Source organism: Podarcis tiliguerta, assembly GCF_965153285.1.
Source record: "Podarcis tiliguerta genome assembly, chromosome: 6".
NCBI classification, from domain to species: Eukaryota; Metazoa; Chordata; class Lepidosauria; order Squamata; family Lacertidae; genus Podarcis; species Podarcis tiliguerta.
Window position 1 is genome coordinate 14882892 of NC_139539.1, and position 288358 is coordinate 15171249.

General features: G+C 44.8%; 1 protein-coding gene and 1 long non-coding RNA gene across 4 annotated transcripts; both read left to right on the forward strand.

Moving 5' to 3' along the window:
• Window positions 1-2870: 2870 nt before the first annotated feature.
• Window positions 2871-82183, forward strand: BMP7 (bone morphogenetic protein 7). Of its 2 annotated transcripts, none has more exons than XM_083447004.1 (7): window positions 2871-3939; window positions 59515-59707; window positions 66747-66895; window positions 72335-72532; window positions 73475-73551; window positions 75255-75365; window positions 77447-82183. In XM_083447004.1, exons 1-7 carry the CDS (start codon window positions 3489-3491, stop codon window positions 77594-77596), a joined length of 1329 nt encoding a protein of 442 aa, XP_083303130.1. In that variant the 5' UTR covers window positions 2871-3488; the 3' UTR covers window positions 77597-82183. The 2 variants fall into 2 exon arrangements, with proteins under 2 accessions (XP_083303130.1, XP_083303129.1); XM_083447003.1 differs by having other exon boundaries at window positions 3139-3939; window positions 72335-72547.
• Window positions 82184-106539: 24356 nt separating this feature from the next.
• LOC310680464 lies at window positions 106540-221184 on the forward strand. Of its 2 annotated transcripts, none has more exons than XR_014512790.1 (3): window positions 106540-106661; window positions 106769-106821; window positions 220686-221184. It is a non-coding gene; the product is annotated as an uncharacterized lncRNA (long non-coding RNA). The 2 variants fall into 2 exon arrangements; XR_014512791.1 differs by lacking the exon at window positions 220686-221184 and adding an exon at window positions 108498-108544.
• The last annotated feature ends 67174 nt before the right edge of the window (window positions 221185-288358 follow it).

The window sequence follows — 288358 nt, forward strand, 5'->3', positions numbered from 1 at the left end:
TGACACACCCACCCACAAGATCACTGAGCAGGTGTGAATATGGCCGCCTCTTATTCTCTAGTGAACCGTCAGAGAAGCGGTCTGCTCCAGTGACACCAGATCTCCCAAGCTCAATGTCACAGACTACTCTTCTCACAGAGTCACAATTTTCAAGAGTGCCCTGGCAAGAGGGAATCATTGTTAAACTTCTCTGATAATTGTTGGTCTATGTGGGGAATGGAGGTCCTCCAACAGCTGTTAGTTCCCTTAACCAACTACAGTTTCCAGGATTATTTTGAGGAAGCCATGTGTATTTAAAGTGCTATGACACGGTTTCAAATGTATAGTGAAGACCGAGTCCTTGAAGAGTCTCTGGCAGAGCAGGCAGTGGATCAATTGTCTGACTCATTATAAGGCAGTTTCATGTGTTCACCCTGACTTGTATGCTGAACATTCTCCAGGACGTGGTGAACCACAAGGACTTAGTGGGCATTGAGAAGACCAGTTGCTATGAGAAAAATAATAGCTCACAACTGCTCCATCATGCAGTCATCACTATGCTCTTCAATCTGAGCAGGCTGAAAGCAAAGAGTAAGGTTACCGTAACTTCCATCATAGAGCTTCAGTATGCTGAGGACAACGTAGTGTGCGCACGCTCAGAGGATGACCTCCAAACCATCCAAAATATCTTTGCAGAGGCTTACGAAAAGCTTGGCCTATCACTAAACATCCAAAAAACCAAAGTGCTGTACCAACAAGTACAAAATAACCCCTCCGCAGCGTCACAAATCCAACTGAATGGTGTAACGTTGGAAAATGTAGATCACTTCTCCTACCTCCTACCTATCTTTCCACAAGGGCCAACACTGATGCTGAAATCCAGCATCGCCTGAGCTCTGCAAGTGTGGCTTTTTCCTGATTGAAGTGCAGAGTGTTTGAGAACCGGGACATTCACAGGGAAACCAAAATGCTTGTTTACAAAGCTATTGTACTACCAACCTTACTATATGCTTGTGAAACATGGACCACTTATAAACACCATCTCCTACTCCTTGAAAGATTCCATCAACGGTGTCTCCGAAAATTTTTACACATCACTTGGGAAGACAGGCGAACTAATATCAGTGTACTGTAAGAAGCAAAGGTCAGCAGTGTTGAACATCAACTTCCTTGGACTAGTCATGTTGTGCGGATGCCTGATGATCGTCTTCCAAAGCAACTACTCTATTCCGAGCTTAAAAATGGAAAGTGTAATGCTGGTGGTCAACAAAAGAAGTTTAAAGACTCTCTCAAGGTAAATTTAAAAAAATGTAGCATAAACACTGATAATTGGGAAACACTGGCCTGAGAGCACTCCAGTTGGAGAACAGCCTTTACCAAAGGTGTCATGGGCTTTGAAGACACTCAAACTCAGGTCACAAGGAAGAAACGTGCTAGGAGGAAGGCACGCTTGGCAAATCCACACTGTGATCAACTCTTGCCCCGAAACCAATGTCCCCACTGTGGAAGGACGTGTGGATCCAGAATTGGCCTCCACAGTCACTTATGGACTCATTGTTAAAACTGTGTTTATGAAAGACAATCTTACTCGGCTACGAGTGATCGCCAAAGAAAGAAGAAGAATGTAAAAACAAGTGTGTGAATCATCCTTTTTTCCCCTAGCTCCAACAAAGGCTGTGGTCAAGTGTCACTTTCTGAAAATCTCAGTGATTACTATCAAATTGATATTGGCTGGACAAATAAAGAAATAATATAGCAAAATTATTTCTGGACTGCAGATGGGATATTGTGTGCTTGACTATTCCTCCATGGGAATGGGGAAGAAATAATCAAAGGTTAAAAACAAACACACACTAGAAGCCATCTTCTTGACTTCTAAATTTCTGTTTTGGGGTATTATTTTAAAAGTGGAGGAGCATTCAGTCATATAATTCCCCACACAACTGCAGTCTAATGGAAGTCCAGCTACCTGTACTGGATGGGCTGGGTTTTTATTTTTATTTTTTCTTATCTATAATCTGAACTTTGTTTGGCTTTCTGCTTTATTTGGTAACTGGTTTTTAACATTTTGTATGAATTGCTGTGAATCTTTCAAACTGATGTGTACTGTATTGTGAAGGAAAAATGACCCCCCCCCCGAAGGAAACGTGGAGGTGCCCTACAAAGTACGGGGGGGGGGCGGGTTAATAATGATAGGTTCAAATATTTTAAGACAAGTCCTTTGCACTGGGCCGTAGATTTCCTGGCCACCCTTTCTTAAACATGAAAAAAGTTTTTGAAAACAACAACTTTGCATTCAAGGCAGTGATCATGCTGCAAAGTGAGAGCCACTCACCGTCTTAATTTGCTCAGAGATCTAAATTTGCATCCATTCATACACATTAGCATTTGCAAAGTCTATGTAAATCTGCATCATGAGCCTGTTCCGAGAGTCCTTTTAAAGACCTAGCAACGCCCTTACTTACGTAGTACTGTAGCATAAAGCTGCGGCGATTGAAAGGAAGCAGTAGCGAGCTTTATTTTGTTTTTACCTGCTTGCTGTGCTTGCTTTGAACTGCGCAGCTCCTTGCTAAGCCCAATACATGGAGAAAATATACCAGAAGTATACTCCCCACGTCACAATCCCCCCCCCCCAAAAAAAAATGTGGTTAGAAGCTACACTTTAGAAATAAACGCTGCGGTTTGATTCCCCAGTCCCAGAACTTTGGCGGGGCGTTGCTGTTGCCGGAACTGCAACAACTTCACTCCGAGCCGCAGCAGCTCGCTTTGGGGCTCGTCCGGGGCTGCCCACGTGAGATCCTACCTGGGGGAGCAAGCCCCGTCGAGCAAAGGGGTGGGCTCGCTCCCGCGGAAACGCGCCGCGTGCCTGCGTAAAACAAGTGCCTCGCTTTCCCGGTGCCTGATGTGGAAGGCCGATGCGCACGCCGCGTGCGTAAAAACCTTTATTTCCCAACCTCCCTCTTCCCGCCCCCCCCCCCCAGGGTCCGAGCGTTGTTGGGGGACACAGAATCGGCGGGGGAAGCAAGCGGCGGACCCACGCAGCCGGCGAGGCTGGCTTTTCCTGTGGCTTGACTTCGGGACACTTCTCCCAGTTGGGCGAGGGAGTGCAACGCGCCGAGCTCCGCCCCTTTGCGCGAACTCCCGCTGCCGCCTGCTCGGCTAAGCCGCCGCTCAGAAGCCTTGCGCTTGGTGGCGAGGCGGGCGGGCGAGCGAGCACATCCCCGAGGGAAGCGGCCAGGTCGGAGCCCGGGGTCGCCGGGCCGCTCTCCTGCCCTCTCTCCGCGTATGGCTCTCGGCAAGTAAGCGCGCTCGCTCCTCCCTCCTTCCCGGGATCGCCCGGGCTATCATGTGCGCCTCTCGGTGGGCTCTCCAGCCGGCCAAGTGATCGGTCCCTCCGCGGCGCGCTCGGCTGCCCCTTCCTTTTTAATGCGCGGCTCTTTCGGCCGGCCGCCTCTCCCGCCGCCGCCGCCCAGCCCGCCGGCTCCCTGGCTCTGCCCCCCGTGACGGAGATGCGCGCGGCGGGGTGGTTCAAGCGGCGGGCGGCGGAGGCGGCTGCCGCCCGGCTGCTGGTGTGGCTCCTCTTGGGCGCCTGGGCTGTGGAGCTGCGCTGCGCCCTGGCCGACTTCACGCTGGAGAACGAGGTGCACTCCAGTTTCATCCACCGGAGGCTCCGCAGCCAGGAGCGCCGGGAGATGCAGCGGGAGATCCTCTCCATCCTGGGCTTGCCCCACCGGCCGAGGCCCCATCTGCACGGCAAGCACAACTCGGCGCCCATGTTCATGCTGGACCTCTACAATGCCATGTCGGTGGAGGAGGAGGGCGCCGGAGGCAGCGACGGCGGAGAGGGCTACTCCTACCCTTACAAGCCCATCTTCAGCACCCAGGGGCCGCCCCTGGCCAGCCTGCAGGACAGCAACTTCCTCACCGAGGCCGACATGGTCATGAGCTTCGTCAACATGGGTGAGTCGCTTGGCTGGCAGGGAGAGGGAGAAGGGGCTTGGGGAACACTTGGGAGAGGGACACTTCCTCCCGGCCTCCGGGAAGCCAGGAGGAACCTGTGGGATGGTGAGGCCAAGTGGCTGGCACCGGCAATGCAAGGGCATAGCAGCCCAGGCCTGGCATCCTGGGCAGTTCCTGTGGTATCCATGCGCCACCCTGTAGGGCCTGTTTGGGCAGACACCTGTGGCAGGCAGGAGCCATTTCCCCCAATGCCCCCCCCAATAGTGGTACTCCAGGGCATTGTGGGAAATTGCAGTGACCCAGTGGATTGGCCCCCCATGAGAGGACATTTTGCCAGACATCTCTTCAGACATGGAGCTAATTTTTTTTTAAAAAACAACAACCCCACTTGAACTCACCTGGAAGTATTTATTACTATCTCTTCAGTGCTTGTCCTGGCTTAAAATGCTGCCCCTTCACCCAGAAGTATTAGACTGGGCTTTAAAAATATTAAATCTCCACTTAAGCAGCTTTTGAGGAACCCTCTAGTTACACGTATGAGACAGCTGTTAAAGGAAGGGTTTAGTGCAGCACTTCTGAAGTATTTTGATCTCCACCCCCCAAAAAGTTTATTTTAATTTCTGGGATCCCCCATCCTTGCACCAACCATCAGGACAGCAATCCTTGGTGTGCCATTCTTGTGTGCCTGCAGCCTGCTGCTGTTAAAGACCTGTTGATTGGGGTTCTTACCCAACACTGGCATTTGAAAAGGCGATGGTGTTTGAAAAGCAGATTTATGATGCCTCTCAGATCTGCAAGCAGGGAAACATCGTAACAAATTAGTGGGTCTTTGCTAATTGGGTTGGATGGATGGAGCAAGTGGAGGAACTGCTATCCTCACAAATCCAATGTGAATCAGTTATGATCCTCTTCTAAGGGACATTCACCCTACCAGTGTGTCTTGAATGCTGAGAGAAGGGTGGGTCCCTCCTCAGGATCCTGTCCCTCCTTATAACTTTCTATCCCTCCTAGGACTAGGTGATCCATACTCAAGGGTGGTGGTGTCCCACAGCGTGAGAGCCATTAATTTAACATGTAACCTGTCAGTGCTGAGTGATCTTCAGATATGTGCTTTTGCTTATTACTGAGTGTTTCTAGGATAGCCACCTGAAATACTTTTCCAAGGCCAAAGGTTTGGGCTATCAGCTATCTTCAGCCCTTTCCCTGCAAAGGCAACATCCATAGATTCACTTTAAGGCTGCAATCGTATGCACACTAACTTGGGAGTGAGTGGTGCTTGAATGCATAGGACCAAGTTGCATGGCAAAAGGCAGATTAACCACTGAGAAGCAAATAGAGCCCTTTGGGTTCCATGCTTGCAACAACCAGCGTGGATTGCAAGCATCAACTGAACCATTCACCAATGAGTATGGGTTTTTAAAAGATGAGGAAATTGCATCATTTTACTGTGTACAAGTGCTTAGAGCCTGGAGGTTACAGAATATTGTGTATGGGCCCCTAATTATACTTTAATGTACATGTTTTGGTACCCAGTTCACAGTAGGGGTGGGGTACTTGTCTAGCTCTTTAAAAATCAAGTAAAACAGGGAGGGGTATGGTGCTGCTATGGGGTAATTTAACCTAGAATAAAGACCTTTGTGACTAATTTAGGATTGTGAGAATAATTCCATGTGGATGTGCTGAAAGAGTAATAATTTCTTTCCTTTTACTATGGAAGTACTGTATGGACAAAGTGTTCTTATGGAAAACAGCTCTGTATCAAGAAGTCTTGAGAACTAGCTATCAAAAGGTGGTTCTCAGTTGTAGTTGCAACTGTGATGATTGATCATGTGGTGTTGTTAATTGTGGATTAATTAATCTCAATTACTGTCATCTTGTAAATGCACTTGGGAGCTGGCTCAGAGATATTTGCTGTGGTGACTTAGAACTCCTTGCTTCGCCTCCCAATCTTGTTTTGTTGTCTTTTTCTGCTGCCTGAACAGGAATGCCATGGTGTCCATCTTTATTTCTTCGCTTTAGCAGTGTTTGCCTGCATTTTGCCGTGAGGCTAGTTCAGACTTGGGAACCTGAACTGCAGCAGGCCACAGACTGCAACATATAACAGATGAAGGGGCTTAAACCACCTTTGAATAACTGCAACATTGCTGGTGCTGCTGTAAATGGAGAGGTCCTGGTGGGAAAGGAGACACACAGAGACAGTATTTAAGCTTCTCCAAAGAGCCAGTTTTTGTAGGGTTGCTTGTGGGGTTTCATTTCTTTTTCAGGCTGCAGTCCCCCAACCCTTTACTTTAGAGGGATCATGTTTAGACCAGTGGGAGAACTCTGCAGTAAGTGGGTTGTGATCTTAATGACCCCAAGAAAGGTTTTCTAGTAAATCCTCATTTGCTGTTCTTTCTAATGAGCTAGCCTGGGTTGCCAGCCCGTGCTCTTTTGGTGAGCACATGTGGATGGGTTTATGCAAATTAAATGGAAGTTGTCACTTTTCGGCTTGCGGTTGGCTGAGCCTTTTTAATGGGATGTGGTCCTCCAATGGGGATTTCTCTTTGTGTGCTATGGGTCAGAATAAACTGGCTGGATTTGAGTAGAACACTCTCAGGGGCAAGCTGTCTATTTAAAATATATAATTATAGGCACCAGTTTTGCTGTATCTGTTTTTAGCCTGTGTCACATGCATCTGTGAAACCACCGCATGTACAGATTGCAACTCTGTGAATCCAGACCAAATCCAAACAGAAGTTCAGAACAGCGAAGAGCTTTAAACACAGCCCCAGGCTCCCCCCACTGCCCTCTATTCTGCAGTTCACATTTTGAACAAGAAGGGACTCCCTGGGAATTTGAAGGGACACAACCTTTGAATATGAAATGATAATCTGACTCATCTTTGTTGTTGTGTTTATGGGCTCTTTTGCTTAAGATTTGTCCAAATGACCACAAAGGAAGACTGTTGATGATAAAATGATGGTTTTGGAAGAGTCTTGTGAATAGTCTGCAAGGTGCGGCTGCTGGGAGATAAAAGGCTAAAGAGGTGCCACTTCTAAGTAGACCTGGGTTGGGGGTGTCAAATCGCCACCCCCAGGCCTCTTCAGGACTTTTCTGAGGTCACACCTCTTATCTCCAGGCCAGATCCTTCAGTAACCCTGCTCTGTATTGCCTGGGTAGAATGTTTCCTTTAACTGCAATGATGCTGGCTTGGATCAATGGCAGCGAGATGGGTGTGGGTGTATGCACTATACAAAAAGTTAGAGGCATGCCCACTTTTGCCTCTGGTCCTGCGCATCACTTGAATGTGGCCTCCAGAAGGTTGCCTATGATAGTATGTGGCTCTTGGGCTGACAAGCGTTCTGCACCTCTGCTTTTAGACATTTGGTGTTGAACCCGTATAGAACTCCATTGTTGGGAATCCTTTGTAAAACTTGGGTTTGGTAAGGAAAAACCCCATACTGAGCTGAGCGTCTGAACCAAGATTATTCTTCTCTGTACAGTAAAAAGAGAATCACCAGGAGCTAGTAAAAGAGAATCGCCAGGAGCTTGCCTTTTTATGTATGCCATCGTTTGTACACCGGGCGATATACATCTGATCCTTGTAATTGTTCCACCCCCTCTTTAATGCAGAAGGATCATGGCAACTGGGTGCATGCACACTGGCGACCATGTGAACCTGCACACAGTTGTTTATAAACATGGTGTGTATGTATGTAGATGTGTGTCTGTGTGGATTCATGTGCATAAACACAGAGAGAGACAAAATGTTCAGGCACACTTTCTAAATCCAGGAAAACCAGGACGAAGTTATAAACAGTGAAACTCAATTCATCTTAGGATAGCTCAGTCTGCAGAACACGAGACTTTAATCTCAACCCAATCCTGTGCAGGCTTACTCTGAACTAAACACTGCTGTGTTCAGAGTAATGTGGTCCCGCGTAAGTGAGCAAAGGATTGCAAGACTTTGAGCTGCTTTGCATATACACATCCGTCCCTTGGTGGCTGCAGCAGCGTCAAGCAATGACTTGTTTGTGTCATTGTTGAACACCACAGAGAGAACTGTAGTATTCCATTCAATCAATTCCTTGCTTTTCCATGGAACTGCTCAGCTGTATCAGATGGTGAGCAATCAAGAGATGCAAATGAATGAATGAAATAGCTCACACTTTCCATTGTTTATCTCAGGGGTGGGGAACCTCTTTCAGCCCAAGAGGCACATTCCATCCTGGGCAGCCTTTCAGGGGCCACATACAAGTGGTGGGCGTGGCCAGAGGCGAAGTGGGCATAACAACAGGTGTGACTCTTACCTTTGCAATAGTAGGCTATTTTCCAGCATGGGAAAGTCAGAGATTTCTGCTTGCACATACACCGCCCCCCTCCCCCGTCTCCTCAATTCTTGGTCTTACACCTATGCAAGCAGAGGGCTAGGTATACATCCCATCTTAGGAGGATCACTTGAGGTTTCAGGGCAGGAACAGTGTGGTGTGAACCATACAATTGTAGAGTTGGAATGGCCCATGAGCATCATCTAGTCCAGCTTTCTGCAATGCAGGAATCTATTGCCCAATACTGGGCTCAAACCCATGACCCTGAGATTTAAGAGTCTCATGCTCTACTGACTGAGCTATCCCAGCAGTTAAGTGTGCAGCTTGAGGAGAGGGGATGTAGCTTAGATAAAGGTTATATAATACTAAGAACATAAGGAGAGCCTTGCTGGATCAATCCCTTTCCCAATAACCCTTAACGTGAAATTTGTCCTTTTACTGCCCATTCACACAGTTTGGAAATATCATTTTGGAGCTCATTGCAATCCCCCTTTTAAACTACTCTGAATAAATTGGTATCAACAGCAAACTTTGCTACCTCTCTGCTCACCCCTTTAACCCTAGATCATTTATGAACAAGTTAAAAAGCACAGGTCATAATACCAGTCCTTGGGTGTGGGTGTGTTGTGTTCACTTTCCAAATCTCTCCAGCAGTAGAAGTAGATAAACACAGGTGGCAGTTCCAGAGAAACAGCATGCATTATTTGTTTCCTAAAAAGCTAGCTGACTTTCCACAAACGTCTTAGAATCCTCATCCATTATCTCTATGTAAGCAAAAGCTACAGGAGTCTTGTGTTACAGTTTGAAATATTTTAACAAACCGTTTCATTTGAGAGTTTAAGCAATATCACAGAAATTGTAGCCCAGAGAAAAGTGTAAAGCTTCATTTGAAATGCTGAACCAAAAGCTCTTCTTTGTCAGGTCTTGTTTAGGAAGAAATCATAGCTTACATAAAAGCAGACAACATGTGTCTACACTGTGCAGGTTAAGATAATTGCATGTACAGTGGTACCTCGGGTTAAGAACTTAATTTGTTCTTAACCTGAAACTGTTCTTAACCTGAGGTACCACTTTAGCTAATGGGGCCTCCTGCTGCCGCCGTGCCGCCGGAGCACGATTTCTGTTCTCATCCTGAAGCCAAGTTCTTAACCTGAAGCACTATTTCTGGGTTAGCGGAGTCTGTAACCTGAAGCGTATGTAACCCGAGGTACCAGTGTGTTATATTGGGTCCAAACCCAACCCCTTCTTGGGCCAGCATATGAAATAAACTGGGTTTCCGTGCCCCCGGCCCCGAGCTGCTTAAGGTTAGATGAAGGGGGCTGTGCACCTGATGCTACCTTTGTGTTGAAAAAAATCCCTGCACATAGAAAAATACCGTATCAGGGAGAAGGATATGATCAACTTTTCCTGCTGATGGGCTAATTTTCTATGGTGTAGGCAGTTTGCTTTATGGCAGAGCACCCAGTCGCTCCCCTGCTGCCTGCTGATTGTAGAGACCAGTCTAATGCTATACTGCAGGAGATGCTCTTCAAGAAATCATGGTGCTGTTATAGTTCTATTGTGTTTGCCTTCTGTTAGCATGGTCTGTCATTAGTAAGATGATAGGCAAGATCCAATCGTTTTAACATAGACAGGTGGAACTATTAGCAACAAGGCACTTCTGAGAGTTTTGTCTGTATGGTTTTGTTCCCCTGTCAACAGTGCATGCCAGGACGAGTTTAAGAAAGGACATAGATCCATAATAGCTTTCTTCATCCTTGTGCACACCTTTCATCCCATTGTAGTCTCAGTTCTTTCATCTCCATGGGACAAAGGCCAGCTTGTTTATAGACTTCTTAATGAATTAGACTAGTTGCTAGCCAGCCTATATAGCGAAGCACAGCACCTGCTTTCAGACATACAGATTTCTATTGACAGTGGAAATTAGAAGATCTTTTGTAAGGTGGTGTCCCCCCCTTTAAACTGAAGGGTTTCTATAGCGATCTTTTAAAATTGCAGCCTGTATTAAACTGTGTGCCTTGGTTTTGTAAGAGATACTCTTGTGGGCATTGTATTTCCCAGGTAGGGTTTTGTTACATACGTCAAACTAGCGCAGCAAGTGCCATAATGCCAGAATGTGCATTGCAGCAGAGAAGTGTCATAGCACTATGGAAGCCTTTGCAGCTCCTTTTCCATTTTTAAAGTAAGTTAAGTACAGAACATAAATAAAATAAATGCAGCCTTCAATAAGTGCAACATATTGGTACACATTAACTGACTTCCTTGCAGTTTTCCACCTACCCCTTTGCGTGCCTGGTCATCGGGAGAAGGAGTTTTTCCGGGAGGTGCTAGGTGGGCAAGCTTTGCAAGGATGGTGGAAGATCTAAAAGATTTTGCATTTGGAACAAATGATCCTTTATGAGGAGACAGAGTGGCTTTGTAACTTGCAAGGAAGCACCGAAAGATGGAGAACCAGCAAACGACACCTATTCTTTTCTTTTTGTGCTCAATACAGTAAAGTGTAGTTGGGGAATGTATGAGGAGCTGTGTCTTCTCCGATGCATAGACAGCCACAGAGGTGATGCATGACTTTCCCCTCCATTGGTTACACTGGGACTGCAGATAGAGAAAGTGCAATGGTCATATGCTTCCTTGCGATGTGCAAAGCCACCTTGAAAACAAACTTTAGTTATTATGGAAACCACAACAGTTTACTTGTCGTGACTCACACTGGAGAACCTGGCCTTTTAGCTTGATGTAGGTATTGAAACTTCACTGTTAAAGAAATCCTGTCCTACTGAGTGACAGTTCCCATAATCTGCAGATCATTGTTTAGTGCGCACAATTCTCCAAACTGCCATCATAAGGGCAAAGGAAACGGGAAATACCGGTGTGCATTGATCTTTGCTATTCTTTTCCCTAATATGGCAGTTACGGATGCAAGTCTCTAGCACTAGCATGCCAGCAAAACAGTGCAAGTTGGGTTTATGGGAGTATAGACCCTGCCTGCTCTGCCAGTAACACCAGAGCGCCGCATGGCTACAGCAGCTAATAGCTCTTTTTCCAGCCCCTTAAACAGATGTGGAATTGAAAAACGGCAGTGATTTGACAAACCACACAGAGGAAGGCTTTCCAAAGGTGTGGAACCACCACTGACAAGACACTGATCCTTTAGGAGGGAGGGTACATTAACTGAAGGGGGAACAGATTCGAGCAGGGGAGTTGTTTTGATGTTTGAAGTTGAGATCCCATCTGTTACACTGTTTGTAGCCCTGGGCAAGTTTCCACCTTGCTGAATATTCGTAAGCCCATCAAATGCCTTTGAGAAACTTACAAGCAGGTATGAAGTCAACAGCCCTTCCCTGTTCATGATGGAAATGTTGGCTGTTAGAGGCACCAATTGCTCTGGATTCCCGAGGGCAGCTGGGACATAGAGCAGAGGAAGCTGCCTTATATTGAGTCACCCCAGAGGTCTATCTAACTATCTTATCTATTGTTTACATGGATTGGCAGCAGCTCTTCCCACCCTTACCTGAAGATGGCAGGGATTGAAGTTGGGAACTTCTGTGTGCAAAGCAGATGCCTTACCCCTGAACGGTGCTCCTTACCCACAGCTGATGGACGGTTAAATCAGTTTTAAGCTTGTGGTGTATTATTCTCTTAGTGTTACAATTTTGGCCCTTATTCCTGCTTCCTCTCTTCTCTTGTTCCCTTTCCTTGGTTTTTCCTATCTGGCTCTCGGCTTGTTGTTGTCCCTCCTCTTTTTCACACTCGCATATGGGCAGATAAAGCATATTCCAACACACATTTAAAGCACATTACTTCCCCTAAAGAATCCTATAGTTTCCCCCCTGACAGAGCTACCATTTCCAGAACTCTTTAAAAAAACTACAGTTTCATGCCCTTTAAACATGCATGGAATATTCTTTAAATGTGTAGCGTGGAACTGTCCTCATGCATTCCAGCTCCCTTCCTTTCCTCTGGCTCCCTTCTTGGTGGCTGAGACTCGCACCCCATTGTTGTCCTGGGCTGGGCTGAGCAGCGCTACATCCTCAGGGAGGTCTTCCTACTCCATCCTTTCCTTTTCAACTGGCTCACCTTCTAGCCAGACTGCCAACACCACAGGACACTGGAGACGACTCCTCCCTGAACTCTCATCACAGTAGCTTAGCCCGAGAGAAGCTCGGCATAAGCTCCCCCACCCCACCCTGACATTGCAGCAGCTGGGATTGGGGGATTGGAACCTCTCCCCAGACTCTAACCATTGCACCATACTGCTGCTGCTTTCCCTCAGGTGTGCCCCTTGGGAGCTGTGGTAAGTCTAATGGGAAGTCGGGAACTGAACACCATTACAACCACCTGTTCCTTTCGGCTTAGTTAAAAGCAGCAGGCAAGGGCTTGGCAGTTGCCCAGCCACCACCAAAGGACTCCCTCCCTCAGAGTAGGGCCCCCAGGCCAACTTTTAAGATTGATGGTTTCCCCAGATCAATAGGTAAGTGAAACCCCAGTATTCAAGGAGAGAACAATACCACCCCACCTCCCTCAGACATGCAAAATAACCTGAGGGGTGTGTGGAGATACTTGCCTTCTGCTTTAGAGGATTGCATTTGAAACATAGCCATCCCAGGGGTGAAACTCATTGTCTTTCTGTTGCAAATTGAGGAAGGGCCTCGCCCTTTAAAACAGGGGTCAGCAACCTTTTTCAGCTGTGTGTCCCTCAGACCATGTGGTGGGCTGGACTATATTTTGGAGAGAAAAAGATGACCGAATGAACGAATTCCTATGCCCCACAAATAACCCTGAGGTGCATTTTAAATAAAAGGACACATTCTACTCATGTAATAACATGCTGATTCTTGGACCATCTGCGGGCCAGATTGAGAAGACGATTGGGCCGCATCTGGCCCCCGGGCCTTAGGTTGCTTACCCCTGCTTTAAAATGAAGAGTAAATCTTGGCTGCTGCTAATGAGAATCAAAAGGCAGGTGGTTGTTTGTTTGTTTTTTAATATATTTTGTTAAGGTTTTTGGAGGTGAGTTTAAGATGGCTTTAGAGGAGGATTCAGCTGTGATCGGCTCCTGGTTACCAGTCATGATGTATGCTATCTCCAGGATCCTTTGAATTCCACTCACTGGGGAACAACGCCTTCAGGGGGCTGCTGCTTTCAAGTCCTACTTAGCAGGGTGCCTGGTTGGCTGCTGTGGGAGTCTGGGTTTCTGGACTGGATAAGGCTCTGGCCTGGTCTAGTTCAGCATCAGGTTCTCACAGTGCTATGGGAAACCCGCAAACAGGACCTGAACGCAGCAACACTCTCCCCACTTGTGGCACCCAGCAACTGGGAGTGACACTTTCGCAATCCTCATGCCTGTCCCACACTAACCGATGGATACTGTTTTGTGCTTGGTGACGTAAGGTGCAGGAAGGATTGGGCATAGCCAAGTAGCAATGTGCTGTAGGTAGCTCAGTGTACCTCCTTTGCATACAGCAGCCCCCTGGCATGTCCAGCAAAAGCTGGGAGGGTCTCCTGGTCTGAAATTGTAGCTAGCCACCGGCAGTACGTGTTGACAATACTGATCTAGTTAGACCAATGGTCTGACTTGGTTTCCTCTGCACATTTTCCCAGACTGTGTGTGGCTTTGCACAAGCCCCAGCCCCTTGTTTATAGTGGTGGTGTTAGGGAAGATACTTTTGTTTGCACTTGTTATTTGGGCATATTAAGCCATATAAAGCTTGGGAACCAGGCAATTGAAAGATCACATGCTCCAGTATCGGCCATCTTGGACACTACGATTGGCAGACGAGGCCTTGTTGGTGGTGATGCCAGCAGGGGTTGCTTGGCTGGTGTTGACCTGTGACAGGTCCTTTCTGGTGGTGGCTCCCTTTTTGTGGAATGCCCTCCCTCTCCGGTGAGGTGTATCTTGCTTTCAGAAGCAGTTTGAAAGCTTTCCTGTTTATAGGCATTTGATGGCTGAAGGATACTGTTCCTGACAACCTTGAGACCATGAGATGAGAGAATGCTTTTAATTGTTTTTAGAATGTCTTAATGATAACTGTTTCTGGTATTTTTAACTGCATTTGTTTTTAGAATGCTCCATGATTCCAGAATGGTGATACCCAAATTGGATAACAGTTTCAGAGAACTGTTTCCGTATTGATTTCTCTGTGGACCTGCTACAAGTGCTTTATAGGTTTCAGAGTATTTTAAGGTACATGCTGAGCTCATAGGAAACACTGGTCCAGGCTATTGGGGACTGTTACCTCATGTGAACTCAGAGGCACCCCTTCCACCCTGATCACAGGAGATCAGGAATCCAGCTGTATTTCTGAGATGTTCGTCCATTATTATTTATCTCATTGGTAAATCCCTTCGGGATTCCTTGGAACAAGGTTTGAAAAGCACCTCTCTAGGCTACAAAGGAGCCCATGCTGCTTCTCAGTGGGGTTCTGTGTGATGCTTGGAAACGCAGCTGGACCTTTCAGTAGTGAGAAGTGCAGATTTAACTCAAAGGTGGCCAAGTGATTTTATCTTTTATGCATTGCTTTTTATGCTCAGGGAATGGAGCTGGAAACTGTGACTCATAAATTTTATAAATAAAAAATAATAATACAAGGGCATGAACTCTCTTCCAGTTATGGTTTTGGTGACGAAGCAGGAATAAAATCATAGCCTGGGCACATTTGCAATGCATTTCATTCTGAACATGATTTTAGCAGGCATTGCAGTAATATTTTTTCTTTTCTGCAAATTCATTTTTGTGTGAATCAAAAGTGCATCAGCATGGAAGCAGTTTCTCCCTTCCAGCGCTCAGGTAGCCCTGTGATCGACATTGGGGTGTGCTGCCTTCAGGCTAACAGGATGTACTTCGTTATACACTGAATGTACACTGGGATAGCTCAGTTGGTAGAGCATGGGACTCTTAATCTCAGGGTCGTGGGTTTGAGCCCCAAGTTGCACAAAACATTCCTGCATTGCAGCGGGTTGGGCTAGATGACCCCAGGGGGTCCCTTCCAGCTCTACAATTCTGTGGTTTACTAGAGCAGTCTTTCTCAACCTGTGGGTCCCCAGATCCCATCATCCCTGAGCTCTGGCCTTGCTAGCTAGGGGTGATGGGAGTTGTAGTTCAACAACAACTCCCATCACCCCTAGCTAGCAAGGCCAGAGCTCAGGGATGATGGGCGTTGTAGTCCAGCAACATCTGGGGACCCACAGGTTGAGAACCGCTATACTAGAGCATTGAGATCCACCAGTCAAAGCCAAGTTTAAAACAGTGGCCAGAGGGTTGGGGCCAGGTACAAGTTTGCCTCTGAATACAAGTTGCTGGGGATTGCCAGTGTCTCTCTTAGATCTTGGGATGCAGGCCTCCCGTCTCCTTTTGGTTGGTTACCATGAGAACAGAATGCTGGACTAGATAGGTCTTTGGTCTAATCCAACAGGGCTGCTCTTACCTTCTTAAATGGTACCTTGTGTGGCTCCAATTATCTCCTGCACCCCAAGAGGCCACCCACTGAGTTAACTTGCATTGGCAAGTACAGATCTACATCTGAGTTGCTGCAGATCATAATTCCTATCACAAAACTAGAATTGGCCAGCAGGGCTGCACTAAGACGAGGTCAAAAGCAGCTGACGAATACACCTATTTTACAGGTGAGGCACACTGAAGCCGAGAGATAAGTGGTTAGCCATCTCAGAGATTTTTCTTTTAAATAACATTTCCCATTGTTCAACTACTGGAAGTCAGAAACACTTGCAGATATACTGCAAGTCACTGAGTAATCTGCCAGTAGATCCTACTCTTACCTTGGGCTCACCCCTGATCTGAGTGGTCTTAGCAAGGCCGTCACAAACAGCAGAGTTGTCCCACCTGCTTGGAGCAGGTTGCTGAAAATATTTGCTGGTCAGGGTGGCCGTTTTTGTGTTCTTCCCTCTTCCCTCTTGGGCTCAGTATGAGTGCGAAATGCTGTCAGCTCCAGTCACCTCACTGACAAGTATAAAATTGTGGTTAAATGCTTGACAAAACTGAGAGAGAGAGAGGAGGGGGGAAATTAGGAAAATTACTCATTCTTGGAAAGAGTGCACAAAAGTGACTTTTGGTTCATGTAAGCGAAGATGCTGAGGAGACCTCAAGTTTCAGTTTACTTCATACCATCTGGTGGTGTTCTCTCCCCCCCCCCCCCAATTTCCCCCCTGACAAGTATTTGGCACCAGAATATGCATCCCGTTGCCCCCCTAGAATAGCAGGCTTTTAGCACTGTAGGGCATTAGCGTTTTCATTCTGAAGCAGTTTAAGGGGGGGGACGGACGGACTTGTAGAGAATCCTCCTTTGGGACTGGCTTTGTGAAGTGAATGCAGGGGGCAGGCCTTTGCAGCTGTAACCTGGCTTGTGTTAAAAATTGGAAAGGCTGCTTTGCATTCCATCTCGCTACAGGCCTTCCTTGGTGTACAGCCAAAGGTTAATATAGATGTCGCAAAGTTTCTCCCTCCCCGCCCCAACCCCCCACTTCGGAGAGCTTCAGATATAAGAGTATGTGTACAGCTGTGTTTGTAGTAACCCTTTCATAATCACACTTCTTAAACTTGCATTTCCCGGCTTGTATAAATGAAAAGAATTTCTGAAGGGATATTTGACCTGCGTTTGAACTTATTTGATCTTCACGTATTTACCACTTGAAACAAAGCAGATTAAATCTTGGCCCGGAGAAGGCCTGTCGAGGATCACATGATGTGGTCCATACATCAGGGTAAATGCACTTTTTCTCTCTCTTTCTCCCTCCTTTTTTAAACGTCTCTGGCTGTTTTGAGAAGTGGGTCATTTTATGCTGAGATTTATAAACCCGCTCAAAGGCTCAAAGCAAAGCAACACCATTGTTCCTTAGGGACCTTTAAGAATAGCTCCCACAACAGCAATCTTAATATGGATATGCAAAAAGGTACTTCTGTATGTGGATGTATAAAAGTGTTCAAAATTGCCTGTCAAATCGTCTCTCATTAAAAGTTTGCTTAAAAAAAGTGCTGCAAAGTTTTCTTTGAATATGCTTGTGCTTTACAACTTTTAGATGTTCTAGAAGTGGGGAGCAACCTTTGAGAGACTCTGTCTCCCATTGCTCTGTCCCCCCAGCATTTTAATCTGATGTATAGGCAGCACCATCAAGCATTGAATGGACCATAGAAATTGACGTGGGACACGCCTTGGGCCGATGGGTTCTATAGCATGTGTGTCAAATAAAAATATCAGGTGGTGTGATGTTTTTCAGCAAGGTGGAAGGGTGATTATTTATAGCGATACGAAGGATAAAGGGGAAATGGAAAACGTATGTTCCGAAATCCAGATCTAGAGTGGTCTGTGTATGTGTGTGTTGCAGGTGGGGGTCTGCGTGCTTTTAGTTACGTTCCTGAAATATCTCCTTTCTCTCTAGCATTTCGCATCAGGAGGCTTTGAAAACCTCTTTGGGTTGGGAAGCATTCAAACTACTTGACTTTTTTAAAAGGGAGCTGCATATGTGCATGTTGTTGTTGTTGTTTAGTCGTTCAGTCGTGTCCGACTCTTCGTGACCCCATGGACCAGAGCACGCCAGGCACTCCTGTCTTCCACTGCCACCCGCAGTTTGGTCAGATTCATGTTTGTAGCTTCGAGAACACTGTCTAACCATCTCGTCCTCTGTCGTCCCCTTCTCCTTGTGCCCTCCATCTTTCCCAACATCAGGGTCTTTTCCAGTGAGTCTTCTCTTCTCATGAGGTGGCCAAAGTATTGGAGCCTCAGCTTCACAATCTGTCCTTCCAGTGAGCACTCAGGGCTGATTTCCTTAAGAATGGATGCATTTGATCTTCTTGCAGTCCATGGGACTCTCAAGAGTCTCCTCCAGCAGCATATGTGCATAGGCTTGTAATTAAAGTACCAGGACAAGTGGTTAAGTGCAATCGGCCTCAGGAGGAATATTGCAGAGGGAGTTGTTTTCAGGCTTGCAAGCCTGCTTTAGCATATCATCGCTATGCACGAGAGATTCGGAACAGGTCCTCTAGCACGTGTATGTTATGTTGCGTATATATGATTGACAGATGATGTTTTATTTAGTTCTTTTTTAAAAGAATAGTTCCTAATCAGGGACAAAATCCAAAGCAAAGACTGCAATTCAGTTGGATTCGTCTCAGCATCTCCTTCATTCTGAATATTAAAGTGTTTGGTTAACAGTTGTATTTAGGAACCTCTACCACTGAAAGATGGGACGCGGGTGGCGCTGTGGGTAAAAGCCTCAGTGCCTAGGGCTTGCCGATCGAAAGGTCGGAGGTTCGAATCCCCGCAGCGGGGTGCGCTCCCGTTGCTCGGTCCCAGCGCCTGCCAACCTAGCAGTTCGAAAGTACCCCCCCGGGTGCAAGTAGATAAATAGGGACCGCTTACTAGCGGGAAGGTAAACGGCGTTTCCGTGTGCGGCTCTGGCTCACCAGAGCAGCGATGTCACGCTGGCCACGTGACCCGGAAGTGTCTCCGGACAGCGCTGGCCCTTGGCCTCTTTGGGTGAGATGGGCGCACAACCCCAGAGTCGGACACGACTGGCCCGTACGGGCAGGGGTACCTTTACCTTTACCACTGAAAGACACCCCACCTTTCTGAGCCATTAATGCTTATATCTGATCTTTAGATGATGCTATAATATTTTGGTATATTACAAGCCAACTAAGTTTTACTCAGAGTAAACCCATTGAAATCAATGGACCTAAGTTAGGGAGCAATCCTGAGCTCAGGTCTGCTGGGATGAGCAGCGCTAGATCTCATGGCTGAATCCTGGCTCAGCTGGGCAATGCTAGCGTAAGCTCCTGCTGAGCCAAGACCAGCAGATTGTAAGAATTCTGGGGGAGTGCGGAGGATGGGAGTGAAGCGGGGGCGCTTTATGCTGGATCCTAAGCCTGCTCATCTTTGTCACATGACCTAACAACCTAGCATGAGTTCTGACAGCAATGGAAGTCCATGGGGAGGGTCTGCAGAAATCTGTAGAAATTTCAGCTCAGGCTCACCTACAATCAGGGCCGTCTTTACCCAGGGGTGCAAGGGGTGTGGGGCACATGGGCATTGAATTCTGGGGGGTGCCAGGCGCCCACTGCTGGGAGGAGCAAATGCGAAAACTGCAAAGGCAACCCTTGGGCGGCAGCGCAAGAGAATACAATGTCGCTGCCGTGGAGTCTCGACAAGACAAACCCTGCCGGGTTCCCGACCCCCTTAGAAGTTTGGCCTCCTTCTCGAAGGGGAAACTCGGGAGGTCGCTGCCTTTTGCTGGAGGCGCTGGAGCAGGAAGGCGCTTCTCTCGGGCCTAGCGGCAGAGCGCAGCGACCTCGGGGCCACTTGTGATGGGGGGGGGGCACTTTGCACCCTGGCAGCGCGTATGCTAAAGACGGCCCTACCTACAATGCTTCAGAAGACCACTCAGGATCCGCTGTAATTCATGACAAATTGCACAGTGGCGAAGGCAGCAGGATATAAACTGAGCATGCTCCAGCTCCAGCTCACTTCAGTTTGTGCTTCCCGCAGTGCGGCATGGATCCCCCTCAAGCAGAGAGGCAGTCCTGCCACTGAGTCCAAACCCAACTCCGCACCTTGGCAGGAGGGGGACCCCACTGTTGTGGTTTGCAAATAAAGACTGAATGTTTGCAACTGTCTGCTCTGTCTCTTGTTTATTCACATATATGGACTGCTACATTAATTGGCAGTTGCTGTCCAGGGTTTCAGACACTGCTCTTTTCCAGCCCTATCCGGAGATGCAGGACTTTGAACCTCGGCTCTTTTGCATGTAAAACTCAGTCTTTTCTTATGAGCTATGGACCCCTCCTCCTAGATGCTAAAGGAGAAGATGAGGCTTTCAAAAAATGCTCTCTTTATAGGCAATGAGTAATGCTTGACCCTGGGCTGTTACTCATTTTGCACAACCTCAGTATATGGCTGGGTTAACTGTTATGCTAAGTGCTCTGCAGACCCTATTCAAAGAGATACCCTTTTTGCCTTGGTGAGTTACGCATATCATTGCTATCTTTTTAGCTGCTGGGCATGGTAAGCAGAAATCTGTAGGAAGGTAGCTGAAAAGTAAGACAAAAAAGCCTTATTTGCTAGAAACAATAGCAAAATCCTGTCCAGATTTCTGTTTGTGCATGCAAAGAAACCAGTATTTACACTGATGTATTTATCTAATGTTCTGGGGTTGTAACCAGCAATGTAGCAGCTGGCTGATGCTCCACTAGCCAGTTGACTCTAGTGCAGGGGTCTGCAACCCGCGGCTCCGGAGCCGCATGTGGCTCTTTTACACCTTTGCCACGGCTCCGGGGCGGATACTAGCGAGGTGAGGAGGCGCATTGTGCGCCCCGACACTCCCCACTGTGGCGGGCGCTGTACTGGCTGTGACGTCGCATGGGGGTGGTGCGTGTGTTAGTCACGCACCGTCCCGACATCACCTTCCCACCCGCTGTCAGATCGGAGGGCAGCGGCGCACATGCTTTAAATGTCGCAATGGTTTTGCAGCTCTCAGGTGTTTTTTTTTCTTCGGAAACGTGTCCAAGTGGCTCTTTTTGTCTTAAAGGTTGCAGACCCCTGCTCTAGTGCATTTTGAATGAAGCTATATGGTCTGTTTGGAGATCTCTCGCCCTCCACATTCCCCTTTTGTAGCCTCTCCCAACTCCTTGGAGGAAAAGTGACTGCTTGTGACATGTTAATGAGGTGTTAATAGCTCCAAGTGAGGTGCGAATAGTTGCTGAAATAGTCTTAATGGCAGCTGCATGGACCTTATACTATAGGTGGGGAAGAAGAAGAAGAAAGACCAAAAGGTCTTTCATTTCCCAGAAGATGGAAGAAGCAACAAGGGGGGCATCTTTCTTGGACCTGGTCCTCTATAACAGGGAGGAACTGACTGACGAAGTGGAAGTACTGGGAACCTTGAGAGGAAGTGATAATGTTTCCTTGGGTTTCATTCTATAAAGGCAAGGGAAAGCTGAGTGTAGTTGAACATGCACTCCGGACTTTAAGGAGACTGATTTCAAAAAGCTTAAGGAATTACTGGGTAATCTCAGAGACTCTGTCTATCATCCTTGAGAATTCTTGGAATACAGGTGGGGTCCATCTTCAAAAAGGCAAAAAGAAGACCCAGGTCCTAGAGCATATAGCTAAACAGTCGGTCTGTGAGCACTTAAAAAAGGATGCTTGATTACTAAGAACCAGCATGGGTTTCTAAGCTGCAACTACAGAAGTAGAGTATCATGATCAAGGGAAGTAATAGTACCACTCTATTATACCTTGGTCAGGCCACACCTGGAATACTGTGCCCACTTCTGGGTACCACAATTTAAGAAGCATATTGACAAGCTGGAACATAAAGAGGAGGGCAACCAAGATGATCAATGGTCTGGAAACCCTTGGGGAATGGTTAAGGGAGCTGGGTGTGCTTAGCCTGCTAAAGAGGAGACTGAGAGGAGATGTGTCACATGGAAGATTGAGTAAGTTTGTTTTCTCCTATTCTGGAGGGTAGGACCCAAACCAATGGCTTCAGGTTACAAGAAAGGAGATTCCAACTTAACATTAGGAATAACTTTCTGATGGTAAGAGCTGTTTGACAGTGGAACAGACTCCCTCAGTAGGTGGCGGACTCTTCTTCCTTGGAGGTGCTTAAGTAGAGGTTGGATGGCCATCTGTCATGGATGCTTTAGTTGAGATTCCTGCACTGCAGACTTGAAGTTTAGCAGCTGATAGGAAGTGGAAGTTACGAATATAATGGGTAAAATATAAGTAATATAGCAGCTTTGTAAGGTAAGAAATGAACACAATGGAAGGCTGGATGGGAAGTCGATGCATATGAGATATATGTTCTGAAAAAATAATGTTGAAAAAGAGTTTCATGAACTTCAGGGGGTTGGGCTAGATAACCCTTGGGGTCCCTTCCAAGTCTACAGTTCTATGATTCTTTAACAGGAGGCCATGTGCCACTGCTGTTTACATGGAAGATGGCAAGGAGGAGATCCATTGCACATGCCTTTGGGGCACAGAGAGGCATTACCAACTCCTTGTTGAGCATCCAAATACACTGAATATTTGATTTTGCAAGGCAGTTGGGCAATCAGATCTGTCCCAAGGGTACTTTCTAAGGGCATTCCAAAAAGTGTGAACCTGTCGACTTCGCTAGATCACCAGAAACCAGAGCTTTGGGAGCAGGAACTGCTACAGAGATCGTCATCAAGGCCTGTGGTTTAAGAAGCCCCGAAGCAAGTCTTGCAATGTGCAGCCCAAAGGGATGGCCCCTCTTGAAACCCACAACATGTGTTCTTACGGTGCGGCCATTGCTGTTGACGAACAGCATACATTTTGACATCTCTGTTTGTGCATAAGTGCAATGGCTGTCTTTGGAGAGTGGGTAGCCAGAGCAGATTGCTCTTAGTCGCTGCAGTGGTGAAGTGACTGTTTTACACCAGTTTGGGGAGCAGTTTTATTCCAAGATGCACCGAGGTCTAATTTGGCTGTTTTGTTCTTCTCTCCATTGTTGCTTTTTCAACTGCTTTTAAAACACATGTGCACGCGCGCACGCACACACACACACACACACGCACACAGACAACTTTCTGTCTTTTCTTAATAAAAATTGCATCCAGTTTGGGACATCTTGTGGGGGGGAACGGTACAGGGTGGAGAGGTGGGGAATGAATGCAACTGGAAAGATTAATTTTTTTAAACGCTTCTAACTATTAAAGCCTAGTCAGGGGCTGTTGACAGATGCCTTTTTAAACGGGACACTGTTATGCTTTAGTTTAATATATTCTGGCAGTGTCAGCGAGGTTAAGGCTAATACAGAGTTGTGCGGATCCTGTCAGGAGGAATGTGGGGATTACATTTAAAAGGGGGTGGGTGGGGTGAGCGGCGCAGCTGTGTACACTTATTACAAAAAAGGGGGTTAAGTCCCACCGCTAGAATCAATATATTAAATTGCAAGGGCCTTTGTTTTTAATTAGTCAAAATAAAGTATGCTGTTATAGCTGTTATGGCTTCTCTCCTTGAACCGCAGTGAGGAAATGCTAATATTTATACTGAAACTGTTAATTTGTGGCTAAAACAATAACATGTTTAGTTTTTACACAGCTCAGTGCGTCTTAATGCGCAAGATGCCCAAGAGTGGCTGAGATGACAGATGGGAATCAGCTGAGTGAAGGAATAAGGCAGAGTGTTTAACAGTGGCCAGGTGGAATATTTTAGCCAGTAATGCACCACATTTGGCAATAATGGTATATACCCCCCTCCCACCTTTCTTTTTTCCTAAACCCTTCCTGTCACACACTTGACTTATTTCAATAATGTTCATCCGGGATTGACTTAATTGTGTCCGTTTTAGTCTTTCAAGAAACAAACGAAGGGACCGCTTTAGAAATAAATTTTTAAAAAACCCATTCAATGGGACTTCTAATGAGTAACATATATGGCACAAGAGACTGCGTCCCACTAAGTTTTACTCAGAGTAGACCCATTGAAATGAATGGACTGATTTAATCACATCCATTCCTTTCAAAGGGTTTACACTGAGTGTTCCTAAACCAGGATCAGGATGCGGGAACAAGGGTGGGATGCTGCAGATGTTTTTGGCTCCCAGCAAGGATGGCCAGTAGTTGAGAATGGGTTGCAGCCCATCAACATCTGAAGGGCCACATGTTCCCCCTCCTGGCTTCGGTGTTGCTTTATAGTCTGCAGACTCATTAAAAGTTAGGTAAGCACCTGTCTGAAAGAGCAAGCACTATTGCTCATTAGCAGCAGAACGAAAACTGACCTTGACTTTAGTTACACAAGCATAAATCCTGCAGTATTCTAATTGAACCATATTTTCACCCAATACAACTGGAGTAGGCTACAGCCAAGATCCTCACAAGGAAAAGGCTAGCATGTGGTAGCTTGTTGTTAGGGTTGGCCTCGGATTAAGTACCCAGTGAAAGAGTGCAACCTTGGGCATTATTTTGAAATACAGGCTGAGTGAGATGGCAATGAGAGTGGACCATTTCGCTTAATCGTGTTCTTAGGTGTCTAGAGCAAAGGAAAGATGTTTTCTGTTTGTGCATAGTTTGGTGTTACGGTAGTAGTTTTCCTGTTTACTTCTGGGTCCTCTTTTGTTTATTGATTCATATTTGGTCTGCTGCATCCCCTTCGTCATCTTCAGTACTGTTCCAGTCTGCTCCCAACCTTCTGGAGCAGTGTTTTGGAGTGTGCAGGGATCGAAATGGGGAAATGGGCAAAAGTCGTCTGCCATTCCACCGGCAGGAGCAAAGTCTTGATCCAAGCCATAGTAGCTATTTGTTGCGTTGAGATATATATATGCGCCTTTGAAAATTGTAAGTACGGAAATCAGTGTGTTAAGGAATGGTTGACGGTCATTAGTTTCGAAATGGTAAATTTAGGGATGATGTACCACTATTCTGTCTATGTTGGTCTGACAAAATAGTTATTAGGTATTTTAACATGCCTGTGTGCCTGTAGTTTTTAAGAGAAGTGAAGAATTACAGTGGTACCTCGGGTTAAGAACGTAATTTGTTCTGGAGGTCTATTCTTAACCTGAAACTGTTCTTAACCTGAAGCACCACTTTAGCTAATGGGGCCTCCCACTGCCACCACGCTGCCGGAGCACGATTTCTGTTCTCATCCTGAAGCAAAGTTCTTAACCTGAGGTACTATTTCTGGGTTAGTGGAGTCTGTAACCTGAAGTGTCTGTAACCCGAGGTACCACTGTATGTGCAATATTTTCTTGACTTTCTTGTTTATTTTAAAATAAAAATACACGTTATATATATTTACCAATGTGCGCGAGGCACGTGCAGCCTAAGTAGTTCACGATGCTTGCTAAAATGAAGCTCAGCTATCACTCAGAACTCTAATTGTTAGTTCTTAAAGAGGAGGGCTTTTCCAGCTGGCATAGCCCTTTCCCCTGGGGCAGAGTGGAATAATTGTCTTTGCAGCTGCCCCAGGGAAGTCAGCTATAAACGCAGCATGAAATCAGTCCTGTTGCCGAATCCCCAGAACATATATTAGTGCAATCCCTCTTTCATAATGGCATAGGAACAAAGGAAGCGGCCTTCCACTGATTCAGACTGTTTCTCTGTCTTGTTCATTATTGTCCGAACTGACTGGCAGCAGCTCTTTGGGGGCTTAGGCAAAGGTCTTCTCTGGCTCTACCTAGAGGTACTGGGGATTGAACTTAGGATCTTCTGTATGCAGAGCAGATGCTGTACCCCTGAGCTATGGCCCTTCACTCTGCAGTCTCCATTGGTCTTTGGTCTGTGCCGAAGGGCCCCAGCTACCTGGGGAAAGGAGGGTGAGCTTCCATCCGCATAGAAGGGCCTGGCCTGGATGAGAGCCAGGAAGAAGTAACTCTAATATGATCTTCCAGTTAGAACTTCTTCATTACTGAAGCTTTCCGCTCCATCTGGGGAACAGACCAGAAGTCCTTAAATGCTTTGGGTTTGGGGGCTTCAGGGTCTGGTTGTAGGTAGTTCTGAGCTCTTGTGGTTCTCTTCTTATAACCGCAGATCCCTATTATGGAGTCCAACACAAATTAGAGCCCCACATTCTTCTTTTGGCCTTTGGTACCTTCTTGCTAAGTGGAGCAAAACAATGGCTTATCTAGTCGCTCAGAACAATTATGGTCTACTGTCCTCCTTAGGACTGGGACATTTCAGAATGCTGCTTCAAATGCCTAGGGAACATAGGATGGTCGCTTATACCAGTCCATCTTATTCTAGTATTGCCTAGCATTGGGGTGGGAAGAAGGTAGATTGGGAATTTAGGGTAGATCTTCGGGTGTTTTGCTGTAGGTCAGCTGGACTTTTGATTTCCAGTTGTTGAACAATAGCAACAACAAAATAGACTTCTGAAACAAAGAAAGCTGGGGCAGGAGTGGGGAGTGTGGAGTTTTCTGTTCAAAGACTAGGAGTCATGGAATCATGGAGTTTGAAGGAACCCCAAGGGTCATCTAGTCCAATCTCCTGCAAAGCAGGAATCCCAACTAAAGCAACTATAACAGATGGCTGCCCAACCTCTGCTTCAAAACGTCCAAGGAAGGAGAGCCTACCACCTCTCATGGGACTCCATTCCACTGCTGAACAGCTCTTATCGTCATAAAGTTCTTCCTGTTTAGTCGGAATCTCCTTCCTTGTAACTTGAAGCCATTGGTTCAAGTCCTACCTTCCAGAGCAGGACCTCAGTTCTAGGGCCAGAAACAAATTATATGACAGAGCCATGTGCTCGAAAGTAGCCTGCACCAGTTCTGTATCTGGCTCCTGAGCCACTGTTTTTCACTTGGGTCTGGTTGTTGGCTTTTGAGGTTCTAGCAGAAACCAAAGTAGATTCTGTAATCCTGAAATCTCTCTCCCACCCACTAGGCTAGCAGCTGCTGTCCAAAGTCTCAGGCAGAACCTTACTGTCTGAAATAGCTCTTACTGGAGATGCCCAGGATTGAGTTCAGGACTTATAAAAGCATGCGCTCTACCACTGATCCATAGTCTTCTCTATGAAAACTGCCCCACACCTAGAAATGTTAGCATGTCAGGCAGAAAGCTAGACATGTTTCCCATAACACTCTAGCTTTCCAGAGGCAGTGTTGTTGTTTTAATATGGAGACCATACAGTTACGGGATTCCCCACAACTACAGCTTGCTGCCCCGGAAAGTTTCTGAACATGTCGATCAGGTCTGCGTGCTCTAAGCTCCAAGTTCCAGTGTAATTGCCTTATTGTTTTGGAACCAAGATGTTTATAATCTGGTTCCTGTGCAAACATGCTGAATGTGTGTTAATGTGTTTCAAAACCAGACCCCCTCAGCAAAATCTCTGCTTTTCATTAATTGACATCAGTAGCACATGGTACAGTATTTCAAAGTGCCGGCCAAATCTGAGCTGTGTTTCTAATTTCCTTACTTTCCTGTGTTTGGAATGCCAATGTTAATTTGTTCCCATGGAAGAGCGAGCGCTGCCAACCATCGCTTTAAGTAAATGGCTTTGCAGCGCGGGGCTGCCAACGCTAAACGATACTTGGGGGAGATTCCTTGGCCGAGCTTGCCAGATTTTGTACCCGGTGTTGGGAGTGCAAAGCAAGGATATGGTGTTTACAATATTGGTTACAAGTCTTTGCTTTGAAAGATTTGGTACAGCATGCTTTCAATTTTAATGAATAATCACAATAATGAAAAGGGTCGGATTAGCTCATTTAACGAAGGACAAATGCAAAAGATTTACTGTTTGCACACGTTCTAGGCTGCATCCAAAGGCAGAGAAGCCGATGGACGGATCCCTCCCCACAGCTACTTGCAACCTGATTTCAGTGGCACTGTCTGCAAAGGAAGGGTGTTGGGGGCTTCCACCTTAAAAGGAAATGACTACCCACAAAAATCAAGTCATTATTATTTTAATTCATGTTTTACATCTATACACTTCCAAGAGCTTTGAGGTACTTGATTTTACTTGCTGTGGTATGCTAACAGGTTCTCTCTGAAGTCACCCTCAGGCATCCATGCAGATCTTTCTTCCCTCCCTCTCCCCACAGTTAGCAGGCAGGTGATCCTGTACACTCAGGTGTCAGATGAAGTCATTAATGTGTGGACCCCCTCCCCTGAAGTTTATATGTAAACCTGCTATTAAAAGGTAAAGGGACCCCTGACCATTAAGTCCAGTTGTGGCCGACTCTGGGGTTGTGGCACTCATCTTGCTTTATTGGCCGAGGGAGCCGGCATACAGTTTCCAGGTCATGTGGCCAGCATGACTAAGCCACTTCTGGTGAACCACAGCAGCGCATGGAAACGCAGTTTACCTTCCTGCCAGAGCGTTACCTATTTATCTATTTGCACTTTGACGTGCTTTCGAACTGCTAGGTTGGCAGGAGCAGGGACCGAGCAACGGGAGCTCACCCTATCGCAGGGATTCGAACCACTGACCTTCTGATCGGCAAGTCCTAGGCTCTGTGGTTTAACCCACAGCACCACCCGCGTTCCCTAAACCTGCTATTAGGACCATGCTATTTATGTAGGGAATAGTGTTAGTTCCTTCTTAGAGTCATTTTCTTACTAGACTTTTTTCTGCCTCCTGTGATCCTTTTACGTTTTGTTGTGACTTTTAACTATTATTGCTTTCCCCCCCTTTATGGCCCTTTGAACCACAAGGGGTCCCAGGGTGCAGTCTGAAGCCACATTAGACCACCAACTTGCTGAAGCCAAGCAGGTCTCTGTCTTATCAATACCTGAATGAAAGACCACCTGGGAAGCTCCCATGTATTGCACCTTGTGTTCCATGATGGAAGAAAAGTGGGGTATAAATGTAAGAAAATCAATGAGAGTTAACTTTTCAAAAGTTATCTCACAAAGAGGGCATGTCCACTCTATGGACTGGTTTAACGGTCATTACCTTTCCCTGGAACAGAAGCTAGAGATCTCTGAGAGTCATTGTAGACATTGTTGCAGGCAGTTCCTCCCCCCCCATCTCTTCTTCTTCTTCTTCTTCTTCTTCACCCTTCACCAGTACATCTCAGGAAGGTTCACGACTCTAAATAATTGCTTACTTATAGTTGCTGGGGCAACCCAGTCAGATGGGCGGGGTACAAATAACATTATTATTACGATCATTTCAGTGGTTTACTCATGTAAAGATTGGGCATTACAAGAACATCTCAGACTCCCTCCTTCTCCTCTGACAGAGCTGCAAGGAGGAGTCTGGATGCTTCCACTTTTGATAAACCATAGCTTGCACAATGGTGCCCAGGCTGGGACAGACTGTGTTAAGGTTGACCAGTGATCGTTGGAAACAAGCTAACTGTAGTCCATAGTTTATGAAACTATCTTGTTTTGATTAGCCAAAGTTAAGGGTTCAAACAACAGTTGATCAAATGGAAGCAGGAACTTCCGATCTCCTCACAGCCATGTCCAAAGAGGAGGGGAGGAGTGGGAGCGCCTAGCCTTGGTAGAGGCTAGATTCATACTCATAACACAAAACTCTAAACCATGGTTATGTCCAGGCACACCTGTTTGTAGCATCTGAAGTGAGATGCTATTTCTGTGCATCTTGGAGTTTTCCTAACCAATGCGTGAGAACTGCACCTTGAGATGTTTCATAGATGTGTTGCTGCTGTGATCCTCTGAGGGAGTTCTCATGTATATATAACTGACAAACAGGAAACCTTTCAAAATGCAACATTGACATTGACCCCTACAGAGAATTCTCCGCATCCCCACCAAACTACAGTTATTCCAGTTGTCGGGGGGAAGCCACTATTAAAAGTTGGATGAAACTGATTGGAGTTTTGTAGTGCAGATATGCATGTTTTTAAAAAGGTAAAGGACCTCTGACAGTTAAGTCCAGTCGCAGACGACTCCGGGGTTGCGGCGCTCATCTCGCTTTACAGGCCGAGGGAGCTGGCGTTTGTCCGCAGACAGTTTTTCCGGGTCATGTGGCCAGCATGACTAAGCCTCTTCTGGTGCAACGGAACACCGAAACCAGAGCAGCGCACGGAAATGCCGTTTACCTTCTCGCCGGAGCGGTACCTATTTATCTACTCGCACTTTTTGGGGTGTGCTTTTGAAATGCTAGCTTGACAGGAGCTGGGACTGAGCAATGGGAGCTCACCCTGTCATGGGGATTTGAACTGGCGACCTTCTGATTGGGAAGCCCAAGAGGTTCAGTGGTTTAGACCACAATGCTACCCGCATCCCATATACATGTTTACTTATAGGCAAATCCCACTGTGTCCCGGCACCCATCATCTCTGATCAGGTGGGGCCGATAGGCGTTGTATTTCAACAACATCTGCAGAGCACCAGAGGTTGGCTGCTCTTGCCCTAGTAACTGTGTTTATGATGACTGTGCTAAGCAACACTTGAAGGATGCTGTAAGGTACAGATGGCCAAGCTTTGCCATGACATAATGTAAAAGAAAATAAGGAAATTATAGAAGCTCGTGGTTAGTTTTCGTTGTGTGCGCTATCTCTCTTTTAAAGATTCAGAGTGTTTTGATTTGATGCATCTCCTTAAATGCTTGAAATGCAGCTTGACATAAGCAGGGAAACTTCACCCACTCCAGCCCTTCTCTCGAGGAGGCTTTTCAGAGCACAAGAGCTGCCTTCGGTTTCATGCGGCTAATGACACCAAATGGTTTTGAATCTCCTGTTTTATTGGAACAGGTGTAGCGCCTGCCATCTGCGCCAATGCCTTCCTTGGCCGGCGAGCAGAGCACTGTTTTGGTTCAATGGATTTAAAAGTCTCCTGAGAGCAAAGCAGCGAAAGAATGCAGAAAGCGTCTGGCAAAGGAAAAGCACTTTAAGTAATGAGCTTTGTCACTCAAGGCTTCTAGTAAATTGCCTTCAAATATTTCCAAACTATTTTTGGGGTGGAGGTGGGGGGTGGCAGAGTTGGGGACTGGAGACTTGGAAGGGAAGAAAAGAGAGAAAAATGCCTGCAGAGTTTTAAGTTTCTGTTGCTCTATGAAATCTTCTTTATCTTCTTGCAGTAGCTTCCAAGTGAGTTTGTTGGCCGGTTGATTTCAGCCTTATGCTGCGTCCGTCAGCTGTGTGTGTGTGTAGGAGGAGATACTTTTAATACTTTGATAAGAATATAAAACTGTTGCCGTGTTTCGGTGATGGGAATTCTGCTGATAAGAATAGGAGAAAGACCAAAACAAGATTCTTCAGAGCAGTTTAAAAAAAAAAAAAAGGAAAAAGGAAAAGGTAATTTTGCAACTCTAACAGACAAAGATCATGCTGAGTCTGCGGTTAGAGAAACCACCACCACCCTTCATTGTGTCCGACCTGGCAGGGTTGAGTCAATGTGTCTGGAACACTCTTAACAGCTAAAGGGCCTGAGGGGTGGGAATGGATATTTCTCCTTTAGTGCACAACCTTGTAGTATCAAGTCTGTTTGACTTGGGAAGCTAAGCTGGCTTTTTGGAATGGAAAATCCTCTTAGTTTTATTATGACAGGAAACTCTTAAAAACCTTTAAAGCACTGTCCGCTCCTCCCCTCCCCCCAAGTTGGCACGCCTTCACTTGGAAAGCTTTAATGAGAGAACAACCTTCAAATAGATAGTTTTATATAATTATGCAGGTGCTCATTAAAAAATGTCTTGTTTCTCCCTCTGCCCAGCTGGTTTCCTTTCTCTTTGTCCCAGTGGAGGCTTTTATCCAATCATGTATACAGTAGCAACACTTGTAGAGCTGAGGTTGAAGATGCTGAAAAGCAATAAAGAGAAGTCCCTGAATGATCCTTCTCTCCCCCCCCCGCCTTTTCCTTTGCCTCTTATTTTCACCTTGCAGTCTGAGTAGGCAATACTTCTATCTGTGTGTCGTATGAGTCAGAAAAAAAGGAACATTGTGTCTCCATTGGCAGAGATAGAATGGCCTTTCTTGTCCGGCGAGTTCGTAATTATGTGATTCGGAATGTAAATTGTATGGATGTATTACGAACTCAGGCCTGGATTCCCACAGAAATTCTCCTCCAGCCTGGAATGTAAAACGAAGTTCTGTGCACACACTTCTGGTAAGTTACTAAATGTGCATTTACAGATTATTGTTATTATTAGTGCATTTCAAAGTAGAAAATAACATCTGGGAATTTAGGCTCAGTTTGTTAATGCCTCCAAATTCTAGGGTTTCCATGTCGCAAACCAGAGATCTGTCTGGTGCAGCTCAGAGTGTCTTTTAAGATTTCCTGATGTATCAAGAGTTGGCGTGGGTGTACCTTCTCCTGTCTGTTCCTTGCCCAGTCCAGACATTTCTTCCCTTGCTCATATCCCAATTTGCCTGCTGTAACAAGCCGGACTCAAGGTGTGGCACAATGCAAACGGAGAGGTGAATTGATGACAAGGTCAGAAGGAAGAGCTGGCTGAGATAAAATACTAAGGGTTCAGGGCAGATATTTTGACTGCACCCAGGCTGCTCAAACCATTGTACCCAACAGTGACCTTTATACTTGCAGATTTGTCAATTGCCATGCAGATTTCCCATGAGGTCTATCTAGGCATTATTGCATTCCACATATCTCTATACCTTCTGGTTTTCTTTGATTGTTTTCTTGTGATAGGGAACATAGAAAGAAAATGCCCTTGGCCACGGACAGTTGAACTATAGCAATGAAAACAATAGGATGCATATCTCACCTGTTTTCCAATTAAAAGGGTGGGCTACTTTCCCAGGTTGATGAGACCCATTTGTCCCTCTACAGCATGTGCAGAAACCCCCTTCTTGATTCTTGGACCCACTGTTGGTCTTGTCCATTCAATCCATTGGAGCCTGTCTTTGCATGCAGGGAAAGCTGCTAACTCATAGAGGGTTTGAGACCCATTGGCTGCCCTCACCCGGTTTAGTCTGCCAGTCAAAGCCATTTTCTGGGGTGTGGCTGCTGTGGCATGCTGGCAGCTTCCAGGAGCCACAGCTGAGAGCTGAGTGCAGGGCGGGAACCAAAGTGCCCGTACATATTTTGGATGAACAATAATATGTTAGTTTTTTTATTTTGCTTTTTGAATGGTCATTGCTGAAGTTCTACGAGAAGTCAAAAGTCACAATTTTCTACTGGATAATAGAAATTGGTAGTCTGGGATGGCGTTATGCCTTGAGACATTTGTGTGGAAGGCAATTAAATAATAATAATAATAATAATAATAATAATAATATTGCATCCTTAAAAACTGTGTGTGTTTGTATGGGGGTGAAGAGAGAAGCCCCTGCCTCTCAATATGTTTAAAATTAACTCTGGTTATTGGTTTTTTTTTATATATAAAAAAGCACCATATTCACAAAAAATAGACCTCAGAGAATTTTATTCTTGCACATTTTCATTTTATTTTAAAGTATGGAGCAGTTTTAAACTATAAAGTTATAAGCCCAGAGGGAAGCTTTGAGGGTTAAAATATATATTTTTGCCCATCACTTTTTCTGACCCCAGTGTGGCCCTATAAATATTTGCATGGGAGTTTAAGTTCCTCTTTTTGATTATGAGTTTTTTTGGGGGGGCAGGCGGGGTTGTTTCAGAAGGGTGACTGGGGTTATTTTAAAGTGGAGAAATGTAACTTTAGTTCCATGATCTGTTAAGTACATGGAGTAATAAATGTTTATTTGAGGCTGGGAGAACCTAAGCTAGTAGTGGTTGGCTGTTTCCTTTTGGAGGAAACTATAAATTCACCCACTTGTGTTTTAACTACATTACCACTGGGGCCCCTAATTACCCTCATGCATATAATAAGCTGTAGTGGAGGGGAACTTGGATTTTTTTTATAAAAAATTTTTTTAGCATCATTCTGTAACTAACTACAGCACTAGATGAGAATCTTATTTCACCAGTAATTCTTTAATGTCTTGGTTATTGCAGGCCACTGTGGTGGTTTGCTAGTATAAGGACCACCAAAACCCTCGCCTTTTCACCTTAAGAATGGAAGAAAAAACTGCTGAATCAGATCAAGGGCCCATCTCATCTAACATTTTGTCCCAGCAATGGTCAAACAGATTCCTTTGGGTAGCCTACAAGCAGGAAATGTGGACAACAGCTTGCTCCTACTGTTGTTCCTCAGAAACTGGTATTCAGGGTGTTCTGGGAGTGTCACGCCTGGTAGCCTTTGGTAGCTTTGTCTTCCATGAATTTACCCTAACCCCCTTTTAAAATGATCACTTTCTTTTCTCTCTCCTGAATCTTCCACCATTCAGTTCCACTGAATGACCCTGGGTTCTAATATTACGACAGAAGGAGGAAAATGGCTGTCTGTCCGCTCGCATCACACGCATGCATAATTTTACACACCTCTATCAGATACCTCCTTTTCTTCGTTTTATCCAGAGCTTTTCCTCATGGGGGAGTTGCCCAAGCCCCTTCATTTTGGTTGCTCCCTCCCAGCTTTAGGGGGATACTTTCTGAGGTGTGGTGACCGGAACAGGACAACAGGCTTTTATTCCATGTAGCGTTAAGTAACTTCCCCTTCGGTGTAAGGATTTCCTCTTGCAGAACAGGACTCCTCCTGTTCAGCTTGTATCCTCCCCACATTTGCTGTGCAAAGTTGGGAGAACCCCCAGAAGAGATTTAGGGGGCACTTGGGGAGAGGAGAGAGGGGAAACTCCCATTGCACCAGTGGAAATCTTTGTGGTGATGGGACAGTTACTTAGCACTACAAAAGGGGCCTTCTGCTGATCAGAAGGTCGGTGGTTCGAATCCCCAGGATGGAGTGAGCTCCCGTCGCTCTGTCTCAGCTCCTACAACCTAGCAGTACAAAAGCATACCAGCATGAGTAGATAACTAGGTACTGCTGTGGCGGGAAGGTAAACGGCATTTCCATGCGCTCTGGTTTCCATCAAGGTGTTCCCTTGTGCCAGAAGTGGTTTAGTCATGCTGGCCACATGGCCCGGAAAAACTGTCTGTGGACAAACGTTGACTCCCTCAGCCTGAAAGCGAGATGAGCGCCACAACCCACTAGTCACCTTTGCCTGGACTTAACCGTCCCAGGGTCCTTTATCTTACCTTACTTAGTACTCTGTTGGATACAAGCCAATATTCCATGTGTGGTACAATGTAGAGTTGTAGAGGTGTCTTGTAGTTATTTCTGCTATCCCTTTCCTAATGAATCCCTAGCATTGAATTCAGTCTTTTCATCTTTCATATGGGAGGCTGGTGGTTCTGGTGCTCCATTTATCTATACAGCTGCCAGATGATGTTGGACAAAAACTCCCACGTAGTTACTAGACAGGAGATTCTGACGAAACACCAGGAAGAGCTTTCTGACACTAAGAGCTTTTTGACAGTGGAACAGGCTCCCACAAGAGGTGGTGGACTCTCCTCCTTCAGAAGTTGGATGGCCATCTGTCACGTTTGATTCTGTTGAGATTCCTGCATTGCAGGGGGTTGGACTAGATAACCCTCGGGATCCGTTCCAACTCTGCAATTGTATGATCATTCCTGACCCTTTGTCGGGCTGGTTGGAGCAGCTGGGAGCTGTGGTCCAAAATATTTGAAGGTCACCAAATGGTGGAAGGTATGTGTAAATGATTATTAAAAATGCAGATAGTAGGGAATACAGTGGATGCTCGGGTTGTGAACGTGGTCTGTGCGGGATGTACGTTCGCAACCCTCAGTTGCGAGAGAGGCAGTGTGGTGTAGTGGTTAAGAGCGGTAGTCTCGTAATCTGGTGAACCGGGTTTGCTTCCCCGCTCCTCCACATGCAGCTGCTGGGTGACCTTGGGCCAGTCACACTTCTCTGAAGTCTCTCAGCCCCACTCACCTCACAGAGTGTTTGTTGTGGGGGTGGAAGGGAAAAGAGAATGTTAGCCGCTTTGAGACTCCTTAAAGGGAGTGAAAGGCGGGATATCAAATCCAAACTCTTCTTTTTTCTCTTCTCCAGTGTTTGCAACCCACGTCTGCGCATGCGCGGGTTGCGATTTGGTGCTTCTGCTCATGCGTGACTGCCGAAACCTGGAAGTAAAGAGGGGTAAAAAGTGCAACATCCCAATTTTTGCATACCATGGTTTGTAGGGAGCCACTGTTTAGCATAATTTCTATACCAGCCGTTGTGCTTCATCTCTCCCTACCTGAGTTTTGCCACTTTATCCTGAGCATGGATTCTAATTGCACGCCTCCCAGACGCTTTTGGATTCGGATGAGAGAGTCAAATTGTGCATGATGCAAGAGGCCTATGATTAGCCTTCTTGGGTGTGTTTGTTGCACTCAAATACATTCATAGAAGGTTCTGAATTCATTGGAAGAGCATGTGTGCAAGTTATTCTCTGTTCCTTTTTACCAGTCAAAATCACTCTCCTACCTGCAAAAGGGAAAAGACACAGGCTCCATACCCCCCCCCTTTCTTGGAGGGGGGGGGAGAAAGCAGCTGGACAATAATTTATTCTCATTAGAAAAACAGTTCTAATTCCCTTGGGCTTTAGTAGATTCACAGACCTCTGTTGGCTTAGTTGAGGGGTGTTGTGTGTGTGTTTTTTAATCCTTTTCCCTCCTCAGCTCTTCTTCCTTTTATGCCATGTCTTTTAGATTGTAAGCCTTCAGGCGCAGGGACTCTTTTGTTTCAGTTGGTTGTGCATTAGCTTCTCCGGGGCCTTTTTTTGGCTGAAGAGTGGATGAAAGCTGTTCCAAGTAAATAACTGGGAGATTAATCATGTGTTTCTCACATCACATATAGTTTGAAGCTGCAAAGACAGAAAAATCCTATGAACTTAAAAATAACAACAGAGCAGGTGTTTCAGAGGTTGACAGGGAAAAGGCATGGGAATTATATTAAGAAACTTTTGCAGGATAAAGAGCTTTGTTTTCCCAAGACAACCATCTAGTCAACAGCAATCTAGTCAACATTCCAGCGATAGCAATAAGCCATTAGAAGATTCCATCACCTAATCTCTTTCCTTTAAGTGTTGCCAGTTGATGGATGTATGGGTTCTATATGCTTGTGCTTTTGAAGGACTTTTATTCTGAACTCAAGATGTGGATCTTATGGTATTAAGGGAAACAGAACAATCCTTTATTTAGCTGCACCTGCACCTTAATGCCTAATGAGTTTAGTTTGATGGAATCCAGACCTCAGGAAGGATTATAAATTCTCATTTGATTTCATTTACTTCTGAAATACCTTAAACCAGCTGTACCAGCCTGCAATCCAGTTGGCTCTTCAAGACTTTTTCTTCTTCTTTTTTTGCAAAGGCCCGTGAGCCTGTTGCATTTGTAACTTTAACTTTCTAATGTGCACACAGTAATAAAGAACAGGAGGCAGGTTTGAGAAGGGGGGGGGGGGAATCTACTGGAAAGATAAATTTCAACTTGCATGAATTTGAAAGCAATCACCTTAAGAGCAAAAGTCTGCCCGCCCTCCCCCATCATATTGAGCATGAAAGGAAGCATTTGACACAAAAAAAATAAAGGAACACACCGTCAGACTTGTTCCAAGCCTTTGAAAAATTAGAGGAAGTGAATTTTCATAGGTGACTTTTGAATTGCCTTTGAGCTTCTCTCACATGGTTCATGTGCATGAATTTCTGGCGGTTCATAATGTGGAAGAGGGACTTTTCTTGAGTGTTGATCAGTTTCCTGACCATTCTATGTTTTAATTTTGTACCTCAAACCAGTTGAAGCAAGCTCGCTCAAATAGGGTCGCCATATTTCAAAAAGTAAAATTAACGACACCTGCAAATTTGTTGAGCTTTTTGGGGGAAACTCCCCCCATAGTGATTTTTTTAAACGCCATTTTTACACCCGAAAACCAGGACATTTCGGGATTTTTCCTGATGTATGGCAAGCCTAAGGGACGCGGGTGGCGCTGTGGGTAAAAGCCTCAGCGCCTAGGGCTTGCCGATCGAAAGGTCGGCGGTTCGAATCCCCGCGGCGGGGTGCGCTCCCGTTGTTTGGTCCCAGCACCTGCCAACCTAGCAGTTTGAAAGCACTCCTGGGCGCAAGTAGATAAATAGGGACCGCTTAATAGCGGGAAGCTAAACGGCGTTTCCGTGTGCGGCTCTGGCTCGCCAGAGCAGCGATGTCACGCTGGCCACGTGACCCGGAAGTGTCTCTGGACAGCGCTGGCCCCCGGCCTCTTGAGTGAGATGGGCGCACAACCCTAGAGTCTGTCAAGACTGGCCCGTACGGGCAGGGGTACCTTTACCTTTTTATGGCAAGCCTACACTCAAAAACAACCAACAACACAGCTCTCCTTTTAAGGCTGTAATCTTTTATGCACTTACAGGTTAGTTTCTTTTGCAGTGGTCACATCCATACTATACATTTAAAGCACACTTACGGCACACTGACTGTCATGGCTTTCCCCAGAGAACCCTGATAATTGTATCTGAGCCCTCACAGAGCCACAGTGCCTAGAACCTTCAATAAAATGCAGTTCCCAGATTCTTTGGGAAAAGCCCTGTTATTTAAATGTGCTTTAAATGTTTGGTGTGGATGTGACTAGTGTTGTTGTTTAACAAAAGGAAGGTCAAAGGGGGACACAGATTTGCAGAAAACAGGCATATGCTAATTGGTGCGAATTTAGGAATAATTTGTACAATTTAAATGAAAATATCATAGATCTGAGGGACGCGGGTGGTGCTGTGGGTTAAACCACAGAGCCTAGGACTTGCCGATAAGAAGGTTGGCGGTTTGAATCCCCGCGACGGGGTGAGCTCCCGTTGCTCGGTCCCTGCTCCTGCCAACCTAACAGTTCGAAAGCACGTCAAAGTGCAAGTAGATAAATAGGTACTGCTCCGGCAGGAAGGTAAACGGCATTTCCGTGCGCTGCTCTGGTTTGCCAGAAGCGGCTTAGTCATGCTGCCCACATAACCTGGAAGCTGTACGCCGGCTCCCTCAGCCAGTAAAGCAAGATGAGTGCCGCAGCCCCAGAGTTGGCCACGACTGACCTTATGGTCAGGGGTCCCTTTACCTTTTATCATAGGTCTCACTTTAATGGGGAGTACTGTGACCAGGTCTATTGTCAAGTTGTTGATGGGCATTTTCACGGCCCCTATTCTTCAATGTTAGCTTTTATAAATATCTTTAAACCAGACTTGGACAGGACACAGCCCTTCAAAGAGGGGACTCTCCTCTGTAATGTAAGAGTCAAGGCCATCCAACATGGTTAAACGGGGAGTAAGTTCCATTGGATTTCTTCTGAGTAGGGATGCATAGGATTCAGTTGAACATATCCTGTTAAAATGCTTGATGGCCCCAGCTGCACTTAATATATCCCCATCTTCTCTTTCTGGCCAAAATGACACATTAGATAGTTTCGTATAGCAAAGTTGCGTAAAAGGGAGCTCTAAACAGGTATGTGCACACCTGCATCTCTTGATAGTCTTCATTTTCCACCCGTAGCATTGGCACGGCAAGGGAGCCCCATCTCTTGTGAGAGCTGGCAACCTCAAGACAAATCTGTTCTTCCCCATCTGTCTCACATTGGTTCTGTTAGGCAATGGTGTTTTCTAGTGTTCTTCAACCTTGCCTTCCCGGATATTATTGAACTACAACTCCCATCATCCCTGACCATTGGCTAAGCTGGCTGGGGCTGATGGGAACTGGTGTCCAACAACATCTGGGAGCCCAAGTTTAAAGGACACTGCTTTAGATTCAATTGCACTGCTGCTTCTGAAGGACAGTAGCACAATGCAGCAACAACAAATTTAAAGAAATTTAAGTCCACATGACAACCCCAGGAGGAACAAAACCATTAAATGACACCACATAACCACAAAGACAACAAACTAACTTTGGAAACTCCTCACCCCCTCTAAAACTGAACCCTTACAGACATAGCTAAATATAGCTTAAGGGAAATAGCAAATTCCCTCAAACACAGCACCAACAACGACAAGCGGAAAATGAGCAAAAATTGTTCCGCACGCCGAAATCTACACCCCAAGGCACTTAAGTCACACACACACACACACTGCATGCATACACACAGAAACAAGATTGTGGTTACCTCTTCCAGATTAATATAATGCTTAAACTTCTCCAATGTGGGCAGCAACTGCCAACAATCCTTCAGTCTATTATTGAAAAGCCTCATTTGTTCCCCTGCACCACCTTGCAGTAAAACCCTTTCAGGCAGTCTTGACTCTTGCTACAATTAAAAGGCCTTTCCTAACCTCCAGTTCAACAAAGCTTTTCTAGAACTCATGATATTCCTTTATCATATTTTTCCTCTTCGCTTGTCTGATTGCTGTTTCGTTGCTGTCTTAAAATGAAGTGCTTAAACTGGAGAAGACATTTTTCTTTGCTGCAGGATGCAGCTTGGCCAAACCAACAACCTAGAGCTGGGTATGCGTGGCTCCGTCTTCTGTTGTGCTTGCAATTCTTTTCATTTTGCTTTATCTGCCCTAACATCTAGCATCTGATGCCTTCCTCTTATTCATACGAATGTCATCCAACTCGAACTTTTAATAGAGTTTCTGACTTCCTGAGTAACAGATGGAATAGCAGGATGTGGTCCTTTCCAACCTTATGCAATCTCATCACTTCCTGTAGCTTCAGGAAGGTTCTTGGTTCCTTCCTGGGTGATGGAACAAGGTCCTTCTGGGTGTAAGCTTGGAAAGGCATGTCTTCCATGGCTACCTCAAGCTCGCACAGACTAATTTTCTGGAGTTTGATTCCGCCTGAGACGAACACACGACAGCTTGAGAGATAATTAAATCCATCTTCCCTGAGCTCCGACTTCTTGGTGTCTCCACAATGGTACCATTGTTCATGGCTTCATGGCACACATGTTGACATTAAAGTGTTTAATCTTGTACTACAGTATTCAGGTTCTCCCTCCCCCCTCAACATCTGTATATGATAAGAAATGGTTTGTATTAAGAGGATTTGTTGACAAAGTAATAGCTAATGCTTATACATGTGTAGATGGAAAATGTCTTCCCCCCATTCCATTCAGCAGGAGGGACGTTCCTTTACTTCCAGTCTGGCTACAGATGTGATATAAGCGAGAAGGCCATTTGTGATGGAAGGAAAAGGAAAGTCTCGGCTCTGTTACAGGATAGATGATTTGGTTTTCAACAGCATTATTGTGATGAAAACTTACGCCGTAGGGAGTTGGTCTGGAGCTAGCTTTACACTTGTGAAAGGTGCTTTTGCTTGAATTTTGCACTTGATTTTCACTGATATCCCCTATATTTACTGCAGTCCTCTGCATATACTGTTCTGGAAGGTCCACCATCCTACAGGAAGTTTTCCCGGGGTTGGGGGAGGGGAAGGGAGCTGCAGCAATTCAGGGGATTGGCAGAAATTCAGTGTCCTGCCGTGTAGAAGCAAAAATAATTTCCACCAGCACAAAGCCATGGTGGTTGGTAACTAGCACTTGGCCCTTGAGGAACGTTGCTTGGTTTTGCCTGACAGTACAAGTCACATTTGGGCTAAGGACAGCAGAAATAAGGCCTGCTTTGCAAGGTAGTGTATTGTGTTTTGCACACCATGGTGCTAGTGGGATGCCAGTGATAATACTTGAGCAAGGCTGTGTTTTCAAAGCAGGCACGTGGGCTGCAGCAGTGAACTAATTATCAGATTAATTTACTGGAGACTATGAACGCAGTATGTTGATTTCCTAAAGCCTCTTGTGCTGGTGCCCATAATTTTTGACAGTGTCACGCTAATACTGTTTTAACAGTATTAAAGAAACATTTTCACGTTGGTTACACAGTGTGGAGCATTTTCTGCACTCTGCTTCCAGAACCCTTATTTGTGGATTCTTATTTTTTATAAAGTGCTGATTCAGCTCTGTGGTCCAAGCATGTAAATCTCTTTGTCAAGGGGGCTGGGGTAAATGAAGACGAACTTGTGTAACTTTGCCTTAATCATTGTCTACTTTTTGTTTTATTTGCAACAACCCTCATAACTTACGTCAAGAACCAAGCGGAGATAGAAAGACATTTCGGCCCATAACATTGTTAATATGAATCCTGAAGATGCCGCCAGACTTCTCTTTTTGCTACAACAGAGTAACACAGCTACCCTTCTGGAAATTATTGTGGCACACCAGCCTGCTCCATCTTGGTGCTGTCCAGATGTTTTGGGCTACAACTTGCACCATTCTTGGCCATTGGGTAGCTGGCTGGGGCTGATGAAGGTTGTCATCTTTGGAGAGCTTACGGGCCCATACATGTACTATTTTGAATGCCGCCATTTGGGGTGGCACACCAGAATTTCAGAGAGAAGGGGTGTCAATGCCAGCTCCAGGTTTAAAGTGGCTCTTTGAATGGGATGGCTTCCTCATCGCTGCTGTCATCACTGCTAATTCCCTTGCCCTCTTCCAGTATGCCCACGCCGCACTGTTGGAAGCGCAGCAGTAGAGGTCATTCTGTTTGTAACTCGAGGGTTAATTCTGTTAGTGTTAAAGTCAACTAGCCAAGGAGGAAGGGTGGATTGAGGTGTTGCTCAGCAACCTGGCAGAGTGGCATGATCTTCATGGCTATGTCTCTTTCGTTCTGAGGATGTTTCTCATCTGGATATTCCAGTGGTTTTCTTTTTTTTTTTTATAATAATTTTTATTAATTTACAACAAAACAAAACAAAATATACAATATTTTCACATTCCAATATTCAAAGTCTTTCTTTTTTGGACTTCCTTCAACTTTTCCATAAATCTTTCGTAGTCTTTATTAGTTTACGCATTTCTTGTCCTTTATATTGTCATTGTTTGAATCTTTTCCCTTCGTTTCCTTTAGACAATATCTCTCATATTTTCACAGTGCTCTTTTAAAACCTTCTAGCGTTATTTCGCTTTCACTTATATTTTCCAGATAATCAACAAATTTTCCCCAGTTTTCTGTAAACTTTTGGTCTCTTAGGTATCTAATCTTTCCTGTCATCTTGTCCAATTCAGCGTAGTCTAACAACTTTGATCTCCAATCTTCCACTGTCGGTATTTCTTGTTGTTTCCATTTCTGTGCCAGTAACACCCTTGCCGCCGTCACTGCATACTGGAAAAACTTACTGTCCTTTCTTTTAACTTCTTTTCCTATGATACCTAGCAGAAAGGCTTCTGGTTTCTTTGTAAAAGTATATTTTAAAATCTTTTTCAACTCATTATATATCATTTCCCAGAAGCCTTTCACTCTTTTGCATTCCCACCACATATGATAGAATGAACCATCTTTTTCTTTACATTTCCAACACTTATTGCAAGTCTTATACATTTTTGCTAATTTTACTGGTGTAATATACCACCTATAAAACATTTTCATGACATTCTCTTTCAGTGCCGTACATGCGGTGAATTGGATATTCCAGTGGTTTTCAGCCAGTGTGCTGTGGCACCCAGGGTTGCCTTGAATGATGGTCAGGGGTTCCGAGGGCAACACTGGCCTCTGTCCCTCTTTCTTTCCCTCCCTGCTCTGGTGCCCTCTTGCATCTCTGCCTCCCAAAGGCTTGCACAGCTGTTCATTGCAGCAGCCCTGGCTACTCTGGGGCTGGTCAGTGGGTGCTGGTTGTCAGGAGCTGAGGCGGCCTCGGAGTAAGCAACCAACAACTCTTGGTTTGTGGCAACTGGCTAAAATGTTTTAAAATGTTTCTAATTTTGGTTCCTCTGTTTTGTTTTTGTTGGGATGGGGTTGGTTAAATGTTTAGTTTGGGGTTGGTGGTTATTTTAATTTGGGTATAACTGTAAAATGTTTGCCATTGTTGTTACTGATTTATTGGTTGACTTGTTGCTTGTGTAGGATATTTTGTTTTTAGATTTTTGATGTTTTGTTGCCTTGACTCAGAGAAAAAGAGGGTAATTCTTACTGCCATGCATTCTGAAAACAATCCTTTTAGGGTGTCACATGCTTCTCCACTTTTAATTCGGGGAGGAAAATTTGGGAAAACTTTGGCCTACATATTACCACTCCTAGCTGTATCTGTGCGAATAAATGTAATCCTTCTGCACATCACCGTCTGCCTCCCTCTCCTTCATTTGAGGTTCCATCTTCCATTAGATGAGACTCTTAATCTCAGGGTCAAGGGTTCAAGCCCCACGCTGGGCAAAGGTTTCCTGCATTGCAGTGGGTTGGACTAGATGACCCTTGTGGTCCCTTCCAACTCCTCTACAATTCTGTGATTCTGTTATTCTATGACACAGGGAGGTACCGCCATACCAGGCAAAGATGCAACACCAGCCCCTTTCACCCTGAAGAAATGGGTTTGTGTGTGAAGAGCAGAACAATACGGACTAGTGACGTCCCATTATGTGATGCTCTGACCATGGCCCTGATCTTCACCAGTTTGACTGTTGGTGTGCAGGGGCTTCCACAACATTGAAAACCCCGATTGCTCAAGGTTTCCAGTTGCATAGATGCCACTCCCCCCTGATGTGGATCTCTGTACATGTGTAGGAGCCCTTTTATGAGATCAACTGAACACACAGACATCAGATGTGTGGTCAAAAGGGGACACTTGACTTTGGTGCCAGGAATAGAAGGTGCACATCTCCATATGTTCTGAGACCCTTCATCAATTGATATGGGGAACATAGAATTGCCTTTATGCTGGAGATGACAATGCATGGTGTTTGTGCGTGTAATACCTTGTTTTAGTCTTTAGACTCCTTTGTCTTTCCTTTGCTTATCTTTTAGTTTCGGGAATTCCAGAACTCAAGGTTTAGGAGTTGGGGTGGGGACGGAGAGATTAAAAGTCCTTCGCAAATCCCTTATGGTGTTTTTGGGGGAAGGAAAGAAGCTGACAAGGCATTGAAATGTGTGCGCACACTCAAAATTGTATGCACATTCCTGTTGGGCTGTTTCCTTCTCTCTCTCTCCAGCGCACTACCATTTTAAGTGGAAGGAAAGAACTGCTCTGCCCTCTTTCTCTTTGGGTCTTCTTACTGGTGTTGGGAGGAGAAGCCCACATTTCGTTATATTTATTTGCTACAAATATGCCTGCCCCTTTCAACATAAAGAGAATTGCTGGAGGCGGCTTAACAATACGGCAATAACCATGAGAAAGAGAATTCGTCAGAATGCAAAACTCTAGCACACCATAAAAAAGGATGCCCCAGAGAAATGGGCTGCTGGGAATACAAAGATAGCACTAGCCTTATCTCCCAGCAGCAAAGGAAACACCCCAATAAAATATGCCAGGTGACAGGCCAGTGGGCAAAGAGTTTGGTTATTGCCACCAGTGGAATGCCATCAAAAAGGGTTTGGGGAGGCAAACCTCCCTAGGGAGCAGATACCAAAATCCAGGTGTCCAGCCATTAAAAATCTCCTCTTTTTTGGCTCCCCACCAGAGGCGCTTCTTACATCAGTGGGTCACAGAGCCTCGCCTCGCTTGTAGATCTTACTGCCTTGGGACAGGCTTGCAGTGGAGCAAACTGCCCTTTAGATCCAAGACAATACATTTTTTCAAAAGGAATATTTTCATCCTCTTGCCTTACATTTTGAATGCTTAGAATATTGCAGAACATTTACACTGTGGAACTATTACAGTAAGATCATTTTAAAACACACATTGACCTCTAGCAGAAAAGGAAGAATAAATGGTCTACTAAGGCTAGTTTTCAGGGTTTTGAAAAATTGTGCACCCCTTAATGCTGTCTCTCTTTCTTGGGCTTCAGTATGCATTAGCAGTGATATAATGAGGGGTGAGCTCCCATTCCTCTTGGGCTTGCCGATCAGAAGGTCAGTGGTTCAAATCCCCATGATGGGGTGAGCTCCCGTTGCTCTCTCCCAGCCTCTACCAACCTAGCAGTTCGAAAGCATGCCAGTGCAAGTAGATAAATAGGTACCGCTCTGGCGGGAAGGTAAATGGCGTTTCTGTGCGCTGCTCTGGTTTCAGCAGAAGTGGCTTACTCATGCTGGCCACATGACCTGGAAAAACTGTCTGCAGACAAACTCCAGCTCCCTCGGCCAGTAAAGCGAGATGAGCGTCGCAACCCCCGAGTCGTTCATCTCTGGACTTAACTGTCAGGGGTCCTTTACCTTTTTTAATGAGCAACTAGCTGCTGCAGTCTGTCTCACGTTGGCCGGCAGTGGTCATACCCCCAGTTTTACTGCTGGTAGAATGACTTTGGTTTTGGCTCAGCAAGCAGCAGTCCTGGGAATGAAACTGGTCCATGGTTCCCACATGTCATGTGGTGCTCATGCATAAAGAGGGAAGGTTTTTGTTTGCAATTCCCACTGCAGTTGCATTGCTGGCATGAGAAGTGAGAGAAAATTTCAATTACTGGGGTGCAGTCAGACTGGTTAGGCCTTGATGGTCTTGATGAACTGCTGCTCAGAACAGCACACTGTTATTAAAAGATTTAACAGTAGGCCTAGTGCAGTCGGTGGCAGGCACAGTTCTGTGGAGAGATCTTGACCACTCAGTTGTTGGAAACCAATCCCATGTAGTCTTTCCAGTGCTTTGAATTACTCTGTGGAACCAAAGACGGACGGCAATAATATTTTATATTCCACTTTCCCACAAAAGCTGTGTCCAACGCACCTCACATAATAGGATAGCAACAATAAAAGTTGTGCATTATTCCCATTGACTTAACTGACAAACTTGTCCCACTGATTTCAGTGGGACTAAAAAGCAACTAATGGTTTTGATACAACCCAATGCGTTAGGGGGAAAAAACAGAAATAGTGTTTCAAAAAGTATTGTATCGGCATTTCCTGCAAAACAGGATGGTGGTCAAGATCTTGGAGAAGCTAATTTTAAGGACGTGTGTGTGTGTGTTTTAAATAATCATTATTTTGTTTGTTTGATAATAATTTTTATTAGTTTTCAGTTACAACAATCCAGTAATAGCCTCATTATAACAATGTCAAATTATAATACAATTAATAATACCAATAATTGAGATGCCAAATTATACAATTTAGGTGGCCCCCCACGTGCTAGAATTAATGGTTTGATGATTTTCTTGGTTTCTGCATTCCAAAGTCTTATAAATTTCAATTACGCTCTGGTCCAGATACCAGTCCCTTATATCGCAGCTGCAGTTTTAACGACTTCCATTCGTATTGACACATTGAATGATCCCTGCACCTACAGATGAAGCATTCAAACTCTCTTCTTCCTGTGTGTCCATAAGGTTTCTTCCTGTCCTTGTAATATATTATGTCTGTCTTTTGTCAATTGTTGCTGTTCTCCAGCATGTCTTAGCCGGTGCTAGCGTCCCATTAAAGAGCATCATTCTATTATATCCTACCTTCATATCCAGCGAGCTTAAGGTGGTATAGCTGGCCCTCCCTCTCCCATGTTATCCTCAAAACCACCCTGTGAGTAGGTTAGGCTGAATCATAGAGTTTGGAAGGAGTGACTGGTTCGTGGTCCCCCAGTGAGCCTCATAGCTGAGTGGGGATTTAGACCTTGTTATCCTCAGTCCGAGCCTGACACTCTAACCATTAGACTGCAGAAACTCCCTAAAATGTAGTGTCCAGTTACTGTGCTTGCACTGAAAAAGTGGAGGGTGCAACAGGCAGTCACTATGTAAAATGTCTCAGAATGTGGGGGCTGTCTACATGTGCTTCTTTATTGCTGACTGCTCACAATTATCTGGTTATCTGGGCGGTGTGTGGCTTTGTGGAGAGCGTACAGTACGTCTGTCACACTTAAGCAACAATTTCCAACATAGTTGCAAAGAATCATTTTTTTTTTAGCTCTGTCGTGATAACTGCGATTGCTAGCAAGTGCCTCTCTTCATTTCTTGACAGTATGGCACTTCCTCTATGCGGCAGGTCACACCAGGGTGGGTTAAAGGTAAAGGTAAAGGGACCCCTGACCATTAGGTCCAGTCATGGCCAACTCTGGGGTTGGCCAAGGGAGCTGGCGTACAGCTTCTGGGTCATGTGGCCAGCATGACTAAGCTGCTTCTGGCGAACCAGAGCAGCACACGGAAACGCCGTTTACCTTCCTGCCGGAGCGTTACCTATTTATCTACTTGCACTTTGACATGCTTTCGAACTGCTAGGTTGGCAGGAGCAGGGACCGAGCAATGGGAGCTCACCCCGTCGTGAGGATTCGAACTGCCGACCTTCTGATCGGCAAGTCCTAGACTCTGTAGTTTAACCCACAGGGCCACCCGCATCCCTTTAGTGTGGTTAGAATGGAGAAAATTCAGGTAAAAACACCCCCCTGAGTTGAACAAACTCTCTGAAACAGAAAGCATCATTGTGGTTGTTTAAGGTTTAACTAATCAAACAAGAAGGTCAAGTAGGGATTTGTAAATAATGCATGTGTTGCTTCCTAGGGTTAATTGTTAATCGGGTAGCACAGGAAGTGCAAGTGGGATCAAGGAGGATACAAGACAAAGCCAAACAAACACATGGGGGGGGGGGAGGAGAGAAAGGTACCCGTTTCAGCCATGAATGGGTGATTATTGGGTTACTTACAAAAGGTCTCACAGGTGTAATCAATCATTCACTTTATTAGTATGCCTCCTTTCCAGAGTTAAAAGCATGCTCAAGGTGGCTTACAACATTCAAAAAGTTACATTACTACACTGCTTGATTGTCAGAAACCTCTAAAGAGGTTTGCAAGAAAAGGATAAGGTAATAAAATGATCACTAAGAAAAACAACTATAATTTAAGATGTACAAAAGTTAAAATAAGTGTGGCCAATTAAAAAAAAAAGGGAATTAAGATTTATTTAATTGGGTAACAAATGTGCTTATTTCCTCTGAATATACTCTAAACCACATGACCTGTTATGAAGTGTTTCCTTGCTTTAGTTTACATAAACAAATTTAACATGATTCCAGAACTACTAAAGATAGGGACTGTGCAGGGCACCAAAGTGATTTATTACGGGTTTGCAGAACTCACAAGAGTGTGTGATCGTACATATAACTGGCTGCCTTTGCACATAATTGAACTTAATATGGTTTAAGGTGAATTAGCAGCATGCTGTGCACATTGCTCAAAAGTCCCTGCCTTGCACCTCCCATCAAGTAAACCATGGACCAGTAAGCCAAAAACAAACCATGGTTACTGTTCCTGGTTTATTTGTAGAGAACCAAACCACAACCCCTGGTTCTGATGACACAGCGAACCAAGTCTTGTGGTTTGCTGTTGCCAGCATGAGGAGGAAAGTGGGGACTTCTGAATTGCAGGCACCAATACACTGCTTGTGCCTGCTAAACCATAGTTAAACTCTGTGTGTTTTTTTCATGCTCAAGGGTGTGTTAAAAAGTGTGGCACTTACTGTAACAACTTCATGATGAGTACCAGCACCTATTTTTCTAGGGGGGGAAAAAGCACTGGTTAAACTATGTTTTAACGTGATGTGCGAACCAGGGCACTGTTGCCGTTCCCCCATTTTTTCTCCCCCGCTCCCCAAATGTTAGAACTAAAGCAGTATGAATTCAGGGAAGTTTAAGCCTCCATAATACTTTTGTAGGTCCCATTGGGCTCTTTCTTGATGGTGTAGCATATTTTTCTTTAAACACTTAACTAGGCTATAAGAGGCACTGCAGTCACCTAGCAGATGCTGATTGAGGGTCCATGTTTCCCATAAATTAGTTCTGAAAGGATTTGTTACTTCTGGGTCAGCAAATATATCCAGGGAGCAAGGAGAAATATGGGGCGGGAGAACTAATAAACCCTAGCTGGAAGGGTCTTTGGGGATTTATTTTTTTATTCAATTACATACCCAAACCACTATTCTGATACGTAGCAAAAGATGTTGGAAAATTAATCTCTGCATTCAAACATATTTTTCCCCATCCGTCCTAAAACTTGCATAATTACTCCCAGAAGTAATTATTTTGAACCTATCTGCATTGTCTGTTCCTTTCCCTTCTTCTCTTTCAGTTTTACATATCCACTTACATCCTCATTAATTGGTGGATTAGTAGTTGCTGACCCCTGTGATGCCCCAATGTGCCTTTTTACTATGTCCCAGGAAAGTGAGGATTCATGGGAGATTCTTGCTGGAAAACAAAATATGAAAAGTGATCTATTCCTGGATTGGCTATCATAATTTATACCACATTGGATTTAATAATTTAATCCTATGATTTCATATAAATTTTTGTCACAGGCTTCAGCTAGTCTCTGGCTGCAGGCAGTCATGTCCTAAGGCTGGACGTGAGGAACCGACCATGAATCCAAAGGATACAGTTTAGGAATGGACGGATCCAGCCCATGTCAATTTTGCTTGTGTTCATTTGCAATTTTTTCCTGACTTGGTTCCACATTAATCCCTGATTTTTTTAAAAAAACAAAAATGTCCACAAAAGTCTGTGTTTAAATATTTTGTCACAGAATGCACATTTTAATGTGTGTATTATTTCAAAAAAATCTCTTCTATACCTCTATGTCTCTCTATTTCCAACCTTAAATTTAAGCAGTGCTTTCCCCCCCTCCAAAAAATGTCTTATTTTGACCCAAGAAAATCACCATTTTATAGTTCAAATCAGGAAAAATAAATACAGTAAATGGACAAAAGTACAATGATTCACAAAATGTTTAGGGGTATGCTTACCCCTGCATCCCCCCAGAAGAAAATCACTGAATTTAAGTATCAAACAAAGCATTACAAAAAATCAAATTAAAACTTTACAGATGAAGGTCAAATATAAAGCTCACATTTAGAGCAGCATAATTAACCAGAGAACAAAATTTCCTCTTAAATATGAAATGCAGGGGAAAAAAAATCAAATTCAAAAATACAATGAACTCCACAAAAAGGCATCATTAATAACTAAACAAAATAACTACGGTAGAAGCTGCACCCCAACTTCCCCTAAACAAAATAACTACAGTAGGCTCTCCGAGATTTGTCCCCACATCCAAGAGACTCTCTTCTACATTCTCACCAACCACACAGGTAAGCTATTCCTCAGCCCAACCAGTTATTTCCAGTAATACTTTATTCAAAATTAAAAGGCATTGGGTACATCTTTTGAGCCAAGAACCGTATCGCAAAATTTGCAGAATGAAATCTGAATAATTACGAAGAAACAAGTGCAGCTGGCTTGCTGAAAACCGTGTCCCGAACAGGATTCTCCTCCATCCCTAGTGCAGGTGGAGAGTTAAAACGCAACAGCAGTTGTGTCCCAGAGTCATATTCAGCAATCAGAGACAGCAGGAGCTTTGTGTTCAAACAACAGAAAAGGATGGGGTGGCCAGCAGCGAGATTGAGGCTGTACCCACGAGAGTGCTCATTTGGCTCTGCCAGTGCCAACCTCACCACAATGCTGGCACAGCCTCATTGCCATCCTGGCCCCGACCCATCCAGGTAATTTGTAGTGCTGTTGTTGCTGGTTTGTGTGTGTGTGTAACTCCTCAGCTTCACCTCACCACCCCAGCCTCTCCTGCTGGCACCACAGCCTAGATGGCATCCATGAAGCGAAGACCTGATAGGTTTGCATTTGGAGCAGGGTGCTCATGGTGTAAACCTAGACAGCATCTTTAAAAAAGTAGAGACATCAGCTTGCCAACAAAGGTCAGTATAGTAAAAGCTATGGTTCTCCCAGTAGTGATGTATGGAAGTGAGAGCTGGCCCATAAAGAAGGCTGATCGCTGAAGAATTGATGCTTTTGAATTCTGGTGCTGGAGGAGACTCTTGAGAGTCCCATGGACTGCAAGAAGATCAAACCTCTCCATTCTGAAGGAAATCAGCCCTGAGTGCTCACTGGAAGGACAGATCCTGAAGCTGAGGCTCCAATACTTTGGCCACCTCATGAGAAGAGAAGACTCCCTGGAAAAGACCCTGATGTTGGGAAAGATGGAGGGCACAAGAAGGAGGGGACGACAGAGGACAAGATGGTTGGATGGTGTTCTCGAAGCCACCAGCATGAGTTTGACCAAACTGCGGGAGGCAGTGGAGGACAGAAGTGTCTGGTGTGCTCTGGTCCATGGGGTCATGAAGAGTTGGACACGACTAAACAACAAAAGCTCATGGTGCAGAAGCCAAGGCGCCAGAGTCTGACCGCTGGGTTCAGCTCTCCCCTGGCCCCAGGCACCTAACAAACCTGTAGTAAACAACTGCAGCGCCAGTTGGAACATGCTTAGCAAGAATAGCAACGTGTGGGGTTTTTTTTGTGTGACCCGGTAGCCCTGAGCCCGGTTTGCAAACGTTGCGTGTAGCTTAAACGGCTCACCTCCAAGTAGCCAGAAAAGTAGCTTTAAAAAATAAAATTGAATTAAAGATTCTAATGCCTGAACTAGGTATGCAAGAACAGGTAAAGCACTGCAATTGTTTACAGGCCAACAGTTATTGTGGGCTTATTTATGAGCCAGTTCCAAATGTTTTGCAATTAGGAAACTGTCTAGTCATTAGCAGCCTAGACTTTCTGTGCCTACATATAATTGCTCATGACGGATCGTACCAGCAACTACCAAAATATGTTATGGAAATGGATTTTTGACGTTCAGCCAGGCCTACGCAGAAGTCAACAGCTAGGAATAATAGTGATCTGTCTCACAGGTTGGTTGTAAGTATGAGCAAGAGACGATCTGTCATCCCGAGGCATACACGGAATTTATAGCATAATTTCGCATGGAGGATTCCCCCTCGCTCTGCCATAATCTGTATTTCAAATGCCACTGAATTGAAACAGCATTGTGCAGTATCAGGGAGGGCTGCTGGGAAGCTGGGCTGTTACACATGAATAGGAGCACATTAATCATCTCATTGGACCATGACCCAAAACCAAAAAGGGCTTTGCACATTAAAACGTTCTGTTTAAATGTCAAGAAGGTGTCATAAGCAGACAGGCCAGGATAACTGTTTACAATTCGTGTGCCAAGTAATTAACAATATTTGCCATATATAAAAATTTTCTTTGCGCAGCTGAGAACAGAGTATCTCACCATTCATCCCAATGCAGTTGTCGTTCTGATGACATAAACGAGGCAGGCCCATGGATGTTGATGGCCCCCAGGTCAAGTGTCCTGGAAGTCCGCAGCAATAAGTCCAAAACCACCTCTCTAAATTCAGGCAGATAAAAATCTCTGGGCAAAAGAAGGTATAAGAACTTAATTCGTTCTGGAGGTCCGTTCTCAACCTGAAACTGTTCTTAACCTGAGGTACCACTTTAGCTAATGGGGCCTCCTGCCGCCGCTGCGCAATTTCTGTTCTCATCCTGAAGCAAAGTTCTTAACCTGAGGTACTATTTCTGGGTTAGCGGAGTCTGTAACCTGAAGCATATGTAACCTGAAGTGTCTGTAACCTGAGGTACCACTGTATTTCCCATGGCACTTGAAAGAAAGCTGGAAGTGAATTTCTCCGGGAAGGGTGCTGTGAGTGACAAGACCCTGTCTCTGGTCACCAGCCACCTTACTTTGGATGGCAGGGGAACTTGGAGCCTGTTTTTGCATCCGCCAAAAAAAGAAAGAAAGAAAATGCACCACCCCAAATAGAGGGCACAGATTTGCATAAACGTGTGTGTGTGTGCGTGTGTGCGCGCACACACATTTAAATAGAATTGCAATACATCTTACCATGAATTGGATGGGTTAAAAAGAGGATTGGACAAAACTCATGGAGGTGAAAGCTCTGAACACTAGTTTCTTGGTTGGGAAGAATGCTGCTGAACTTGGGTCCTGTTTGTTGACTTCCTACATGCATCTAGCTGGCTACTGTGAGAACAGGATACTGTGTAGATGGGCCACTGGCCTGATTCAGCATGGGTCTCTTGTATGTTCTTACCACAGCTGGTCACCGAGCTGGTCACAGAGAAGGTGAGTGGTTGCCTGCTAAGTTAGTTGCCCAGCTGCCCAGGTACTAACTACCGTATTTTTCACTCTATAAGACGCACCAGACCACAAGATGCACCTAGTTTTTGGAGGAGGAAAACAAAAAAATATATATATTCTGAATCTCAGAATCTCCCTCTTGCTGTTCTGGCTTCTGTGATAGCTGTGCAGCCTGCATTCGCTCCATAAGATGCACACACATTTCCCCTTACTTTTTAGGAGGGAAAAAATAAGTCTTATACAGCAAAAAATACGGTATTTATGGGCAAGTTCAAAGCCCTTTGTGCTCCCTTTCTGGGGTTTATTTTTTTTTGGGGGGGGGCATTTCTTTAAAATGCAACATGGACTGAGCAGATAGAGGATGCCTTCAAATAGAGGATAGTCCTCTGTGAAGGAAGGCACATGGCTGCCCTAGTCTGAGCTGCTACCAGACAGAGTTGACAGTACCAGGCCAGGCAGACGAATGTTACGACTTTCTAAAAGGCAGCTTCCTATGTCAATTTAGCTGTGGGATATTTGTTTTCTGGGAATAGCTGGGAGGAAACTGGTGAGGCCATTTCACTTTGAATAAAAATGTGCTTGCATTGTGCATAGCTCATTTAATCTTCAAAGGCTTTAATAATGAATCTTCCCAGCCCTGCCTGTAAATTGGTGTTGCTGCTTTAGCAGACGGGAAAGCTGGCAGGAGAGCACGGTAAGAAGTTTTCCCGTGGGTACATGCGAGTGGTACAATCGAGAGTTGCATCCTGAAAGTTCTTTGAGCAATACGTCCTGAGTCAAATTAAAGAATGGGGTGAGGGAAGGGAGCAGGGGAAGGGAGGCAGCTATTCTGAAGCCTAACGTGTTTTTCCTCTTCATGCCATCTGCATGTTCATGCAAATGGTTGCATCATTTTTTAAAAAATGATTACCTTGTTTAATGATGATCTGATGCCGCACGGATAAGGTTGCATCCTTGCCCTTGAGAAGAGCCCTTTTGGATCATACCCAAAGGCCTATCTGGTGCAGGATTAGCCAACCAGAAACCTATAGGTCGCCCAGAGGCAGGAGCGTAAGTGCACAGTAGCACTGGTTTGCTTGCTGCCTTTGAACTTGGAGGCAGCATGTAGGTAGGCCTTGCGACTGGGAGTAATGGATTGCATTACCTCCCATGGACTTGTCTTAGCCCCTTGTTGTTGTTTAGTAGTTTAGTCGTGTCCGACTCTTTGTGACCCCGTGGACCAGAGCACACCAGGCACTCCTGTCTTCCACTGCCTCCCACAGTTTGGTCAAACTCATGCTGGTAGCTTCGAGAACACTATCCAACCATCTCGTCCTCTGTCGTCCCCTTCTCCTTGTGCCCTCAGTCTTTCCCAACATCAGGGTCTTTTCCAGGGAGTCTTCTCTTCTCATGAGGTGGCCCAAGTATTGGAGCCTCAGCTTCAGGATCTGTCCTTCCAGTGAGCACTCAGGGCTGAATTCCTTCAGAATGGAGAGGTTTGATCTTCTTGCAGTCCATGGGACTCTCAAGAGTCTCCTCCAGCACCATAATTCAAAAGCATCAATTCTTCGGCGATCAGCCGTCTTTATGGTCCAGCTCTTACTTCCATACATCATTATGGGCCTTTGTTGGCAAGGTGATGTCTCTGCTTTTTAAGATGGTTTCAAAGTTGGTGACCACATCTTGTTACTTCATGTTGCTTATTCCAGAGTTATTGTCACAAATGAAACCTGCCCTACTTCTAGAAATGTGCAATTAAAAGGTAGGAATAGGTTTACTTTTCTGTTGTTGTTTTCCCCCTGTTATCTGGGGCAGCAGGGTGATCAGTTTTGAAGCCAACAAAAAATTATTAGCAATTTGATCTACTTCCAGTTGGGCTGCAGTTTGATATAGGGCTCTTCCCCTGCTCCCCTTCAGCGTTAAGGAGCACGGTGGGCATTTACAGGAAACAGAAAAGCTGTTCACCTTCAGTTGGTCTTCCATCTCTGCACAATGCAGGTTACTCATGTTCCAAGTGTGGTGTAGTGGTTAAGAGCGGTAGTTACGTAATCTGGGAAACCGGGTTCGTGTCTCTGCTCCTCCACATGCAGCTGCTGGGTGACCTTGGGCCAGGCACACTTCTTTGAAGTCTCTCAGCCCCACTCACCTCACAGAGTGTTTGTTGTGGGGGAGGAAGGGAAAGGAGAATGTTAGCCGCTTTGAGACTCCTTAAAGGGAGTGAAAGGCGGGATATCAAATCCAAACTCTTCTTCTTCTTCAAGTTGAGGTGGAGAGACCGGCTCATCCATGTACACTTCTGCCTCTATGGTGAGACTAGATCATTCCCTTATTAGGTTGTTTTTTTTTTAATGCCACCATTCCTAAAAACAGGAGTAAGGCTTTGGAAGCGTTTCTAGCAACTACGATTCAGAAGCAAACCATCTCCGACAGTGGAGCTAGAACCTAGCCATTAGTGGCTTGGTTTGAGGGCAACCCGTCTGATAAGACTTCAAACAAGAACAGTAATTTATAATCACACCTTTGAAAGTACTGTTGAAAGTGGCACTGGGATGAGGGAAGGTCGGAGATCTCAGTGACGATGCCCAGGCAATGACCTGGTGGTGCCAGAGACTCGCAGCCCCATTTCAGCTGTGGCCGAGGTTGTGTCGGGGTGGATGGGAAGAGAGGTATATCAGCCCAGCAACAAAGCTCTGTGGTTAGAATGTGTAAACTTCATCAAGCACAGCTTGGAGGAAGAACAGTTGCATTCTCCATAACAAACAAGTAACAAGTACACCCAGTTAACAGAAAAAGACTGCCTGGAATGGCGCAGCCATAGACCTCTGACCTTTTGCTTTTTAAGTCTAATTTTGCACATCCATGGATGAAGGAAGCACATGTTGGCCATTTTCTTTCCCTTTGTTTTTGTCATGCGAGCCATTGCGGCCTTTTAGGCTGTTCTGCATTTGCTGCTGTTTTTAATTCCGTTTAATGGCATGATATTTTGTTGGGTTTTATGATTTAACTGTTAGCTGCCTTGGTGGGACGGGTGGGGTGCAGTCCATTTTTGCAGTGGAAAGGCTGATTAGAAATATTTTAATAAAGAAAATAAAACGTTTGGGTTTTTTTTCTTTTTGCAAATGCAGAGCAAACAAAAGGTGGTGGTGACTTGCAGGGTGGGGGACAGTGAAAATGCAAACCAGTTACTATGGGAGGGAGAAAGTGATATTTAATGTATGTAGGGGTGCAACATGGAGGGAAGGGCTGTAGCTCAGTAGCAGAGCATCACCTTTGGGTACAGAAGGTCCCAGGGTCAATTACTCACATTTCCAACTGGGGCTGGGAGAGACCCCTGCCTGAAACCCTGGAGAGGTGCTGCCAGTCAGTGTAGACAATACTAAACTACATGGGCTGACTGTGTGTATAAGGCAGCTTCCTATGTTCCTATGAAGGTTCTCGGGAGCAGACTGCACAACCAAGAGGCAGAAACAACAAGATCCATGAAATGATAAGAAGCAAACTGTATGGGTTGTAACTGAGAGATGTTGGTGCCATCCTATGGCATGTTTACATAATGGTTAATTTAGCCTTGAATAAATGAGTCCAGCTAACTCTTCATTAGAGAGTCTGATGCTGGCGATAAGCTTTTATTCTGTGCGAGTATCCTTTGCAGAGGATGGGAACTAGACAGCCACAGAGCCAACGTCAGATGATTCAAAGGTATTACTAAGATCTGTAATGTGCCCTTCAAGTTTACCCCCGCTGATTGGTGACTCAACTATTATAGGGTCATTGGGAGCAACGGACCCTGGTACATGAGTCACAGAGGTCATGCAGCTGCCCATGGCAGCCCTGCTAAAAGACAGGCTCGTTAGGCATATATTTCTGTTTATTCTTAGCACTTGTTTCCTTACCTCAGTCTGCTATCTAGCGCTTGCTTCCTTGCCACTTCAGTAACTCCATGATCTTTGTAAAGGTGTTTGGCCAGCAGGCGGATGTCTGTGTCAGTAAGGAATTCTTACTCAGATGCACCTGGAGCCATTAATGTGCATGTGGATGAAACTAACGAGCAAACTCAGTCCAGACAGGCTGGAAGTGCTGATGGTCCTTGAGTCATTTGACTTCAGAGGCTGTGCTTTGCCTGCTCTTGATGGGGTTGCGTTCAATTTCACAGCCCGGGAGAGCCGTTTAGGTGCAGCCCTGGGGCATCTGTGCCCAGTTGTGCTTTTTATCAACTCTGGTTGGTGCTCCAGCTTTGCCCCCTCCTGGGTAAAAGCAACCTAGTCATACATTGATACCTGTGCCTTGGCAAAATAATAATAATTATAATAATAATTATTATTATTATTATTATTATTATTATTTATATCCCACCTTCCCCAGCCAAAGCTGGGCTCAGAGCAGCTAACAACAGTAAAATAGTACAGCATTCTAAAATCAATTCATTATAAAATCAGTTCAAATCAAATTAATAGCAACCATTGGGCTAGAGTTCTGTGAAGAATTACTAAAGGAGGGGGTCAGGCTGTGTCTTGGCCAAAGGCCTGGTGGAACAGCTCTGTCTTGCAGGCCCTGCGGAAAGATGTCAAGTCCCGCAGGGCCCTAGTCTCTTGTGACAGAGCGTTTCACCAGATCGGAGCCACAGCCGAAAAAGCCGTGGCTCTGGTTGAGGCCAGCCTAACCTCTCTGTGGCCCAGGACCTCCAAGGTGTTTTGTTTGAAGACCGTAAGGTCCTCCATGGGACATACCATCTAAATTGTTTGGGTGTCTGCTCATGTGAAAAGGTGGGGGGCTGCCCTCTGTTTCTCTATGCCTGTTGCTCTCAGTGAGAGCCTGTTGGATTAAGCCAATGGCCCACTTAGCCCAGCACCAGATGCCAGTGGAAACCCCACAAGCTGGACACAAGCTCAGGAGCCCTCCATCCTCCTGTGGTTTCCTGCAGCTGGTATTCAGAAGCACTACTGCCTCCAACTGTGGGGAGCAGAGCGGAAACATCAAGTAGCCTTTGACATGCCTCTCCTCCATGAATTGGTCCAGTCCTCTTTTAAAGCCATCTAGGTTGGTGGAGAAATTTGAAGTGGGCAACTTCTTCTATAATCACCCTCCAGGGTTCTAAATCATGTGGGGAGCCTCTACAAGTTGAGCATAAGACTGCCTATGGGTGGTAGACCGGTTGTTAACTATATTCCCATGTACTGAATGTATCTTACTGGTGCTTAAAGAGATGTGCCGACTTCTATGCAGGCTGGAGAGCAGCGTTTCCATTGTTCTAGGCACTTTTTGGGACAGGGAATTTCATTAATGCAAGCAGTATTGCACCTAAGGTTTCACATTAAAACTGCCACTGCCTCCCCACTTCCAGCCACTCTCTGACTACTGGAGAAGGGACCCTCATATTATGGGGGCAGGCAGGGGAAGTATGGTTTTGGGTTTTTTTGCAGTCTTAGATGAGGACTAGACCATGTGAAAAATGAATACAGTGGTACCCCGCAAGACGAATGCCTCGCAAGACGGAAAACCCGCTAGACGAAAGGGTTTTCCGTTTTTCGATGCACTTCGCAGGACGAGTTTCCCTATGGGCTTGCTTCACAAGACGAAAATGTCTTGCGAGTCTTGAGATTTTTTTTCGCTCCCCACCCCCTTTTTCTAAGCCGCTAAACTGCTAATAGCCTTTTAGCAGCTAATCTGCTAAGCCGCTAAGCCTTTAATAGCCTTTAATAGCCGCTAAACCGCTAATAGCGCTAATCCGCTAAGCCGCTAATAGGGTTGCTTTGCAAGACGAAAAAACCGCTAGACGAAGAGACTCGCAGAACGAATTAATTTCGTCTTGCGAGGCACCACTGTATAAGGTTTTAACTGCAGTTCATTCTTTTTCAGCTTTGTATTCTTGTTATTAAAAAAGCACGCCTAGAAATTCCATTGTAGTGCCTATAACCTAGGTTTAAGGTGCCATTTAGCTCCTAGCTTTCATATCTCAGTTTCTTAACACTGCTGGAGAGCTGGAGTGCACACTCCTCGTACAGTCAGCATGTCTGTACACCAGACGTGCACCCTCTTAAATATTTTTCTGCAAGAGTAGTGGGTCTCTATACTGTTGGTAGAATCCCTACCCAACCATACCCTCCCCCATTGTCTGTGTCCACATTCAGACATATACCACTCTGCTCATATAGAAGTAGGATGTTTTATGGTTCGCCCAAAAAGTACGGGTGCCATTAAGTGTGTGTTTTGTTTTTGCAGTGGAGCATGACAAGGAGTTCTATCACCAGCGCAGCCATCGCCGCGAATTCCGGTTTGACCTCTCCAGAATCCCCGAGGGTGAAACAGTGACTGCTGCTGAGTTTCGGATTTACAAGGACTATATCCGAGAACGTTTTGATAATGAAACATTCCAGATCAGTGTCTACCAGGTCCTCCAGGAACACCCAGGAAGGTGAGTGACTGAGGAAAGACCCCAGCCTGAGCTGGGTGTGTGTGTGTGTGTGTGTGTGTTTGTGTATGTATGTGTAAAGACAAGAGCCAATAATTGCGCGAGTGGCTGGAACAATTGCATGGCATCTCATCCCATAATTCTCATATCTGAATGTGTAAACTCAACCTTTTCAGACTGTCACTGTTTGAGAAGATGCAAAGCAATTTGAAAGCTCTGTCTGTGATGGTTGTTGATCCACAATGGCTGTTTCACACATGCAAACTATCCCTTAAGGTGGCAGCTGAGAAGCACACATAGGGTGAACTCAGCCTTGGTCTAAGAGAATCAAGGACTGACATATTTCGATGTATGTTGTGCCAGTTTGTGGACCTGGCAGAAAGATTAGAATAGAAAGGTTTTGATTATTTGAAATGTGAAGAGAGAAATATAACATGGAGAGGAATTTCCTGGGCTAGCCTATGCAAAAAAACCCCGACCAGGACATTAACTGAGGGCCACTGGGAATGCAAGAGACCTGTCCTTCCCTGCTTCCCTGAGGTGTGAACAGAGACGGGAGATTTGGAAGGTTGCTAGGGTAACTGGGTGTGAGCTGACAGGAAAAGGGTGTTTTTAACTAGGTGTGCTGGGAAGAAGAAGGGACAAAAAAAGAGAAAGAGAGATCCATCTTGGGCAGGCTGGCTGAAGGCAGGCTGGGAGAGATGCCTTGGACTCGAGTGAACAGTAAGACTGATGAGTGGCTCTGTTTTCACAGGTGTCTGGCTTGACCCAACTGCACAGACACTGCTGTTATATCTTATAGCTGAGCACTCAAAGAGGGCTTATTAGGCCAGATACTAGAGAGACCCTCCTCGAGACCTGGTTCACCCAAAGCCTTTTCATGCACACATTTGCACCAGGCTTGGTTGGAGGCTCGGAAAGCACGGGCTGGATCCTGACTCCAATCTTGCCAGTTGCCCGACGCTGCTCAGCGTTAGTTGCGAAACGGGGCGAGGAACCTTCCTTCCCCTTTGACTTAATGTGACTTTCGTACGGCGTAACTGATTGATTGGCATGCCCTTTGATTTTATTTTGCATTGCGCCTTCTGCATTTAGGAAACCGGATGAATAACAAATTGAGTTTGGTTGGTGTTTTTCTTGACGAAAAAGGATGATGGAAGAAGTGAGTTGTTTAGCTTGGAAGGAGTTTCGTGATCGCGGACGCTCGTCTTCCAGCACTCGGTCCCACTCTTTGGAGGCTAGAGCAGGGAGCGCTAATCCATTATTGCTGTAGAGTAAAATTATTGGTCACCAGGGTAGGAAAGTTCCAAAAGTGTGTGCATATGGTAAGGAGGACTCCCTTTGATCTCTCTCACTGAGGGCTTCCCCCTCCAGGCCTGCTGTTTGCCCAGGACTATAACTAACTACAGGAAAACAAACGCATTATACAATTTCCCAGGCTGACTCACGGCGTGCAGTGACATGCGTCATGTCGGCATGGGAGCTTTTCTTTCTTAAAGGCTGGAATTTTTTCCCCTGTGTAGGTTTAATAATAAAAGCAGTGGCTTTCAAGAAGTGGCTGCTTTTCTCCCCGTTTCTCTCCCTCCCCCTTTAAACTTTCGTGAATCGTGGTTTGTGGGTGAAGGAGATGAGTCAAGCAGTAAAGGAAGCATGAGAGCCTTTCACCTCTGGAAATTCCACACCAGATGCTGGTGTTTGAGTCCAAGAGCAATGCTTTCTCATCCCTGCTTCCTGTGGGCGTCCTTCGGTCAGATGTTGGTTATGACTTGAAAGCCCCAGGATGCGTTTCAGTGGCAGAAACCTGGCGAACGAGTTGTGTGGTCTCCTTGATGCAAACCAGTAGAGGGAGGCCTCAAAAGCATTGTCTGTTTCCCAGGCTGGCCTTTTATAAGGGGGAAAGGGAACTCTGGGGCCTGGACTTACAAAGTGTGTCTCAAGCAACCTCAAAAGGTGCCTTATAGCGACGGGTCAAGCTGTTTTTCCAACCATCCCAATGCTATTTGCTCTTGAGCCCTATTAACCCCTAGGATCTTTCTTGATTGCAAGTCTTTCCCATCAACAATTATATTTTATTTATAAAAATATTTTATTTATAAAGATATTTATACTGCCAACCTAGCAGTTCGGAAACATGTCAAAGTGCAAGTAGATAAATAGGTACCGCTCCGGCGGGAAGGTAAACGGCGCTTCCGTGTGCTGCTCTGGTTTGCCAGAGTAAATCAGCGGAGTAAATCTAGGGCTCCTACTAGTGTGTTTGCACCATGCTAACCTTACCCCTCTCCTTCCTGGGGCTCCTTCCTGAAGCAATGCTGACCTGCCATGCAGTCTGCTATTGGTCCTAAAATATGTATCTCAAGTATCGTAGATTAGATGCAGTTTTTACTAAGTTGAAATCTTGGTCTGTTGGGCAGGTTCTGTTTTTGTTCAGAGCCTAATTTTTTATTCAGTTTTTAGGCATTTCACAAACAAGAGGCACACATTTAATTAGTTAAATAATTAAACCATTAAATAAGAGGTATACATTTATAACTCTTTTCAGATAGTTATTGTTATGTACTGAAGTTCTCACCCTGGGCCAGCAGGGGGATACTGTAGATAGTTATGCAAATGAACGATCGAAAGTGACGTTCAGTGATTGGATAGTTTTAGAAAGTTGTTACAGTAACGTGGTACTGGAGCTCTATATGAGCAGGATGACTGAGCCCTTCAGTTCAGTTCTCTTGTGAATGGCCTGTGAATAAACAAGAGCTGTTTGAAGAATCGCTGCATCGTCTGCTATGTCTACCCACTATTTAACAGTTATTGTCTCCTAAAGTGGCTCACCACATTTACTACTACTACTACTACCACCACCACTATTATTATTATTATTATTATTATTATTATTATTATTATTATTATTTATTAATTTACCAGCCTTTCACCCAAAGGTCCCAGGGTGGGTAGCATAATATTAATACACAATAGCAAAAACAGTTCAAAACAACTTAACAGTCACAAAAATAAGATGGGTCCTAAAAATAGACACCTCTTGACAAAAGCCAGGGCAAAGAGGTACGTCTTCAGCATATACCAGAAGCTATATAGTGATATAGCTATAATGAAAAAGAGTCCTGCCATCAGGTTTACAAACTAAACAGGCAAAACCCACAATGGAAAAGGAAAGTCGGGAAGAAGGTAGAGGAGGGAGATTCAGCTCTTTGAAGCTGGAACAAAGTGATGAGCTACAAACATTTATATTCAGTCAGGCTGATTGCCCCTTGTGGGTTGATCTTGCCTGAGTAGCAGTTGGTCCCATGATTCAGGAAAGGGTAAGATCGGCCCAGTATACCTGAAGGAGAGTCTCCACCCCCATTGTTCATCTCGGACACTGAGGTCCAGTGCCGAGGGCCTTCTGGCAGTTCCCTCACTGTGAGAAGTGAGGTTACAGGGAACCAGGCAGAGGGCCTTCTCAGTAGTGGCACCCACCCTGTGGAACGCCCTCCCATCAGATGTCAAGGAAATAAACAACTACCTGACTTTTAGAAAACATCTGAAGGCAGCCCTGTTCAGGGAAGTTTTTAATGTTTGATGTTTTATCATGTTTTTAATATTCGGTTGGGAACCGCCCAGAGAGGCTGAGGAGACCTGGCCGGATGGGCAGGATAAATATTATTATTAGTGAGGTCTTGTTTCTTTGGCTGGTGCATGGGGCCAGAGTGTCCTTTCTCGTTGCTTCTTCAGTCCCCTAGCAACTGGCATTTGGAGCAGAGTTATTTCTGGCAGGGGGCATGGAAGCGACACACGGGAACAGGATGGGGGGGGCACCCCCTTGCCACAATGTTATCCCAGAAAGACAAGGAGTGCCACCCTCCAATGGCCTATTGGTAGAGCATCTTCTTTGCATGTAGAAGGTCCCAGGCTCAAACCCCAGCAGCTCCAGGTAGGGCTGGGAGAGTCCTGGGTCTGAAAACTTGGGGAGCTGCTGCCAGCCAGTGGTCCAACAGCTTCCTGGGTTCCTAAGGCTGTCTCATGAACACACAGCTGGTCTCATCTTTGCCTCTGTTGGAATGATCGCAAAGTAATTAGTTACACAAATATCTATGCAAAGTGTGCACAAGATGTTTGGCAAGATGATACATGAGAGTCAGCAAAACAGACCGAAATTGAAGGTGCCGTGTTTGCATATCCAATTACCAAGCTTGCACAAACAGCCACAATATCTGGGCTAGTAGTATAAACATAGATGTTGTGGTTGTTTGTGCAAGATTGGCATATATTAGCTCTAAGAGCAGTATATTTATATGGAAGCTTTTATAGTTGGACCTGACGTCTGAAAGTAAGTGCATGTGGTTGTGTGTTCACAGGTTGCATTGTTGCTCTGCCTCTCCTGTTCAGCCCCTGAGATGCTCAGTTTATTAGCAGGGGTGACGTCTCTCCTCTATATCATCCTATGTTTACTTGTCTTTGCAAATGCAATCCTATAAATGGCATAAGTCGCAATTCAACGCCGAACGTGTTTTATTTCTCATGATCGTATTGCAATATCACAGTGTGCGTGTTTGCAAGACGGGAAAAGCTCTTGTAGGAACCATAGATAAAAGAATGAAGAAATACCACCTTCTAGTAACATTTCCCCATAAAAAAGGATTGTATATTATGATTACATATTATGATGTTTTCATTTATGCATTGCTGCTTATGAAGCATCTCAAAGCAGTTTCCCAACACAATAAAACATATATAAAAATTGTGTACAGTGGTACCTCGGGTTAAGAACTTAATTCGTTCCGGAGGTCTGTTCTTAACCTGAAACTGTTCTTAACCTGAAGCACCACTTTAACTAATGGGGCCTCCTGCTGCCGCCACGCCGCCAGAACACGATTTCTGTTCTCATCCTGAAGCAAAGTTCTTAACCTGAAGCACTATTTCTGGGTTAGCGGAGTCTGTAACCTGAAGCGTATGTAACCTGAAGCGCATGTAACCCGAGGTACCACTGTATATAAAAAAATTAAAAAGAATTGCACATATTTAAAAACAGTTAAAACAATTAGAGGCAACAACTGATTTATGCTCCTGCATGTGCGCATCGCAGCAACCTGGAAGTGGCCAAGAAATAGGAGGGGCAGAGCAGGCTTATGTGCACTCTGCTATCATGTGCAATGACCCAGAATGCAGCCCCCCCCCCCCAAATTGGGGGTTGCCTGTGCATATAGATATAGATAGATATAATTTCACATCTCCTACAGATTCTAACTAGAATATACTGCATTTACTTGACTCTAACGTTCCCCTTTTTTGGACAAATTTCGTTGCGAAAATTAAGATGCGCATTAGATTCAGTGGCACATTTACATTCACCAGCAAATACTTTTTTGGGTTTCAAGGTTCTGAAAATTGAGGTGCACATTAGACTCAATGGTGCATTAGACTCAAGTAAATACGGTCCTTCTCTAACTGTTGAAAAAGGAAGGTCTTCAACAGATGCCATAAGGCAATAGAGATGTTGCCTTTCTGAGATGTAACATGAGGGAATTTCAAACGGGTGGTGCTGCCACACTGATGGCCCGATTCCGACATCATCTGGAATGGACCTCCTGGTAAGATGGCGCCTTCCAGATGCCCTTTCTTGCAGACTGTAGCGATTGGCTCAGCATACAAGGGGTGAGATGGTCCTTTGTGCTGATGCATAAATTGAGCAACGATTCACACGTGCGCGGACATCACTTGATAACTTTCAGATGAGCTCCCTCCTTTCTTAGTTGTGAAGTATTGTCTTCTGAAGGCAAATGTTGGTTGATATGAAACTCTGTTTGCAGTATTTGTTCTGTGGAATGCAACAGAAGAACATGCAACAGGATGTCACTGAAACCTTAAAATTACAAAGCGTCCTGAAGTAGGGCTGGGTTTGAAGACTGCTTGGAAGCCATTCTTTATTTGGGGGCACACGTGAACAGTTCTCAGTACCTTCTCTCTCCACCCACTCACTTAAAATCTAAACTGCGTGAGGAAAGCGTATGCCTTAGGCTATCCTGTCTTAAAATATTTACAAGCGTCCCAGTAAGAATAATTTTCAAGTAAAGCAAGTAAAGCAGATGTATGGTTTAAATGTCACATTCAAATGAAACAATAGTTCTACCAGTTCTATATAATTTGTTTACTTACAGTACAGTCTTATATATCTCTATCCAGCTCCTGCCAACCAAGCAGTTGAAAAGCATGCCAGTGCAAGTAGATAAATAGGTACCACTGTGGTGGGAAGGTAAACGGTGTTTCCGTGCGCTCTGGCACTTGTCACAGTCCTCCGGGCGCCAGTAGCGGTTTGGTCGTGCTGGCCACATGAGCTGTAAAGCTGTCTGTGGACAAACGCCGGCTCCCTCGGCCCTAAGCAAGGTGAGCACCACAACCCCATAGTCGCCTTTGACTGGACTTAACGGTCCAGGGGTCCTTTACCTTTACCTTTTACCCAAGAAAGAATTGCAGCTTAGTATTCTTTTAATATGTTCTTTTTATGCATTATCTGTTGGCCAGCCTGTGTATGTGTGTGTTTTGTCTGTATCCGTTAGAGAGTTGGTGTGATTGCTGCCTGCCTGGGTTTTTTGGCTGATTGCAATGTGTGGTATTGTTTGGCTGCTGCCTGAGGTGTTGTGGTCCAGAGTCTACCTCAGTATAAAGACAGACTTGACTGTAAGCAGCAGAGTCGGCACCAAAGCGTGTGGTTTCTTCCCGTAAATTATAAACTTTTGCAATTTTTTGGAGGGCTAAATGTCATAAATGCTTTTTGGTTTTTTATTTCATTTGCCTATTCCATCTCTTTGGTGCTACCCTTTAGGTCAGAGATTACCCAATGTTGTTGGACTCCCATTTCCTCTTAACCCCAGTAAGCATGACAAGTGGTCAGGGAATTACAGCCCCAACAACATCTAGAGGGCATCCTGTCTGCTATTCCTGCTGTATATGGTTTATCCGTGGTTGCTTTTAGTATTGTTTAAATGTAATAAAATGTAGTAATATGTCCTAAAATCCTAATGATTTTCTCTCCTTTTTCTTTATCCCTCTCTAGGGATTCAGATTTGTACTTGCTCGACACTCGGACAATTTGGGCTGCGGAGGAAGGCTGGCTAGTGTTTGATATTACAGCAACTAGTAATCACTGGGTGGTCAACCCACAACACAACCTCGGCTTGCAGCTATCAGTGGAAAGCATAGATGGTATGTTTCAGAAAGGTCATCGCTGACAAATCTCTACTTTGGCTTCCCATCCTGCAGTTTATGGCTAGTGGCAACATTTTCATATCCCAACCCTCCATTCTTGCTGCCCAGATTTGTTCATCTTTCCTGCCTCCCGTACATGGGCCAGATTAATAACGGAGCTCTACTGGAGCAGCTCCACAGGAACCAGATAGTTTCAAAGACTGTCACTTTGGCATTCATTTGCTTTTGAAAAAAGGATGATGCTGTCCCTCATGATTGTTGATAAGAGTTTGGATGGACCCAGCCTACTGAAGTCTTAGAAGTAGTTTTCCATGCTTTATATAGGTATCTGCTGCTTTCCTATGACTATTACTTCATGTCCTTCTAGTGTCCACTTGACATCTACCATCCTTATATATGTTTCCCCTTCCATCCAGCATTATGGTCCTTCCCTTTTGATGCTTCCTTCAGCAGCTTCTTGGAATACTTCCAGAGGCATTGGGTGAAATTCAGCATCACACTCTTGCCAATCGTCTGTGCAAACATTCCGGCTAGTCAGGAGGAACAATATCTTCTCCCTGCGCACTGTTCTAGGGTTCTCCTGACCCACCCAGAGCCATTTTTTTTGCAGGGGAGATGGGTGCAGGTGGAAGATAGGGGAGGAAACCCCATTGCTCAAGTGTTGCCCTGGTACAGGGCGTCTGCTGATGGAGCTGGTTAGACCACTCCTACCCACTGTCTTGCAGCAGGTAATAATCCCAGCAGAATTAGGGTTCTGATCGGCAAGGGACCAGCAGCAAGCAGGGTCAAGTGAGACCAGGTTGAGCAGTTAGTTCCACACCCTGGTGGGGTTTAAGACTGGGTAGCTCTATGGGAATGTTGGTTTAGTGACAGGTAACCTTGGACACGGGTGGCACTGTGGGTTAAACCACAGAGCCTAGGACTTGCCGATCAGAAGGTCGGCGGTTCGAATCCCCGCGACGGGGTGAGCTCCCGTTGCTCAGTTCCTTCTTCTGCCAATCTAGCAGTTCGAAAGCACGTCAAAGTGCAAGTAGATAAATAAGTACCGCTCCGGCGGGAAGGTAAATGGCGTTTCCGTGTGCTGCTCTGGTTCGCCAGAAGCGGCTTAGTCATGCTGGCCACATGACCCAGAAGCTGTACGCCGGCTCCCTTGGCCAATAAAGCAAGATGAGTGCCGCATCCCCAGAGTCGGCCACGACTGGACCTAATGGTCAGGGGTCCCTTTACCTTTACCTTAACCTTGGACTGAGCCTCCCATGGACAAGCTGGGGGCAATGATCTGGACCAATTGACATTTCCATAGTATTTTAGAATTATAAGCCAATTCTGAGCTGTAGCTACAGGGGTGCTACCCACCTGGTTTGTGTGTGTGTGTGTGTGTGTGTACGCAAATGTATGTGGGGGGTACTGAGCTGGGTCTTTGGCCACTTAGGTATTTAAAAATTCCAACACAGTATATTCAAGGCCAGCACCAGATTCAGGTGGTAACATCCTTGAATCCTTAGAGGGAATGCACCCCCAGGCTGAATGTTTCTTCCAGGTGCAACAGAACTCCCAGCCAACAAACGTAATCCATTTTATCAGGGATGACTTCCGTTTATTCACCCTAACCAGCTCCAAAGTGGTCCCCCAGACACAGGTTCATTGCCCCCATTGCCTCTCTAGCATTTAAAGATTTAAATGTGAAACAGAACAATGCGATTGGTGACATCTTGGCCCCAGACCCTGGACCCATTTCTGTTTTTTTTTTGGCAACATTCAGAACACCCTGTCCCTGCCCTCACCAGAAACAGACTTCCCTTTTTCCAAACCAAGCACGAATGAAAACCAGGAGGAACAAGGAGATCCATTATATGGGTAGTAGCTTAGCCGAGGAACAGATGGAATGCATGGCATTGACACGGCCCTTGGTGTCCATCCCAGTTGTCCCATGGAGACCTTGGTCAGCCCAAGCCGAGTTGTTTTGAAGTGTTGTTTGAAACGATAATGAAAGACATTAGTTCATATTTAATAGCAATCCCGATTCCTTTGTATCAGCGCCAGCGAGATCCAGCAACGATAGGAAAGGAAAGGGAATTTTAAAGGCTCTTTGTTTACTCTTAGAAAGTTTGGATAAAGTGAAGCAATGCGAGAGAGGCTGAAGTAATTTTTTAGCCTGGGGCATTCTGTCATCTTCTAAGCACTCTTAATTCTTTCCTCCCTGACAATATGTTGGAGCAGCAGCTGACTTCTCGGAGCTTACTTGGGTTTCTTACTTATTACGGGTTCACATCCTGTTTGTCTCATTGCGGAGGAAAGGAAAGCAGAGCCTGAACCTCTGTGCATTTGCTTGGCACTAAGTCTCGTTGAGTTTAATGGGACTCGCTCCCAAGGAACTGTGCATCGAATTATATAGCCTTCAAGGTGCTGAAGCCTAAGGAGAGTCATTGGAGAATATGGTTGTCTCTTTACATTTAATTGTGGGACATCAGTATCGGTTTTTAAGTCCTTAAGGCCTCAGTCCTGTATACCTGAAGGAGCGTCTCCACCCCCATCGTTCTGCCCGGACACTGAGGTCCAGAACAGAGGGCCTTTTGGAGGTTCCCTCACTTCAAGAAGCAAAGCTACAGGGAACCAGACAGAGGGCCTTCTCGGTAGTGGCGCCCGCCCTGTGGAACGCCCTCCCATCAGATGTCAAAGCGATAAACAACTACCTGACATTTAGAAGACATCTGAAGGCAGCCCTGTTCAGAGAAGTTTTTAATGTGTAACGCTGCACTGTTTTTAACACTTGATTGGGAGCCGCCCAGAGTGGCTGGGGAAACTCAGCCAGATGGGCGGGGTATAAATAATAAATTATTATTATTATATTATTACTAAAGAACCGTTGTTGTTTAAATAATGCAACCATTTGAGCATACGAATAGCCACGCAAGATCAGCCCCAAAGCACATTTAGTTCGGTATCCTGTTCTCCTATAATTGGCAGCCAATAATAAGATTCTAAATTGACCCAGCCTGCTGTAAATACTTTGAATTTGCCTAGGCGAGAGCAGGTCAAAAGAGCAGTGATCCCCTTTCTTGTGGCATCTTACTTAAAAGTCGACCCATTTAAATGAACGAACATGGCCAAGTTAGGTCCATTAATTTCAATGGATCTGCTCTGAGTAAAACTTAGTGGACTACCACAATATATTTGTTTAGACTTCTTTCCCACTTTTCCTCAATGAGCTCCAAGTGGCACACATGGTTCTCTCCCTCCCCATTTCATCATCACAACTCTTTGAGGTAGGCTAGCCTGAGAAGGTGAATGACCGGCTCACAGTCACCCCAGTGAACTTCATGGCAGAGTGATGATATGCCCTGGTATTGCGTGTCCTGGCTCAACACACTAACCACTATACCACACTGCCTTTAGGCTGCAGCATCGAGAACAATCAACCCTGGCTTGTGGAAATACACAGATCTGAATAGCCAGGCATAGTCCAGCTTGCACACCGAAGTTCAAAAGTTGGCGTCAGTAAGCAAAATATATTGGAAAGACTAAAGCCATTTCTTGCCCTCAAGCGCAATCTATCCGGAATGGCACTGGACTTCATTTAAGATGAGACGTTTTTATTTTAAGCCAATAACCTTCCAGTGAGAATTTAGTGTTCCGCTGAGCCTAGTTTTTATGGTTTCTTTTTTAACAGGATCACATCAAATTCTAAGCTGCTGAACTCAAAGAAACCTCTCTTAAAAGCAAAAAAGCAAAATAAATACTGTAAATAAATAATAATAATAATAAAAACCCAGGGAAGTCTAATATTGAAGCTGACCTAGCATAACATAACATTTGCTTCAGTTTGGGCACCGTGGCATATAACACAACATTTGTTGTGTTGAAGCATTGCTTGCGAGAAAAGCTGCCATAATTTCAGGGCCCAGTTTTTGATCCTAAATCTAGTGAGATAGGCTTTGGGAGCAAACCAGAAGAGTAAAAAAAATCTGTAACCACTGACTTGTGGGGACATCTTTCAGAGAAGAAAGGGCAAAGGAGTAAACTCTTCACAAATCCAGAGTAGAGCCCCTAAGATAACAACAACAACAAAAAATAACAACAATTTATTATTTGTACCCCGCCCATCTGGCTGGGTTTCCCCAGCCACTCTTGGGCGGCTTCCAACAAAGATTAAAAATACATCAAAATGTCACACATTAAAAACTGCCCTGATCAGGGCTGCCTTCAGATGTTTTCTAAATGACAGGTAGTTGTTTATCTCTTTGACATCTGATGGGAGGGCGTTGCACAGGGTGGGCGCCACTACCGAGAAGGCCCTCTGCCTGGTTCCCTGTAGCTTTGCTTCTTGAAGTGAGGGAACCTCCAAAAGGCCCTCTGTTCTGGACCTCAGCGTCCGGGAAGAACAATGGGGGTGGAGACCCTCCTTCAGGTATACTGGGCCGAGGCCGTTTAGGGCTTTAAAGGTCAACACCAACACTTTAAATTGTGCTCGGAAACGTACTGGGAGCCAATGTAGCTTTTTCAAGACCGGTGTTATGTGGTCTCGGCGGCCGCCCCCAGTCACCAGCCTAGCTGCCGCATTCTGGATTATTTGTAGTTTCCGGGTCATCTTCAAAGGTAGCCCCACGTAGAGTGCATTGCAGTAATCCAAGCGGGAAATAACTAACTAGAAATGAGAAAGAGGGAAAGGATTTGCTGAATTAGCTAATTTGAACTAGAAAACAAAAAAAGGGAGGTGTGAGGAAGTCGAGGAAACAAGTAAACGAAAGATAAAGATATGGAAATTGGATGTGTTTTTAAATGTTTTTTTGCTTTTTCTTGTTGTTTTGATGTATTGTTTTTTCTTTCTATATTCGATGTATTGTTTGTTAATTTTTTATTGTTTCTCTCATATTTTCTTTCTGTAACTATAAAACTTCTAATAAATATTATTATTAAAAAAAAAAGATAACTAACTAGAGCATGCACCACTTTGGCGAGTGCCTTGCATCCCACCTTCTGGCAATTCCTGTAGCCAGGATGGTGCCAAACATATTGCTCTGCTTTCCTTTGGACCACGTCAGCGAGACTGAGAGAGGGGTCCTGTCATCTGGGCAGCCCAGGACCTCCATACACACAGGCTTGCACCCTGGGGTGGTTATTTGGTGTTGCAGATGCAGCAAAAAGAGAGCAGGGGGCAGCAGTTAGGAGTTACCAGTCTCTGCAGCCACAGCAGGCGCTGGGATTCTCCAGCAGCTTGACTTCAGCCCTGGAGGCTCACTCCGCTGTCTCTTGAGACAAATGGATGCCCACGACAAGTTTTTAAGTTAGCCTCAGCGTGCTTCTGGAAAGCCATGGGAGTTTAGCTTGTGTGTTTGCAAGTCCAGCTATTTGCCTTCCTGCTCTTCCTGGTGCAAATGGGAAGCAGGTAAGACTCCGCTTCAGAGCTAATGGTCTGTCCGTCCCCCGTCTCCTTAGGGCAAAGCATCAATCCCAAGTTAGCTGGTCTTATCGGAAGACACGGCCCGCAAAACAAGCAGCCCTTCACCGTGGCTTTCTTCAAAGCCACAGAGGTGCATCTCCGCAGTATCCGTTCCGCAGGAGGCAAACAGCGGAACCAGAACCGGTCGAAGACGCCAAAGAACCAAGAAGCCTTTCGGGTGTCAAACCTCGGAGGTATGCCGGCATTAGGTGTGTGCTTTCCATAAAGCTAACCCTGGTGGGGAATGCTGTTTAAAAGCTGGAACAATTTCTGTGTCAGGGGCTGAATGCTGCGTGGGACCTTACAGGCTAGCAGTCAGGGTAGAAGATAGGTGGAGCAGGAGTTCCACTGGCTGGGTGGGACCCCACCGGTGGCACTTCTGGCCATCCACAAGTTTGCCGCATTGTGTGCCACAGAACCATCAAGCCATAACGTAACCGTGGTTCCCAACTCTGAGCCAGGCACCAAACTATATGGAGAAATAGGCACCGCATCTTGTGTGCGATGTTACAACTGCCTACCAGAGAGGAGAAGCCTGACTGAGGCTAAAGTGTGAGTGTGTTTTGCCTTTGCCCAGTTAATGAACTGTTAATGAACTGCCATAGGCAAAAGCACTTGAATAAATACAAGCTAGGGTTGTGTAAACACAGAAGCATCGTTTACTTTTCTGAGGTTTTGCCCTGGTTTGAGTGAGATGGCAAAGCTGATTTTGCAAATACAATATGTGGATCAGAGGTAACAATAATTTGTTTCTGGGGGCTTCCTTGATTTTTCACAGGAAACAATAGGCTGCTTAAAATGCTCATTAACAATGTTGCCTATTGTTGAAGCTTATAATACAATAAGTCATGAAGTGTAATGGCGTTCACCTCTCGCAATACTGCCAACAGCTTTTCCTTGCACAGAGTTTGAGGCAGAATTTTGATCCTGCCCCCAACTCAAATTTTGATATGTGCCCACTCAAAAAAAAGGCTGATGTTAAAATGTTCATGTAAGTCACTAGTGAGGGTGACAGAAATTGCCCTTAACTGGGCTGTGTAGTCACTAAAATTGCTGTGTAGTTTGCTGCTGGTCAATCTCAGCTAACATGGTAATTTTTTCCTCTCCTTTTCCTACTCAACACTTTTCAAACTCAGAAAACAGCAGCACTGACCAGAGACAAGCTTGCAAGAAACATGAGCTCTATGTCAGCTTCAGGGATCTTGGCTGGCAGGTAATGCGATTTCTGTGCTTGGAATCAGAGATTTGTGGTGCATTTTTAGTCCTCTGTTGCTATTGTGCCGGTAATGTGAACCCCATGACCCAGTTTTCCAAGTTCTGACCCTTAGAGAAGAGCAGTGGCTAAGCCCATCCTGGCAGTTGCCGCAAACTTCTAATGTACAATAATACCTCCGCAATCGTTTGCCTCGTCTAGTGTCCATTCCGGCGAATGTCTGTGGCAAACCCGGAAGTACTGGAACGGGTTACTTCCGGGTTTGCCGCTCGCGCTTTGCCCTGCGTCCTTTTCAGCTAGTGATCAGGGCTCTGGAATGGATCCCGGTCGCAAAACAAGGTACCACTGTATGTCTGCAAAGTCATAACAATTGGAGGGATGGGGGGGGGTTATTATTGATTGGTGATCAGTCCTGCAGATTTGCAACTCCTTAAGGTCATACTCTCAGCTTAGTTTGTTGAACTCTAATTTGGCTGCCCCCATCTGAAAGTCTGCTGGTTTAATGATGAGCAAATGCCCTCACCAAAATCAGCCACGATTTGATTAGGCCTGCGTACTGAATCTTGAAAAATGTGAAGAGGTTGCTTAATGCCAGTGGGGCGCATGCCCCAAATGCAGTTGTTTTCCAATTTCACAAAAGATTACCTGTGTGTTCAGAAGCAGGTTAACAAATTTGTGTTCTTAGTGGGGTGCCCCAAACACTCCCCCTCCTTGCTCATCTTCAAAGCCATCCTCAAAGACTTCAGGGCATTGCTAGCGATTTACTGAGAGTGATGGCAGATGTAGCATTGAAACAGCAGCCACCAGAAGCCTGCCAGGGAGCCCAAAAGCCAAGTCTGCCTCCCCAATTGGCCATCAACAAGGGGTATTCACTAGTCCTAAAGATGGAAGCTCCACCTAGTTATTGGCTCCAAAAGCCATTGGCAGAACCATCCTTCCAGAATGGGGCCATTTGGTTCCTTCACCAAGTAGCTGGAACTTGATTCCCTTGCACCACCAAAAATGCCCAGCTGCAAAGTGAGAGATACAGTGAAAAATGGTTCTTGATAAGCTGAAGGACCACATTTCCTCCTGAGCAACCTTCTTAGGTTCATCCCACTCATGCCAAGGGAGGAGTGATCAGGCAGGATGCCTTGCTCTTTCCTGATAAACCATGGCTAGCACACTGCTTGTTCCTGATAAACCATGATTAACCAGAAAGTATGGCTTATTATAGAAGGGACGCGGGTGGCGCTGTGGGTGAAACCACAGAGCCTAGGACTTGCCGATCAGAAGGTCGGCGGATCGAATCCCCGCAACGGAATGAGCTCCCGTTGCTCGGTCCCTGCTCCTGTCAACCTAGCAGTTTGAAAGCACCTCAAAGTGCTTCCCGGCGGGAAGGTAAACAGCGTTTCTGTGTGCTGCTCTGGCTCGCCAGAAGCAGCTTACTCATGCTGGCCACATGACCTGAAAGCTGTACGCCGGCTCCCTCGGCCAGTAAAGCGAGATGATCACCGCAACCCCAGAGTCGGCCATGACTGGACCTAATGGTCAGGGGTCCCTTTACCCTTTACCTTTTTTGGCTTATCATTATGTGCAAATGCCTCCATGGTGTAGTCAGAGGTCAGGATGGATCAGCTGAAGCCAGTGCTGTGAACATCTACAAATGTCAAACGTACTGAGGAGTGTTTTACTAAATCTTCTCTTTCTCTGATGTAACCCAGGACTGGATCATTGCTCCAGAAGGTTATGCTGCGTATTATTGCGAGGGAGAGTGTGCCTTTCCATTGAACTCTTACATGAATGCAACAAACCACGCTATTGTACAAACACTGGTAAGCTCATCCTAATGCCCTTTTCGAACAGCTTGACTTAATCCGATCAATGTCTTTCTTTCTTTCTTTCTTTCTTTCTTTCTTTCTTTCTTTCTTTCTTTCTTTCTTTCTTTCTTATCACGCGAGGTGTTAGTCATTGTGGATTTTAACAAGGTGAAATAACCTCTAGATATTATGCTGGGTATTATTTGCACCCGTTTTGAGATTTGCTCAGGTAGGGGCACTTTGAGGAAAACCTGAAGTGGGGAGAAGAAGGTGGTGCAAATAACTTTGAGAAAGGGAGGGGAGTGGGTTTACAAAGGCAGAAGGAGGGCTTCACCTCACCTCACTTTCCTTTCCTTGTTCAAACATTTAACTTTTTTGGCAGCTGCAGCAGCAGAGAGTGTTCACATTGCCAGTGCCTTTCCTCTCTTGGGCAAGGGCCAATAACTGTCAGGAGATAGAGCTTCATATAGAAGGCAGGGTGTTGCTGTTACTCCTGCAGGGTTACAGATTGGGCAGAGCCTCAAGGAGTGCGCTGGGCTCCTTGATGTTGCAAGTGGAGAAGTCTGGGCTGGCCATTCCCAGTGGTGGTACTTCACAGAGCCTCTTGGGCTTGTTGATCAGAAGGTTGGTGGTTCGAATCCCCGCGATGGAGTGAGCTCCCGTTGCTCTGTCCCAGTTCCTGCCAACCTAGCAGTTCAAAAGCATGTCAAAATGCAAGTAGATAAATAGGTACTGCTGCAGCGGGAAGGTAAACGGTGTTTCCGTGCACTGCTCTGGCTTCCATCACGGTGTTCTGTTACACCAGAAGTGGTTTCATCATGCTGGCCACATGACCAGGAAAGCTGTCTGTGGACAAATGCTGGCTCCCTCGCTCTGAAAAGCCAGATGAGTGCCGCACCCCTTAGTCAACTCTGACAGGATTTAACCGTCCAGGGGTCCTTTAACTTTGTCTTTACCTTTTACTCAGCAAGTGGCTGAGCCCATTTTCAGTGGATTGCACCCATTGCACAAAAAGTATTAGTAGTAGCAGGTGCCCAAACTAGGTTTATTAGCTGCTCATCAGAAGAAAACTTTCAGAGGATATGAAGTACTTAAAAGCCTCTATAAAAATCAGCCAGAGAGAACATAATAGTATTTGTGTGTTTGTAATCTCATTAAAAGATTAATCATATAAAGCGGTCACATAGAAAAAATAGCTTATTAAAATAACTATTAAAATAAATAGTTGTTTCTCATGGACACACAGACATATATTTAACTCCACCCAAGTTTCACTTTCCTTTTCCCCCATAAAGAAGTTTTTTGTTCATTTGCTTGTTTTAATAAGAGCTTTCCAACACCATGTTCTGATTGTGAGAAAAGGCAAAAAGAACTCCATAATCCCAGTGTAAGAATGCAGTGCACAGCTGAACTGCAAAGCCGTAGCTATAACTGTTCAAAACCTCAAGCTCAAAATGCAGTTGCATCCTTCAAATTGCATGCATGTAATTGCAAAATGCATGAGCACTTTTTGCATATTTGCAAGGACCACATCTACCTCTCTGCTGAGCCTTTTCTGCCGATACTTTGATCTTCTTGCAGCAGATCTTCTTGCAGAGGAATGAACTATAATTGCATGCCTTGCACAACATCAAAGGCCATTTTCCCTCTCAGCTGCTCCTCACTGGTGTTCAGGAGGGATCCCTAATGCAAAATTCAAATCATCTTGTTAGGTGATGATGCTGTGTCTCTCACTTGAAACTTGAATGGGAACGGCTGTGGTGCAGACTTTTCCTGTCTTTCTCCTTGTGAAAGATATGAAAATGGAAGAAAATGGTAGTGATGCTGTTTTTTACAACAGGAATGGGAAGCAGACATTGTTGGACTGCATTCCCCATCTTGACCACTGGCCTTGTTGCATTAAAGTTCAACAATATCTGGTGAGCTGCATCTTCCCCGTCTCTGCGTTAAAACACCCAGGTTCTCAAGTCTGGGTCAATAGGAAAGGGTCTTTAGGAAATGCTTTGTGTTAACACCTATCAAAACATTTTGTGATGGTGGCCGTAGACGAGAAGATGTGACTACCTTGATGTCTTGCGACTTTTTTGTCTCAACAGGTTCACTTTATAAACCCAGATACAGTGCCGAAGCCTTGCTGTGCCCCAACGCAGCTCAACGCCATCTCCGTCCTCTATTTTGACGACAGCTCCAACGTCATTCTGAAGAAATACCGGAACATGGTGGTACGAGCCTGTGGCTGCCATTGAACGTTCAGATCGGGAAAGCCGCATGCAGCTTGCAGAATGTGCAGGTTGTGTGTGATGTTGTCTTATAACGTGTGTCGTTAGAAAGAAAAGAAACCCTTCTTTGAAAACATGCCGCAGTTCTTAGGAACACCTTTTCTGAAGTGGCCAAAGAAAAGAAACGCAGACACAAGCGGCACCTTGAACAGTTTTGGCTTCCAAATAAGCATCATTCTGCAAACTGATGCCCAAGGAAAACAAGGACCGAGGATCGGTTTTGTAAACAGGTCCGTACTTCCGTAAGGCAAGCAAAACCTGTCCAAAAGTGCTTTGTCAAGGGGGAAATGAACCTTTTTAACAACAACTAAAAGCCATCTGTAGTGGGAAACATGCTTGTGTGTGTGATTGCGTGTCTGTTGTGTGTGGGGAGGGCACAGATTTGTAAAAGTTACTTTTAGAGGAATGAATTGTTTGAACTGAAATGAGTGAATTCAGCTGCCTGAATGAAGCAGTGATTCTGTTAAAATTACTGTGGATGTGTAAGTCCTGACTTTTTGTTTTCATGGATGTTTCTATCTTCCCATAACATTTTACATGTTTGGAACATTTCACCACCAAAGCGGTACTGCAATTCTTGCAAAGCAGATCTCAATTGGTGTGTGTGTGTGTGTGTGTGTGTGTGTGAGAGAGAGAGAGAGAGAGAGAGAGAGAGAGATTGATTTACAGCTGTGCATCATGTTCCCCAATCAAAAGCACAGCCAGCAATAGAAATCTAGAATAGTTATTTGTACATCATGTTCCCATCCTAACACACCGACAGCCGTATAAACTGCACACGTATCTGATTCACTGTCATGTATCTCCAGTACAGTTGACTTAATTGTGTGACACCTTGCACAATTAAGCCACAACAGAACTCCTATTTTTATATTTTAAAAATTTGCTGTAAACCAACAATAAAATTTATGAAACTGGTTCTTTTTCATAACATTTAGCCACAACAACAAATGAGCAGTTTTTACTCTAGGAACAGAAAATCATTGTCATTCTCCGCATCCTTAAACTTACTTTCATTTGATTTACTTCCAACTCCATAGGTGATAGGAATACTTAGGCCTCCAGAACAGTGGACCTCTTTTGGTGTCTGGAAGGGATGTGCTTGTCACAAGGATTTTATTGAGCAGCATCCTCTCTCAGATTCTAATATTCTGTAGTGCTGGTTTGAAGCCTCCCCAAATCTGGCATGGCAGGGGGAGGGTACTATAGCATGTATCCAGCAGCAATCCTTGCAAAAATATTATTGATAAATTTTTAATATTTCTTGTAAACCGCTTGGAGGTTTTATTACCATCCAGTGGCATATGAATTGTGTTAAATGAATAAATAAACACTGGGCAGAGTTCTGTATCTTACCGATATGGATGAGGAAATGGGCAGGATCCTTATCAAATTGGGAAGGTCTGCAACACTGTAAAGGACAGGTCATACATTCAGAAGTATGACTTGGGGGACAGAATTAAATTCAGAAGAACCCATTTGCTGAGAAACTGGGAGGCGTCGGGGATTTTAAGAAAGATTTAGGAACTACAGTTGATTACCAACTTGTACACGAATCAACAGTATGATGTTAAGACAAATATCATTTTAGGTTGCACCGACAGGTAAAACTGTTCCAAAACTTGAGGTGTTTTTGTGCTCCTGAGCTTAAGGTGTCTGTATCTGAAGCACTGTGTTTCATTATTTGTACTACTTTCAAAAAGAGGCTTGGGACACTGGGAAAGTTTCGAGGGGAAAGATACCAAGATTAGTAAATAGGAAGGAAGACTACAGGAAGCAGGCCTCTGAACATTGGGAAGGGATAACTTAACTTGCAGGATGATTTTCCGCAAGATGAAGATGGCTTTTCAAAAAGCATTTGGAGCACAGAGGATAGCTCTATCAAGGACTATTAAGTGCTACAGCTAAATCCCAATTTTCCATACATACACATACAAAGTCCCTTCTAAAAATATAATGAATGAACACAGAGATCTTAGGAACAAATCAGACTGGTTAATTTTGTGGGGAGCAGGTGGGATTTGTGTATCTTGGTGGGCCAAAAGCCTGTTTTGCTGGCGAAGTCATGCTTGGAAATTTGTGGGACTGAACAAAGTGTCCACAGCAAATTCTGACTCTTGCTAGTGGGACCTCAAGGTGTTACCAAGGACTCCCCAAAACCCCACATTATCAAAGATGTGACTGAATACCTTTTATACTAATTGGGCATGGAGTTTTATTAGCCTGCATAGCTTATTGTGCCTTACAATGCTAAATACTTTTAGAATGCAGACTAAATTATGCAGAACAAAATAAGTTGTACAGACCTGTACAGTTCATAGATAAAACCCCTGTTTTGCCCACCAAATGTTTTGGACCGTGATTCCTATTAGCCTCCATCACATTGGATGGGCTAATAGGAGTCATCGTCCAAAACATCTGGAGGGCACCAAGTTGTGGGGAAGGCTGGCCTGAGACAAGGGTGCTAACCCTCAACCCTAGGCCTAAGAACACAGTGACTTGCCCAATAAATAGCCAGAGGGATTCATGTCCAAGCCAGGATCTGAGCTGTGCTCTTCCAGACCACGGTATTTGCTGCCAGAAGTAGCAAGAGCGGCTTCTCTAAAAAGTTCCTTACATCCACCAGTCACAGCCTCAAAATTCAGACACGATTTGGTGCAAGAAATATCAGGCATCATAAATAACCAGCAGTCCTCTGTCTCATTTCAACGAGGCCTTGGTGGAAAAGGGGGAGGGGGCAGAAAAAAACACCCAAAAGTACAGCATTCACGTGAGAGAACGACTGAGAAGGTTTGAGATCCACAGCACAGCCGTTGTTGTCATTCAGCTCGTGGGGTTTTGCAAACCTCCAATGAGGGGAGAAGGGTCCTGCTATCACAGTGGGGTTCGTGCTGCGATGAGGCGGCCTTTTTCTTATGGCTGCCCCTAGCAAGCTGGCAAATTTGGGGCCTGGGTGAAAGGCCGCATGTTCTCCAGACAGAGCCTACTGCTTGGGCTAGCAACAGGCGCTTTCTGGTAGCGTCTGAAACCTCAGCTCGTCCCTGGGCCAGCTGGTGCTGATGTGGGCCTTGGTTGGTCAGGACCTCCTCTGAGAGAGGACACTTCCTCGTCCTCCTTCACAGTCAGAGGAAAGGTAGCATACTTGCTGCTGGAGTGCAGCCACATGAGGAAGAGTAGGAATTGACATATCTGCTTGCCTACCTACTTCTACCTCTGGCAGCATGGGGGTGGGGTGTTGGTCTCTGTGGGGAGGAGGACTGGACCCCAGATAGGGTGTGTGTATTGCATGAGGGGCACCCACCCACACCCAAAAAAACTTTAAATGATCATACCGTCATAAGCGGTGGTTATACAATCACCTCGGCATGTATTTACCTTCACTTTCTGATCAGGAATTCCCCCAAAAAATATTTTCAAAAAACAAATTTCTTTATTAAGAAAATGCCTGTGGGGTTCTTCGACTCCCAAGGCTGCCATTATTAAAATTATTATTATTAAAAATTCAATTACAAGTTAAACAGAGAGGATTTGGTATTCCAAATCCAGAACTATATTCCCCAAGCTTATTTATTGTCAAATATTAGATACTGGAAACCCCAAACTAGCGAAAAATTTTCCTAATTAGGCAATCCTGGAATATACATATATAGCTCCTTTATCTTGATGGACAGCATTGGGATCAAAGTATGTTAAAACTTTTTCTTGCCTTGTTTTATCTCTGATCAGAAGGTACATAATCAGATACTGGTGTATAACCACACAAAATTGGTCGGGGCCAACAAATACAAGGCCCTGCAGCGATGTCTGGCTTACCTGTTGTGGACCCATCAGGGGCCTCCGCAAGACCTGGAACTGTTCCTGCCTTGTTATCTTCTCCCCCACTTAGCTTTGCAACAATCCTGCCCAGGCAGCCCATGCCAGAGAAGCCAGGATGGGGAAGTGCCTAGACCTCTGGTGCGTTATTATAGAAAAGTTCAGCCACCTAACTATCTACTTCTAGGGGTTTGATAAGCCTTGTTCAGGGAACTCAGATGCTTCTTTTAAGGCTAACGATACATAAGAAACACCTTCTGAGTGTGTTATTATATATTATATGGGTGAGCTCCAGTGCCTTGTTGGTTGCTGTTCTATAGGTGGCATAAACCGTTTCACTGTATACCCTCCAGTCTCTTCTTTTTAAGATATGTTTTATGGGGATATTGTTTTTCCTGGGGTAATAAATGGCAGGCTTTCTGCCCATCTCTGTGTAAACTCCGCATTGTTTGTACATGTTTGTGTAAATAGTTTTCACGAAAGCAAGAACAAAAATTATTTATTTCAGCTACTGGATTTTTCTCTCCCCTCCAATCACGTTCAGGAAAAATATATATATCTTCATCTCTCCTTTGAGCACATTTTGTTTCCTTATTTAAAGATATTTATTAACAACTGTTGGCGCAAAAAGAAAACTATACATTTTGGGTCCTTTCCTCCCTTTAGAGCAGTTGTTTTTAGAAGGTTGTTTGTACAATTTAATCAAATAAATCATTGCTGTTTTACATGTTTTAAAGAAGACTGCCTAGTTTTGTGTGTTGATGTGATCATTTCTCTTTTTTCCTCTGCTCTCTGCCCTACCTGTGCTTGCACCCCAGACCTGTGCACATTTATTCGTAACTTGAGTAAAGTACCACTAAGGTACACTCAGGATTTCATCTGTGTACTTATAGTCCATCCTGCGCACATGAAGATGAGTGACAAGATCTATCCTTTCAAGAGATAGGCAATTGATTTAACGTGTCTGCCATGGTAATTTTGTTGGCCGTGTTAGCAGGGCAGAAATGATGAACTTAAAAATATGTCAAGGCATCCTTGCTAATACTGCTAGAAGTAAACCTTTATTTATTCAGGCTTGCGTTAGAGTCAATCCATGGTCTCCGCTTGCTGTCCCTGGTTACACACCATAAGAATCCTGGGAACTGTAGTTTTTTAATGGGTGCTGGGAATTCTAGCTATGTGAAGGCTGAACTGCAGTACCCAGGATTCTGTGTGTGTGTGTGGGGGGGGGGAATCATGTGCTTTAAATATATAAAGTTTCCCAAACTCCATCACTGTGAGCCTCCACTGCCTCCACTTCACCCTAGTTGCTGGGCACGTCAATCGTCAACTCGAAATATAACACAGTGGTACCTAGGGCACGTGGGTTGCACTGTGGGTTAAACCACAGAGCCTAGGACTTGCTGATCAGAAGATCGGCGGTTCGAATCCCCGCAACGGGGTGAGCTCCCGTTGCTCAGTCCCTGCTCCTGCCAACCTAGCAGTTCGAAAGCACATCAAAGTGCAAGTAGATTAATATGTACCGCTCCGGCGGGAAGGTAAATGGCGTTTCCGTGCGCTGCTCTGGTTCGTCAGAAGCAGCTTAGTCATGCTGGCCACATGACCCGGAAGCTGTACGCTGGCTCCCTTGGCCAATAAAGCGAGATGAGCGCTGCAACCCCAGAGTCAGCCACGACTGGACCTAATGGTCAGGGGTCCCTTTACCTTTACCTTGGTTTACATACGCTTCAGGTTACAGACTCTGCTAACCCAGAAATAATACCTCGGGTTAAGAACTTTGCTTCAGGATGAGAACAGAAATTGTGCTCTGGCGGTGCAGCGGGAGGCCCCATTAGCTAAAGTGGTACCTGAAACTAAAGTTTCAGGTTAAAAGCGGACCTCTGGAACGAATTAAGTTCTTAATCCGAGGTACCACTATATTGAGAAGGTCCCAAGTTCAATCCCCGATGTCACCAGTTAGGACTGGTAATATTCCCTCGCCTGATACCTTACAGAGCCTCTGCAAGTCACAGTAGACAATCCTGAGCTAAATGGACCAATGGTCTGATTCAGTAAAAAATAATACCCCTGCATCCTATTCAGTTACATTCCTTCTTTCCCCCTTAGTCACAAGGCCTGTCAGTCTACTAGATCTCAAGATCACCTAATAGTGGGGAACTGCCTGCCCCCCTTGCTTTGATTCATTCCCACCTCCTATTTCCTTGTATTCCTAACTGCTTAGATTATGTGCCATGGTTACTTGTCAACAGTCACAGCAACCACATAGCTCTTAATGCAGAAATGGGGGGGTGGGAGGGTGGGGGGTAAGAGCCCCAAGGAAAAAACGTAAATCCGTCGCTGGCAGCCTTGCAAAGATGCCCAGTTGATTCTAGCACAGCTGTCGGCAGCTGTTTCAAAGAATTAGGAGGTAAATTAATTCTGTTTACTGCTGACATAGTTGAGAGATTTAGTCATTCCAGTAAAATTGCAGAGGCACAAGAAAGGCAGGGGGAGAGAAATGCTACGGAAACATCAGCCAAGAAGTTGAATCTCTCTCCTTTCCCCCACTGCCCAATTTAAGTGGATATATTTCCAAAGATGCGGCCAGCATTAAGATTCTCTCCTGACGCCCTGACACCACTTCATGGAGAGTATGTTCTTGCTCCAGAGGCAGCATATAGAGTAGTGGCCAGGTTCTGGGAAACCAGGGTTCAAAACTTCCTCACCTTGGACCAGTAACCACCTCTTAGCTTAACCTACCTCACAGGGGTGTGGGGAGGACAAAATGAGAACCATGTGGTGCAGCAACAAAACCGCTAGCACATTTGCGAAGCTAAGCAGGGTCTAGTGTGGCTTCAAATTGGATGGGAGACTGTGTTGAGATCCCTGCATTGCAGGGGATTGGACTAGATCTACAATTCTACGATTCTACCTGCACCGCCCTGGGGTCCTTGGAGGAAGGGTGGGATAGAAACCGAACAGTAAGTAAAAATAAATAAATAGCCTTGTACCCAATATAGTGCTAAGAACAGTCTGGGCACAAGGATTTTTTGCTTGCACAATGGGACTCCCCACTGTGTACCCTCTAAATCTGCTTTGGGGGTTCCTCCAACCCTCTGGAGCAGATCTGGGAAGAGCAGGGAGGGGGAGAGGAAGCAAAGGCTGTTGTGCAAGTGGAACGTCTTGCACTGATGATACGGTTACGCAGCACTATGTTAGATACAAGCCATAAAGTTTGAAAACACTTGTTTGCAGCAGGAATATTCACTAGGGACATGCCTCTGTATGGTCCCCTAATTGTTAGACAAATGTTTGCCCATTATTCCAGAAACTGAACTGGAACCTTGCACAGAACATACTGAGGTACCCCACAAACTCCAAAAAGGTACATTTCATTCTGTTTCCAATATTCAGGATGTGAGTGCCATTTCTTCTGTAGCCAAAGCAGCACTACACCCCCTCGCGCTCAAGAGACAATATACCAGCAGACTCAGAGGAAGGTTCTCTCTTATCTCTTTCACACACGTGCGCTCACATATAATATGTGACATCCAAAAGGAATGGAAACCCTCAAAACAGCCCAGTGAAATCTGAGCACGTTAAGTGGTCATAGAGCTCTGACAGAGCGACGAAGGGGAGGGAATGGAGAACTGATTGAGCGGAGGAGCCATGGAACAGAGTGACACTGCAACACTTTGTTGCAGATCCTGCTTGCGTCTCTAATGCTGTGGTCTCAACAGGGATCATATTACAGTGGTACCTCGGGTTAAGTACTGAATTCGTTCCGGAGGTCTGTTCTTAACCTGAAACTGTTCTTAACCTCAAGCACCACTTTAGCTAATGGGGCCTCCTGCTGCTGCCGCGCCTCCGGAGCCCGATTTCTGTTCTTATCCTGAAGCAAAGTTCTTAACCTGAAGCACTATTTCTGGGTTAGCGGAGTCTGTAACCTGAAGCATATGTAACCCGAGGTACCACTGTATGCTCCTATGGTACTCAGAGTGTGCTTGCCACAGCCTACATTGCAGATGGGCAGAAGCAACCTTTGGAAACCCTGCTGCCTGTGGATGCATCCACACTGCACATTTCAGGGGTGATATGATAGCCATGTTCAAATATATAAAAGGATGTCACATAGAGGAGGGAGAAAGGTTGTTTTCTGCTGCTCCAGAGAAGCGGACACGGAGCAATGGATCCAAACTACAAGAAAGAAGATTCTACCTAAACATTAGGAAGAACTTCCTGACAGTAAGAGCTGTTCGACAGTAGAATTTGCTGCCAAGGAGTGTGGTGGAGTCTCCTTCTTTGGAGGTCTTTAAGCAGAGGCTTGACAACCATATGTCAGGAGTGCTCTGATGGTGTTTCCTGCTTGGCAGGGGGTTGGACTCGATGGCCCTTCTGGTCTCTTCCAACTCTATGATCTATGATCTATGATTCTATGATTCTATGAGATGATCAGGTGGGAGAAAGACATTCGCCTTTGGTGGCTTTTCTTGAAGCTCCTTACCATCTTATTTCTCGGTCTCTTTCAGTATTCATGCTGCCAGGGTGGTTGGAATTAGAGGCTGAGACAGTTCTCTGTGTTAAAACATGGGACTCCCCCAATTGCGGGGATTCAATTTTGAGAAGAAAGCGATTGGATAACTTAAGTGGTGATTAACCTTCATAATCGTGCCAAACATTCACTTCTCTCCCCATGCACTTTTGCACAGCAGAGGTCACTTTGGGGATAGAATAGGTGCACGAGAGAGGAAGAAATTCAACAGGTGCAGTTTCACCCACCAAGGGTAGGGAAAGCTGCTCCTATTGAACTTCTACCTGCCATAAAGATCTCACAGACAAGGAGTTCTGTTAAGGGGGAGTAACTGGGTGAGCGATGAAGCGTGAGCAAAGTATTTGAAAGGAACCCAGCACAGGGTAGGGAGCAAATGTATTCTCAGCCCAATGCTGACGGCGAAGGGATATTTTGGTCAGATTTCTTTACTGCAACATCCTTAACCCAGCCGTTAATGTATCTGGCTCTGATATGAACTTTGGCCCGGCTAATGGAGGGAAACTATTCAAAGTTGGTGGATTTATCCCTATGCAATGTGCTACTGATGTGTCAAGTTCCTTGGATGACTTCACATAAACTATGTGAAAGTGGAAAGATGCCGAGTCTGGAATGAGTTACAAAGGGTCAAAGTTCAGCTATGTTGTCTCCCAGTTCTCTTGCAAGCGAAACCACTTTCCCCCTCCGCTATTTGGGAATCTTATTTAACTGTTACCCCTAATCCTAAACACATTCGCTTGGGTTGGGGGTGGAGGGCAGGTTCCATGGCTGTCAATGGCGTGTGCTTGTTCCAAGTAAATAATAAATGCATTCATTGGAGGGGGAATTAAATTGCTAGTAAATTTATTGCAATTATGTTGAGGCAGCTCCAGTTATTAGATGTGTACAGTATCAATACCAACAATAAAACCAGTACAACACACACACACAGCTTAACAGAAATCTTTTATATGAGTGGCTGACACCGTAGTTCTCCATCTCTCCTTTCTCTGAAGTTGCCCACCGACTTGAACTAAATTGCTTGTTGTGTGTTTTCCCCCCATTTACCAGTATATATTATGTTTCTATCTCACATTCCCTCAAGGTGTTGTACCTTGGCCTCCTCCCCCTCCCCATTTCATCCTCACAACATCCTTGTGAGGCAGGTTAGGTTGAGAGATGCTGACTGGCCCAAGGTATTTTTAATAAACAAATAACACCTATTCCCAACACTCCTGAAAGATTTGGGACTCATATTTATATGAGTCACTTTCCCCCACCCCTCCTGGTTAGTTTTTGCAGAGTTAAGTTTTTCATGACAAAGAAAAGTGAAGACAAAATGTAACATTGCAGATGACAGAATGTTCCAGGTTTCCCCCTCCTTTCTTTGGTTAACCCATCCATTATTTTGGTTTCACATTACTACTGAGAAGTCGGCTGTAACAAGGGCAAGGTAAAAACAAGCACGTACCATACGCAGAATGTGCAACGATAAATACTGTTAAGGGCATCTGGGTTTAAGAAGCTGTAGTTAACTTTCTGTCAGCACTGCCATTGGAAACTCTTATTTTCTGAGATTTATATCTTTATTTTGGGAAGGGAGCGGAGAAGAGGGTGGTGGAAGAGAGATTGGATTCCCTTGGTCCTCAGCGCATGAGTTTTAGCTATCAAGCGTTTATTTTTGTAGTTTGTGCTGCATGCTGGGCGGGATGGATTCAATTTGTCTGTTATGAATTTCAGTGGATCATGTAACTGTAGCACTGTTTACCTCCATTTTTTATTTTTATTTTAAGAATGATTATTGACATATTTTGTGCTTAGCAGGAAACCCAGGACCCCTGCAGACAATGGTTCTTGTTCAGAACACTACAACTGTAGGGCAACAGAGGCATTTTCCTTTTCTCCTTTAAAAGGCTCACAAATACAAGCCAAGGGTAGGCATACGGTGGCAGCCATCTTGTCCTGCACATCTTGGACTCGGCCAAGGGTTGCCTCAAACCAATAGCATGAATCCAAACAGCAGGAATTAAAGAATGAGCATCCCTGGCCAAGAAGTCACAAAATAACAGAATGTGTTAGAGGCAGCACTGCCAAGAATCTGAAGAACACTCCAGAAATATGATTAGGGAAGACGTGGATAATGTCAGAGCTGAAGGCTTGAGGAAGCAGGTGTTGGTTCTTGAGGGAGCCATGAGGGCTAGCCCAAATGGATCTGCTTCCTGGGGTAGAACAACAAATGGTGCCCACCGCTCCCTCACACAGGCTGCATACACACTCCTATTCATCCTGCACCCAGTACACTCCCACCACTGGTTTGTAACGTGGTGTGCACCGAACATTTGCTCTTGGTAGTCCCACCTGCCTCAGAAGTTCAGGGGTGGTGACCCAGGAGAGGGCATTCACTGTGGCAGCCTCTAAGTTGCGGAACACCCTCCCCTCAGAAGTATGTCTGGCTTCTTCGCTATACTGCTTTTGGCGAATGACGAAAAATCATTTCTTCAGTGTCTTCAGCAAAGTGAGGGGCAGATGGGACTTGTCAACCTGGGAAGGTAGGCCATCTAGGAGAAGGAAAACTCTGATCACAAACCTCTGCTGCCTTGTGGGCAGTGCTGTTTTTCTAGAAAAAGAGGTGCTGGAACTCACCATGAACTCCTCCCTTGTTCTCTTATAATGACAATGGTGCCCTTCTGAGAGGTGCTGGAACTGCTTTCCAGAGAGTTCCAGCTGAAAAAAAGCCCTGCTTGGGAGAGGAAAAGGCTAATGAGTAAACCCTACACAAATTTGGATTGGAGTCCCCAAGTCCTTGTACACCTCCTTCTGTAGTCAAGCTGGTGCCAAATGCATTGCTCTGCTTTCCTTTGAACCACATCGGTGAGGCTGAGAGGGGTTTTGTTGTCTGGGTAGCCCAGGACTTACTCCCCAGGTTTGCATCCCGGAGACGTCACTTCGGTGCTGCTAACTCAGCAAAAACAATGCAATTTGACTTCACCCCTGAAGGTGCACTCCATTGTCTCTCGAGTGCGCCGACAACTACATTTGTTACCCCTGACATTGACTCATCAGAAGAAATAACATGGAAGATGACAGAGAATTTGTGCAATTTGTGCATGAACCCAGCTTTTATGGTGCATTTCCAAATTAAAGTCAACTTCCAATCATAGTCTGTTCATATCAACTTATTCAGTACACCTTCTCCCACCACAAATAAATAAATAATAACCCACCTCTTCGGACACTGTGGCAACCCTGAAGCACTGGTGTGGTTATAATATGTCATGCTGTTTTCTGAAAATGTAGTGGTTTGACCACTTAGCCAAAATGTTGGAAAATGAAAACCTCCAGCTTTCTTTGGGGGTGGAAAACCCACTAAACCACCAATAGTAGCCTCCTGGGAAGCTAGGAGTCAGAGTGAATGGAGTCTGCCAAAATGTATGGAATTTCCTGTTAACACCACTAGACCACAAATTCAAAGCATGTCAAATTTAGCTGGGGGCTGTAATGCATGGAGTTACAACTTTCAAAGGTAGATGTGCAAAAGCATGGAACTACACATAAATGCAATTATGACTCAAAGCACAGGTTGGATAAAGACCTGAAGGACAATGGATACAAGTGCTGGTTAGGAAACTTCAAGCCCTACCAACTTTCTAGGAAAACACATTTGTGCACCCACACATACGTATCTTTCAATTTTGGAAAACATTGTTTGGAAGAGTGTGTCAAGAAAAAGGGACAGAAACATGTCTCATGTTAGTACATGCTTACACAGAACATTTCTGACACGGAACTTAGGAAAAGAGGAGATAAGTTGAATGTTCTGATGAGGAGATGTGGAACAGTAAACTATGCCACTTAAGAATGAAGATTTGGTGAGTAATTATTTGGATCTTTCAGTGACCACATTCATACTCTGCCTTGAATTTGGTTCTTTGTGATCCACTACAACACACTGGCTTGTAGAAGGCTCCACCAAGTTAGACTCCCTTCGTGTGTCATGCAGAAGGTCTGTCACCTTGGATGAAGCTCCACATCTTTCCAGTGACTCATGCTCTTGACAAATGTTCTCCTGCCCTCTCAATCACAATTTCTGGGAAGCAGGAGAAATTGTATTGAACCTAGCAGCGAAGCTGTGAGGGGAAAACATAATTGTAAAAGCTTTAGCAAATTATGGCTGTAGTCCTATAGCCAGCTAGCTGGCCTCTAATGGACTGTAGAATCTTGTAGAAGTCTTATTTCACTGGTGAAGATGAGCTCCTTTAGCCAGTTCCCAGGGGTCTTCCTAATCCAAGACAAGATCTGGCATGGATGAACATCTGGCATCTGAGGTTGTCCTAGCCAGGTGTTACAAAACTGTATGGAGGAATTCAAAGCAGTACTGAGCAGATCACTCCATCAGTGCAGACGTTTCTCCTTGCCTGGTAGAACCACCTCTTCTTTCCTCCTGCTGCATGCTGTTCTGGGGGTTCTCCTGACCCCCCTCTGTGCCAATTTGAGGGTAAGCATGGGGGAGGGGGAGGAAAGACCCATTGTGCTTGAAGTCCTTGCACAGGCTTCCACTAGCAGGACTTGTTAGTTGACTCCATCCAGCTCACGGTCTACAGACCTTAGTGATCTGCAAGCTTCATTCAGATGGTCCATGCCATGTTTGTAAAAATAAAAATAAAATCATATAGCGTCTAACACAGCACATTGCAATTGTTACAGCTGGCAGACAAAATCATTAAATGGTCTGCCAAGACCTTCAGCAATATTTAAGTGTTTGTGTGAAGTCTGAGAACCACTGTTCTAGGCAATGAGTTAGTCTCTTGTAATGGATCTACCATAAACACTGTGATGGAATCAGCAAACAATTTTTTAAATAATATTTTTTATTAAAGATTCTCTTTGTTTACAAAAGTACATGCATTGTCTCTTTTCTCAGGTTGTAAAGTCTTTTCCATATATCAGTTACATCTGATGTGAGACATTAGTGTTGTATACAGAATAAGGTTGGGGGAGAAGAAAAAAGGGGGAGGGAGGGAAGTGGTAAACGTTGGAGAGGCGATACCTCCACAGGCACATACCTCCACATGTGGTTGGAATGCTCCAAAATCCAACCCTTCTGGACAGCAGTCCTACAAGAGATATGCAAAATAACTAAACAGGTATTAGAACTCACCCCAGAACATTTTCCAAGATCATAATGCCAACTCACATTATAAAGAGCTTATAACCCACCTACTCTCAGCAGCCAGAAGCCTCAAATCCAGACACTGGAGAGACCTGTCAGGAGTAAGCATGGACCAATAGTATCAAATGGTATAGGAAACAGCCTTACTAGAAAAGCTAACCAAGAGACTGAAACAGACATGGGGACAAAGAGAAGAGGACACCTTCACCCCAGTAATGGCTCCCCTTTATCACATACGCAGCCCAACAAGACAACAGGAACCCACTGACAACATATGAATCAATGTGGCTTACTTGACCCAACAATCCCCACCCCCAAACAAATCTCACTGCAGCCAACTAAACACAATCAACCATGCTCCGAGCCCCCCAACCAACCTCTCTCACTATCATGGAAAGATAATAAACAAACAGAAAGAGAACCTACCCAAATGATGCTGACATAAAACCCCCACATACACACTAAGTATAAGAATCTGCAAACATTTCAACTCTGATCAGATCTCCCACCTCGTTTCATTTATTTGGAAAGCAGTGGTGGGGAAGCCCTGAAGTGGACCAGAACCCCAGTGGTGGAGGAAGTGGTTAAATCCATCCATCTGCCATTTTCCTGATCCAAATTGCTCCCTCCTACTGCCGTTTACTCTGTTAAAGCAAACATACTTGTGGCTGCCTTTAAAAGAGATTAAAAGAGTTCAGAGAGCCATTTCCCAATGTCTTGTCTTGTTAGCCTCTGAAATAGCAGGGCTTCTCTCCCGTCCATGAATAAATACCAGGTTACATTCCTGCAATTTCCTCTGAAACTTATCTTTCAATCTTCTTAATCCAGTTACTTGAGCATCTTCATGTTAAAAAGGGGGGGAATGGCATCAGAATATGGCGATGAGAGTGTAATTTCAGGAGCCGCAGAGCTATATATAGGCATTGCTGAACAACCAAATGAACTACTTTACTTCTGTCAACCACAATGCCACTGAGATAGATGGTATGAATTACTGTCATTTCCAAAATTGCTAGCTGCAGAAGAAACATCCAAGACACACTATTGTGTGCTCTAGCAGTGGGACTGACAAATCCACTGTAATCATGCAAAAACATTTTAAATGGTAAGGACCAGCTCTGGAAATGGAGTGTCAGTCACTGAATCTGGAGACTTAGGGCAGTCTGATATGGTCCAGGGTTGCATGGGTGGGGACTGAGCCAAAAGTGGGCAAGGCAAGAGATGTGGCTCTTACCTTTGTACAATAGGATACATTGTTGGCATCCATCTGCCTTGGGAGACAATGGAAGAGTGCACCTTTGGGGGTGAAGTCACACTGTTGGAGAGTCACAGCGCCTGCTGTGGCTGTAGAAAGCATTATGGGAGAGACATGTTTTGTTGCAGCTGGGGCAGATGAAGGCCCGGTCCGGTTGTGTTGCTGCAGATGCACCATGGTATTTCTTTGCTCTGGTCACTGCTGTGGATGCGCAACCTGACTGTCTCCAGGCACTGTGGTTGCCTGCGAAGGATTCTCATACAGCAGAGTTGATGTTGCCAACCTTCATGGTCTCATTTTCACACATCTTTGTAGCACAGAGTTGGTCTGCCAATGGGCCTGGTGCCTGAAGCCAGCTCCCCGTAGAGCACGTCCTTCAGGATCCTGCCATCTTTCCTTCTGTGGACATGACCAAGCCAGAGAAGACGTTGCTGAGACAGGGATGTGCATATGCTGGGAATGTGGAGAGCATGTCTCTGCCCTGCCATGTGATGCCCAAAATCTTCCTGGTGCAGCACATGCGGGAGGCATTGAGGCAGGTGTAAGGTCCCATGACTCACTTCCATAAAGCAGTGTGCTCAGCATGCAAGCCTGGTAGACCTTCATAGTTTACATTACCATATTTCAAGGACACATTCCAATCTCACAAAAAACACTTGGAAAAGGCGCAGAGGACAGTGCATGAGGACTGTCTTGGGAGAAGCCCTGTTGTGTTCTGAGCTGATGCCAGAACCCACAGGGAAAATGTCAAGACTCCTGGACCATGGACAGCTACAGGTGAGCCTCTTCCTCCAACAAAGATTGGTACCAGACTGAGGCCTTTATGCCTCTGTCCCCTGGCTACCTCCTTCAGGCACCACCTGACTGAGGAAGTTTCAGAGCCTTAAAGGGGCAACTCTCTGGCCTTAATGCTCTCCTCTGGCTAGGGAGACCTGAGTTCACACCCCTGATCCGCTGAGTTGCGTAGTTGCAAACCTGTGCACGGCTACTTGGGAGTAAGCTCCACTAAAGTGAGTGGAGTAACTTCTGATCGTTGTTAAACACATCAAGCTTTTTCAAAGGGTCTCCAGTCAGCTGAAAAGCAGCCCTTAGCTATAAATTAGAATGGCAGAGAATCTTGCAAAGAAGTGTTACCACTTAAACTGCTGGGATAAAACCGGAACCCTGTCAAAATACCCAGCCCCTGCTGGATCATTTCCTCCATTCTCGGACTCTTTCTGGGCTATTCTGTCATAGGTAACAGTAAAGGGACACCTGACCATTAAGTCCAGTCGTGGCCGACTCCAGGGTTGCGGCGCTCATCTCGCTTTATTGGCCGAGGGAGCCGGCGTACAGCTTCCGAGTCATGTGGCCAGCATGACTAAGCTGCTTCTGGCAAACCAGAGCAGCGCAGGGAAATGCCGTTTACCTTCCCGCCAGAGTGGTACCTATTGATCTACTTGCACTTTGATGTGCTTTTGAACTGCTAGGTTGGCAGGAGCTGGGACCGAGCAACAGGAGCTCACCCCGTCACGGGGATTTGAACCACCGACCTTCTGATCAACAAGTCCTAGGCTCTGTGGTTTAACCCACACTGCCACCCGCGTCCCGTCATAGGCAGCAGTAAAACTTGAAAGCCTTGTTATCACCTTATTCGTTTGGTGGAGCAAGGAGGGCCAATCCATTACCTCGGTGCTCTGGCAAATTACATCATTACTGCTGCTTTGGAAAGAAGAGTCCTGGTGGTGAATTTCCCTTCTCCTCCCCATTCCTGAGCCACCAAACCACTGCAGTTGTCTCTCCTCAGTCAGGCTTCCTTCTACCCCTGTCTTTCACCAGTGGTGGTGGACAGAAAACCTCCACAACAACTATGAAGCACAGCTGAGGAGGAGAATGCAAGGCATGCCTCGTAGGCTGAGAGCAGTGCCATCATAACCACCCTGACAAACCCCCCCCCAACTTTGTTGCTTCTCTCTGTGTCTTTTGGGGTGTGTTTGTTAACAGAGGCATATGTCTCATGCGTCAGAAATGTGCACGGCCAGAGGATAAGTATAAGGCTCTCTCGCCCCTTAATCCAACCCTGCGTTTCTACACTGCTTCGTTTTGTAATGCATTTACAATACACCCCCTTGCACAATGTTCCAACAAGCGATGGCCTCCGAGCACTGCCTTATCTCTCACAGACATGACATCTGCAGCTGCTGCGGGTTTCTTCCTATGAGATGAAAGGACGAGAGGAAGATTCTTCCAGTAAATTTTATAGTGCCCACAACAGAGAGGTTGGAAGTCACTAGGATTAAAATAAAATAAAATCCAAAAAATAAAATCACTGCCTCCTGGTGAGTAATGAGTAAGGAGCATGCCAACAAAGTAAACACCAAGACAACATCTAAAGACAGGGCAAAAGAAACTGGATTAAAGGATATCTAATGGGTGGAAGGCACAAGAGGGACATAAACAAGTTTCTCCATCCTGTTAAGTGTCTCTTAAGTGCCTTTCCCCCTATATGACCCCCACTCAAACTGTTCAACTCACCGCCTGAGGCCCTTCTTTGCACTCCCCATGCAGCAGCAGCAGCAGCAGAAGAAGAAGAAGAAGAAGAAGAGTTTAGATTTGATATCCCGCTTTATCACTTTATCACCCGAAGGAGTCTCAAAGCGGCTAACATTCTCCTTTCCCTTCCTCCCCCACAACAAACTGTGAGGTGAGTGGGGCTGAGAGACTTCAAAGAAGTGTGACTGGCCCAAGGTCACCCAGCAGCTGCATGTGGAGGAGCGGAGACGCGAACCCGGTTCCCCAGATTACGAGACTACCGCTCTTAACCACTACACCACACTGGCTCTCCAGAAGTCCAGAGGTTGTCAGAGAGAGAACAGGCCTTGTCGATGGCAGCTCCCTGCCTGTGGAACGTTCTCCTCATGGAAGCTGGCCTGGCCCCAACATTATTTTATTTCTCGAAAGGCCTTTTCTAAAATGCTTCATGTGTTTCCCAAACTTGGGTCTTCAGCTGTTTTGGGACCACAACTACCATCATCCCTAGCTAGCAGGACCAGTGGTCAGGGATGGTGGGAGTTGTAGTCCAATCACAGCTGGAGACCCAAGTTCGGGAAACACTGTTTTAAAACACAGGAAGCTGTCTTATACTGAAACCGACCTTTAGTCCATTAAGCTCAGTATTGCCTACACTGAAGGACAGCAGGTCTCCAGATTTTCAGACCGAGGACACTGTTTTCCAAGATTTGTGTGGGAAACTATTAGCACCACTAAGCGGGTGAACACCTGGCATGTTCAGGGTGGACTTAGGGGACCCTCTAGGTCAGTTTTCTTCTCAGCCAGGGTCTCCTTGGATGTAAAGCTATGTAACAACTGCACCTTGTGTGGCTACGTGTGTGTGGGGGGGAGGGGGGTCCTCTGCTTGAGAAGTCATGACATAGGTCATTCTGCCGCAAGTAAGAACCCATCTTTCTAAGGTCACCCAAGAGTCTTTGCTTTTCCCTGCATAAAAATGTCGGCAGAACAGCTGTCCTGGCAATATTTTATTCGCTGTAAATTCTTCCTATTGTGTGTTACGATGGTGGCCTCCGGCAAGGGAGCTTATCTCCCATCTACTTCAGCTCTCAGAAGAGCTGCTGTAGAGAAGAGCTGAGTATCTGCTGAGCTCCCCAGCGCTTTCCCCCGTTTGCCCCTCCTGGCGCCAGATGCAAGCCCAGCTGAGCACGTCAGTTGCCTGCTGAAACTCCGGCAGATGCCTGGTTTAGCCAGGTGATCACAGCACTCTGGTCCCCCAGTGCTTTTGGTCAGATTCACATAGCCTCTTTTGCATCATCCCTTCATCGGTCCTCATTCTGGATGTTAGCAGCGAAATGCCATCATCCTGTGAGCTGTGTGCCAGGTGGTGCTGCACCCACCCATCACTTCACAGATGGAAATATCACCCCACCTCATGGCAAATGGGTCACCTGTCCATACTCTCCCGTCTCCACCCAATTGACATCGCTGAAGATTCTAGTCCATATGCTCTGTCTGCCTTCCACTGATTTAAACATCTAAAAGGTCATGTTTGGTTAAATACATGCTAGAAAGACACAATAGTTCTACAATGGGGGGTTATTAAAGTTGATTGTCTTATTTACCGTATTTATGTATTACCTGTATATACCACCTTTTCCTCCAACTAGCGCAAAGTAGCGTAACCTCACAACCACTGTGTGAGGTAGGACAGGCTGAGAGACAGTGACTGGCCCAGGGTCAGCCAGGCAGGTTCGTGACCCAGTGAAGATTTGAACCCTGCTCTCCAAGGTCATAGTCCAGCACTCTAACCATTACACCACACTGGCTACACATGACACTACACCCCCCTGTCCCAATTTGTATTGTGTTTCCTCTGCCTTGAAATGAATGGGGTGGAATAATGTAATGACGATGTAATTTACATAATTAATGATGTAAGACACATAATTTCACCACAGCAGACAGCAAGACAAATAGCTTTTCTTTTTTTCTTTTTTGCAGCAAGCAAACTGCAGTGAAACAGGAACAGCGCTGTGTGGGACAAACACAGGGCAGAAAACGATGTCTCCTTACATCCCTATTTCCTAACACTTGTAAGTTCATTTCAGCTTCACTTGGGTAGAGAGGATGACGTATACATTAAGTTAAGCATACTTGGACACTTGCCTACAGCAGCTATCCCTCAAGCCCTTTCTTTCAAATCTTTCCGCAAAAGATGGCAACTTTAGCCTTCACCTATTTCTCTACGACGTACTTCCTCCTGCTTTCCTAAATCTGCAGCTTGTACCCTTAGGGGAACTTTGATGTGGTCCTTGTTATTTTTGCATCTGGGTTCCACATTTTGGAGTTCTGCACTTGATGATGATCTGGAAGAGCGGCCTGATGCTAGTGGTATCCTGGAGCCGAGCTACTTAATGAGTTGTTCACTAGATATCCCGCTGTGTCTGTATCTTGTTGCAGAAGGGATTACTCTTTCGTTTGCTGATGGCTACAATATTTTCCAGATGTCGAAACTGCAATAGTAATAATAATTAGCATCATTTCCAGTTGTGGGTTGCAGAGCATGGTATCCAAGAGTGCAATCTCTTGTGACCTTCTCCAGTGCAAGTGCGTGGGAGCCCTGCAAAGGGCACAGAGCAATCCAGTTGCTCAGCTCCTGCCATTTCAATGGCACTTGTGCTGGAGAAACGCCCAGTGGACTCTGCCCCAAGTGGAAGGAAGATTTAGATGAATGACTCTCTAGACTATGACTCTCATCATCCTACTCACAATGTTGGCTGGGCTGATGAGAGTTGGAATTCAACGAGGATTTGGAGACCCATAGTTTTCCCCATCCCTGCTCTAGAGGTTGGGTATGGGTCAGAAATTTCAATAACAATGTGCAAATAATAATATATTGTTGTGAGTTTTGGGGGCGAAGCTGTATGCCAGACCCTTCTAATCCCTGGATCCAGCAAGTGTTAAAAGCTAATCAAGTTAAATTAGCTTCCTGGTGAGGTGATGAAGGATTAAGGTGGTTGGGCGAGAGGACAAATGCTTGGGGTCCCCTCCCTCAACAGACAGAGCCAGAGTTTGGAGTGGAGATTTTCAGTGATGCGACTTAGAAGTAAAGCAGCAAGCTGGAGAGAAAGTCAAAGCAATGTTTGAGAGCAATGCTTGATTTCTGTTTGAATCGAAGGCTGTGGCTGTGGGAGAAACAAGACCCACTTGGGGTGATTATGCTGTTGGCCTTTGTAGGCTCAGGTTGTATATATGTGTAAATAAACCCCATATCACAATGACACCACAGTCTCCATTGTGCCTCATTCTCAAAAGAAAACACGAACCCTGGGTAAGTGCCTGGAACTCCTGGAATCTTGCACCGCTCAGAGATTGAGGTGGCGTGCAACAACATTGTTAGGATGGAATTTGTGCATGTGACATAGCAGGAAGGAGTTGCGTAAGAGCGCTGCTTTCCTCACAGCCTATATCGCTATGCATGCTTTTGTTGAAAAATGGGCTTCAGTTCAGAGATGAAGGATTCCATTTGCACTTCTTGTTCCAAGTACAAAAAAAGACTAGGGGGCTACCCATACTGTCATGTTTATCTTGACTAAACCATCAAGTGAGGACTTGCATGGGTGAATGAGGCCATCACAGATAGATGTTTCACATCACCCAAATGCAAACTGGCCGTTTAGAATCCTGAAGTCTCCCTTTTACTTCTCAGGGAAGTTTTGTAGAGTCTCACCCTGAAGTCCTAGATTGCAAAACAAGAATCTATTCTAAGCTGGCAGGGCTTTCTCCTCCAGCTATCTATCTCAGTGAATATCCCCTGGAAATAGTACAGCATCAGGGGTTAGTTGAGCAAGATAACTAGAGAGATAACACATATGGAAAATTCATGGTATCGCCTTCCCTTCCGTATATGATTTCGAACAGCCAAAGCCTGGCAAATTTTCATGTGGTGAGTGTAACATGTAGCTTGACTCTCAACCACCATATTTTCCTATAGAGCATGTTCAGCTGATGCACCTGTGTGGCCAAACTAGTGTTGCTTCTGGATATTTGCAGTTCCAGCACTGATCCTGAAAACACTTTCTCGGGAGCAGTTAGCCAGAGAGACTCTCTCTAAAAAGGTATTCTTAGTTTTTGCCCCATAGTCAATCCCTGGCATCTCCAGTTAGTGGAACTCAGGCGGTGGGGCTAAGTGTGCCAGAACTTGGAGAGTCATTTTAAATCATACTACACAGCACTAAATTAGGTGGGCCTATATTCTAACTGCTAAGGCAGCTTCAAATATTCATTCGTCTCCCATGCCTGGGATCACCTCTGAGGGTTTTCCAACCTACAGTACTCCATGCCCCTGCCACCCTCAATTCATTATGGCAGCTCACTCTCTCATCCTACAGTATAGTTTAACAGCAGACACCACCTGGCCCTGAAAGCAAAATAATGCCTAGAAAACTCAACTTGTTTTCCCTAATTCCATTTTGGGGACGGGGAAGATTATTACTGCTTGCTGTTGCTGCCCACACAGAGTTCGGGGAGGGGGGAGAGCAGAAATTAGAGGTTATAGCAAAGCAAATAAATGTTTCCAGCGGTTGGATTAACTGTGGACGGAAGCAATTCAGCTTGTATTAAAATCTTGTGGACTGACTGTGATGGGGGCAATTGGGCTGCTCTGAAGTCTTTCTGTTTAGATGTTTGGAGGAATTTGTTGATGGCTATTTCAATCGTTTCTCCTCCCTAAAGACACGATTCCACTCCATGACTGAAGAGGCATGACTGAAAAGGACCGTAGCTCAGTGGTAGAACATCTGTTTTCCACCCAGAAGGTCTCAAATAAAACCCCTGACAATCCTCAGGTAGGACTGGGAGACAACCCTCATTGAATCCTGGAGGGTAAGTGCCAGTAAGTGCAGGCAGTACCAAGCTAAAGGAACCAATGGTTTGACCCATCTTCCTAAGTCTCTATGTCTTGGCACTTCAGGTAGCCTCTTCTGCATCACCCAAAAGAGAGAGCAAAAGAGGACATGTATTTGCATCTGCTAATGCACCTCTGTAGATTAGTTCTTTTAGTTTTAATTCAGTGGTGGGGAACCTCTGGCCTCCAGGCTAAATTAAGTCCATTTGGGGTCCTAATTGGTCAGGTGAGGTTGTTTCCCTCAAGCCATGCCCACCTGCCTTGCACCTAACATTAGGTGTGATGTCAGGTGTTGGGCAGGTACGGAGCCTCCAAGTGTCCCTATTTTCCAGGGAAGTCCTTGATTTAGAGAAGCCATCTTGGTTTCTGATTTGATTCCAGAATGTCCAGCTTTCCCTTAGGACAGGCATCCCCAACCTGCGGCCCTCCAGATGTTTTGGCCTACAACTCCCATGATCCCTAGCTAACAGGACCAGTGGTCAGAGATGATGGGAATTGTAGTCCAAAACATCTGGAGGGCCAAAGGTTGGGGAAGCCTGCCTTAGGATGTTCCTATTTTCATCAGAGAAATGTTGGAGGGTATGGAGTTATCAACTCCCGTCTGAAAGCAATCCTGTATAGGGAAGTTTTTAAAAAAACTTTAATGTTTTATTATGTTTTTATATATGTTGGAAACTGCTCAGAGTGGCTGGGGCAACCCAGTGAGATGTGTGGTGTATAAATAGTAAAATTATCATTGTGGAATGGGACGTCCCTATTTTCATCAAAGAAGTTATGCAGGTAATGCCATTTCCCACCATATAATGCATTTTTGTAGGTTATATTCACTTACATGTGCATTTAATCCACACTTTACCTCAGTATATGCATTTTTGTACATATTTACTTGACGGGAGAACTGCATTGCAAAATTTGTTGGGGAGCAAATTTCAAAGGATGGTTGTATTTCGTTTCCATTATTGTTTTGGCAAATGTGGATCAGATAGGTTTGCCTTTAAATGCAAACTGAATTGAATTTCTACCTATCCCTCAGAGGAGGACTGAATGGACTCTTTAGGGCAGGTGGGTGCAGAAGCTGTGGCCCCCGAGAAGCCATTGGACTCCCATCAGCCCCTGCCAACATGACCAGCAGCAAGAGGTAATGGGAGCAATTGTCCTTGTTACAAGGCCCTGTACAGGGTCCAAAAGTAACTCTGCATGCGCTCCAGCATTTCTCTGATGAAAATAGGAACACCCTGAGGAAAAGTGGGATGTTCCAAGATCAAATAAAAAACCGGGACAGCTTCTATAAATCTGGGACTGTCCCTGAAAAATAGGGACACCTGGAGGGTCTGAATCAGGGGTCTCACACACAAGGAATAAGAAGTTTGATGGCCAGAATGTCAACAGGTGAATCTTTACTTCTTCACACAGCGCATAAACTCTGGAATTTGTTCCCACAAGAGGTAGTGATAGCAATCCACTTGGATGGCTTTTCATGCTCTCTGAGTATGAAATGGTGTGGGGGTAAGGAAGGAAAACATGCAGTGGGAGGAGGGATGGAGGGACTGGAACCCGGAACAGCAGCACTCCACAATGCAACATTTTGTTGCACATCCCACAATACAGTGGATGCTCGGGTTGCGAACGTGATCTGTGCGGGATGCACATTCGCAACCCGCAGCATTTGGAGCCTGCGTCTGCGCATCTGCGCATGTGCAGGTTGTGATTCGGTGCTTCTGAGCATGTGCAAAGCGCGATTTAGCACTTCTGCGCATGAGCGACCGCCGAAACCCGGAAGTAACCCGTTCCGGTACTTCCGGGTTTCAGTGGTCCGCAACCCGAAATAACGCAACCTGAAGTGGCTGTAACCCGAGGTATGACTGTAGTAGAATCCAAAGGATGGAAGGGCCTGGAAAAAAACAACAACAACCCAAACCCAAGCAGCCTCACCTCTGCCCTTGAAAAATCTGGCCACAGTAGGGGGATCTGGATGCTTCTCAAGTAGGCCTTGTGCCTTATCTTTTTTCACCTTGATGGGAGCCGAGCTCTTTTGAAAACACAACTGCTGTGAAGCGGAACTGCTCTGTGAAATCAAGTTCCACCACGGATCAGCAGTCAAATCTACAGATCCATCCCATGCCTGTAAACACATGCCAAAATCTGGCATCTTCCACCCTTTCTGAGTAATAGCCGATCCCGCTGCAAACTCTTAACATGTGACCTGCCTTTCTTGCTTTCAGCTAGTCAGTTATTCCCCCCCCCTTCTATTTAAAGATCTGTTCTCCCCCTGCTCTCCCCCCCTCCCCACTCTCTACATCTCTTGTGCAATCTGGTTATGATTACAGCTTACAGCCACCCGCAGCTTGATAAACTTATAACAGCTGCATTGCAGGAAATCACCCGCAATTCAACCCTGATGTTGTATGGATGTCTTTAGTTAACTCAGGCTTTTAACATTTGTGTGTGTGTGTGTGTGTGTGTGCATGCATGTGTTGTGTGGGTGCGTGCATGTGCACGGGCACACAAAACACCTTTCATGAGTTTTGACTTGAGAGATCAAACGGCTAACAATGTGTTGATCCGGGGTTGCTTTCCCGATGATGTATTGTATCATTTTGGAGAATTATGAGGGTCCGAGGTTTTCGTTTGCTAATGTATCAAAGTCGATAGGCGAATGGGGGGTAAAGCTGCGTCCTGGGAGAGGAAGCTATTAACAGCTACGCCTGGAACATTTGGAGGGTCGCACTGCGTCATAGCTATTGGGTTTATTGAACATTAAGTTATATTCTTCCCCCCGTCCCCTAAACAAAGGAAATGAGTTCCTATAATCTACTGCTTTGAGCCACGTCCTCTGCGGGGTAATGAAAAATGACCTACCTCATTTGATAGGAGACTGTTTGCAAGCCATGCATCATCACAAGAATGGACGCTATTCAACAAATAAAATTATTATTTCTTCCCTGAGCACTGAGTCGCAGCCCTTCTTAGAGGAATTATGTATTACCAAGCTGTTGAGTGCCTAAAAGGAACATACAGTGTGTGTGTTTGTTGTGTGTGTGTGTGGAGCCAGCTTCAGCTGCCTGTTCCCTTCTGGGTACGATCCAAGAAGCTGCTTGTTACACACAAAGCCTTGAACAGTTCAGGCCAATGCTGGGTCCCTGCAACCCTTCATCCGGCCCCCCTCCCCACCCATTGGCTATGCTACTTGGGGGTTGTAGGACATTGAAGCCTGCCAGTATTTGGAGAGCCACAGGTTCCCCACCACAAGCGGAGACCCCAAATACTTCTACAGTGGTACCATGGTTGTCAAACTTAATCCGTTCCGGGAGTCCGTTCGACTCCCAGAACCATTCGAAAACCAAGGCGTGGCTTCCCATTGGCTGCAGGAGCTTTCTGCACTCACTCGGAAGCCACAGAAGCCGCATTGGACATTCGACTTCTAAAAAAACGTTCACAAACCAGAACACTCTCTTCTGGGTTTGCGGCATTCGGGAGCTGATTTGTTCGGGAGCCAAGCTGTTCGACAATCAAGGTACCACTGTATTTCTTTTTTTAAGGCTCTATTCTTTAATTGCCATTTCCCACGCAGAATGGTGATTGACACGAGAACATACAAAATGCAGAAAGAATGATGAGTGTAACAAATTAAAATGGAAGGGGAGAGGAAAGCCAGGAGACAACTGAGAGTGCAATGCCCCATACAATTATCACATATAAGAAGAAAAGGGTGAGACAATTTAGTTCTCAGTAAAGTCTTTCCATATATTTATCTGTGGAGCAGGGGTTTAGTGGGCTGTGCTTATGAAATATACTTGAGTTGAGTGTTGATTTCATGCTCTTTATTTCAGCTCATGGTCAACATTGAGTGAGTCCCCCCCCCCCCCAAAAAAAACCCCTCTGGCTATATATACATTATTTACACAATGGGTCCTGCGTGTTAGGCTGATTCAATTCCCCTCTTGGAGCCGGATTGGGCGGCTCCTGCAGACCAATCAAGTTGCTGCCTTCTAGCATCCTACCTGCCTATTGTTCTAGGATCCAAGCTCAGTACATAACAGCGTACAAGTTAACATAGGAGAAAAACTGATACCAAGTCAAATAAAAGTGGACTGTTTTTGATGAACCGTTAAGGACTCTCTGTGTGTCAAGAGTTCTGACCGTGCAAGGTCCCATGCTTTTACTAGGCAATCCTAGGAGGTGAGTCAGACTCTCCCAGTGCAAATAGAAGCTAGCAGGTCCCTGATTTTAGTGAAAGGCCACAGCTCAGTGGTAGAACATCTGCTTTGAATGCAGAAAGAAGGTCTCAGGTTCAATTCCTGGTATCCCTGGGTAGGGCAAGGAGGAAACCATGTCAGAAGTTCTGGAGAGCTTCCACCAGTCATTATAGACATTATTATTCAAGTGAATGTCCATGAAAGTTTCCTGCAGAGCTTTCCCATTCACCATGGGAAGTCTAGGGCCAGTGTGCTCAGGAACGGATGAGAACAGGGACATTGGGGTGGAGGTGGGGTTGTGTATGTTGCCCCTGCTCTTGCCCCCCACTTCTAAAAATTTCATATTCAGGCAAACTCCTCAGCATGGCTTGGGGAGCAACAAGCTTGCCAGGGCCAGCCCTGTTGTTAGGCACAGTGAGGCAGCTGCCTCAGGCAGCAGATGTTATTGGGATTGGAGTGAGAATGGAAGGACGTGCCATCTTGTCCTTTGCTTCTTGGCAGCAAAATGACTTTGCCCAGCCCTGAAGAGTCCCACCAAGTTGGCCACAAGAGTAGTTGCAAACTGGTTCAAGTCGTTTTGCACTTCTGAGCCTGTGCTTGTTCCTCAGTACAGGATGATTCTGAAGTAGGAGAAACCATAAACTTTTTGTTGTTGTTCTTGACGGAATGTGCATGTGAGTGACATGGAACTATTAAACATACATTAAATCAAATTCAGGGCGGAGGGAGGGACACACACACACGCACAGATACAGATGCATTGAATAGCCCCAAAGCAACAGAAAGCTGGTCAGTCAATTTGGATCTGCTAGTTTTTAACATTCCACAAACTGAATAAAAATGTGTATCCAATTACATTCTATGAAAGGGTCTTGCTTATGAGGAAAAACTTTTGTGGTCAGGTCGCACTTTTCCATTTGTTTCTTGACCAGATTCAACTTGCAGTGTGTGAGAGAGTGTTTCTGTGTAAGATGGAGAGGCAGACTTCCTTCCTTCCTTCCTTCCTTCCTTCCTTCCTTCCTTCCTTCCTTCCTTCCTTCCTTCCTAGAATTCCCCAAGTGATGAACCTAGCACTAGTACAGTTCCATTACAACTCCTAATGAAGTGCATTTAAAATATAAATGTCACATAAAATACAATATCAAACCACTAAGTCTTTTAAAACGTACATATATTGAAGCATTTGCAAGTCAAGCTTGGGCAGGTACTCTTTCAAGAGCAGATTTTGTTGGTTAATGATTGTGATGATGTTATTCTTTATGTGTGTGTGAAGTGTTCTATAATTTTTTATGCCTTTCTTTTTTCATCACCCCTTCGAGGTTGGCAAACAAGCCCATTGGCTCACAACCAGATTCTCCCAATGTCGCTGGGTGGTTTTGTACATTACACTGATTTGGGGAAGTGAAGAAGTGCAGCTGAATTGTGCTCCATCTTAGTGCACTGCTAGTAGAATGCACAAAAAAGAACTTACAGAGAGAGGCCCGTAATCTTCAGCTGTGGGAAAAACATGCACATATCACTATTCCACCACCATGGTTTGCTGAGCCCATGGTTTGTTGCTGCTGTTAAATTTATTACCTGCCCTTCATCAGCAGGTTGCAGGCTGAGTTACAACAGTTTAAAATTCAGTATTAAAAACAATTAAAGCAAATTGCAATCACAGAAGTAGTCTGGGTCTCGAAAACCCAGTGGCGGGTCTTCAGCATTTCTTGGGAAGGAACTCCACAACCTAGGGGCTGCTACAGAGAAGGCCCTCTTCCAGGCCACCTTCCCCAAAGTTTGAGGGCAGTGGATCTACCAAGAGGGCCCTCTCTACCGATATTAACATCCAAGAGGGTCTCTAGAGAAGGAGTCAGTCTCTGAGATATTTGGGTCCTAAGTCAGTCTGCGGGTGGCGCTGTGGGTAAAAGCCTCAGCGCCTAGGGCTTGCCGATCGAAAGGTCGGCGGTTCGAATCCCCGCGGCGGGGTGCGCTCCCGTTGTTCGGTCCCAGCGCCTGCCAACCTAGCAGTTCGAAAGCACTCCTGGGTGCAAGTAGATAAATAGGGACCGCTTACTAGCGGGAAGGTAAACGGCGTTTCCGTGTGCGGCTCTGGCTCGCCAGAGCAGCAATGTCACGCTGGCCACGTGACCCGGAAGTGTCTCCGGACAGCGCTGGCCCCCGGCCTCTTGAGTGAGATGGGCGCACAACCCTAGAGTCTGTCAAGACTGGCCCGTACGGGCAGGGGTACCTTTACCTTTACTTTTAAGTCAGTCTGCATGTAAGCTGATGTTCTCTGTGACTACTAGACTGGCATTCATTTACCAAATTTAGATCTAAATTAGTTTATGAGGTTGTAAGCCATGCCTTCAGATTTTGAAAAATTAAGTGAGTTCTGCAGAGGTGGAAACATCTTTGATTTATTTATTTACAGCTGTCTGCCAAATCAACCTCTTAGATCAGTTCCTTCTCCTTATTTTCACTCTGTTGTCCCGTCCCTGCCAGTGAATAGCTCCTCCATAGAAACAGTAACACATTAACTTTGTTGGCGTTATATTCTTGGCTGATCAACTGAAAAGTTCTGAGAGAAGCAGAAACACCTCTTGGGTCACTGTGAGCGGAGACCTTTTGGCTCGGGAGTGTAATTAAAAGTGCTCGGGAATGTTGCTAACCTCACTTTTCAAAAACAAACGCCATGTGTTTACTCTGACACGAGGTATTGTGGAAATATTCGGAATACTTCTTGGGCTTAAAAGAAATGCGGAGGAGAAAATGTTCTGCTTCAAAACAATATATATATTCTGAAATGTTGTTTTTTTCCAGCCACGTTGAAGCTGAGCATATGGAAGAAGTGCCCGGGAGCTTTCTTGATACAGGTTTATTACTCTTTATTTTGGTACATTTATATGTTGCATTTTTGCCAGGGCAGTCAAGGTGTTGAGTAGATAAATAGTAGATAAATAGGTACCATGAGCAAATAAATAGGTACCACTGCGGCGGGAAGGTAAACGGCATTTTCCTGTGCTCCAGCACTTGTCATGGTATCTCATGCGCCAGAAGCGGTTTAGTTATGCTGGCCACCAGAAAGCTGTCTCTAGACAAATGCCAGCTCCCTTGGCCTGATAGTGGAGAGGAGCGCCACACCCCATAGTCAAATTCCATTGGACTTAACTACCCAGGGGTCCTTTACCTTACCTTTTTACCAAGGTCTAAACCACTGAGCCTCTTGGGCTTGCCGATCAGAAGGTTGGCGGTTCGAATCCCCATGACGTGGTGAGCTCTTGCTGCTCTGTCCCAGCTTCTGCCAACCTAGCAGTTTGAAAGCACACCAGTGCAAGTAGATAAATAGGTACCGCTGCGGCGGGAAGGTAAATGGCATTTCCGTGTGCTCTAGTTTCCATCAGAGTGTCCTGTTGTGCCAGAAGTGGTTTAGTCATGCTGGCCACATGACCCGGAAAGCTGTCTGTGGACAAACGCCGGCAAATGGCAGCTCCTGGACTTGGGCACTGTTTACAGGGGGAGCCCAGGGACAGCCTAAGTTTCCTGTATGCTGACATCAGGCCTGTCCCTCACAATGATTCTCCAATGAAAATCACCCCATGAAAATTGCTATTAGCTGTGGAGGAGAGAGCATACAGGCCCAATACGCTGACTGCTCTTCCTTGCCCTCCTGCTCCCCCCCAGCTAATAGCAGGTTCACTGTAAGTGTGTGAGGTGACGTGTGGGTAAAGAGTTTGGTCATAATCATGCTTGTCTTTGGCTCACTTTTGGACAACAAATCACGAAACTCCAGCGTCATACCTAGTTTGTCTCTCAAGCTCCGATTCTTTATGCCAGGAAGGATTTCCAAGCGTACTTTTTAACTGCACCTGAACAACCATATATCATCCACTGAAAAATGCAGTGAAAGTTGTTAGCAAAGTCACTTAAATAACAGATGGAGTGCAAAAAAGGAAAGAAATCCTGATGACACTTCACTGGATAAATGGAGCAAAACCAGCATATAATATGAGGAGAAATAAACAAGAGAAGTTTTCACTTTCTTAGTAGTCAGGCCTCGTGCATGGCAAGAAGACACATTCAGAGGAAAACTCCTTAACGCAAATGACCAGAGCACATGTTACCTCAGCAAGGCTCATGCAATTCTGACAGGCTGCTAGAAAACACTTCACCCTTTCATTGGCTGTCTGTAAACAGAATTATTAACCCTTAGGTTACTAACCAAATGATCCCTGCTGTTGTACATCGAACCAAAAGTAAGCAAATCATTGCTATAATATGACTTACAATTGATTCTGCCTCTGTGTTTGTTTGGGCATTGAGTATACATTCAGATGGAGTTTAGATCTTGGCTCTATTATTATGCTGTTGGTTTTATATAATGAAACTAGCATGTATGGAGATGTACTCTTCTTACTCTAAAGGTAGTAGGGCATTGCTGTATTGTCAAATACTTACTGATAAAACATTTAATATTGTCAAATGTTGACCACCACAAGCCTGCTGTCAGATACTGCTTCAGGTAATAGCTATGTCTGATATTTCCTCCAAGGCACTCAAGACAATGGACATGGTCCTCTTTCCTCCCCCAAATCCTACCACCCCACAACGGCCTTGTGATGTTGGTAAGACTGAGAGACTGTGAATGACCCATCCACTGAGCTTCAAAATTAGGTGGGGATTTGATGGTGGCATATCGGGAATAAGGTAAGGCTAGAATCCTTCTCCTTCTCCTTTTATTTTGCATGTGGAAGCATTCCAATACACAAGTCTCCAAGTGCATTTTAAAGCGAGATGGGTGAGAAATGAGTTTACTATAGGATTTAGCTACTTGTGCATTGCCAAAAAGTAGGAAATGCCCCAACCCAAAGAAGGTAATATAGTTACATACTATATTCTTGTGCTAATTCTTATCTGCAGAAGTTAGAAATAAGTAGTATGTAAAATTCTGTGTGCCTGCTCAATCTGTTGTCCTAGTTGATACTGATGAGCAACTTAAATGCCTCTGCAATCCAGTCCGGTGGTTCTTCCTTTTTAAATTGGACTTGGACCAGGCAGTCCTTCAAACTGAGCACAGCCTTCAGATATACAACTGTCCTCTGCAAGGTCAGACTCATGGCCAGTGCATTTTACTACATTGCTGGCAGCTTGGGAGAACAAGGCCTAAGACAATCATGTTGGTGTTTTGTGTCTATGTGCGTACCTTGTTTTTCTTTTGTACTGGAGGAAGAGAGAGAGAGAGAGAGAGCGCTGGGAGCTGGGAGGTAGCTTGCTCTTTCTAATTTCATTGACAGCAGCGGTGATATATAGGGCAATTTTATCTTAACAACCTGTAACAAAGGATAAGACAGTAGTCATCTTACATTCCCCAGACAGTAGGAGATGTTTACTCATTCTCACAGCAGACTCTCTCATCATTCATCTAGACTTTATTAGCCTGCCAGGAAGCAGTAAACCTATAATTTAAGAAATGTATCACGAAGGGGAAAGCCTTTGTTTGCTTGTTTGTTGGTTTAGTAAATATAGCTGGAGATCTGGAAACAATTCCTTGCTTTTTTGACTCCGCACAGGCCCCCCCCCCCATCTATAATGAGGCCTCCCACAAGGCATGGCATCACATTGCAGGAAAGTAGCCACTGTTGTGTCCCTGGGGACGAATCCTGTACCCTCCAGAGCTGGACAACAGAAACTATGTAGGTTCTTCCATGAGGGAGTCACAGAGAGAGAGACGTTTCTTGGGACACCAACGGCGTGCCCTGCTAAAGATAACATGCAATATTAACCTCACGCTACGCATTCATTCACAAGTAAGCAAGTACATGTTTACCATCATAAATTGCGTCAGTCGGAGCGAAACTGTGTAATTCTAAATTCAGGATACATACTGCCTTTGAAGCAACAGTGGCACTGGGGTGGGGGGACCTATGGGGGTGCACAGAAGGGGCAAAATATAATTTTAGGTGGGCAAGAAAGAAAGGAATAGCATCACCCCTTCCCAGCATGCCCATCTCAGAAGGCCAGGAGTAGGACCCAGATAATCCCATGAGTTGTTTCCAATTCTCCCACCAGCCATTCCAGGCAGGGGATCTGACATGGTCCAGTGGGGGTGGGGTGGGGTGGAAGATAGGGTTGCCAGACCTCTAGGTCTTACTTAGAGGTTTGCCTGACCTTTTCCAGGTGGCACGTGGAGAGCTCCAGGTGGGGAAGAGTCCCTTTAACAATAACAAAGAAGAAAACTTGGCATGCGGCTTGCAGGCTTCAGCCCAGAAGCAGCTGACTGCAAATTATACCACAGACACTTGGGGGGGGGGGTGTCTGCCCTCCTCTTCCCCTCTCCCAATTAACCTCCATCTCATGGAAGCCACCGGACTGGCACAAAAACAGCATTGCAGCACTGAGTTCTCCTCTTCCATGATTTATTTAAACTTACCGTATTTTTTGCTCTGTAAGACTCACTTTTTCCCTCCTAAAAAGTAAGTGGAAATGTGTGTGCGTCTTATGGAGCGAATGCAGGCTGCGCGGCTGTCCCAGCAGCCAGAACAGCAAGAGGGATTGCTGCTTTCACTGCGCAGTGATTCCTCTTGCTGTTCTGGCTTCTGAGAGTCACAATATTTTTTTCCTTGTTTTCTTTCTCCAAAAACTAGCTGCATCTTGCGGCCTGGTGCGTCTTATAGAAGGAAAAATATGGTATATCCTGCCCTTCACATAAATCCCAGAGTGGGTATAGGAACACCCTGTATTATGACATCATGGCGTTATTTGTTTCTTCTGCTTGGTTCTATGTCGTCATTTATTGGCAGGTGCAGGGAAATATACATCACAGTGTTACCATGGCACATGGTTTTGATTGTCAGCTATGTGTTTCCTTTTGCAAGTATTCCGGTGTTTGGCCAATCCTGGAACCACTGGAGTCAACTGGGGACTCAGCTACATTAATAAAAAAAACTCCAGCATTTTGAATGTGTTATAAACACGCAACACCAGATAGCGCTGGAGAGCAAAATAAAAATTAAGTGATTTTCCATAGCGTTTTTCTTTTGTTATAACGATTTAATTTCTGACTTTTTTGTTCTGACAAGCCTTCTCAGCTGGATGAATAGGATGGGTAGGACCCAAAGCAATGGCTTCAGGTTACAATGAAGGAGATTCTGACTAAACATCAGGAAAAAACTTTCTGACATTAAGAACTGTTCAACAGTGGAACAGTCTCCCTTGGGAGGATGTGGAGGTTTTTAAGAAGAGGTTGGATGGCCATCTGTCATGGATGCTTTAGATGAGATTCCTGCATTGCAGGGGGTTGGACTAGATGACCCTTGGGTCCCTTCCAACTCTACAATTCTATGATGTCTCCTTGGGCTTGTTTTAAAATCTTTTCATCATATGATATTTATATACCACATCAGAGGATAAAAATACATGGTAAAAACACCAGTAAATAAAACAACCAAACAGTAAGTCACCACCTCCCTCAAACACATTTAAAAGTCTGTAGAATATTAATCAGCCATATAAAGCCAAAAATACTAATACAAAATACAAATTAACATGTAACACTTAAGAACAATTTAAAACAACACCCTCACAAGTTAAAACTCTATCCCCTTAAAACTAAAAAATTAGCACAAGGGAGCAGAAGTACCACCCCAAAAAGTATGACCCCCCTGGGTGTTTCCCATTTGGGGGCAGCCTCACCCAGGGGGCAACATCTGGGGGGGGGGTGCTCGCACTCGCAGCTCTCTGCCCCTACCTGGCTCACTCACTCTCTCTCACTGCAGTGCTGGCTGTGCAAATCCGATCCGAGCCGCCGGGTCGCCACCCACTGTGGAGGGGAGGGTGCCAGGCGAGCGGTGCGGTGCGGAGAGAGAGCGAGGGACTATCTGGGGGAGGGACAGTGCAGTGGGGGGCGCAAATTACTTGCCTTGCCCCGGGTGCTGACAACCCACGCAACACCACTGGCCTCACCCCCAGGGCAGGGAGACTTTATAGAGCTGCCCCAGCAACTGGTGTGTGCCTAGATGGGGCAGCAGGTGTTTCCAATGCTGCCTGCCTGCCCAGGGTCCTGGTCCCTGCCCTATATGCACACCTGCAGGCAAGTCCTGGTCTGGAGGTCCAGTAGAGGCCACAGGTCCAGCAGGTGTGGGGAGATGGAGGGCCCCTGGGCGGCAGCTGCAGGCAGGTCCCAAGAACCACCTCACTCAGCTGCGGAGGGGTGACCCCAGAGCTTCTGCTTCCACAAGTGGTTACAGCAGATGATCAGAACGGTGCAGCTGAAATCACTCACAGGGGACGTTGGAGACATAAGTTGGGATCTTTGATGAATGCAGTCCTCATGAATTCACAATACAAATCAATCCAATCCACACTCCCTGGATTTCATATGCATGTATGAAATGTATGTATAAATGTATGTATACATGTATGTATACATACACCAGCTTTTGAACTTCCCAAATGTTTCAGCACAGCTCTCAGGTCAAGAAAGTATAATTTGGAGCAGCATGTTTTAAATGCAAATCTTTACACAGACTAAAAGGTAAAGGTAATGGTAAAGGGACCCCTGACCATTAGGTCCAGTCGTGGCCGACTCTGGGGTTGCAGCGCTCATCTCGCTGTATTGGCCGGTGGAGCTGGCATACAGCTTCCGGGTCATGTGGCCAGCATGACTAAGCCACTTCTGGCAAACCAGAGCAGCACATGGAAACGCTGTTTACCTTCCCGCCTGAGTGGTACCTATTTATCTACTTGCACTTTGACGTGCTTTTGAACTGCTAGGTTGGCAGGAGCAGGGACCGAGCAACAGGAGCTCACCCCGTGGCGGGGATTCGAACCGCCAACCTTCTGATCGGCAAATCCTAGGCTCTGTGGTTTAACCCACAGCGCCACCCGCGTCCCTATTACACAGACTTAAAAATAAACAATCCAAGATTGTGGAAATGAGACTTATTATGGGTGAACACATCATCATCATTATTATTAAAATTATTATTATTATTATTATTATTATTATTATTATTATTATTATTTATACCCCGGGCTCAGGGCGGCTAACAAGTAATAATAAAAACAACAACACATGCAAAGCTACATGAACCAGAAATATGCTGATTTGGCCATCCTTGACACAGCCTTCTCAGACCTTGTACACATCTCTAGGGTCACCTCCAACACCCCTCCAAATCTTCTTGCTCCCAAGCAATTGACTGCAATCTCTGTGACTCTTCCGCATGCCTTCTTGGGGTCCTAAGCAGAGCCAGCTATTGAGCGTTGCCTCTGATTGTTATCCCGGGCTCAGCCTGCCAGCACATGTTCCAAGGCTAACATGTCGGTTCAAATCAGTGCCGAATCTTTCCGCTTCTCCACCTGCAGGGCCTGCTCACGGCTGCCACATAATAAACAGCAGTGGGGAGCACAATGGTTGGGATGAAAGGGGGGTGGGATCCCGTATAGACTTCTCAAGAGGGTTGATTCTACAAAATGGAGATAGAAGAGCAAGTTGCTCCCATCTGCGGCCGATTTTTTGCTTCACACCACATTGGAGCACGGACGGATACTGAAGAGCTCTATGCAGTTGCTTATTTGCATTTAAAATTACGGGTTCCTCTGCACCTTGTTACAAGCCTGTGCAAACAACTCAGCAATCATCTCTTATCTGAGGATCATAGAAAGTGATAAACGATGATCAGTAATGAGTCTCTGAGGCCTCTCTTGCAGAGGGTTTTGACAGAAGCAAGGAAGGCTGTGTTGGGTTGGCTACCTTAATGATGCACACGCATTACAATTTACTCCGGATCCAACAGGCTCCCGCTGCTGGTGTGTGGAGCACACATGATGGTATTTGTCCCACAAGATTTATATACAGCTTGGTTGCAACGAAGCCTCAAAGTGGTTTACAAAAAGAACAAAACAATAGTATTATCAATAAAAAAGAAGAAGTTAAAAACGACTACAGGCAATCCTCCTTTGGAGTGGTGGGGCGGGTCTTTGTATGATCTTTATTTCCTGTGTTTCCTCTTTTCCTTTCTTTTTCTATTCACTTTCCTCTTCCTTATGTTTTGTTTTTTGATGCCCTCTATTCTGGGTTAGAGGGATGCAGGTGGCGCTGTGGGTTAAAGCCTCAGTGCCTAGGGCTTGCCGATCGAAAGGTCGGCGGTTCGAATCCCCGCGGCGGGGTGCGCTCCCGCTGTTCGGTCCCAGCGCCTGCCAACCTAGCAGTTCGAAAGCACCCCTGGGTGCAAGTAGATAAATAGGGACCGCTTACTAGCGGGAAGGTAAACGGTGTTTCGTGTGCTGCGCTGGCTCGCCAGAGCAGTGATGTCACGCTGGCCACGTGACCCGGAAGTGTCTTCGGACAGCGCTGGCCCATGGACTCTTTGAGTGAGATGGGCGCACAACCCTAGAGTCTGTCAAGACTGGCCCGTACGGGCAGGGGTACCTTTACCTTTACCTTTATTCTGGGTTAATGAGGGTACACACAGGAAGGTGATGGCTGGCTGGTGGAAGACTCTGTGTGAGAGGCAGGGAAGGGAAGTCTCCCAGGTGAGAGCAGGGAGCGCCCATCGCCTTTCATGTGAGACAAGGGTTAAGTTCTACCTCAGATACAGTGCTTTGTGTTTCTTCTCTTTTTCTCTCTCTTTTGTCTTCTTTTGTATTTCCCCCCCATTTAGATTAGTTTGCTTTTTATTGCATTGCATGCTGATAAGTTTCAATATTAAAAAAAAAAACCAAAACTTACGGCACCGTATGGGGGATACACACACACACACATGCGCGCATTCTGCATGCCTGGATAGGCATTCATGAACAAAAGCATTTTTAGGAGGCATCAAAAATAATACAGCGAAGGTGACTGTCTGATGTCAATAGGCAGGGAGCTCCCAAGTGTGGATGGTGCCACACTAAATCGAGTCCTCCCTTAAAGAGGGCATGTGTTGCAGTGAGACCTGGAAAACTGACACCCTGTGTTGTGGGTGGGTACTATTGGTCAGCCACAACACCCGATTGGTAGGTCCCTCGAAGCTGGGTGCAATCTGGCCAATGGGACGCAGTCCAAACGGTTCGAGGGACCTATTTATGCCCACCCACGTGACCCAGAGCTTCCTCTTTCGGCGCTTGCATCGGAACACCTGCCCACCTCTCTCAACTTTTAGGGCTTTGTGCTTAACCTTGCTATGCTGTCGTGTGTCGTCTGTCATTAGGACAGGGGCACGGCAGGAATTTTCCCCACTTGGCTGATTGGCTGTTGCCATTTGGGTTTCACCTTCCGCGTAGCAAATCGTCACAACTTGTAACGTTGCAGATAGGCTCTGGTTCAGGTGATAGGGATGGGAGAATGCTCTCGCCATCCCTATGTGAAGGATATTGCGTTAAAGGAATCCAGGGACTCAATGGTTTGGTCAACCCCTGAGAGGGGGTTATGCCTGTGCCTGAGTCCAGGGGGGCATCTGGGTGGTGGAGTTAGCCCGTTCCCAGCTTTCCACTTATCCAGGTATTCACCCTTGGCTGACCTATGTTGGAACCCTGGGTCAGCGCTACTTGCATGGCAGGGAGCTAGTCAAACTAGAGCCTATGCAACCAGTCACTTTCTGTAGTCAACAAAGTTGTGGCCTAAATTCTGCCAAAAACCAAAACCAAAATTTGAGTCAAGTGTGAATTTATTTAGGGGGGAGGTTTCTGGGTCTGAACATGCAAATGACTGATTTCTTACAAATGTGGAACATTGTATGGGGTAAGATAATCCCACAAGTAAGCTGTTCCCGAGCCGTAAAGGGCTTTGTATGCTAATAGTTACACTTTGAACTTGGCCCTGTAGCAAATTCGAAACCAGGCCAGGCCTCTGAACACAGGAGTTATATGCTGACAAGGTCTCACTTCAGCCACCATTTTTGCCTTGACGTGAGGACTCCTGCAAACAGAGGACCGTTCTCCAAAGCAGAACATCCGGCCACTCCATATAGGGTATTTTATCACACCGATGCCCGTCTCTGCATTTCCTCTATCCCTTGGCATCTCTCCAACCTTGAGGGATACGAAACAAGGGACACCCTTATCAACACACGGAAACAGGCCTTTATTATCTGACAGGAAATATCTCTATAAAAACTGAACCTGCCACCTAAACATGAGACGCAGGCTTGACTGTAGAAATCTAAGCAGCCCTGGTGTCAGGGGGAATCAGCCTTCCTTGGCACCTGCCAGCAGCAAACATATTTTGCTTCTGTATAATCCAGGATTTCGCTGCCACCGTAACCCCAACAATATCACCTTCTCCTTCAGTGCTCCTGTTCGCAACTCGGTGTTACAGCTAAGCCCTTACGAAAAACAAAGAGGTGCCTGTTGATAGATAATCCTTGAAGACTGGCCTTTGTGTGAAACTCAGAGAAGAAGGGGGAAAGAACACCCCATCACGGAACGGCATTGGCAGGAAACACAAATAACTCTGGCTAATTTTCACGAGTGTTTTTCAGCTCTGATAATGGGTTGCATTGAGTATTTCTTTCTTCGGAGAGGCCGGCGGTAATGTGATGTATTTATCAAAGAAGAGATTCCAGGAAACAATGTTATATAAGGGGAAGGGGGGGGGGAAAGCCCACCCGCATTAAACAGCCAGATAGGAGAAAGTGGTGGTGGGATACCAAAGGGTACAATCAGGTGCAAGAGCTCTTGCATCATGGAAAGATTATTCAACAAATGCAGTTTTATTCAACAGATAGGCCCAAGCCCAAGATGTGAGCCAAACCCAGCTTGGTATAAAGGGAACATGGAGCATGCATTCTCCTATTACCAGATGAGTCTTGGTCAAGAGGTCTCAAACTGTCAGCAGCTTCCTGGCAAAGCACATGTTTTTCTTTTTTCCTGCCCTCCCATCATCCCAGGCAGATTTTGTGTACCGTAGAGCTAGAACAGATAGCTTGTGTGCAGGAAGAATTTGGCACCTGCCATAGCTTTCCCATTTGGAATTGCCTCCTCTCCGGTTTACAGCTGTTTGTCACATCCCAATTCCATCCTTGGAGCAGTGCAGGAAGTTGTGTTATGCCAGGCCAGACCATTGGCTCATCTGTCCCAGTGCTGTCCCCTTAGGCATGAACAACTCTGTAGCATCTCCAGCCAGATCCCTTTGCAACAACAGGGTCCAAGGACTGAACCTCCTGCTTTGCATGCCGCTGGGCCTCTTAAAGCTATATTGGAACCACAGAGATCGCTTCCCTCCCTCTTGTCTCTATGTGGATAGTGTCATAATAATGTTTTGTCACTAGATGGCGCTGGACTTGGTTGTATCTGGGCGGAGTCAGGCGTTTCCTACTGCTGTTCTGTTTATGTTTAAGAGAAACAACAAAATTCTTGTCTAGCTTCCTGGCGGATGTGCCCTCTAAGCTTTCTGGGACTGTCTCCAAAGAAGGTTTTACCTCTTTCAGTTGTTTGCTCTGATAGGTTGGCTGCTGGTTGACTGATTTTGGTGCTGGTTCAGTCCCCCCCACACACATCTGCAGTTAGTGTTGTGAGTCACAAAGGTTCATTCCAAAGCAACTCAGCTGTTTTTCTGTCTGCCTTATAACTGACAACAGTTCTTAAAATAGGCCACCCACTCGCAGCCTCTCCAGTTCTGCTGCTGCTGTTCTGAGGAGCTCTTATCGCAAATGCAGAGGCAGCAGTTGGAAAGGAAGGTGACAGCTTCTGAACAATCTCCAGTTTGGATTCTTCCCTGGAGTATTTTAATTGGGATCCTTGAGACACAGTTCTTGGACTTTGTCTACCGTATGTGCAATATTTGTGCACAGAGGGTGTTTGCATATCATTGGGCTTGATTTTGGATCCAAGCAATCCAGGCAGCTTCTTTTTCAGTACAGTGGTGCCTCGCAAGACGAAAAGAATCCGTTCCGCAAGTCTCTTCGTCTAGCGGTTTTTTCGTCTTGCGAAGCAAGCCCATTAGCGGATTAGCGCTATTAGCGGTTTAGCGGCTATTAGCGGCTATTAAAGGCTTAAGGGATTAGCGGATTAGCTGCTAAAAGGCTATTAGCAGCTTAGTGCCTTAGAAAAAGGGGGTGGGGAGCGAAAAAAAATTGCAGGAACTTGCAAGACATTTTCGTCTTGCGAAGCAAGCCCACAGGAGATTCGTTTTGCGAAGCACCTCCAAAACGGAAAACCCTTTCGTCTAGCGGGTTTTCTGTCTTGCGAGGCATTCGTCTTGCGGTGCACCACTGTACTTCCAGCCTGCAACTTTGGGGATGTGGGAATTGCTGTGTGGGCCAATGATTATCACAGAACAATATACATGCCCTAGGGAAGGTTGAAGGAACTGGCTATGTTTAGCAAGAAGAGGTGAAGACTCTCTTTCTCTGTGTGTCTGTGCCTCTCTCTCTCTCTCTCTCTCTCTCTCTCTCTCTGTGTGTGTGTGTGTGTGTGTAGCATATGATAACATTCCTTAAATCCCCAAAGGCTTGAGACAAAGACTCCTTCTCTGCGGCCCCAGAAAGCAGGCTTAAGTAGCAGGAAGGTAGATTTCAAGTGAACCTTATGAGGAACCTTTTATCAGAGCGGTGTGACAAAGGAACAAACAATCTGCTGGGGTGGTAGGCTCTCCCTTCAATCAGAGGCTGGACAGCCACCTTTTGGAGATGCTGTAGCAGTGATTGAGGGGGTCAGACTAGACGCCCTACAGGAGCCCCTCCACCTCTATGATTCTATGACACTGGATTACACCATATGCTGAATTGATCTTGCATTCTGGGTCCACCAACCGGGTGCCACTAGCACATAGAATCATAGAATCGTCAAGTTGGATTCATCTCGTCCAACCCCCTGCATTGCAGGAATCTCAGCTAAAGCATCCATGACAGATGACCACCCAACCTCTGCTAAAAACCTTCAAGGAAGGAGAGTCCACAACCTCCTGAGGGAGACCACTCCACTGTCAAACAGCTATTACTGTTGGAAAGTGCTTCGTGATGTTTAGTCGGATCTCCTTTCTTGTAACTTGAAGCCATTGCCTCGAGTTCTACCCTCCAGAGCAGGAAAAAACAAGCTTGCTCCATCTTCCATGTAGCAGCCCTTGAGATATTTGAAAATAGCTATCACACCTCCTCTCAGTCTCCTCTTTTCCAGGTTAAACATACCCAACTCCTTCAACCGTTCCTCACAAGGCTTGGTTTCCAGACCCTTGATCATCTTGTTTGCTCTTCTCTGCACATGTTCCAGCTTGTCAACATTCTTCTTAAACTGTGATGCTCAGAACTGCACACAGTATTCCAGGTGGCATCTGACCAAGGCAGAATAGAGTTGTACTATTACTTCCCTTGATCTGGACACTACTTCTGTTTATGAAGCCTATAACAGCAATAGCCAGAATAGCATTAACATGGCATTCAAGAGGTACACTGCATCTGAACACTGTTCTCTTTAGCTATTCACTCTTGATAGCCCTATCTTTCATGCATTTATGCAAATCTTTCTCTTTTTGCTTAGCAATAACTATTTAATTATATAACAATTAAAAACTAACAAGAAGAAGAAGAAGAAGAGTTTGGATTTGATATCCCGCCTTTCACTCCCCTTCAGGAGTCTCAAAGCGGCTAACAGTCTCCTTTCCCTTCCTCCCCCACAACAAACACCCTGTGAGGTGAGTGGGGCTGAGAGACTTCAAAGAAGTGTGACTGGCCCAAGGTCACCCAGCAGCTGCATGTGGAGGAGCGGAGACGCGAACCCGGTTCCCCAGATTACGAGACTACCGCTCTTAACCACTACACCACACTGGCTCTCAGTATGATCTGATCTGTTGTTCTAATGCTGCATTTGATTTTATGTTTAAAAAATAAGGTTGCATTGTTGTGTTATTTTATGAGCATCCCAGAGAATGTGTTACTAAAGGTGGTGGTGGTGGTAAGAGACCTATCAATAGCAAGTTGTTGTTGTTTAGTCATTTAGTTGTGTCCAGCTCTTCGTGACCCCATGGACCAGAGCACTCCAGGCACTCCTGTCTTCCACTGCCTCCCGTAGTTTGGTCAAACTTATGCTGGTAGCTTCAAGAACACTGTCCAACCATCTCGTCCTCTGTCGTCCCCTTCTCCTTGTGCCCTCCATCTTTCCCAACATCGGGGTCTTTTCCAGGGAGTCTTCTCTTCTCATGAGGTGGCCAAAGTATTGGAGCCTCAGCTTCAGGATCTGTCCTTCCAGTGAGCACTCAGGGCTGATTTCCTTCAGAATGGATAGGTTTAATCTTCTTGCAGTCCATGGGACTCTCATGAGTCTCCTTCAACACCATAATTCATAAGCATAAATTCTTTGGCGATCAGCCTTCAATAGCATAAACAATGATATAATTTTCTGCATTTACAAGTAAGGGCAGAAAGGCAACATTATTACCCCAAAGGCTTCATTATTCACCTTTGTGCATGTTGATTCCTAAACATCATTAACACAAAAGAGGAGAGGTATTTGCGCTGCAGAAGAGAATTCTGGCTAGTGCGGCCTTTCAACAACATGTCCTGAAGCAAGAATCATTTTAAATCCCATATGCAGGAATGCTCAGAATCTTGCAAATGCATTGCGTATCCTGACAACTCCGCAGCAGCTTGCGGGCTTGTTACACCAATATGCCCTTGGGCATTATTTTGATTACGGGACACCGTTTATATAACGCCCACCAAGGATGGCTTGTGAAATCAAATAGGAGGGCTGCCGCAACTTTTATTAGGAAACCTTCCTGCTCTCTGTCAAGGCTGGGACTGGTTTTTACAACCTGTGCCTTTGACACAGGACACATGCTCTTTCCTTTGTCAGTCCCTTGGCAGCAAGGAGTTAATCTATGCCTTTAAAAATAAAATAAAAAAGGAAGCCATTTTCTCCCTAGTACAGTCTGATTCTCAACTGGTCTTGTCTTTCCTTTCGCTCTGCACCTGAAAGACACACAACCCCTCTTCTTCAACCCCACATTGGCACTAAGGGGTGAACAAAGTTCTCAGGATATTTTCTTTTTTAAAACAAAAAAAACAATGCATTTATTGATTTTCATATATAATAAACATTCCGCCTCTCCCACTCCCCAGAGTAGAGTTTCACCGGTTCTCAGGGTAAATCCCAATTTCTTTCCCCCCCTCAAGATAATCTTTATTAGTTTTACAAATTTCATACTATACATACATATTGTATTACATTTTACATTTATACTTGCTCCTAGCAGCTGACTTCCCTCCTTCCTTCTTCTGCCTTTTTTTATATCACCTCTAGATTTTTCGCGTTGTCTTTCTCCATTTTATATATTGTTGTTCTGCTTCCACATTTGTCCATAAAATGTCTGTCAACTAATAAATCCTTCTATATATTCAATTCTTAATGTCTATCTGTGTATCATTTGCAACTACTATTGTTACATTAATCAAATTATACAATTTATTTCTTATTGTTGTTATCTTTCCAATAAACTTATTTGTATTGCACATTATGAGGTTTGTTTCAGTTCTACTGGTTTCTCTATTTCACACCTTCTTTTCTATGCACAACATAAATTTCTTCCATTCTGAAATGTTTCACCACCCTTTATAAATCCCTATTACATTACTCATTTCTGCACATTATAGAGCAGCCAGAATAGTGATGCAGTTTGGGATGTAAAAGAGGAGGAGGCAGCCTAGCATTATACTACCCAGCTTCTATACCGTTGCTCTTTGCACCAGAGGTGGAAACATGGGCCTTAAGAACACATGAAGCTGCCTTTTGCTGAACCAGACCACTGGTCCATCCAACTCAGTAATGTCTACACGGACCGGCAACAACTCTCCAGGATTTCAGGCAGGGGGCTCTCCCAACCCAACTTGGAGATGCTGGGGATTGAACCAGGGACTACTGCTTCAAGGCAGATGCTCTTCCCCTAAGCTATTCCTAAACGGAGGCGGAGAGAGGTTGTGCATGAAATTTCAGGCTGCACCTGTGCAATGCATCTGCCAGTTTTAGTTTCATATATTCCCACTCTTAATTCCCATTTCCACATTCGTTTGTAATTTTTTTAAAAGCATTTCAGTTCAGGTTTCTCCCAATATGCAATTTTGCTTCAAAGTATCTTTTTTAAAAACAACAACACAGCAATATATTGCATATTTGCAATATATTGCAAATATATTGCATATTTGTATGTTGTTTTCACAAACATGTACATTTGTGTAGCAGGCTGGAAGACTGCCTTGCAAAATTTAGAGAAATGTGATGTTTGAAGGAAGGCTGGGTTTTGGTTCACGTATAGATTTTCGAAAGTGCTAATTGGGTAGGCTCCGCTTTGAATGTAAACCAAATCAGATTTCGCCCTAATTTCTTATTCGAGCATGTTCTTGGTTTTGAATGCATGCTGAGTGGTAATAGAAAATGAGGGGTGTGTGCATGGGATTTTGCTTTGCATCATGAGTTTTTGTTGTTGTTTGTTTAGTCGTTTAGTTGTTTCTGACTTTTCGTGACCCCATGGACCAGAGCATGCCAGACACTTCTGTCTTCCACTGCCTCCCAGAGTTTCATCAAATTCATGTTGGTAGTTTCAAGAACACTGTCCAACCATCTCGTCCTCTGTCGTCCCCTTCTCCTTGTGCCCTCCACCTTTCCCAACATCAGGGTCTTTTCCAGGGAATCTTCTCTTCTCATGAGGTGGCCAAAGTATTGGAGCCTCAACTTCATGATCTGTCCTTCCAGTGAGCACTCAGGGCTGATTTCCTTCAGAATGGAGAGGTTTGATCTTCTTGCAGTCCTTGGGACTCTCAAGAGTCTCCTCCAGCACCATAATTCAAAAGCATCAATTCTTCGACGATCAGCCTTCTTTATGGTCCAGCTCTCACTTCCATACTAGGAAAACCATAGCTTTAACTATACGGACCTTTGTTGGCAAGGTGATGTCTCTGCTTTTTGAGATGCTGTCTAGGTTTGTCATTGCTATTCTCCCAAGAAGCAGGCGTCTTTAATTTCATGACTGCAAAGGATGACCAGGCATCTCATGCATGCATGTTTCATTTAGTTTCCTCCTTTCCCCATATGCCTTTCTGAGCCCCCAATGTTTCTTCCCCACATACCAGTGCAACCACTGAATCACTCTGAAATACTTTGATGGGCAGCGAACTCTCAGCCCTTGTCCCAGATGTTTTTAGATACACTTCCAAAAAGAAGGCCTTTGCGGGATAAGATCTTTGAAGTACTGATAAGGTTGTGTAATCCCTTTTACCATCTGAGAATTTTATAAGAGCTACCAGAAACACAGGGTGGTGGTATTTTATCTCTTTGAATGGATAACAACTGTTGGCCATTTGTAGCAGACATTTCCCCGGCTTCTTTTTCAACATACAGCCCAATTGTGGAAACTCAGCAGAATGAAAAACACACTTTCAAATCTGGAAAAGTTGCAGGAACTACATATTTTCAAAATGCTGCCCGCACGGTACTTCCCCTGCATAAAAGTGTGAACTGTGAACGCTGAACTTGGCAAATGTGGGTGTTTACCCAAAATTCTTGAAATTTGGGGCAAACTGCAGGAAAGTGTCATAACATTCTGACATTTTACTAGGAAATAGCCAGGAACTTGATGTCTCTGGTAGATGACCACATTTTACTCTCATTTCCACCATTTACCAATAAAGAATGAAATTGGTCATGGCACAGAAGTCAAAATCTTAAAAGGCAAAATGGTTGAAGCCAGCAGTGAAGTTTGCCAGTAGAAATGGCTCTGAAAAACAATTGTTGGATTAAGCTACATCTGCTCTGCGTCATTTCAGTTTTTTGCCTGAAGAAACCATTACGGTAAATGTTCACAACAGGTTATTTTATTTATTTTACTAAAACAACTCTTAACATTTGCATTGCATCCTTTTTAACATCCAGAGCACTTCATGTGCATTATCAATTGCCATCCATACAAAAATCTTGTATTCAGTGGTGGTTGTTGTTCTTTGGGGCCAGTAGGGCAGAAGATAGCGAGACTAGTAGAAGGCAGCGCAGCCTAACCCTCCTTCCTGCTGAGCTCTGCTGAGATATCCATAGAGATACCTGTTTATGCAAAACATGTTCTGTGCATTCCTAACCTTTGTAAAGGATAGGAGATGAAGCAAGACCTCACTTGATTTCTGAAAGCAGAGGTGGGAGACCTGAGACTCTCCAGATGTTTATAGACTAGAACTCCCACCAACTTTGGTTGGTGCAGAATTCAGTCCCTATTTCCACCAGGGAAACATTGGAGGGTATGGGCTAGAATGTCCCCATTTTCATCGGAGAAATGTTGCAGGATATGCAACCATCGTCTGAGGCCCTTCTTCCTTTTCCTCCTTCAAGAAAGGTGAGGAGGGCAGCAACACAAGAACGGGCCTTTTCTGTGGTGGCCCCCCCTGTGGAATGCTCTCCCTAGGGAGGCTCACCTGGTGCCTTCATTACATAACTTTAGGTACTAGGTGAAATCATTTCTCCCTGGTCTTTTGCTAATTAAAGAACCTGTGGCCTTTTAAACGTGGGAGGGGGTATTGTTTTTGTTTGCTATTGTTACTTATTTTTGTTTTGTTTTAAAATTTTGAACAGCCCTGTGATCCTCAGATGAAGGGCGGTGTAGATATTCGACTGAGCAACCAACTAACCCAGGGGTCAGCAAATGTTTTCAGCAGGGGGCCGGTCCACTGTCCCTCAGACCTTGCGGGAGGCCAGTCTATATTTTGAAAAAATAAATAAATGAACGAATTCCTATGCGCCACAAATAACCCAGAGATGCATTTTAAATAAAAGGGCACATTCTACTCATGTAAAAACACGCTGATTCCCTGGACCGTCTGTGGGCCAGATTTAGAAGATCCGGGCCCCCAGGCCTCAGTTTGCCTACCCATGAACTAATCAACCCTGACAACTGGCCCTGCTAGCTGGAGCTGATGTCCAACAACAATTTGGAGGTTTCTCACTCCAAACCCAAGGGCATGATATGAAACAAGGCACTCCCTGAAGCATGGTCCAGACTGTTTATGATGGCAACCTAAAAAATATTGTCATTACAGAATCTCAGGGTATTTCTAGGTGGGTGTTTTCAGGTGGGATTCATGATGTTTTCAGGTGGGATCCCATCACATACTGGGACACCGTGATGGTTGCTATGAACTGGATGTAGCACAGATGAGATCAAACTAGAACCCCTAGGAGGCAATAAAGTAATGCCAATGTATGTGGCACCATCAATACATGTCCTAACATGATACGCTGGGAGGGAAGTAATGGGGAACTTTCCCCATTGAATGGTTGCCAAGGAAGCTTATAAATACCATGGCAATTTTGCATGGGTCCAAAGGGAGTTTGCCCATCAGTAAGTGAGCTCTTTGCATATGTGAAGGAGGCCATATTCTAGAGCTTTAAATGTCTGCAACCACCTTGAATTTCTGCAGCTGTGTGGCTGCATCACTTAACATAACTCACCTGGAGCACATGTGATCTCCTTCAAGCCATTTTTATGAGAATGGTGCACCCTGGTGTTGAGCTCCAAGAAGTGACTGTTACCATATTAAGTTACAGGGACTGCAGATAACAAAGCATTCAGCCTAGGAAATAATCATCCCTAATGAATAGCGAACACAGAGAGGCAAATGAGCAAAGTTTTAAAATCTAGGGGTGAACTTGGATTACCTTTGAATAAAAATCCTGTTGTGAAAATCACCTCTCACATTCTGTCAGATCGATATGCAGCCAATGCTATCTAAACATACAGGATACAATCCCAATGTAGATTTGAACTTTTTCCGTGTGTCAATCACGTGGATGTTTTTGGTGGTCTTATATGCATCTCTCTTGTCTTTTTTCACGGCTTCAGAAGACATTGAATGAGATTATGCTTTTCCCTTCAAAACTGCGGATGACACCTCCGTAAAAGAACCTATTTCTTTAAGGCAGAAGGGCCATTTACTCATTGCGCACACTTACCTGGGGTGTAAGCCCAAAAGACTGAACATAGTAGGATTCTTAAATTCCTTAAAGCCCTGCAAAAATATATATAAATCATTTGACAGCTTTTGCTTAAAGCTCATGACAGCAAGCAAAGCTAGTCTAGGTTTGAAGGGGGTCCTGGGCAGTGCCCTTTGGCCAATTTTCCTCATAGTTGGTGAGACCCACAGTTTTCCCTGGCAGAGCTGGGCATGTTAACGTTAATTGATTTCCTCCAATGTCTTGAGCAATGCTGTGTCAAGGACCGTGTGATAATTAAATATGTTGTTGTTGTTTAGTCATTTAGTCGTGTCCGACTCTTCGTGACCCCATGGACCAGAGCACGCCAGGCACTCCTGTCTTCCACTGCCTCCTGCAGTTTGGTCAAACTCATGCTGATAGCTTCGACAACACTATCCAACCATCTCGTCCTCTGTCGTCCCCTTCTCCTTGTGCCCTCCATCTTTCCCAACATCAGGGTCTTTTCCAGGGAGTCTTCTCTTCTTATGAGGTGGCCAAAGTATTGGAGCCTCAGCTTCACGATCTGTCCTTCCAGTGAGCACTCAGGGCTGATTTCCTTCAGAATGGATAGGTTTGATCTTCTTGCAGTCCATGGGACTCTCAAGAGTCTCCTCCAGCACCATAATTCAAAAATATCAATTCTTTGGCGATCAGCCTTCTTTATGATCCAGCTCTCACTTCCATACATCACTACTGGGATAAATTAAAATAGTGGCGTCCACTATTTTGGTGTAAGTGTGTGTCAGTGCCCCCAGGCCTGACAGTATAATATCTCATGCAGCTTTAGGCAAAATCCTCAAAATCAGATAACAAAGAATGTTTTTTTCTCCTGCTCTGGGGGTAGGACTTGAACCAATGGCTTCAAGTTACAAGAAATGAGATTCTGAGTAAACATCAGGAAGAACTGCTATTTGGGCCCCTACTGAGGTGCTATTACCATTTTTCAAAAGGTGCATGCTAATTGCATTCACTAAATTGACCCTCAATTTAAGTTTGGCCTTTCACTGGCTTTTTGCATGGAGCCACAAATCTTTAATTACCTTTGTTAACATCGCAGCAGGAGCTTGCCTGTACCTTTGAGTGGAGTTTGCTGACCTCTTCCGGCAGAAGGAGTTTTTGCCCACTGACAAATTCATTCAGCCTATGCAGTCTTATGTTTTGCTCAGAAGACTATACACATTTCTGCACATGAGCTCCCAAGAAAGCATGAATAGCGCTGCAGCTCATTTGTTGCAGCAAAACCAACAGAATCTTGTGACACCTTAAAAGGTAAAGGTACCGCTGCCCGTACGGGCCAGTCTTGACAGACTCTAGGGTTGTGTGCCCATCTCACTCAAGAGGCTGGGGGCCAGCGCTGTCCGGAAACACTTCCGGGTCACGTGGCCAGCGTGACATCGCTGCTCTGGCGAGCCAGAGCCGCACACGGAAACGCCGTTTACCTTCCCGCTAGTAAGCAGTCCCTATTTATCTACTTGCACCCGGGAGTGCTTTCGAACTGCTAGGTTGGCAGGCGCTGGGACCGAACAACGGGAGCTCACCCCGCCACGGGGATTCGAAGCACCGACCTTTCGATCGGCAAGCCCTAGGCGCTGAGGCTTTTACCCACAGCGCCAGCCGCGTCCCTTTTTGTGACACCTTAGAGCAAAGTTAAACATAAAATGACATCAGCATCCGTAGTCAAGGGCATCAGCAGAAGCACAAAGTGGATGGTGAAGCCGTTGGATGGGTGCTATTATATTCAAAACAGGAAGTGAAGATTAAAACTGAGATTGCAGATTCAAAGAACATAACTAACTTTGATCCCAGCTAAAGCTTAATGACCAGAATGCATTGGCCAGTGTATCTCCGTTGTGAACGTATTTATTTATTTTTTGGTCAGTTTAACTGTCATGGCTTCTCCCAAAGAATCCTGGGAATTCTAGCTTGGTTAGAGATCCCTAGACTCTCCCAGTTCTCAGGGATTAGAGCACCCAAGATTGTGGGAGACAGGAATAGCTATGACACTTGCATGTTGAGTAGCTATGTTCTTATTAATAGCCAGTTAACAGCAATCTGATGTACCATGACTTGGACGTAAACCTGATTTTTAAAATCAGGACTTGCTTCTAGGTACAAATTGTACTGCAAGTTTTTCAAGGGCAATCAATTAAAAAATTAAGCACAGCCTGACACCAACTTTCCTTTGTATTCTGAGAATTTCCCTGTTAATCCATCCACCAAAATTCTACTCTGGAGTCTCACACTGCTTACATTATTTTGAAGCATCCATGTGACAGATGAAGACTGGGGGCGCTGGGCATAGACCTGTCACATTTATAAATTCACGTCTAGAGCTAGAGTGATGAATTTATTTCTCTTGTGTGGGATACAGGCTAAATTACAGAGCAATCCATTGGGGGAAAGAATGGAAAGAACAGATTCCTGCCAGTCTTGTGCCAGCTGGGCAGATGAGGGAACAGCTGGAAAGAAACTGCCTTGAGGTTCTTTGACAACCAAGCAGTGTATAAATTTTATGAAATAAATACCCCTGCTCCCAGCTGACATATTTCACCTTCCTTGTCGGGAACGTGTCAGAGTGGGAGATCTTTGTATTCAAAGCCTCTCTTGATCTGCCTGCTCCCTATCAACCACGTACATCCCAAGTTAACCATTTGGGAAATTAACTTGGATATTATTGGGGAGAAGGGGGAGGAATGGGGCCATGTGCTGCTAACACTTCAAGCAGCATCATAACTTGGGCTGACCCTATCCATGCATTTATCTAAGCCTATATAAAACTATGTAAGCCAGTTGCCGCCGCCACATCTCTGTGCCACGGAAACAGAATTTTTAAACAACAGCGTCATAAAAATGGAACCTAAGGTTGCAATTTTGAATAGATGCAACCCAAATCCTACTTGTGCATTTAAAACATACATTTGTTCCTTGCGGTTATCAGCACATTTAACCAACTACAGTTCTCAGGATTCTTTGGGGGAAAGCCATGTGCTTTCAGTGGCCTGCACACCACCTGAATCTTTTTAAAGTCCAGGAGGAATGTGCCTGCTGTTGGAGGGATAACATTTCTAGCAACTGCCCGTTGGGGGAGCTAAAGCTACACTAATAAAACAGGTTTCCCTTAATTTTTATTATTTTTTAAATCAGCAGTAAGAAAGAGAGAGCCCACAAGTGATAAAGAGAAAGAGGGAGGGAGAAAGGAAAGAAGGAAGATTTGTATTATTTTCCTTTGATGCACAACCCCACTTCTCCCAAGGAGCAGAATCGATGGGGCAAATCCCAAAGCATTGAGGGTGGTGCAGCCCCCTGGGAATTTTGGGGTGCCATTTTTGTGCTACAAGTCTCGGTGATATGTGCTGACTGCTCCTCTAAATCAGAAAAGCTGTGTAGCACATTCTGGTGCAGCATGCATTGCTGCAAATTATTTATTAATTTCTTCCTTTCTTTTAAAAAGTAGTTGTATACTGCTGTATCATAAAACACACACACATCATGGCGGTTTTCAACACTATAAAAACATAGCACCAAACAACATAACACCTCACCAACTCTGGGAAGAACGAAAGACACTCTCAGTGGCTGAGCTGGAATATAATGGTTAAGGTAATCCTTGAAGTACCTGTGACCCAAGTAGTTTGGTGCTTTGTAAATCAACACAAGAACCTTGAACTTGGCTCAGGAGCAGATGGGTAGCCAGTTCAGTTGTTTTAACCATGTGATGATCTCAGCTGACTCTTTGGATCCTGCCTCTAGGGGGGGCCAGGAGGAGCCCAGGAAAACCCCCATTTGACCCCAAACGAAGCCTTGTCCAGCACCACAGATGCAGCAGCATCAGGTATCTTCTTAACTTTCAGAGCAAAAATAGTTACCGGCCTTCAATCCAACTCTAGGTACAACTGCATTCGCATTTCACCAGTTTTGAAATTTGTAAACCCAGAGGACATGGTTGACTGTGCAGGCTACGAAAGTTTTAAAAATAAATAAACACAAGAAGTTGAAATGGCGTGGTTCAGCATTTTGGTTGGAGAGGAGGGGGGTGAGAGGAACTAAAGGGAACCATCTTGTAGGAGAATTTTGTACATAGTATCTGTTGGTCTGAATGATTGTCCAGCCAGCCAGGAATGTAGCTCAGTGGTTGAGCAGATGCTTTTCATGTCGAAGATTCCAAGTTCAAACCATGGGATCTCCAGGTAAGGGCTGACACAGAGCCATGCATGGGACCCTGGAGAACTGCTGCCAGCCAGTGTGGTGATGCTGAATGAAGTGGACCAGCAATCTGACTTTCCATAAGGCAGCTTCCTATGTGTGCAGTTGCCCACATCCGAGCCATGTCCATAGTTCAACTCGCCATCTAAATTGGAATGTTTCCTGGCAAGATCATGTGGCGCCAGTGACCTGACAACCTTTGAACTTCTCAGATGCTCACATAACCCACAGTGAGGGGAAATGTATCTCATATCCACCTGTAACAGAAAACATCTCAGGTAGCTGGAGGAAATCAATGCTGTTCAGTGAGTTCTCAGCTGAAACAGAGGACATTTCTTTTTATTGCTCATTGGAGGACAATATTGAAGGATAAAAGTGTTACTTTACATATTTCAAAAGGATCTGTGTACGAGTTATGTCATGCATGGAGGAAAGGGTAAGCCGCCGCTTTGGGAGCTTATAAAGGGAGATTTACAATGTTTCTGAAACATTATGGGACTCATTGAACAGTGTTATAACAATTATTCTTCCTACTTTCATTTGAATAATTTCCCCCTCTATATTTGCATTTGTGGCACAATCACCTTCATCCTTGAATTGATATCTGAGTCTGGCTTGCAGTCAATACTTACAGCAGAATCTTAGCAAAATAAAACGCAGTAAACAGAATTCTTTGCCTGTATCACAAGAAGTACCAGAATACAGTGAATGTATCCCATATATCCATATCTGCCCATGCAAGCACAGAATTTCCTGAAGACTGTTGCTTGAAATGCTTCCAAATCTCAAGATTGTTATTATTATTTCCTCACAGCTTCTAAACTTCAAAGCATTTGCTTATGTGTCAGGAACTAGATACATGAGATGCAAATTTTTAGAGTGACCCAAGAGGAAGATTCCCTGTGTTCGCATCTTGTTGTGTGCAGTTTGTTGAAGGAAACACAGAAATCTCGTGTGTAGAGGGATCTTATGGAGCCTAAAAGTGTCTTTGAAACTGGTCACAGCTGTCTGTGACTCACACAACACACACCCTAGGATACCTGCTTCATCCAATATTTTCTCTTTCCCCTCCCCTCAACCTGATGTTTTCTCAGCATATGGGTATGACTTGATGTGTTTTCTTGCTAACCTACACCCTGCATCCATGCACCTTCTTTCCCTCCTGTCATCGGTTTGCATCCATGGGCACTTCCAGGCTGTCACTATTTTTGGGTGGGATTCCGTCACAGCGCAGCAAATTCAGGTTGTGAAATATTAAAGTTGCTTTGGAGCTCTTGCACAACTAATGCTCTTCCCCCAAAGGCTGGACTTTTTGCAGCAAGGGAAGCAATAGGGAAAAGCGCTGGCAAATGTGGGATATAACACTCACTGAATGAGAAATCATCTGTCTTCCCTACAAACAAGTCAGAATGAATGCTTAATAATAATAAATGTCACCCTGAAGTGCTCCACATCACCAAAAAAGAAGTCTCCAAGAGAGCACGAGGTGTATCTATAGGCCAATGCAAGTATTCAACAATGCTGCTTATAACAACATAGCATAAAATACCAGATTGCTGGTTGAAGGACTAGGCTGATTTTGAGAGTTACATTTTTTATTTTATTTTTTGCAAAATGCACAAACCTTTACACGTAATGCATTTGACTGCTGCTCACATGCCAATGGTCTGATGAAAGTAATGAAGTATGCATAGGATGGGCTTGTCCTTACACGATACTTTTCCAGGGATGCTGAATATTTATACAGTTTGGGTTTTGCCTTGCTTTCAATTTCCTGCAAAGATACAAACAGATTTCTGAAAAATTGGAAGCTCAGTGATTCCACACATTCAGCTTAGGAAAGGCTCACAAAGACAAAAAAGAAAAAGAGAAGAAGAGTTTGTATTTGATATCCCACTTTATCACTACCTGAAGGAGTCTCAAAGCGGCTAACATTCTCCTTTCCCTTCCTCCCCCACAACAAACACTCTGTGAGGTGAGTGGGGCTGAGAGACTTCAAAGAAGTGTGACTGGCCCAAGGTCACCCAGCAGCTGCATGTGGAGGAGCGGAGATGCACTTCATTACCACAATTGCATCTGTGGAGCTTCTCTTGGTGATGTTCCTCCATGTGGTGAACAGGATAGTTTTGCTATGGGTCTGGCCACTTGTTCCCATGGGTGGTTACTGTGAGAACAGGGTGCTGGACTAGATTGATGGGCTTTTAATCTGGTCCAGCAAGGCTCTTCTTCTTTCTGATGGTTGCCTAGTCACCCATTACTTGCTGTGACATTTGCAGATAAAATCAGTTGTTTTCAGTCTAAGATGGTGCAGTTTAAGCCATAGCTGTCAACTTACAGATTTGAAAATGAGGGACCAGCAGCCTTGAAAATAAGGGACCAGCAGCCAAAATAAGGGACCTGCGGCCTCACCTGTTCCAGGCACTCCAGTCTTCCTGTCCTCCTGCAGTCTTCCAAACTCATGCTGGTAGCTTCAAACTTTGTAACCAGAGGTTCAACTGAATAGAATCTGAATCACATGCACCACAAGGCCTATCCAGCCTCAACTTAAAATGGCTCCCCGGCCTGGCTTTGCACTGCAAAGTTTGCAGCAGCACGTGCAACAAAATGGCATCCAGCATTCAAAAACCTCCTCAGCTTGCATTAACTAGCCACACACAAGGCATGCAAGCTCCACCCCCCAGTCGTTCTTAGACTTCTTATTGGGTGAGCAACACAGCCAAGCAACACAGTTGGAGCCTCCCTCCTCCCTGGCCGGCAGGGAGGGAGGGAGAGGAGCTGCTTCCTTTGAAATATAAGGGACATCATTTAAGGGACATTTAAGGGACATCCATCAATAAGGGACAGCAGCGGGACATGGCGCTGGAATAAGGGACTGTCCTTTCAAATAAGGGACACTTGACAGCTATGGTTTAAGCAGAGTGCAGAGCCACTTGCTGCCTCTTGTTGAAATTGTTTTCAATTGCATTCAGTTTGTGGGATATGGACAGGGCATACTGGAAAGTGCATGAACACATGCACTTCAAACCTGTAACTCTCTTGGTTCTTAAATCTTACAGGTCGGAGTTCATGCCTGGAGGGGAAATGGCCTCTTATTGCTGGTTAGTGACCTTGACAACTTTCACCCAGTCTCAGATCTCCTCTACTCAGGTAAGCTTAGATAGAGCCTGGAGATCTAAGCGTTCCTGGGTGACACATCTTTCCTCTGCTTTTGTCAACCTGTATTTTTCGCTTGCCTTTGATGTTGGGATTCTGTATGGAGAGCCATGTGACCATCCCACTCTTCTAGTTCTTCTGGAACTCCCAGTGACAAGTGGATCACTAAATTGGGTGAGCCTCTTAGATCAGGGGACTCCAGCAGCTCCAGCTAACATAGCCAGTGGTCAGGATTGATGGGAGCTGCAGTTCAATAACACCTGGAGGGCCCCATATTCCTCACCCCTGTCCTAGATGCAGGAGTGCCATGCAGCGTGCATGGCCCTGGCATGGAAATTTGTGGGTGCCCAGCCCCATCATGGGGAATTTTGTGGGTGCTCGGGCACCCAGGGCCTCAGGGAGTTGTCACCTATGCCTAGATGATCAAGTGGGATCCAGCGATCAGGTTTATTTCATTTCATCCAGGAGCTGCCTTTTGAGGTACTACAGCAGGGTTTCCCAAACTTGGGTCTCCAGCTCTTGTTGGACTACAACTTCCATCATCCCTGACCACTGGTTCTGCGAGCTGGGGATAATGTGGGTTGCAGTCCTTTTTTCAACAGGATGAACTTGGATTTGAACCAACTCCTTTTAAAACCAAACCTTCCAAGCTCTGCCAGGTTCCTTTCAAATATTTTGCTTGTCTGGTATTTTGATATTGTAGATCACCTTGTAGTCCCGTTTGGGAGCTGAAAGGGAGTATCTAGGTGATTTTACAAATGAATAATTCTAGAGCATGGGTAGGCAAACTAAGGCCCGGGGGCCGGATCCAACCCAATCACCTTCTAAATCCGGCCCGCGGATGGTCCGGGAATCAACATGTTTTTACGAGTAGAATAATAATAATAGTAGTAATAGTAATAATAGTAATTTATTATTTATACCCCGCCCATCTGGCTGGGCTTCCACAGCCACTCTGGCCGGCTTCCAACAAAATATTAAAATATAGTAATCCATCAAACATTAAAAGCTTCCCTAAACAGGGAACCGCCAGAAGGCGCTGGACCTCAGTGTCTGTGTAGAACGATGGGGGTGGAGACGCTCCTTCAGGTATGTGTGCTTTTATTTAAAATGCATCTCTGGGTTATTTGTGGGGCATAGGAATTCATTCCTTTCCCCCCTTCAAAATATAGTCCAGCCTCCCACAAGATCTGAGGGACAGTGGACCTTCCCCCTGCTGAAAAGGTTTGCTGACCCCTGTTCTAGAGTGTGGTATAAACTTTCTTGTTTATTACCAGAGCGTGATGGGGCCAAAGTAATCATTTCACCCAACAGGACCCAACAATCTCCTATTGGAGGGGTCCTAATAGGAGATTGTTGCTGAAAAGCAGACATTGGAGACTGACAGTTTGAGTGGAGGAATGGCAGGGGAAAGAAACTGCATAACCCTCTCCTATCCTTGTCCAAAACCACCCTCCCCATTCCTCTTTTTTTGTCATTTTTTCATTTACTCCCCTGAAAGAAAGGATATTGTCCTTTTAAGAGCACGATAAAGGGGGAAAACGTTGGGAGCTGGCTAGCTAGTCTGAACAACAGCAGGAACACTCCCAAAGGAGGTCTGTGTGACACCAAAACTGTGAAAAAGGAACACCTGAACCGAATTAAGCTCTGTGCATCAATGAACAATTGCACAAGCTGATCTTGCAATGTCCATTTTCGCAGGGCCTGAGAACATGCAACAAATAGGAGACAATTAACAAGAACAAAGACATTCAACATCAAACATCCCTTTGCCTCTGAAAATTAATTGCGGGAAAATAGGCCTCTTAATCAGTTGCAGATTTGTCTCTGTAATAGCTAGCGTGACTCCACTTAATTATTACACTGTAGTCTGGAGTGAGGAGTTTGGTTCTCAGCTTTGTCTTGCATGAGGTGAAAGGCCAGAGGGATGGCAGCATTAAGAGGTCAAGGGTGACTGAAAGGAGGGTGCAAGGCAATTGCGGTGGTCTGTATAATAAGGCAATCAATAATTGTTATTTAAAAATAATAACTGGATTCTTTTCCTAAATGCAAAGTGTCATGCAAGCTTGCAAACTGAATGTAGTGCACTTTAAACGACATCAGATACAGAACTGCTTGGGGAAACTCTTGCAATAAGTCCTTGCATGAAATGTACTTTGCAGCAAAAGTGCAGCTCTTTCTATGAATAATTAGATCAAGTCCCCCCCCCCGGGGGGGTGGGGAAGAGCGGGGAACATCCTTTGAACTTGACAACGGCCAGAACACAATAACCAGAATTCTGCCAGCGTAAGGCACATCCCATTTTCTTTCTTTTTCAACACTTATTTATTTGGTGTATTCATAGGGTTATTTCTAAACTGCCAGCTCATTAAAAACAAATCATTATAAAGAGCTTAAAGTTTCCTGAGCCCTGTACAGATCTGAAAAGATGAGATGGTCTGTGCCCACCGGCTCACCATTTAATGGCATGATACATAAAGTAAAGTGGGATGCAGGTGGCGCTGTGGGTTAAACCACAGAGCCTAGGGCTTGCCAATCAAAAAGTCGGCGGTTCGAATCCCCGTGACGGGGTGAGCTCCCGTTGCTCAGTCCCTTCTCCTGCCAACCTAGCAGTTCGAAAGCACGTCCAAGTGCAAGTAGATAAATAGGTACCACTCTGGTGGGAAGGTAAATGGTGTTTCCGTGTGCTGCTCTAGTTCACCAGAAGTGGCTTAGTCATGCTGGCTACATGACCCGGAAGCTGTACACTGGCTCCCTTGGCCAATAAAGCGAGATGAGCGCCGCAACCCCAGAGTCGGTCACGACTGGACCTAATGGTCAGGGGTCCCTTTACATAAATGGGGAGAGAAAAAGAAATAAAAGACTGAAGCATTCATTTTGCAGCTGTTCCTTCACTGGATTGAACCAGATTGGTCTCTCCCCTTGCCATGATGTTCCTCTTCGCAGGCAGAACATCCAGGTTCTCAGTGGCTATAGCAGAGGCTTACAACCTTTTTGAGTCCACTGCTCCCTTAATCAACTGCATTCTTTCTGTGGCTCCCCTGTGGGGAAACACGTTCCGAGTCTCAGGAACCCAGTTATGTTCCCCCCTGCCTGCTGAGCCACCAACCCCTCACTCCTTTTTAGACACCCTTTCTTGCGGAGGGTTCCCTCAGCCTCCTCTCCCCTCCTCTCTTCTCAGGAATCCTCACCCACTTGCTTTCTTATTCTGAGGCCACCTCAGCTCTCAGCAACCAGCCCCCCCGGCTGGCCCCAGAGCCACAATTTGCCTGGGGAACCTGTAGCCAGGCCTGCTGCAACAAACAGCTACACAAGGCTCTGCTGTCAGGCTGCTGCCAGCGACTCGCAGCCGGTTGCCCAGGAACGTACAAAGACAAGGAAATGTTTCTTACTGTCGGGTTTTAGTTCAGTATTTACAGAGAGAAGCTATAGAACCCAGCCTCTTGGATCATGGCGTTGTCCCGAATGAATCCCCACCCTCTGTTCCCCCACTTCCTCATTTGTCATGTCTCCTACTGGTGCTGCTACGTGCCCTCTGTCTTTGAGCTCTTTGCTCTCTTACTTTCAAGGCATGCCGGGTTCAGGGAGAGGAGGGGTCTGGAATGCTTTCTAAAGACACTGTGTCCGTCGGCTGCCCCCCCCCCCAGTGCTTCCTCCACCTCCTCTCCCATGATTTATTATTTATTATTTATTATTTATTATTATTTTATATCCCACCCTCCCCAGCCGAAGCCAGGCTCAGGGCGGCTAACAACAACAGCTTTCCCCCTCATCTGCCTCCCTCAAACCCCTGTTGTAAATCATGCATTTTTAAAAATAATTCTCTCCAAAGGCAAAAATAAGGAACAAATTTCCTGGCACAAATGCCAGGAAATAGGAAATGTCCCTGGAAAATAGGGAGTGTTTGCATGTATGACAGTAGAACCCTAGGCAGTCGAGAATTGGCTTGTAAAGCTATTAGCTCATTCGCTTTGAAGAAGATAACGGGAACTGAAGACGGAAAAAGTTCATTCATGCTTTATATTTTTCCACATGCCATTTGTCTTCTTCGGAACAAACATGAAAGCAGATATGAGTCCCTCCCCCCACAGATTCACTATTTACTTGAAGTATTTGCAAATATTGCCATTCTGTAATGCAATCTGCTTTTCTACCAACCTACCGTATTTTTTGCTCTATAACACGCACCCGACCATGACACGCACGTAGTTTTTAGAGGAAGAAAATCCGTAGGCATGCCACCCGTAGGCATTCCCTCCATAACACACACATTTCCCCTTACTTTTTAGGAGGAAAAAAGTGAGTGTTATGGTGCAAAAAACACGGTATATTAAGTCAACTATCTATGGACCTCTACATTTTGTTGAATTTGGTGTTAAGTTGTTTTGCCCCATTTTTGTGGATCTAAAGGGTGTTCACACATTACGTTCAATAAGTGTACCATTCCTGTGTGCATAATAGTTGCACTTTGCTCTGGTCCTGTAATTCACACATGTTGTTCAATGCGTGTAGAGCCTATGCACCTGTGCATACAATAGCTGAGCTGCACATATCAACAAGTGCACACTCTTCCACACAAACACTTGTACATGCAGCTTGTACCTGTGTTCAGTGCAATGTGTGAACAAGCTTCTTGTCAAACACAGACAACTGCTTCTGTTACCACTTTCCATACAGAAAACTGCAATCCCGTTTCTGCACCAGCACACAAAATAATTCTTCCTTTTCTTCAATCCCACCTTTGGTGTGTTTCATTTTTGCTGGAACGAAAGTAGAAGGAAGATGTTTATCCCTGATATCAAAAGAAGGTTGCTAAGACTAAGAGAAGGGGAAAAGGAGCCACATGTATTTGGGCTGGATTTGTAGGGAAGAGTCATAGCTCAGTGGTAGAGCTTTGCAAGGAGATGGTCTTGGGTCCAATCCTTTATGTCCCCAGGAAGGTCTGGAACAGACTGCTCCTTGAAACCTTGGAAAATCAAGGCCGGTCGTAGTCCATGCCAAGCTAGATGGCCCAGTGCACTGATCTGCTGTATTTCAATACCCTGTATTCCTAAGAGTCGGGGATTCATTTTTTATGAATCCAGATTCTTCCCTTCATGAATGAAAATGAATGAAGCAAGTATATTTGAAATAAAAAGGGAAATATTATTCACTCAATATCACAAGCCTAGGCATGTTTACTCAAAAATAAGCCTAGCTAACTTCAAATAAGGGACGCGGGTGGCGCTGTGGGTTAAACTACAGAGCCTAGGACTTGCCGATCAGAAGGTCAGTGGTTCGAATCCCCGCGACGGGGTGAGCTCCCATTGCGCGGTCCCTGCTCCTGCCAACCTAGCAGTTTGAAAGCACGTCAAAGTGCAAGTAGATAAATAGGTACCACTCCTGTGGGAAGGTAAAAGGCGTTTCTGTGTGCTGCTCTGGTTTGCCAGAAGTGGCTTAGTCATGCTGGCCACATGACCCGGAAGCTGTATGCCGGCTCCCTCGGCCTATAGAGCGAGATGAGCGCCGCAACCCCAGAGTCGGTCACGACTGGACCTAACGGTCAGGGGTCCCTTTACCTTTACTTTAACTTCAAATAGGTTTAGGATTACGACCCTTTAAACTGGACAGTGAACTTCAGTTATTTGGGTGGTCACTTGTGGGTTATCAAAAAGCAGAGGAAGAAGGGAGAAGGATTCATGTCTGCACATGCTAACTTATATGCATATATGCACATTTAGAAATGGTGGAGCTCAACAACACTTGGAGTGTCACAAGTTCCCCATCCTTGCTCTTGAGTGACGGCTGTGACAGGATCATGGTGGAAAATCAAAAGCATGGCTAGCATGGCTTGAAGGAAACATTTGGGAGGGCAGGCTGGGACCCTGGCAGCAGCCCACCAATGCAAGGTGGTGGCGCTAACCCTGTCTTTAGCTTACCCCATTGATTTAATTGGGCCTTCCTTGGAATTGGGGCCACTGTGTAGAAGCTGATACATCCATATTCTACTCTTCCATATTCTGGTCAGATAAGCCTTTGCAAAATGCCTCGGAGTCTCAATAGTTTTGCCCAAGCTCTCATTAGATCTCTTTTGCTTCATTCCTTCCCAGCGTAATCTGAACCCAAAAGTAGCTTTTTTGTTGAACGATAATACAGGTCAGCCGTGTTTCATAGGTCAGAAGGTCGCGCTGAGCCCCCATCTGTTTTAGTTCTCCTGTGGAACCATGAAAGTCCTTTTAAACTTCAAATGTTCTGCAGCATTCCTGACTCGCCAGTAAGACGCAAGAACTGCGGTCTAGAAATGTCACTTTTTTTCTCCCCCTCCCTCCCTTTTTTTGATCTGTATGGGAGAAGTGTTGGCTTTAGGGAGGAAAATTCAATTCAGCTGCAGGCAGGTCAGCGGAGAAGGGAAGCCTACAGTGGGTGCCTCCGGCCTATAAAATGCCTACCCTACTGTGTACTGGCTCCGGGGCTTATTAAATGCCAGCCATTTTTGACTAGTAAAAGACCAAACAAAGCATGCGGACCTTGTTCCTTTGCTCTTTGATGATCAAATTTGGTCTTAAGTGAGAGGTATTATTTATATAAACACGTACGCACAGGCTGTCCTGAGGAATTAGCACATCTGCAGGCTCAAGGTTAAAAGCCATGCATCGTCTTTATCGCAAAGGCATTGGAACGGCCGGCCTCCGCTTGAGTCGTTTGACATGGGAAACAATTCACAGAGTATTCTTAGAGTCATCCATATAAGGTCCGCTGAGCTCTCTCTGTTCTTGCTGATTTTCAATCGAGGCCCAAAGTGGCCAGACCCAGGGACATGGGACAATTCCGATTTGCTTTGAATTTAAAAGCGAACCTCCTTAATTTGCACTTTCTGGAACAACACGCAAGCGAAAATGAAGCCTCCCTTCAAAATTTGCACTTCTCTGAATTTTGCAAGGCAGTTGTTCAGCCAGGTAATGTGTAAAAAACTGCATATACTGGTGTAAGCTGTGTGTGCGCGTACACGTACACACACACTCACACACACACATGAAAACAACACACAAGAGTATGTTCTATCAGGGAAAATTGTGTTGCAAAAAATGTGCAAGTTGGGCAAAAATTGTGCTAAAAGGTGCACATCAGGAGAAATTTGCACTAAAGTACTTTTACCTTTCATGTGGACTTTTTTAAAAAACTCAAAATTATGCAGAAATGTTGAGAATTCAATTCAGGACTGGGAAATAGGAAACTTGAAATTAACAGATTTGCCCATCACGAATCACTTCTAGGATAGATTATACATGCTTCCTCAACCTCCACTCTTACTTCATCAGTGCAATCCTGGTTAAATGAACTATATTTCTATCTAACACTGCAGCATGCCATTCTTAAATCCATGGTAGAATAACTTTTTTCTTGCTTCAAGCTCCAAGCTAACAGCTATGTTAGTGTAACCTAAGGAAAAGGCATGCATACTAAACCCAATGTTACATTACTCTTTTCTATGAAACTTAGGTGTGTCTCTTGGCAGTTAAAATAAGCTGAAAAGCTCCCCTGAGGCTTTTGTGGAGCAGATCCAACTAAAAAAAACACACACATACACCAAGGATGAGCAAAACTTACATAGGAGTTTCATGTAGATGGCCTACCAACTATTGGATAATTTGTTCTTGCTCAAATGCAGAGTACTACAAGTATTCCATTGGCCTATGACATCACTTTCTGTATTTAAAGTATTTTAGGAAACCCTGTGTGATTTGAGTAAGACTTACATGAGGTGCATGCACTATAGACTACAATGAGAATTCCCATAATACAGTGCAACTGCGAGCAAACTGAGCATCGATGCAAACTAAACTGTGGGTAAACTGAACAAACTTTGAGTATGGGAAGCCTTACTGGAGTCAATAGAAAGCCCAATGCTTCAAAGCAATGTGTGTCCACGCGCTTTTATATTTCACATGTCCTCCAAGGAACTTGAGGTAGCATACATGGTTCTCTCCCCCCCCCCCCCCACTTTCTCCTCACAACAATCCTGTGAGGTAGGCTAGGCTGAGAAACTGGCTGACTCGAGGTCACCCAGCGAGTTTGATGGCTTTGCAGGGATTTGAATTCTCATTTCCCAGGTCCTAGTCCAATTGCTAACCGCTACACCATACACACACACACAATTTGCAGTATCTTCACATTTATCTTCACACTATGAGGGCCAGAACCTTAAAGAAAAAGTAACACTGGAACGCTCAGGGACTTAAGGACAGTCGTGCATTTGCAAATTACATGCAAATATTTGCTCTCTCTCTTTGTGGGTGGTGTGGAAGAGTCAGCATGTGTACTGGCTGCGGCTGAGAAGAGCTGAAGTCCAAACCATCTGGAGGCAAAGGATGTCCTAAGGTGCAAAGAGAAAGTAAAAAAAGACTGAGAGGAGAAAGAGCCAACGTTGCTCCTTGTTTTTCTTGCAACTGGCCAGAAAGCAAAACAATAACTACAAGAAATCCAACCACTTTTATTTTCTGCTCTAGTCAAAGCAGCAACTCTGTTTAGATACCTGGATCTGAGTGAATATTCTCATTCGAAGAATGTACGTTAAAAGGAATAAAAGTAATGATAATGGCCACTAACCTGGATGGTTTTAAAAGAGGACTGGACAAATTCATGGCTACTAGTCACAGTGTCTCTGCTATGCCTCCACAGACAGAGGAGGCAATGCTTTTGAATACCAGTTGCTGGAAACCACAGGTGGGGAGAATGCCCTTGTGCTCAGGTCCTGCTTGCTGGTTTCACACAGACCAGATGTGTCCCCGGTCTGATCCAGCAGTGTTCTTCTTATGCAAATCATAGAGTTGGAAGGGACCCTGAGGAAAATCTGGTCCAAGCCCTTGCAGTGCAGGAATATGTGGATGTCCCTTACAGGGATCAAACCTGCAACCTTGGCATTACTGACGTGATGATGCAAACGCAAGCAGAATAATTCACAGCCTGACTCTGCACAGCTGGCTTGAGTACCAGTATGTAACTCATATTTGCCAGAATATACACGCCTGATAAAGAAGACACGCCCTTTCGTAATGGTCAACTCTCTTTGTTAACATGCAAGCATTTGACTTCCTGCCAAGCAAGGAAGCAACCAGCTGTCTGCCAGAGGCTGCTCTGTTGTGACCTCATGTTTTATTTTGAATGTTGGATTGCGATTTGAATGTTGGATGTTTCCAGCCCAAATCCAGATGGAAGAAGAGCCTTGTAATGGGGTTGTCAACGTCAACAGTTCCGAAGGATGATCAATCACTGGGCCACTGGCTGTGAAAACGTCATAAAGTATTTTTTTCCTTTTAGCTGCATGGGCTTGCCTGTGTTTTACTGCCGTAGCGACACAGAGGTCAGGAAGAGCCTCTAAGGCTTCTGTAGAACAGAAGCTGGTGAGCCTTTTGAATTGAGTTTTACAGTGGTGGGAGCTGTTGCTTGCATTCCGTACCTTCTCAGCTCCATCCCTACATCAGACAATGGTATAAAAGTGGAGCCAGATTAACCACAGTGCATACTTGGGCAATTGTCCACCCACCCTGTATCCCGCCCCCCTCCAGTCTGGTTCCATTTTAAAGGTTCTCAGCTGGCTTGCCATTGTTTTGCTTTCTCCTGACCAGAGTGCCCCGTATAGGTAATGGTAAAGGGACCCCTGACCATTAGGTCCAGTCATGACCGACTCTGGGGTTGCGGCACTCATCTCGCTTTATTGGCTGAGGGAGCCAGCGTACAGCTTCCGGGTCATGTGGCCAGCATGACTAAGCCGCTTCTGGCGAACCAGAGCAGTGCACGGAAATGCTGTTTACCTTCCCACTGGAGTGGTACCTATTTATCTACTTGCACTTTGACGTGCTTTCAAGCTGTTAGGTTGGCAGGAGCAGGGACCGAGCAATGGGAGCTCACCCCGTCGCGGGGATTCGAACTGCCGACCTTCTGATCGGCAAGTCCTAGGCCCTGTGGTTTAACTCACAGCGCCACCCGCGTCCATGTATAGTTGATGTTAAATTAAGCAGTAGGTGTGTGCTTTGCTTTACATTTAAAGAAGTACATGGGTCTGCAAACACACTTCAGTGTAGTGGGTGTTTCAAAGGTTTCTTAATGGACAACATAGTGCAGAATGAAAGCAATTTCATTCATTCGCCTGCTCACTCATTCATTCTATCTCCCTTTCTGGCCAAATAGGACCTCGGAATCCATTCTCATCTGCCCTGCTCATTGGACTGTTGTAGGTGAGAGTTGTAGTTCGGACAGCATTTGTTTGTTTAATAAATGCATGGCCTTGTTTTCAAGACAGCTTCTCCACAAAGCGGACTTCAACAATATTTAAAATCACAACAATATTGCAATATAATTTAAAAAATCCACAAAACCAACAGTCAACAATCAAACACCAAGGCCCAGCATAACACTTCAGTACACATTAACCCCCAAAAGGCCATTAAGTGAGGGGGAAAACAGGTCTTCAAGCATGTCAAAAGTTAAAAAGAACATTTTGGCTTGTGCTCAACACTCACAGGTAAACAGTGCAAAATTCACTCATTTATTGTGAGCAGGTGTTTTGTAATCTTTACATTAAATAGTCCACAAACAGTGTGGCCCTCGGTGGGTCGACTCACACTACAGGTCTGCACATGGCTTAATTTCAAGTTAACGTGCACAAGACTGCAGCCTAAGTATCTTTGTTCTGAAAAGGAAAGGGGGTCATTGTTTCATTCAAGAGTCTCAGTGCCATAACTGGAGTGAGAAAAAGCCTAAGGGCGCCCCCACAATTCATTTAATATGCATTCATCCTGATTTGCTTGCATAAAGCTTACACTTCCTAGAAGTGCATACATATACAATTGATATGTTGCATTTGTTCTGATTTGTTATTTGGTAGTAAACATCCATCCTGCATAACCATGATGATTGTGGAGTTATTTGCGTGCTTTCTCATTAATCATTTATTCACCCCCCCACTTTTCAATGCGTTTCCCCATCAATTTCCAAATCCAGGGTTTATTTTTATTTTAAGTAGAGTAGTTGCTCTAGGGCAACAGAGCCCTTCAATCCACATGTGTTGCGTAAAGCTCAGGTATGCATTTGAATCCCTCCTGCATAGCACTGATACTCTGGAGGTGCCCCAACATGCAATGCAAGTTGCCTTCCTGTAGCAGCCAGGCAAGACACAAAATGGTTCCAGCAAAGGAAGCACACTTTGACTCTTGAGTTCAGTAGAGTGGCACCTTTGAAAGGAGAGGACATGTATCTCTGAAAGAAGATGGGACAAGTGATGCAGATTTGCATATAATTTGCATGTGCTACAATATATGTGTGTGTGTGTGTGTGTGTGGTGTGTCTCACCATGTGGGAGGGAATGTGCATAAGCTCCATCCATGAGACTTTGCTTTCTGCAGGGTTCCTGATTGAATGAACAAAGTCTACATAAATTCACTTTATTTATGTGCATAGGTTCTCTTGCTGAATCTGCACAGTGGGCACAAACACAAACCATTGTTATTAGTACATGCACATGCTCTCTCTTTCAAAGCAAAATTCTGTGCACATTATTAGTATGTTTGCACAGTGCTTCTTCATTATGGAAATAAACGGAGATTAAAGGGGTTTAATTTGGCACCAATTCTGGCCTATAATGATTATAAACTGGGAGCTCGTTTTAATCAGGAAGTAATTGATGTCAACATTTCCCTTTCTGTGGAAAAAATATCAGCAAAAAAAAAAAAAAAAAAGCGCCTTCTCCAACTTTACTCTTGTTTTGTGGAATGTGAATGGTTCTCTCTTTTTCTCATTTTTCGCTCTCTCTTCATCTCACCTCTGACTTAAATGCTTGCAATTTCCCTTGATGGATGTCTGCTCCGGTGGTAAAATGTTTGGGAGTTTGATTTCACTTGATCCTCCAAAAGTATTCATAAAAAATACCCAAAACCCCCCCAAAAAGCCAAAAAAAACCCCCAAAAGCCAAAAACAAAAAAAACCCTAGACCCTTCTCTGTTGTCGATAGGTCTTGCTATCATCTGAGTGATAATTTTTACTCAAGGCTGGAATCTTGTAAACTTTGGGATTTCTGTGGTTTTTCACTTCAGTTAACTTTCAACCAAATCTATGTTGGCTTTAAACAAACCTCAAGAGGAGGAAACAAATGACATGTTGACTCTATTTGCTCATTGCAAAGGGTTGTGAAAAGTTAGCAAAGTGTCTATCAGCTGTTTCGTTCTTCTGGTCCCAGGGCAAACTTCACCCCCACCCCAAGAGACCCCATTCCTCTGGGGATTCCATGTGTTTGCTCATAGCACTTGCAGTTAGAGCAGCACCTTGTTCCTCTGAAAGAGGACAAAGCCATTTAGTTTTCTGTTTTATCATAAGCAAAGAAGTCCCGCTGCATCAGTCCAAAGGCTCATCTAGCCCTGAACATCCTGTTCTCACAGTGGCCAACCAGATGCCTATGGGAAGGCTGCAAGTGGAACCCAAAGAGTAACAGTGCTCTACCCACTGCCTCCAATAGAGGAGGTAGATCATAGTCCGCATCATAGCTAGCAGCCATTGATATCCTCTTTAAACGCCATCCCAGTTGGTGGCCATTGCTACATCTTAAGAGAGCTTTCCACACAGAAGCTGGGAACCAAGGGAGGCCAAACTGCATCAGGAAAGAAAGCTCCAAGAGGTCCCATAATCCTGGGTCAAAGAAGCTGCTCATCACTGTTAATCTTAAATCCCTAGGAAGGATGCGGGTGGCGCTATGGGTTAAACCACAGAGCCTAGGACTTGCTGATCAGAAGGTCGGCGATTTGAATCCCCGCGATGGGGTGAGCTCCCGTTGCTTGGTCCCTGCTCCTGCCAACCTAGCAGTTCGAAAGTACATCAAAGTGCAAGTAGATAAATAGGTACTGCTCTGGAGGGAAGGTAAATGGCGTTTCTGTGCGCTGCTCTGGTTCACCAGAAGCAGCTTAGTCATGCTGGCCACATGACCCAGAAGCTGCACGCCAGCTCCCTTGGCCAATAAAGCGAGATGAACGCTGCAAAGAGTCGGTCACTACTGGACCTAACAGTCAGGGGCCCCTTTACCTTTACCTTGAATCCCTAGGAAAGACCAACTAATGCTCCATTTTGCAAAGCTACCTTCTAATGGAAAAGCAGTTATGAGTTTTCTAAAGCATCTAAGGGAACCCGACACTTCCAAATGGGGAATGGAAATTCCTTTAATTACTGGAATAAACCTACCTGGATTAAAATGCCCACCTGAACAAAATAGCACATGGTTCATAAATATTTCCACTCATGTCAGTTGTTTTGTCAGAACCAGTAGTGACTTCTTACATGCATTCACAAGAAACAAAAGCATGAGGACAAACAGAAGAAGATGCCTTCACCCTGGTATGGTTACCATTTATCACATACAGAGCCCAACAAGACAACAACAAGAACCCTCCAACAGCATACAAATCAATCTGGCTAACCTGATCCAAACACACACACACACACACCCCACTCACACACAAAAACAAACTTCACTACAGCCAATCAAAGACAACCAACCCACACCCCAGGCCACCCCCAACCACCAAAGAAATAGAAGCGAATAGTAAAGAGAACCCACACAAGTGACACAAAACCCCACACATACATTAGGTAGAATAGAGGCATTGCCACCCGACCCCAGCCCCCCTTTTCTTCCTAATGTCTCACAACAAATGAAACTGATCTGTAGAAAACGCAACTTGGAAAAAAGAGACACTGCACATACTTTTGTAAACCAATAAATCTTTAATAAAAATATTTTTTTTTACCCCTGCCACCTCCCATTCCAAACCAAAGCACTGAGAATTGCTGCTGCCAGGAATTGCTTTTGAGCAAAACAAAACAACTGAAGTTCTCTCTCTCTCTCTCTCTCTGTGTGTGTGTGTTTTAATGATATTTTCATACGTTGCAAAGTGGCTTTTCTTTTAATTTTACACCACATTGTTGGAGATGACATCAAACGGCACAATTTGTCATGACAGGAATGTATTACAAGGTGGGGGGGAATCAAAACAACAATTTGAGGGGAAACCAGCTTTGGAGAGTTTGTCATTTAGAGCAAGCGGGTCTGGGTTGGATTATTCCAATGAACTACAAGGAGGAGGACTCTTGCCACACATCTGGGATGCAGATACAAAATACAGAAGCAGTGGCCTTGTCTAGCAGACAGAGCACAGTTCCAGGCTAATCTGTATGTACGAGCTCCAAAGCCTTCAAAGGGTTCCCGCCACAAGACTGGCCTGCATAACATGTGATCAACCAAGCTGAACTCTTCCCATATGGGGCAAGACTTCCAGGTTTTGCGGGCTCAGGCCTGGTCCAGGACATTTGCTGTAAAACACACCCAAAAGGATTTGCAAATTCCAACCTCTGAAATTTGACTTAGAGGCAGAACCGGGTAACAAGGGGGGAGTATAAAATGCTGCTATAATGTGTAAAAGTATAACATGGAAATTTAACCCTAACAATCCCTGGGTGAAAAATTGTGTTTTGGGTGTCGAAATGTGTTTGGTCTCTAGCATAAAACTGCTGTCATGTCATGTTTTGACATCATTCTGGACAGAGATAATATATCACTGTATTTTAGTAATTTTATGGATAACTCATAGGATGTCCCTATTTTCACCAGAGAAATGTTGGGAGGTTATGAATAGAAGACCCCAAACCTACATCCAGCTGGTGGTTCCTCGCCCCTGTGCCAGACCTTCTCAATATTCTTGCAGAGGGTGTGCAACAGGAAAGGGTTAGTAAAACTGGAGACTGCCTCAGCAGCCCTAGCAAAGTTGCTGGATACCTTCCTTTTGTTAGGGAGTTTGGTTGATTGTTCTCAACTGCTGGCATTCTGAATGACTGGGAATTAGCTGAGCATGGGAGATCTCCTCCCTCACCCCAGCTAGGCATGACACGATCAGAGCGCTTGCATGTGAGGAGCAACCGCAGCTGGAGTCAGGCGGTGTGTTGGAGCACTTATCCTGTGTCTCATGAAACAGCATGGTGTAGTTGTTAAAGTGTTGGACTAGGACCTGGGACCTGGACTAGGACCAAATCCTAGCTCCGACATAAAGCTTATTGAGTGACCCTTTTACCCCTTCTCAGCCTAACCTACCTGTCAGGAGGTGCCATCAACAGTTCACTGGCTATCTGCCTAGTGAAATCAGAGATTGCAGAGAGCGAGAGAGCTTTTTCAGTCCTTTTATTTTCATCCACAGAAACACAGGAAGACTTGGAATGTCCAACTTCATGCTTGAGCCAATGTTGCTCAGTATGTCACCCCAATCCCCTAGCAGTTACTTCCTAGCGCTCAGACCCCTCCTGCTGCCTATGGTGGCTGCTAAGGGAATCTATTTGTCTGTCTTTCTGCTCTGAGATACGAAGGGCACATCTGGTGCGAGGGGAAGGAGGGGACTCTAGCGTACTCTTCAGAGACAGTGTGACACTTGACTGCTGTACTGTTTCTAATGTATCTGACTCCTGCCTCTGTTCACTGCTATCTTGCCTCTGTTCCTCACCATCCATTATTTCCCAGCTCCTTTCTTCTTCCGGGGTGTGTCCTGTCTCAAACCACCACAATCCTGTTAGAATTCCTGCTCCGTGTTTGCAGTCATGAGATTGTTGTCTATCACATGACGGTGTATGTTTTGACTCCACAAAGTGGGAAGTGACGGAGACAGGATGTTTGTGTTACTGTGTTCCGTGAGGTGGGACTACTGTCCTTTGTTCTTTTTCTCTTTGCTGTCTGATGCTAGAGAGAGAGGGAGCCATGTTGCAGTGCTCTGTGTGTGTTTATATGTAAATAAAGTAGATTAGCCAAAATGCTGAGTTGCTGAGGTCTGTTACGCAAGCTGCGAAGACTCTGCAGATCCCTAAGTGTGTCGGTGTCTGTTGCCATCGGTCGCTGTGATGTTCTCTCCCACTTCCTCCTCTCTGGAAGACTCTTGTGGGGATGGTCACCACCACTCCTCACCTGCCCAGGGTTGCTGTGAGGATGAAATGAGGATGGAGGAGGAGCATCAACATCACCTTGAAATCCTTGGAGGAAAGGCGGGCTATAACTGTAATTAAATAAATAGGTAAGGATATATTGATCATAAATAGAAATATGGCAAAACACCAAACAGTTTCCAGTGACATTCCAAGAGTAACCAACCCGGGGTAAGCACTGCACAGATTGGAGAAGTGAGGTCAGTGTGACATTCTGTGAGACCACAAAATTTCCTTGTTCCGGTGGCTCCATTTTGGGTGTTCAGCAATTTGCTTCCCTCTTGTTTCCTCAAAATGGAAATAAACTGCAGCAAAGATGGTTTCCAACTTTTCTCTAATTGACAGGATGTAGGAGCCTTAGACATAACAAAGAAAAGGTTGGGGGAAAACCACAAACACTCCATATGGACTTTAGTTCCTGTTTACTGGAGTTCTGTTTACAGCCTGCTCTTTGATGGTCAGATAACCAGGAGTCTCAGGTTTCAAGCAAACCCTCAGTCATTATATCCTCCGTGTCTTTTGGATCTAGGAAGCGATTTGCATTAAGCATGAGAAGCAAGGAGGAAAGAGAGGGTGGCAATATGTGCCCTTTTGGAAACAGCAAGCTCCGTGTTCCTGAAAGCACAAAAGGGGGCTTCCTCACTGGATGAAGAGAGCCAGGGAATGACAAGTCCAGATTACAACTGGGACAAATCAAGAGAGAACGGAGCCTGTGGAGGTGTCCACAAATGTAAGAGGAAGGGAGGCAAATTTTCTTCCTCTCCGTTTTCTCCCTCCTCCCCTGCCACTTTCTACCATGTTCTGTGGAACTAGTGCTGTTACAGGTGCCAAGTGGAATTTGTTCCACACTTGTAAGAAATCAATCCCTTAGTGTGGCAGCACTTATACTTCGGAACTCTCCGTACACTTTTGGGAGCCTGCTGAAAGGAAACATTTATGTTTAGTCGAGCATATCCAGACATATAGAAATCACTTGTGTTTTATTTCTTTGCATCTTCTGTTGGTTTTTAACCATTTCTGTTAAACCATATGTTAAAATACCTGCTTTTAACTGGTTTTAATGTTTTATTTTATATTTTTGTAAATCACTTAGAGGTGGTCAATGTTTTTATGCTAAAGCCGTACAGTGGTACCTCGGGTTAAGAACTTAATTCGTTCTGGAGGTCCGAACTTAACCTGAAACTATTCTTAACCTGAAGCACCACTTTAGCTATTGGGGCCTCCCGCTGCCGCCGCACTGCTGGAGCATGATTTCTGTTCTCATCCTGAAGCAAAGGTACTATTTCTGGGTTAGCGGAGTTTGTAACCTGAAGCGTATGTAACCCGAGGTACCACTGTATATAAATTTTGTAAAATAAAAATGATTTTGCAGGATGGTGCTGGGGCAGCTGAAATTGGGGGGGGGGGGGATTGAAGAAGAAGAAGAAGAAGAAGAAGAAGAAGAAGAAGAAGAAGAGTTTGGATTTGACATCCCGTTTTATCACTACCCTAAGGAGTCTCAAAGCGGCTTACATTCTCCTTTCCCTTCCTCCCCCACAACAAACACTCTGTGAGGTGATTGGGGCTGAGAGACTTCAGAGTAGTGTGACTGGCCCAAGGTCACCCAGCAGCTGCATGTGGAGGAGCGGAGACGCGAACCCGGTTCCCCAGATTACGAATCTACCGCTCTTAACCACTGCACCACACTGGCTCTTGATACTTTTGTGTGTGTGCAAATAGTTTTTTATTTCCTATTTTTCTCTTCCACTGGATCCAAAAGTTCTGCCACATGTGCAATTGGTTCCCACCCTTTAATTTCCCTCCTGATAAAAGAAACGTCATCGTGTCAGTCTTCTGAGACATAATAATAAGCAAGCTCTTAATCTAACAATCCATTTGGATGTATTTTTGGTTACTGTAAACTTGTAAGATTTCAGTTCAAGTGAGTCTGAAGGACGGCTGTGGAATTAAATCCAGCCTGGCTTTCTGCATGGGAGGAGAAAAATTGTGACTCCAGGGCATGGCTCATCATCTTATTATTTTCCACATTCAGTTTGAAAGAAAGTAGAGTAAGTCAAAGGAGCATTCTTTGAGGATTTAAGTCAAGTGGTAATTTAATGCTTACAAGGATCTGGGGAACAGATAATAATACATTTAATTAAATTGTACTTTTCCAGCTCTGGAAGGCAGAGGGTAGGCTGTGTACTTTGCATATTTCTAACTGGTAGAATGTAAGCAGGCCAAGAAAGTTATAGCTAGACAGAGGTCAAGATAGGAACTAGTGTGTTGGCTGGACAGCGTCAATAATCTCAGGCCCCTTCCCAGTGTGGCTGCTCACCCTTCTCAAGTACTTTTTGCCTGGAATGAATGTGTCCTTGAACAATTCCTCTTGCTTGCCTGGATAGTGGAATGAGAAGTATCTGTGTAGAAGTCTCTGCCTTTTATGGGGCAAGAGTGTAGTTGAGCATACAAAGGAAAAGGAACTCTGGAAATCCCTGCTCACTCCTATTAAGCAGGAAACATCATTGTGTTGTTTGCAGCAATAGCTAAAGCCTTTTTTTGTTTAGGCAATTGGGGCGCGGGTGGCGCTGTGGGTTAAACCACAGAGCCTAGGACTTGCCGATCAGAAGGTCGGCGGTTCGAATCCCCGCGATGGGGTGAGCTCCCATTGCTCGGTCCCTGCTCCTGCCAACCTAGCAGTTTGAAAGCACTTCAAAGTGCATGTAGATAAATAGGTACCACTCCAGCAGGAAGGTAAACGGTGTTTCCGTGCGCTGCTCTGGTTCACCAGAAGCGGCTTAGTCATGCTGGCCACATGACCCGGAAGCTGTACGCCGGCTCCCTTGGCCTATAGAGCGAGATGAGCGCCGCAACCCCAGAGTCGGTCACGACTGAACCTAACGGTCAGGGGTCCCTTTACCTTTACCCAGGCATGTAACGGCATTTGTTTGAAAACATATTTTCCTTATATGTGGATACATTTTGGGTTGTGTTCAACTAGCTGTCACTCAAAGTAGACCCATGGAAATCAATAACCAGGACTAACTTATGTCCATTAATTTCAATGGGTCTACTCAGAGTAAAAATTAGTTGACTACAACTCTCGGTGTTTCTTTTCTCTTTTGTTTTTAATGTTTGATTTTGGTCACATCTACATTATGCAATTAAAGCACACAGTCTCCGCCAAAGAATGCTGGGAACTATTGTTTACTCCTCAAAGAGCTACAATTCCCAGCACCCTTAACAATCTACATATACCTATATAAATATATACGAATGATATTATTTAAACACGTTGCTAAGATACTTGTGAAAATTTTATGGTCAATATTTAGGAGATAAATAGGTCTACAAGAAGTCACTTATATTACGTCCTTTCCTTCTTTGGCCATGACATTTGCTTCTGGTATCTTATTGGCATTTGACATTTCATTGATTGTCCTAGTTAACACTCTAGTTAAGATCTCCACCAATATTTTATAATCATTTGCTGTCAATCCATCTTCCTTTTTATTGGGGAAAGTGAGGTCAGTGGTACCTCGGGTTACATACGCTTCAGGTTACATACGCTTCATGTTACAGACTCCGCTAACCCAGAAATAATACCTTGGGTTAAGAACTTTGCTTCAGGATGAGAACAGAAATTGTGCTCTGGCGGTATGGCAGCAGCGGGAGACCCCATTAGCTAAAGTGGTGCTTCAGGTTAAGAACAGTTTCAGGTTAAGAACGGGCCCCCGGAATGAATTCAGTACTTAACCCGAGGTACCACTGTATAAGTGCTGTTTGATGTAGTGAGCAAATACTACCAAAGACACTCTCCTCCTCCTTTTGCATCATCTCCCCTTCTACTCTTCGTACTGCTTTCCCTTGCTTAATAGATGCCGTGAAGAGCAAAGGGGACTCCCGTATTTCGTATGTGACTGTCCCAGGGGCATCTGGCAAGCCGCGGTTGGAGATCACTCTTGAAATGCTCTCGGAGGTGTGAACAAGTCTCCTGTTTTGTAACTTCTTCTAGGAGAACATAAAACTTCATACCCTGGAGAAGAGCATGTCTGGCTCAAAGTGCTCCGAGATAAACGATAGAAATGTCATATTAAATACCTTCACACCTCTGCAGTTTGCCACTTGTATTTATATAACGGTTCCTGCTGCCTGCTTTCTCTGCTTCCCTCAGGGAGGACACTGTTGGAGACAGAGCGCTGGGGTGGGTAGAGCTTTTGTCTGACTTGGCAACGCTGGTCTCCTTTCCTTTGAAGCATCCATCACTTCTATTCATGTCCATGCAGCCATTCATATCGGAAGGCAAGATTTTGGGCTGCATGGAAGCATGGAAAGATCTCTTGCCATTGGCCTTTAAGCCAAACTTGTGGGTTTCTGGGAAGAAAAAGAACCTGAGCTTTATGGCTACTGTAATAAATCAATTCATCTGTCACAGTTGGGCTTCCAACAGTCAGTCAGTTGTACAACGCTTACCTGCACTTCATTCCCACTTCAGAAGCAAGCAGGTGAGATCACATGTTCCAGTGCTTCCCCAAAATGCAAATTATAGTGGTACCTCGGGTTAAGTACTTAATTCGTTCCGTTCTTAACCTGAAACTGTTCTTAACCTGAAGCACCACTTTATCTAATGGGGCTTCCTGCTGCTGCCGCGCCGCCAGAGCACGATTTCTGTTCTCATCCTGAAGCAAAGTTCAGTTGCTTGGGATAACCCCAGGTTCTAGTCTTGGTATCTACTTGCTCCAAACTATAGAAGTTTGGTAGAGAAAGTAGATACCAAGAATATTTTTTTTTTAAAAAATACATTTACTCCCTTTTTTCTAAACTTAAGAAAAAGCTCCCAGTGTTGTAGCGTTTCCTTGTTGGAGAGTTGCTTGGAATATTTTGGTTGTCCTTTTCTGTTCATTTCACAGCTCTTCAATTAGGGATCAAAGGAGAGAAATTTGATTCAGTTTGCATCTATCAAATCTGTGAAATCCACACTTTCTGAAACAATATAAAAATGAAAAAAAAAAACAGCTGCATCTGATCAAAAGAGTTTTACAGTGCAGTTCTCCACCCAAAGTTTTTAAAAATGAGCTGCCCCGAGACCCCCGGGTTTGGGGCAGTATATAAATAATAATAACAATAACAACAACAATAATGTATGTTTGGGGAAAGTGTTCAGAAAAATGAACATATATGGGGAAAGAATATGAAACATACAAAAAAGGCATTCTATTGGGGAAATTGTGTGCATTAATCAAAACTGCATACAAAAATATGTTTGTTAGGAGAAATTTTCACTAAAATGTGACAATTTTTTAAGGAGGATTTTTTAAAAATTGCAAATCGCTACAGAAATCCGGAGAGCTAGATTTAAGACTGAGAAAATGTGTAGCAGAGAGAACCAAAGTTAACCGCTCCTTCCATCCCTGTCTACAGTACAGACTGTGGCCATGCAAATCTCAAAAATCTACTGTGCTCGAAACTTTGCAAGCTGGTAGTCTAAGCAACTGCTCTGTTTGTAGAAGGCCTAAAGGAAAATGGAGAACATTCTCTGATGATACTCTGTGTGTACTTTGCTGATTAGATTCTTAATGTAATTGCACACCACCATTTTTATAGTAGCAACAAACTCTCGGTGTTCTTTGCCACAATAATTTAGCTGGGATGCCGGAGGGGAGGGCTGGGGCCAATCTTCTCATTTTATGCCAGGTTTTGAAGCTACCAGTTACACTTGTCAATCTTGGGCATAAGCATTTAGCAGTTATAAAGAACTCATTACTGGAGCAGAGATTTATTTGAAACATTTCAAGCAGATGAAAGGCGTGCGCTCAGTGAAACTAAGAACAAAAGTTTTTCACTTGGGTGCAACCCAGCAAGCCTCACTGAAAGTATTAAGCATGGGTGGGTCAATTTTTTCTCAGTAAGTGTCAAGTTTGCATGCATAATTCTACGTAACTGTTCCGTCCTATTTCCACATTTATCTGAGAATTTTTTAAAAAAAAATCATCTGCATGAATTTTTTCTTTCAATTAGGGGTATTGGCTGGAATTCAATTCAGTTTGCATTCACAGCTGAAACTGTCAGCTGTTTCTGAAATGGGGAACAGAGTATGTTTGATGTGGAAAAACCATAGACCCCTTTCCAGGCACCTTCTGTCTCAGTTCTTCTGGGAAAAACTGTTCAAGTCCTTGGAGAGCTGCCGCCATCTTCAGTTGGTTATATTGCAGCGATAGGGATCCTGTGCCTCCCTTCAGATGTTGCAAGACTACAGCTCCCATCAACCCTGACTATTGATCATGGCAGCTGGGACTGATGACCACCGGGACTTAGCAACATCTGGAAGGCCACCTGTTCCCCCATCCTCACCATTTTAGTCTGGATGTGCCAAGGGCCTGACTTTGACATATGAAGGAATGTTTAAGTTATTCAAACTGTGCCAATCTATGACCACGACGCAATTATATCCATCTATTCCAGATGTGTATATTCAGCACCTTAAGAAAATATTACAAACTGCTACTTACTCGTGGAAGTAAAGGGTGGTACCCAAGTCATAAATTAGGGCACGGATTTATGTTTGAGCGATGGAACTTTTCCCCTTCTCCCTATGCACCCTGCTCCTTCCCCAAGCTTCTCCAGAGGCTTGGGTGGACCCCTACAATAGATTTAGGGGGGCACAGAGGGGGGAAGAGGGCATTCATTTTGTTGTGCAAGTGTAAATCCTTGCACTCATGGGACATGAGCGTTGGATGCTTCCAAGGTGTGTTCACTTCAGGGTGAACCTTTTTTCTTTACAATTATTTAGTAGCACTAACGAGTGAGATGCAGTCGGTATTGACATTTCCATTCCACCTTAAGGAGCAGATGTGTGGAACTGTTGTGTGCCACATGTCTATTTACATTCTAGCACAGTATGCTGGGAACTTCTGTTGTGTATTGCTTTTGCTTTTGCTGTTCTCTCTGAGATGACATGAGAGAGAGACGACATGTTTCTTTGTCCTGATTTATGATTCATAAATCTGTAGTTGTAGTATGCTTCCACAAGCCTCACACCTATTCTTTGTGCACAGTTCGATCTGCTGATAGGGTGCCATCTTTGGTTCAAGTACAACTGTCCACTGAGGAAAAGGCGAGGTCGAACAGCCAGCTTTGCAAAAGAGAACAAATAAATACCAGCCAATAAGTTATACGGGATAGATGCTTGAGACCACCATGTAGGTAAACCTCTTTTCCCACTTCCTTGCCAAGATTTTTATGTACACTACAAATGCAATGTAGCAAATCAAATGAGATCAAATGCAACTGTTTGACATGAAGCCACTAGTAAATCAGTTTCCAATTTCTTTGATGGAAGGGAAAATAAAAACAATTCAAGCTGTGGGGGGAAATCCTATGATGTCAGCTAACTCCACCATACAGATTTGATGTATTGATCGAATCAGCCGGGGCTTTTTCCCAAAGGCCCAGTTCAGATGTACTAATAACCTCTGCACAATTACATACCCTCCAACATTTCTCTGATGAAAATAGGGACGTCCTATTCCATACCCTCCAACATTTATCCAATGAAAATGGGGACGTCCTAAGGAAAAGCAGAACATTCTGGGATCAAATCAGAAACTGGGACAGCTTCTGTAAATCCAGCACTATCCCTTTAACACTTGGAGGGGCTGCAGTTATTCTTGGAGAACTAGGCCTCTAGAGGAGGGCTGCGTCAATGGCTACCACAGTCTGCACAATCACAAGAGGAAGGACCTTCTCCAGGCTTGCACAGACCACAGTGGTGGTGGCACAGCTGACCCTCACATGAAGGCTGCTATTTTTAAGTTCTGCAAGAACTTTTTGGCCTTTGAAACCCCATGAGTCTCTTTCTACTTTCAATCCTCAGTCCTCTGCATTATTTGTTATGGGTAAAATTACATTTCTTCTGCAGTTGGAGGAAAGCCTCAGCTTGTTTCCTAAGGCAGTTGGCTTTGATATCGTGCCAGATGCCTCATCACATTTGACGTGCAACTCGCAGAACGTATATCACCTGTACTTTTATCAAAGCAGCCAACCTACCTTCAGTATATATTTCTTCCAGTCTTATCCTTCCAAAGCATTATTGGAGCTGCGTACAAAATGTTACAAATGGTTGGATAGCATTTCCTGTGTATGCAGTTGCCAAAACTAAGGCTGGAAAAGTACAGGACTTATAATAAAATACTTTTTATGAACGTGTGACATTTTGCTCTTTGGGGTGGTTTTTTTTTAAAGTGTGAATTTTATTTTAACCAGTATATCACACACCTACTGTTACACTAGTCTAGGCAAACATTTCTGCAGGGTCTTCTCTTGCAGAGAAGAAACTACAATGCTTTCAGCGCAGTCCTGTGCATTTTTTAGGATTCCCACTAATTTCAGCAAGGCACACACACACACACATACATATGCACACAGAGTAAGTATGTATCGTGATCTTAGACTGCAACCTTTCACCGTAAGATCTCAGGATGGTGTACAAATGTGTGATTGAAACTGATTTGCACAACACCATACATAATTTTTAATTTTTATTATGTATTAAATTCGCTAGTTGCTTTTCTTGCCCAAGGTAAGTCAAAGAGATTTAAAAGGGAAAAACAAAAATCCCACATAGATACATTAAAACCAAGAAGAAGAAGGAAATACAAACAAACAAAAGACAACTAAAACATTGCAAACTGCAGCAAGACAAAAACTAGAAAAACTAAGGAGCAGACTAGGCTAACATTCACTCACAACATTAGGGAAAAACAACTACCCTTGTGAAGCCTTCATTTGAGAGGGCAGTCCAAAGTATGTGGCACCACAACGTATCTCTCCTAATGCCCAATTCAAAGTGTGGGATTGACCAGGAAAACCTTGCATAGCTCATAACCCCAATACATCATGGACTTCCTTCTCCCATGTGAACTTTCTCAGATTGTGAGATAAACATCTGAGGTTCTTCTTTGGTCTTCCCCTCTGAGAGATGCCTGGAGGGTGGCAACCAGAGAACTGGCCTTTTCTGTGGTAGCCCCTTGGTTAAGGAATACTCTCCCCAGGGAAGCTTGCCAAGCACTGATTTTGCAATCTTTTCCATACCAGGAAAAAAAATGGCATTTTTATGTTCCTGGGAATTTAGAAAATGCTGAAGCTCTAGCCATTGGCATTTGTTAGGTGTGAGTGGATATTTTATGGCCCTGGGTTGCTTCCTTTTCCTTTTGATAAACACCATTAGAATATCTGTTGTTTTATTTTACCAAATTTCTAATTATATACTGTTCTGAACTATTATATACTGTGGTGTATAATCTTACTGTAAATCTCTATTGGAGTCATTTTGGGTGTGTATAGAAATACAGAACTAATTATCTGTATTTTTGATTTATTTACAATCATCATCCCAGAGCAGGTTACAACAATTACAAAAAGCTTCATACTCAGTGAGGCTGAATTCTGAGGAGATGTGTATCATTGCCCTTGAAGTCTTCTCTTGCTGCCCACAAAGCCTTTTAGTCTCTCCCCCCATACACTCACTGCCCCCTTCAGCATGAGTTGTTGGCTACCTTTTGTCCCATGAAAAGTATATAGAAATGACAGTGGAAGAGTGATGCTCTTTCCCACTTTCTGTTCTATATACTTTTCAAAGCTCAGATTAATTCTTTGGAAGAACCATGTGTGTTCTCAAGGTGTGAGGCTGAGAAAGATGGGAGTTGTCCCAGGTGGGAGCTGGAAAGACGTGGATCTCTGTTTGCGTGTTGAGGTCCCCAATCCACCCCCCAAATAACTCACAACAGACACGTAATTTTTGTTTAAGATTTTTTGGCATGATTTTGGCCACAACTTTATTCAAATACAAACCGTGAGTGGTTGTTTAGGCATTGGTTAAGACTATCTGTCCCCCTGCCTGGGGACAGAACTGACTTCCGGGCACCACCGAAATAAAGTGCTGGGGAAATCAAGTCGGGGAGGAATTGGAGCTGAGACACAGACCCTCAACTCTCACCCGCCTGCTCCCCGAAGGCTTGCCGGCCCTAGTCCCATTCCAGGGATTGGACGAAAAGATGGCAAGCCCCAGGATTCCTTTAACGGAATTCCCTTTCCGCAGCAACCATGGAGGGGCAGGCACAGCCTATCCTGACCCCTCCTCCACCAGATTTATAACCAATGCCTAACCACAACCTTACAAGTTGTGACGATTTGCTACGCAGTAGGCAAAAACCACCCAGCCAGCCAATTTGCCAGGTGGAAAAATTCCTACCAGGCCCCTGCTCAAAGTCAGACGACCCCCATGACAGGCATAGCAAGGTCAACGCAACAACCCCTTACTCTAGGGCGGGTGGGCGGGTGATCCGTTGCATGCAGCAAAAGAGAAAGTACAAGGCTGTGTGCAGAGTATTTAAACCTTTTTACCCCTCCCACCAAAATTGCAACATAACTTTTACCCCAGCAACCCAGTGAACCAATCACTGCCCCAGGCCATCTTTAGAGACCTTGCCTGGTAACAGAGGGGTGGCTCAGTAGACCCCACCGCAACACGTGCTCTCCCTGAAGGAGAACACGCTTTGTGAAGATTCAGCTAGAAGGTTGATAGAATATATAATTTTGTGTTTGTGTGTGTGTATCTTTTTTCTTCTTTGTTTCCCCCCTCTCTCTTATTATTCTTTTTTATTGTTTTGCTGTCTTTAGATATTAGCTTTGTTTGGTTTTATTGCATTATGTGTTGAAAACCTTTTATAAAATGGATTTATTTATTTTTTAAAGGTAAAGCCATGTGTGTGTGTGTTTGCATGCTCTCTTTCTGTTTCCATCTGTGGGCATATATTGGGGAGCACTAATCCATGGGAAGGGACACGGGCGGTGCTGTGGTCTAAACCACTGACCCTAGGGCTTGCCGATCAGAAGGTTGGCGGTTCGAATCCCCGCAACGGGGTGAGCTCCCATTGCTCTGCCCCAGCTCCTGCCAACCTAGCAGTTTGAAAGCATGTCAAAGTGCAAGTACAGTGGTACCTCGGGTTAAGTACTTAATTCGTTCTGGAGGTCCGTTCTTAACCTGAAGCTGTTCTTAACCTGAAGCACCACCTTAGCTAATGGGGCCTCCTGCTGCCACCGCGCCACCAGAGCACGATTTCTGTTCTCATCCTGAAGCAAAGTTCTTAACCTGAGGTATTATTTCTGGATTAGCGGAGTCTGTAACCTGAAGCATATGTAACCTGAAGTGTATGTAACCCGAGGTACCACTGTAGATAAATAGGTGTTTCCATGCGCTGCTCTGGTTCGCCAGAAGCGGCTTAGTTATGCTGGCCACAGAAGCTGTATGCCAGCTCCCTCCGCCAATAAAGCGAGATGAGTGCCACAACCCCAGAGTCAGCCACGACTGGACCTAATGGTCAGGGGTCCCTTTACCTAATCCAAGGGAAAGGAAAAAGAAGATGAGACCAGAGCAGGCAGCGCCCATGGAATCCAGGCCAAAAATCCAAGATGCTTCAGGTTACAGAATCCGTTAACCCAGAAATAGTACCTCGGGTTTAGAACTTTGCTTCAGGATAAGAACAGAAATCGTATGGTGGCAGCAGTGGGAGGCCCCATTAGCTAAAGTGGTACCTCAAGTTAAGAACAGTATCAGGTTAAGAACGGACCTCTGGAATGAATTAAGTTCTTAACCCGAGGTACCACTGTATAGTACTATGTATTCATTTGCAAAGCATTGAATGAATGGGCAGAGCCAATGCTGCAATGACCCCTTTAGCTCTTTGCTGCACTGGTTAGCTTCTGAACAGGGACATCACATCATCACCTGCATGAACTCATTCAGCTCTTTCTACGGGGATGGAGGGGACAATCTGAGCAAACCTAAAGAGTGTGCCCACCAGCGCCCACAATCCCAAAGAGCGCAGCAACACCTTTGGAAGAAAAAAATGAGAGGATGTGAAATGTGAAGTATTATGCTTAAGGAAATAAGCACCACCACCAATCGTCTTAAAACCCGGATAAAACATGTTAAGACACTGGGTGTTAACCCTGCACACAATGTCAACATATGATATTTTCTTAAACCTCCGCTTTGTTCTTATTTTAAAAATAAAGAACAGTCAATATAAGTGACTGTCAGTGTGTGATTAAACCAAATTTTTATTATTGTTTTAGTTCCCCCCCAATAAGCTAGAGTGCAAAGTGTCACTCGAAGGTGTCACGGCAGAAGGTCACCCACATTCTTCTCTGGCAGGGGGTGATTCATCTCAGCTGGGTTTCCTGGTTAAATGCAAGGTTAGATAAATACAGGGATATTTCCAGCAGAGGAAGGCTTATGTAGATGGTGGCCCATTTCTGCACTGGCACCTGCTAAATAAATCCAGATTCGGTTTGTTTTAAAAGGCAATTAACCTTTTCTGATCCAGAAAGGTTCAGGGACAAACGAGCCGGTCGTGTTTGGTAATCGGGGAACAGAACCAATTCTGCGGATGATACCATATTGTTCAGGATGGTGACAACCCAAGTGGGTTGCAAGGACCTCTTCAAAGTAGACGAACAGGCAGCAAAAAATGCATAGGAGATTCACTCGTAATTAAGGCTGTCATACACATTAATGGCTTAAAGAGCAACGAGCTCACTCTTTTTCTCAATTCGGATTGAAGTTGATTCGAGGGGAAATGCACCGAAACTGAGTATTCCATAAGAAACAACAGGACAGATACAGGAAAGACCTTGATTATGGCTAGTGTAATATGTACAGTGCTTGCCAAACCAGTGATGGGAGAGCAGCACATGTAAAGAGGACTGACACACTTTGGGGAGTGATCAATCAATTCCTGCAGTAATTATGGATAGCTTGATGAAATGATGACTCACAGTGCAGATGGACTGCAGAGAGCAACACACACAAATGGTTTTTAAGATTGAAATGCGATTGTAGAGGGCTCAGTCCAGATTGGGAGCCTAGTGTTGTTGTTGTTTAGTCGTGTCTGACTCTTCCGACTCTGGTCTGGACCAGAGCACGCCAGGCACTCCTGTCTTCCACTGCCTCCCGCAGTTTGGTCAAACTCATGTTCGTAGCTTCGAGAACACTGTCCCACCATCTCGTCCTCTGTCGTCCCCTTCTCCTTGTGCCCTCCATCTTTCCCAACATCAGGGTCTTTTCCAGGGAGTCTTCTCTTCTCATGAGGTGGCCAAAGTATTGGAGCCTCAGCTTCACGATCTGTCCTTCCAGTGAGCACTCAGGGCTGATTTCCTTCAGAATGGATACGTTTGATCTTCTTGCAGTCCATGGGACTCTCAAGAGTCTCCTCCAGCACCATAATTCAAAAGTATCAATTCTTTGGGAATCAGCCTTCTTTATGGTCCAGCTCTCACTTCCATACTTCACTACTGGGAAAAACATAGCTAGGGAGCCTAGTATGTGCTGGATTAGGGCTGCTTTAACCATTTGCTCCTCACTTTGATCCTGATCCAGATTGGGCTTCCCGCAGTGGCCATTTGCATTAGGGGGGAAATCTCCAGGATGGTGGGGAGAGTGCAATGACCATGCTCACTAAACCATGGTCTGTGAAATGCCAACCATGGCTTGGTTTAATGTGACATGCAAACCAGGCCATATATATAGGAAGAAAATAGAAATGATGAAGGAAGAGTATACATGAGTAGCCAACAGTTGCAGGGAAAAGGTCACATGGGCCACAGCTCAGAATAAGCTCAGGCTTGCAAGAGAGGTGAACATTAATTAAAAAGGGGTTTTTTTTTGGCTATGTTCAACGCAAGAGAAAGAACTAGCAAGTAGTAGACGCTCTGCATGGAAAAGACAGAGAAATGCTATTGGGTGACAGAGAGAGGCAGAAATGCTCTGCATCTACTTTGTCTTTACCCAAAAATAATACAGTGCCCAATCTGTTGATAATAGAATAAACAATGCAAGGAGGGAGCTGCAGCCCAAGATGGGAAAAGATGTAGTAAGGAAACACCTATCCACTTTAAATGAGTTCAACTCTCCAGGGCCTGATGAGTTGCCCTCCAGAGTACTGAAGGAGCTTGTGAACGTAATCACAGAGCCTCTGTCTATAACCTTTGAGAATTTTTGGAAAACAGGTGAGGTCTCTGCAGACTGGAGGTGGCCAAATGTTGTCTCCATCTTCAAAAAGGGAAAAAAAGAAGATCCAGTTAACTATGGCCAACTTGATGTCAATACCAGGAAAGGTCCTAGAACAGATAATTAAACAATCAATCAATCAATCAATCATCAATCAATCAATCAATCTGTAAGCACCTAGAAAAAGATGTTGGGATTAGGATTACATGCTGGAATTTTAGAGAATCGAACTTGTGGCCTTTGCACATAAAACATGGGCTCTACCATTGAACCGCTTGTGCCCCTGCCTAAGATAAAGATCTCACTAAGGGAAAGGCAAAAAAAACCCAAGGAGATCATTGTTACTATTTTGAAGCCACCCTGACTACACATAGGTTTTTAAATTCCTGGCTATTATTCTTGCAATGCAGACACAAACAGAGCCCTGGTGCCAGCTCCTCAAGCTTCTGGAGCCACGGAAGGTTGGGTGGTGGTGGATGTCTTTGAAGAGAGAAACACGTAGCCAGTTTCAACTTGAATGGGAGAAGCATCCAAACTGAAATCCAAATATTTAAGTAAGCTAGAGAAGTTAGGAAGGCTTTATGTAGGGGATATGTCATCATGGCAGTTAACTCCAGAGCATCTGCCAATGAGTTACAGGGGGACGTGGCTGTAGTTGCTGACCCCCAACCCCATAGCACTGGTTCTGAAACAACACTCCCATTCACAGCCATATACATTTGTATCAAAAACATTTCATCAAGTGTTCAGTGCCTTATCAGTAATTGATCATATATCATATGAACTTTGATGGCCATATTTTTCTCTGCTTCAGCACGACAAAAAGCTCTTGATCTGGTGGGTCAGAAAACATCTTTGCCTCCATTGAGAAACAAACATGAGGGAGAACGAAGTGACGTTCTTCAGGTCTCACGAAAAAAGTCAGAGGCAGGAGCAAGGACCGAGCACATCTGCCTAGTCTGGCAAAATTCAATGATAGTCAGTGTTTCCATGCAACGTGCAAGTCTCCATGGCAAGGATGCTGTTTTGTTCTTAAGTTAACGTATGGAAATCCCTGCTGGATCAGACCAAGGAGCCATCTGGTCCAGCCTCATGATCTCACAGTGGTCCATTGGATGCCCATGGAAAAATGTTAGGATATTTCCGTTCCACCTTAAAAGGGAGCAGGCTTTGTGTCACAGCTTGCGTATTTCCTGTTTCACAGGATGTTTATGTTGTGTCTTTTCTTTCATTTCTCTCGCTCGGAGCCGGAACACTGAAGCAGGCAGTCATGTTTTTCTTTGTTCTGATCAACGCAGAAATAAACTTGTAAATAATGCTCTCCTGAGTGCATCTTTCGCTGTGCATTATCTGCTGATAGAGCGTGCTCAGCTCTGGAATGTGGCAAGCTATTTCTGGAGCTCGTGTCGCTAATTGCTGATACTGCGTGTCTGCGGGAGATCGATGGACGTCCGGAGATGACGTGGAGTCATGATGGACTTTGTCTCCCTGGCAGTATCCCAATAAAAAAGCCTGTCAGCAGGACACAACAGCACAGCAGCACCCTCCCCAATTGCAATTCCCAGCAGTTGGTATTCAGGGGGAGGGCTGGCCCAAGACCTTTCAGCACCTGAGGTGAACTGCAAAATGAAGTGTGTGTCACCCCCGGGAAGAAGGGGTGAGTGAAGCTCTACATTGGGAGCAAATTTGATGGTTTAGCTATGTGCTGTGCAAAGAAGGGCTTTCTTATGTCTGTAACAGAAAAGCCAATTTCTCAAGATGATTGCGGGGGCCTGATGTGACGTCGCGAGGAGCCAGAGGGAGGAGCCAAATGCCCTCTGAACATTGACAGAAACCAGCCCTTAGAAAAAAAAGATGGCTGCTTCATTAGAGGCCCATGAATCCCAGTGTTATGAGAAGAAGAACTTTTTTCTATCCACTCTCTCCATACCATGTGTAATTTTTTTGTTTCTATCATGTCACCTCTCACTAATCATCATCATCATTAACCTGTCAGCAGAGGATGGGTTGCTGAGCTGGTGAGGCTCATTTGACAACCACAAGAAACAGATCCTTTAGTCTCATTGGCCCAGTCCTGTGGAACACTCTGCCAATAAAGATTCAGTGGGCAACTTCAGTGCCAACTTTAAAACAGCTGCTGAAAACTTTTCTATTTCGCCTAGGCCTATGCAGGCAATTAAGAGTACATCAGTTTATTGATGCTTGTTTTTAACTTCTTTGCTTTTACATTGTTTTCATTTTTTAAAAATGCTTTTATTATATGGCTTTTATCTTTTTTAAATGTTGTAAACCACTTGGATATGTTTTGTGATTTAGCAACATATAAATACTTTTATACATAAATAGATAGGGGGATAGATAAAGGAACAAAGCTTCCACAACAAATACACAATTAATGATCATTACCATGGCGCTGAAAGAACCAGAGCATTTTGTGTTAGAACTGCAGTAGTTTTGTAGGGTCCTCTACGGGAGAAGTTGGAGAAAACCCTAAACCAACCCTCTGTGTCATTGAATGCAATTTATTTTCTTAAGCTGAATTAAGGTGATGAGTCAGATAGATACTCTTTCATGCAGCATTCTATCCCCACCTCCCCGTATTAAGATAAGGAATTCAGTTGATATGTTCTTAATACCTTGTCATAAAGGTTCCTTCTCGTTGCTGTGTACTAACTCATTAACAAAGTAACATGTTTTGATTCCACCATGAAAACCCTCCAAATAATTGTTACAGCTACAGTCCTGGGGCTGAAGAATAATGTTTCCAATGCGCTTTTATAGGCTACAAATTATGTGCTTTTTATAGAAGTTATCTAATTTTAATTTTTAAAAATCCCCCCTGGGCAATCCTTTAACTCCTTTTGAAAGCACAGGAGTGTTGTCTTCTATGGGTGGCAAACAGATTAACGGGCTGTCAGGCTCTCAGAGTCCATAGGATTTACCGTATTTATCAACAGCAGCAGCACTCTATTCCATGGGATTTCAGTGTCATAATTTTGAGATTGTTGTTGCCCTAATTTGTCATCCTGACATTACAATAAGGGTAGTTTGAAAGGAAAATTATTTTACTTAAGGAATGTAAAACAAAGATATCACATTATTTTTATTTTTCCTGTACATGATTAGAGGGTGGACTTTTTTTGTTTTGTTTTGAAAGTAGATTCATATTCTGGGGGATTCATAGCTGAAAAATAGCTTCTAAATGTTTATCTACCAACTGGGAAGAGACTTTGTTTGCATCTACACAATCCCTTCTCTTGGGAGTTGCCATCCTTCACTCACTTTATACCCCTTCATGGATCACTGCCTTGCCGTGGTGAAGGGGCTTGAATAACTCAGAGAAGCTATGAACTAAGCCGAGCAGGACACCCAAGATGGACAGGTCATAGTGGAGAGTGATCCACCTGGAGGAGGAACCGGCAAGCCACTCCAGTATCCCTGCCAAGAAAACTCCATGGACAAAGATAACAGGCATATAAAAGTTATGATGCTGGAAGATGAGCCCCTCAGGTTGGAAGGCGTCCAACATGCTACTGAGGAAGAGCGGAGGACAAGTACAAGTAGATTCAGAGCTGATGAAACAGCTGGGCCAAAGCCGAAAGGACGCTCAGTTGTGGATATGCCTGGAAGCGAAAGGAAAGCCCAATGCTGTAAAGAAAAATATTGCATAGGAACCTGGAATGTAAGAACCATGCCTGGCGTGCTCTGGTCCATGGGGTCACGAAGAGTCGGACACGACTAAACAACAACAACAACTCACTTTATATGGAAAATTGAGAAATCATTTCACTCAGGGCTTTTGTTCTTGCCTTCCTGATCCCCTTCAGATAGGGTGAACAGGTTCCAGAAAGGGCCAGACTTTAAGCTAGATACTTTGATGGGCAGATAACTTGGATGTTTTTTCAATAGACAGAAAATAGGTAGCTTAAGAATTCCTTAAGAATCCTGAACTGGGACCGTATAATCTGGAGAGCCCTCCAGACATGCTTTTGATTGCATATCCATTTGTGCTCGTGATGCTATCGTGTCAGTCACATGCAATGATGCTTTCAGTACCATTTGCATCTGCAAATATTTTGGGGCAGTCACAGTGCTTCATTTCCAATCAGTGCTTATCCTGTACCCTCCTGCTGAAACCCTGTTTTAAGAAATGCTGTGGTGCATCTGTAGCAGCACAACTGGATGCCTGCATCTGCCCCAGCTGCAACTAAACATGTCTGTCACTCATTGGTCTCTACAGCCACAGCAGGAGCTGCAACCCACCAACAGTTTGACTTCGCCCATAAATGCGCACTCTTCCATTGTCTCCTGGGACAGGTGGATGCCAACAATGGTCTGCATTGTTAGCACTGGAAAATAACAGTTGGCTCACAGCTGTCTCCTACATATTAGGGCCAACCTGCAGGGCTTCAGCATTCATGGTGACTGTTCTTGGCTCAGGAAAGCAGATGGTCATGGGAAGGGCCATTCTAAAGCATCTACTTTGCATGCAAAAGATGATAAATTCAATCTGAGTAGGGCTGGAAAAGGCTGCTACAGTGTAGTAAAAACCTGGAGAGTGGTGGCCAGTCAGTGTAGTAAATACTTCCTCTGTCCCTGTTCTTCTGCAAAGGGCTTTTGGAGCTACGAAAGCAGAATTCAAACATTTGTCTCAACGTAGAATTCCATAATGCAGGTATGGTTAGTTTTACCTTGTGAATGAAATATGAATGGCCAGGGGACTATACACTCCCTTCTTCAATTCAGCTATATGTTTCTGCTAATGCCAGGGGGGTGTTTCATGAAACATGCATTGCGCTTTGCTAAAAGGAAACAGAAACAACAAATAACCGAGACACACAGATAAATATCAGCCAGATGAATAGATATCTTTCCACTAGTAGATCAGCTTGCAAAGATTTAACCTTTCCGAGGCATGCCATTTTTTTAATAAAAATATATGAACTGTCCCATATTTTTAGCTTCAGAAAAGAGCATTTTATCTACTGGGTTAGACATCACATTCCTTTCATGGGAATAAATGGCATAATGTTTTATGACATTCTGCTTTTTCTAAAGTCAAGCAAAGGATTACAGTAACTGATTCTCCCCCATTCCCCTCACTACCTCTCTCTGTATGTGTGTGTTGACAAGCACAGCACATATATAACAAGTATATTCTTGTTCTTTATTGCCCAAGTGTTTGTTGATGTGTCTCCAAGGGAAGAGTGGGACTGATATGGCTTCATTTAAAGCCTCGAGCACCATATCCCAAGCAAGGAATGTCGAAAGATCTAAAGAAGATCAAGTGTATTTATTTCAAGCATTTTTTTTAATCATTATGAGAGAATGTTGTTTAAAAAGTAATTTAGGTGTTCAGTGCAAATAAGAATATTGGCAGGACAAGATGCCACAAAGTTATTGTGCATTGCAAATAAATAAACTCTGCATCAATACTTGTTTACATATGAAGATTATGCAAGGCAACACTGAAGAAGGTTTGATTTGAAAGCAAAGATATCCACAGTCCTCATATTTTAGTGCTGTAACAGAAAAGGATTTTAAAATGGCTTATTCAATGGATTGGTGAATATGTATATGTATATGTATATGTATATGTATATGTATATGTATATGTATATGTATGTGTGTGTGTGTATTGCCATGGAGCAAAGGGAAAAGATATAATGCAACTCAGAAAGAAAAAAGGGGAAGCACAAGAAAAATATATCACAGGGGGTAATTGTACCGAGTGGTGGAAATGTATTATCTTTACCAATGTTCGCTGCTTTGAAATACTTGAAAGGTTGATGAAAGTATGCACATTGCAGACAGAGAGGTGTTCTTCTTTGTCTCTCATATGACTAGAACCACGGGGTCATCCAATGAAGCTGAATTGTGGAAGATTGACAGCAGTCACAAGATTAAAAGATGCCTCCTTCTTGGGAGAAAAGCAATGAGAAACCTGGACAGCATCTTAAAAAGCAGAGACATCAACCTTGACAACAAAGGTCCATATAGTTAAAGCTATGGTTTTTCCAGTAGTGATGTATGGAAGTGAGAGCTGGACCATAAAGAAGGCTGATCGCCAAAGAATTGATGCTTTTGAATTATGGTGCTGGAGGAGCCTCTTGAGAGTCCCATGGACGGCAAGAAGATCAAACCTATCCATTCTGAAGGAAATCAGCCCCGAGTGCTCTCTAGAAAGACAGATCGTGAAGCTGAGGCTCCAATACTTTGGCCACCTCATGAGAAGAGAAGACTCCCTGGAAAAGACCCTGATGTTGGGAAAGATGAAGGGCACAAGGAGAAGGGGATGACAGAGGACGAGATGGTTGGACAGTGTTCTCGAAGCTACCAGCATGAGTTTGACCAAACTGCGGGAGGCAGTGGAAGTCAGGAGTAATTTGCGTGCTCTGGTCCATGGGGTCACGAAGAGTCAGACACGACTAAACGACTAAACAACAACAACAAGAGGAGGATAGAAAAAAGTATGTACTTCTTCTCTAAGTGCATTAATCTACTGACATAATTACTGTGCCCCTCATCTGTGCTGGCCTGGAGCTGGCCTGGAGGGGAAAAAAAATAGAATCATAGTATGGTTGAGTGAGCCCAAGGGTAATCTAGTCCAACCTCCCGCAGTGGAGGAATCACAGCTAAAGAATATCTGATAGAGAGCCACCCAGCCCCTGCTTAAAAACCTTCAATGAAGTCCACTACCTTTTGAGGTAGTCTGTTCCACTGTCAAGCAGCTCTTACCATCAAAAAGTTATTCCTAACATTTAGATGGAATCTCCTTTCTTGTAATTTGAACCCATTGGTTTGGGTCCTACTCTCTGGAACAGCAAACTTGCCTCATCTTCCATGCAACAGCCCTTCAGACATTTGAAGAAAGTGATCATATCTCCTCGCAGTCTTCTCTTCTCCTGGGTAAACATACCCAACTCAACTTTGGTTTTATTATATTTCATTATATTTACTTTAAAATAGCTTCTAGCCAATATGCACTCAAAAGTAATTATTTGCTCGGAGTTTATGTTCCAAAATTTCTTGCAACACACAGAGTTCGAAGGATCCTCAATAACACCCAAACATTACTTTTTCCTTCTTTCCAACAGCAGGTGCTTACTGACCTAGATTAAGTTGCCTGAGATGTCAAAGTCCTTGAAAAAAAAATTAGCTAACGTTGACCTAAATGGCTTGAGGCGCAACATCTGACCAAAGGAACTATGTCACACAGTATAAATACAAAGAAAAACATCTACGATTTCTGAAAACTCAGCAAGAATCTGTTTATTTTGTTTTTTCCAGAGTGGAAACTCTTCAGTGCCTTTGTGTGGAAAGCAACTGACTCCATGCCATATTTTCACAATTCATGTGTGGAATTTTTCTGTGTTGCAAATTAGAGATTCCACACAAGCCATGTTAGGGAGCCCCAAAGGCCAGTTTTAAAACAAAAAAGCTTCAGCAGCATACAAATCTATCGGATCTGCACTTTCTGAAACAATATGAACCTGGACCCTGTGATCATCATCTGAGGCCCTTCTTTGTGCTCCTCCTCCACAAAAGGTCCAGAGGGTGGCAAAATGAGAACAGGCCTTTTCTGCAGTGGTTTCCTGTTTATAGAATGCTCTCTCCAGGGAGGACTGCAGGGCCTCTTCATTGCATATTTTTAGGTGTCAGGTGGAAACCAGGCCTTTGGCTAATTAACAATCTATGGCCTTTTTAATGTGTTTCTGTGAGGGGGATTATTAGTTTGTTTTTGTTTTATTTTGTGTTCTAATTTAGAATTTGGTTGTTGTTGCGAAGCTCCCTGTGATCTTTGGATAAAGGACAGTATACAAAATAATAATAATAATAATAATAATAATAATAATAATAATAATAATAGAAACATAAAACAGCCATTCTTCAAATTGTCACTTCTCTGAATTTTGCAACGCAAACTTCCTTTCAAGTAACATGTACAAAAATGCATATGCTAAGTGGCATGTGTATTAAATGCACATACAGTGGTACCTTGGTTTACAACCGTAATCCGTTCCGGAGGTCCGTTTGCAAACCAAAACAGGTTGTAACCCAAGAGCCTCCCCCCCAAAATTTGTTTGTAATCCAAAAATAATAATAAAAATAAATAAATGTTATAATCCCAAAAAAGGGTGCAAACCGGGACACGCACTTCCAGGTTTGACATGCTTGTAATCCAAGATGTATGCAAACCAAGGTACCACTGTATTAAGGAAAAGAACATAAAAGAATCATATTAAGGACATATAAGAACAACAAGAAGGTAGAGTGCCCTGGAGCTCAGATTCTGCTTGTAAGTTTCCCACACGCATCTGGCTGGCCACTGTGAGAACAAGATGCTGAACTTCATGGGCCTGATCCAACATGTTTTTCTTATGTTCTTAGTTTCTTAACTGTGGGAAGTGAATTTAAGATTGAAAAAACGAGAAACTGAGAGAAACCCAAATGGACAGATTTACCCATCACTGCTTCCAGGTGAGCAGGGTTAGGACTGCAGCCCAAGTCATATCAGAAAGTTCCTCCTTTCTATCTCACCTCTAGCAGAAAGACGAAAAACAAAACAAAAACAGGAGTGAGGCACAGGAATCAGAAAGAAATGGAAAAAGGAGAAACTTGTTCCCAAAAGTGCCAACCACGAGGATTGGCGAAAACATTTCAGAACATGGCTATGTCTCTTAAATGTCCACTTCTTTAGAGGAGTTCAAGCAATTTACTCCAACACTAGCTCCCTATCTGGCACCAAAGCACAAATAGTTAACTCCCTGCCTCTTCCGGCACCATGGTCACAGCCCAGCTGATACTTGCAATTTATTTATTTTTTTAAGAGACAGAGATGCATTCTTACGGTCTTCAAACAAAAACATCCTGAAGGTCCCAGGCCACAGGGAGGTTAGGCTGGCCTCAACTAGAGCCAGGGCTTTTTTGGCTGTGGCTCCAATCTGGTGGAACGCTCTGTCACAAGAGACTAGGGCCCTGTGGGACTTGACATCTTTCCTCAGGGCCTGCAAGACAGAGCTGTTCCACCAGACCTTTGGCTAGGGCACAGCCTGACTCCCTCCTTTGGCAATCTTCACAGAACTTTAGCCTAATGGTTGCCATCAATTTGATTTGAATTAATTTTATAATGAAATGATTTTAGAATGTTCTACTATTTTATTGTTGTTAGCCACCCTGAGCTCAGCTTTGGCTGGGGAGGGCGGGATATAAATAATTTTTTTTAAAAATTATTATTATTATTATTATTATTATTCACATAACTTGCAGTTTTCCCCTTAGAAACAGAATCCATATAAAAAGAGCTGGCAACATGTCCAGTGTGTTTTTGGAGCTTCCTTCTTTTAGATTACCTATGTCTTCAGCCTTATTTGCAATTACAGTGGCACCTGGAGTTACAAATGCCTCAGGTTACAAACGCTTCAGGTTACAAACTCCGCTGACCTGGAAGAGTTACCTCGAGTTGAGAACTTTGCCCCAGGATGAGAACAGAAATCGTGTGCCGGCGACGCAGTGGCAGCAAGAGGCCCCATTAGCGAAAGCACGCCTCTGGTTAAGAACAGTTTCAGGTTAAGAACGGACCTCCGGAACGAATTAAGTTCATAACTAGAGGTACCACTGTACTTGTGCCACTTTAGCTTTCATGCATCTACAATATTGCTTTTAATCAGAAAAGGGGAAACAAACAGATTGACTAAAAACATGTAAGCCTCCACTCTGTACAGTGATACCTCAGGTTAAGTACTTAATTCGTTCTGGAGGTCTGTTCTTAACCTGAAACTGTTCTTAACCTGAGGCACTACTTTAGCTAATGGGGTCTCCTGCTGCCACCACGCGATTTCTGTTCTCATCCTGAAGCAAAGTTCTTAACCCGAGGTACTATTTCTGGGTTAGCGGAGTCTGTAACCTGAAGCGTATGTATCCTGAGGTACCACTGTATTGTTATTTGTGCCTTCCCCAATTGGCATTTCAATCCTTAGGCCTCCAAAAAGAGTCTTGTTGGCCAGTTCTCACACTGATGCCCACTGTGAAAATGGGGTCATTCGAACCTCGTTTCTCCTACTGCTCTGCTTCATTCCCAAAACTTTGTTGAGATGCCAACAACAGATGTTTCTGCTTTCAAGACTACAGGAGCTGCATGGAGCAATTTCTCCCTCCATCCACTCTGAGAGCAAAATGTCAATCCATCAAGGGTGGAGTAATATATTTCTCTTATCGCCAAGGCGAAAGCTCACTGACCTGCTCAGTAGGGGAAACTGAACTGGGGTGCGAAGAGAGCAGATGGCTCTCAAGATTAGGCTTCAGCCACTGCGCTGGCTCCTCTTTCCCAAGGACCTTTGGTAATTAAATGTGAAAGCTCATTGGCTTTGTTCCCAAATTCCTTAGGAAGTTAGAAATGCAGGACCAAACCTTGTAGTCAGTGCTCAAGATAAGGTTCAGCTCAAAGCGTGCTTAAAAAATATATCAATAAATCTTGTGACATTAAAAGGAAGAATTCTGTACCCACATGTAAATAGGTGTGATAAGACATTCATCATCAACAGGTACATATAATTTTATGGAGGAAATGGTGGTCAGAAAGATGTATAAGTTCTCAAATTATACTCATAGTTTACACTTATACTTTATAGTGGCCATAGTTCAGTAAAAGCAATAATCTGGTTGGGAGCCTCTGAACTCTTTTTTTGCTTTTGTTTTGCACAACTGGTTGGGAAAGTGAAAACCAGGATGCATTGCTTTTCTCAGGTCTGCAACCTTGTGGAGTTCCTCAAAATGTGCCTTTGGGACACTGTGCCTGGAAAAGCCGCTTTTTCCAAGTCAGTGATCTCGTGTGGGTCATGTAACTTGAAATATACTCAGAGTCCAGAGTGGATTTCATGCTCTTTATTCAGCTCATAGCAGTGAGGAGGAATGGAAGTCCCCTCAAAGTATCTGCTTTATATACATTATTTACACAATGGGCTGCACATGATTGGCTAATTCTGGAATTCTCCTGTAGGCCAATCAGGTTGTAGATTCACTTCCATCTGGAGCTGGATTGGGTGGCTCCTGCAGACCAATCATACTGCTGCATTGTTCTAGGACCAATCAGACTGAATCCTATTGTTCTAGGACCAATCAGACTGCTGCATTTTGGATCCTATTGTTCTAGGACCAATCAGACTGCTGCATTTTGGATCCTTTTGTTCTAGGACCAATCAGACTGCTGCATTTTGGATCCTATTCAACTCAGTACATAACATAACTCATGCAGGATTTTGGACGCAGAAGATGGTTTCCTTGCTTTGGTCCGTGTTCAGTTGGAGAGCGTGTGCACCAGTTGGTAATTCAATGCTTTTCCTTTTCTTCTGCAGCTCTCTAGTTCTATTCATGCCCTCTAGCTGCTGAATTCAAACTTTTTGAGCTTCAATTTCAGATTTTAGCTTAAAGGAAAAAACCACACACCTGAAATGCCCAGAACCATAGTACCCCGGGTCCACACAATAAATTTCTCAAAATGAATGTATATACGGGAAAGTTTTCCAGCAAGAAGACAAAAGATTCCAGATTACTTGCGGCCCCTACCAGACGTTAAAGAAATCTGGGGAACATGTGACAGCATACACATGATTTTCATGAGAAATTATGAGAACTGCTTTTGCGGGGCTCAATCTTGCACGGCACCCACCAAAACACAAGTTTTTGGGTGTGTTTTTTTTTGGGGTGAGAGCGCAGAGCTAGAGTGTATGAGATTGCAGCACTCAAAATGGCTGCCATGAGTTTGCAGGTGTCCCATTTTTCCCCGAGCATTTGGCAGGTATGGTGTTATGTACTGAGTTGAATAGGATCCAAAATGCAGCACTCTGATTGGTCCTAGAACAAAAGGGACGCAGGTGGCGCTGTGGGTTAAACTACAGAGCCTAGGACTTGCCGATCAGAAGGTCAGTGGTTCGAATCCCCGCGACGGGGTGAGCTCCCATTGTGCAGTCCCTGCTCCTGTCAACCTAGCAGTTCGAAAGCACGTCAAAGTGCAAGTAGATAAATAGGTACCGCTCCGGCAAGGAAGGTAAATGGTGTTTCCGTGTGCTGCTCTGGTTTGCCAGAAGCGGCTTACTCATGCTGGCCACATGATCCGGAAGCTGTACGCTGGCTCCCTCGGCCAATAAAGCAAGATGAGCACCGCAACCCCAGAGTCGGTCACGACTGGACCTAATGGTCAGGGGTCCCTTTACCTTTACCTTTTACAATTCTCAAATTGGGGAGGGGAGAGAAAATATTCGTAAGCGATGTGCAAGGCATGGGAAAGGGATAAATTTGTCACTGCATGCTCCTGCAGTTCAACTTCAAAGCACCTGAACTTTCTTAAAGGTTTTATCCTTGAGCTGAAAGGAATCTGTTTCACAGGCAGCTTTGAGAGATATAGCCTCTAGCAGATCGTTCACATTTCAGGCAGCTTTAGCAACAATCTGTATTGAGCTTCACCTGATTTATTCCCTCTGCAATATTTCATGTCAGCTGCTATCACTTGGGTGTGGGTGGGTGTGAGAGAAAGAGAATATCTTATTCCAGACAGCCCTCTCCTAAAAAAATAAAAACGTATGGGGCTGTATCCATCATCAATTCTACTCAATGTAGACTCATGGATATAAAGGGCTTAAATTAGTAATGTTCATTGATTTCAATGGGTCTCCTCTAAGTAGGGCTGCTGGATGCAGCCTACAGTTTAAATAAGTTTAAACTCAATGGTTTATGGCCAATACTAGTCTCACAGAGTAGACCCTTTGCAGTTAATGGATATGATTAACTTAGTTCCATTAACTTCAGTGGGTCTGCTCTGAGTGGGGCTTAACTGGACCCCATACATTTAAAGCACATTTAAATCTCCCAGATGAATCATGGGGATTGTAGTTTATTAACGATACTGGGAATTCTTTGGGGAAAATAATGCCCTTTCAGCGTGCTTTAGGTGTAAACCACAATGAAAACCAGTTAAAAAACTAAAGGCACAACAGATATGAACACCTCCAACTCTTTTCTTTTAAAAAATGTTGTCGTTTCCCCCCAAATTTTATTTTCTAAAGGAAGAAAGATTGTCTGAAGAACAAGCAGATGCTTCAGCGTTCAAGTGGGCTCTTGATGGGACATGCTTGATCGCAACATTCAAATTTATTTGGCTAAACGTTTTGGCTTCTGCCTTCATCGGTTGGGATTCCAACCAGTAATGCCAAAGGGACTTTTCTAAGTCCCAAATGATGCGATGTGGGAGGTGTGTGTGGAAGGCATCCCAATTTCCATCCCAATTCCTCTTTCTTTCTTTTGCAGTAATGCATGAAAGAAGCATGCCGGTGCTGAGATTCTAATGCTTGAACAATGTATCTTTGATATGACTTAATGCTTGTGGTTCAAGCTGGATTAAAACTCTCCACGTTCTACACATTGGTCTTTGCTTGTGGTAAAGAAGATGAATGTTACCGGTAATTCAACGGGAGCCTTTTGCTTCTCATTACTTGCTGATAATATTCCCCCCCCCCAAAGGTGCTCTTCGTGGCCCGTAGTCTTCAAAATATCCTTTAAAAACAAACAGAGGGTCTTTCCACCCTCCCCTTTCCCCTTGAGGCAGATCTAAGTGATAATGTGAATACTTGTGTGCAGAAATTGGCATCTCAACTCACACAAAAAAGCAACAGGATGACTCCAGGGCAAAACAGAGGGGTGTGTGTGTGTGTGTGTGTGTGTGTAACGTTAAAGCCACTTTGCAAACAGTTTGAAGTTTCAGCCCCCTTTTTACAGCCTGGGATGAGAGTGATTGATTTGTGTGAAAGGAAAATTAACTCTCCAAACTCCAAAGATGACAATTTCCCATTAATCCCAGCTTTGGAAAGGGGGCAAGGTGGTGTTTCTCTAGCACCTGATGACAGAAAGATGGCCATTCAAAGCTCCCTTCAGGCACCTGATGCTTGGGAAAGTTGTGATGTTTCCATTGCGATCTCCTAAAGACAGAATTAACCAGGGGTTGTTGTTGTTGTTTGATAAAAAACAACAACAATAATGATGTTCGTATGTTGATAAAAGTGCATAAAAAAGAGAAAGCCCTTTATCCAACTGCTAAGGACATCTGGAGATGCTTAAAGGTGTGTCTTTGATTTCTAAAGTGATTAAACAATATACGGTTATAAATACAAGTAAAATAATAAAACTATTCTACTCAGAACCAGAAAAAATACAGATTCAGCAAAAGATTCCCTAAAACAACATACCTTAACTGTCAAAGACAGAAAAGAGGTGTATCTTCAGGTACAGCAAAAACCACCCTGTGAAGATGCCAGGCTGAATTCTATGGAGAGGGAGTACAATAATTACATGTGCTTTATATAGTAATTTTCAAAGCAAGACTTTCATGTCCAACTAGAAAGTGTTTGTGGTTAGCATGTAGGTCTAATCCACACTTCCAGGACACAAAACACTCACATATATATATGTATATATAGACACACAGAGACCCCTTCCCCAAAATGCTTTTCATGGGGCTATGGCTTAAAAACATGAAAACACTGTTTTTAAAAGAGAATATTCTAGTTTGGTTTTCATCTCTTAATCACAACTGAAAGTGCCCACAATATGCCTCTTTATTTATATATTTGATTGGCAATTTAGAAAACTGCCATAAATTATTTGAAGAGCGTGTTTATTTAGTGTTACAGTCTCGGGTCATTTCTCTTCAAAGGAGACTTCAAACACATGCTTGACAATTCATGTCAACACTTGGAATTGGACACTGCTTCTCATTTACTCATAGGTAAACTAACTGGATCTGGCAGAGGCGTCGTGTGTTAAGTGTATGTCTACATTTCTGCTCCATGCAATTGCTTTTTGACTGCCATCTTATTTGCACTTGCGGTCTGAAGAATCAATAAAAAAGTTCATCAGGAAAGCTTTAGGGAGCACGGAAAACCATTTTCATTTCATTAAATGCTTTAATCTCTCCCATAATTCAGTACAGAGGATTTGTATGGAATATATTGTTTCACAATTTTAATCCCTGTCCCCACAAAAACCAGCCAACGTCACCAGATGTTTGGAAATCCAGATGGCCATACTCTTTCTGCTACATAGGTTTGACTGCTCTCAAGCAAGGTGTGCCTTGTTTCAGAAGATTACAGCTGCACAGAATGCAATGGACCCTCCTGTATCAATGCTGCTGGAGAATAAGAGGATTCCTCATAAACACAAGAAGGCTCATGGTTTATCTAGCTATTATGAGACATAGAATTGCTGCTATTCTGTTACTCTTTGCCCCCTCATATTGCCTAGGTCAAAGACAGGGAACCTTTGGCCCTGAAAAGAATGGTGGACTACAGCGCTCATCATCATTGGCTTCAATGTTTAGAGGACCACAGGTTTCTCATCCATGATTTCATAAACATAAGATATGCTATTACATTATTGCACAGGGCTTTGTCCTGCACTCACATCCTACAGCCAGCGATGTACACAGATGGCTGAGGGAGGCGCCATCTTTATTCTTGTAGCATAATAATTATGGCATAAGCTTTTGTGGAATAGAGTCCACGTAATCAGATACATCTTATGATGATTGTGTCTGGTCAAGGGGGGCTCTGGACCACTAAGGTTTGCCATAAGAAATGTGTTAATCTTTAACGTGCTACAGCACTCTCTTGCTTTTCCAAAGCATATCTGTGTCAGAAGCCGATGACATCCTGGAAACACATGGCTTCACAAATGGGTCTGTGTTTGCAGGGGATAACCAACCACTCCCTCCTCATCCCGCAAAATGATCCAATTAGCCGAGGAGGAAAGAAATGCCTCAAGAGTCCAAACTATACATGGGTTGCCTAGGAAAACACAAGCGGAACTGGAGCAACTGGAAGTAATTGAGGAAATCCTTCATGCAGCTGATTGCCATGACAGGAGAGCAAAAGCAGATTTTTGGATGCTCCTGGAGGCTTTTCTGAGTGTGTGTGAGGGAGAGAATGTTTATCAAACTTTATTTGCACATATTCTCTGGGTAAGGAATGAAACGAATTGTTCTAGCTCGGGCCTGAATGGCAGCAATCTTATTGAAAGGAAGAAAAACCGAAGACGGTCAGCTTAATTTACCTCACACGTTAACAGAAAATCCAGGATCGCAATTATCTGTCAACAGTGCTGCAGCCAAGCGAAAAGGGATAGATTGGGAGGAGGCTCACCATCTGCACTATGCATTTAACTTTAAATAGTCATGGCAGGAAGGGGCAGCTGCCCCCCCAATAAATAAAAATCATTAAAAATACATAGCTAATTGGGGTTCTGCCCCTGCACAACAAAAGGCCTGCCGTCCCCAACAAAACTCCTGGCTCTACCCATTATGGCTTCCCCCAAAGAATCCTGGGGGCTGTAGTTTGTTAAGGGTGCTGAGAGTTCTCAGAAGACCCCTAATCCCCTCCCAGAACTACAGTTCCCATAGTTCCCTGGGAAAAAGGGATTGACTGTTAAACCACTCTTCACAATTGTAGTCCTGGGAGGGGACCAGTAGCTCATGGGGCTTGCAGCAATCTCAAAGGCTGCTGACATTTCAAATTTCATCCTCTGCCCAAGTCTGTGAATCCAGTCACGAAATCCAGCAATCCATTCATCTCAGCTCTACGCTCAAATTCCTCCTTGTGCAGTTCTTCAAAACAATGCATATGTAAACGCACACTGGTAATCTGTCAGGAAAATTTGCCTTCACCAACGCAAATTGCACATGCACTGACTCTAGAATTAATGGCATTCTCACAGTTAAACAGAAAGCAGGTACAGCAGATAACAGTAGAGAGCCAACCCACAGAACAGGGGGTATCTGGGCACCCATACTCAGTTATAATATGTTCAAATTGTCTGTACTGAATGCATCAATGGAAATACCGTATTTTTCGCCCCATAGGATGCACCGGCCCATAGGATGCACCTAGTTTTTTTGGGGGGAAATAAAGGGAAAAAAATTATCCCCCCCCCAGGTGTGCTGCGCCAATCCTGAAGCTTGGGGCGTGCGGAGCTCAGCGCTTCCGGGTGCCGGCAAGGTCTCCGCTAGCCGTGGGAGAGCTGGGTCTCCCACGGCTAGCGGATAGCTTCCTGAAGCCTGGAGAGCGAGAGGGGTCGGTGCGCACCGACCCCCCTCGCTCTCCAGGCTTCAGCGAAAGCCTGCATTCGCCCCATAGGATGCACACACATTTCCCCTTCATTTTTTGGAGGGGAAAAAGTGCGTCCTATAGGGCGAAAAATACGGTACTTCTGAACAACCTTTATTAAACAATGTGCCCCCATCCCACTCTCAAAAAAGCCACCCGCCCACCCTGTAATTAACCATGGCAGGGTTTGGATACTCAAGCTAATACTTACTAAAATAACTCTTCCAGTCTTTGGGTGCTTAGTCAACATGAGTTCAAAATTATCTGAAGATCTCTGGCTGATGATTTCAAAAAGGTTGTGTGTGAGCTCCTGACTCCTCCATCTGCTACAGGCACACACAGAAAGCAGCTATTTACAGATTTGAGAGACTTTCCGCTCCAGGCCAAAATCTGGAAGGATGTGAATTTCACATCAGTATCTGTAAATCTGGAAACACTAGTGGAAGCTTGCAGAATTGTGATTGCTATGGAGAAAGAGTAGATAGGGTGAACGCCCCACAAAGTAGAAGGACTTGACGGTCACCCAGTGAAGACAACCATAAATAAGGTCCAGTCACATCTCTACTTTTTTCACTGCACACATAGAATTAAAGAGTACAATAAATGGCAACCATCACTCCTAGTCTGGATGGCTTTTAAAAGAGGATTAGACAAATCCATTGAGGATAGTTTTTTCCATGGTATTAGCCAGGTGAAATAATTGTAACAAATATGGGATACAAGGGACAGGACAAGAGGTAGGGGTTGACTGTTATCCTTCCTACGAACCTTAAGAGAAGATGCTTGAGGATTTCACTTGTTCTTCATCTGGTAGTGAACTGAATGGATTCACATCACCCAAACTAATGTGCAGTTATTCTTCCGATTCTGCAATTTTCTCAGTTTTGCAACTCAGCTTTAAAATGCATATTTTATGCTAAAATAAGTATGAGATGAATGTTTTGCCATAAATAGTATATAAAATGTGTGTCTTTATGCTGAGAGGCACTAATTGCTCTCTCCATACAGTTAAATACAAGATAGATATCAGTTGATAGATAGATGGGCAAATAAGTCCAAATTTCATGCATATTTTTTAAAAATGCAGAGTAATACAGAAATGGGATGGAAAAGGCTTATGAATCAACACATGCAAAACTGACGCGGAATAAAAATAGCTGCTGTTAGTGATACAAATCGTCCTATACAGTGAAAGCGCCAAAGCTGAGAAGGGGTGGACAGTTTTACCACTAAGAAAACAATCCAGAAAATGGAAGCGGGGGGGGGGGGGGAATACAAAAAAGAGGGCGCTGCAGGGAGGGTGCTAAATATTAGGCTTTCAAAGGGGGGAAATGCTTTTCTTGGCATATGGATCAAACTAAAGGCAAAAATTTGAAATGATGTATTTATACCATTTTTTAATTTAGGGTATTTTATTGCTTCCTCCTCCCATGTCTTCAGCCCAAAGGGGCTCCCAGTACAGCTTCTGTATTAGGAAATAAAACAGTTAAGGAGTAGATCAGAACAGAAACAGTAGAGCAAAAGCACAATTTAAATGATCCAGAGAGAATAAAGGCCAGTGGCACTGTGGGTTAAACCACAGAGCCTAGGACTTGCCGGTCAGAAGGTCGGCGGTTCGAATCCCCGCGACAGGGTGAGCTCCCGTTGCTTGGTCCTTGCTCCTGCCAACCTAGCAGTTTGAAAGTACCCCAAAAAGTGCTGGAAGGTAAATGGCATTTCCATGCGCTGCTCTGGTTTCGGTGTTCCATTGTGCCAGAAGCAGCTTAGTCATGCTGGCTACATGACCTGGAAAAACTGTCTGAGGACAAACGCCGGCTCCCTCGGCCTGTAAAGCAAGATGAGTGCCACAACCCCAGAGTCGTCTGCGACTGGACTTAACTGTCAGGAGTCCTTTACCTTTATCTTTATATATATATATATAACCCACACCAGACTCAGGACTCTGTGGAGAATGTTTGTGAGCCAGGGCACCATCACCAAAAAACCCAAATAAGGTCCTCCCAGGATGATATTAATTTGCAGGCAGATTCATGTGGCAGAAGGTGATCCTATTTATTTAGGTACCAAAAATAACACATAAAAGTTACTTACTCAACCAATCACTTCACTCTGCAGGAGAAGACAGGAGATACAGGAACTGAGTCTTCTTTGTGGTAGCACCTACCTTTTGGAGCTACCTCCAAGTACATATCTACCAGGTGCCAGCTCTTTTGTCTTTCTTGTGGGGGGCATTTCTATTGAAGACCTTCCCTTTTCAACCCTTTATTCCGGTCTGCATTTGTACTGCATCTGAATATTTTTTATTACACACAAAAGTGTTTTTAATGGTTTTTATATATGAAACTGATTTCAAGTATGTTTCAAATGTGAAAGTGTTTTTTAGTGTATTTTAATGGTTATAATTGTTTTCATACATGGCATCGTGTAACTGTTTTTATTGCTGATGTTTTTGCTTTGAGATACTTTATGGGAAATGATTCCTAAACAGAAACAAACAAATAATAAAATGGGTATACTGCTTTTCAGCCATAATGGTTCTCAAACCAGATGGTGATGATGCAGCACTAACAAATGACAACAATTAAAACAACCATGAGTTAAAGCCCCACAAGCAGTGGGCTTTAACTCTTAGGGACCTAAGCCCCATTGTGTTTGCACACCTGCTTCCAAAACAGAAAGAGAAATGATAGACTATAGAGAAAAGAAAGAGAAATGATCGACTATAGAGAAAGATATATTTATTGAATGCATGAGGGGGCAGAGGAGGAATGGCTGCTGGCCAATGCCCTTCCCACAATAACCATCATCATTTGATGTGCCTATACCGTATACCACTTTCTTTCACATGTGCCCTCAAAGCTGTTTATCTATATCTATGTGTAGATATAATTCATTTCATTACTAATCATAGAACACAATGAAAATAACAACACCAGCACCATCAATACAAAGCAAAACAGACCCAAGGTTCAAAAACGACCAAACCACCTAAAGCTAGGAAACACAAGTAAACTTCCATCACATCAGTGATCTTCCAACCACAGGCAACAAGTTGATATCCTGCCAGGCTGCACCACATCTGAAGATGCCCTGCGGCCTGAGGCGACTTCTTCCCAGGCTTCCTCTGCTCTTTCAAGATGGGGGTGGGCTTAGTCCCATCCCAGTGAACATTGAGGGAGCAGGCTGTGGAGACCTCAGCCCCATTGTGTTTGCGCACCTGCTTCCAAAACAGCCGTCTGTGCCTCCAGAAGAAGGGTGGTCCAGAAGTGAGTCACAAAGCGTGTTCTCCTTCAGGGAGAGCACGTGTTGCAGTGGGGTCTGCTGAGCCACCCCTCTGTTACCAGGCAGGGTCTCTAAAGATGGCCTGGGGCAGTGATTGGTTCACTGGGTTGCTGGGGTAAAAGTTATGTTACAATTTTGGTGGGAGGGGTAAAAGGTTTAAATACTCTGCACGCAGCCTTGTACTTTCTCTTTTGCTGCGTGCAACGGATCACCCGCCCACCCGCCCTAGAGTAAGGGGTTGTTGCGTTGACCTTGCTATGCCTGTCATGGGGTCGTCTGCCTTTGAGCAGGGGCTTGGTAGGAATTTTCCACCTGGCAAATTGGCTGGCTGGGTGGTTTTTGCCTACTGCGTAGCAAATCGTTACAACTTGTAAGGTTGTGGTTAGGCATTGGTTATAAATCTGGTGGAGGAGGGGTTAGGATAGGCTGTGCCTGCCCCTCCATGGTTGCTGCGGAAAGGGAATTCCGTTAAAGGAATCCTGGGGCTTGCCATCTTTTCATCCAATCCCTGGAATGGGACTAGGGCCGGCAAGCCTTCGGGGAGCAGGCGGGTGAGAGTTGAGGGTCTGTGACTCAGCTCCAATGCCTCCCCGACTTGCTTTCCCCCGCACTGTCTTTCGGTGGTGCCCGGAAGTCAGTTCTGTCCCCAGGCAGGGGGACAGATAGTCTTAACCAATGCCTAAGCAACTACTCACGGTTTGTATTTGAATAAAGTTGTGGCCAAAATCATGCCAAAAATCTTAAACAAAAATTACGTGTCTGTTGTAAGTTATTTGGGGGGGGGGGGATTGGGAACCTCAACACGCAACTACCATTTGGTCCTTCCTCTCCACTGTCTCCTTACTCATCAATCATTCCAGAGAGGAAAGATGGACCTCAGCTCTGAGCTACTGTTTTCAGTAGAAGCTCCGTGTTCGCAAGAAGGTGTGGTTCTGCCCTCATGAATACAGACACCTGTCAGGACCAACCACAGATCAGTAAAGCCCCTGGCAAAGGGCGGGACAAACCTGTGGCCCACCAGATGCTGTTGGACTCCAGTTCCCATCAGCCTCCCTCCTTCCCTAGCTAGCCTGACCAATAATCATGGAGGGTGGGAGTCCAGCAAGAGCCAGAGGACTACATGTCTTCCCTTTCTTTCCTCGCACAATACTTATGCTAAGCTCACTAGGTGTTTGGAAAAACCCCGCCCTCAGGCCTGGATTGCACAGAGCCGGTGGTTTCAAACCCGATCTTCTGTATATAAAGGTCAAGCGGGTTGCCTGTTTGCCTCCCAAGCTGTCTGCAGGAATGTCCCAGGAGCGAACAAGCACAAGGTCTGCAAAGGCAAGTTGCTTCCTGAGTTAAATGGGCTTCTGGTTGTAAAGGGGATCAGATAAGCCAAACCAGTAGCCAGTACTATCATTAAACTACTTGCGTAGCAGCTTGATGGCTCCGTGAACATTTCAACCTGTGTGGTTGTTTCCCGAAATTCTCCTGCTCCTGAGATAGAGCCTTTTGCGAAAGGCACAGGGCTGATGCATAGATGCACCTGGTCAGTCGGTGGAAGGTCCTGGAGATGTTTTTCACAGGCTTTTCTCTGCTATACACTGGTGCAAATACAGATATTTTTGTGTGTATAGCTGAAGCATGTATTTACATGCAGTTTCAAGTAACTAGATACGCGAAACATAGACCAACACTCTAACTACTGCACAGTTTTCCTCCTCTCACTGCTGCTGTGATCCCATGCCGGTTTCAGAGTCTTCCCTAGTCTCCCAGAATACCAAGCTATCCAGTCCAGATAACCAGCGCGGTGTAAAAATTAAGGTCTTCATCCCCTTATGGGCCAGAGGCAATAGTGGAGTGAAGCGCTGAATGTAATTGTTAGCTTAGTAGAGTAAGGTCACACCCTAGTACACCCCTCTCTAATGTCCTTCGAAGCAAGCCAGGAGCATTATCAGAGTTCTAGGACTCATTCTGACCAGGAAAAAAACAGTTATGGAGGTTAGGGGGCAGATGTAGTAAGGAGTGTGGCCTGGAGAAGGGGTGTGATGCAAGGTTCCCCATCCTTGGCCTTGTCCATTGAAGACTGGGGATGGATCTACATGCAGGAAAACAAAACGCTATAAACAAGTCAGAAATTAAATCGTTATAACAAAATAAAAAATCTCTATGTAAAAATCGCAAAGAATTTTTCTTTGCTCTCTGGTGCCATCTGGTGCTGCATGTTTATAATGCATCCAAAGCACTGGTTTTTGACTAATGTAGCTGAGTACCTTCCAAGCAATGAAGCCTTCTTGTGCACAGGGTTTATCTGAAGAAATGTGACAATATTGTAACCTCACATTTCTTCACATTTCAACCTTTTGGAGGGGGTCGGAAGGGAGAGGTCCACTTACATGCTCGTTGATTTGCAAACTAGCTCATCCACCCCTTCTGAGAAACCCAGCATGGCCCTTCTGAATACATTAATCAAACAGCTGAAGAGCAACAACATTGGCTCGTTCTGCTGCTAGCCATGTCTGCAACGATTTCCCATAGAAGTCGTAGATATTTGTCACTGACATTGAACATTCCCTTGGGGGGAGTTGCTGCCCCTGTCCAGAGAGATCCTCATCAACAAGCTGCCTTCAACTCCTGGCATTGCCCGGCTGCTATTTTATTATTCATTTCGTTTTATTTAAAACATTTCTTCTTCGCTCATCGCTGCACAGCGGGTTACAACTCAAACCGTTTTAAATTCACAAGCAGTTACAAAACTATTTAATATTGTGCTTTCATGTTGCAAAGCACACTGGGACCTTAGGGCAAAGGGTGGGTGATGATTATTATTTTGAATAATAAAAACAAGGCACATAAGGACCACTCCAGAAGTCCTTATCACTCTGCATTCATTATTATTTGTGCAGAGACATACACAACCCCACTTTCAATACCTTTTTCTGTGCCTGCAATGGTATGGGGTGGTCATACCGAGAGCCAGTGTGGTGTAGTGGTTAAAAGTGGTAGACCCGTAATCTGGTGAACTGGGTTTGTTTCCCCGCTCCTCCACATGCAGCTGCTGGGTGACCTTGGGCCAGTCACACTTCTCTGAAGTCTCTCAGCCTCACTCACCTCACAGAGTGTTTGTTGTGCAGGAGGAAGGGAAAGGAGAATGTTAGCCGCTTTGAGACTCCTTCGGGTAGTGATAAAGCGGGATATCAAATCCAAACTCCTCCTCCTTCTTCATTCCGTTTCATTTTCAACCAGTGCATATCCTGTACTGCTTCATTTTCAAGCAGTCATGCTTCTTCATTTTCAGCCAATACATATCCACTGAAATTCTGTAACTTTTCATGCCGCTGATGTTCTGTCATTGTTGTTGTTTTGCTCTGCTTTTGTTGCGCTCTCCAGACAGCAATAATGGGGAAGCATTGCAGAACTAATAAAGCAGAATAAACCCGCCACTAAAGCACTACTGTTGAGCCAAGAAGATGTGGCAGATACCTCTGTCCCCAGCTGAAAAACTCCAGTACTGGCATCAGATTCCACTCAGATCTTGGGTGAAGAACCAGATCCTTCAGATGCCATCTGGAACTCGAAAGAGCAGCTGCCCAGTGTATCATGGGCTGAAGGTGTGTCACTGATGGGGGGGGAGTTCCAAAACTGGGGTGGCACCATTGAGAACGTTCTCCACCTTATTGTCCCATATCAGGGGTACCAACTTGAATAAAATATTGAGGGGGCCCAGGTAAGGCCTGACCCTCACAATCAGTCACAAGATGCACGCCATTTAAATGGCAATGCCAATCAACCTGGGGGAGGGGGGCTCAAATATTTTATTGAGGGGGCCAAAGGGTGCCATAGGAGTTGGCTCCTATGTCCCATACTGAGGGTTTCAGCTGAGTATGGTACAGGCAAGATACACTTCCTGGTAAAACGTAATAAATCTTAACAACAGAATGTGCTCATTCAGGTTTCCTGGGCCCCATTTGTATAGGGCTATGCAAGTCAGTCGTGTGTAATGTTCCAGGGATTTTGAGGGGGAAGCCATGACTGTTTAAAGTGCCATGATACAGACAGCTTTCAATCCATTCTGCTGATGGGTCCTTAGCAGATTTGTGCAGTTTATTCATGGCCTACCATGTCTTCCATTCATCAAGTGACGTTAGGTATTTACATTGTATTTTAGGATTAGATGACTAAAATACCTGACATGATAGCATGGAGGAAAAATGTAAAATGTTTCATGTGTCTTCTCTATCTCAGTAGCTCATATAACATGACGTTGATCATTGTGCAATACTATTACACTTTAAAAACAAAACAAATCACATACAGTAGTACCTCGCGTTAAGTACTTAATTCGTTCCGGAGGTCCGTACTTAACCTGAAACTGTTCTTAACCTGAGGTACTACTTTAGTTTCTGGGTTAGTGGAGTCTGTAACCTGAAGCGTATGTAACCTGAAGTGTATGTAACCTGAGGTACCACTATATATATATAGGTGTAGGCTTGCCATACGTCAGGAAAATTCTTGACATGTCCTGGTTTTCGGGCGTAAAAATGGAGTCATGGGAGAATTTTTGCTGGATTGGCAAAATGTCAGGGAAAACCCAGATGTATGGCAATGAGAAGGAAAAAGCGGCGGGAACAGCTCACTATTATTGGTTTCCTAAAAAATGTTTCCTTAAGAAAACCACAACAACTATTGTGGTTTCCTAACAATTCCTCAAAATTCCTTTTAAAATCTCAATAACTTTGTGGGTGTCAGAAATTCTACATTTTGAAATATGGCAACCCTATATGGGTTTTTTGTTTCTTTTTTAAGGGAGACACCCTCAACATCTCATTTGCCCCTCTTCCCTCACAGCCCATATATTAGCCCAGTGGCTTTCAACTGGTGTGCTGTGGCACCCTGGAGTGCCTTGAATGATGGTCAGGGGTCCCGAGGGCAAAACTGGCCTCTGTCCCTCTTTCCTTCCCTCCCTCCTCCGATGCCCTCTTGCGTCTCTGCCTCCCAAAGCCTTGCATGGCTGTTTGTTACAGCAGCCCCAGCTACAAGAATGGTGCCTCTGGGGCTGGCCAGGGGGTGCTTCCCAGGCCCCTGTGGGGCAGTGGGAGGAGGCACCTCTCTTTAGGACGGGGGGCTGCCCAGAGGACTCCCAAGTGGAGAGGAAAGGAGGCTGAGGGAACACTCCCCAAGGGTGTTCGAAAAGGGGTGAGGGGCTGCCAGCTCTGTGGGCAAAGGGGTGAAATCAGTGGGCTCCTGAGCCCCACAGGGGTGCCTCCCCATTGCTTCACCCAAGAAATGTGGCATTCAGAGCAAGGTACGTTGCCTCTGAACACAGATCAGCCTTAGCTACCAGGGTTCATAACACTGATATGCCAGCCTGTATGCTGTAAAAGGGACCCCTTGGTTGGAACAGCTTATCCTTCTGTGTCTTTAAACTCCAGAGGTTTAAAAATTAGCAACGCCGCAATATTTTTGTATAGGTGGTTCAGTCTCTTAAAAATAGCAAGGTTATGTGAGTGATCTGTTCTGATCTTGCTTTAGCAGAGCTGAAATGCTTCTCTTGTTCTTTGCTATGGAACACTGTGTAACTGAGAGAAGTTTGTGGGTTACACAACCAACGGTCAAGCGAGTTATTGTTTCTCAGAAATAATTGTATTAGCTCTCACTGTGATTTAGAGTGGCTGTGACATACTGTTTGGATCTAATACTGTTATCCTTTGAAAGGGCTTCGTCTGAAGCAATCTGCCCCCCGCCCCCCCGCACAACCATTTCCATTTACCTGAATTCCCAGTCTTTTTACATTTACATGTGGTGTCTCTGAAACGGATGCAAAATTCGACGGCCAGAAGAGGGCAGCAATTCCTCTAATAAAAAACAACTGGAGAGTTTCTTTGCAACAAATTGTGAAGAGGTGCGCGCAGCACATGCACTGGGATTGTGGTAAAGGAGGAGGCAAGAAATGGCTGGAAGAAGCGGGGGTTGTGTGCGTTTGTGTGTTTGTGAGGAGCGGGAGAGAGAGAGAAGGCCTGTCATGTTCAATTTACACTGTATCATTAAAGCCACGGGCATTGCAGTAGCTCAGCCTATCTGTCCATTTTGATAAAATGATGTTAAGCATCTGCTCTTGGTTTCATATCGAAATTGCACCCAACTTTAATAAATGGACATGCTGGAAACTTTCCCCTCTCTTTCAGTCAGGGCATTCTCATTCAGGGCTTTTGCAAAGGGCAAATTGTCCAGTTGCCTATTTCTCAGGCCCCATCCACATTTCTCTTTGTGGTGCCATTTCTAGACACAGATGTGTGACTTCTAGGCACAGGGCTGAGCGGGGTTGTTTATTGTCCCAGCGCTTCCGCCCGGAAAACCTGCTGTTTGCCGCTGCATCAGAGCAAATGCCAACCAGGTTTTCTGCAGATTCACGTTGGTTCCGATTCATAGAATCATAGAATTGTTGAGTTGGAAGGGACCCCAAGGGCCCTCTAGTCCGGATCCGGCCCAATCCCCTTCTAAATCCGGCCCGCGGACGGTCCGGGAATCAGCGTGTTTTTACATGAGTAGAATGTGTGCTTTTATTTAAAATGCATCTCTGGGTTATTTGTGGGGCATCAGAATTCGTTCACCCCCCCAAATATAGTCCGGCCCTCCAAAAGGTCTGAGGAACAGTGGACCGGCCCCTGGATGAAAAGATTTGCTGACCCCTGCTCTAGTCCAATCCTTCAATACAGGAATCTCAGTATGGTAAACAGTGGGCGGGGAAAGTGGTGAGACAAACAAAACAAATCTCGGTTCCATGCCTAGAAATTATGGGACGTACAGGAGAGCGGATGAGCCCCCAGTTTTTGGTTCTTTGCTGCTTTTGAACCAGGAACCATAGAGCTCCAAACCCTTTCCCTTGGTAGCCACTTTGCTATAGAACTGCCACTGAAGAAATCCTGTTGAATACTTTAAACCAATAGCCAATAGGCAGACTAAGTGCTTAGGGCAACAGCAAAGTAGGGGCACCAAAAATGAGTTTTTGTTTTTGTTTTGTTAAAAAAAGAATTTGGCACTTGTCCAGTTCTGGGCACCACAGTTTAAAAAGGATTTGGACAAGCTGGAATGTGTGCAGAGGAGGGAGGCCAAGATGATCAGGGGCCTGGAAACCAAGCCTTATCAGGAACGGTTGAAGGGGCTGGAAATGTTTAGCCTGGAAAAGAGGAAACAGAGAGGAGATATGATAGTCATCTTTGAATACTGTCACATGGAAGATGGAGGAAGCTTGTTTTCTTCTGCTCTGAAGGCTAAGGCCTGGACCAATGGATTCAAGTTACAAGGAATGAGATTTCAACCAAACATCAGGAAGAACTTTCTGATGGTAAGAGTTGTTCAACAGTGGGATGGACTCCCACAAGAGGTGGGTGTAATGGTTCTAGGGGTTGCTCGTGCGTACGTTGCCGCCACTCCTGGCTAGGTTACCTGGTTGAACCCTTTCTGTCTGGACAGCCTCAAGTTTCGTGGCTGCCTCAGTCGCTGGCAGAATCCGTCAGTGGGTGTTTCTTGGACCTCTTCCAGCATAAAAACTGTTTGACGCCCAGTCTCCTCCTACTCTCCCTGCGTGGAAGTCTTCTGCGCAGAGAGGGTGTGGGCAGCGGAGTCCCCGTGCTCTCTCCGCTGGTCTCCGGCGAGGAGTCCTGGAGCCACCTCTCCGATTCCCCCATCTGCCCCCCTTCTCCACTGGTGTTACGCTGATTTCCTTCCCCAGCGGATGGGCTGCCTCTCTCCCTGCTGGGACCCTCTCCGGCATCCCTCTGGAGCCTTCTCTCCGCCTCCAGCTCCGATGGCAGTTCCCTGACAGTGGGCGACTCTCCTTCCTTGGGGGTTTTAAGCTGAGTTTGGATGGCCATCTGACAGGGATGTTATGGGGAGATTCCTGCATTACAAGAGGTTGAACTTAGATGACCCTAGGGGACCCGTCCAACTTTACCATTCTATGAAGTCATGTGCTTCAAGTGAAAGAGTTGGGTGTGCCCTTATTGCTATTATTATGTTTTTATTTGGTTTTTAAAAACTGCTATTATTTTTGTTATTTGGGGTTGTTGTTGTTTTTTTAAAAAAGGAATGGGGAGGGAAAAGAAATGAAAAACCATCAGAGCATCTGCTCCTCCACTAGCCGAGAGATGGGGCCAGGCTGGCTCCTGTGCCTGCCCTTGCGAGCAGCAGAGGGTATTGGCGGTGGTGGCGGAGGAACAAGCAGCCCCCTTGTATTCTTTCTGGGAGACAGAGAGCACAGCCTCCCAGTGGCCTCCTCCAGTCACCTGGCTGAGACCAGCTGGGCTCACCTGCAACACCTCCCTGATAAACAGAGAAAAACCTTCCTGGGAATTATTGACTTAAGCATGAGGATAATACAGTGCTGTCAGAGCTGGCTCCGGGTCCCAGCTCACCAAGGACCAACGCTAGCCGGTAGTACAGTATCAAAGTCTTTATTGAAGAATAGTGTCCATTTACAAGTCTCAGCGTCCCAGCTCTACGTCTGAGCTTTAGACCGGCGAAGCTCTATCTGGATCTCCGCCCCCTGTGCACCAGCTTAACACTCTAATCTTACTCCACCTCTTCCTTCTCTCTCTCTTCCTCTGGGTCTTACTACCCCCCGGTGTCTCTTCCCTCCTGGACTCTTCTGACGCAGAGCTTGACCCCTCTGACTCCTCCCCCTCTCTTCGGCGGGCTTTAGGACCTGGCTCCCTACCCGGGCTGCTCCCCTTGCCGCCCTCCTGTACATTTGAACTTGGCGCGCGCGCGCGTTTAACTTTCCTGATGACCGTTTCCTCGCTCCCTGACGAGGGTGTGGCCACTCCTGCCTCACGTTCTCCCTCTGCCTGCGCGCTCCCTGATCCCGATGCCTTGGACTCCTCCCCCCTACTGCACTCTGGGGGGGAAGCTGGTCCGGATTTCCAGCTGTTACTCTCTGAGTCCCCTCTGGCCCCTTCTTCCCGAGGTGTCCCCCTTGCCCTGACCATGGGGGCCCCTTTCTGTGAATCCTCCGAGTCACTGGAGAGACTCAGAGACCTCGGACTACTGTCGTCGCTGACATTTCCTTCAGACTCCTCCCCCTCGCTCTCCGTTTCCTGCCTCTCCTGCGACTCTTCTCCTGAACCCCTGACATCCATCCCCCCCTCAAAGCCCCCCTTCCCCCCTCCCCTTCCTCCGGCGGGGGTGCTGGGTGCTCCGTCGTTGTGGGGGTGAATGGTGGATACAGTTCGTCCCCCGTGGCGTGCATCCAGTTAGAGAAATCCGGCTCGTCCTCCATGTCTTCGCCGACCTCGTTCTCCTCTGCTTCCATCTCCGTGCCGCCATGCTCAAACCCCATGTCCTCCCCCATCACGTCCATGTCCCTCTCCCCCTCGTTCCCCTCTGGGTCCGTTGCCTGCCAAGGGCCCCTCAGCCACCTCTCTTCACCTCGATTGTCCCACCAAAAGGAGCGGTCTGAGGCAAACCCCGAGGGCGAGCCCTCCGGTGAACGTGTGTCTAATGCTGGTTCTTCGTCCGAGGTGAATCCCTGGAACGTGCTGGTAGAAAGCGTGGGTGTGAAAAGCCAGTCGTCGAAATACTCGGCTGGCATGGGCCTGTGTGGGAACAAGGCATGAAACTCCTCTTTGAGGAGTGGCTCGTCCAGGGCATAGTCCGGCACCCAACTGTTGGCGCTGGCCGGGGTACCTTCCCTTGCGAGAAAATATTCTACTCCCTCTTCCCCCCATCTCGAGTCCAAAATCTCTGTGACCTGGTTGATGGGTTCCCTACTTGGCGACTCCCTCCTTGGGGGGATCTCCCTATACTGGTCTGGTGCCGTGCCCTGCGCCTGAAATCGGTGAGGTGCTTTGTAGGGCGTGAGCACCGACCTATGGAATACTGGGTGCATTCTGGATCCTTCCGGAAGTGTCAACCGGAAGGCCACCGGATTGATCTGTGCCTCAACCAGGTAAGGTCCTAGCTGCTTATGTCCGAGTTTCTTCTTAGCTAAGGATCTGGTCGGCACTGCGTGGGCCGCTAACCACACCCAGTCACCCACCTGTATGTCTTCCCCCACCCTTCTGTGCTTGTCAGCCTGCAGTTTGTATGCGTGCTTTGCAAGCTCTAACTGCCTCCTAAGCTGCTCGTGGACTTCCTGCAATTCCGCCGCCAAGACTTCCGCTGCCTGTGGCTCCCCCTCCCCTAGTCTCTCCAATCCCGGGAAGGTTCTGGGATGCCTCCCGTTGTTGGCGAAGAACGGCGTCACCCCTGTGGACACGTGCTTCGTGTTGTTGTAGGCGAACTCAGCGAGCGGCAGGTAGTCCACCCATGTCGTCGGCTGTTGATTTGCATAGCATCTCAGGTACTGCTGCATGATGGCGTTGACGCGCTCCGCTTGTCCGTTGGTCTGCGGGTGTCTCGCCGACGCTAGGTTGATCTTGACGTTCAGGAAACCCATCAGCTTCTGCCAGAAGCTCGAAATGAACTGGCGCCCCCTGTCGGACAAGATAGACCGTGGCAGTCCATGCACTCTGAAGACGTGGTCTATGAACAGTTTGGCAGTCTGTTCTGCCGTGGCCACCTTCGCGCACGGAATGAAGTGGGCCATTTTAGTGAACATGTCCACCACCACTAGCACTGCCGTTTTACCCCTCGAGCTGGGTAAATCCGTGACAAAGTCCAGTGCCACCCTCTCCCACGGTTCGCTCGGGGTCTGCAGCGGTTCGAGCAGTCCCGCCGGAGGTTTGTGTACTGACTTGGCCCTTTGGCAGGTGTCGCACCTCGAGACGTACTCCGCGACTTCCCCCCTCATCTTGGGCCACCAGAAATCTCTGGCAACGAGTTCCGCCGTCTTCTCTTTGCCGAAGTGTCCGGCGGTTGGCGCGTCGTGTAACTGTTGCAGCACTTTCGCACGGAGCTCATCTCCCGGTACATAGAGTGCTCCTCTGCGGATGAGCAATCCGTCTCGTATTTGGAACTCGTCGTTTTTCACCGTGCCCTTGCGCACCTCCTCCATCTTGGCTAGAGCGAAGGAGTCCTCCTGCAGTGCTCGACGGACCGCCTCTATGTCCACAGTTGCAGAAGCGCACGCCCAGGCTTTCTGGGCGAAAATGTGTTTGGCCGCTGCTGGCGCCGCTTCTTCGAGGTATTGCGGCTTTCTGGACAGTGCATCTGCCATGATGTTGTTGTCGCCTGGGATGTATTCTATCCTGAAGTCGAAATCCGCAAAGAACTCCGCCCATCTGATGTGCCGCTGGTTCAGGAACCTTGCCGTGCGCCAGTACTCCAAGTTCTTATGATCCGTGCGAACCTGCACCGTGTGTTTGGCCCCGATGAGGAAGTGCCGCCACGCCTTGAATGCTGCATGAATGGCCAGCAACTCCCTGTCCCAGATGGTGTAGTTCTGCTCTGACTTGCTGAGCTTCCTGGAGTAGAAGGCACACGGGCGCCAGTCCCCCTGTGGGTCCTCCTGCAACAGTACGGCGCCCACGGCTCTGTCTGAGGCGTCCGTCTCAACCCTCAGCGGTTTGCCGGGATTCACATGCAGTAGCTGCCCTTCGGACGAGAAGAGACGCTTGAGGTTCTGGAAGGACTGCTCCGCTTGCTCCGTCCAGATGAACCTCTTCTTCTTTGAGCTGAGCGTGTCGGTAATGGCCGCTGTCTGCATCGCGAACCCCTTGATGAACTTGCGGTAAAAGTTGGCAAACCCCACAAACCTCTGGACCTCCTTCCGATTGCGCGGGCTCTTCCAATCCAACACCGCGCGAACCTTGGCGCTGTCCATGGCGAGCCCCTTGTCCGACAGCTTGTAGCCCAGGAAATCCACCTCCTTCCTGTCGAACTGGCACTTCTCCAGCTTGGCGTATAGCCGATGCTCCTGCAGTCGCTGCAGAACCTCCTTGACGTCCCCCTCGTGGGTCTCCTCAGATTCTGAGAATATCAGGATGTCGTCCAAGAAGCAGACGCATTTCTTGTAGAGAAGACCCGCCAGGACGTGATGCATGAACGCTTGAAAACAGTGGGCGCCATTTTGTAAACCGAAGGGCATAACTCTGTATTCATATGTGCCCAGGGGCGTGAACATGGCAGTCTTCCACTCGTCCCCCTCCCGTATGCGAATCAAGTTGTACGCCCCTCTCAGATCCAACTTTGTAAAAACGCGTCCTTTCCTCACCGTTGCAAGCAGGTCATCTATTTTGGGCATTGGAAAGGCTGTGGGCTTGGTCTTTGAATTTAAGAGCCTGAAATCCACTACAAGTCTTTTTTGGGGCGTGTCCTTTTTCTTCACAAAGAATACAGGACTGCCCCCCGCTGCCTTCGACTCCCGGATGAAACCGCGCTTCAAGTTGAGGTCTATGAACTCCTTGAGCTCCTGCAGCTCGTCTTCAGACATGGAATACAGTTTCCCGGCTGGCAGCGTCGCCCCTGGCAGGAGGTCAATCTGGCAGTCATAGGGCCTGTGGGGAGGCAGCTTGTCCGCTTCCTTCTCGCAGAAAACCTCCAAAAACGCTGCGTACTTGCGTGGCACTGCTTGCAGCGTGCTCAATTGTAGCTGCGTGTCTTCCCCTCCTTCTTCCGGGCTATGAAGAATGCAATGTTCCGCGCAATAGGAGGAACCGAAGGTCAGTTGGCGTTGGTACCACGCCAATGCTGGACTGTGCCTGTGCAGCCAACTCATGCCCAAGACTACCGGCGTGCCTGACAGTTTGGTGACGTTGAAGCTGATGACCTCTTGGTGGTTCCCAATCCGCATCACCATTGGTTGCGTTTGTTGCACCACCTGCCCCCCTAACAAGTCTCTGCCATCCACTGTGACAACCCTCAGGGGCAGTGTGGCTGGCAGCAGTGGTATATTGTGTTGCTGAATAAAATCCAGTCCTATAAAGTCGGCGTTGCTGCCGGAGTCAATGGTGATCGGCACTTCCAGAGTGCTTCCGTTGGGCAGTTGGAGAGACGCTGTAAGCTGCACCACTGGTTTGGGTGGGAGGGGGTCCGTGGGCTGCAAAATCTCTGGGGATAGTTTCATTGATTTGTCTGGCTGGACCCCAGTACCTCTTCCTCCAGCCAGACTCTGTCGTTTCCCTGCTGCGTTGCTTCTGTCACTGTTGCCGATGCTGCAGTATGCTTGTGGAGCCTCTGGGGACACTCTTTCGCCATGTGTTGAGCACTGTCGCAGATGTAGCACTTCCTGTTCCCTCTAGGAGGCTTCGGTTTGACTGCTCCCGGCGTGAGGGCTCTGGTAGCTGACTGAGCCCTGGCACCTCCGAGTTCCATCGGTTCCTCTCCCCCTCCCTGAGAGGGCGTGGACTGCGCACGCGCTGCTTCTTTGGGATAGAAGGGAGGTGCTCTGGCTGGTGCCCTTCCCCAACGTCCTTCTTCTCTGTTGTAAGGACGTTCCTCCAGATGCACCCCGATCTCCAGAGCCCTCTGGACCACTTCCTGGGTGCTCCTTGGCCTCTCCCCCCTTCCAATTTCAGCTTTTACTTCTGCATTCAAGCCCTCCCAAAAGAGATCTCTCACTGGCGCAGAAGCTTTGTCCCATCCCAGTGCATGAACCAGTCCGAAGAAACGCGTATGGTACTGACGCACGCTGGCTTTGCCTTGCTTAAGTCCATGTATGTCTCTCCTGGCAATATCAACGTCTATCTTTGATAAAAAACACGAGTCCATAGCTTTAATGAAAGCCTTCGCGTCTTGGAGCGCCGGATCATTGTCCCTCCATAAATTTCTCAGCCACGTTTTGGCTTCACCATGCAAATGGGATAGGATAAACCCCACTTTCTCTCTTTCATCTCTAAAGTCTTTGTCAAGCAGATCCAGCGCAAACAACAGGTCTGCTCTAAAGTTGGGGTACTGCTGTAAACTCCCGTCAAAATGGGATACAAGGCTGCCTCCCCTCTTTCCCAATCCAATGCCCTCTGCTCTGGATCCAGGTGGCCCCTGTTTGGAAATCACGTCCAATCTTACTTGGAGATCCCGGTAGGCGCTACTCATTTCCTCCTCTCTTTTTCTGGATGCAATTACCTCCGTGCTGAGTCGTGTCACAGCTTCTTGCAGGGCTGATATCTGCTCTTCCGTCGTCATCTTGCCTGAGTTTTGTGAGCTGGAAGCACCCCTCCTCTGCCCTCGCTGCGTCAACTCACGTGGCGAGGTTCTTGGTGCCAAAACTTTAAAATTCAGAGATAGAGCTTACTGTCAGAGCTGGCTCCGGGTCCCAGCTCACCAAGGACCAACGCTAGCCGGTAGTACAGTATCAAAGTCTTTATTGAAGAATAGTGTCCATTTACAAGTCTCAGCGTCCCAGCTCTACGTCTGAGCTTTAGACCGGCGAAGCTCTATCTGGATCTCCGCCCCCTGTGCACCAGCTTAACACTCTAATCTTACTCCACCTCTTCCTTCTCTCTCTCTTCCTCTGGGTCTTACTACCCCCCGGTGTCTCTTCCCTCCTGGACTCTTCTGACGCAGAGCTTGACCCCTCTGACTCCTCCCCCTCTCTTCGGCGGGCTTTAGGACCTGGCTCCCTACCCGGGCTGCTCCCCTTGCCGCCCTCCTGTACATTTGAACTTGGCGCGCGCGCGCGTTTAACTTTCCTGATGACCGTTTCCTCGCTCCCTGACGAGGGTGTGGCCACTCCTGCCTCACGTTCTCCCTCTGCCTGCGCGCTCCCTGATCCCGATGCCTTGGACTCCTCCCCCCTACTGCACTCTGGGGGGGAAGCTGGTCCGGATTTCCAGCTGTTACTCTCTGAGTCCCCTCTGGCCCCTTCTTCCCGAGGTGTCCCCCTTGCCCTGACCATGGGGGCCCCTTTCTGTGAATCCTCCGAGTCACTGGAGAGACTCAGAGACCTCGGACTACTGTCGTCGCTGACATTTCCTTCAGACTCCTCCCCCTCGCTCTCCGTTTCCTGCCTCTCCTGCGACTCTTCTCCTGAACCCCTGACAAGTGCAATGTACAAAACTGCAAAGGAATTTGCGGAGCAGCAGCAGTGAGAAATCCAAGCTATTTTAGCAACTGGAATTTGCACGTCTCACCCCTCGGAGTTCCTTTTTGTACTTCACACCCAAAGTGTGATGATAACGTTTCATACTTAGCATTCATAAAGCTCCCTTTAAGAGTTTAGAGCACTTCCCACATCTTGGTAAGGACCAAACTGCATTTTACGTTTCTGACTTTTTTAAAAAAGCTACCTAAATACAGCCTAATGTGTTTGGGGAGGAAGTAGGAAGGTTGGGAGTGTTTAATCATTGTGTCCCATGTCTTTGTTCTGATATAAATCCCACCCCCACCTCCTGCCAATACTGTAAGTATAGCCTGAGTTTTTGTCCAGAGTAAGACCTGCTGAGAAAGGAGTAAAGGAGTAAAGTCTCTAGACCAGAGGTCAGCAATCTAAGGCCTATGGGCCAGATCAGGCCCATGGCCGGTTCCATGGATTGTTGTGGGGATTCCATGGTTTTTTTTCCTGTGGCGCGAGCGCCATTTCTTCCCCTGCCAAAATTGCCCCCCCTCCCTCACCACAACGGAAACTCCTCCCTCCCTCCTCCTGGTGCAGCAAATCGCTGGCCAATCGCCTGCTAAGGTTTGAGGCCCTGGCCAATGGGCGAGCGGCGGCTGTGTGTGGCCGAGAGGAGGAAGGGGCCTGGGCTGAGTTGGCCAAGAGCACTTCAAGCAGCCCCTCGTCGGAGCAAGCTGTTTGCTGCCGCTGCTCGTGCCACCGCTGCCACTCTGCCAAGCGTGGCTCCTGTGCCTGCCCTTGCGAGCAGTAGAGGCTATTGGCGGTGGTGGCGGAGGAACAAGCAGCCCCAAAACAGCCCTTTTAGGCTGCTCGTTCCTACTCCTCCACTGCCGCTGCAAGCCTCTGCCTCTCGGCAGCACCCTAAATAGGCAGGGGGAGGGGAGGGTCTGGGGGAGGGGAATCATAGAATCATAGAATCATAGAGTTGGAAGAGACCACAAGGGCCATCGAGTCCAACCCCCTGCCAAGCAGGAAACACCATCAGAGCACTCCTGACATATGGTTGTCAAGCCTCTGCTTAAAGACCTCCAAAGAAGGAGACTCCACCACACTCCTTGGCAGCAAATTCCACTGTCGAACAGCTCTTCCTGTCAGGAAGTTCTTCCTAATGTTTAGGTGGAATCTTCTTTCTTGTAGTTTGGATCCATTGCTCCGTGTCCGCTTCTCTGGAGCAGCAGAAAACAACCTTTCTCCCTCCTCTATGTGACATCCTTTTATATATTTGAACATGGCTATCATATCACCCCTTAACCTCCTCTTCTCCAGGCTAAACATGCCCAGCTCCCTTAGCCGATCCTCATAAGGCATTGTTTCCAGGCCTTTGACCATTTTGGTTGCCCTCCTCTGGACACATTCCAGTTTGTCAGTGTCCTTCTTGAACTGTGGTGCCCAGAACTGGACACAGTACTCCAGGTGAGGTCTGACCAGAGCAGAATACAGTGGCAATACAGGAGAGAAGCCCCCTGTGCCGTGTGTGCCTGCACGTGCGCACACATGCACTCTGGCCCACCAGGAGGTTTGTGGTGCAGTGAACCGGCCCACCACCCAAAAAGCTTGCCGACCCCTGCTCTAGACCTTATAGAATAAAAGTTAGAAAGCAAAATGTGGAGGCACCATTCAAAGCAATTGCTTTGTGAGATATGAACCTGTCCATATCTTTCAGTGATTTTAGGCAATGTGTGAAGTCACAACTTTCATTGATGAGTATTACAGAGAAATGTAGAGTTGTATAACTCTAAGGGAAGATCCCCAAATTGCCCAGGAAGTCTTTTCTCCAGTGAATGGAGAAGCATCTTCTTGGTTCATTTTGAAGGTGTTTTGAAATCTTCTCTGATGTGTCTGTGGTTCTAGCTTTTATTGAGATTCAGACAATGCAGTTTTGCCCGCTTCATTTTGAAGGGACTTCCTGGGTTATTTTGAAGCTCATAAATGGGTATAGTCATGTCAAACTCTCAACACATCATTGCTGACAACATTTCTATAGTTACTGTATGAGGTATACATAAATAGCCATAACAAATGCTCTTAGAACACACCGCTTACTTTTAAAAACAATTTAATCTTAAACTTATCCAAGCATGGGCATCTCCAACTTGGTTGCTGTATATCTTAAATCTCTTTTGACTGCCCTCCCTTGCAAATACCATGCTTGGTCTTGCACTGAACATAGTATTGCTAGCTTACGATCAGCTGCTGGAAGATATGCAGTAATATAATTGGTTTATAGCTCATGGAGCTTGAGTTCTTTGTACGGTTTATGGTTGGCACTGGGGGAGAGCCGGGCTCTTTTGCCTTTAAGCAGGCAAACATTCATCTAGTTAAGCCTTTTCTAGTAAGGAAGTACCATTAGGGAGACAGCTTCGTCTGTTGACATTTTGTCTGCCAGACGTCTTAGTACTTGTATGTGACTCCTGATGATTTTTTTTGGCCCTCCATCCCACCTGCAAAGGAAGATACAGATTTGCATACAACACAAAACATGCACATTTTATGAAAACGTGTGTCCTCTTTTGCAAGTAGGAGAAAAGGCTCATTCCACATCAGTGTACAGAAAATATTACTGTCACTCCTGAGCTGACGTATCTGAACTTTCCTCACTTTCCAGCAGCGGTGTAGCTAGCCATTTAGGTGCCTGGGGCTGGATGAGGTGCCGTGGGGTGGGGCGAGGTGCCCACGGGGTGTGATGGGGTAGGGAGCACCTGAATCCCAGTGCCCGAGCCCCATTCTGCTCCAACACAACTGCAGGCCTGTGTTGCTTTTTTGAGCAGCGCGGAGCCTGCAGGGAGTCTGCCTGCTGCCTCCCCCTCAGCTGTAGAGTGAGCAGTGCCCCAGCCACCACGTCACTCCCAGTGCGTCACTCCCAGTGCCACCCCTGTGTGGCGTCCAGTGTCCACCGCCCCCTGCCCCTCCACACTACGCCTCTGCTTTCCAGGTTACTCATAAATAAGCTTATGTATCTGATACCAACGAATGTTAAGTTGTACAATCTATATCATTCATGTAAATTAATTAAATCTGCATAAAGGTGCTTAATCTGCTCTCCCAGACACAGGGAGGGGCACCCACTTTATTTGATATCAGCTATATTTGGTATTTGAAATGTAATAGTATTAAGTATTGGTGTTTGGTAGCTGACGCGTAATGTGATTTCAGTATTTGACAGCAATCGACAGATGGTTCACAATAATATTTAGTATGTGACAGCTGAGTGCTTCTAAGATTTCATTTTCGATGCCAGCTGAAATGAAAACTACCAAGAGATGCAGGGAAGGCTAAAGCGCTCAGGCTGGATGGCATTATGGCAAGTTTCAAATGTTTGACAATAGATGCCTTGGTTTTACCAAAAACCCAAAGAAGTCATGTAGTGCTATGAGAAGGAATCTTACTGATTCTTTCCTTGCCCATCAGCATCAAAACCTTTGTGTGGGATCGCCGTGCCCGCAGGGAGGTGCAGGAGGGCATTGGCATCACATTGCTAATGTCAGCTGCCCAGCTGGGGCTGGATCTTCACATGCATCAGGCAAAGGGAAGAGGGGTTGTTGTCTCCTGCAGGTTAACCCGAACCACCTTCCCCAACCAAGTCCCTCCAGAAGTAGTTGGGCTCTAGCTCCCTTCAGCCCCAGTCAGCATTCATGACGCCACACTGGAGAGGGAGCGAGGCGGAGAGAATGGCACCATGCCTTACCCAAAGCACAGAGAGGGAGAAAGCCTCAGGACTGCAATACCTCGAGGACCACCACTCCCTTCAGGAACCAACCCAGGCACTGCAACCATAATCTGAGGCCCTTCGAAGTGTGTCTCCTCCGTGAGACATCTAGAGGATGACAGCACAGGAATGGGCCTTTTCTGCAGTGGCTCCCAGCTTGTGGAATGCCGTCCCCAGGCAGGCTCACTTGGCACCTTCACTACATATCACTACACACTATGTATCTTTAGGGGCCAGGCGAAAATGTTCTTCTGTAACCAGGCCCTTGGCTGATTAAATAATCTATGACCTTTTAGCTATGTTTGTGGGAGGAAGGTTATTGGTGGCGGCGGCTGTTGCTGCTGCTATGATACATATTTTGTGCTTTTATGCTGTCCTCTTTGGGGGAAGGCCAGTATATTGAATGAATGAATGAATGAATGAATGATAAAACTCCCCAGGCATCCCAGACTGTCCTGGAGGCCAGAGCGTCCACAATCCCTTCCGCACTGTTAAAGCCCAGGGAAATGATACCTGCTACTTTGAAGAATTATTTCTCCAGCATCCACCCAGGCAACCCCACCTGCCAGCCAGCAGCAAGGAAAAATGCAGTCTCAACAAGCCCTGCAGATCAGGACTTGAGATGCACATATATGTGTGCGTGTATTAAGTAGAGGAGGGAAAGCAGTAAGGAAATGGTGTCCAAATGGAGCGAGTTCACTTTCCCCTGGGGTAATTTCATCCCTTCTGCAACTGTGTACCTCCAGGGCCCCCTTGGGCTATTCGAGGGAGTTGGAGCTGAAGTTCCCCACCCTCCCTCCTGAATCCCCCCCCCCACCTCCAACACACTTAACTCACAACCAGCTACAAGGCTGTCAGTCACATTCATATTTGGTGCCTCCAGCAACAAAGCAGCGGGGAGGTGGGGGAATGGCTGGAGCTGGGGAGGGAAGAAGAGATTTAACATTCCTTTGGAAAGCATCAGACGGTGCCTTGTAATTAACTGCAACAGTCACTTTGGGTTTTCTTAAGCAAATGAGGCAGGGGAAGGATGGGGGAGATTGGATTGTTGTCCCCCCAGGGAAGAGGAGACACTCATCTCTCCAGGCACCAAGCCCTGGAAGGCGACTTTTCTACCTGGGCAGGCAGCTGAAAGGGAGATACGCTGTTGCCTCAGGGTAGAAATCGAAGGGTTTGCTTTTAGGTTTTCAGGTTTTTCAGAAGAGTTGGACCACGTAAAGTGTAGAAGGCTGGGTTACCCGGTACGGGATTACCCAAGCATGTATTTAGGGCACCAGCAAAGCAGGGACACAAAGAGAGAGAGAGAGAGAGAGAGAGAGGGAGAGAACTTTTGGAAATATTTTTCTTTTAAGCACTGAAGCATCAAAATAGTCATCACGAGAAAAATCAGAACTTTGTTAGACTTCCTTCCACTCCACACTCTCATCACATTTCTTTTTCTGTTCTCTTTTCATTACTCATTCCCACGTAAGCCAGGAAACAACCTACTAATGTAGATCAAAATAATGCAAGGAAATCACATCCTGTCATGTGTTGCACATGGTAAACATACATGTACATTTCAGCATACATGATATATATCTCACAGATAAATGACCAACTAGAACTGTTTTTTTATGCATATGTAATTTTATTTATTTTAGCTTGTTCTGAGATTTTAAACTTCGCAGTTGGTGATGTTATCCTGATATTTGTCACTGACCACAATAAAATAACTATACGTGTGTGTGTGTGTGGTTTAATCATGTTTATATTTTGAATTGCATACAGAGAAGGGGGCACCATCATTTATTATTATTATTATTATTAGTGCTTTTTTCTAAAAACTCTCATTTTGACTCAAGAAAATCACCATTTTATAGTTCAAATCGGGAAAAATAAATACAGTAAATGGACAAATGGACAAAGATTCACAAAGTGTTTAGGGGTATGCGTACCCCTGCATCCTGCCAGAAAAAAATGCTGAATAATAGTAATAATAATAATAATAATAATAAATAATAATATACCACCCTTCATCAAAAGATCTCAGGATGGTTCACAGAATAAAATACAAGATAAAGCACATTAAATAATTAAAACAATAACCCCCCTTCCCACAGATGCATTTGAAAGGCTGTTGATTATTAATCAGCCAAAGGCCTGTTTGAAGAGGGATGTTTTTGCCTGGCACCTAAAAATATATAATGAAGGTGCCAGATGAACCTCCCTGGAGAGAGCATTCCACAAACGGGGAGCCACTTCAGAGAAGGCCCATTCTCGTGCTGCCAACCTCTGGACCTCACATACACACAAAAAAGGACTTCTCTTCAGTGTTTAAGGTCTCTAAAGGTCCTGAGCTTTACATATTGTGCATCATTGTCTTCCTCCTTCTTCAGACAACCTGCGTTTTCAGCCTCCATCCCAATTTGGTTGCACAAAGCTTATGCAGAAGTTAGACTGTGTCCAGTCTTTACTAAGCATTTGTTCTGATTTAATGATGCAATGGTTACACAACAAAGCAATTTGTCCCAATATGCTTGTGGGGTGTTTGCACATCTTCCCATTAACCATGTGTTCATGCCACACTTTTCAGTGTATTTCCCAACTGCAAAAAGTCTGGGGTTTTTTTTGTTTCTTTTGAAATGTGGATTTGTGGCACTGTGGTGAGAGATCGCTTTAACCCACTTCCATTGCATCTACCAAAAGTTCCAGTATATCTTTTCTGCCACTATGAGCTCCTTGGGGAGGAAGAGGCAAGATATAAATTCAACGAATAAAATTAAAAACCCCCTCAAATTTGCTGTAGACGCACAGTCATCCAAGCATACCATGCTGCAGCGCTGAAATGAGTATCCACAAACATTTGATATTTACTAACACTTCCATTTTCCACTTTGGGTGTGAAATTTTTACCTAAAAAATGGAATGCTCCATCACAAAAAACAGTTACTCAAGAAGAAATCATGCTTTCCTTGATCCCTGCCCCTGGTTCAGGCAACTTGCTGCAAGCATTGCTGCTTTACACCAAACAGAATACAGCAGGATCGCATCTTACGTGCAATTAAGCCAGTGTGGTGTAGTGGTTAAGAGTGGTAGATTCGTAATCTGAGGAACCGGGTTCGATTCCCCACTCCTCCACATGCAGCTGCTGGGTGACCTTGGGCTAGTCACACTTCTTTGAAGTCTCTCAGCCCCACTCACCTCACAGAGTGTTGTTGTGGGGGAGGAAGGGAAAGGAGAATGTTAGCCGCTTTGAGACTCCTTCGGGTAGTGATAAAGTGGGATATCAAATCCAAACTCCTCCTTCTCGTCCTCTTCTTCTCCTTCTCCTTCTTCTAATTTGCACAATTTCAACCTAGTATGGTTGAAATTAAATGCACAAATTAAAGGCACACAGGCAGAGAGCTTAAAACCTATCATGAAAAGAGCGTTTAAGCTTTGCATCTTTGCTCTGGCAGAGTATCATGACATCTTGCAGGAACTCGTACCCGCCAACATTTTTCTGATGAAAATAGGGATAATAATAATAATACCTCATCCATCTGACTGGGTTGTCCCAGCCACCCTTCCAACACGTAAAAACATAATAAAATATTAAACATTAAAAAACGTCCCCATGCAAGGCTGCCTTCAGATACCTTTTAAAGGTTGTATAGTTACTTATTTCCTTGGTTTGAGGGTCACATAACTCCATACCCTTCAACATTTCTCCGATGATGTCCTAAGGAAAAGCAGGACATTCTGGGATCAAATCAGAAACCAGGATGGCACCACAAAGAACTCATAACCCACCTACTTTCAGCAGCCAGAAGCATCATAGCCAGACACTGGAGAGACCTGTCAGGAGTAAGCATGGACCAATGGTATCAAATAGTATGGGAAACAGCCCTACTAGAAAAATTAACCAATAAACTGAAACTGACACGGGGACAAATAGAAGAAGATGCCTTCACCCCAGTATGGCTCCCCTTTATCACATACACAGCCCAACAAGACAATGACAAAAATCTACCAATGGCATACGAATCAATATGGCTAACCTGATCCAAAACACCCACCCACCCCCCTCACACATGAAAACAAAGACCACCACAGCCAACCAGAAATGAACAACCACACCCTAGGCCAACCCCAACCTCTCTCACCACCAAAGGAACGCAAGTGAACAGCAGAGAACCTGCACAAGCAACGCTGACACCAAACCCTACATATAAGGTAAAGGTAAAGGTACCCCTGCCCGTACGGGCCAGTCTTGACAGACTCTAGGGTTGTGCGCCCATCTCACTCAAAGAGGCCAAGGGGCAACGCTGTCCGAAGACACTTCCGGGTCACGTGGCCAGCGTGACATCGCTGCTCTGGCGAGCCAGAGCCGCACACGGAAACGCCGTTTACCTTCCCGCTAGTAAGCGGTCCCTATTTATCTACTTGCACCCGAGAGTGCTTTCGAACTGCTAGGTTGGCAGGCGCTGGGACCGAACAACGGGAGCGCACCCTGCCGCGCGGATTCGAACCGCCGACCTTTCGATCGGCAAGCCCTAGGCACTGAGGCTTTAACCCACAGCGCCACCCGCGTCCCTGCAACCCTACATATAGTAAGTAAAATAGAAACATTGCCACCCGACACCCCCTCTCCCCCCCACCTCTTTCCCCCTTTTCCTCCCAATGTCTCAACAAATGAAACAGATTTGTAAAAATGTTACATGGAAAAAAAAATATACGAGAGAGAGACATTGCACACACTTTTGTAAATCAAGAAAATCTTTAATAAAAAATAATAATAAATAAATAGAAACCAGGATGGCTCCTGTAAATCCAGGACTGTCCCTGGAAAATAGGGTCTGGGAACTTGGATAGCCCTGTGTGATCTTGTGAGGCCGTATCAGAGCCGGGCCATCGCAGAGCGTGTCAGGCCGAACTTGCCCAGTAACCAAGGACTTGCTTAGGGGGTGCTAAGGCTCTCTGGCTCCAGAAGGTAGAGATGCTTGCTCAGGAGCAGCTCAAGCTTATGTGCTTTTGTATACACACGCCATCCCTGGCATGTAACCCTCGCACAAGATAGAATTGTAGTGTCCTGGGAATCTGTGGATTATGCTTCATTCCCCCTCTGGATGCCCATGTTAAGAATTCCAATACGAGGAGAGATAACTAATGTTACCTTCTCCAGTTCTCAACAAGGACCAGCGTGGCACGCATGCTTGACCCTGTATTTCTGCGAACATTATGCAAAGTATGAGAATCGCTTGATTTTTTTTGTTGTTGTTCATAAAAACCACACAGATTAGCTATCCTCACCCCACCCTAACTCATTTTAAGTTTCCTCTGTGTGTAACTGCAGAGCCATTTCCCTCCCTCAGCTTGAGGGCGCATACCATGAAGAATATGTGACAGGAAAAATCAAACGCTGTCTCTTTTATTTAGAAACCCTGGACAGGGGCCTGAATGAGGCTGCATCACACAGCTCAAGTTCCCCTTTAGCTTCAGGGCTCTATTTTTACTCATGCATTTTTTTTATTTTTATAAAAAAACCTATATCAGTTTCTTACAATTTAGGTGCCTCTGAGTAATTAAATTGGCAATTTGTGGCCTAACATCTTCATAAAACAGGTGGGACTTCAACTGCTGACAAAAATGGTTTTATGTGTTTACATAGGCTTTAAATAACGGCTTAATTATGGGGCCTGCTTCCTGTTATATAAACAGCAAGCAACATTATCCTATAAACTGTAGGCTCTGCTAGAGAAGGATACAAATGAGATCAGATTCTTTACAGATGACACAAATCCAAGGAGAATATTGTATCAGTTGCTGCGTCAATGTTCTCGGGGTAAGCGTTCCTTAAAAGTGACACCCTTAATATATATATATATTTAGGTCACCCCCCTCTCCTCTTTAAAGTCCACACTTGGGCATTCTTGTCAGATTTTTGGCTAATTTATCTCACAGCTGTCCACAAAAGTTGCATGGGCTTCTCCAGGCGCTACCAGAATTTTTGTTTGTGAAGTTCAGGAACGTGCTATTTAGAACTGAGACCATTCCCTCTGTGGACCACTGGGAACCACCAAGAAGGCCCTATTGAATGCCAAAATGTTATGGAGCAAGAAGGAAGAACTTGTCTTGGAGCTGTCCTTCTTAATGGCAGCCCTGTGTCAAAAGCAGCATCTAATATTGTCTCCAGGCTACTTTACTGGGAAACAACATCACTGCTATTATAGGTTCTGCTGTATGAACTATGCTCATATCATAGTTTTATTTTACTTATCATTGGTAAACAGTGGGTACATTCCAAAGTCCATCTGTCAAAGATCCGGATTATTATCATTCATTTATTTTGCTTCTTCATAAAGATGTTTACAAGTTTGAATGAATTGTACTATTGATTAATAGCGCGTACACACCTTTCTTTTTGTAAACCGCTTTGAGGGTTTTTTGTGTTTTTCTGCACTCAAGCAGTGTATAAATTTTATGAAATAAAGAAATACATACATACATTGAAAGCACACACCCTCCCAAGAATTGTGGAAACTGTAGTTTTTTTAAGGTTGCTGGGAATTGCAAATCTATATGGGGCAAACTATAGTTCCCAGGATTCTTTTATGGGGGGGGGGCATGGGGACATGATTTAAATATATGGTGTGTACGTAGCCATTATGCCCCTTGACATGCTTATCTCCATGTCTCTGCCCCATAAACTTCCTTTCCCTTTTTATTATTGCGGTCCCTTTGTTGAGGTTACATGTTCTCTGAAAGCTGTTTGTTTCCATCGGGCGTCCTTCTTTTGTGCAACATGATATGCCTGCCTCAGCCATTCCCCAAATCGGCTCAACATATGTCATCAGTTGTACGTTGCTGCCCCTTTTATTTAAGATGCGTTTTGGTAGCATATGTGAGACTCGGGTTGCCGCAGATTCTCCAGGGAAAGGAAGGGAACACAAGGCAATTAGCAGGAGCAATCCCCAGACCTCTCTGTTAAACCTCGATAGGAAGTACAAAGACTTATGTCACAGGCATGGAAACAATTAAGGTCAACAAGTAATCGTGGAAAAGGAAACTCTAAAAAACAAGAACATGGTAAATGACCTAGTAAACACTCCCCACCCGGACTTAATATACATGGCATCTGGGGTTCACATGTATAATTTAGCCAGCTTTTCTCCTCCCTCCCCACTCCTCCCTGGATAATGACTTCCTTTTGCAATTTCCTGGAGGAAGCTGTTGGAGCGTTCTTATAGCGATAAAATAGGCCACGGTGTTTCTTCATTTTGAGTCAAAAGAAGTTTGCCGATCTGCTCATTAAGGAATGCAGGACACCCTTGTTCTTCCCCCTCCCCAATTTTCTTTGAAAAGGGAAGCATCCCTTAAGAGATTTCCGTCAACCAATAAAGCTATTTTGGAAAGAAAGAAAAACTACACACAACAGTGTCTCTTATGGCTGGGATACTTGAATTAGGCTGTGCACCTTGCATATTAGAAAAAGGGTTACTTCGTAAGAGGGTGATCATAAAAATATAACGCAATGCAAATGTTAAAAATGCCACTTCAGTAACGCTAACTGAAAGGTGTATTTGCTTACTGTCTTCACTTCATGGGATTTTCTTTGCTTCAGATTTCAAAACGATATTTTGAATCCTGAACAGCATTTGAAATATCTAGGTGTGCATATAATGTGATTATCTCCTTCCTGTTTAGATTTGTAAGCCTAAAGGCTGGGGGTGAGTATGAACATGTTTCCCCAACCTAGCGCCCATCAGCTGACTGAGGACTCCCATCAGCCTCAGTCAACATGATGAGGAAGACAGATTAAAGCACAAAATATCTTCTAAGTCAACATACTCTCCAAAATTAATGTCTATTTTTTTCTTATAATAAAACTGAAATCCATTTGAAGCAATGCTGGTCAAACAATCACACACCAACCAATACACTATGGCTTGAAGTCAATGTAGGTTAATGATACCTTGTCTAAATTTGTATGTAAGCGGATTATTCTGATGACATCGAGAGAGGTCGGATAGGCATTGGGGCTGGCGCTTTCAACAGTCACGCTTCAAAGGCATGGAATGATCTCTAAAGAAAGCACCAGGAAATCATACTCAGAAATCTGAATCCAGAGTTCGGACCCAGCTGGAGAATGCAGAGTAAGACCTGTGTTTTAATTTACAATCAAAACTACTGGTCTGGTTATTTTCCCTTCTGTAGTTTTACAAGACACCATGAAGGAGTGTTGGAGTCATAACTCAGGATTGGATCTTGGAGGAGTATTCAGAATTAATGGTATCTAGAGTGTGGAAATAGTCCAGGCGATGAAGGAGGAATCTGAGTGACAGGAAGAGGATTGTAGTGGAATATGTCTGGATCTGAGATGCAGTGGGAATCTGGATGCAGAAGTTATACCTTGTGCCTCGGGCTGAGATGTGGAGGGATGGGGCTGCCATTTTGAAATTTTGCTTAAGGCTTCAGAATGACTAACCCTGATGCAGTGACAATCTCCAGGCTGATCATCTTGCCCTAATTTATTGCCCCATGTCCATCTAGTGCTGAGAAAATTTTAAGTCTCTATGGACTGGTGTTTTTGTTTTAGCAAGTGCATTCTGCAACATGATGTAGACACACAAAAGAAGTGGATTAGTGGTGGATTTATACTGGACCGTCCACACATTGTTCCACTTTATTAACTGTTTTTCCTAAAAATTATGGGATTATTGCTTTCTGGAGAGGCACTCTTGCACTACAGTGTAACGAAAGCAGGACAAAACAACAAACAGAACATTTGTGGTATGAAAAGTTATGGGATTTCAGAAGTTACAGAATACGGGACATGCACTGGCTGTAAACAGTTACATCCACCCTGAATATTTTGCAGGTGAAAATAGTTTTGAAGGCGAGATCACCTATGACTGCCCTGATACCACCAGGAGCACAAATGATCATGAATGCACATCGAAAAGGATGTTTGGAGGGGCCCTGTATGATTTTGTGGAAAAAAGAAAGAGGGGAAATGTCTTCACTCACAGAGTATAACGAATTTCCCTTTTGTGTACCGTGTCTACCCCATCACAATCACCATGCTGCAAAAACCCGTCCATGCAATGCCACAAATACATCTGAAGTCCCTGTCACTTGTTTCCACTGCAGGCAAGATGCTTCTGGAGGCAGCACTCAGAGCGGTATGTAACTCGAGGCTAGATCTGTCGTACGGTGAATGTAACACACAGTGACATCTGTCACAGCTTTTCTTCGATAAGCCTATCACGATTGCTCTGACCAGAGAGGAAGACATCTGAAGCCAGTAACAGAATAAATGCAAATGATACTTTGAGTACAGTACAGTCCCAAAATAACCATGCATTGCTTAGATGTTCAAGTGTGTTTCTGTATAGGATATATTTATCCTTTAATGCATCATTATTTTAAACACAAGTGTCCCTCTGACATGCTAGAATGGTCTTTTATTATCAGAAAAAAAATCTGGAATTTTGTGATAAGAGCCGTTGGGTAAAGCTGCATGAATGCATTTAAATTACATTCTTTTTTTCCTGTAGCACAGTCTTGTGGTAAGGAAGTTTGCAGAGTTATGTTTTGCTGACACCCTCCCCATCCCCGGCAAAGTATGGTTGTAACTTTCTTTGAACTGCTATGGGGGTCTTTCCATCTGTGTTAAAAATCAGAATAAATTAAGAGGACTCATCTCTCTGTGTGTAGCACTGCCCAGTTCTGCAGAAAGTTGTGCCTCTCAAAAGGGCTTTGACCATTCGCCGAGGTTAGGAATATTTCTCCAAATGCACTTAACTGGGATGTATGATTTTCATTCTGCAATTTAGATTCAGAATTTTACATATCTCCCCCATTTCCCCAATAGGGTAAAGACGCCTGACCATTAGGTCCAGTCGTGACCGACTCTGGGGTTGCGGCGCTCATCTCGCTTTATTGGCTGAGGGAGCCTGCGTACAGCTTCCGGGTCATGTGGCCAGCATGACTAAGCCGCTTCTGGCGAACCAGAGCAGTGCACGAAAACACCGTTTACCTTCCCGCCAGAGCAGTACCTATTTATCTACTTGCACTTTGAGGTGCTTGCCAACTGCTAGGTTGGCAGGAGCCCCAATAGGGTAGGCCTCTGCAATTTGTGACACACCAGGTTTCCTGCATTGCTATCATCCATGACATGAATGATCGCCTGCCGCATCTGAATCTCTAGTTGAGATTCCTGCATTGCAGGGACTGGACTAGATGACTCTCAGGTTCCTTTCCAATTCTACAATTCTGTGATTCTAATTCAAAGTGTGAGCTGGCTTGGAGAGGGCCTCTTATGGGACCAGAAGTCTGCAACTCTGATGCTGCTGTCAGAAGCAGCTCAAAGCAGACACAAGCAATATTCACCTTCTCTTTGTGCTCAGATTACAGCCTCCTCCTGCATTTCCAGGGGTACCACTGAGCACAAGTCCCACTGGGCAGAATTAACAGAAAGATCCCCAAATACAGCAGGGCTGGCTTACCCCATTCTGGAGGTAGTGAAGCCATACACTCTAAAAAGCCCAGACCCTCCATGTGTCCCTATTTTCCAGGGACAGTGCCAGATTTACAGAAGCCATCTCAGTTTCTGATTTGATCCTGGAACGACCCGCTTTTCCTTAGGACACCCCTATTTTCATTGGAGAAATGTTGTAGGGTATGCAGTTATGTGACCCCTGAGCCAAGGAGATAAGTAACTACACAACCTTCAGAAGACATCTGAAGTCAGCCTTGTACAGGGAAGTTTTTTTTTAATGTTTACTGTTTTATTATGTTTTTGTATATGTTGGAAGCTGCCCAGACTGGCTGGGGCAACCCTGTCAGATGGGCAGTATATATATAACTACTACTACTATTACTACATAGAGCATCCCTACTACATAGAGCATTTTTCAATGGAAAAATATTGGAAAGTATGAAAGCCCCTTCACCCAAACCATTCTCTACAGTCTAAAATGACATTAACCCTGGGCATCCCTACCTTTTGAAACAGACAGCCCTACCTGCTATTGTTCATAGGCCACAGAGGTACACGACTTGGACTATCGGAGGACAGGACATTTGTTACATTTTTTTAACTGCCCCTACACTCTCTCTCTCTCTCTCTCTCTCTCTCTCTCTCCCACCCCCATTGCTTCCTAGAGCACCACACTATGCAAATTCGCAGCTTCATAAGAAATATTCAGAAATAACACTGCCGCTCCAGACATATGTCCTTTGTGCCTCCTCAGAAAACAAATATTTATCCTGGAAATTATTCCAAGACTTTAAAAGGAATGCAGATCATCAAGCCTTGCACTTTGTTGCAACGCTTTCCCTAGAAACTATAAAATGGCCGATGACTGACAATTGTTATTCGGGGCCCTGGCCTGTGCGTCAGCTTATTCACAACACCTGTCATCACTTCTTGTCAGGAATCTTGTTCTAGTTATGATTTAATTTATGCCTTGTGTGTCATAAAAGCCAGAGCTTAATTTCTCTCTCTCTCCTCAGTGAAACTGTTTGTTGATCAGCTTCATTTCTCTGACAGATGCTGCTGCTGCTGCTAAAAGACTTTTCACCAAAAAAAATTATATATTTTTTGCATTCCAACTCTTCTGCTCCCCCAACTCGAGCAAAGGAAGGCAACCCCCCAAACTACAACTAGCAGAATATATTCACTGGGCCTCAGAATCAAACAGCAACTGCCCTCCCAAAACAAAAATCCCTGCAGGGCAGAGATATCCTGATGTCGTTGCACACAGTTCAAGCTTGGCGTTTAGCTAATGATGGAGGATTTGAGACAATAGGGGATCACACTGTCAACAGTGGCAGCGCGAAGCTCACAATTACTCAGCGCTTGCTAACCTGTAGCTGAGGCTGCACATTGGAGTGCTTAGCACGTAAAGCGAAAGCATTAGGGCAGCCACTTAACACAGCGGCCAAAAGGAGGCAATGCATTGCCAGAAATGGGGGGGGGAGGGGTCGGGGGAGACACAGCAGAGAGGGTGCTGATTTGCCTGAAATCTGCATGTGCCGATTTATAAGTTTAGTCACCGTATTTAGAAAAAAACTTCTGCAATTTAAAATGGAAGTGCAATATGCAATTTAAATATTTTTGTAATTTAAAACAGAAGTGCAACTCATTAAGCGGGGAAGACTGTGCCCAGGTCATCTTTGTGTCTGCTCTAGATGCTGTCTGTGGATGGGCAACTTCAAGACCCCTGTTCTTTAGGTCCCTTATCTCTGAACCAAACATGGGCTAGGCAGCCCTTCAAGCAGAGGACTCAATCAAAGAGGGGCTGTCCTCTGTAAAGTAGGGCATGTGGCCATCTATCATCATCATCATCATCATCATCATATTCCACCTTTCCTCCAAGGAGCTCAAGGTGGCACGCATGGCTTTCCTTCTTCCCGTTTTATCCTTGCAACAACCTTGCAACAATCCTGGCAAAACCCTTGTTTTAACAGGATGGGATTTTTAACTTGGGTGGGTGTTGTTTTATTCAGGGGGTGGGGTTGCTTTCAATTGTTTTTAAATGTTATATGTTAATGTTTATATTTGTATTTGTGGGCTGGGTGATTGTTTAGGGGTTTCATTGGGGAGTGTGTTTTTTATTAGTTTTTATATACTATATTGTTAATAGTTTTAATTTTTATTATGTATTTTGTGGTATTGTAGTCAAAGTTTGTTTTGTGAACTGCCCTGAGACCTACCAGTATAGGGCAGTATTATTATTATTATTATTATTATTATTATTATTATTATTATTATCCCAGATCCACCCAGCACCCCCAAATTTAGTTTAGCCACCTCCATATTTTTTTGGGGGGGGACTCAAAGTTGTTGACCTTTTTTGGGGGGGTTTTGGGGGAGGAAAATCACTCACCTGTAACAATGATGCGGCAGAAATAACTGCTTTCGTTTCCTGACTTGCTATGGAGTAACAGAGCGACGGAGGAGGGAGCTGAGGACTTTTGCTCTATTGCTTTTCACTACCGCCAATCAAGAGGGACTGGTATACAGTAGGTATACATTTGGTGCCCATCAGAATTCGGCGCCAGGGGGGCCCCCACCCCTTGCACCCCTGGGTAAAGACAGCCCTGTAGGTAGGTTAGGCTGAGACTCAAGGATACACAGTGAGCTTCAACGGCTGAGTAAGGATTTGAACTTTGTTCTCCCTGGTCCAATACTCTAGCTCAGAGCTTTCCAAACTTTTCACGTTGGTGACACACATTTTAAACATGCATCATTTCATGACACAGTAATTCAATTTTACTAGCAAACCAGAGGTTAAACAAACCCCTTTCCAGCCCTGGGAGGAGCATGGAGTGTGTTTGCACAACACACCAACACACTGCAGCCGACACACTAATGTGTCGTGACACACAGTTTGAAAAGCTCTGCTCTAGCCAATGAAGTGAAATGTTAGGCTTGGAAAACTTGCCATGAGGATTCTGATTCATCCCATGCTGAATGTAAAATGTTGAACAGGCTGGCATGTGCAAGCTGACTCCCCCTGCAGAGCATTCTTAAGGTGATAACAAATGCTTTATCTTCTTTTTTTCATTTTTTTAATTGAAAAACATTTTTTTTTATTTATAAACAAACAAACAAACAAACAAACATAAATCCTGTAATAATTCCACTTTTGTTAACATTATTAAGTGACTTCCTCGAATCCCCCCTGCTGAGTTTCAATGTATATCATTGTAACAGTTTTCCAAAACTAATTTCTCATAAAATTTACTTAGTCAAGTAACATCTTTCTTTCTTTTCATATTAATTTTAAACATATTATTCTAGAACATCACATATTTAAATCCTAAGCCAATCTGGTACTTGCAAGTATTTCTATTTAGGTTATCTTAGCATATTTAGCTAAATAGTCTTTAAATTTCATCCATTCCTCCTGGTACTCCTCCTCCTTCTGGTCACGGACTCTTCCGGTCAGGTAGGCTAGCTCCCAAAAGTCCATCATCTTCATCTGCCATTCCTCCACTGTTGCCACTTCTTGTGTTTTCCAGTTCTTGGCCAACAAAATCCCAGCAGCAGTTGTGCCATACAAAAACAATCTAACATCTTTCTTGGGCAATTCCAGACCTACCGGTATTATTCCAAGAAGAAAGGCATCTGGTTTCTTAATAAATGTATGTTTCAACATTTTTTTCAGTTCATTATAAATCTTCTTCCAGAAGTCTTTCACCTTGGGGCAAGTCCACCACATATGATAAAAGGTACCTTCTTTTTCTTTACATTTCCAACATAGATTATCACTATTATGATAAATCTTTGCTAATTTTACAGGGGTTAAGTACCATCTATACATCAATATATTTTCCTTTAACACCGTACATGCAGTAAACTTGATCCCTTTCCTCCACAACCTTTCCCAGTCTTCAAACATTGTGTCCCACATCTCTTGCCCAAACAAATGCTTTATCTTCTGTTTGATTGAGGCACATTTGTAGTCAGCAGGTGAAGAAGAGGCCTGAATGATCCAACCTTGAGTTCCTGCAGCGTCTGCTTTAGTATAAGCAGATTTCTCAGGGGAACATTTCTCTGGGGTAAAGGATTGCAGGCTGCCTCTCCCTTGAAATAAATAGTGGAAACAAAAACCACCAGCCCTACTTCTTGTTCCTTTCTAGCAATGATTCACAGAACTGTGTCGGTTTCCTGAAATGCTCCGTGGATAATAACACCACCACAACTGTCATCACAAGAGGCCAACAAATCACTGTGTGTAAACAGAGATGTGGGGGGGGGGGGACACGTATTTCAAAGCTGCAATGACTTTTCACATCTGAGTATGGCACATCCTCAATCCATCAAGGAATATATGTACATGCTCAAATACTGCTGTTTGCTTACACAAACCTCGTCTGCAAACCCACATGCTTTTATGTGGCAGAAGGCTTTGTCAGAGTTGTCCCCCGAAGGCAGCGTTTGTTTGCAAAACACACGGGGATAGAGCAGGGTAAATTTGTGCATGCAATCAACTGTCTGCTTTTTTGGCTTTTGGGCATGATGAGTTTGCTTTTTAAACTCAGGTTTAAAACACTTGAAAAACTCGGGTTTTAGGCACTTGAAATTTTAAGTATGCTAAAGCTTGGATCACACACGCATTTGGATTGCTTTATTTCTCTATGTTTGATGATGTTTAGGTGGATGTGTGAACAGACTTCATTTGTGCTTGAGGCACTGTAAGGCAGAGGATGGGTGCAAATTCTGTCTCTGTATTATGATGGACACATGCAGGACATAACCTGAGACATCTTTAGGTGTTTGGTATTGAAGACAGGAGTGCCTGGTGTGCTCTGGTCCATGGGGTCACGAAGAATCGGACACGACTAAACAACAACAACAACAATTGAAGGAGTGGCCATGAATGAGCAGGATGGCTTCACTGCTTAGGCGCTAGTGTGTGCTTTTGGCACACTTCTCAGCTGATGCAAAGAGCTCTCTCCATGAGGACAAGATTTCACCATCCCCATTGCAAGCTGCAGGCACAAGCCCTAGATGTGCATTGGGACTACAGCAGGGAGTACAGGGTTAAAGCCCCTCTAACCAACGGGTGGCACTGTGCCTCAGTGCCTAGGGCTTGCCGATCGAAAGGTCGGCGGTTCGAATCCCCGCGGAGGGGTGCGCTCCTGTCTTTCGGTCCCAGCGCCTGCCAACCTAGCAGTTCGAAAGCACCCCTGGGTGCAAGTAGATAAATAGGGACCGCTTACTAGCGGGAAGGTAAACAGCGTTTCCGTGTGCGGCTCTGGCTCGCCAGAGCAGCGATGTCACGCTGGCCACGTGACCCGGAAGTGTCTTCGGACAGCGCTGGCCCTTGGCCTCTTTGAGTGAGATGGGCGCACAACCATAGAGTCTGTCAAGACTGGCCTGTATGGGCAGGGGTACCTTTACCTTTTTTTAACCAACATGGCAAGGTCCAGCCCTAACAATTTCTGGAAAAGCGAAACAACACCATTACACAGTTTTTCAGAGGCAGGGTTGTCAACAAGGCACAGATACGTAAGTATTTGACCATGTCATTTGGCCAGAACATTCGAACAGTAATCAAAAAGATCAAATTTGTTCAGCACAGAGCACATCGATGCCAAATTTTTGTGTAAGAGACAGAAGCTTGTAAGTCTAGGAGCTTTGTATACACAGGAACCAGTCTACTATTAGGGAAAAGTTTGCTTATTCATGTGTTGTTGTGTTTTTTAAAAAAATTGGTCATGACAATTGAAATTTTCTCCCTGGACATCAGCCATGAATGGAAAGAAAGCACTTTATGCATTTCCATGAGTTTTGTTCAGGGGCTTAACCTTGTATAAAGTGAAATGCCTTATCAAACACATGCAAATTCTTCAGGTTTTGGCACATACGCGCAGATACCAGTCATTTAAAATCTGGGCAAGCCTTCAAACAGACAAAGAATGCATATGCAGCGGGGTTTTTTGGAGTTGCTTATTATATATCTGATTTAATTGCCCACTTTAATCTATTAGATCTTATGAGTCAATTGGGAACAACAAGTCGTAAATGTGCTGGGTGTCAGAATTCATGAAACTTGAAGAGAGAAAGTTATTTGCTACATTTAGGGCACACTTTAAATTCTTGGAAAGGGGAATAAATCCATTAAAAAAATTACGATCACACTTGTTGCAAGCCAAGCACAAAACTTCTGCTTATAGATTATGTGCATATATTTGTGAGAAGAATGTTGTGTTCACATTCTTTCTTTTTTCTTAATGACTTCCTTTTAAGGTGAAAGGTTGTACTCATCGGATGTAAATTACCTTCAGCTGTAGCCAATGCTTGTGGCAAGGACAATGTTCAAAAGGATGGGGTTTCTAAGTGTAGGAGAGAGAGAGAAAATATATTCACAGGACTAGCAACCCAGGATTCAGAGCATAGACATTAGATGCAAATAGGCTTTGGCATTTGACTTGTTTGAAAGATTTGGGTTGTTTCCAGACTGAAGTTGTTTTCAGATAATATTCAACCACATACCAGCAATTTCAGGTGACGTAATTGTTTCGGAGGTCTTGTACAACCAACTCACTTCCCCAAAAGATTGGACTTTTTGTATTAAGGAAAGTGACAGGAAAACGTAAGGCGTGGGGCAACACTTGTTTGATGCAACAACATTTAATCTCCCTGCGAGCAAATCAAAATAATCAATAAACCGATCATCTAGAAAGTACCGTACTTAAGGAATCATAGAATCATAAAATTGGAAGCAGTTCCCAAGAGTCATCTAGTCAGAATCTCCTTGTAACTTGAAGCCATTGGTCCTGGTTCTACCCTCCAGGGCAGGGGACAACAAGCTTGCTCCATCCTTCGTGTGACAGCTCCTTATCTATTTAAAGATGGCCTTCATAATCCCTCTCAGTCTCCTCTTTTCTGGGCTAAACCTACCCAACTCCCTCAACCATTCCTCATCAGGCTTGGTTTCCAGATCCTTGGTCATCTTGGTTGCTCTCCTCTGCGCACGTTCCAGCATGCCAAGTTCCTTAAATTTTGATGCCCAGGACTGGACACAGTACTCCAGGTGTGGTCTGACCAAAGCAGAATAGAGTGGTACTATTACATCCCTTGATCTGGATGCTCTACATCTGTTGATACAGCCCAGAATAGCATTTTTATTTTTATTTTTCGCTGTTAACTTATGTTAAACTTGTGTTCTACTAAGACCCCTAGCCATGTATTACTGGCAAGCCAGGTGTCCCCCATCTTATATTTGTCTATTGACCTTATTAGCTATGGTGGTTAAATGTAACCCAGGAGTGCTCTGTCAAGAGAAAAAGGCAAACAGCATTTCCAAAATAGGCACCTCACTTTCCTCTCTACAGGAAACCCTTCCTTTATTAATCTCTTTTTATCTCTACCCATCATCTTGTAAAACCAGGAAGAACCACAATTCTCTTTGATCATTTCACAAAGTCTACCTGTTAGCCTGGCTCCAGCATGCTGGGGCAGATTCCAGGGCCCTGGCAGGACCAACTACCATTGGAGACAGAAGTACAACTGATGCATTTCAACTGGGAGCTAACTGGGGCCATTGTGCCCAGACTGCCACCCCTTCCAAACCTGGAGCCAGGTCTGGTTAACCGGAAATATAAAGGGAGCTGGGAAAGGGGCAAAAGCTATACAACCTGAATCATAGAGAATACAGAAAATGGCTCCCAAACCAAAGGGCCAAGTCCATTGGCTGTTCGTCTTAGTGAAATGCTGAAGAATCATTGTGCTGGCCAAGTCACAACCTTTTCCAGGGCTGCCAGATGAAAAATTCATACACCGAACTCTGTACGTCAAAGTAATCTGTATGTGTTGCTGTTCTCTGTGCTATCATTAACAGGTAAAGAAATTGCATTGACCAAGATCATCGTCAGAGCAAACCTCAATATTCCAAATGTGCAGGTGGAAGCCAGAAACCTAGACAACCTTACCTGAGAAGTGAACTCAGAGCAAAAGCCAGTCAGTTGTGGAGACAGCTAGAGGAGTAGCGCTACTGGATTGATGGTCACTGCTGAATGAACCTCCCAAGTCTATTCTAGCATGGCCACTTATGCATTTGTTTTCAAGTTCATCTTCTGTTATTTTCCTGTGATGTTTTTAAGACAGTCTGAAATACTCATTAAAAATACCAATAAAAAAACCACACAGATACCATCTGTAGATACCATTTGATCAGGAGGTCCATTCTGTACAATATAGGAATTGGGCCTTTAGTGCACCTAACTTTAGAATCCTGCCCTCCCTAAAAATATTATAGACACTGTCTTTTGTCTTTTCACTGCCTACTGAAGACCATCCTCTTTCAATAAGTCATTTAAGTAGAGATGTTTATGCCAGTGTTCATCTTCATTTGAATTGTTTTCATATATGGAATTGTTTTTAAACTGTTTTTACTGCTTTTAATGTACCGTTTTATCAATGATGTTTTTGCTACCTTGGGCTCCTTTGGGAGAAAGGGTTAGGCGAAGAAGAAGAAGAAGAAGAAGAAGAAGAAGAAGAAGAAGAAGAAGAGCAGCAACAACAACAACAAATCCATGCTCATTCCACTATGATCCCATTTTCCCCGGCAGAGTAGCCGAAGATCAGCATGAGTTCAGTTCAAAGCAGCCCAAGGTGGTCTATGAAATGACAGTTTCAATATCCAAAAGTTGGTTCCTCACCATCTAGATAAAGGACTTGAGGCATGTGTAGTTCACAAGGATAATATGTCCCAATCTCCAAGTAAAACCTCATGTGGATTTCACCACATACCCGTCTAGACCAATTGGAAATGCTTGTGATGTAATTGGCAGGATGTGAAAAAGCATGTGAAAAAGATAAACAGTTTGATTGTCCATATTTCAGGAAAAACGGACCATCTCTAAAAAACAAGCCCTACAGAACAAAGATGTCATTTTATTGCTTATTAATAAACATCCTAATGCGAGAAGTCATTTGAGCAGATATATATTGGGAGGCTAATAATGGTTTGATTATTCCAATCTTTCCCAGTAATTCCCGAGAACAGCAGTTTTGAGTTTTCAATTTCACATCCTTACATGATTAGCTATACTATTAGTTTTTGCTTTAAAGACAAGTTTGAAAACTTGTTTTTCACATAGTGATAATTTCTCTGATGAATTGACAAGATCAAGGGTGTCTTTAAACATAGCAGACATGATGTGGTAGTTTTGCAACACAGTGTGTGTGTGTGATAAAACATTGCTCTCAAGTAAAGGATAAAACATGCATTGAAGGGGTCCCAACCAAGTATCCTCAAGTGCTTTCGCTCTATTTTTTGTGGGCCCGGAGGGCTTATTGCCCAGAGGGTGGCAGCTATACTTTGCACTACTGCACACAATGCCAGGCAGCTTCAAATAGACATGCTGAGTTCTCATAATGCTACAGAGGAATGCTAAGTTAAGAACCCATCTAGACCAACATCCTGTTCTCACAGTGGCTAACCAGATGGGGTCCTTTCCAGCTCTACACTTCTATGATTCTATCAACCCCCAACATATCTGACCATGGACCATCTTGGCTGGGTATGATAGGAGTTGGAGTCTATATCTGTAAGGCTATCTATTATCTATCTATCATCTGTCTATCTGTCTATCTATCTATCATCTATCTATCTATCTATCTATCTATCTATCTATCTATCTATCTATCATCTATCTATCTATCTATCATCTATCATCTATCTATCTATCTATCATCTATCTATCTATCTGTCTGTCTGTCTATCTATCTATCTACTATCTATCTAATCTATCATCTGTCTATCTACTATCTATCTCTATCATCTATCTATCTACTATCTATCATCTATCTATCTATCATCTATCTATCATCTATCTATCTATCATCTATCTATCTATCTATCTATCATCTATCTATCATCTATCTATCTATCTATCTATCTATCTATCTATCTATCTATCTATCCTGTCCTTCCTTCCAAAGAAGCCAGGTTCAGCCCACCCCTGCTATAGAGAGAGAGAGAGGTTTGAAAGATCATATAGAGTTCAGAGATTTGGCCAGAAGGCAAAATCTAGTCCTTCTCTCTGCCTCCTGTTTTCATTATCCCCAGGGTTTAAGTGACCAAACAGGATTTAAATCTTGTCTCCAACAACAAGCCAATTAAAAGTGATGCAAAAAAATCTGGGTTTTTTTTGCCATGGAATCAGCTACGAGAGAGCTGTCTCTAGATCTTTGCCTATCAGATAAAAAGCTCAATAGAGACAGGGAGATATTTAAAGAGTTAGCCAAGCTTTGGCTGGTGCTGGAGAGACCCAGTGTGACTTTCCACTCAAGCTGTCTGAGCAAAACAGTCTTGGGATATTTTGGTGCATTGGACCAGTTTAGAAGAATGTAGCCTGGACACAATCCAGGAGATGAACAGAGGAGCAGCCATGGCAAGAGAGTGAACCATGGTGGGGAACGTTGAAGGGCAGAACTTGGCAGCTGCTTCCCACGCTCCAGTTTGAATGGTGTAATGCCAGAAACATGGCTTAGCTCAACTGTTGATTGATACTCAAGGCTGTGTGTATGACATGATTTCAGGCACGTGCACAGAAAATGTGGCCTTGGATACAATCCAGTTTCCGGGGAACTTCAACTTTCATTTGAAAAAGCTTCATGCATGTACAATGGCAAAGATATGCTTGACAATGGCTTCATTTCCAGATAGCACTATTAATGAGAAACTAATCTTAGCCGCTTTCCTCCTCTCCTGGTCCTCCTGCTGCCTCCGACCCAGAGCTAAGCCATTGTTTGTGCAAACCATTAGGTATTTGAAAACCAGGGCTTGTGGTTTGTTTATTATGGCTTGTGGCTTGTTGGAAGTGAGACAAACAACAAATTTGGGCGTTTGTCCATTTAGAGCAGTATCGTTGACTTCCAGGGGTTGCCAACACGATGCCCGTGGGCACCACTGTGTTTGCCAGTACCTCCTATCAGCTGCCGTCTAGCTACATGACTTAGGTACACAACCAGGTTAAGTCAATGGGAGGAATTCAAAGCAGTGCTATGGAAATCATTCTGTCAGTGCAAGCTTAATCCCCGCTCTCCTCCCATCACATGCTGATTTGGGGTATCTCCTAATGCCCCTGAGCCAATTTTGGGGTGGGGGAAGGGGAGTGGGGGATGCCCCATTGTGTTAGCAGGAGCCAGCCCTTGCACTGGCTTCTCATAGCACAGGACTCATTAGTCGAATCCAGTCCCACAGGTCTAAATAAAACTTAGTTCATGAAAACGCATGACAATTTTTAGATCAACCCCAGGAAAAAGAAACAATCATTTCTGAATTGTGGTTGGGCATTAGTAAAACAGTTAATTTCTCTTCTTCCTGAGAAAAACAGTTAATTTATTTCTCGTTTTTGTGGCAACAGCGAAACCCTAACCCCAATCACAGGGTTTTGGAGAGAAGAATAAAGTATCTCTGTTGTCTAAAATCATACTGAACCATTCCGTTACTGCTTCTGCTTTTTCTTTAGTTTAATACCCACAGCATTTTTAAATGACCCGCAAATTATCCTATTCTGAGAGTACAGGGCTGCAAAAGCAAATACAACTGTTTTAATAATAGTTAGGAGTAATAATACACTTTCTTTTCATGTCGGTTTTGGTCTGTTAGTTACCTGATGATGTGAAGCCCTATAAATGGTTTTAAAAGCCGTCCTTGTCAGTCGGTGGTGCCTGAGGGGGATAGTGCTAGCTCGTTCAACCCTCAAAAGTAATTAAACATAATCAAGGAAAAATGCAAGGGGGTCTGCTGCTCTCTGCATTCCAAACTCCACCTACAACGGGAACACCTCAAGGAAACGGATTATTCAAATGTAACCATTTTTGAGGATAATTTGAGCGTTGCTGCTTTTGATTGGGTTGACCACTTAACAGAAGCCCTAAGCAAAATCTGAAAATGAAGATGAACCTTTGAATATATTGTGGATTGTATTCAGTGGGGAGAATATTAGTATTCATTGGTGAATCACTTGTCTCCTGATTCTGATATCCAGACTGCAGCCAATGTATGTTATTGTTTCGTTTCGTCATGTGAATATCAGGAATTGGGGATTAAAAAAAAAATATCTATGGGTGACAGCCAACGACACCCACCTGACTGGACAATGGTAAAAGGTAAAGGGACCCCTGACCATTAGGTCCAGTCATGACCGACTCTGGGGTTGCGGCGCTCATCTCGCTTTATTGGCTGAGGGAGCCGGCATACAGCTTCCGGGTCATGTGGCCAGCATGACTAAGCTGCTTTTGGTGAACCAGAGCAGCGCACGGAAATGCCGTTTACCTTCTCGCCAGAGCAGTACCTATTTATCTACTTGCACTTTGATGTGCTTTCAAACTGCTAGGTTGGCAGGAGCAGGGACCGAGCAATGGGAGCTCACCCCATTGTAGGGATTCAAACTGCCGACCTTCTGATCGGCAAGTCCTAGGCTCTGGGGTTTAACCCACAGCGCCACCCACTTCCTACTAAATGGAGTAGCTAAAACAGTGGAAGGAAGTGTGAACAGTCCAGTATAAATTGACTGCTAACACATTATTTTTGCATCGGTGATGTGATACAGAATGCAACTGCAACACCCCCAACCCACCATATATTTTTTGGGGGGAGAGACTTTTTTTTGCATATTAAGGCTACGACACAAAAAGCATGCTTCCTTTGAACAACCCCCCCCCCCAGACATCCTGCTTGCACGTAGAAGCAACACACCAGCAGAGAGGGTGGCAATGAAGGTGCTCAGCTCTGCCCCTCTCACCATTCTTGTCACCCACCGCAAGTTGGGGGGCAAACGACTGGAACAGGGAGCCTCCTTGACTTCTTGTGGTGGTTCCCTGTGTGATGATCCCCGTGTTCCAAATCACATATGGAGACTCCAAGGGTGCAGGAAGCCCCGTGGTTCGGAAGACCACCCTATAACACCCAAAGGGTCAAAAGGACAGCAAAAGTGGTTAGGAGCCTAAGCACACTCGCCCCCTGTTCTTCCCACTTCATTTTTAAAGGTGAGTGCTGTAGTGGCTTAAAGTTGTGTTGAAATCAGAAAACGTGTGTTGGCTGCGTACACACCATACATTTAAAGTACTGCTTCTGCCCTAAAGAAGAACCATCAGACAGTGGCAGACCTACATTTTTGGGGGGGAGCCCCTGCAGCTCAAACAATGAGGTCTGGGTAACCACAGTTATCTTCGCCAATTGGGTTGTTTACAACACCTGTGCTACTGACTCTCAAACTTTGGGATTGTTGAAATATATGCAGCAACAAAAATATTCAATTTGAGTTGTGTGACCCCAACTGGGTCTGTTGGACCCAATTTTTTAACGCAATGTGGACTATAGTCACTTCTGGATTTGTGGCTCTGAAGCTTAAGCTGCATTTGTTTAATAGAAGATCCACCTCTGTCCTCAAATGGTAGTTTACCCCTCACAAAGCTACAATTTCCAGCTCCCTTAACAAACTACAATTCCCAGGATTCTTGGGTGGTGGCAAACTTGCATTAAATGTATGGTGTGTGCGCACAGCCTTAGTTTTCTTAGTGTAAAGCAGCTGTAAAAAAAAATCTTACAGCCCGGAGTATTTACAGCCTGAAAGCTTGATACCACGTGAAAATAATTAATGGATTGTCATATTCTGAAAGATGAACCGCTTTACTTTGGTCTTTGACACCTGAGATACATATTTTTTTTAATACTCATCTTGTTCTTCTGGCTGTCAAATGTTTTTGCTGATTATAATGTTGCACTTTGATATTGTTGTAACCTGCTTTGGGGCCTTATTGCAAAAAGCAGATGTGAAATAATCACAATCACAATCATACTGATTTCAGCGGTGTGTTGCATTGCGAGTATACTAGATACACCATGAAGAGCATTCTGTGGTTGTAAAGCTTTTGCTGATACATAGGTATGGTGAGTGTTAAAAAGCACCACGACATTTAATTCCATTTGGCAAATGAATCTAATTTGCCTTAACATAAGACGAATGTGCATTTACGAGACTGCTTCAAAGCTTTGATGCTGACCCAGATTTGACCTTCCAGAATGATTCGCAATCTAGCCTTTCTTTCAGAATGTCGCCTGGAGGGAAAGATGAGGGGTGGATTCCACATGGCCACAACAACAACCCAACCATCAACAGGGCATTGAGTCCAAGTGACCTTTCGGTGGCCGATGTAAACAAACCACACTATCCCATTGCAAGCCATTTTTCCAGGGGCCTTGTTTGTCCACTGGGATTCTGTGGGAAGGGCTAAGGCCTCTCGGCTAAAGCCCAAGGCCTCTGGCTTTTGGCGATCTGTTTTGCAGGACAGTGATGGGATTTAAGGCAGCTGGGGCTCACTTCCGAATTTGCTTCCCAAAATGTTTGGCTGGAGCTGCTTGGATTGGTTCTTTGTGGAGTGTCTGTTGAACTTTATGCTTAATTAACTGCACATAAAGCACATCCTATACACATTTAAAGCACATGGCCTCCTCAAAAGAATCCTGAGAAATGTAGTTTCTGCTGGGAATTGTACCTCTCTTGGAGGAAACTACAGTTCCTTGGATTCTTTGTAGGAAGTCATGTGTATAAATGTGTCTTGGGACTGCTTTGAAGTTATGGTGGATCTGCCCATTAAAGAAGGAGGGGCAAGGACTGGTTATGTAATCTCCCTAGGCCAGCCTTCGACAACCTGGTGCCCTCCAGATGTTTTGGACTATGATTCCCATCAGTCCCTCACATGGGACTGATGTGAATTGTAGTCCACAACAATTGGAGGGCACTAGGTTGACCATGGCTGCCCCAGGCTGTGGTGCCATTACACATTTCACAACTTCCCATAGTTTCTTCTTGACCTGTTTGTTCTAAGGTAAACTTCAAGCTTTTCATTATTAATAATATTTAGGTAAAGGTAAAGGGACCCCTGACCATTAGGTCCAGTCGTGACCAACTCTGGGGTTGCGGCACTCGTTTCACTTTACTGGCCAAGGGAGCTGGCGTAGAGCTTCCAGGTCATGTGGCCAGCATGACTAAGCCGCTTCTGGCGAACCAAAGCAGCGCACGGAAATGCCGTTTACCTTCCCACCAGAGCGGTACCTCTTTGACGTGCTTTCGAACTGCTAGGTTGGCAGGAGCTGGAACTGAGCAACGGGAGCTCATCTATCGCGGGGATTCAAACAGCTGACCTTCTGATCAGCAAGTCCTAGGCTTTGTGGTTTAACCCACAGTGCCACTGGCCTTTATTCTCTCTGGATCATTTAAATTGATGTAGGGGTGTAGCTGGGTAGAGCATTTTCGTCTCGTGCAGAAGGTACCAATTTTGAGCTGCAGTGTCTCTAGGTAAGGTTGCCCAAAATCCTGGGGAGCCTTTGCCGGTTACAGCAGACAATGTAGACCTCGATGGACCGCCGATCTGATTTTGCTTCATACGTTCCTATGAACTGAGGTCCCACAGGTCTTTGAAGTGACAGTTCTGCAGAGACAACCTGTGATTACATTGTCTGTTAAAGTCTCAGCATCAGTCATTTGGGTAGACAAAGGTTTTTGTATAAATGGTGTGATCGTAGACACTTTACAATGAAACTGTGGTGGGTTGATCTCAGGAGAGATACATGATTTGCTTTATTACACAAGCATTTTGCAGCAATGCTTAGCATATAATTTGCTCCGTGTAATGCTTAAATATGCCCCACAGACAGGGTTGTATACTTAAACTCCCTGAGAGCGAACAAAACGTAACAGGGTATCTATAGAAGAGGCAATTATTTTAATTTAACCATTAAATTTAATGTGATGGGTGCGATTCTGGTTCAGCTGAAGCCTATGCTAAATTCCCAGTGACCTCAGAAAGATTATTGTGAGTCCTTATCCAACTACTACCACTATTGCTACACTACTGTACTTCTAAGGGACAAAATTTTATCATTCTCACTGAAAACCAGGGTTGAGATGTACAGGTGTTTCCACAACATTAGATAGATATGCTAAATGGAGAGTTCAGATTTTCGTTAATATGGCACTCTGTTACATATAGTGCTTGAATCATGGCAGGCGGGTCACAAGCCCTACCCCCAACTACCTCTAATTCAACCACATTAGTGTCCTCCATATCCACCAAAGAGCAATAGCTGGGGGGGGGGGCAGCAGAAAATGCAAGGCCCCCATAAGTAATTTGAGCACTGGTTGCATAAGAGAAGAATAAATGGTGAGTTATGCCTATTTTGGTCATCAGATTTAAGATTTGGGACATGCCACAAATCTGTGCAAAATAAAGACTCACTTTCTCAGTGTTAGCAATCTAATTTTCTCCTGTAGCTGGATTAAATCTAATGGAAACGTTTCAGAACCCGGATTGAATATGCTGAATCTCAAACTTTGAATTGTGGGTTTGCTGAGACCAAAAGAAAAAGAAGAAGGGTTTGAATTGTGGGTTTTCTGAGATGAAAGGAAAGAAAAGAAGAAGAAAAATTCATGGGAAATAAATCTTGTTTGCATATGGGAATTCGACTTATTCTGGTTATGCTCCTCGGGGCAGGTAGTTTGCGCTGCCAATCAAATCTCCGAGAAAACTTCATTTCTCGATTAGCGTACATAAGATGCACCGGTTACAACAAGATACCCCAAACCCCAATTTTGGACGTCGTCTGCCTGGCAGCAGGTTGCGTGCAAAACGTTTCGCTTTCAGCACATGCACATCCGAGGGCGAGCTCCAATTAAACGGCGAGCATTTGAGCGCCCCCGCCAATCTACCTTGCATCTGTCTAACTGTGGCGCGAGGCATAGAGAGTGACTCAAGCCCTGTCAAATGGAGTGTGACCTTCAATCTGCCACTCTTGTGGTGAAAGACGGAGGGGAGTAAATTACCCGCTCTCCTCATTCTGTTCCCGGTGAATGGCGAGGCGGCTGGAGCTGACCTGCCGCCAGTCTCACAGGCTCCGATTCCGAATGGCTCCCTACAGTTTACACAACCCAGCGATGCACAAAATGAAAGAAGGGGCTCCATTCAGAAGGGCCCCCGCGTGCAAAAGAGGCGGCCATTAGATCATAGTAATTATTCCATTTACACCACACAGTGACGCAGTGGGACATGAAAGCCTCATCAAACACTTCTCTTCACCCAGGCCTTGGCGGCTAATGAGGCACGTTGGGTGCCATTGTGCTCCCCATTTACTCATGGGCGATGGACCCGCCTGCCAACGAGAGCTCACTGCACCAGACAGGCTGTCCCTTTCAGAACCATTTATTCCTTCCCTGACCTTTGACCCCAGGGGTTATGACATCAGCAGCCCTGATTTGTGATCATTTTTATTGGCAGCCATTCAATGCTTGTTTCCTGTGTTTTAACTCTCTCCCCCCCCCCCCAACCTCCCTTCCTCTCCCCAAACTTATTGGTTCCAAGAGGCATCTGCCAAAATGACTATAAAGTAAGCCAAAGCCTTAACAAAGGAGCTTCTGATCTTACTGGTGGGGGCTGGGGGAGGCCCCCGTTGCTACTATTTTTGCCAATAATAACGAGTCATTCATTATTTTGGTGCACAAAACCCCAACCAATTTGGAGCATATGTCTGAAATTTTTATAAGTTATAATACAGCGAGGGTAAGGAGTTATTTTTATTTTGTTTTTTAATTTTAATTTTATTTTTTAAAAATAAATAAATAAAATAAATACCCTTAAATAACAAAGATGTCATTTGGATCCACATTTGCACAGCGTTCTGTTTAGGCCTTTGTTGAAGGGATTAGGGAAGGCTGGGCTGAGATCATCAGATGCTAATTTGAGGCTAATTTTTTCCTCTTTAACTTGCTGCTGCTCAGTTCAAGAAGAATGGGAATCTAATGTTTTAAGAATTCTGCTTCTCTGTATTCAAAGAGCAAACACAGCATAGAGTTGGAGGCACCCGTTAGAAATCCTGAAATGGATATCTGCATTTCCATTGCATCCTTTATTTCAAACAAATGTTTGAAATGGAGAATAAGTATCTCAGGAAGAGATTCTCGAAACACATGTTTCCATAGAACACAGTTTACATGTTTCCAGAGAAGAGTTTATTTTGTAGGGCTCAAATGGCCATTCAATAGACAGTGTTATTATTTACAGATGGATTCCGTTTATCCTAAATTCAGCAAATCATTTGCTCAGCAGACAAAAATCATGATTCCCCTCTGCAAAGGAAGTGCTTCAGGTTTTCGATATGATTCTTTTAAATAAAACTATGCCATCTGCATATGGCAATATCTGAAAACACATTTGGGCTGAAGTTAAATCATTTTGAAGGCAGACAATCCTGAGTGTACCAGACAAATTGTGTCCAAACAGATTTACATCTGCTGTTCTTAAACATACTTACTGGTGAGTTAGCAACATTGAAATCAGTGGGATTTATTTCCAAAAGAAGATCATGTTAAAAAAGAGAGAGAGAGAGAGAAGTAGTTACAGATACTGATTACAAGATGTGATTAAGAAATAATTACATTTCTACTTTAACAGCTAATCATTATATGACTTTCCTGGGAGTGCTTATTTTGAAATACCAAAGAATCTCCATATTATCTGGACATCTAAAGTGATGTTGATGAAACTGCAAGTAGGTACAGCCAATAGATGACAACTGAGAATGCAAAGTTTGCACTCACAATTTCTACAAGAATGCAAAGTGCACGTCACATACAGAATCAACATGTGTACAGCTTGAATACACACAGGTTTTGTGAACATGCTCTTCAATGGAAGGAGGAAGGGAGCAGGATTGTAGCAGGAGGTTTTGCCCACCATTGTATCTCTCCTGTCATGAAATACACACCAGCCAAGAAACCAGATAAGAACTCTCATAAAGAAGAGCACAGCAGACACAGGAAACTTAGGATTCCACCCAGATAAAGTCCAGTGCCACCTAGTGACTAAACAATGTTATGAAACTATCCACATAACCCCCCCCTAGAAACTGTTCAGTTTTTAAAAGGGAAAGAGATAGTCCTTCCCATCTTATATTCTCTGGGGCATGATAACAAGAGCAGGTTATGCCAAACTATAATTTGACAGAGATTTTGATCCATAATTTACATACAATTATCTCATTACCTTTGAGTGATTGTTCCAGTTAAGTCTATGCAACTCCAAACACAATAAAATATGCCCTCCAGAATTTTTACTATAGATGCCTGGCTTAGTGCTTAGTGGAACTGGGTACCTAACTCCCTTAGGCACAGTGGAAACACCCACCTAGTAATGATTCATTTCAAGGCAAAAATCCAGGTTGAGTTTCATTTGCTGAAGAGAAGGTTCTAAGGAGCTGGGCACGAGCAACTTTGTGTCTTGGTACATGCAGTCTGTAAATATCAGGTACAGGGAGTCACAAAATTGCAGAACTGAAAGGGACCCCATCTAACCCAACCCGTTGCAAAGCAGGAATCACAGCTAGGTTGACCTTCCAGATGTTGACTTCCAACTCCCAAACTACAAGAAAGAAGATTCCACCGAAACATTAGGAAGAACTTCCTGACAGTAAGAGCTGTTCGACAGTGGAATTTGCTGCCAAGGAGTGTGGTGGAGTCTCCTTCTTTGGAGGTCTTTAAGCAGAGGCTTGACAACCATATGTCAAGAGTGCTCTGATGGTGTTTCCTGCTTGGCAGGGGGTTGGACTCGATGACTCTTGTGGTCTCTTCCAACTCTATGATTCTATGATTCTAACAAAACCAGCTGGCATGCTTAATAGTGAGGGATGAGGGTGGGGTCTTGTTTTGGCTTTTTGCTGCTCCAGTTGAGTTTTAAAAAATTGGCATCCACCCTACTTTTGTGTAAGGTTGCCCACTTTGGCTTTCCAGTTGCATGCTAGAGGCAGAAAACTGTTATTGTTGTGTTGTTATAATTACCACCGTTTGCTCTCTTTCTGTGTAATTGAGAAATTTGCAATTAGAAAAGTTTCAGAAGAAATAAAATGGGGTTAAAAAAAAGCTCCAATGCTTAGATTATTTTGCTAATGGGTAGAACACAGAACACGCAAGAACAGGTTTCAGCAACAAGAATGGAAGGAACTGTATGATTCCGAGCCATTTTGTCCTCATTTGCTAACTGATGGAATTCCAAATTGTTAATTGCATGTCTATGAACCTGCCTTCTTTTGTGGGAGGAGAATGAGGAGGCCATACCTCTGAAAACTAGGGCTGCAACACTTAATCAATTCTTGTTTAAATGTAGGGGCCAAACTTTATGAAATGCTAAATGAAGCACTGGGAGCTGCATGAATCTTTTGATTTTAACTTTAAATAACAGCTACACAAGGGCGTGGTCAAAGGACTCAGCTACACTGGTAAAGAAAAAATGTTTTATATGTGTTTATATGTGAAACTAGGTGACGCTGTGGAGTCCTGCCTTTCATAGAATCATAGAATCATAGAGTTGGAAGAGACCACAAGGGCCATCGAGTCCAACCCCCTGCCAAGCAGGAAACAGCATCAGAGCACTCCTGACATATGGTTGTCAAGCCTCTGCTTAAAGACCTCCAAAGAAGGAGACTCCACCACACTCCTTGGCAGAAAATTCCACTGTCGAACAGCTCTTACTGTCAGGAAGTTCTTCCTAATGTTTAGGTGGAATCTTCTTTCTTGTAGTTTGGATCCATTGTTCCATGTCCGCTTCTCTGGAGCAGCAGAAAACAACCTTTCTCCCTCCTCTATGTGCCCTCGTGGAAACATTTTGCACGGATGTGCCGCAAGAGTCAAGATGGTTGAAAAGCAGCTTAGATAGTTCAAGTCCAAAAATAATAAATAAATCTGCCATTTTCCAGTTGGCGGAAGAGGATGTTGCCAGCTTAAATTCATGGCTCTGACATTATACAGCTCACGCAAGTAGGCTGCTCTCACAGGTAACAGTCTGCTGTCAGTGTTTCATTGGAACTGACACACTAAATTCACACCTGTGTTCTGGACAACAGCTTCCAAGAAATATGTTGAATAGCCAAGTGCTGAAAAGCATGGCAACCTAACTTAGCCACTGAATAGCTTTCTGTTTCAGCCCTTCAACTGGTGTGCAATTCATATGCGCTTAATGAAGCCTATGTAGCTCCGTGTTATCTCAGACTGAGATTAGCATAATTTAGACATAGTTATTTCAAACTAGTTTTAAATGGCTTGATAGAAACCAGGCTTAAAATGACCTGATAGTGGAAAATCAGGTTAATGCCAGTCAGTTAAGGACGATGCACGAGTTCTGCAAAATAATAATAATAATAATAATAATAATAATAATAATAATAATACTGAAATCAATGGTTAAAGTGGTACCCACACTCCTAGGAATGCCACTTTGCAAGTTGCAGACAAGCCCTTCTCGGTTACAAGCTGAATCAATGTAATTTGGCTTTGCAAAAATAGATCAGTGTTGCTGTGCCAAAGATTCTGCACTACTTTAATGAGTTATAAAAGAGGTGCTAGCTATGCCTGCTCAGTCACTGTGCTTGCATAGATGAGGAGTAGCGGCAGGAATCAGTGTCTGTTCGTTCTTAGCATCTGGAAAAAGTTTCAGGAAAAATGCTAGGGGAGAAAGATGGATATTGGTGGAACACTTCAAAGTTCAATACAAATCTGCAGCTTAAGGGTAGAGCAGATGTTTCCCAGGTTTGATCCTTGATATCTTCAGTCCTTAGGATCTTATCCCCAAGTGACTTACAACATTTTGTAACACAAGTATTTTATAATATTAGCACATTCGCAACATACTGCTCAGTTCCTGCCAATGCCGGCATAGGATTGGAGTTGCAGTCTGCTTGTCACGGCACGCAGTGGCAAGTAGGATGCGTTTGACCACATGGGCCTTTGCATGTTGATCCATGGAATGGGCGCACTTGGCCAGCAGAACTTTTCCTCGGGCTGGCTGTTAAGACCAAGGAGGAGGTGGCACAGATATGGAAACAAGAAGAATTACCGACGAAAGAAGAGTGGCAAATGAAATTAATGGACTATGCAGAATTAGACAAATTAACAGGAAGCATTCGAAACCTGTGGGACCAGAGATTCTTAGAAGACTGGAGTAAATATATGAACTATCTAAAAAGCAATTGTAATAAACAGATTATGCTCATAGGACTGCAAGAAGTTCTGTAAGGAGGATTATGTGAAATATTGCAAGAAAGATTATGAAGAGAATTATTAGTTAATGATAATTAAAAGTAATAGAGAAATTAAGAAATGCAGAATAAGTGATAAAGAATGGAAAATCTTCAGAGGTTGTTGATGGAAGTCTAAAATATTGTATAAGATAAGAATTAATGTTAAATGATTGTTGGAAATGATATGTTAACAAGATCAATAAAAATGTGTGTGTGTGTGCGTGTACCAAGGAGGAGGAGGAGGTCTTTTTTGGTGATGAGCCTTATGTTTCAAGAGCACATTGTGACCTTGCAGAAAACCTAGGCTGTCCCACCCATGAGGCAGGGTGAAGTGACTACCTCAGGCAGCAAGGCCCACAGGAGCAGCAAATCTGGCCTCCAAGGAATGCACTCTTCTTGGAAACCGGGTCTGTTACCACCCCATGCTATCTCCACAGCGGCCTCTTGGTGAATAAGAGGCACTGCTGGTCTCCTCCCACCTTTGTCCCCAGTCTAGATATTTATGCCCCCAATGTTCCTGGTGTAGATCATCGCTTTACCCATTCTTTCCTGGTCGGGCAGAGGCGCCATTTTGTGGTTCCCCTCAGGTGCCAAAATGTCTTGGGCCAGCCCTGCACACAACCACACATTTACTCACAGCGAGCCCCACGCAGCTGAGTCCGGTGCTGCGTCATGTCACACCCCCCAAGGCGATACAAATCGTTTTACAGCTCTGCATGACAATACAAGTCAGGTATGTAGATTACTCTGGCTCACCAAGATAGCGTCTTGGAGATGTGATGGATGACATAAGCCGTGTGGGTAGGAGGGAGGAGAGAGCTCAGAGGAATCGTGGCCCCTTTTAAACTACAGATCAAGGTTATGAGGTGGGGAGAAAAGAAGGTAAATTAAAAAGAGGTGAAGGTAAATTAAAAACAGAGAAGATGGCAGGGGCTGCTGGGATCGAAAGAGATGCTTCAGGTGTGAACAAATACCTGTGGCATCTTTGACTCTGACCATTGCAGATACCTCTCTTTTACAGAATCACAGATTTGCAGAGTTGGAAGGGACCACAGGGATCAGCACCCCCAAACTCGGCCCTCCAGATGTTTTGGGACTACAACTCCCATCATCCCTAGCTAATGGGACCAGTGGTCAGGGATGATGGGAATTGTAGTCCCTGAGTTTGGGGGTGCCTAAATCTAGTCCAACTCTTGCAATGCAGGAATCTTTTACACAACGTGGGACTTGAACCAACGACTCTGAGATTAAGTTTCAAAATGCGGCTTCCCAGGGCTGACTGGGCAGATCCTGCTGTTTGGAAGGAGAAACTGAAGCCCACAGTTCCCTCAGCATGCTGCTTGGTCTCCTAGTTGGAGCCCAGCCTAGGAATCACCAGGTACACAGAGGTAAACAAGAGTTTAATGCAGGTAGAAACGAAGGAAAGGACTGCACCCACCTAGCCCTAATTCTGCGCCAAGGAAATGAGACACCAGGATATTGCAACCTGGATACATTATGCAAATCAGGCTGATATTGTGCTCATTCCGCACAGTTCTTTCTGCTCCTGTTGAGCGTGGGGAGGAACAGAGAGTTCTGTGGTCCTGAACCAGCGTGATGTTGCAGAAAGGCTTGAATTACTCAGGGGAAACCACATAACAAGCTAGTGTATCAGGGAAAGAGTTTAGGCAGATGTTCTATTGCTGAACTACTGCCTATTTCAAACCAGGCTTCAAGGTCCCAGGATAAATCCCTGGCATCTCCAGGTAGAACTGGGAAGATCCCTGCTTGAAACCCCTTGAAACCCATAATAAAACGTTAAACATTAATGAAAAGACTTCCCTATACAGGGCTGCCTTCAGATGTCTTCTGAAGGTTGTATAGTTATTTATCTCCTTAGCTTGGGCTCGCATAACTCCATGCCCTCCAACATTTCTCCAAAGAAAATAGGGATGTCCAAAGGAAAAGCAGAATATTCTGGGATCAAATCAGAAACTGGGATGGCTTCTGTAAACCCGGGACTGTGCCCGGAAAATAGGAACATTTGGAGGGTCTGCCATAGTTTCTCCGGCTTGCAAATTTGCCTACAGGTCCCAAAAGGTTTGCAAACCCTGGTGCAGAAAGCCCCCAAAGTGGACCAGACCAACAGCACATCTAGTCCAGCCAACCAGCAAGACGAAGATGGCTTGTCCACAGCACTTCTTGGCCATCAGAAATCTACTGTCGGCAAATCTGGCGGCTGCACTTAGCTGTCATGGCTGATAGCCATTGGTGATATATACAAGCCCCTTTTAGATCCACATTTAAATATGCAGAGAGAATTACTGTGATGAAATAAACTGAACATATCGCAAACTGCTGTCGTGTAAGAAGATACAAATATGGCAACCTTGACCGCTTTTTCATCACAACACTTGTCATCTGTCAAAGTGTCCTGTGGCTTATAAATATGGATAGTGGGATTTCTCAGACAACTGCATTCTTAAACTCGGGAAAGGGTATCAGCGATACTATTAATTAGGCTAATTCTCAAACATGGGCTGCACATAATTAATTTGTTCATTAAGGTGCTTTCAACATTTCTTTACAGGAAGTGCAAGAGATCACGAATGAAGTTTGATGAAGTAATTAGCAATAACAGATGTCAATGCACATAACTGTAAAATGAGAGCAAAGAAGCAATGCCTACCAATGATAAGGAGTGCAATTCCAGTGGGGGCTTAATTATGGGGATTTAATTACAATGTATGTCATTTATCCTGTGCATACTTACTATGGACAGCTGCTAATACCCACCCAAAACTAATTCCAATGTGCACATTGTATTATCCAGTGTTGATGGATCAAACTAGAAGGCCACCTAGCTCTTGTCCAGCATCTCTTGATGGGCAAATAGATGCCTCCAGGAAACCCACAAACAGGTCTTGAAGACAATAGTTGCTTCCCAGCAAACTGGATATGGAAGTTCCATATAGCCATCATGACTAATAGCCATTGATAGTCCTAGCCTCCATATTGCCTAATCCTTTTAAAGTAGGGGTGGGGGACTTTTCCTGCCTTGAGAGCCACGTTTCTCTTTGGACAACCTTTTGGGGGCCACATGCCAGTAGTGGGTGGGGCCAGAGGGAAAAGAGGGTGGAGCAACAAAATTAAATTAGCATAGTAGGTTTGTGTCATGGTCTGGTTGGATGCAGAAGAATGGTGGGAGGAACCAGCTGGGGAACCCCCAAGGGAAGAAGGCTCAGAGCCAGGGGTTGGTGGTGAGACAATGATGAGTGGTCACAGAGAGAAGAGGGAGATGATTGGGAAGAGGAGGTGTCAAGAGCTGAAGGGGTAACAGGGCTTAGTGAGCTGGGAGAGTCTGTGGCAGAGAGAAGTCCAGAATCAGGGTTAGAATCTTAAGCAGGAGGGTGGGAGGAGAGAGGCCAAGAGGCAGAGATGAATCAGGTGGGTGAGGGGCCACAGGTGTCTCCGCTTCCTGATGTGGCAAGCTCCCCTTGGTCTCCCAGAAGCAGAAGAGACATGAAGCAGAAGGAGCAAAGGCAGTCATGCAGTTACAGCCTCCGGATGCTTGGGGAAAAACTCTGGAGGGGAGGGGAGTTAGGAAGCTGTGGGGAGGTGGGGATTTCAGCCTCATCAATCTGTCAGAAGTGAGCCAGCAGTAAATCGCACCATGCAAGCTGGATTTAACTCTTTATTAGCAAAAGGACGACGATCAACACATGAGTCTCAGCAGTCTCAGCCAGTGTGGTATAGTGGTTAGGAGCGGTAGACTTGTAATCTGGTGAACTGGGTTCGCGTCTCCGCTCCTTCACATGCAGCTGCTGGTTGACCTTGGGCTAGTCACACTTCTTTGAAGTCTCTCAACCCCACTCACCTCACAGAGTGTTTGTTGTGGGGGAGGAAGGGAAAGGAGAATGTTGGCCGCTTTGAGACTCCTTCGGGTAGTGATAAAGGGGGATATCAAATCGAAACTCCTCCTCCTCCTCTTCTTCTTCTGCAACTGCTTCATGTGGGGCAAGACCTACCAGAGATGAGTTGCTGTGCTCATAAGGCCTGACGCTTTGCCAAGTTTGTGCCAATCATGTTTTTGCTAATAAAGAGTTAACTACCCCTTGCAGGGTGTGATTTACTGCTGGCCCACTCCTGACAGCTAGTTTTGCACATATTCACAGCCCCCTCTCTACCCTTCATCCAAACAAGCATCATCAGAGTTGAAGGACACAGTACATCCTGGTAAAAACACTTTTGGTGGTGAAGCAGGGACATTGGTGGCTGCCACGTTGGATTAGATGAATTCATGGAGGAATTCTTATGCCATTCAAAGGTGATTGCTTCACACTCTGCTGCATGGCAGTTCCAGCTCCCATTCTGAAGCATGGCCACAAGACTACAGGTGCCAGTGCAAATACTTCAGTGCCTTCCCAGTGGGTGACCCACCCAGTTGGAACCATTCCTGCCTTGCAGAGTTGAAAACTGCATTTAAGATTGTGATCCCTTGACACTCCTGCCTGGAACGAAAGTGCCTCTGACATCACGGCAGTGAAAGACAGATAAAACGATGTGTTGAAAAGATGCCTCACCAGAAGCAGCTTTGTCAGACATACTGAGGCCTGTCAGGTAAGGAGGGAGAGAGGGAGGGCGAGGTCTTCTGCACCTCCAGCTCTAGCTATGCTAACCAGAGGAGGAAAGATAATTTTTTTTGGGTGGCATCTGATCTTGAGCGAAACTGGCTTCGTTTCTGACTTCCTTCAGAACCCGAAACTCCAGCAGGTTTGTTGGAAAGTTTAATCTCCGAATTCAAGCCAGTTAGAGCGTTCAGATGAAACCACCATGAAGAAACCACCATGGCAGGAAAATGTATGAAACTTGGCACTTTTTCTCCAGAGTTTTTGTCTGGATCGTACCAACAAGCTCTGCAGGAAAAAAGGAGGGAGGTATGTGGATTGAAATGATAATACAGTGGTACCTCGGGTTACATACGTTTCAGGTTACATACGCTTCAGGTTACAGTCTCCGCTAACTCATAAATAATACCTCGGGTTAAGAACTTTGCTTCAGGGTGAGAACGGAAATCATGCTCCAGCGGCGCAGCAGCAGCAGGAGGCCCCATTAGCTAAAGTGGTGCTTCAGGTTAAGAACAGTTTTAGGTTAAGAACGGATCTCTGGAACGAATTAAGTACTTAACCCGAGGTACCACTGTACTGTTCAACTGAGGTCTTTTTTGATCAGAATCACTGACTGAAGCTTCCCAGGTTGCACAGAAATGACTATAAAATATGTACACCTTGCACATAATTTTTATGTGCTCCTGCTTGTGTATGAAGGGAAAACTGTAAAGGGAATAGGAGCTGGATTCCTCTTCATCAGGTGATGGAGGCGAGGACTCTGAATCACACAAACACAGAATCAAGGGACCCTGAGGATCATCTAGTCCAAACCCCTGCAATGCAGGAATATGTAAATGTCCCTTACGGGGATCAAACCTACAACCTTGGTGTTATCAGCACCATGCTCTAACCAACTGAGCTATCCAGACTATGCAGTGCAGGGGGTCCTCCCATCAAAAGAACCTGAGGGGCCAACCTGAGGATGTGGCAGCATCATCCTCTGACTCTGAGGACTCCACTGTAGAAATCTCTGGAAGACCTGAGCTCTATTGCAGGATAAGAATCCCAGAGAAATCTGGGGCCTTTAAGTCAAATGGCATCTTGAAGCATGGGTAGTGCTAACACACAGTCTGCACTTGCTGCTCTAGGGGCTTGGTTCTAGCTTCCTCATTGCCGTAGCAAGTCTACGGCGGAGCTCTGGGGTCTGAACCTTGCCTGGCATCCAGCCTGAACCCCCCTTTGCTCTACACACCAGTTGAGCCTTGTCACACCATGCAGCACAGCACAACAATGCACCCACCGTCTCCTGTAAAGGTAAAGGGACCCCTGACCATTAGGTCCAGTTGTGACCAACTCTGGGGTTGCGGCGCTCATCTCGCTTTATTGGCTGAGGGAGCCGGCGTACAGCTTCTGGGTCATGTGGCCAGCATGACTAAGCTGCTTCTGGTGAACCAGAGCAGCGCATGGAAACACCGTTTACCTTCCCGCCGGAGCGGTATCTATTTATCTACTTGCACTTTGACGTGCTTTCAAACCACTAGGTTGGCAGGAGCAGGGATCAAGCAACGGGAGCTCACCCCATAGTGGGGATTCAAACTGCCAACCTGCTGATCGGCAAGTCCTAGGCTCTGTGGTTTAACCCACTGTGCCACCCGCGTTCCACCGTCTCCTGTAGGGCAGTGTTTTTCACATTTATTTTTTGTCACTCCACTGAAGCATTATTCTACCAGCATCTCTTCCACATGTACGTGTGCAGAGAGATGCTCACATGCAGCCATATGTTTCTGCAGCCAGTTGCCGCTTATGATGATCTCACAGAGATTAGATGAGATGTAAAACACTGCATTGCCAACACACCTAAAATAACACATAGGGGATAATTGCTGGAACAAACTATGTTTCAAATCTTGTTGGGATAGGAAGGAGGGAAATGGGGGAGATGTTGCCTCTGCAAATCCCATGTGGACCAGTGAGAGTCTTCTGCTATGGAGCATTCCGTTCTGCAGGATTTTTATTTTGAAAGACATGCAAATTTATGTGAACATTTTGACATGCAGCCCACAGAGAGTTGACAATGAGTCAGTGTTGCCAAAAGAAGTGAGCCACACCTGCCTTAATCAGAGGAAGTAATACTGCAAGCAGAAATATAAACTCTTCCGTGGCTGGCCTTGTGCTAATAATGCTTATATTTCCACCTCAGTATTCCTCATCTGTAAAATAGGAATATTAATTGTCTGCTTTTGTCAGGTCTCTGTTTGGCTCTGATGGCCGGTTTTAGAATGTTGTGTTAGAATTCGTGACTTCTGTTAACTCACATGCAAGTTTGTAAACATCCCAGTGTCTGGTTCATGGATATAGCACATAACTAGCTCTGCCACCTGAGTACCATGTTTTGCCTGGCTCTGGTTGGTAGACCTTAGCATTCTTGCAAAATATAAAATGGATCCCACAAACTTCAAATCTGTGCACCTTTAACCTAGCCTGTGCAGGTATGGTAGAACGCAAAAAACAAACAAAAGCAACCTCTTTGTATGAGATATCTATCCCCTGGTGTGCTGTAGATTTTCCTTTGTCCATTTTTGCCAGCTTTTCAACCCTTTCGAGCATTTAAGGGGAAAGCAGGGCAGACACAACCAGGCCTGCCATTGTGTAAAAACAGGTGTACAGAAGAGGGGAAATGAGACATTTTCAAATGATTTCCTGCCAAAGAAGAAACTGTATTTTGCTTTCTAAGCAAGGAGAGTTTTGTAGAGTGCCTGAGATGTCAAAAGGTGGGATGATAATTATGACTCGTGATAAGCTCTTTTGGAATCCTATATATTAGGATTATCGCACATGAAAGGGAGATTTGCTGGTGTGGAAAGGGACAGGTGTATCTCTTCAGAGTCCTGAGATCCTACCTTCATTGCCCTGAATGACAGCTTCAGCATAAACCGCTCATTACCAATTCCCCTTCGTATCCTGTAATGATGAGATTAAGGCTCTCTGCTCGCTATTCAAGCCCTTTTCTTTGTTGGTCAGGTGGCACTTACATGGCTGAAATTCCTTCAAGGTTTAGCAACTCTTTCTTTCTGGTTTCCCCTCCCTCGGAAAAAAAAAAAATTGTTTGAAACTTATGAAAAGGCAGAAAGCTGGTAGATAATCAAATCAGCAGCTCTTAGCACATACGCTTCCTTTTGCAGCATTAATGATCGACTTCTTACCCGACAGTAGATTAGGGGTAGGATGCAGCTAAGGGTTAATTCACACAGCATTCCTCAAAACTTGGTTGTATCATCAGATCCAGTGTGGTCACTGCTGCATCAGTGGCTGTGTGTGTAGAGATGACAGCATCCTCCCCCCAGGGGCAAACTTTGGTACTATGGAGCCCTGCATGGCTGGGCCAAAGTTTGGTGCCTTCTCCAAAGAAGAGCCAGTGTGGTGTAGTGGTTAAGAGCGGTAGTCTCATAATCTGGGGAACCGGGTTCGCGTCTCCGCTCCTCCACATGCAGCTGCTGGGTGACCTTGGGCCAGTCACACTTCTCTGAAGTCTCTCAGCCCCACTCACCTCACAGAGTGTTTGTTGTGGGGGAGGAAGGGAAAAGGAGAATGTTAGCCGCTTTGAGACTCCTTAAAGGGAGTGAAAGGCGGGATATCAAATCCAAACTCTTCTTCTTCTTCTTCTTCCTCCAGCCTTTGCATCTTGCTGGGCTTGGGGAAGAAGGAGTGGGGGCTCTGACAGGGTCCTACAGCCTTCCCACCTCCTTCCCAAAGCTGGGCAAGTGCTAACTAGGCTTTGGGAAGGAGGTAGGAGGACTCTGGGACCTTGTCAGAACCCTCACACCTCCTTCCTGTAGCCAGGCAAGTGCTTGCCCTCTGCACAGGTCGCCTGTGTGGCAGAATCAGTTATGCTGCCCTAAAACTGCCTCTGGCCCCCCTCATTGTTCTATTTCTTGTTGTGGGTTTCTGACACTGTGCTACCTGCCACTCCTCCTTTCCTCCCCACCCTAAAATTATTTGTGGAATTGGAGCATTGCCGCAGCTTTTTCTCCATTCCAACCACACACACATTTTATCACATCCTCTGTTATGAATGAGCATGCACACATCAATAAATCTACAGGAAAAAATCAATCTTGATGTGATTGTGTGTGTGTGTGTGTGTGTGCGCGCGCGCGCACTGAGATTCTTTTTCTGCAGTGCTTTACTGACCTGGGTGGCTGGGGCAACCCAGCCGGATGAACGGGGTATAAATAATAAAATTATTATTATCTGCACATGCATTCCTATGCTTCGGTAAAACACTGCACAAAATGAACTGTGATGCATTCATACATAAGTTTGCATCGGTACTGCTTCTTAAAATCCTTGACTTAAAGAAATAAAATAAGATTTGCAAATAAAACAAACAAAAAATCAAACTAAAACACACCCTAAATTGTCATAAAGACAGGAGGAGTAAATGATATTGATGACGACGATGCTTAAAAAAGAATGAATAGTGTGATATATATTCCATGGACACAAGGTTCGTATTTATACAAAATGTATCAAGAATTCATACACTTTGCCAGCTAATATCATATTTAGTAAGAGCGTGCCAACCATGAGATTGTTTGGTCAAACAGCCCCCCTAACTATAGTGGAATGTAGCACAAGTTTAGCATTCATTTCCATATTATTTGCAAATATTACTTTATGGAAACAAACAACACAGAAAGGAGCAGTAAACTTGCACTATAGTTCTGTAAACGACTTTTACACCATATGAAAGCTCAAACAGAAAACTGAGGTTGACGGTTAGGAAAAAGTTGTGAAGATAGAACAAACTGCCCTGTGAATGCAGCCAAAGTCTGATTTGGCACATGATCCCATTGTTAGGTAGTTTATGCTCAGATAGTGACCGGCTCAAGGTCACATGAACACCATTGGTGATCCAAGATGTGAACCCAGGCTTCCCCAACCAAAGCCTAGCCTGCCTCTGCCAGCTTATTATTCCATGTCTGTCAGTTGATCCTAATGAAATGGGTCTTATGCCATGCGCTATGCTCTGGGGCATGAATAGATTAGGGATGGAGGACTGTCAGTTTTGGTTCCTCTCAGTTTCTCGTTCTTTCAGTCTCCAGTTCAGTTTACCGCATTTCTGCATCATGGAAATTCACCAGAATTTTAGTGTGCGTTTCTGCTGGAAGCCACCCAGAGTGGCTGGGGAGACCCAGCTGGATGAGTGGGGTAATAATAATAATAATAATAATAATAATAATTCCTCATTTTCTGTATGCAGTTCTGTATGCACACACATTGTTGCAACATCCATTCCCCCAATAAAATTATTTATTGTATTTTTAGTGCTTGCATTTATTAGCAGCTTTTTTAGCATAGAAATGAGAGACCACCCATTCAAGAAACCAAAACAGTTTGCACAAATGGATCCAGGAAGAGAAAATAAAAGGCAAATAGAAGAAAACTCAACATGTGAAAGATTTCACAGACAACGATACACACGCTTCCTGTCTCCCTCAATGGCCTGATGCCATGAGATTTCCTACACCCAGCACTGCTTCAACAACCTAAAGCACCGGCAGTTTTTAGATTGGGGGTAAGGTCTTTATTCAATTCAAGGCGTGTTCATGCAAGTCTTCTTTTTTATTGATGCTTTTTATTGACTTATTATTACAACACATACAAACACAACACTTAAGGAATGAACTAAAACACCCCCTCAAAATAAATGATAAACATATCCATAAATCCACAAGTTTCTACACATGGACTTATGTTATCCTATTTCCTATTCTTATTCTATTCTAATAGACTTCCTTCCTCAGGGTGGGTCTGATTTTATAAACTTGATAAACTGTTTCTTTCTTGTTTCATCTTTTCTACCCTTCTCCATATGATGTACTTGTAAACCATATTTTGTTTTGCAAAAAAATACTCAAAGCAAGCCCAGGTTTTAATTTGAGGGCACTGTGGTTGTTTTTAAAAATAATCTCTGTACTTTCCCCACTCTTTTGTTTAGACTGTCCCCTAATCGCATCTGCGATTTTTTGCCAATTCAAGGTAATCAAATAGTCTATCTTGCCACTCTTCTTTTGTTGGTACTGTTTTGCTGTTCCATTTTTTTGGCAATTCTTCCAAGAATAATAAGAATAAGTGCAAGTTTTCCCTTATCAAGCTGCAGTAAAAGAGACACTATCCTCCCCTGGAGTCTTCCTGTCACAGGGACCATAGGAAATTGCCTTACACTGAGTCAGACCACTGGGCCATATAGCTCAGTGTTGCCTTCACTGAATGGCAGCATCTCTTCATAGTTTCAGAAGGGGCCTTTCACAACTCTGCTTGGAGATGCCAGGGATGGAAGGATCCTGACACTTCCCGTTCTCTTTCTGGATTCTGTGTCTCCCCTCCACTTCGTCCCATTACTCATTGTGATCATAGGCAGCACAGAGCTGGGTGCAGAGAAGACAGAGGGTTGCTAATACAATTGCTGTTCACTTGCTCCAACAGAAAAACAATCGGTTTGGCAAGGGTTAGCCCTTTCATTACCACTCACACTTGACACTTTATTATTATTATTATTATTATTATTAAAATTAAACTTGTACACCGCCCTATACACAGAGGTCTCAGGGCGGTTCGCAACAAGACCACAACATATAAAATCAAACCAAAAGCAATAACTCAATAAAAACCCCTTCAAAAGAACCACATTCTAAAAGGGTGTTGGATGTCTATAAGATGCAAATTGCCACTGAGTGTGCCTTCACCTCTCAGGACCTAAGAACCACGAAGCTGCTCTTCCAAAATTGGAACAGGAAAATGTAACTTCAGAAGTGTCTTCCTGAGACTTTCCTTCACATCTTTCAATGCAGCCATGATCAATGGGACTTCCCTATCATCATGCTGGCCATCAAGGCTGACAGCATCCGCATCTCTCCACAGCAGATCCCAGAGCATTCCTCAAGAAATCAGAATGGTGGCCACTTGTCTATTTAGGGTAGCAATAGTTCTCTGGAGCATTAGCTGGGGTCCCATGGAAAACCCTGGGGAAGGTGGCCACCATGTTGCAAACCAATCACCACAAAGAAATTGAGATCAACGAAACGTCATACTCACAGGACTCAACTTGGTTGGACTACAACTCCCATGATCATCCCTGTCTATTGGCAATGCTGGATGAGGAGTTAGGAGCCCAACAACACCTGGCTACCCCAGTCTATGAAATGGTTCATCAACTCTATGTGTGTGCGATTAGCCGAGCCGTCGACTCATCAAAGCATCAAAGGGATTGGGGGGTGGGACGCGGAAGAAAGATCAATTGACTTGCCTAAGGCCAGAGTATTGGAATTCTGCTTGTCACTCATGGCCTCTTGCCTCCCACTCTTCTCCTCTAACCTCTAGACCACGCCCCTCTCCCTCTCTCTTGTAGTGCAATCTTGGCAGCATATGTTTCTGGCACCCAGCTTTATGGGTTGAGGCGGTTGGTGGGGCAGGTCCCAAGATGGGATGATAACCAGGCCTGCCTGGGCTGTGCCCTGGTAGGCGTTCTACTTCTGCCCAGACCTGCCCCTAGCTAAGTTTTAGCTGTGCTCATCTTCAGCAGAGATAGTCAGATTACCATTATCTCACATGCTAATGCCGACCTGGCAGATCTTGTCTTAAGGTGTGCTAGAGCCTTGCTCTCCTCCCCACACTTCCATATGTGCACCAAAGGAGCACGGTTGCTCAAGGGAACATTAATCTGCTAGTCTAGCCCTACAGCCAAGGCTGCAGATTGCTCTCTCTGAGCACTACACACATTCCATGATGGATTGATAGTGTTGGAATCTCTTTCAAAGAGATGGATGCAAATCGGGAACCTGCTCCAGATTGTGGGCCAAGCCGCCCTACTGCACTCCATGAACCAGCGTATTAGCAAATTAGCATAGGAGATCAGGATCGAGGAGTGCCGCATTTTAGCCATATCACATAAAGGGACCTAGGCTTTTGCGGTGAGTTACATCATCCAGGAGTCATGCTCTGACTCTCACAGTGCGTGGTGCAATCACTGCACACAGGAGGTTCTTACAATGCAGACGTTGGTGGAGAGGAAACTGGCAAAAGCAGGATCGGGGAGAGGCTCGCAATTGTCAGATCATGAAGTGGCATCAATGGACAGTAAAGACGGGGGTGCTTCAGTCTGCATGGAAAGGTGAAGCTACCTAAACTGCACTTTTTGAAACGTTATGGGAACTGAAGGGCAGCCATCCTTTGAAATGCACACTTCTCTGCATTTTGCAATGTAGTTGTCCTGCCAAGCAATGTGTAGAAAAATGCATGAACTAGAGAACAGTGTGTAATATATATATATAGAGAGAGAGAGAGAGAGAGAGAATATCACACACACACACACACACACACACACACACACACACACACACACTTTATATTAAAGGAAATTGCTCTGCAAAAATGTGTATACCAGGAAAAATTGCATACAAATCTACCCATATATTAAGAGAAATTCAAGCTAAAATGCTGGGGGCTTTTTTTCATGAGGAGTTTGTTTCTAAAGCAAACAAATAAAAATCACAAACTGAAATGGAAATTGGGAGAATTTAAGATAGGAAAAATGAGAAATCCAAATTGACAGATTCACCCATCTCTAACTGGCAAATGCAGAGCACAAGGCAAGACACAACTTCTCTGCAGCATTACTTGCGATCTTGAATCACTCTTTTTAGAGCAGAAGCCACACACTCTTATTAGCCATAAAAGGGAAGGAGGAAATGCCCAAATCATGCCATTCACATATATATGTTCCCTATGCAAATTAAGCATGATCGACAAAATTTATCTGCTTGCAATGCTTGCATGGGTAGATTGGAGCAATGCTAATATTAAGAAAGGTAGACCTGGTGCCAGCAATTGACCAGATCAAGGACAGGCCAAGGGCTCTCATGTCCCTGCCTTGCCTGGGATTGGGGAAAAAATGCTAAGGTGAATCCTAATCCTAAGAGCCATGAATTCTGGATGAAGTAGCCAGAAAAATGTGCTGCTGCTGCAGGACTAGAAAGTCTTTTAAAATTAGATTTATTTATTTTTTAAAGGTTTGCAGTTTTAAAAGTATTTCTCACCACTGTGGCAAATTGCAACAGTGGTTCAGACATCTTCCTGGTCACTTCACCTAGAATACCTGGCTCTGAAGAACAGCCTTTGGCCCTTCTTTATTTATTTGATTTATATCCCACACCCTCCAAGGGAGCCAAGGGCAGCAAAGTCAGAGATGGCAGGGACTGAGAAGAGGAGGAGGAGGAGGAATGGAAGTGACAGGGAGAAAGTCACTACAGAGAGGAAGGGAGGGCTTTGTGGTGGGAGAGGCATGCCAAGTGCCCCCAAAGTCTTGAAACGAGGACATCTTCTTCCACTGTTTTCATTGAGTTGTTACAGATGATCTGAGATTGCTCAAAAAGGACAGTTGCACAATCTGTCATGGATGCGCTTTGTGGTACTCCCTGGGCTTTAGCAACGGGAGATGATGACTCATTTATCTTCCATGCTAAAGGTCTTTTGATTACCTTGGAGCTGACCGACGCTCTACCTGAAACGGTGTAGTAACTCCTCCTTGTTCAGTTGCAACAGAGGACACATCAAGGCAATAAAAGCGTTCACCGGTCCCTGCTTGGCACTTGTGTGAGGAAGTGCGAGAAGAGAGCAGAGCCGAGAACTTGCAGAAGTTGGTACTTTTAAGTTGCAGGCTCACAATGTGCTTCCTGGCACCCAGGTGTCACAAAAACACCTTCAGCGCTGCTGGGGAGATGCGAGGCTGGTGGGGGTATGAAGTCACAGACATTTGGAGGGGGGTGCGGTTTGGAGATGGTGATGGATATATATTTATCCCCTTCAAAACCAGCACATGGATGTTTGCTGAAAGGGTGCAGCGGAGCCAGAAGGGCTTACATAAAGGACTGGGGCTATGCCTGAACCTTTCACCTTCGCAGTGCACATTCTGAGCTGAAATAACTAACACTCTGTGTCCAGCCATCACAGTTCTGTGCTAAGGAAAGTTTACTTCCTCAACCTGTAGACCATTATGGAACCAGAACAGATCTGCACTCTTTCTTTTATTTTGCATATATTATTTTGCATGTTTGCCATACTGCATATCTGCATGCGTGGATAGACTCTGAGACTGGCAGCAGTACAAAAAAAAAACACCCCTGAAGTGAAAACAAATGCACAGAGCGGGCACAGCCTCCACCCCCATCCCTGTCAGTGAGGACTGAGCATGTTCACTAGCCAACTACTGGAAAACAAAAATAGATGGGAAACAAAACGAAACAAAAAAAGCCAAAGAGATGGGGAGAGACAGTGAACACACCGGTTGCTTGCTTTATACCTTAATGGTATCTCAGAGGCCGTCTGGAACCCTGAACAGGAACACTCTTGCTCCGGAATGAGGATGTACTGCAACAATTTAATGCAGACATCACTCGCAGTAAATCAAACTATATGCTGTAAGGTCATCAAAGTCACCCTCCACCTTGCTATCTGCATCTTATAAGCTGCAGGGCACAGTTCTGCTCACAGCAGAGAGGGAGGCAGGGGTATCTTCACCCGATGCACACAGTCTTTTTGGTTTCTCTGCCCTGTAGAACAAAGTTGTCATCTGAGCATGTGACGGCTATCTCAAATGTTCACCCCATTCTGAAGCACAAAGTGAATATGGTGAAAGTTTTCTAGTCAGATCAAAGCTGGTTTGTTTTAAAAAAAAACAACAACAACAACCAACTCATCAAAGACCAGCATTTGTCAATAAAACAAAAGGGTTGGCTGTCACAATGCCACAATTGTGGCTGTCACAATGCACCTTCAAAAACTTGTAATGGGAGCACTCTGGATGTGGAGTAAGGAGAAATGGGAACATAAGCCTAGTTGTGGTGAGGGAGACTTAGTATTGGCTATATGCCCAGCTCTTTATCTTGAAGGGAAGGTATAAAACCCTATACAGCTTAGGCCCATGTTATCTGAAGGACCGTATTCTTCCATATGAACCTGCCTGGGCTTTCAGATTTTGGGGGGAAGCTTTTCTCTCAGCCCTACCTTCGTCACAGGCATGCCTGGTGGGGACATAGGAGAGGACCTTCTTGGTGGCTGCTCCCAGCTGTGGAGCTCCCTCCCTAGAGAAGCTAGACCGTCTCCTTCCTTGTTGTCCGTCCACCTGCAGGCTTCTGGGAATGGTCTGTTTTTAAGGTAAGGGCTTTTAAACAGTCCTGTGCTGCTTATCTGTATTTTAATATATTTGCTTGTATATTGTTTTAGTTATATTGGGGTTTAATTACTTTTTAACTTTACCTTTTGCATATTTTTAAAGCTTTTTTTGGTATTTTGTCTGTGTTGTTTCCAGTCACGCAAGCTGCCTTGAGTCCTGGTCTGGGAGAAAGGCAGGATTTAAATAAATGTAACAACAACAACAACAACAACAACAACAACAACAACATATTTGCAACCCAGAAGGAATATGCAGAGCAAAGGCAAATGTGCGCTGCTGCTTCTTTTTCCACCTGCAGGTAGCAGCAGCCAACTGCTTGCTGCAAGGAAACAGTAGCGTTGTCTTCCTTTTTGCCAGCATCTCTCATATCGGCAGTGGATTCTGCTTGCTCAAGAGAAGAAAAAAAGAATAATCCTTAACCATCTCTTTCAGAGTGCTGGCCATTTGTGAGACTAAAAAGCAAAAACTACCAAGGGCACAGGTCTTATTACAACTGTATGTCATATTTCGTGTAGTGGTGGCCAGAAACTGAAAGTTTCAAAACCCTGAAAAGAATTGACAGAGAGGAATTGCTTGGGGAGTTCTTGGTAAGCTCCTTTGAGCGCTAAATCCAGAATGAACCCCCCTCCCCCAGCTATTAATTTTTCTTCTTCCAAAAGAAATGGGAGGCAGAGGGGTGTGTGTGTGTGTGTGTGTGTGTGTGTGTAACTTTACTCCAAAATGTAATATGCTTTTCTTCAGGGAAATATTTTGTGGCTACAAATGAATAATGGATTTCCCCTGTGGTGTTTTCCTTCATTCCTTCCATCGTCGGAATCAGGTGTGTTAGGAATAACAATAAGAAGAGCTGAGACATGGCCGTAGGAGTCTGCAATAAGTTTTCTGGATGCTTCCTAAAACTTAATTTTATGATACTATACACCCTGTTCCCCTTGCCATTTTCCAAGATACAGTGGTACCTCGGGTTAAGAACTTAATTCGTTCCGGAGGTCTGTTCTTAACCTGAAACTGTTCTTAACCTGAGGTACCACTTTAGCTAATGGGGCCTCCTGCTGCTGCCATGCCACCGGAGCACGATTTCTGTTCTCATCCTGAAGCAAATTTCTTAACCCAAGGTACTATTTCTGGGTTAGCGGAATCTGTAACCTGAAGCGTCTGTAACCCGAGGTACCACTGTATTAGGAATTATGTAGCCAAAGTTAGTTGATTTCACCAGGAGAGGAAAATCAACTGTTGCATTATGCTATAATGAAGATGTAAATGAAATAAATGTGAGCTGCATTTTGTGAGTGCAAAGATGATTATTCCAAGCTGCTTCCGGAAGTCTCCCAAATGGGAAGAAACAAAAGAACTCCCCCAACCAAACATCCCAGATGAAGACTGACATGCTGGCATGACTACCTCTATGATATAGGAAGCATAATAACATAATTTTATTCCATGTTCACATTTTTGGCTCTGCCTCAATTTGCTTTCTTGCTAATGTTTGGCCTGCAAAAACTAGAGGGTGTGACTGTCCCACAGATTTATGTTTTATTATGCTATCAATATTTTCTCATCTCTCTCTTTTCCACACATTTCACAAGGAAGGCCCTGTGTAACTGGCCAAGGTTACAGTTTTTCAATGTTTGTACCCAAATGAGGAAACTAACAGGTTTTGTGTTGATTTGGGCTATTAAAAACTTTCTGTCTGTATGAGCATCCATAGGTGCCTGTTATAGTTCCATCCTGCGTTGCAGATCCTGCAACAGGTGAGTTAGGTGACTTTTGAGGTTCTAAGTTGTACTGTCCTGTCTTTAAGTCAGGTGGTCTGAATACGAGATCACATTTAAAGGGGAAGTATGTATTTCTGGTCCTTGACTATTTGCACAAGTTCGCACTAGTCAAGGGTGGCTGGTGCCCATTGGGCTGGAAGGCAGGTGGAGCCAGACCCAGTGACTGGTGGAGCCAACTAAACTTGCCCCCATCCTCCTCCCTGCTGAGTTCTAGAGCCTAGGACTTGCCGATCAGAAGGTCGGTGGTTCGAATCCCCGCGACGGGGTGAGCTCCCGTTGCTCGGTCCCTGCTCCTGCCAACCTAGCAGTTCGAAAGCACGTCAAAGCGCAAGTAGATAAATAGGTACCACTCTGGCAGGAAGGTAAACGGTGTTTCCATGCGCTGCTCTGGTTCGCCAGAAGCGGCTTAGTCATGCTGGCCACATGACCTGGAAGCTATACGCCGGCTCCCTCAGCCAGTAAAGCGAGATGAGCGCCGCAACCCCAGAGTCGGCCATGACTAGACCTAATGGTCCCTTTACCTTTACCTTTTAAGATTAGTGAGGAGGAGGAAGCAGACAGGCAGTACCACTTCTGGACTGGTTGAAATTAAGGCTGGCTGAGGACAGACTGTGGTTGGTGGGGCCGTGCCCCATTTGCCCTAATGCACCTTCCTAAGGTGCTACTGCCCACCAGAGGGAGAAGGACAGCTTTGCTCACCCAGTTGCACCCAAAATATTGCTTTCGATTGTGCCTCTCCATTGCCATGTCTGCATTAATGAAATACTTTCAGTCTTCATTATCTGCCACAGAGTGTCCTCTTTAATAGGATCCAATTAAGCCCTTCTAAAATTACACAGATGCGAAAAGATCTCTCTTTGTCTCTGCCTGTCTGTTTACGGGGTTTTCCCATACCTTCCTCATCTCAGCTTGGACTTTCAAGTTGGTTTTTGAGAACCTCCCCCTCCTCTTTCTTATTAAAATGCAGAAAATTGCACCATTCATCCAATTAGTTGAATCTGATTTGAATGTGACTAGCAAGGCCCAATGGTTGAATTTCACACCCCATTTGGAAAAATACCCCAGAATGTCGAGGCAGATTTGCTCCGGTGCTCCTGCTGTATTATTCAATTATAAAAAGGAATTATTTTTATTTTGGGAGATTATTGGCGGCAGATCTTTTATTTTCCAGCATGTTATTAACCTTAATTGAATTTTGCTTAAATTTATTCAGAGGCAGGCATTTTTATGGACAAGTATTTAAACAGTATTAGAAGGCAGCATTTCACCCCATTCATTTTAAAACGAATATATGTATATATTTCAATTTAAAATAAAATAAAATACAAAGTTTGGATTTCAGTTCTTTAGTGATATGACTTATCATAGATCAATGGTATTGATAAGACTGGGGGTTTGGGCATGAGTGGGTTAATGAAGTCAGAAAGCCAAAATGTTGTAACCTGGTAAGTGTAGCCAGGCCAGGAGGCTTGACCACTTTGTCTGTGGAAATGGGGCATTCCTGCCTCACAACCACAACCACCTTGCTCAGCTAAGTCTGGATGTGTCTCTGAAAACTGAGGGCGCTTCCAGACTGTCACTGTTTTGGGGTGGCATCCAGTCACATACCAGCAAATTTGGGTTGTACAATTATAGGTGATTGGGACGTCTTGCACAAGAAACCCGCTTCCCCAAATGTTTGGACTTTTTTTCATTAAGGAAGGTGATGGGAAAATGCAATGTTATGTTCTTTGTGTTTTTTAAATTGTGATTTTTATACTGAGATCTACGGGCATAGAGCATAGGGACGCAGGTGGCGCTGTGGTCTAAACCACAGAGCCTAGGGCTTGCCAATCAGAAGGTTGGCGGTTTAAATCCCCACGATGGGGTGAGCTCCTGTTGCTCAGTCCCAGCTCCTGCCAACCTAGCAGTTCGAAAGCATGTCAAAAGTGCAAGTAGATAAATCGGTACCACTCTGGCGGGAAGGTAAGCAGCATTTCCATGCGCTGCTCTGGTTCGCCAGAAGTGGCTTAGTCATGCTGGCCACATGACCCGGAGGCTGTACGCCAGCTCCCTCAGCCAGTAAAGCGAGATGAGCGCCGCAACCCCAGAGTCGTCCATGACTGGACTTAACTGTCAGGGATCCCTTTACCTTTACGGGCATAGGGCAGTATAAATAATAATAATAATGCAAAGCATGGAATAATGTTTGCTTGATGGAACATCACCTAACCCCCCCCCCCCCAGCAAAGAAGAGCAAGAAAATTCAATGCCATCTTCTCTCCCTTCAGAAAAACCAGGGTGTGTGCTCAGTAAACAGGTCATCTGGAATTTCCCCGAGTTACAGCTAAGGTTTAAGTGTAACCTAAAAATGCAAAAAGTGGGAAAGTGGCAAATAGATTGCTTCTTCCCTCTGCTTTTGGATTTATATCCTGCCCTCTTCTCCAAGAAGCTCTAGGTGACACTGGGGGTTCTCCCATTCCTCATTCAATCCCCACAACAACCCTGAGAAGTAGGTTTGGGCTGAGAGGCGATGTCTGATCCAAAGTCACCTTGAACTTCATGGCCCAGGGGGACATTAGAACCCTGGTTTCCCCTGTCCTAGTCCAACACTCTTATTTACTGCACATTTTTGAAGATGAAGAAGACTTTTTGAGAAATTGTGAGACAGGTTTTAGCACAGCACTATGCTATTCTGTGCCACATTTTTGGAAGTTTCCATTTCAAGGGTCCTCATTTACCGATAATTCACACAACTTTCCAGAGCGGCAGAAAACATTCCCCTCTCCCACTATCTAACTGAACGCTACAAGCGAGCCGCTACATATATTCATTTGCTTAATGTCACCCAGGCCCTTGTGCCCAGTAGCTATTACACGTTGCACTGACGGACTTTCGAAGCCTTTCCTTTTTATTATTATCTCTTTGTGGAAGTGAAGGAATGAGATCTGTTTGATGTCAAAAAGCATCAGGCGTATTAACAGATCTCTCCTGATCCTGAAGGAACTGCATCTCGATGGCTAATTCCAAGGAGAGGGCAGTGACAGTTAATTTTTCTAATGATACACAGAGATACCAAGAATTATATTTGACATTTTTCTTCGGGGAAAACAACAACAACCCCCCCCCCCCAAAAAAAAAACAGGGCTGGAGTCAAACTGGTCATAGAAAATAGAAATAGTTCCCATTTTGAGTAGTCCACAGCCTCCAGTGTTTCCCAGATAAAGATATACACAAGTGTCCTTTGTTTTCATCACCGTTCCATGGATTGCTAGTGTGATGCCTGAGAGCCATAACAACACCTCACAGCAGACGCCAGGGTACCAAATTCTCTCCTCTTCCCAAATAACTTCCTGGAACTTCCCTTCCTGTTGACTTCAAGCAGGTGCCTTCGTTGTGCTGTTTTCAGCACCTGCTAAAAACAGTCACCTACATCACAGGGCTGTTGGGAGAATGAATTAGGAGGAAGAAGAACCACACTAGGCCCCCTGGAGGCTCAGCACCCCTTCCCAAGATCCGGCAGTCAATGTTTCACAGGAGAAGTGGGGAACTGCATGATGGGATGGTGCCTTCTTATCAGGTACATGAAGCATGTTACAGGGGGAGAAGGGGAATACAACTCAGGGATCCCTCAATGGGTTGCTGGGTCCTTGGTGTTCTTGCACACCCATACATATGCCCTTAGTTTAGATCAGGGGTAGGCAACCTGAGGCCCGTGGCCCGGATGCGGCCCAATCGCCTTCTCAATCTGGCCCGCGGACGGTCCGGGATTCAGTGTGTTTTTACATGAGTATGAGAATGTGTCCTTTTATTTAAAATGCAACAGGGTTATTTGTGGGGCCTGCTTGGTCCTTTTACATGAGTAGAATGTGTGCTTTTATTTAAAATGCATCTCTGGGTTATTTGTGGGGTATAGGAATTTGTTCATCTCCCCCCCAAAAAATATAGTCCGGCCCACCACATGGTCTGAGGGATGGTAGACTGGCCCACGGCTGAAAAAGGTTGCTGACCCCTGGTTTAGATGATTCACAGATTTAACTTTCAGAGGTTTGGGAGAGGGAAACGCGAAGGATGGCATATTGAGTGCACTTGTGTGCAGGGCAACAACACGTTTAAAAGGTATCAGTCCAAGGGTCAAAACTAAAATAAAAATAAATCTGGATCACTAGCAGAGGCAGCAACCTGCCCAGAAGACCCAGGGGGGCTGGCATTGCGTGCGACATCATGACGTTGGGAGGAGCTAGGGCAGAGCCAAACATGCAGCCACTGGCCAGCAGCTTCTCCTCTCTGGTGCTTAGCCTCCTCCTGCTGCTGATGCTGCCATTGGGGTGGGGGAGGCAAGCCCTCCCCAAAATATAGGGGGACCCAGAAAAGCTTGGTCCCTAGGAGATGGCGCCCCTGATCACTGGAGAGAATGTTAGATTTCTTCCTTTCCTATTCAATGGCATACTCACAGAAAAACAGGAGTTCGCATGATATGAACTCAGACCATTTGTCTTTTTGGTTCATTGCTGTCTGCACTTGCAGTGTGGTGCAGTGGTTAAGAGGGATAGACTCGTAATCTGGGGAACCGGGTTCGCGTCTCCGCTCCTCCACATGCAGCTGCTGGGTGACCTTGGGCCAGTCACACTTCTCTGAAGTCTCTCAGCCCCACTCACCTCACAGAGTGTTTGTTGTGGGGGAGGAAGGGAAAGGAGAATGTTAGCTGCTTTGAGACTCCTTAAAGGGAGTGAAAGGCAGGATATCAAATCCAAACTCTTCTTCTTCTTCTCTCCAGAAAGGTTGCTCTTCCTGCCTCGAACTCACCGGACGGCCTCTCAGCCTAACCCACCTCACAGGGTTGTTGTGAGCATAAAATGGAGAGGGAGAGAGCTGTGTACGCCAGCCTGAGCTACTTGGAGGAGAGGTAGGATATAAGTTCAACAAGTAAAATAATAGACCAAAAATAAATAAATACAGTTTTTCATTTACATTCAGAACGCTTCCGTAAGACAACAAGAAGAAACCTTTCTGTTGCTGACTCGAAATGTCGAAAGGACTGGCTAATTTGGTTAGAATATCAGCTCATAATTTCTGCATTAAATACATTTTATGTTGCGATCTTCCACTTACACAAACAAGTAGCGTACGGAGCAACCGCCTCGCTGTCCCCCAAGGAGCTGCTCTGGAAATAATCCGCAAAGAAGCTTCTGCAGCTGCCCAGAGCGAAACGAGCGTCCTTTCCCATCCCACCCCCAGCCACCCCGCTTCGCATTTGTCGAGGATGATCATAGCAATATGCTAAATACAACTGCCTGTGTCCCCACCCCCACCCCAGCCACCCCTCTGCCTTGGAGGCACAAATTATACTGGAGGGAGAGTGAATGTGGACTTTATCACATTCACAATTTCCGCTGCTTTAGATCATAGTCAGAGGTAATCTCCTCCAACATGAAACTGGGGAGAAGGTTTGCTATTTTGTTTTCCCCATGGTAAGCAGATAGGTTGTGAATAAAGCCTCTGCAGTGTTCCTACCCAGCAGCAAACCAGCCTCTGCCAACCTGGTCTACTCTAGATACTTCGGATCACAACTCTTGTCAATGCCAGGCAGAACACTGGTGCTATGATGCTTGCTTCTGAATATCTACCTATCCAATTTATAGCCCATCTTTTCTTCCAAGCAGCTCAAGGTGGTCTCTATGCCCCCCCCATTTAATCCCCATTACATCCCTGTGAGGTAGGTGAAGCTTAGAGAAAGTGACATATGCTTCAACATTTCTCTGATGAATATAGGGACATCGTATTTAACAACAACTGCAACAAAAACAATGTTATTTATACCTAATAACAATGTTATTTGGCCACCTCATGAGAAGAGAAGACTCCCTGGGAAAGACCCTGATGTTGGGAAAGATGGAGGGCACAAGGAGAAGGGCACGACAGAGGACGAGATGGCTGGACAGTGTTCTCGAAGCTACCAGCATGAGTTTGACCAAACTGCGGGAGGCAGTGGAAGACAGGAGTGCCTGGCATGCCCTGGTCCATTGGGTCATGAAGTGTCGGACACGACTAAACAACTAAACAACAACAACAATTTATACCCTATCTGACTGGGTTGCCCCTGCCACCTTGGCTAGCTTCCAACATATATAATAAAACATTAAACATGGGGAAGCTTCCCTATACTGTAAGGTTACCAGATGTCCCCCTTTCCCGGGGACAGTACCTGGATTTACATATCAGTCCCCATACAAATCAATTGAAGTTGAAAGTGTCCCTGGATTCATTGGGGGGGGGGGGGAGGGAAATCTGGTAACCTTACTATACAGGGCTGTCTTCAGATGTCTTGTAATGGTTGTACAGTTACTTATCTCCTTGGCTGGGGTGTGTGTGTCACATGACTTCATAACCTCCAACATTTCTCCAGTGAAAATGGAGACGTCCTAAGGAAAAGCAGGACATTTTGGGATCAGATCGGAAACCGGAATGGCTGTAAATCTGGGACTGTTCCTGGAAAATAGGGGCACTTGGAGGGTCTGAAGTGACGGGCCCACAATTGCCCAATGAGCTTCATGGCTGAGATGATCCTCAGGGTCCTTTCCAACTCTATGTTTCTATGAAAAAGGTTGCCAACCCTAATCTCCTCCCTTTTGGTCTGTATTACTATTTATGACTTAAACCAGTGACTTCCAAATTGTTTGTGCTAGAATGGCCATTATCCTTGACCACTGGCCATATTGGCTGGCTGGGATGGATGGGAATTGTAGCCCAAAGGATGTGGCTGGCACCCGACTGGCAAAGAGTGACTTAGAAGCATCACAAGGATTTTGTGCCCACACAAACAGGTAAACACTATGCAAGAACAAAGCACAGTTCATAAAGTTTGGATGCAGACTGTCTGCTGCTCATATAGTACCATTTCCCAAGGCTATTGGGGTAGATGAGGTTCTCTCTTAAGTTCTGCGAGTGCATGTTCTTCAAAAATCAGAAAACTGCCATATAATATATTTATTACTACGTTCAATATTAGTGCCCAAGGTGTTCCCACAGAAGAGTGCCTGAATGTGATCCTGTAATTCATGTTTGCCCTGAAGCACCAGCCTGTCTCGTCTCCGTCGCCTCCCATTCATTCCTTTTCTCTTCTGTTGAAGGGAAGGATAATGCTCCATCACTTTTACAGGGAGGGAATTTCATCTACACCCAGTTGTTTGTTGCCATTTATATTATAATGCCTACTTCATTACGTTGCACAGCTGTAGAGAGACACATTAACCTTCTCGTAATGTGGTTTGTTCTCTACTGTACCTGAATACTGACTACCATTTCGTTGAATTTGCACTGCTCTGGTTTTGGTCTTTCATGCTATGAAAATGGCATATTCTGTTTCTGTAAGCAGCGCTGGGACTGTATGGTGACAGGTAGCCAAGAAATCTTATCAATAAAGATGTAAATATATACGGGGGAACTTCAATATCCTGCTATAACATTGCATCTGTGCAAGCATTGCAGCTTGCCAGATGGAATGATCACTGCCCCCCCATTTCCTCCCCCATGCTCTCTTCTGGGAATTATCCAGATCCCCCCAACACTGGCGGAGGAAGGGGAGTGCGGTGGGTGCAGGCCACCCTGGGTGTCATCCCTGAGGGGGGTGACATCGCCGGCGCCCTGGATGTTCGCCGCTCGCTGCGGTGCCCCCCAGGTGCACAGCATGAGCACCACTCCAGGTGCCGGAGCAGCTAGCTCCGCCTGTGCCCCCCGAAGCCACTTTTGTGGGTGTGGGGTGAGGGAGGACAGCCCTATTGTGCAAGTGGAAGTCCTTGCGCAGGGTCTTCCACTGATGGGGCGCACCAGGTGAATCCTACCCACAGGGTTGTATTCAACTAACTTCTACTTATCAACAACCATCCTTTTTTGAATGCCCACAATTAATGATGTAATTTTCACCATCTCTGTACTTCCTGCATTTCATTTCCCTCTGCACTCATTGTTTACAGTCTCCCCCTTCCAAATCATGTGCACATATTTAACTCGGGATAACACTTCATGCTTCTGATGTAGTGGACTGTAGTCTGCAAGAGTTTCTCTGAAATGTTCCAAAGAGATCAGAAGCCAGTGCTCTGCAGTGACTCAGAGCAGGGCTTTTTGTGTGGCTTCCCTGATTCTTAACAACATCCCTGTTAAGATATTATAGGATCCCACTACCTGCCCTTTCCAGAAACAACTGAAGACATTTTTGTTCTGAAAGTCTTTCTCAGCCAGATGAATGGATCTCTGCCATGGGTGTTTGCTTGTATTGTTCTTTTTTGCTGTTATTTTCTGTGCTGTTTTAACTGCTTATTTTTGCCTGTTTTTACTGTGGCATGTACATGCGGAAGGTGAAATAGAAGGAGGAGGAGCCTGCAGGATCAGGCCAATGGCATCCTGTTCTGACAGTGGCTAACCAGATGCCTGGGAGAAGCACATAAGCAAGACCTGAGAACAAAAGCAATTTCCCTTACTGTGACTTCCAGCAAGTGGTACTCAGAAGCATTACTGCCCCCAACCACAGAGACAAAGCGTAACTATCATGGCTAGCAGCCATCAATGGTCCAATAGCATTTGCTGTGATAAATTTGTTAGTCCTGCAGGTGCCACAAGGCTCTTTGTTCTTGCTGCAAGAGGTGGCCATTGCTAACCCTCTGAAACATGTTCTCAGTGTTACACACCTCTCCCTTTCCCCCACCTTTTGTCCTGTCCGTCTCTGTGCCACAACTGGGTTGCATGCGCCACCCATTTGGTTCTCCTGCACATGAATAATGTTCACATTTGCCACTTTCCCCCATCTCTCTCTCTCTTGACACAGCCTCTTCTCCTTCTCTCACACCAAGGTGGTCTGAGATGATCAGCACTTGTGAACATAAAGCATCGTTCATCAGATACTCAATGTTTGTTAAAGGTTATTTATGTAACACCCTTTGCACAAGCCGCAGGGTGGTTTGCGACAAGGCAAATAGATTAAAATCCACAAAATAGTGCAATCTTTGAAAGACGTCTAATAAGCCGCAGAAGAAGAATGACTAACAGAAACAGCGGCAGCCTCCAAATGCCCACTGAAAAGAAGTGTCCACCTAAAAGGTATAAGGCACAAAGCTATGGGGTCACACACAGACCTATGTAAAGAGGGAATTCCACACGTGAGGAATTCCACACGTGAGGAGCCACATGTGAGGTGCCAACACTGAAAAGGCACTCCCCTCACACCTTGTACCTCACACCAAGGAGGGGTCAGCAGCAGAGGTGGTGTTAGGGTAGAATGACCGGTGCAGTTGCTGTAGTAATGCTGTAATAATCCATAATGAATTGGAAAAAAATGTTTTAAAGTACGTATTTTTTGCTCTATAAGACGCACCAGACCACAAGACGCACCTAGTTTTTGGAGGAGGAAAACAAGAAAAAAAATATTCTGAATCTCAGAAGCCAGAACAGCAAGAGGGATCACTGCGTAGTGAAAGCAGCAATCCCTCTTGCTGTTCTGGCTTCTGGGATAGCTGCGCAGCCTGCATTCATTCCATAAGACGCACACACATTTCCCCTTACTTTTTAGGAGGGAAAAAGTGAGTCTTATAGAGCAAAAAATATGGTACTTAAAAAACAAAAACAAAACCAGAGTCCTTTTTGTTGAGGATAATTCAGATGGAAATTCCCAGGTGTCAAAAGGGTTGTTTACGTATGCCACTACTGCGGCCCATGTTTTGTTAACCGAAAAATGGAAAACTAGCGAGGTCCCATTTAAAGAAGAATGGCAACTTAAACTCATGGAATATGCACAGCTTGTGGAATTGACATATAGAATTGTGGAATTGACATATAGAATAAGAGAACAAGAAGAACATACATTTAGAGAAGATTGGAAAATGTTTATTGAATATATGGGGGGGAACTGTGTACACTTGAAAACATTAGCAGCATTAAGATAAATTCAGCAGTGTAAATAAGTTTTGATGGATGTAATAGGGGGTTGGACTCGATGGCCCTTGTGGTCTCTTCCAACTCTATGATTCTATGATTCTAATAATGGAATAGTGAATGATTTAGTTTATGTAAAATATGCAGGGATTTATGATATGCAAAATGAACGTTGGAAAGAGAAAAAGGGAAGTCATTGATATTTTAAGGATGTTTAAATAAGTATTCTAAATTGTAAAACAGAAAATTTAATAAAAAATATATTAAAAAATAAAATAAAATAATGCTGTAGAACAGAGTGAAAGACAGGGAGTGCCAAATTTTAGCGTCACACAGGGCACCAGTTAAATAAGAGAGCCGAAAGTCCACCACTGCCAGCAGGAGGACCTCATATGCTGTTCTTAGATAGAGCACAGGCAGGCTGATACAGAGAAAGGTAGTCTTCCATGCACTATAACATCTGTACTCAACAACAACAACAATTTTATTATTTATATGCCGCCCATCTGACTGGGTTGCCCCAGCCACTCTTGGTAGCTCCCAACAAAATATTAAAAACACAATAAAACATCAAACATCAAAAACTTCCCTATATAGAACTGCTTTCAGATGTAATCTAAAAGTCAGAAAGATGTTTATTTCCTTGACATCTGATGGGAGGGCATTCCACATGGCACAACTACTGAGAAGGCCCTCTGCCTGGTTCCCTGTAACTTCACTTCTCGCAGTGAGGGAACTGCCAGAAGGCCTTCACAGCTGGATCTCAGTGTCTGGGCTGAATGGAATAATAATAATTTCTCAGTGCTCTTCATCCATAGGTTCAATCAAAACCCAGAAGAAATATAACACCTCTGAAGTTTTGCCTTGTTATTGCTGGTGGGTTGGCCAGCTTTTCCAAAATTGTACTACCTTGAGCTGAAGGCTTCTGTGCATGTGTCAAGTGTCCCCTTGCTCCAAAAGGAAGTACCTAATGGGAATGTACGTGATGTCTCAACTTTGGAAATCGTGTATGTGTTATTCTTTCTTTAATAATAATAATAATAATAATAAATTTTATTTATATCCCGCCCTCCCCAGCCGAAGCCGGGCTCAGGGCGGCTAACAACAATAAAACAGTACAAACAACACTCTAAAATCATTCAATTATAAAATTAATTAATTCAAGCCACTGGCAACCATTGGGCCAGAGCTCCGCGAAGATTGCCGAGGGAGGGAGTCAGGCTGTGCCCTGGCCAAAGGCCTGGTGGAACAGCTCTGTCTTGCAGGCCCTGCGGAAAGATGTCAAGTCCCGCAGGGCCCTGGTCTCTTGTGACAGAGTGTTCCACCAGATCGGAGCCACGGCCGAAAAAGCCCTGGCTCTAGTTGAGGCCAGCCTAATTTCTCTGTGGCCTGGGACCTTCAAGATGTTTTTATTTGAAGACCGTAAGTTTCTCTGTGGGGCATACCAGGAGAGGCGGTCCTGTAGGTACGAGGGTCCTAGGCCGTATAGGGCTTTAAAGGTTAAAACCAGCACCTTAAACCTGATCCTGTACTCCACCGGGAGCCAGTGCAGCTGGTATAGCACCGGGTGAATGTGATCTCGCAGCGAAGACCCCGTAAGGAGTCTCGCTGCAGCATTCTGCACCCGCTGGAGTTTCTGGGTCAGTCTGAAGGGCAGCCCCACGTAGAGCGAGTTACAATAATCCAGTCTGGAGGTGACCGTCGCGTGGATCACAGTGGCTAGGTCAGGGCGAGAGAGGTAAGGAGCCAACTGCTTAGCTTGGCGGAGATGGAAAAATGCCGCCTTTGTTGTAGCTGCAATCTGCGCCTCCATGGAAAGGGAGGTGTCGAAGATTACACCCAAACTCTTAACGGACGGTGCTGGCACTAATTGCGCCCCCGCAAGAGATGGGAGTTGCCCCCCCCCCCAATCCCATATCGTCCCGTCCCAGCCACAGGACCTCTGTCTTCGAAGGATTTAGCTTTCACTCACAAACTCACATTTTTAAACACACACACTTTTCATCATTTTCTTTCTCAGTGGAAAAAAGGATCCCAGCAAAACCAATTGGGTTTGCTTAGGTGGTAATGTCCCAGAGGATAAACAAAACCTTCTGGTTATGCTAACCCAGATAGGTACCAGGACAAAATTGGCACTCATTTCCCTTTGCCCAGGCACTTTGGCTATTGCGCCCTCTCTTATGGTGCTGTTGGCACTTTCATTGCCCATGCATGATGCATGGCAAGGTTTCTGCCCCACCTCACTGTTCTCGGGAGCAGGGCAGAACATGGATCTTGGAAGGTGAATTATCCGCCCAGTAGCACACCCCAGCCCCAAGAATCCAGACCACATGAGTCCTAAGTAAAGAGCAGGTGCAATGCAAGAAGTGCAGAAAGAACAATGGCTCCAAGATGATTCAGGCAAGCAAGCTAAACCACATGCTGGAGCCAAAGGGAAGATGATACCCAGGTGGTGCCTGTCTAAGCAACTCACCTGGCACACAGCTGTCAGTGTCCTAGGTAAAAGAAGGCATCTTTTTCCTAATGCAATATCCCCATGTTGTGTTCATGAGAAGCCAGCTCTGCAGTGCCTCTGTTGAACGTATGTCATATGAATGACCAGGAAGAACCCTACAGATACCATGACCAGACTGTGGAGTTCAGCCTAGACAATCCCTTCGTCTTCCTAGAAGTTGGGGTTGAAAAATAAAGGGTAAGGTTCAGACAAAATTGAGCACTATATTAAAAAGTCATATTGATTTCAGCTTTCAGTAGCCATAATAAATGTGTTAGTCTTTAAAGAGTTACAAGACTCTCTATGGTTATTGATTTCAGTGAGAAGGCGAACAGTAATCCCTTCCAATTATATTGACGTTTTGGTTGGGCCTCATCGACCGCTGTCCCTCTTGGCTTATCAAACCTAGCAGAGAAGGGCTGACAGGTTGGGTGAGGGTGTGGCCCCTGCTGCATCAAAAGAGGCAACTGCTCCTAAAGAAACCTGCTCTGGACCCTTTGGACTGGAACAGCTATGGGCCAGTTGCAAATGCCCACTTTGGGGGGAAGGTGGTGACAAAGGCCGTGGTGGCACCGCTGTGGGCATTCTTTGAGGACACAGATTCCATACCCTCCAACATTTCTCCGATGAAAATAGGGACGTCCCATTCCAATGGCTGATGGAGTCCATCAACATCTAAAAGGGCTACAGATTCACCAGTCCTGTTGTAGACTATTATAGCTGCTTTCAGGGTTGGTTTTTTGGGTTTTTTTTAACTAAATCTTCCAATTCACCTCTCTCTCTCTCTCTCTCTCCTATGCCAACTAGATAAAGAGACAATTTTTTATAGTGAGCTCTGAAGTGTTAATTAAAATGTTTCCAATTGCAATCAGCACCGCCATAAGGCGATAAGGCAGGAATCATTTGTCTGTGAGCAGCTAGATAAGCCTCAACTGATTAAATCACTTATCAGTTTAAAAAGTGATAAATCAAAATGGGATTGGTGCTGAAGACATCTATCATCTTTGAATCACAGGGGGTAGGAACAGGCATTAGCCTTCATTTCAAATTGTGATGGGGATTCCCAGGACCTCAAGGGTACAACAGGGAATAGGAGGAGGGAGGAGTTTCCTGATGATCTTGCTGGGCGTCTAAAGAATGAAATTAAAATGTACTGGGAGTGCCAGGCAAGCCCCATTACTATGCGCAGAGGCTGCCAAACACCACAGAATCCTGTATACTTTTCAAGGACTGATAAATTTCATATATCTTTTTTATGCTCCAGGCAGCTCCACCCTTCCCAAAGCTCATGGAGGGCAATGGCTAAGAGATTATGCTAGGACCCGGGGAGTCCTGGGTTCAAATCCTAATTCTGCTATAAACTCACTAGGTGGTCTTAGTTAAGCCACTCCTGCTGAACCTCTGCCTCCTCCCGGCCATCTATAATATGGGTGATAAAAATCCTGATCTGTTTTACATGGTTGTTTTCATGATTACAGCATGATAATATATGCAAAATGCCTTGAATGCTCAAAAGAGCTTGTCATGGCCTTATTAGCAGAAGTTTGACTGTTGTTGTTTAGTCGTTTAGTCATGTCTGACTCTTCATGACCACATGGACCAGAGCATGCCAGGCACTCCTGTCTTCCACTGCCTCCCGCAGTTTGGTCAGACTCATGTCTGTAGCTTCGAGAACACTGTCCAACCATCTTGTCCCCTGTTGTCCCCTTCTCCTTGTGCCCTCTATCTTTCTCAACATCAGGGTCTTTTCCAGGGAGTCTTCTCTTCTCATGAGGTGGCCAAAGTATTGGAGCCTCAGCTTCAGGATCTGTCCTTCCAGTGAGCACTCAGGGCTGATTTCCTTCAGAATGGATAGGTTTGATCTTCTTGCAGTCCATGGGACTCTCAAGAGTCTCCTCCAGCACCATAATTCAAAAGCACCAATTCTTCTGCGATCAGCCTTCTTTATGGTCCAGCTCTCACTTCCATACATCGCTACTGGGAAGTTTGACTAGAAATAGTCAAATGGTAGAAAGATGCTGAACAATTCATCATTGAATCTGGTGGTGAAATGTGTGAGATAAGTTCTTTAGGGGCAACCTTAGACCTTCTCAAAAAAACAGGCTGAACATGACTGAGAATAAATGAACATGACCATTAATTTCAATGCGTCTTTTCTGAGTAAAACTAACATGAGTACCACGCATTAGATAAAAGGATGCCATGTCATATAAGCCAAGTATTTTTCAATCTGTTCTTTGGAGGATCTGAACTTATGCATTACTGTATCTAATCATGCAATGTCAAAGATGGTGTCCTTCAAATGCAAACAATGCATATTCTTCTAGAATGAGTTATACTTTCTTCTAGAATGAGTTATACTCCTATACCTTGGCCATCCTATACTTGCTTCTGTTTTTTACCTGTATCTTGATTGAAGAATTGTCAGCATGCTATAGATTTTAGTGGGGAGGCGAAGGTCTTTTTTATATTTATTTCCCCCTTTTTATAGTAATAAAACCTTAAACTACTTCCTCCTTACCCTGCTGCTGTGAAGGGTCCCACAGCTTCAATTTCCTCCCACCTAGGCAAGAGACTGCAGGGAGTTTCATTCCCTGACTCCTTCAAGAGGAGGAGCAGAACATGGAGTGTTACATCACTCCATATATCCCTAAAAGGCACTCTCACCACTCATATCCCCAAGTGACCACTAAGTTCTGTAGGAACAAGGACCTCCTGTAGATACCATCTCATCAGAAGATCTATTCCACACAATGTAGCACTCAAACCTTTTGTGTGGTGGCCTCCATGCTTTCGATCTTCCTCCTGTAAATATATACCAGAAAACCTCAGTCTCTATTATCTTTCTGGCACCTTTTCCAGCAAACCTTTTCAAGTGGAGATTTTAATCCCAGTCTGTATTAGACTGGCATTTCTAAATATGTTTTTATTGTTGCTTGTTTTTCCTGTCAAAGGGCTTTGGGATGTTTTGTGGTAAGTGATTCATACATGAAATAAAGAAACAAATAACTTGGATGGTGGCCCAATGAGCTAGCTTTTTCTTATATATGAATAAGTAACTTTTAAAAGAAGTTTCCAATTGAAAAATTACTTTTTAAAATTGCACATAGTTATGAAACAGGTACATTGGCCTCCCCTCCCAGCCCTTTTCCATGCAATACGACCCTCCTGAGCTTTGATCCTAAAGTACGGCCCTGTTTATAACAGAAGACTTGATATTATTTTCCAATCCCAATCAAAAGCTTTGAGTGCCTGAGACAACTGCAGGTGGCAACATGCTATTTAGGTTTTTTTTGGTTAATTGTCAAAACAAACCCTGCCTCATGTTTTTCCAAGTTGCGGTGCTTTTATGTATGTTCTTTGTTAGTGTTGAGAAATCACAACTCTGGGAAAAGCAACATAGCAAAAGCCAATTAGTTGTACTAGAGATGAACACCCCACCAAGCTGCACGCAAGCTAGCCTTGTTGACTGCATATATTTCCTCATCTAGAATACCCAAGAACAGGTAGCCTTGTTGTGCTAAACTCAACATTAATAGGGGACATTGAATGGGGACATTTCATCGGTAGGATTTGGGTGAAGCCAGCAAACCTGTTAATCAGACCTCAAAACTTACAAATGAAATTTAAATAGTATACTATATGTTACCTTGTTTGCTACAATTATGTCAGAGGGGTTTATATGAATAATGACGATTTTATCTACATATCATTTAATTGTTGGGTTAACTGGATATGAGAAGGGGTTAATTTCCTTCATGAGTGTCCTTCATTAGCCCACAGATGAGCTAATTGCAGGTGAAAGGTCAGCTAAGATGGTTGCCATGGAAACAATCCAGTGCCCCAACTATATCTGTGACTAATGTATGTCGGCTCAGTTAGTTAGTATGTGAATCACCAGTTTGTTGGTGTTACTTGTCCAGGGTTACATCTCGAATTGCTGGAGTTTATTTGGAGTGACAGAGTTACTTTGTACTTGTATGAATCTGTATACAGTGTAACCTTGGTTCTCGAACAGCTTAGTTGATGAACAAATCGGCTCCCGAACGTTGAAAACCCAGAAGTAAGTGTTCCGGTTTTTGAATGTTTGTCAGAAGACGAACATCCGATGCAGTTGTCAGCTATTATTTCTGGGGAGCATGCACCTATCAGAAGCCGCACCTTGGTTTTCGAACGTTTTGGGAGTCAAAAGGACTTCTGGAATGGATTACATTCGAGAACGAAGGTTCCTCTGTATCTGCAAAAGCCTACAAGCTGTATATATGCATCTATGTGAAGAACTGTTTTATTGAGCCTTCTTCAAGAGTAAACTATTTGGACCTCAAGCTGATTCTGTGTGGGGGCTGGTACTGGAAGCAACTTCCACTGCGTGTGCATCTCATATCAGATTATATCATTAATGCTGCACTAGGCTTCTAGATGGGGTATATAGTGTATCAAAATGAGGTTCAGTTTTGTAATATTCTTCTAAGGTTCACCTCCTTGGCTTCTACTAGGAATACAGTGGTACCCCGAGTTACAAACGCCTCAGGTTACAAACGCTTCAGGTTACAAACTCCTCTAACCTGGAAGAGTTAACTCGAGTTAAGAACTTTGCCCCAGGATGAGAACACAAATTGTGTGCCAGTAGCAGCAAGAGGCCCCATTAGCGAAAGCACGCCTCTAGTTAAGAACAGTTTTAGGTTAAGAACAGACCTCTGGAATGAATTAAGTTCGTAACTAGAGGTACCACTGTACACCTGAACCACCAGGACAGCTAGTCTTCTTGTCAGTAATTGGCTGGAGTCTGTTGGGACTGGTAGGGCAGAAGGCAGGGAGGCTAACTGTAGGTGGCGCCACAGCCAGTGATTGATTGTAAGTAGGAAGGCAAACAGGTGGGGACTGGCTGATGAGAGTCAGAGGTTGACAGGACAGTGTCCCATTTACCCAAATGGACCAGTTTCCAATGCCTCTTATAGCTTGTTTATTCCAAGGAAGAAGAGGGGAACTAGACAAACCAGATGTCACAAAACCATGAAATGAATGTTGTTCACAAAGCATTTTGTTCAAAGTACACTCGAAGCTGCCCTGCACTGGGCAGAACTATTTGTCCCTCTAGCCTATTCTGACTGGCAGCACCTCTCCCACTCCTGGGAGGCCAGGTCCATGGCAGAACCCTTTCCCATCAGCCATTACTGAAATCAGGCCTGTACTGGAGAGCTCTTAAAACAGAGTATTGTCCTCTGTAAAGCAGGACACATGATCTTCCTGTGTATGGTGTGCATAAACAGCTGCCCAAGAAGTGGAAACAGATTTGAGCCCCATCTACACTATACATTTAAAGCAGTATCATACCAATTTGAACAGTCATACCTTCTTGCAAATGGTGCTGAGAGTTGTAGGGAGACCCCTCTTCCCCTCATAGGTAAAGGTAAAGGTTAAGTCCGGTCACACTTGACTATGGGGTATGGCACTTATCTTGCTTCAGGCCAAGGGAACCAGTGTTTGTCCACAGGCAGCTTTCCAGGTCATGTGGCCAGCATGACTAAACCGCACGGAAATGCCGTTTACCTTCCCACAGCAGTGTTACCTGTTTCTCTACTTGCAGTGGTATGCTTTCGAGCTGTTAGGTTGGCAGGAGCTGGATCCTTCTAATTTCTGATTCTGATGTAAAAATTCTGGCAGCCATTCCGAAGTCCGCTTTGTTTTTGATGAATTGACTGATGAACCACACTTACACAAATAAGACAACTAAACATTATCTACATTCCATGTAGTTCAGCCTTTTCATGCAAACACATCTTAATTCTCATAATATACTTAACCCTTTGGGGACAAAAACATGTTCATCCTTGTGAATGAAATGGTTGCACTCAAGAAGGTCAAAGTGTTTTATTCATCTTCAAGCCTACAAAATCCATAATGCGGTGGAATGCCAAGTGAAATATGCAAATGCTGCACCATTTCTGATTCCAACAGAAATGAGCAACTGGCCATACAAATAGAAATGGCTAAAACTCAGAGACAGAAGTATTTCATGCAAAAACACACTGTTTAGGAATAGGAAAATATATATATGGATGAAATGGCTGTATGATTTTGGTAATATTCTTTTGCAGGTTGTATTTGTTCTTTTGCAGGTTGTACCTGGCCTAGAACACCAAAGTGAAAGCTTATCTGGAGACTTGAAAAAGGAAAAAAGCTGTTAAGACACATCCATGCTTAAGTAGAAGGAAATGTGTCACATTCACTTGTATTTAGGCAGATGTTCTCAGCTTGGAGACATCTTTTCTCTCAAACATCTCAATTTTTATTTTGTAATCTAACATCCACCTTCAATCTTTGGCCTACTTCTAATTTAGACCCAAGATTTATTTATTTATTTGTGCCTGTCATTTTGGCCCCAGGCATCAGAGGTGTTAACGGTCCAGCGCCAACCCACAAGGTTCCTTTAAGAAAGTTCATCCATTCATTTTAATTACATTTTCAGCCTTGGTTATTGTCCTTGTGCCTGCGAAGAATGTTTCCAGCCATAAAAACCCATCATCTGCCACATTTATGGATAACCAGAGTGTGTCCGGAGGGCAGAAATGCCACAGTGAAAGATTGTACCGCAATTCAGTGCAGAATTTATAACTTTCCTCGGGGCTAAACTGTCAAGCTGATCACAGTGCCCCAAAGAAAGCTCTAGCAAAGCAAAATAAAATAAAAATGCAAATGCACCGTTGTCCCCTCACTCTTTTAAAGTCCTGGTTTATTTGGAGACGTTAAGCTGCATCTGAAGCACATGCAACACCGTGAAATGGAGGAATGTGTAGTTTATTACTTATATATCAACTGTAGTAGTTCAGGCATTGATGGCTTCAAGAATGCATCACAGCAATGCGCTCTCTGTGAGACTTCCCTTGTGCTTGACCCAGAAGCTGCAGTTAGTGTAGAATTGATTGCTGACAAGAGTGGGACCCTGTCTGCTCAGAAGTCCTGACAACAGTCCTCGTAGTTTGAATCCTGCCCTTTATTTCATATTTTTGTAAAGTGCTTAGCGGTTTCCTTACAGTCAAGTAATATATCATTTTTGTTAAATACATAAAATATTGTTACAAAAGTTGGGCACAACCCCCACTCTCTGCCAAGCGGTAACAAGATTCCAGGGTGTTCCAGGCACTCACCTAGGGTCCGTGCTCCTTTGGAGAATTAAAGATGCGGCAGAGACTGTCTTACCTTTGAGAAATATGGTTTATTCACCTATTTTCACCATCAGTCCACATGGAGGGAGTCCAGATCCTACAGCATGGTCATCTCAAGAGGGGCTTGTTCCCCACAGCAGTGCAGTACTGGAGTCAAGGCATCTCTCCCAGCCAGCCTTCAGCCAGCCTGCCCAAGATAAATCTCAGCGTTTGTTCTCCCCCTTCATCTTCTCTTTTTCTGCCACCTCGCACCCAGTTACCCTGACAGCTTTCTTTCTGCCCAGGCCCAATATTCCTTTTAAGATGGGCCATCAACACTTTTTGTCTTGTTAATGCCTGTATCTCAAGAGTGGCCATAGCTTGGAAAGGAAGCTTAGCCTGTGTTTTTCCACTGGCCTGCAATCTTCCCTTCCATACTTCAAATAATGAAAATCCTACCATTTTTATAATTGCTACGGTTTAGTGGGGTCCGCCCACCAAATCTATAACACACTGTACAGTGAAAATAAGGTGCAATATGCTTTACAATAGCTAATGCGGTAATCAGAAATCTCTTAAATTAAATACCAGTACCTACTAGTCATGATATATGGGATGCGGGTGGCGCTGTGGGTAAAACCTCAGCGCCTAGGACTTGCCGATTGCATGGTCAGCAGTTCGAATCCCCATGGCGGGGTGCGCTCCCGTCGTTCGGTCCCAGCGCCTGCCAACCTAGCAGTTTGAAAGCACTTCCGGGTGCAAATAGATAAATAGGGACCGCTTACCAGCGGGTAGGTAAACGGCATTCCGTGTGCTGCGCTGGCTCGCCAGATGCGGCTTTGTCATGCTGGCCACGTGACCCGGAAGTGTCTGCGGACAGCGCTGGCTCCCGGCCTATAGAGTGAGATGAGCGCACAACCCTAGAGTCTGGCAAGACTGGCCCGTACGGGCAGGGGTACCTTTACCTTTACTAGTCATGATGGGTGTAATCATCTCCACTGTCAGAGGCAGTGTGATTCTGAATGGCCATTTCTTGGGCTCCCAAGTGGGAGAGCGCTTCTGCGCTCTTCTTTTTAGGAAGAACCTTCTGGCAGTGAGAGCTGTTTGACAGCAGAACGGACCACCTTGGAAGGTGGACTCTCCTTCATTGGAGGTTTTTGAACAGAGGTTGGCTGACCACCTGTTCAGGGTTCTTTAGCTGTGATCCCTACAATGCAGGAGGTTGGAGCCTTGGGGCTCCTTCTGTCTTTAGATTTCTACAAGGCATGTCATGCATATGAGCTTCCTTAGGCATGTGCCTGGCCATTGAGAGAAGAGCAAGGATCTTTGACCTGATCCCGCAGGGTTCCTCTTGTGTTCTGATGCTTGCTTGCACATGAGGTCAATGGAGAAACTGGGTCATCAGGTGAGTGGGCGAGGGGGGGGCTGGCAGATGTTCCAACCTCCATGGCCAGCATGGGGTACAACGTACAGTTTGGCCTGCAACCTCCACTGCAGTTCTAACTGGAGTAGGTTCCCTCACCTCTACGGGATGGTGTTACTGCCTTGACATTTTATTGTACAAGTCATGAGGTGTTTCTCCCAGATGATTTATTTCTCACAAGAACAGCAGATCTAACTTGATTGCCACCAACTGGGGCTTGGCCCCAGAGAGAGAGCAGCATCCTAATAATCTTGGCACCATCAACACTCGACTTTCGCTCTGATTCACCCAGCCTCAAACCGAGACCAGAGCCACAGTCAGGCAGCTTCACCTTTTGCCCATAACTCCTTTCAAATCTCATTCCTGCTGAATTACAGTAGAGACAAAAATTAAAGTAATAACAGGAGGATAATTTTGCCTCTAATCTGATCTTCCTCGAGCATGTTTTTGAAGCTCACTTGCCCGGCTTGGGTGACAATTAGGAGGTTCACATGCTTCGCGTTTGCTCCCACCCTGTGAGAAATGTGCAGGAAGTGGTTGAAACTTTTCATATCCTGGCTACCGCTCAATAAAAAAGTTGTTTAGTCACCTAACTTGGGGGCCCTCGTTGCTTCCAAGAGTGCAGCAACAAGGACTGGAAGGATCTTATTTTGTTACAGCTGCCTCAGAGGTATGGGATAAGGTCATGGCTTCCAACCACCATTCAGAGTTTTCAGAAGTGAGTTTGAATGGTGAGATGGCAAGGTTTGAAATGGAGGCCAACATATTTTGGCATTCCTGGTGTTCAGGGTCGGGGTCTAGGGTCAGCATGGTCAAGGGATCAAACTCCCCCTACCCCAGTAAAGGACCCACTGAAAAGAGCCTTCTTAGCAAAACAACAACAACATTGTGGGTGTTGCTAGAGTTATCATTTTGAGGGACTCCTTCAAATGGGGAGTGGATTACTTGTTGCATGTCTTGTCAATGCAGACTCGTGGACATGACAGTGCCACACAGTGCACACCGCCTGCTGTTTCACAACACTGTAGCTACTGACAGATATTTTGAATGACTTGTAACCCATTCTACGACAAGTAGGCTTTTAAAGTACATCTATCACCAAGAGGACAAACATGAGTTGTGTCCAGCAAGGTAGGGAAGCCACGTGTCTTCATTTAGAGAGGACAGTCTTCTATCTGAAAGGCTGTTTGTTCTGCCTAGGTTTGGTTTAAGGGAAAAGAGGCATCAGAAGAGATGGCATGGGCCTCAAAAGTTAGTGCCTGGGCATTAGACTGAGCAGGGTGTCAGAAGTATACACCCACAACCCCAGGTTTTCAATTAAGAAGTCTTATTAAGATTACAGAGAATGCATGAGGGAGAAATTGGATAAGCCACCACCGTGTGGTGGCTAAAAGGCTGAACTGTGAACCAGAAAGTCCCCAGTTCAGATATTGCCTTGCCATGAGCTCCTTTGGACTAGTTGCTATCCTTCTGTTGCTCATTGCAATGGAGATTAACACTGGCCAATTTTGCAGAGTTGTTGTAAGGATTGTTTCGATAATGTGTGTAAACATTATCTAGATCTGCTCTAGATAACACTTCTAAAGTATTACTGACATAATCCATAGAGACTGGCTGCTGGTGTACTGATTTGAGATGGATTTTGTTCTTGTTCTGTGGGTGCTGTTTTATTATTGGTTTTACGCTGTTTACCACTAGGATGGTTTTTCTTAATATCGGTGGCACAGAAAACAATTGCATGTGAAATAAAACAAGTGTACAGCATGAGGTAACAGGCGACAGGGATCCCCTTGGCGAGCAAGCAGCAACAGGAATCTGAATTTGCCATCTGTTGTTTTGTTTTGTAGTGTAAGCTAAGAACAAGCTTACACTGATGTAAACAACAAATTACCACATAATGACTTCTCCCTGTTATTCTCCCTTGGCGAAGCTTTTTTACAAATGAACACCCCTTCACATGATCAACTTCACCCCAAAGTAGCCAAAACAACCATTTTCAGACTGTGGTTTAATCTGGATGTGACCACATGGGGTAACATTCAGAAGTAATTTTCCATGTAAGAAAATGAATGTGCATATAATAGGTAGTCCAACATTCCATACACACCCAAGCCTCACATTATGAATTTCTATCCAGAATACCACACTGCATAATTACAGTGGAGTCAAGTATTTGGTGCCATCTTCCAAGTGTGGGGCCATGCAAATCCTTACTAAATTAGATTTTTAAGATCCTTGAAGGTTTAATGAGCTATGGTGACTGAGCTATGGTGACTTTCATATCAGAGTTAAGGTGTTGGGTTTTTTTTGTATCAAGCAAATCCTTGATTTGTATCTTTGCAGTGTCTCTTAAAAGGAAAAGAGAAGCCAGCAACCATCACGTCAGTAGTCCCTCCTAGCAAAAAAAGCCCAATTATGTAATTAACCAGCCAAGCCAGAGAACGAGGAGACGCCAAGCTGTGTTCAGGTTTTCATCCTCCATATCCAACCTAAAGCTGCTGAACCAAATGCTAAGCTCGTTTAAGCAGAGGCTGACACCAGTTCTTAGCCCAGCATCAGAACAAAATCTTGATGGGATTGCAAACACATTAAAGGATGAAGCAACCATGCAAATTAAGTGGAGAAGCGGGGTAACTTCCATAAAATGCAAGTCAGTAGGATCAAGAGTGTGCTTTAGGCCTTCTGAGTTTCTAACCTTTACCAGGGCTTAAATCCAACATTAACTCTCCACCCTGATTAGGAAGGATCCTAGCCCCACAAGGGCACATTTAAATAGTTATATACAAACATAAGAGAATCGCCTCGCTGGATCAGTCTGAGGTCCGTGGATTCCTGCACTCTGTTTGGAACAATGAACTCACAGGAGCCCCTGAGATGCTCAAAACCAGGGAATGCAGACCCCGGACTTCAGTTATTGTTTTTGTTTTGGGAGGGGACACATGCATATCACCAAAAATAATTGCACACAGAATTTGTGTGTGCTAATTTATATATGCAAGTGGAGATTTAGACATAATCACTGTAATTAAAACATAAATACATTCCATCTCACCATAGTGGAGAAGAATGTGACCAGGTGTGTCCAGGGGCTAAATGCTAATGAGCAACTTCAAGGTCTCCCTTTTTATAGAGTTTTATATTTAAACTTGACTAGGACTGGACAGATCTTAAGAGGGAGAATGTAGCCATCCAAATGGTATTGGACTCTCAACAGCCCCAGCCATTGTGACTGATGGTTAGGAATGAAGGGAGTTGCAGCCCAAGAATATCTAGAGGTCAATGGGTTCCACATTTCTGAAACTGAGGACTCACTGCCCTCTGTAATGTAGGACACATAGCAACACCACGTTGCTCCAGCAATTGGATTTCTGTGATTCATTGCCACATCTTCTAGCAGTTCTGAGTAGCTAGTAGCCACAGACAGGCCTGAAACGTAACCTGAGAAATTATTGTTTATATCATGATAACAATCTCAACACAGGGCACTTCCAGCTGACCTGCTTACTGAGCATTCATCCTAATTTGTTTGTGGGGATGCTCAATGATGATGCATCAAAGCAAATGTTACCTCACACTTCCCAGTGCATTTTCTTGTCACTTTCCTTATTGCAAAAGGTCTGATCCTTTGCGGAAACAAGCTTGTTGCACAAAACCTTCCATTTAACTGTAACCGCACAACCTGAATATACCAGTACGTGATTGGATCCTACCCAAAAATAGTGACAATCTGGAAGTTCCCACAGACCAGAACCTAATCATGGTCAAATCTAAGCACACATTCAGAGAGTTCTACATTATAGGCTTGAGTCAGTCACTTCCTAATATGAATATTAAAAATGTCACCAGACAGAAAGTACACTTGTAATTTTATTATCATTTCACTGCTGTTGTTTAAAATTGTGTTTTTTTCTGTGAGATTTTAACTGTCTGTTTATCTAAGCACTATGAACACTTGCAGGAGAGTGAATCTAATGGAACACAGTGGGAAATATTTTCAAGTAAACAATATTACAGTTCCACTGCATGGTTGAAATCTTACATACAGTTACTTTAGAATGAACAGTTACTTTAGAATGAGCTTTATGAGCCTTACTTCCAATAAAGCATGCACAGGCTTGGGCTGGACAGGCATCTCAATGCCATAGTCTGCAAATAAGAGGGCAGGGGTTAATAGGAATTCTGTCTCCCCCGGGAAACCTTAGACAAATATTCTAGAAGTCAGACCACCCAACTTCTGCTTGAAAACCTCCAAGAACGAAGAGTCCACCACCTTCCAAGGGAGACCATTCCACTGTCGAACAGCTCTTACCATCAGAAAGTTCTTCCTGAAATTTAGTTGGGATCTGCTTTCTTTCAAGTTGAAGCCATTTGTTTGGATCCTACCTTCCAGAGCTTGCTCCATCTTCCATGTGCCAGCCCTTTAGATATCTGAAGATGACTATCATATTTCCTACTCAACTCCCTCAACTGTTCGTCATAAGGCTTTGACTTCCACACCCTTGATCATCTATGCTTCCAGGTGTCATAAGAAAGCTGCAGAGATAGTGCAGGATAGTACGCACCCCGGAAATGATCTCTTTCAGCTTCTGCCTTCTGGGTTATAAAGACTAGGACTAGCTGCCTGAGAAACAGTTTTTATCCAAATGCGATTTTGGTTTTAAACACAGTGTAAGGTAGTCTCTGTGGGAGTATATTGTATTTAATTATGGGGTATCAGATTTTTTAGGGGGTTAACCAGGCTGGGATAGCTGGGATAGCAGGCTTGTTGGTTTTTGAATGTCTGATGTAGAATCTTTCAATTTCGTTGTTCTATATGGGACAATATATGGAAGTGAGAGCTGGACCATAAAGAAGGCTGATCGCCGAAGAATTGATGCTTATGAATTATGGTGCTGAAGGAGACTCTTGAGAGTCTCATGGACTGCAAGAAGATCAAACCTCTCCATTCTTAAGGAAATCAGCCCTGAGTGCTCACTAGAAGGACAGATTGTGAAGCTGAGGCTCCAATACTTTGGGCACCTCATGAGAAGAGAAGACTCCCTGGAAAAGACCCTGATGTTGGGAAAGATGGAGGGCACAAGGAGAAGGGGACGACAGAGGACGAGATGGTTGGACACTGTTCTCAAAGCTACCAGCATGAGTTTGACCAAACTGCGGGAGGCAGTGGAAGACAGGAGTGCCTGGTGTGCTCTGGTCCATGGGGTCACGAAGAGTCGGACACGACTAAACGATAAACAAAAACAACATATGGGACAATGACAATAAAGATTATCGTATCGTATCATATCGTATCTTGGTTGTCTTCCTCTTCACACATTCCAGCTTGTCAATATCCTTCTTCAATTGTTGCACCCAGAACTGGACTCTGGGTCTGACCAAGGCAGAATAGAGTGGTACTATTACTTCCCTTGGACGCTATACTTCTGATGATGCAAGTATAGAAGAGCATTAGCTTTTTTTGCCACTGCATCACACTGTTGATTCATGTTAACTTTTAATCTGCTGAGCCTTCAATGCGCCATATTTCAACATCAGTTTGTGATTTATTTTTATTTATTTTTAAAGACCTCATCAAAAAATTTAATATATCCTATTATAATGTTAATGCAAACTCTTTCCACTGACAGAATGCATATTTATGTTATTTTTCACTGAAATATGCATTTTTAGGCACACTTTGCCCTAATATATACAATTTTGTACACATCTTTTAGTCAGAGAACCACAATACAAAATTCGGAGAAGTGCAAATTTCAAAGGTTTAGCTGTGGTTTCAGTTCATGCCCATGAAGAAGTACTTTTAATCTGTCCTGAATCTGTTCCTATTCATTTATTTGGATGACCTCAATATCTTATATTATGAGAATAGGGAGAAAAAGATCTCTCTCTAGCCACTTTCTTCACAGCATGCATAATCATGCCATAGATCTGTTTAAGGGATTTTTTTTATATATAAGAATGTACATCCAGCATCTTATTGCTACATTTGCAAACCCACACTTCTGCTGAACAGCAACTTTCTCCGCAGAAGTATTCATTTGCACTTCAATGAGATTACTGTGGGAGTGAGATACAATTTACCAGCAGTAAATCTATCTGCTTGGATTTGTCCTCTAAACAATTTACTTAGAAGAGATGGCCTGGGGTAACCTTGATAATTCATATAGACCATAAAAGCCTAAATTGTATAGTGCAGAGTGCCAGCCTTAGACTAGGGAAACCTGGGTTCAAATCATGACTCCTCTGGTGACCACGGGCAGTTGCTATCTTTTGAACTTTTCTAGGTCACAGAGTTGTTGTGAGGATAAAAGGGGATCATTGGTATGGATGCCATGAAGACTTCTTGAAAGAAGGGCAGGAAGCAAATGTAATCAGACTTAATACATACGCTTTCCCTGCTGTTTCCCCAACAACTCACAACTCCATTTTGCATTGCTTGATTGTTCCAGAAGTGATCCCATATCCCATGGTGCATTTTGATCACAAGGCCTATAGTCAAGATGCCACATCCCACACTGCCACAACCTGCATTCAAAATATGGATTGAAACTGATCTGTGCAACCAGCAAAGCAATCATGGAACTACATCACCTCAGAAGCAGTCACTTCTCAAGCCACATTTACCAGGACAACAAAGTCCCTTTCAGTCATTGCCTCCATGCATACAGTTAACACACATACATACATAATTTTATTTGTATGCCACTTTTCTACAGTTCAAACCATGCTCAGGGCAGCTTACAACATGAAAAAAAATACATAATTGCAATGTTGCAAAAGTACAGAACCAAACTGAACAATTTCCACATGACTCAGAACAAAATCTGAAATAAAGATACAAAAACCCACAGGAACAACCCCTCCCAACACTCAGGGAAGGGGAAGACGGATCATATTAGCAGATTTAGTCTCCCCCTGTATCTGGTGTTCCTCACTTGATCAGGATTAAAAATAGCAGGGGCAGACTGGAGTCTACTGGTGGGTATCTGAGTGATTTGCACTCAATTATTTTCTCCCAGCTCGCGGTTCTTTACAAAAGCAACGACAAACTAATTGCTTTTCACCTAAATGGGGCTTTTGAAATTAAGAAAGCTAAGCAAGAGCAGAAATCTGTGTGGAAAGAACTGTGTGATTTTGGTTTGGTTAAGAGCCGTGGGTTGAGCTGTGATTGGGTTGATTAGTGCTTGGCAATGCTGTCATTCAGTTGCTTCATCACAGTTTAAATGAGAGGCAGGGAAGGAACCAAATGCATCCTTCCAAGCCGTTCTGTTTGGTCCTCAAAACACTCCCTCTACACCACATGACATTCCCTCCCCAGCTACATCCCCTTTCCTCAGGTCACACCCCTCACCAGCCCTGCCTTGCGCCCTCCTTAAGTGTTTTGACCTGACTGGAATGTGCCGCTGAACTCAGATAGTGCCTCTTGAATGTATTATTAGAGGACAGAGAGGGGTGTCTGTGTGAGAGAGTCTGCAGAGGAACAGCCTACTGTATGAAGCTGAAATTTACATTCATTGTTCCACCCACATTTGCCTCTGGCCCCGCCCACCACTGACATGCAGCCCCTGGAAGGTTGCCCACTAGGGAACGCAGCCGTTGGATGAAAATGACGCCCCACCTCAGGACTAAAATCTCAGTGTAAGCCTCTCTGCACTTTGGTTACATGAATTGGCCCTAATCCCTACCAAACCATTTCGTATAAAACCACAAAAGAGGAACAACTCCCAACGGTGTGATATTCTACTGTGCCAAAGGCAGAGTAAAGGAAAGAAGATTCCCCAGCCTCAGAAATAGCTGAGAGATGAAGAGAAAATGTACATAATTTGCCTTGGCTATTGAACCAAAGCGCATGCTTTGGGGCATGGCAATTCTACCTCTGCCCCCCAGAGGTGATCTCTGGGTGATTTGAATGAGAAAAGGGAAGCTTTCGAAGAAGTGGCTTTGCTTTGAGAGTGCAACTAAGAGGAAAGCTGTCAAATATGGGAGCTCCTTAAGGATTAGTCTTCCTATAGTTGCTGCTCTGAAATTCTGGCTGGTCGGCCAGGGCCAGCACATGCACACAAAGGAGGAGTATACACAAGTAGCCAACAGTTGCAAGTCAGGCTGGCTAAAGCTCAGAATGAGCTCAGGCTTGCAAGAGAGCTTAAAAATAATTTTTAAAAGTTTCTTCGGCTATGTCCGAAGGAAGAGGAAGAACAAGCAAGTGGTAGGTCCTCTGTGGGGGGAACATGGAGAAATGCTATTGGGTGACAGAGAAAGTGTGGAACTACTCAACACCTACTTTGCCTCTTTCTTCACCCAAAAGGAAAGTGATGCCCAACCTGGTGATAACAAAATAAATGATGTAACGAGGGAGCTGCAGCCCAAGATAGGAACAGAGGTAGTAAGGAAACACCTTGCTACTTTAAATGAAATCAAATCTCCAGGGCCTGATGAGCTTGCAGATGTAATTTCAGAGCCTTTGTCTATTATCTCTGAGAATTCTTGGGGAACAGGTGATGTCCCTACAAGCCCATCTTCAAAAAGGGGGAAAGGGAAGGGCCAGGTTGACATCGATACCAGGGAAGGTCCTAGGACAGATAATTCCACAGTTGGTCTGTGAGCATTTAGAAAAGGATGTTGTGATTACTAAGACCCAGCATGGATTTCTCAAAAACAAGTCATGCCAGACCAATCTGATTTCGTTTTCTTTCTTTTTTAATGGAATTACAAACTTGGTGGATCAGGGAAATGCTGTGGACATTGTGTATCTTGATTTAAGTAAGGCCTTTGACAAAGTGCCCCATGATATTCTCACGTGGAAGTTGGTAAAATGTGGATTGAACGAGGTAACTGTTAGGTAGATTTGTAGCTGGTTGTCTGACCAAACCCAAAGAGTACTCATTAATGGATTCCTCATCATCCTGGGAAAAAGTGACAAGTGGGGTGCCGCAGGGTTCTGTCCTGGGCCCGTTGCTGTTTAACATCTTTATTAATGACTTGGATGAAGGAATTGAGGGGATGCTCATCAAATTTGCAGATGGCACCAAACTGGGAGAGGTAGCTAATGCCACAGAAGACAGAATCAGAATTCAAAATTACCTTAACTGGGCGCAAACTAACAAAATGAATTTTAACAGGGAAAGAACCAGATGCACAAATGAAGGATGGGGGACACCTGGCTTGCTAGCAGTACATGTGAAAAGGATCTAGGGGTCTTGGTGGACCACAAGCTTAACATGAGTCAACAGTGTGATGCAGCATAAAAAACACACACCTAATGCTATTCTAAGCTGCATCAACAGAACAATAGTGTCCAGATCAAGGGAAGTAATAGCACCACTCTATTCTGCCTTAGTCAGACCACACTTGGAATACTGTGTCCAATTCTGGGCACCACAATTTAAGAAGGATGTTGACAAGCTGGAACGTGTGCAGAGGAGGGCAACCAATATGAACAAGCGTCTGGAAACTAAGCCTTATGAGGAGCACTTGAAGGAGCTGGGTATGTTTAGCCTGGAAAAGAGAAGACTGAGAGGAGATGTGATAGCTATCTTTAAATATCTTAAGGGCTGTCACACGGAGGAGGGAGCATGCTTGTTTTCTCCTGCTCTGTAGGGTAGGACTCAAACCAATGGCTTCAAGTTGCAAGAAAGGAGCTTCCAACTAAACATTTTGGGGGAAACTTACTGACAGTAAGAGCTGTTCAGCAGTGGTGCAGACTCCCACGAGAGGTAGTGGACTCTCCTTGGTTGGAGGTCTTTAAAGCAGAGGTTGAGTGGCCATCTTGTCATGGATGCTTTAGCTGAGATTCCTGCATTGCAGGAGGTTGGACTAGATGACCCTTGGGTTCCTTCTGAGATTCTATAATTTTACATAATGTGTAATACAAGGCATACATATGTGCTTATCAGTCCATTTGCATGTATGATCAATTTCCACCATCCTTTGTCCTCGGGGAAGAGGTGAATCATCTCCAGTTTAAAAACATATATTCCTTTCCAGGGTTGAATTCTGGAAACAAATGGCCCTATGAGTTTGCCAGGAGAATATATATGGCTGCGCACAGTGTTGATTGGCTAGCACCTGTAATGTAGTCAAGACCTTTCCACATAATTTTTGGAGCAGCTTTGCACTTTTAAACAGCTCTATTTTTGATGAACAAGTAGGTGAATAGGTCGTAACTGTACAGGCAGCTTGGTTGAAACGTGAAATAGGTAAGACACCTGAGTTAATATTTGATTTATGCATACACATGCCTGTCTATTAAGTCTTGGGTGGCCATGTGTCCTGCTTTACAGAGGAGAGTCATCTGTATTGAAGGTCTACTAGAGGACATTCCTCTATTTTAAGATGTCTTTTATTTGAGGGTTGTCCAAGTCTGGCTGAGCTCCTGCCCCCTCCCTATTCTTGGAACACCCTGGTTGATGTTTTGTTTTTGTTATTTTTGTTATGGCTCCTCCTGATGGGGAACCCACCAGTATACTTTCCACCCACCTGTTTGGCATGTAGAAGGGGGAGTTTGGTCAGCATCATTCCATTGATGGTGGCTGGCAGGATGTCAACTTAGCTGGGTGGAAGCACCTCTACATTACCAGCCACCACCTCAACCCAGGGAAAGGAAGAGGGTCATGATTGCTCTGTCCCTCCATGATGAGGGACAACATGTATGTGTGAATACATCGCAGCAGGCTGAAAATAATTTCTTAATTGAGAAGAGCAGCCATTTTAAAACTCACTTGCAAAGGTCTCCATGCACAATTATTTTATTGCAAGCCCTAATTTACCCCAAACATTGATTTCTTTAATCAATGCTGCCTTCGCCTCCAAGCCCTATTCATCTCCTCAGTTTTTGATTTGGTGTTTGCAGCTTGGCCTCTTCTTCTTCACAGTTTTTGGGACTTTTTCATCAATCATTTATTTCACACCTCTTGCCTCTATGCTTGTTGGCAAATCCGATAATGATTTCCCACTTATTTAGTTGTCAGATCTGAAATCATTTGCCAGATAACTCCTGGGAGAATTTCAGGAGGCATTTTCTGAGCAGTTTGTTGTCAGTATGCGATAGTCTAAATCCAAGCTGTTTGTAGAAGTAAATCACAGTTGCACAATTTCCATCCCTGATGGAATAGGAAGAGCCATCCAATTCTGTGTGAATTTCCTTTCAAAAGATAAACATCTGGCACCATCAATTCAGGGTTTTAATAAAGTTTTTTTTTTTTAACTCACCTGCTTCCCCTGACACTTAATTGAAGATTTTATTGTATCCTGGAGTTTTTTATGGCATTTAAAAATATTATCATGTTCAGTCTTGCTTAATTTTGTTTATTGCTTTACGGTGTTTGGCTTATCATTCTGTATTTTACATATGTTGCTGTTTGATGAAGGTTGATTAAATTTCAACATAATATTCATGAAGTTTCTCCAAGAGTCCATTAGTAACTCGACAGTCTGTCTCCAGTGAATATCACCTATGGGTGGGGATAGTAACTGTTTTACTTAGGCCATGCTTGTACACTTTCCATAGGGCCACTGTTAATACCGGATGCAGGCCATTGCCCTGATCCTGGAGCCACACTATTCTAAAGTATGTACAACATGTGCATTCCAATTTCTTTCTTTCTCTCTTTTTTTTTGCGAGGGGAGGCTTTGTTTAATTTTGTCAGCAATTTTTACATCTTCTGGGGAAGGCACTGAATTTTATTTATTTAAATACCAAACTCACTGCTTGCCAATATGCTCTGGCAGGACTCACACTGTTTGTTATTGCTTTGGACTTCCTAGCATTTGCAACATTTCTCATAATGATTTCATCTCTGGAACCATGAAGCAAACCGTGGTACTGCAAGATTACAGTGTGTAATAGGAGAAAAGAATATGAGGCTCAAAACAGGCAGATCTAGAGTCCATGGCTTGTCTTGCTTGGTGGGCTTGCACCTGTGAAACACCTTTGCTTTTGCAACATGGGAGATCTCATTTCTGTCAATCCTCTGTACCCACTACCAGTCCCCCTTCCCTCCTTCAGCATCCCCTAAGAAATAAGGCATGCACAGACTGCATTGTGTTTCTGGTGCATGCTGAAAAGCTATTTGCCTAACCAAGCATTTCCTGGCTTATTAATATTGGTTGCACATAGAGCTGGTTGGTGTGATCACTGTATTGCTTTGAATTCATTAGTGTGAATTGACTACGTGTATAATTGTTTTGCATTGTTCTTACTGCATGGTTTCATTATCTCTGCACACCAGATATAAATGTTATAAAATACATACAATAAGATGGAAGGAAAGGAATGTTGTTCTTAAGGATTGAGGGACCCTTTGGAACAGTATGAGATACTAGGGGAACATCTTATTTCCCCAGAGGGCCACATTTGGTGGGTAGCATGCTGGCAGTGGGTAGGGTTACAGCTGGCAGCAGGTGGGACCAGATTCATGCCACACCCTTTTTTTCTCTTCTTCTATATATTTTGGAAGGTGGTTTCTTCTCTATAGCTTCAGATGCCTCTCTCTGTATCATTGCCAAACTTGGCACAAGGGTTCCTGATGTTTGGATGCCATCCACCATTTTAAGTCAAGATGGCAGGCTGAAACATCACTTTGACGTGACTTATACCCTTCAAGTATCCCGATTTTCCAGGGACAGTCCCGGAATCATGAAAGCCATCGCAGCTTCTGAATTGACCCCAGAATGTCCTTATTTCTCCTGCCAGTGCTGCTTCCGCTGAACTCAGGGAGAAGGATGAGCTGGCATTTGTCCTGGGCTGCAACAACTGCTGCTGCTGCTGCTGCAAGGGATCATCTTGTTGCCTCTCCATGACTGCTGCTGTCAGCCTCCTACCTTGGGCAGCCCGTAGCAGGTGCTGGAGTGCGGGCAAGGAGGAGGAGAGGCTGCCAGCGGTGAGACCCTGCCCCATGTGATGCATCAGTTCTGCAGGCAGAGGGCAAGGCCATTTTGGAGGACAACATGAATTTGCGTCTCAAACTGATCACCTGGTCCGGCCTCATTCCTAACCTTAACGATTCTGGAATCTCTTGCAACCGATTCTTGGATGCGGAGCAGGCAAAGAAGTCTGGAAGGCACCTTTGTATTCTAAGTCACCTTTCTCCTCTGCTCATCCTTTGCTGGCCACAGTTAGTTATCCTCCCTATCCTCAGGAGCTACTTTGAGCAACAGGCCAAGAATCATGCAAATCCCTTGTTGTGTTTGCCCCAACTTGAAACAACAAGAGCTATTTCCAGATTTCAAATTTTATCTCCTGTGGTGCCCAAAGGTGGATGCTTCTATGACCAGATTATAACCGGCCCATGTGTTGATGTGCTAGAGAGAGGGAGGGAGGGGTGAGAGCTGGGTGAGGAGATCCCCAACCTGGGTGGCCTTGCATAAGATCCAGCCACAGGTACAAGCCAGAGGGGATTTCAGAAAGTACAAAGCATCCAAGGAAAATGCAGTTGAGTTGAGTTGGGTTGGGCTATCGTTCCACGCATCCCCGCCCCTCCCGTGGTATGCCAAGCCATGCAAATCAGAGTCTCAGTGTCCTGTACACTAGCAAGTTGAAGGACGTACTGTGTCTCCTTACATGGGAGACATGATCAACCAAACCATTTTTTTATTACCTTCTTCAAACAGAGCTAATAAATCAAGATCACCAAAGATGCATGTTATGCAAAACTTAATTGGATTTGGCAGCTGGCCCACTAGGAGCAGCAGTTATCTGACTCCAGATCAGAGAGCTCCATTTTAATGGGTGGATTTGAGTCGCCCACGTTGGAGTTGCTAAATCCTGCTTTCAAATGCAGTGTGCGTGCATCTTTCACTCTGGGAAGCGGAGGAGTGGAGCATTGTTTTGCCTTTTGTGCAATAAGAAGGCGAGGAGAGGCTCTCAAAAATGGAAGACAATGCCTTTATGAAAGCGTGGCTCTCAGCTTCCCAAAGATAGGCTAATCACCTAATAGAGCTCTGGAAGTTTTGCAAACCATTCAAACCACTTGGCAGCATGGCACGGCGCAGAGCGCATGAATTCGGAACGCTTCTTTGTGTTCCCTGTTTGTGCAATCATGGATGTGGGAAGCAATATAGGGAAGAGAGGATATGATATGGCACTGGATTTTCTTTTTTTAAGTCCCTGTCATTTCTCCATGTACCCCCCCCCCCCGGAGGGTGGCATCAACGAATAAGGCCTTTGCAGTTCTGGTCCTCTCCCTTGTTAGAATGTTAGGGGGGTGTAGATGGTGGTACATCAGTATTGGACCCCTTGTACCACAGCCCTCAGACAATTAGCTTTAATTTTTTTTTATTTTTTGAAGCAAATTGATCAGACATTTCTAAAGAAAGTTATTCAACAAAATGCAGAGACACCTCTAAAGTGTCAGCACTCTACAGGCAGCACCATTGCTATGGATATATAACCATTGTTGCTAAGCAGTCATTGTTTTACCTACATCATTGTACTACTCCTCTTTTAATAGGAATTGTATGCTTTACTCAGAACTAACTCCCTTGAAATAAATATATTTATTTATTAATTTCGTAAGATTTATACACAGCTTGACTGTAAAAAAAGCAAAAAAAAAACCTCAAAGTGGTTTTAAACCCCAAGCTTTAAATGAGGTTTCCTTATTACTGAGAAAAATGGTGATATTAGAATCCCACTGTGTCCATCTGCCAAATTTTCCATGTTCCTCACACAGCCACTATTATTCTGCTTATCACCACTAAGCTGTTATTTATTAATATAGAGTAATGATAAAATAATAATATAAAGTACAAAATGAATCAGCAACTATAACCATAAAATAATTAAATACCTTAGAGCTGCAGCAAAAAAAAAAAAAAAATTCTATAAGCAACAGACCACAACTTTTTTATCGTGGTTGACAAAATGTTGTGTTTGCATG

What these genes read in the sequence shown, in the direction of transcription:
- BMP7 (XM_083447003.1), top strand. Translation starts at nt 3,489, where the DNA reads ATGCGCGCGGCGGGGTGGTTCAAGCGGCGGGCGGCGGAGGCGGCTGCC. An exon ending in CATGAGCTTCGTCAACATGG is followed by an intron (nt 3,940 to 59,514) that starts GTGAGTCGCTTG and finishes TTGTTTTTGCAG; the next exon opens with TGGAGCATGACAAGGAGTTC. An exon ending in TCAGGGATCTTGGCTGGCAG is followed by an intron (nt 73,552 to 75,254) that starts GTAATGCGATTT and finishes GATGTAACCCAG; the next exon opens with GACTGGATCATTGCTCCAGA.